The sequence below is a fragment of the Apostichopus japonicus genome, chromosome 13 (assembly GCF_037975245.1).
Source record: "Apostichopus japonicus isolate 1M-3 chromosome 13, ASM3797524v1, whole genome shotgun sequence".
Lineage (NCBI taxonomy): Eukaryota > Metazoa > Echinodermata > Holothuroidea > Aspidochirotida > Stichopodidae > Apostichopus > Apostichopus japonicus.
This window is the reverse complement of record NC_092573.1, coordinates 23,191,126-23,409,276: the sequence shown is the minus strand read 5'-3', so window position 1 is coordinate 23,409,276 and position 218,151 is coordinate 23,191,126. Positions and strand designations below refer to the sequence as shown.

General features: G+C 36.8%; 9 protein-coding genes across 17 annotated transcripts; 6 read left to right on the top strand and 3 right to left on the bottom strand.

The window, feature by feature from the left end:
* Window positions 1-2,792: 2,792 nt before the first annotated feature.
* On the top strand, window positions 2,793-12,598 carry LOC139979095 (gamma-secretase subunit Aph-1-like). The gene is made up of 7 exons (XM_071989763.1): window positions 2,793-2,953; window positions 3,716-3,935; window positions 4,645-4,788; window positions 5,868-5,968; window positions 8,418-8,543; window positions 9,244-9,371; window positions 9,810-12,598. Exons 2-7 carry the CDS (start codon window positions 3,823-3,825, stop codon window positions 9,963-9,965), a joined length of 768 nt encoding a protein of 255 aa, XP_071845864.1. The 5' UTR covers window positions 2,793-2,953; window positions 3,716-3,822; the 3' UTR covers window positions 9,966-12,598.
* Window positions 12,599-13,632: 1,034 nt separating this feature from the next.
* On the top strand, window positions 13,633-26,572 carry LOC139978768 (protein FAM81A-like). Of its 3 annotated transcripts, XM_071989254.1 has the most exons (7): window positions 13,633-14,055; window positions 15,109-15,512; window positions 16,021-16,139; window positions 19,446-19,575; window positions 20,796-21,038; window positions 21,876-22,140; window positions 26,097-26,572. In XM_071989254.1, exons 2-7 carry the CDS (start codon window positions 15,180-15,182, stop codon window positions 26,129-26,131), a joined length of 1,125 nt encoding a protein of 374 aa, XP_071845355.1. In that variant the 5' UTR covers window positions 13,633-14,055; window positions 15,109-15,179; the 3' UTR covers window positions 26,132-26,572. The 3 variants fall into 3 exon arrangements, with proteins under 3 accessions (XP_071845355.1, XP_071845354.1, XP_071845353.1); XM_071989253.1 differs by having other exon boundaries at window positions 13,633-14,065; window positions 21,876-26,572; XM_071989252.1 differs by having other exon boundaries at window positions 13,635-14,055; window positions 21,876-26,572.
* A 1,392-nt stretch (window positions 26,573-27,964) lies between these two features.
* LOC139978441 (tetraspanin-36-like) lies at window positions 27,965-39,461 on the bottom strand. Its single transcript, XM_071988668.1, has 7 exons — window positions 39,137-39,461; window positions 36,624-36,815; window positions 33,678-33,752; window positions 33,323-33,421; window positions 32,669-32,821; window positions 32,391-32,474; window positions 27,965-31,545 (listed from the first exon to the last, which is right to left on the bottom strand). The coding sequence occupies exons 1-7, from the start codon at window positions 39,197-39,199 to the stop codon at window positions 31,444-31,446; spliced, it is 768 nt and encodes a 255-aa protein (XP_071844769.1). The 5' UTR covers window positions 39,200-39,461; the 3' UTR covers window positions 27,965-31,443.
* Window positions 39,462-43,887: 4,426 nt separating this feature from the next.
* Window positions 43,888-140,835, top strand: LOC139978435 (myocyte-specific enhancer factor 2C-like). 5 transcript variants are annotated; one of them, XM_071988653.1, is made up of 11 exons: window positions 43,888-44,043; window positions 71,681-71,870; window positions 73,968-74,171; window positions 99,537-99,677; window positions 100,993-101,323; window positions 105,442-105,534; window positions 111,703-111,741; window positions 122,051-122,208; window positions 127,949-128,069; window positions 129,822-129,957; window positions 132,952-140,835. In XM_071988653.1, the coding sequence occupies exons 2-11, from the start codon at window positions 71,817-71,819 to the stop codon at window positions 133,190-133,192; spliced, it is 1,518 nt and encodes a 505-aa protein (XP_071844754.1). In that variant the 5' UTR covers window positions 43,888-44,043; window positions 71,681-71,816; the 3' UTR covers window positions 133,193-140,835. The 5 variants fall into 5 exon arrangements, with proteins under 5 accessions (XP_071844754.1, XP_071844758.1, XP_071844756.1 ...); XM_071988654.1 differs by lacking the exon at window positions 43,888-44,043 and adding an exon at window positions 53,471-53,752; XM_071988657.1 differs by lacking the exon at window positions 105,442-105,534.
* Window positions 140,048-166,779, bottom strand: LOC139978434 (E3 ubiquitin-protein ligase arih1-like). The gene is made up of 14 exons (XM_071988652.1): window positions 166,163-166,779; window positions 163,992-164,144; window positions 162,829-162,897; window positions 160,958-161,050; window positions 157,447-157,502; window positions 156,089-156,259; window positions 155,391-155,433; window positions 153,897-154,046; window positions 151,272-151,324; window positions 150,214-150,271; window positions 148,807-148,890; window positions 147,437-147,613; window positions 146,536-146,648; window positions 140,048-144,300 (listed from the first exon to the last, which is right to left on the bottom strand). The coding sequence occupies exons 1-14, from the start codon at window positions 166,382-166,384 to the stop codon at window positions 144,216-144,218; spliced, it is 1,527 nt and encodes a 508-aa protein (XP_071844753.1). The 5' UTR covers window positions 166,385-166,779; the 3' UTR covers window positions 140,048-144,215.
* A 1,817-nt stretch (window positions 166,780-168,596) lies between these two features.
* Window positions 168,597-179,892, top strand: LOC139978436 (mitochondrial import inner membrane translocase subunit TIM44-like). 2 transcript variants are annotated; one of them, XM_071988659.1, is made up of 15 exons: window positions 168,597-168,695; window positions 169,493-169,624; window positions 169,941-170,033; window positions 171,345-171,422; window positions 172,571-172,651; window positions 172,997-173,146; window positions 173,553-173,622; window positions 174,214-174,286; window positions 175,012-175,097; window positions 175,704-175,796; window positions 176,353-176,477; window positions 176,774-176,824; window positions 177,352-177,441; window positions 178,208-178,318; window positions 178,779-179,892. In XM_071988659.1, exons 1-15 carry the CDS (start codon window positions 168,663-168,665, stop codon window positions 178,896-178,898), a joined length of 1,386 nt encoding a protein of 461 aa, XP_071844760.1. In that variant the 5' UTR covers window positions 168,597-168,662; the 3' UTR covers window positions 178,899-179,892. The 2 variants fall into 2 exon arrangements, with proteins under 2 accessions (XP_071844760.1, XP_071844761.1); XM_071988660.1 differs by lacking the exon at window positions 168,597-168,695 and adding an exon at window positions 169,087-169,105.
* Window positions 179,073-182,543, bottom strand: LOC139978440 (uncharacterized). Its single transcript, XM_071988667.1, has 3 exons — window positions 182,197-182,543; window positions 181,497-181,610; window positions 179,073-180,928 (listed from the first exon to the last, which is right to left on the bottom strand). Exons 1-3 carry the CDS (start codon window positions 182,400-182,402, stop codon window positions 180,610-180,612), a joined length of 639 nt encoding a protein of 212 aa, XP_071844768.1. The 5' UTR covers window positions 182,403-182,543; the 3' UTR covers window positions 179,073-180,609.
* Window positions 182,544-182,759: 216 nt separating this feature from the next.
* On the top strand, window positions 182,760-189,370 carry LOC139978437 (NAD-dependent protein deacylase sirtuin-6-like). 2 transcript variants are annotated; one of them, XM_071988661.1, is made up of 8 exons: window positions 182,761-182,977; window positions 183,556-183,683; window positions 184,033-184,215; window positions 185,077-185,136; window positions 185,489-185,578; window positions 186,203-186,283; window positions 186,856-186,979; window positions 187,758-189,369. In XM_071988661.1, exons 1-8 carry the CDS (start codon window positions 182,912-182,914, stop codon window positions 188,358-188,360), a joined length of 1,335 nt encoding a protein of 444 aa, XP_071844762.1. In that variant the 5' UTR covers window positions 182,761-182,911; the 3' UTR covers window positions 188,361-189,369. The 2 variants fall into 2 exon arrangements, with proteins under 2 accessions (XP_071844763.1, XP_071844762.1); XM_071988662.1 differs by lacking the exon at window positions 183,556-183,683 and having other exon boundaries at window positions 182,760-182,977; window positions 187,758-189,370.
* Window positions 189,371-189,932: 562 nt separating this feature from the next.
* LOC139978432 (stimulated by retinoic acid gene 6 protein-like) lies at window positions 189,933-209,817 on the top strand. Its single transcript, XM_071988651.1, has 19 exons — window positions 189,933-190,566; window positions 191,296-191,381; window positions 192,009-192,151; window positions 192,720-192,852; window positions 193,606-193,654; window positions 194,321-194,440; window positions 197,013-197,116; window positions 198,243-198,325; window positions 198,934-198,995; window positions 199,532-199,682; window positions 201,941-202,016; window positions 202,552-202,627; window positions 203,143-203,191; window positions 203,490-203,607; window positions 204,314-204,415; window positions 204,775-204,938; window positions 205,924-206,091; window positions 206,945-207,144; window positions 207,795-209,817. The coding sequence occupies exons 1-19, from the start codon at window positions 190,450-190,452 to the stop codon at window positions 208,257-208,259; spliced, it is 2,466 nt and encodes an 821-aa protein (XP_071844752.1). The 5' UTR covers window positions 189,933-190,449; the 3' UTR covers window positions 208,260-209,817.
* The last annotated feature ends 8,334 nt before the right edge of the window (window positions 209,818-218,151 follow it).

Here is a 218,151-nt window from a genome sequence, read left to right as displayed (position 1 = left end):
TATGTCATGAATTTTGTTAAATACAGTAAAACTGATATGAAAAAACCGCGTCCTTTATACAGTAGTGACATTCTATTTGTGCCTTTGTAATTATTGTCACTTCTCAATACATTTTGTTCAGTTATATGAAACTCGGTATTTAAAATAAATGCTCACAAAACACGCTGCAGGGACAACATGCTCAGTGATATACAGTTGTAAACAGTGAAATATATACTGTGGTCTTCGATCCAGAGTAAGGAGACTGTCCGAACAATCCAGACTATAACTTATAATTGACCACATGTTATCAGTAATTGCGATTGAGTTGAACGTGGAGTTTCTCTGATAAACTATGCTGTGCTGTATAATTTATTCCAAGTACATAGTAAACTTTGTACGGAAAGATTTGCTGGTATAGACGGAAAGTGTGAAGCTAACAGGAAGAAAGGCAATACTTCAATAGCGTTTGTTGAAACCCCATCCCACACCAGGCTCTTTATACTTATGTCGAAACCGTACAAAAGTAAGTTATATTTACTTCCATGGACAAAGTTAACGTTCTTTGGATAATAACTAATCCTGCTGTATACTCGAGGAAGAACACAGTATAGGTGACGTGAAGCCACAACGTGATGTCATCACTAGTGACATAATTATGTTCCTCGAATCTTTCATTTCCATTCTGTAGTGTGGTTTTCCTTGAAACTGGTCTTAAATGATGTTGAGAGGGAGGGATATTTATCTCCTTCGGACTCAGTATTTCAGAAAGTGGTCAGAACAGAAACTGAGATATACTTTCGTTCATTGGATTATCGTCAGCGTGTATAGGTGCGGCGGCAATCATCTATCTGTCTCGTGATTCTCGGTACAGTCATCGACAACACTGAGAAGGCTTGAAATAATTCGCGTTTTATTCGACGTTTTCATCCATGTTCGCTACTGCAATTAGTAAGGACATTTGATTTTCGTTGATCAAAATACGCAAGCATTATGGTAGCATACGCATATTAAATGCCCATTCAATGACACACTAAGATGTAGAAGTAATGTGGTCTCTAGGTCTAGACAGAAGTTCTCACTAGCTAAACAAGTTGGCCGTTCATGTCACCATCAATTTCCCGTATCATGACCTCGGAGATTTATGCTATGAGAGCCTGAAGTTTTCGTCACTTGTAGGCAAACCTCTTTACCGTGAGGCTCACTTAAAGGGGGGGGGGAGATGTACGCTGCTCCTGGGAGGCCTAGAGGGGTTTAAAACTGTCTCAATTGCCCCAATTTTGCACCACATGAACTTCCATTCATGCTCTTCAACATGCAAGCCACACCAATAAAAAACGATCCTGATTGATCACATATCAAAAAAGATGTACTCATGCTGCCGTTTGGCATTTTTCCTCGGGCTGATTGATATAGGCTATTATAGGAGTCCGCCACCTTAAAAGCCCCCATAAAATTGAGGGCGTTCACCCGAAATAGTATTATCGAATGAAGAGATCTGAACAAAAGGATGAATAAATCAAACTTAGTATCGCAGAAATAGCGTAGCTGACATCGAACCGTGGATAGACTTTTTCTATTATATCACATCCCATAGAGGCTTGACGTATGTATTGTTAACCGCGTAAAAGCTAGGAATTTGCCCATCGTGAAGTGCATCCGTGTCGCATGTGTTAGTATAGTACTGTTAACCACAGCACCCTCCGTTATTTTTGTACTTTATTGTATGTACATGTTCCTTTTTGTGTTGGTCACTTGACTCTTTAGTGTTTTAAATAAATGTCCTCGTCTTTTAAAATACAAACGCCAAATCAAAACTATTATCAAAAACGAAACGAATCGCATTATTCGAATCATATATATTCAATGTATATTGTTTATTTCCTAGCTCTTCCTTATGATCGATGTAAAATTTGATTTAAATTTTGATCCCTTAGATGTTTGGTTTTGCAATATATTAATCTCGTATAACAATTTACTTTGATTTCGCATGTTTTATTCAATTATTTGTGTTTGACGATAATTTTCGCACATAATGTACCATAGTTAATTTTTCTGCTTCTTTTATAAAATTTGTAAATTCACTCATCGCATTTGTTTTTGAATTTGATATAGGTTGAATATGTCACTTGGAGTATTATCCATATTATGAATGCCTCAGTATGAATTCAATGTCGATTGTCCAGGCAATATTTTCACTATTTTGCAGTAATGATCACACTATCGATGATGATGTACTTTTTTTGCCGAAATAAAGGTAATGAAAAGCTCAGACAAAAACATGCAATGTTTATTTTCCAAACAGTCCAAAGCTGGCAAAGGCATCAACCTTTTTCCTTTTCATAACTTTACTTTGTAAGTTATGTTATATGCTTTGATACGGATTAAACCAATCACTACGTCAATCTCACAGTTTGAATTATAAAATTCCTCAAGCTCAAAAGAACTGTTATAAATATTCGCTTTATCCTCGCACCATTCCTCCTACCTGACCTGAAATCAGCACCAAACACTGCCTCCTTCAAGTTCATGCTGGGAAGTCAGCAGCACCATTAGCAAAACTCGAAGGACTGCACGTCAACAGCCACATCAGGGGCGATTTGTGCAGTACCACACCAAGACCAAGACCAAGAGCAACATTACGTAATGAATGTTTCTATCCTCCCCCAAGCTTGTGTATTTATTTTCTTGGTTATATCTGCTTTTTTGCGGTAATGGCCGCCCATATAAGCTACAATGGGTGTTAGTACTGTGCAGCCTTTACTGTGTTGTTATGTAGCACAGGAATGTATTTCTGTGATGTTTATAGGCTACGTTGTGGTCGTACTATACTTTATTAGTGCTTCTGTGACGCGTAATGTGGCTGACTATACCGGAACACAGACAATTGTTAATGTAGCAGTTTGCTGTTAATTAACGAAGACCAACCCTAGCTTGGCTGCAATTGATCAAGAGACCAAAGACTTCAGAAAAGGTATCCAGTTAGTTCTACTTATTTGAATTACACTTCCAGCGTCTCGTCTAACTTCGTCAGGAATACATGTATTCAACTCAAGTCAAAGTTAGGCCACACAACTCTATCATTAGTACCATTACTGTAATACTAATACTAATGGGTTAGTCATAGCCTAGTCCTGATACAGGCCGAGACTATGATTGGTCGTTTCCTACACTACTAATATTACTTGGTACCGTAACCAAATACGTCTAGTACTACTGTAGTTGCTGGTCCGTATGAACCGGTGAGAGATGGGGTTCTAAGCCCCGAGCATTTGATTTGAATGCAGACATTTTGCTCGTGAAAATAGCTTTTAGTTTTAGAGTAAATATATCTGAAAATGCTGTGGCCACACTCGTGCACACCCACTGTGGGTGGCTCTTTGGTCTTTCCATTTGATGGCCCCCTCTTAGTGTAACCTCAGACATAACAGAACAACTACCCCTCCCAATCAGAAATGGCCTGCTACACCACTGATTGGTAGTTTAACCTTCAGAGGTACCCCCTTTCCCTTCCCAGAAGTATACTTGGTTGGGCCCCTAGTAACTCTATTTGGAGAACTAAAAAATGAGCACCAGTTGACTTCATTTTCACTTCTATAATTGTTTATGCTGTCACCACCACTGCCAACAGGTCTTCATTCTTGAGACCTTTGGTATTGTATTAGCTGTTAACCCTGATGGTTTAATTTAAGGGAAAGAACTTGTATCGTAATTGTATTTTCATTCTCCTTCACAGGTAGAAGTGTCCTGGAAGTCTAAGCCTAGCTTTTTCAATTATCCCACTGTTACCAACTGAAAAAGACTACTAATTTGTTCAATACTGACAGCAAGTAACATTATAATATGACACTTCTACAAATGGTAGGTGCCATTGGCATCGCCTATGGCCCTGCAGCAGCACTTTTCATCTTTACAATAGCTACACAACCTCTGAGGATAATTGTCATGATGTCTGGGTAAGCCATTGCTATCACTTTCTGTATTTAATTGTGTGCAGTGGCATGTTGCTATACATGCATCTGCAAACTTGAAGGATCCGCAAAAAATTCTGTTTCATTAACCACCACATGGAAATGTTAAGTCTGAGTGAGTAGAAAGCACAAAAAATTGACATTTCAACAAAAAATGTGAACAAAATGTTGTGGTTAAGGCGGTGGACTTTTGATTTAAGGATTGCCGGTTCGAGTCCTGGCCAGACTCGAACCTGTATATGAAGTAATGCACTGAAATTTGTAAAAGCTTTGGTTGCTTTTTGAAGCTACACAATACACATAATTTGCATTGGGTTGTATCATTTCCACATAATTGAATATGCCTCAAAATTACAATGAGACACCTATGTGGTTGCAAACTAGTTACATCTAATACAGAGATGAGAAAATATCAAGTCCCACAAATTTAATCTAATGGTTTGATGTTTAATTTGTAAACTGTTTAATTTTGTCACCCGGTGCAAATAAGTAGTTGACTTGAATAACAGAGAACTTGAACTTTATTTTGCCTTGAGTATGATAGCACAAGATTGTAATGTTTAAATACGCAAATTTAGCACAAACTACGGTCTTTCGTAGTTGTCACAATATGTTTTTGTCTGATTGCTTGAAATGTTTGTGTGGGTTGGTTTATCAAATTACCACCATGTTTTCTATCCTTTGTGATCCACAGAATGTTCTTTTGGCTCCTTTCCCTATTGGTTTCTTCTCTCTGGTGGACGATCGTTCCTTCTCTCAAAGAGAAACTTGCCTTTGGTCTCACATTCTCCATACTTTTCCAGGAAATATTCAGATTTTTCCTGTACACTTTGCTAAGGTAATTTTTATGCTCATGTCTTACAGTACAGTAACCTAATGTTGCATTCAGTATCCAGTACATTACCATCAAATGTTTAATCCTCTTATAGACCTGTAAAAGAATTTATGTCATCATCAGTGTATAGCTGAGTTAAAGAATGTGTATTGGTGGCCCTAACAAAACTTGCACATTGTTTAAGTTGTTTGAGTAGTAAAACCATCAAACCAACAAGATGAATAATGGTGTATAACTAATCTTTGCTATCTCTTGTTGTAAGTATATAGGTCATTGTCCTAATGACAAACTCAAGAATGGCTGTGGTTGATTATCAGGAAATGTAGTCATTGATTGTTTGCTTCAAAATCAGCTCTGTGTCTTGCAACGGTGACAAGAAATATGTACACCAATCTCCTCCTTGCAACAGTTAGCAGACATTTCAAATTTTGAGATGGCCCCCCTCCCCACCCCCTTTCTCTTGTCCTGCAACCTCCACTATTCAGTCATAAATCAGTGTTTTGTAAAAGTCTGCAGCTGTATCATTGCAGGTGATAATTCTTTGATTTAATTATATATGTCATATGGGTTCAAACCAATGGCATCCCTACTCTTGTTTGCTTTTCTCCTGGTGTTGCATATATCCTAATTGAGATGTTACTGTTTATTTTACTTCACATCTCTCTTACCTGCCATTCAACATGCATATGCATGCACTCAAATCAACCTAGCTTACAAAGGTTGGTAACAGTTTAGCACTGTGCCTGCCCGCACTGGCATCTGTCATAGGTAATCTCACTGGGCAGACCAATCAGTGATCACAAATTCAAAATGGTCCAGTCAAATGCTATTTGTTACCTAATAGGAGATAGGAAATACTGGTGTCCAGACCAAATGTGTCAATTTAACTTAGTTATAACCTGGAATTATTAGTCCTTTGAGGCTGCATTTTGGAGTATGGTTTCCAAAATGACAATCATATCTTGAAAATTTAGGCCAGCAAGAAATTTATTGTGATTTCTTTTCATTTTGGTAGATATAGTTAGTAACTGTTCTAATTTGCATAATTTTTTTATCCCAATATCTTGATTATTTAATTTCAGTAAAGCCGAAGCGGGCCTTCAAAAGTTTTCACAAACCGAAGAGGAGAGAAGACAAGCCAATGGCAGTGTTTCTGATACCACAAAACATGAATATGCATATGGTGAGACAAGAGTCTTTCTTGCTATTTTAAACTAATATTTTAAAGAGGGTGGGCCATCTCCTGTCATATAAATATGTTAGTTCAGCATTACTGACAGTACAGCTCATTTCAACAACAACAATAGCTTATAAAGATTACAAATTTGGACAAAGCAATCTTGCAATCAGTTACGCAATGGAACAGGTATTCTACTAGAACATTGAGCTGGTATTCAGGGAATCAGTTATCCGTTATCACATCTCAAAATGCCATTAAAAACGGCCAAATTGCGGTACGTGTCCAAAGATGCGTAGCAGTGGGTGTTGTTTTTAAATAGGAAACATAGTACTTTCTTAGAGATGATGACTCAGAGATTTCAAAACAGCTACACAGAATTTGAACAATTGATATATTTCCTGGGTAATCTACTGCACTATATATTTTCATTCTGCTGTACCATAGAGACCATAGGACTTGCATACAATTACACAATAGAACTGGTATTCCACCACATAACAAAACTATCTATTCTACTATAACACAGAACTTGTATTCTCACACAACAGATAACTTGTTTTGTACCATAGCATAGAACTAACAGTCGCTTTCACAGCAAGATTTGCATTCAATTGCACCATTCAATTACACCATAGAATTGGTGTTCCAGCACACAACAAAACGTTTTATTCTACTATAAACACAGAACTTGTATTCTGACACACCAGAGATCATATTTTGTACCACAGCATAGAACTAGCACTTCCAATACACAACAAGATTTGCATTCAATTGCACCGTAGAACTTGCATACAATTACACAATAGAACTGGTATTCGACCACATAACAAAACTTGTATTCTACTATAAACACAGAACTTGTATTCTGACACACCAGAGATCATATTTTGTACCACAGCATAGAACTAGCACTTCCAATACACAACAAGATTTGCATTCAATTGCACCGTAGAACTTGCATACAATTACACAATAGAACTGGTATTCGACCACATAACAAAACTTGTATTCTACTATAAACACAGAACTTGTATACTGACACACCAGAGAACTTGTTTTGTACCACAGCATAGAACTAGCACTTCCAATACACAACAAGATTTGCATTCAATTGCACCGTAGAACTTGCATACAATTACACAATAGAACTGGTATTCGACCACATAACAAAACTTGTATTCTACTATAAACACAGAACTTGTATTCTGACACACCAGAGATCATATTTTGTACCACAGCATAGAACTAGCACTTCCAATACACAACAAGATTTGCATTCAATTGCACCGTAGAACTTGCATACAATTACACAATAGAACTGGTATATCCAGCACATAACAAAACTTTGTATTCTACTATAACACAGAACTTGTATACTGACACACCAGAGAACTTGTTTTGTACCACAGCATAGAACTAGCAATTCAAATACACAACAAGATTGCGTTCTATTGCACAATATAACTTGCATTAAATTTCACAATAGAACTGGTATATCCAGCACATAACAAAACTTTGTATTCTACTATAACACAGAACTTGTATACTGACACACCAGAGAACTTGTTTTGTACCACAGCATAGAACTAGCAATTCAAATACACAACAAGATTTGCATTGTTTTGCACCATAGAACTGGTATATCCAGCAAATAACAAAACTTTGTATTCTACTATTAACACAGGACTTGTATTCTAACACACCAGAAAACTTGGTATAGCACCACAGGAAGAAGACTTGCAATCTATTGCACCATAGAACTTGCGTATATGATTAAATCATAGAACTTGTATTCTGCTACAGCAAAGAAATTTGTTGTGACCCATTTTTGGGTCATGGCTCAATAGATTGCAGATTGTCCAACTGCAAAGTGCAACCTCTTTAACAAAGCATATTCCATTAATTGTGCTGATACAACACATAACCAAAAGAGAAAGGTTGTGAAAATCCAACTACTGCCAGCCCAAATGATATTTTCTTCAAAACATTTCCAGGTATCTGGTTCTTGGGATCAGTTTCAGTTTTGTTCACATTCAGTAGTGAAAATTAACTTGTAGTTTAACAAAACAAAACCATTAAGCAAATATTCTCCTTTTCCTTTGCCCACATCTCTGCAGAATGATGACGTTATGAAGTAATTGTATAAATGATGTTATGAATAATGTGGTTGACCTTGTTCTGCAGATGTGACAGTTTTGAGACAAAATTTTGCATGAAAGATGTTAATTGAAGAGGTCTCGATGAAATGGTGAAAGTTCAACCAATTTTTTGTTTTCCATATCCATCTCATATTTCATCTACTCCTTGATGTTATAATACTGTCTGATGTATTTTCTAATCATACATTGCCAGTCCTTCAGAGAAATTTAGAAGTTTGGGGAATGTCTGTGAAAAGAGTTCAGTAAGGCTTCTGTTTTATTCTCATTTATATCTGTGTATTTTATCTTTATAGTTGCTGGCCTTGGTTTTGGTACCATGAGTGGGTTATTTGCTCTCATCAATGTCCTAGATGATTCTGGAGGTCCTGGAACAGTTGGCCTCAGGGATGGAGACAGTCTTAACTACTTGATTATGTCAGGTATGACATGATATCGGCTTTCTTTTCGCCCTGATTTATTTTATCCTTTGGCTGTCATTGTTGACACGGTCAGAGGTGTGAAGGTATAAGTGTGAAGCAATTAATTTTGCGCAAGGTTGCAGCAAGGGTCTTTTCCTTGCAGCCACCTGTGATCGGTTTGAAAGCTAAAAAAATATGAATCTTTAAACATTTTATTAACATGAAAGGTCATTTGTACCGGGGTCACAGAAAAAAAAAAAAAATAGACCTACTTGGAATATAAAAGAATGTGGAGAAAACTGATAGTTTGAAGAGCATGGCATCGGCTGAGTTTGGCTAGCCATTAGGGTAGCGGGTAGGGGGTTAAAATATAACCCCCTAATAACCCCATTGCTGACATTGTAAATACCCAATGCATTGGATTATATCCAAAGCCTTGTAGAAGCTTTCAAATGATGTTCTAGAACAGACTTTTTCAATATTGAAGGTGGTGTTACATTAAAAAATTGAACATTCTTCTCTTTTGTATAAATTGTAAAAGTAGTGGTTTAAGATTTCTGAAGTACTTTCAATCCTTTACTTCTTCACAGTCATGATGTAGACTGCCCTTGTTAGGTAAGATTCTGCCCTCACATGTCCTATGAGTGTGTAGCAAGCAAGTAGCAGTGGGTCTTACTTTTATACACATTTCCAATCTTTGTCATCCTTTTATCTGTTTCAGCATTTTTCACCATGCTCATGATTCTTCTGCATGTGGTGTGGAACGTGGTATTTTATTGGGGTCTCGATACAAAGAGGTACCTTGCTCCAGTGCTGGTTGCCATCTCACATTTTATCGTATCAGAAATGGTAAGCTAAAAGCTATTTTAGTTGCATAATCAAGATATAAGCAAGAGGTGCAGACTGCAGGTTGGTGGAGATGGGCCAGGGGGTGGGGGGTTGATGTGGGACCTAGTTGTCAAAAGTCCACTTGTGGTAACGTGTAGGAAACTCGCTGATAACTTGGGACGAAATGATGATATGAAAACCATTTATGTCTGTAATGATACTTGCAGGACATTTTTCCCAAAAAATAGATGATGTATTTGGAGTTGGCAACATTTGAGTATTATGAAAATCAGTTTTACTCATTTTTTGGGGAGGGGGGGGGGGGTGGAGGGGGGCTGACTTGTGTTGAGATTTATTCTCAAATGGTCTTTTAAAATTACATTATGAACTCATTAGCTGGATTAATTAATGCTTAATGCTTTAATACGACAACAAAAATGCTTTTCATTTCTTCCATAGACCTTGCTTAAAGGTGATATCCTATACCAAGTTGCCTTGCCACTCGCCGCCATCAACCTTGTGGCAATGTCCGTGGTGGCATTTATCGCTGCAGGTGGCTCCATTCAGAGTATTATTGCAGCATGTTCTTGTAAGAGGAGGCAGTACCATCTATGAGGCACAGATGAAGAAGAAGATTATTTCATGCAATCTAACACCAGTTAACACCAGCTTCAAAGCTTCTTAGTTTATCTCTTTTTGTACACAGCTGATGATTTTTTTCTTTTTTTAAAGCTTTCCTGACTTTGCAAGAGCTCTGTCAATAAATAGCTCAACATGAAAGACTTCTTTGTGGTTCCTTGGGATCTTCATCTAGGTTGATGTACTTAAGGAGTGTTAGCTCAGTGGTTAATGCCGGTGCCTTTCAATCATAAGGTCCCAAGTTCGAGTCACTCCAAGATTAATGTATGTCGTCTAGTTACAGAGTTGTTGACAATTGACAATTCATAATCATGGACGTTAATATATGAATCTAAGAGACTGACTTCGGTCAGCTTGTGACTTTGATAAGCCAATGATGGCTTCTTTGCGAGTTCCTGCTTGCAGGAGGATCTAAAAGACATACTGTACCTACAATTGAACCATATTAAACACCATCAAATAACTCCATTGGTAGTGTCAAATTCTAAAAAGATTAGATCAGTGTTTTCCTGAATTTTGCTAGAAAAACCTCCAGAATGGTCAGACATGTTATTTCAAAACCCTTTTATTTATCACCTCACTCTTGCTGCAAAAATGGAATTTCTTCCCACAGAAGCATTCTAGGGTCTGATTGTCTGCATTAGAATTTTGAGCTCTAGAAACAACTGACAACTTCTTAACAGATTGATCATGCTGAATTTAGATGGTATTAGAAATGATCTGTGAAGTTCATTAATTGGTTAATTAGTAATTGTTTTGACCAACCGAAAGGAAGCACAGTCCTGCGTGTAATGGATACAATTGCTACCCATGCGCAGATGTACATGCTGTGGTACAGCTTCCTATCATATCAAGAGATCCACTTGGCCCAAGAGCCAAGTCAAGGTCCAAGGGACAATTATCTCATCAGGCACTCTTTTTTCAGAAGTCTTCACATTTTCTCCTTTTAAGAAGATGATGCAAATGAGAAGACTTTAATCTCCATCCATTAGTTTCTGTGGGCCCCCTAATTGACCCTGTGCCCCGGGCTGTACCTCCCCCCTCCCAAGACTTGCTGTTGTCTGGTCGGAAGGGATCTGTACTCTGCATTTCCTTGGAGAGGGGAAGAGAATAATATCTTCATGTAGTGATCCTGTGGTCGATACCTTCAATTCCTTTTCCACACTGTGTTCAAACAGATTATTGATGCACACAAAATTTGTTATGTTTGAATGTAAAGTTCTTTAAAGGCTGGGAAAGATTACATGTTGGCTCACTTCTCTCTGATTGGGCTCCTCTGTAGAGTTGGACTAGAAGGTTGCAAACGTGACCACTGGTTTTGCGAGGAACTCCTAACGATTACAATCGGACGGGATAAATTTACGATAGAATAGTTTTTTAACAGTATTAGTTTATCATGATTAAAGGTAAAAGTCTGTCAAAAGCATGGATTTCTCGATGCCACACATAAAATTTCCTTCATCATGTACATTCACTTCCTTCTTTTTTGTACCCCAAAGGACGGTATTAAAGGCATTGAAGACTCGCCCCAAACAGGGTGCTGCGCTTTGAAAAAGTTAACTTTCCGTTGCTTGCAAATGAGGTTTTGTTCGTGTCGCTACAAAATGCAGACAGTAATGAAACCTGATACCTTGTTATCTTTAGCTGGACCAGAGATGTCCATAGCTGTATTGTTTTTACACTGTGCTGTTGGAATTGACCACAGCTGTATGTACTGACTGTACACTAGTGTCTAATTAACGAAGGTAGCAAGCTGTGTACATATTTTCTGGGATCGATGGTGGTGTCTAACACTTCTGTTACACCTCATTCGAAACTAGAATAGATTATCGGCAAGAGACGTTTCTTTGTGCGCGAGTCTTCACACCCTTTAATGCTGGTGTGGAATAGCATAAATCAATGTCTGGGCTAAAGCTGGGTTACTCTTTCCACAGTAATGTCACCTGCTATGAAAATTTTATCAGGCAACGTATCTACTTTTGTTTGTAGAAAAATAATTTTGAAAAATTCTTTGAGAAATTAATGTTTATTCTCAGTATCAAAATTAAGCCTACAGTAGTAGCTAAACAGGGTCCTCACTGTCTAGTCGTGCAAAAAGTGGCAAACTTTGAAATTAGTTTTCAAACACTTGAACGTTTTCACAAAGTTTTTATAAACGTGAGTCCAGCAAGGAACCGCCTGGCCTCTTGTTGTGATTACATAGATTTATTACATTCATATTTGAACCACCAGGGATCAATTTCCTTAAGAAAGGAATTTCAAAATTTGTTGACACAAGTCAAAGAATTGTGCAAGAAATTAGAATAAAGCTTTGATCAGGTAGTCTACTTTAACAAGAGGTATGTATTATTTGTTTGTTTCTTTCCTTTTATTAATTTTGCCTTTCTTGATAAGTTAATTGGAATTTCCTGAAGCAAAAGTTTCCAACATGTGCAGGCACTGAGACTAAGAAGCACATCTTTCACTGCCTAACTGAATATTATGTTTTACGAAATTTTTGGGGAAAAGAAGTCAAATATTTTTAAGTAGAATTATGCGCTCTAGTTGAGTCCAAAGTTATTTCTGTTATTTTAATTTTTTTCTGAAATATATGGAGAAAACATCACAAACTTGTTATGGTCTCTTTTATTTTGTGTCATACTTTGTGAGGTATTAGCACACTGAAGTTAACTAAATTTTCAGGAAGAACAAGTATAATTGTTTTATTACTAAAGATACTTGTGAAGTGTCTTTGTCTCCCATTTGAAATACTCTGGTACATGTAATATTTTCATGTAGTGCTTCACCTTGGCAACAAATTAGTTTTTCTTCGTTTACGAGAATTTTCACAAATGTTCCAAAGACAACTTTGTTAATATTTCTGATTGATTGATATATGTATGTAGGCATACCGATTTATTGGACATGAAAATTGGAAACTAAAAACATTTGAATAATTAAGCTCTACTTCAAAATTAGCAGTCACTGTAAGGCGAAGTGCTCATAGAACAGTAGCAGAGACACTCTCATAAGGAGAATAATTCAAGCTTGCCAAAGTCGCATGCATAAGCAATTCTTTGATATTCTGAATTCCAACATGGTGTTCTTTGATACCATTTTAATTTGTGATACAATTTTTTAAATTTGTGATACCATTTTAATTTGATTTTAATTTATATTATCTGTGTCATTTTCGATAAGACCGGGAATAAGAGGGTGGGGGGGGGGTGGTTGTAAATAACAAGCGCACTCGGTGTGGCGCAAAAACATGCAAATACTTGATTTTTATGAATAGGGGCCTACACAGAGGATCCATGTTTGTCGTCCGTTTCACTCGCCCCGAACAGCGTCGCCTCTTCACAAATTAGTATTTTAATTATGTGGAAGAGAAAACCTGGGCATGAAAACCAAACTACCGAACGACTGATCCGCTCTCAATCCCAGTCCCCTTGCATCGAGACTGTGACCATTCCCCTCGAAAGGGAACATATACTACACATGATTATAGCCAAAAGGCCGAGAAGACAAAATATTTGAGCAGAACGAGTTGCGAGTCCTCTGCATTTTTTGTTTTCTCTCAAAACCTCACCCCTATGACTGAGAAGAACAGCGTGGCGTCCGTTATGTACACTCGGCGACGAGAAGTTATTGCTGGCCTATTTTTGCCGATGTCGACAGTGATCGTTGATGAAAATGATCAGCTAGAAAACCTGACTCACTTTCAAAACTCGAACTTGTGATCATGAGAAAGGGTTTGCCAAAATTGTATGTGCTTTATATTGAAGCGTTTTAATTTCGCAAACTTGTAACTCGAAATATTTAATAAACATTGCCACCACTACGACCGCACTTTCACCCGGTGTTGTCATGGTTGTGATATACGCTGGCGATTCATGCAGCTCAGGTGTCTAATAGTAATAGTGTTGTACGGTGTACGTACAACCAGTTACGTAAAAAGCACAACAGTTTGTAACTCAGTGCTTCTGAATGCCAGGACTCTTTCTGACATAAACTATTCTACCATAGGATATGAGGAACGAGGTTGTTGAAGAAGTAAAACTGAAAGGTTGTCAACCGTAACACAAAGGCAAGTTAGGGTATGGTTACTCTTTTACTGCTGTTTCGACGAGCCAATTTTTAACTTGGTAGCCTAAGATATGCCTAACTTCGGTCTGGCTTAGATCTAGATGGGATACATTACTATAGTAGTAGGCTAGCATAGTTACTTGTCGCATAATCTTGAGGATAAGCCTTACTGTTTTAGTGTTAAGCCTAACTATAGCTATAGGTCCTAGCCTTTAGCTAGGTCAAGCCTAGGCCTCTTAAGTTAGTTACTTATATTGACTAGAGGCTATGTTAGTGTTACTTGGCATATAGTTGCTTAGTATTCCCAAGCCAACAGATGCTAATTTGAAATCTATCCAATGCTGTGATGATTGTGCATGAGCACCGGCTTGTCAATCCCTCTCCAACTTTGTTAAATTTGTATTTGCTCACCCTACAAATATTCAGTCTTACATTCCATTTTGTTACTTTGCTATGCTTACATTGTTCTACTCTAGGATGGCCACTGAAAACATCATAATGGAGTAAACATATTCTTCATTTTACAATAAGTAGTCTTCATCTCATATTCCCCTTTTATATGTTCTTGGCCACCCCCCCCCCCTACCAATGGATCCCAGCCCTGAGCTGTAGTATCTGCCTCACCCACCCATCTGTCAAGCCTGGACACATGAACAAAACAAGGAAATGTGTGGGTTTAGGATTTGTATAGTTTTGCTTCAAATCCCTTTCTTTGAAATTTATGCGTTAGATATGTTTGTGTCCGGCCTGATGGAGGGCAGTGCACTGAATTGCCTGACTGTTCTGCCTAAATGCCTGACATCTGGCCACCCTATCCTACTCCCTTACCCTCAATGATCATAAAAATTTGGTTAGCCATGGGATTCAAAGTGAAGTACAGACATGGCCATTATGAAAACAGGATGATTCCTATTGCCCTTGTATATCATGGTTGTTATAGAAAAGGACCTAGACTAGTCCTGTGTGCAAATTTTAAGGATGAAGGCTATCACCCACAACTTAGGCACACTTGCTATAATTAATGCTCTTCTCTTATTTCCTAAAAAAACATCAGGTTTGGTGTCACAGCAAATAATACAGATGATTTATGAATTCATCATGTATATGCCAATGTGTAGATGAAAGATGTCCCATAATCATCAGCAGAGTTCTGTTCTGCCACTTCTCTCATGGCCTACCCAACCAGTGAGACACAATACTACTACAAATGTCAAAAGTGACCGAATAAGAAGCCCAGATATACAGGATGACAGGTTAGTGGCCCGGATAAACTCGACCGTGAGGTCATCCAAGGATTGGGTTCAAAGGGCAGACGAACTGAAGGATGAAGCTGGGGAATTAATGTCAAGCAGGAGTCCATCCTATGAAGTCTGGCAAGATCGAAGAATAAGCCGTCTCCTAGAAGAGCATTCGCACTCTGTTACTATGGCCTTAAAGAAACTGAGTGCAGAAGTAGCTGTGAGTATTGATTGAGTCGTACAAATCATAGAAATCCTACTGAGGTACTCAAGGATTTTAAGCCCATACCCTCCCCAAATTAGGTTTGAGAGGAAACAGAGGATATTTCTGTACCCATCCCTAACCATCCACCCCTGCACGCCACTATGAACAAAGTTTCATGTACAGACTTACCATTTAAAGCAATATATCTTTTGTTGGTAAGCAACAAAATGTCTCAAAGGAATGCTACTGTTTTTTGCAAAATGAAGACATTCAGGGATTGTGCCTCAGGACTCCATCAGTGGTGGTACCCTGGACCAAACATATATGACTCGGGCATGCAGATACCTTGGCACACACAATATAGGTAAAATTGTTTCTCATATTCAAGTGGGGTAGACAATGACCATGGCTAGTCCCATCCCTCACATGAATGTCCTAAGTAAAACATTAGCTACTTGTATTTATGACATGCCTTTTACTTTGGTCTTGTTTTTTAAAAAAAAAATTTATTACCATTTTATAGAATTTACAGGCTCAAGTTTCTGGCAGAGACAAAGCAGACCTTTTGACAGGAAATTCTATAAAACACCTTGAACTTCAGCAAGCTAGCTCGGTGCAGGATATCAGGAGCCGTGTTGGGAGGTAAATAATACCGTAAGATACACTAATCCGTGCTACAAAGTGAAAGATAAAGGAATGTTGGGTACTAAGGCTGAAGATGTGACCAAAGGAGACAGAGTGAAAAAGATTGGATAGGGTGGGGGTGGGGGTGTGGAGTGAGTGAAGGACAACATATCCTTTGACATCATTGGATTTCTCCAAGTTACATTATTTATCTATCTACATGGTGCAGTAACTTTTGGCAGCCTATACTCTCTTACATAAGTTATCCTTGCAGGTGATAAATGACAAAATTGTATAGTTTTTAAATCATAACGATTTACATTTTTGTTTAATATTCTTAAAGTTGTTCTTTACTAACAGAATATTTTATGATGGCAAACTTTGCCATCAAATTTACAACAACAATAAAAAGAGGAAATTTTTAATGTTTTCTAATCCACAAAAGATTTTGGTTATGAAGCCGAGAGCTCAGTAACTTTTGCAATCATGCTGGCATGTGTGTGTGTCTATGTTGTGTGTGTGTGTATGTGACGGCCAGCTTGTAAACACGATATCTAAAGAAGCACTAGTTGAGATTATTGAGTATTAATGAGTGGGCGGGCTTAAAAATTATAATTCTAATGGCAATATCTCTTCAGCCATATATCTGATCAGTTCATACACTGGGTATGGTGATATCAGGTGATGATAGGCACATGGTTATATAATCAAGAAATTAATTCTCATAATTATTCATGAATGGGTGTGGCTACAGTGTTATCACAGTGAAAAGCTTGTAAACACCATATCTCATGACCAACAAGTTGAATCAATGTCATACTGCGTAGGTAGATGCCTCATGATGTGTAAATGTGCCCTATTGTTTGTGGTTCCCATCTCTTGAATATTAATGAATGGGTTGGGCTTACGTAAAATTATTAAAATGTCAATGTCGGTTCATCAGTACAATATGTCCGATTTAGTTCATACAGTTAACGCAGATTATCCGAACCCCTTTTATCCGAAGGCCTAGTGTCATTGATTTCAAGTACAGTACTTAAATTATCTACAACGTAAATTTGTTAACTTGCGTAACGAAAAACCTTTCAAATATGGTAACTCCAAAATTAATGCTCCAATCAATCTATTCTCCGATGGTAAGATTTGCTTTTGGTGAACATAGTTTGGTCAAATTCAGTTCAGTTAAGTTTCGTGAAGGGGCTCTTTGCAGTCATCCTGGAAAGTTGATATGTAGTATTGCTTTAAGCACACTCAAGTGGCCCATATCCAGTTTCACCCTCAGAGTTGACTTGTAGCTTGTCAACATATTTCACAATCTCATGTAGAGCTCTCAGTCTATTAAGAAATCTTAAAGGGATTTGTATCAAGAATTGGAATAAAAATTCTATACTGTAAAATCCTTACCAGTGAATTAAATGGTCAGATGTCTTGTCAACATGATAAATTATTCCTGATACCTTTCTTTATATGTTGCCGCATTAGTTATTAGATAATCTTCATTTTGGTGGGCACAAAATCATGTATATTAACGTGTTTGGCTCACCCTCCACAGTGTGAACATTTTTAGGCATCTGAACCACTACACGTTTTCGTTTTCTGGTTGAGTCATCTAAGACTGTCGCATAGCAAGTTCAATATTCTCGGTGAAAATGAGAGTTTAAAGTTTTAAGACTTAAGCACTGTCATGTAACCTATGATTGTAGAGAAACCATTTTCAAGTACCTTTAGGACAAGTTTCTCTTTAAAGCAGCTTCCAGCATAAGGTATTCATTTTTGCAGAAATCATACCAATTCCTTCAAATAATGAATGCTCCTAGTATCGAGATTGCATGAATCAATTGAAGGCATCTCTCTATTTTGTTCACCAATGTCAGTGATGTCAGTCAGTGCTCACAAGTTACAATAACCTCAACCAAAAACTTTTTTCATTTTACTGTTCAACACTAATACAGTATGTCAGAAATTGGTCAATTCTCTTTGTACTTTATCTTCAGTTTTGAAACAAAACTGGATTGATTATGCAAATGAACTAATTCAATGCATTGTAGTATGATTTTAATATCGAATAGTTAAAAAATTATAATAAAATGACCAAATCAGCACAAGAAAAGTTGCTTTAATGTTTGTTTGATTGATAACCATGCGGCTCTCCTAACAGTTAATCAATATGTAACAAACACCTCTTAAATCAAAACGTTTGGCAAGCATGAAAACTTGAAACCAACACTGGCTCTTGGATACATACTTTGTATACATGAGACAGCATAATAGCTGGTAGTGTCCAATGCTCATTTTTCGTCAGTGCTATCATTCAGATTTGGCCATAAATAATTTTGTCATTGTTTTAGCCAAACGATCCATGAATATCACACAGTGTGCACCCTCAAGTGATTGAACATTCCTATTTTAGCAGTATTTTTCATTATCATTTTGAAATGAATAATAAGTCTGTTTTCTTCAAAACTTTGCAAGTCCAACCTTGGGAGATCATTTTATCTGCTTCATATTGATGAATATTGTAAGCAAACTTAATCATTGAAAATTGGTATTTTACTTTAATAACCTTCGGGAGCAGTAAATAAGTGCACAAATTTCAAAATCAACTTGCATAAGATGTAGTTGTCATTTCCCCGTTGGTATCAATACTGTACGTTTAATTTGAAAATTTTACAAATTTCTCTTGAAATTCCATTGGTATTACATTGAAGGTTGTATCAGATGAAATTGGATGTGGTTCTTGTCCACAGTTTGCAAGGGTACAGTTTCACTACAAGGGTACCATTTGCAAAGAGACAGTTTATTAGGTCATCAACCCCATCTTTCAACCTGGTAGAGCCCAGGATGTAAGTTTCCTTCCGAGGTCACTGGGTTTAATCCTATCTAATTCCTATGCTCTTTTTATGAATTTAATTTTGCTTCTACAGTTTTCCTCAGTCTATTGTCTGTTGAAACATGTCTTTACATGTAAACATTGACCACGTTATACATCTCACCAAAGAAATAATGATAAGGTGATCTATGGTAATAAATCAAGAATTAATCAATTTTTGCTGCAATCTCTCTGAGCACTTACTGCTAAATTTGTAGTGTCAATGTGACTTTGCAGCCAGTTTTAGGCATAAGTGGATTGTTTAATATTTAATACTTAACGAATCCAAATCACACTTGGTACTGTCGAGTTTATAAGGGTTTCTTATTTTATTTTTTTTATTTATTTTTTAATATATTTTTTATTTATTTATTATTATTTTAATTTTTCATTTATTATTTTTATGTATTTATTTATTTATTTTTTATTTGTTTCTTATATATTTTTTTACAAAGGTGTGATGCTTCCATTGCTGTTATATCCAGTGACATCAGAAGCCTAGCTGAGAGTTTATCAGCTGTGAACAGACAAGTAAACACTCTCTCAGATGCAATGGAAAAAGGAAGCAAGGTTACGGATCAAAAGGTACTGTAAATAACTATGAATAAATTACCCTATACGACCGATAAGAATTAGACCATTTGATGAGATATGTCCCTGCAGGGTCCCAAAATTGGTGAAAGGTTTTAGAACTGAATCATGATGGTGGGATTCTGACCCTCCAAATGATCAGAAGAGTTTGGGAAGTGTCGCAGGGAATGATAATTCATCTGCCATCACATAGCTAAAATGCTATGCAAAATGGATGCATTTACTATGCAAAATGGACACTTTGCTATACCAATGGAATGGTGTATAGTACTTTATGGGCACAAAAAATTGTTGATAAAGAAAACATAATTCATAAACCGCTACACAAGATGTGAAGAAGAAATTCCATTCCCTATATTCAGTAAAGATTCAATCAAGTATCTAAATGAGAGAAATGAAAAAGAACGTTCCAGAAGGTGGCATTATAAGGGTTGCTGAAGCTTGAAGATGAGTGACCATTATTAACTGGCAATAATTCTCTAGCAATTTTGGTAAATAATGCTAGGGATTTGGTCTCCTCAATTTCATTACTTAAAATGGTTATTACATTTAACTCTTGTACATATATGTCTAGTACAGACATTATTCTTTTAAACCAAAACAAACAGGGAATATTTAATAGCATAAAGTGAGAGTTGTATCAGGTGTCAGTCAGGTATATTGAGCTGCAATCTTGATTGTTCAAGATTACAGGCCTTAAAACTGCACAGTAGTTTAATATTCAAATTTGTCTTTTTAACACCTGCTCTGTATTGGGTGCATTGAATGACCGCCATGGAAACCAAGCTAGTAATAAATTTAAAATAGATGCTGCGATATAACCTTATTGGTTATATAAATATTATTGTCTTATGTTAAATGTTGTGGTACAGCCATAAACATTAGACATCAAGGATATCAGAAAGGAAGTTGATATTTGGATCATAAACATAGACAGCATTTCTGTTCAAAGACGGACAAACATGATCTTGTCATATACAAATTGTAGAAAGTCATTGAAAGGCTGTTTACAGTGTTCATCAAATAAATTGGTTTGCAAAAAACAAAAAAATAACTTCCTTAATGAAAAACTGCAATATATTATATTTCCTTTTCCTAATTGTTTGTTTCCTTTTACCTTTTCTTTTCTCTCTCTATCTCTATCCTTGTCATGTTTTCTAAAATGATTTTTGTTTTGTTTACGTATGTCCGTACGTCCGTACGTCATTCAACAGGTGTCAAGGATGCAAGTTGACATTCAAGAGCGGACAAAACAGGAATTGGAGAAGAAGAGCGTTACGGAGGACAAACTCGAGGAAAAAGTCACGTCTTGGGAATTTAAAACAAAGAGCCAATTGAAAGAAATTCATAACAACATTCAAGCCTTGCAAACAGAATCTCAAGCTAAACAGAAAAAACTCAAACAAGAACTTGCACATACTATGGAACAACTCCATGGACAAAATCAGCAAAAACAGGTCACAAATGTTCACTCTTCATTAAAGATTTTTTTGTGGGTGGGTGAGTGGGTGGGTGGGGATTCCCTTTTTTGAGTTTGATGTGTTTTTTTTATTATTTATTTTTTATTTTTTCAGCATTGTATTATTACTCTCTCTCTCTGTCTGTTTGTCTGTATGTCTGTTTGAAAGTCAGTTTCTCTGTTTGTTTGACCTTTCAAATGGTTCAAGTTTTTTTTTATCCTTTAAGTTCTCCCTTCATTGATTTTGTATTTTGTTTTTTCACAAATGGAAACCGAAAACCCATCTGAGCAGAGAGTGTCATTTTACCGTGAGATATTCTCTTCATACCTTGTGGACTTTTGTCTTCTGTGACTGTGATCAGTCGCTGCCATATCTTCTATGCAAAGAGAAACTTGTTTTAGGCGGTTATTCCAGGAGCACTTACAATAGACCATCCTAGTGAAGAAACAAAATTTAAACATTACTTGATTAGTTATTAATACTTCTTTTGTATGTAAACCATAACCCTGGTGGTTGCATGTCTAGGTTTCGATCGGTCGGTGATAATCGTGTGGTGAAAGGAACTAGTCAAAGTTCAAAACAGAAATCAAGCACAGAAAATTTCTATAAGGTTATTATCTCATGTAGCTTACAATGTCTTATGGTATAATGAAAATCCCCATTTCCATTTAAAAGCCCCCCCCCCCCAAAAAAAAAAGAAGTTGCATCAGTTTTATGTTATATTTTACATTAAACTGTATTCTTTTTGTATCATTTTTTTTTCCGAATTTTTTTTTTTTTTTATGTCCGAATCTGTTCGGTCAATCATTTTCTCGACATTCTTTTCACAAACAGACACAATTCGAGAGAGCAATCTCGGAGCGATTGAATCCGATGGAGAATGCGGTGGCGCGGTTGCAGAGAGTGCAGGACAGCATGAGAGAGGTTGCGGAGGACCAGCAGAGAGAACTGAAGAGCAATCTCAACAGGCAACTGAGCAAGATGGAAGAGAATTTAATGGGTGTCATCAGAGTGGAAGTAGAGGACATCAAATCTAGCTTGCACTCGGCGCTCGGAACCACACAATCAAACATGGAGACGATGAGGAAGGTGCTGGAAGGTAAACAGAGACTGTCAGAAGAAGCTTTGAGAAAGGAAATAGCTAGGATGAAGAAACTGGTGGTTTTGACCTGAGAGAGGGGACAAAGATCAAGGATTATCCACTCTTCTATTATAGACTAGTGTGATGGGATAAACAATGTATTATTTTGGATAAACATGTGAGAGCAGTATGTGTTTACAAGGATGCATAAGATGGTGGTGGACCCCCAAACACCCCTCCCTTCTCCTCCCTTCTCCCCCCCTTCCTCCCTTCTCCTCCCTTCTTCTTCTTCCCCCCCTTCTTCCCCTTCTTCCCCTTGCCCTCTCCCTGCCCCTTAAGAATAAGAACACTGGCAGGAAGCACTACTCAAGTGTAAGGTAACAATTGGTACTTTCGTACAGAATGAAATCAAGATCGCCGAATGGTCATTATTGGAGAAACTTTAGAATATATATAATATCTATATTGTCTGCACAACTATATACATAATAGAAATCAAGATCACCAAAGGATCATTGCTGGAGAAACTTTAAAACAAATGTTATGACAATATTGTATTCACAACTAGATAGATAAGGGTAACAGTTAACTTTTGGGCTGGACAAGTTCTTTAAGTTGAATTGAAAATAGTATTTTACATAGTTGATCATAGAGTTCTTGTTTTGAGGAAACTTAATGATAGTATTCAAAGCCTATCCACTACTCTGCCTTTGTTTACCTAAAACCTATTTCAAAAAAGTAAGCACACACACACACCCACACACAATTGGAAACAGTGAACTTTGTTATAAATAATACATTTTCTGAATCTTCAAATACCTTCACTAGAATTCTAATGGGTCTGTTTGTAGGTTGTGTCTGTGTCTGTGTTGTAATTGACTTAAAATGTACATTTCCATTTATGTTTCTGTTCATCTCTCTGACAATGACACAAAACAATTTCGTTTTGAGTTGCAATCAATTGATAGTTAAAAGTTTTGAGTACTACCAAACAACTAAAAGAAGGTTTCGATTCTAATCAGACTTTTGCTTCTACTGTCAGTCAAAGCAAATTTACATCCTTCACAGTAATTCTAAATTGCACTCCTGTCAATCAAAGCTTCGTTTCTTTATAGTAATGGCATTCTTAAAAATTCCCAGTACTAGACACTGTGGCCTATTCATTGCCAAGAAATTGTAAAGGAAACAACTCGTCTATGATTTATGTAACTACCTACTCAAGTTTATTAGTACTGTCTATCGCATTACGGACATTCTACCTTCTAAGTTACAATGCTATCCAGGTTTAATTTTTTATCACATACTGTAGGCTTACCTATAACATGTGGTATAACTGATATTACTTCTCTAAAGCTAACCCACTCCATACCATACCAAATGGTCAACTTGGGCCAGTGGTAAGCGCAAAGGGGGGGGGGGGGGGAGACCATGCCTCTCCCCCCCCCCACATCCCAATCATCAGTCCAGGGAAAAAATGGTTCAGTTGGGGGGATCATTTTATGCTCAGCCAGGGAAAGATTAAAGACCACTGCTGCTCAAGTGAAACCCCCCCCCCCCCTCCCCCTTTCTTTAACCTCACACGAGGTACCTAGTCAGCTTGATTACAACCCTTTGAAATTACAAAAGATATTTAGACTTATCGCTTTGGTTGTACAGTGCCCCATTAATACATTTAATCTGCTTCCGTGTGCCTTATCCCTCCCCCCGCTCCCCCTCCCCCGTTATCAATCCACTAAGTTATCGTGGGCACAGTTTTAGGTACGAACTATCTTAAGTAACACATCACAGAATGATAACTGACGTTAAATTAAGACTCAACAACTGCTACTTTATTTCTTTCATAATCTTTTCTGTTTGCTCGGGTGTCAGTTAAGCTTACATAGAACGTTTTTATTGTTTAACAATTATGGGCTGAACATAGCTTTGCAAATTTATTGTACATATTATTTAGGCTAGGCCTGTGGAGACTGTCCCTCTGTCTAGGCTAACATGGGACTCTAGAATAGCATTGTCTACCAAAACTGACCTCATATCAGTAATATTAATTTACTTTCTTTGTAAAGCGCTTTGAGCAGTAACTTTTGTTTACTGATTTGGCGCTATATAAGTCTCATTTATTATTATTATTATATCAATTCCTGAATTGTTGGAACTACATTCCACTTGACCAATCACAGTGTATAGTCTCAACTTTTAATCTTCTTCAAATTCTTTAGCCTATTAAAGGTCCACAATATTGACCCAACTGGGTTTGATAGTCAAAGAATGGTCGCACAGTCTCAATCTTCAATGCTCATTTTACTGCCATTCTTGAAGCATTCTTCATCACAGAGATGATTTAATTGTCTATTTTGGACACCCTCCCCTCGGCTCACCTCCCCCTTAATTCTAGGGATAAGTTGGTACCTAAAAACCATCAAGAAAGTAAGTTCAAAATAGCTACCAAAAGAGAAAGCTTTCCATTGCTTGCAAGTAATCCCTATAAACAACTCGGCAGATTTAACAGTAACTTTTAATCGCGTGAAAGCAACTCATTGATAGATCTATTCAATGTTATGGACATAAACTGAAGTATTCAATCATTTTAATGAGTCTCATTGTAATTTAGATTTTTTATCAAAGTATATCAATTTTAAAATTCTATGCATTCATTCTTTAAATAGATATGTATGATTTCTGCATGACTCATTAGGATCTAGGTCAAAGACTCAACACAGAGAAATACAATAGATTAGCTAAACGTTCTCATCAAAGCTGCATTTTGTTTTAGGTTGTAACCTCATCTAAATCTAGCCAAGCCTTTGAGTATTCACACACTCTTGGACAATCAGCACTCTAGCGAAGAGATCTCTGTGGTCACAAGCATTTCACTAGTCGTTAGTAGTGAGTTATGAAACGCTAAATGCAGTGCAGAAAATTTTGTGTCCCACCAAATTGTATTCAATCCTTTTCAATCGAATTTGACCCACCTTGAGAGATTTTACCCCACCCCCCACCGAACTCATAATTTATGGTGCAATTTTTGGTGGACTTAAAGATATCGTCTATATATTAAGGAATCTTGTTTTTCCTTTTGAGGCTGGAGCTTGATACCCACCAGTTAATGACAAAATTCATTTCAAATTAAAATGGTTGCTTCTTAAAGATCGGTTACAAACTCAAGATAACCTTCCCAGATATTTTATTTTTGAAATTATTTTCATTACTCTATCAGTCTCTATGTAACACCATGATTGTCTAGATATGCAAGACATAACGCGAAACATGAGGAAGATACCTTTCATTGACAGACATCCTATCGACAACATATTCATATATTACTTTATATAAACGATATCATAATGCAAAGTTTGTTGTTTTTTCTGTAGCATCTGTTATTTTGCAAATTTAAGTTTATCAGTATGGTATCTTTCATGTACAAATATCTCACCTACATTCCATTAACTTTGTTAAAACAAGATTTTAATGTTCTTTTTCTGTAATTCTAGTTGCATATATGTGTGAAGTAATTATTATTCTTTAACAGATCTAAGAAGCAGATGTATGTATGTATTTATTTTGATCTTCCTGCAAGCAGGAACTCGTGGAGAAGCCATCATTGGCTTATCAAAGCCGCAAGCTGACCGAAGTCAGTCTCTTAGATTCATACTTAACGTCTATGATTATGAATTGTCAATTGTGAACAACAACTCTGTCACTGGAGGACATACAGTAATCTTGGAGTGACTCGAACTCGAACCTTATGATTGAAAGGCACCGGCGTTAACCACTGAGCTAACACTCCTAGGATGAAATGTGATGAAGTGTCAAATGCTATGTAATGTGATGTAATGGTGATGAAATGTGATGTACAGTAACTGAATGATCTCACATCAAAACCTTCAATGTCAGCCCTGAAATATCACTTGGATGTATATTCCGTTCATTTGCTACTTAACTATTTCATTCAACATTTATTTATTGTCGTGTTTCAGGTATAGATTTCGATGAACCATTCGGTGCTGTTTGATGTAAGAACTCAAAGTATAATACAGCTCATTAGCTAGCTTTTGTCAAAATTCATTCTTGATTGCGAGTTTTTGTAATTAACTTGGAAGGTTTGGGAAAAGCGACGACCTCAACTCAAACCCAGCTCAAGTTCCTGATACTTCTTTACTTTGATAAGAACAAAATTTCATTCTGCTATATTTTTGGTTACCTTTTGCATAAAGTTTAGAGCAATGTCAAATTGACTGTTTTTATCTCTTTTGTGTGGTTCGATCTTTCAGCGACAATCTAAGAATATGCCAAGTAGAATGCACAATGATGTACACACAGATTGATTTGGGTTCAGTGTCTACCCCTCCCCCCCCCTCCCCCGTCTTTCTCCCACTTTCAAAATGAACACTTCACCTAGGAATCCACTATTATGTACATAGTGAATGCAACGAATGAACATGATGTACTTTTACCAATATTTCAGTACAAAACCATCATATTCCTTTGCCCCAACAAAAAAACACACGTCGATGTTTAGGTGTCTCCTCTTTCATCCGCCCCCCCTCCCAACACCACCCCAAATCTCTCCCCAAATCCAAAAGAGAGTAAAACAAGCGCCCAACAGGCAGTATGGTTCCTTGCCTAGTGTTGTATGTCATCACCCAATATCATAGTTGATAAAATAAATGCATATTTAGGACCACAGGTACCAGCAATTAACCAACAACTGTATTCCAAGTTTGGATTTAAATCCCGATTTAAAGTTGTGGAGTTATTGCAATTTTAAAACTTCCACCCATCTTCAAAAATTGGGCCCAAGGTTTGCACCAAAATGGTCCAAACTATTTGGGCCAAACAACCTTGCTCATATATATACTTGCCTCCCCCCCCACCCTCCAAAAAATTTAAACCCCAAAAATGTGGGCCAAAATGATCCCAAATATAGTAAGCCCCACAACTTCAGGTCCATAGAATGTGTCCCAAATGCATTAGAGGTGCAAATAAAATTTGGTCCCACCCAGCCCAAAAATGGGCCAGGAATTTTTGGGGTCCAGATTGTCCCAAAATCTACATGTACCAGCTGTTAAACAATAACTATAAATCAAGTTGGGCTACACTCCCACTCAAGGTTGCAGAGTTATTGTAGTGTAAAGACGTTTATGTTTGACCCCATAACCTCATTAATATTCATAAGGTCAGCACCAAAACCACTAGGCCACACCCTCTCACTGTACTACATCTACACAGCAAGTATGACAAATATCATCACTGCATTGTTGAGCAGTGGCATAGCTAGGGGGGGGGTCAAGGGAGGGCACGTGCGCCGGGTTTAGGGGGGCGCTGAAATGGGAGAATGAGAGTAAAAAAATAAGCACTTTTTACAAAAACATGAATAAATTGATTTATGTCGTCAGGCATGATATTTTCCAGTTACTAATAAGAATTTGAACTTAATGTAGTTGTTTTTATTAGCAATTTATGGATGGTGATTTCTTTGCAGTCCATTTCGACCGTTTTCTCTTTTTTTTTCATTCTGTTCTGTATTCTGTAATGACTACATGTCACAGAAATTTCGGGTATTACAGTATACAGTTTCAAGGCAGTAGATTTCGAAAGGTGGAAATATCATAAACATAGGAGCACAATTTGATTTAGGGGGGGGGGGGCTGTAACGACTTGCCTGCAAAAAAAAACCAAAAATTTTCTTTCAGTAGTGGGGAGGTGCAATTTTCTACTCTTGCAGCCGGGCGCCAAAACCTCTAGCTACGCTACTGTTGTTGAGTTATCTCACACACACGCCCACCTGCATGTACAGGTTCCTTTGCTTCCAGCAAGGAACCAAAAATAAAATGACTCGCATAGGTCTTGTACTACTAAACACCTTTATTTTAAGTACAACGAAACAGATGATCTGTGACAAGATGTTGACAAATATAAAAATAGACAAGATTCTGTAAAACATTTGGACAAGAGAACCTGTTACTGACAGTAAATATGAAAAAGTAGCTAAAGTTAGCATTCCTCAGTTAAAACCTGCAAATATATGTTGTCTTTAAGTTAAAATACAAACAATAAAAAAATTGATTTTCACAAAAGTACCCAATTATAGATCAAAGACTCGAAAGGGGAAAAAAAGTCACATTTTTCTCCATACAATATTTTTTTCCACATAAGTACAACGCTTGTAAGTTTCTTTCGTTGAATGAAATGGCATTTTGCTTCTTATAAACTATTTACTGTCAATTTACAAATCATTGTAAAACTTTTAAGAACAAATAAAGGTAAAGGTGTTCATAATAACTTAAAAGATTTGCATGGCCAAAACATTTCTTGATAGTACAACCAGTTTTCATATTCATTATTTACACTTTGTTCTTTAATTAAAGTGTATTATCTGATGATTTCTTTGACTTTCCCTCGCCTTGGCACCCCCAAGCCCCCCCCCCTCCCCTTTTCCAACTTTCCAAATATGCTAGACGGATTACAGAAATGGTCACATATCCCCAATTTCTCGGCCAAATTTAGTTACACAGAACATTGTCCATTAAGAGGACTAATGGGTTTATCATTTGGACAATTAGAAACCACCACATATATATATATATTTCCTTTCATTTGTAGTTACAGCACCAAGAATTATTTGGAGCACCACATACGAACCTTAATTGATATTTACCAACATATTGTTTTGACACGATCAATAAACTGGCCTTTGTAGTTCAAACTGAAATCTACATATCAGGAAGCAAAGATTCATTTTCTTGTGTTTTGTCTATATTAAACCCATCTTCCATAAAACCTTCTGGTTCCTTATACATATTGAGTAGAAAGATGGGGAGAAAAATAGAAATTGTACAAAATACGGCAAATCATCCAATTTTCCGTTGTTTACAAAAAAAGGGTATTTAGAGTAAGAAATAAAACATAACAAACAAACAACTTTGAAATTTCCTTTATATGGCTCCCATCACCAATAGTACTGTCCTTTTATGCAAGGTCGTTTTTATTTAAAATAAATCTGTTTTGCTATGTTCATCATCAGATCACGTTGCAACGTAAGCACCATTTTCAAAGATTTAAATTTTGGGTGAACAAGATGTAATTAGGACTTTTAATACCTTGTTGATTAAAATTCTGACTACAGAATTCAATTGTTTGAAGCAATGGCGAGGTAAAAATGCAGTATGTGTAAAGTATAGGAGGGAATATTGCTGGTATTTCATCATTTTTAGTTATTCTTTATTTTCCCCAAAAGCTTTAAGAAGCTCTTTAAATGATTGAAACATCTGATGTGGAAAATATGTACTGTATATAATACCATGTGTTAAAATGTGTTGGTCATTTTGGAGACATTTAAAAATAGTGAGCCTAATTGTCTATCCAGAGAAATTAGTCACATTAAACAGAAACAATGAGATTATAATAATAGCAAAAATATTGTGACAAAACATATAATAGAAAGATCAAAAAGCAAACTTTTTGGGTGTTGGTCAAAAACCAACAAAAATTGTAAAAAAAAGCCACTTTGAAGTAACTCTTGAAATAAGTTTTACAATTGATCAAACAGTCAGAGAGACTTCTTTTCTCCTGTCTTCTACAATTTTCAAATTCACACTGATATTGATACCATGAAAATAAATATTTCTATAATATTTTTAAAATACTGAAAATTGTGCAGTAAATTTTTTAACCATTCAGTACAAGGCAATTTTTAACAATTTTTTTTTTTTTATGGGGAGGGGATTCAGTTTTGGTTTCCTTTTAAATTATAAACAAAGAGAGATAGTGTGTTCAATCATTACTTATTGAAAGCTTAAGCAATTGAAAATGTTGGTCATAGCAGCAAACAAGCTCACATGTCCACAATTCTTGGATTCACCCTTTATACTATTATTCTCATTCATATGCAAAGCAGTGATGTACCCAATTTTGTGTCATATTTGTTTCATATTATATTTCGTTTCAACCTGGTTGACTAACATACACAATGATATGACTAGCACCACCATCTTTGCACTTTAGTTCCACAATCACCTCTGGGGAGGGGGCTCTGTCAGTATTAAAGCCAAATTGCAGCGAAGCTGTTTGGTTTAAATGTTGTCTATTAAACTGAAGTTTATTTACTTGGTTAAAAAAAAAAATATGAAACAAAAAAACCTTTCATCACTTAAAACTATTTAACTGTGTCAAGATAAAAATTTATGCTACAATACATTCTATCCTAAATCAGTGATGATACTATTTATATACAGTTAGTACAAAACAAATACCAGTTACCAACATATTAATTAATTATCACTGCAAACCAGTCCTTTCAGTCTGGAATCAAATTCAACAGCAAGTAATTTTTCAAAGCTTGGGAAAAAGTTACTTGGTGTCATGCCGTAACTGCCGTGGAAAACTGTAGAGAGTAACCTTAAATTTTGGCACACATCCAGAGGCAAACATTTCACTTGTGGACCACGACATTGGTCAAGTGGTGAGTACAACTTCACTGTTCATCTTTAGAATAAGTCTACATGAGACCGAACATTTTCACCTCTTCCAAGAAAAGAACAATTTGACGAATTCTTGAACATTTCACAGAAAACTATGTCACAAACAGTCACGACACAGCAATACAATAAACCAAACATTTCACAAAAAATGTAGTACCAACAAAAAATCATGATAATATTTAAAAGGGAATCATTAAAAGTAGATTAAAAAATATAAAAAAAACATGAAGTAAGTAAGATTTCTTTAGATTTCATTGGACAGCATTTTGACCTTTTCTAGAAAGATATGTAGTAGGGAAGACCTCACTAAGCACAAAACTAAGAAACTGTTCTCTTCGTGTGGAAAGTGCTTCAATAATTCTTAAAGAACGAGAAGTTCAAAAAGTGTGTTCAATCCATCAAAGATGAGGAAAGCCTGAGAGGACAGTAAATATCACTAACAACCCTCCCTCCCTTCCTCCCCTCAAAGGAACCTTAGAACTTCAATCAGAGCCATATCAAAATACATAAATCATCTCCTAATCTATACACTAATGGCATATGTTTTTTTTTCTTGTTGGAGAAAAGGAACAGCAGTATAACGGTTTAATGCCTCCTCTTCATTGTCGTCGATTCTTTAGGTTAGGCTTTTTTAAAAACTTGATGTCCTTTCTTCAAAATTTTTGAACATTTTTGGGGATAACCGATAGTCTGAACACCTTTGGAATGATTCAATAGTTTGAATCTATTTGTGACGACGGATGAGTAGATCATCAATGAATTCCATTATGTAATTATTATTTTTATTATTATTTAATAAAGAAGAAGAAACTTCTCCGGGACAGTTGGCCAACGTTCTCTGCCTCTATGCTCTGTATCCGCGCGATGAAGTTTCTTCACTCAGTGTCTGGTATTTCACCTTCTTGCTATGATTCATTCGGATGCATGTGCAAGTCATGGCCAGAAGCTGTGGAGGAGGAAAAGTTCGGCCAAAAAATGTGTTAGCAATGTCGGTCTTTTGAGTTTCAACAGTTTTTTATTCAGTTCAATTTGTTGATAGTCCCTTGTGTGTTCCATACAGAGGTCAAGCACCCTTGTTTCATTAATAATATTTGCTTTTTATATAGCGCTTTATACCAGCGATAGGTCTCAAAACGCTTTACAGACGTTATATATTACCCCTGGTCAATGATACCGTCCCATATACTGCGCCCAATGACAAGTTACCTCACAGGTACCCATTTAACCCCTGGGTGGAGAGAGGCAAGTAGGATAAAGCATCTTGCCCAAGGACACAACGTAATGAACTAGGCAGGAATCGAACCAGAAATCCTTGGATCACAAGTTTGACGCCTTAGCCAATTGGCCACCACGCTCTCACCAAAGACCATAATAAGAGATAAGAACAATCGGTTTTACTTTATAGTCTTTGAACCAAGCACTCAATGCATATCATGGGTTAACCAAATGATCCAACACCCTAAGGAAACGATAGGTTTGGGAGCATAGGCAAAGTAGCGGGTTACCAAGTAACTCCCACCCCCCCCCCCCCTTCCCTCTCTATCTTTCTCACGTTACACTAAAGATTATTCAGCAACAAAAATTTGAAGTTGTGTATCTAAGGAAGCGAAAAGGTTCATTACAAGGTTAACAAGTAGAAACTGTTTATGGAAGGAAAGAGGACATTCTCTTGAATTAGTTACTATTTAGCTAAATAGTTGCCTCCCCCTCACATCCCCTCCCCCACCTCACATCTGAAATCACAGTAAAAACGGGGACTGAATAAATACTTAAGTTACAAAAGGCTCTTACCTCGATTATCAAGAAGATGACAGCGAGAGCTATCAACCAAGCAAGCCATGAATGTATCAAACCAAACACTTGGGAACTACATCCCTGAAAAGGTAGAAAAAAAAGATGAAATTAGCTCATTAGGGAATGATTAAATTAGTTCATTAGGGAATAATGAAATTAGATGTAATTAGAAACTAGGTGGTAGATGGAAGGGGGAGGATCTCAAGTACATGAGGGGGCAAGGGGGGGGAGGGACAGTTGAATGTTCAATGAGATGCTACCATAGATATACTTGCCTGCGTGTAGTGTTTGTCCCCCTTAGCTGGCACAGGAACAGTTGTGTTACAACCTGTTTTGTTGCAGCAACTGCCAGGCACCTGACCGTTATGGTTATTTACCCAAGTAGAATTTTCCCAGTCTGTGTAGTTTTCGATACCGCAACACTCAAACTGACAAGAAAAAAAAAGGATTTAACTTTTATGAATTTACACACTTGAATGTTAAATATAATCATATAATGACACTGTAAACCCAAGTGATGACCCCCCCCCACCCCTTCCTCCGAGTGGTTTATTTTAAGCTATAGGAAAAGTAAAACCAGCATCAAAGAAGACAAGTTCTAAACCAATTATAAGTTCCTGGAATCGTTAATCCAGTATCGCATAGCAAAATGCTACAGTGCAAAAATGCTATACAACCCCAATGATGCACAGCAGCTGTGTTTTTTTTTACACAGAAAACCATAGTAATTTTATAAGAGATGAAAGCTTCAGAAGAGACTTCAAAAATTGCTATTCAAAATGTGAACACTAAATTAGTCCCTGTATATTGTCAATATAAAAATGATATCAATATTACAGCTCATGAGATTTTAGCTCTTGAAAAGCACCCTTCTGTGACTTCATCCGAGTTAAAAGCCCATGGGGGAAGGGGGGGAGGGTAGAACCTACCTTAATCTGGACTACGTCTATGCTCTTCGTTATCGATGTATTGTTTCCGTAGTCTTCGGTCAGGTGTTTCGTCAGGGTACTATCAATGCTACTCTGCAACTGCATGAGGGAAAGAAAGAAAAGAAGAAAAAATTAACCTTTCATGAGCAGTGTTAACAGGTTTGGAGAGTGGTGAGGACCTTAGATGTAACATTGCTTTCAAAACTTTCATGGAGTTTTGAAATACGTTTTTGCTATACGATGCATACAACTTTACCAGGTTAAGATTTTTCCGAACCCATGGCGGCGTATCTGTATCGTTCCATATATATATATAGATATATATATATAGATAGATATATATTAAACTACGTACCTCATCCTTATAGACTATACAGCAGACAAAGCCGATGAACTCAATTGCCACAATCAGAAGAAGAAATATGAAGAACTGAAGAAGAAGGCAAGGAAGAAGTAGGTTATGTCATTGAAAAGCATATTGCAGCTCAAATAATAATAACGCAGCAGAATCGATTGATGATCAATAAGATACCACTCCACTAAAATTGTTTACTTTACACCAACAGAGAATGAAAATGTGGCAAATAACCTTTAGTGCATTTCATGTACAACCTCCATTACAACCCAATCATCCTTTTCATCTCAACACAATAGAAATCAAATTCTGCCATTCCTTTTCAAGGTTCTACCTTCACTCATGCAAATATATAAAGAATTTGTTATATATATATATATATATAAACATTTAAATGAAAATGAACATATGTACTCTGAAGTTAAAAGACAAAAGTTACCACATACTCTTATGAACAAATTGTTATTATACCACCAAAGTAATAGTTATAAGGTACAATGGAAATAAATGGAATATTAATTTTTATGACCACCCACATATCCTTTTCCACTTTCACTTACATTAAGTCAGCATGGAGCCTTAGACACATTCCTCTTCTAAAAGTGGGGCTACTAAAGCACTCAGGGTCTAGCTCAACCTACTGTATATTGTCATTGTAAAAATCACTTTGACATAGGTTTCAGAGTTCTCTCTCTTAGTATGCCCCCTCCCTCCCCCCACTTACTCTCCCCTCAAACTCCATTCAAACTTAGGGATTCACTGTTAAGCAATGACCATTCCTATTGTGTCAGGAATACATACTGTATCCCCAAAGTGGACTATGGTATAGAACATATATTTGTATTCCGATTTTATGATAACACTGGATTGTAACCCTACACTAGGAACTTCAGCACACAAACAACCTGCTATTCTGATTTCTGACCAGTGTATTTCCTTCCTTGTGATTATTTCCTCTGTATCTCTATACTACATCTATCTAGTATATACATTACTGTATGCACTACTGTACACACCAAGTAGGAACCATTCTCCCACTGCTACAGTTATACAATCATTCTATAAAGCCACCGGCTGTTTTATCATTACTGTACAACCGTGGCGGATTTCTAACCAGATCCAATTGTTCTGTTATCTCTCTCTCCACCCTCCACCTCTCTCTCTCTCTCCCTCTTTGTGCATTCACATGTATACATAACTAAGTTTTCGCATGTAAATTAAGTTTCCGAATACAAATTTATTTTATAGCCCTAGGTTTAACTGTGTTGAATACTGGTTTTGAATTTAAAGCAGTTCTTTACAGTTTTTTTTTTTTTCAACTTATCATCATAACAATTTATATAAAAAATCAACTCAAAAAGCTGCTCTAAGTACTTGACCTCATTATTAAATACAAAACATGTATTGCGACATTAATGAAAGAACTAAGTACAGTACGTGGGATGGGATATGTTACACTGTGACTAAGTTACAAAATCCTTTGTAGAGATCAATCGTACAATCTTGATGTTGATGAAAATGTGTGATAGGAGATAGAAAAACATTTTCTCCAATCTACAGGGTAAACACTTAAGTCACACTTTTTTCCCCATCTGTTAGTGTATAACACATTATTAATAGAAAAATTAATGGAAAATTCCAAATTTAACAATAAATTTTAAAAAGCAGAAAGTTACTTTTTCTTAGGCTGCTTTTCAGCCACACATTTAGCAAAATAAAAATACTGTCCACTGATCAATAGTAGCATGCCTATATTAGTAAAGAGTAAGAAAAAATTAGAAAAAGTATTTCTCTTTTTCCAGTGATTTTTTTTCCTTTTTTTTTAAATTTCATTGTTTTTTATTTACTTTTAGTCCACTAAAGACCAGTCCTGAAGTCCAAACGACAGCTAGACAGGTCTCTGGCTAAATCCAATGTTTTTTTCAAATTCATGTAGCTTAACAAATCATGTGCTTTTCTGCTGTATATATATATTCATGTTTAAAGAGAAAGTGTGAAAGGGTTCTTCCGAATTGTGTAATACATTTTATACTTCCTTGTTCGGCTCTAATGACTTTACACTACAAATCTACAATGGGGAACAAATCTGTCTGATATTCTTTAAGTGCATCGTTGTTACAATTTGTCACGTGTTGAGTGACTTGTTCGTCTAATGTACAGTATTGGGCAGACATACTGTAAGTATCAAGCTCAGGATTTCAAGAATGACATTGTTTTTTCGTGAACTTTGTGTCTGTGTGGCGTATTTCACAACATAGATCACCAATGATATCACAATGCCAACCTTTTGGAATTTAAGCTTGGTTAGATTCTAAGGTTCTCATGACACAGTGGGTTGCTAATGGGGATCTTTGGCATTTCTACCGAGGGGGCTGTCATATCGGTCCTAACAGAGCCGTAGATTTATGGCTCGGGGTCCTTATGTGCATGATCTACAGTAAACTGTTTACAGGATCTCCAAAGATTTGGTACATATATCCCATTCTATGTGCTACTGGTATTCGTAATCGGGACGTCTTGAATAGGAATTTAGGAACTAATGACTAACTATGTACTCACACTTGAGGTTACAGCTTTGTATTATTACTTGTACCACATGAATTCTATTTGTACTCATACTTTTGCCCTTACAAGTGGATTTGAACTGGTATTCGTAATCAGGACGTCTTGAATAGTGGAAAACTATGTACATACACTTGAGGTTAGAGCTCTGTATTTTTACTCATACCACAAGAATTCTTCTTGTACTCATACTCTTGCTGCTCAAGTCGCATTTGGGATTAACAAACACTTTTGAGTTGAAGTTATGTTTTGAATTTGATTTATTTCCACATAATATGAATACAATGGTGAATAGTTAAATTACAAGAAGGTGGAGGAAGACTTAAGAAGAAGAGCTTTTTCGAGCAGTCCCCCCTTTACAAAAAAAAAACGATTGTTATTTACCCCGGCTTGGGTCTTGCGGTTTTCAACCGAGGCTCCTGCACAACCGAGGATCCCTATGGTCAGACAAAGAAGGCTGAGGAGAATCAAGACCACGGCAGGAACTGATAGGAATTTACCGTCGATTGCACCCTGGACAGACCCAATCAGTGTGAACATCTTGATACCAAGGAACATCAGCATGGCTGATGCAAACTGCAACAAAGAAACCATGTTAAATTTACTTATTTATTTATTTATTTATTGCCTGATGTGAAGCCAATGACCTGCTCGAGCTGCATGTACTACAGCCCCCTTCCGGTTGGACAGATTGTGGGAGAAACCGCTAAAGATATGACCGAAAAGTTTTTTATTGGGCCGGTTAAAAAAATTTAGACAGTGACTTTCAACCGCCGCAATGGCGGGGAGAGCTTGACTTCAGCCGAGGATGATGCTGAATATGAGGTTCTGAGAATATCTTGCGTAGAATCACTTCGGAAAATGCTTTAATATATGAAAATTGCTTTTATTGACCAAGTAGCTACACAACTTGAAGCAAGCAAGGGTGATCTCTTTTTGCCCCCACAAAGTTGTGTGTACTGTATTAATTCTTTTACGTAGTAAACAAAGAACCAAAATGTTTTATGGTTCTGATCCTTTCTTCAGATGTTATCTGAAATTGAGATATATAATTGGTAATCTTGTTGTAAACTACACAGCCAAAAGGGACACTTTTGACATTTTTCTTTTGTGTTTTAGACTCCGTCCAATCACTCATTAATATGCATGACATTACTGGTAGAAACAATATAGTGCGTATGTCATGAATCCAATATATAGTTCCTGAGATATTATGTTTACAAGTTTTTGGTTAAAAAACATAACAATAAGATCAAATTTAATTAACATGAAAAGAGTTAATTCATTTTTTCAAATTTATCAAATTATGTTATTTTAATTATTTATCAAAATAAGTTTCTGCTTGCAATTCTATCAAAGACTAAAAGCTCAACAATCTTGTCTGCTTATGATCAAAATGAGTATAATCTTTAGGACTACTGCTTTTAAAATTGATGACAACAATGCAGTTGCAGTCACTATTTCAGAGGTTACATGTTAATTATTAAGGAAAGCAAGACCAATCGTTACCAAGCCTGTAAAGTCAGTGGATAGGCACTCCCAATGTAAACTTTAAATTTGCAGTATTTTTTATACTGTATGTAAATCTAAGAGACTCACAGGATAGCTGCAATCTGTAGTACGGCATTGGCAATGTTTTGAACTATCTGCTTGAACGTTCATTTCCAAATACCATGGTTCCTGTGTACAACAGCTGCTATACATCTTGCACTTGTGTAGCAATTTGCCCATTTTGCAGGCTATCTGGTCACTTCGCCCAACAACCATTTCGCCCAACTGCCATTTTGCCCAACTAGCATGGTCATTTCGCCCAACCAGCATGGTCATTTCACCCAACCAGCATGGTCATTTCGCCCAACCTTGTTGGTCATTTCGGCCAACCAATTTTTTACTCATATTCAGTCAGAATAATATCACTTCTTCTATTTCACTGGTTCAATTTGATCTATTTTTGGTTATATAACTTCTTGGTAGGTAAATAAGGTGATGTCCCTTCAATATCGATCGGAGTCTGAGCAGTTATTTCAGGTATAAAGGGAGGATTACACTACCTTAGGATGTTACGCATACAATGGAAGTTATAGTCGACCTATCCCTTAAAACACTGATCCATCCTACCAACTGTAACCACGACTTCAAGTTTCCTTAATATTCGGTTCGTATGACGTAACGTTAACAATTCCCAAATGTTCCTTATTAAATTGACCGAACCCATAGAATTGATCCCATCCGTTATATTGAAGTATAATATTTAATCAATGTTGGTCGAAATAACCAGCAAGGTTAGGCGAAATGACCATGCTGGTTGGGCGAAATGACCAACAAGGTTGGGCGAAATGGTAAGGTTGGTTGAAATGGTTGTTGGGCGAAGTGACCAGCTTCCTTTTGTACAGTATTTTGTGATGCGATAACAGAAAAATTATTCACTGTATTCTAGATTGATGTTTACTCAGATATCGTTATTAAATGGTTTGGCAACAAACACTGTTAAAAAATTAATTGCTTAAATTATTCATACTCTCATAGCTGTAAAAAATATCTGATAAATTAAATTAATTGAAATGCTCAAAATGTAGAATTCATGAAGGAACTGCAAGAAGGTAAATTTATGCTTTAATTCCAACTTATGGCCTTGAGGTTAACCTAACATTGACTTTAACTTGCACTTTGCCTATATAATACTATGTGGCTTACATTGAGAGTTTATGGCAGTTCAAATTACACATAGCCTAATTTAGGCTAGACATATATATGGCCTATGTTACTTCTTAGGTAGTAAGGCTGACATAATGAGCCTAGTTTGGTATTAGTAGTAGGCGTACTATACTACTACTATACTACTTACTAGTTATTTATTATTTAACTATTGGCAGCATAGCCTAGGCTAAGTTACTTACCCAGAATATCAACACCATAATCATCATCATAAAACGTGAAGAAATATTCAAAGCTTTGCCCATCTTTACACTGTGTGGTTTGCTTTATAAAGAGAAACAAATAGGAAATTCTTAGACTTTAAAGCAATTAATTAATGTCTTCTGCTTAGTTTGCACACGTAGGTCGTAGTAAGTTAGAGCATCAGTGCGTAGAAAAAGCTACCGGTGGCACAGATAGAAAATCTATTATCTTCCCATTGCAAGGTACCCAAAATCCAAGTTGCTATATGTACAGATGTGTGGTATCAACAAGTTTGCGGCTGACACGAACACATATCGATTACGTCATCACTTTACAAATTGGTAATGATCTCATATCATATGACTCGCTAGTCGGTGAACTAAGTGAAACGGTTTCACAAGTTGGCTGTTACACTTTCATATCCTGAGACTAACGTAGGTGCGATTGCCGTTAAAAGATAACTCATTATTGTTTTAAGTAACGAACGAAAGTCGATACAAATATACGTTCAGTTTACCAGTGACGTCGGAGCCGAGAAAGGGGTAGGCTACTTGAATAAGGAGGAGCAAGTTGCCCCACCAGTTTTTTTTTAAATTAGAAATGGCTCCCTTTGCTAAGTACGGAGATTACTTTTTGCTATTAGAAACTCTAAGTGCCCTAGTGTGTTGAAAACGCTGTTGTTCTATGTTGACAATTTCAGGATTTTTTTTTTCAAAAACTTGCCACTTTGTCGTCAAACGTGAGAATACTGGTATTTGTGCTGTAACAGAATATACAGAGGACTTATTTGGTTGGAAAGTTTTGAGGTTTGAGGTAACTTTGTGGCATATACCACTGGGCCGAGAAGTTTGTGACCGTGCCCTCGCCCCTATGATCGGGCCCTACTAGGTTGAGCCCTCTTCAGGCAGCCCTGCTCAAGTTTACGGTTCTTCCTTGTCAGTCTACACGTTAACCGAAATTTGTCTTTGGCTCGATTCAGCTTTAATTGATTACCTCTCATTATTAAAGAAAGAAATGGATCAGGAAAATTACAAAATAATGTTTATTGTAGCAAAATCTCGATAACATGAAAGAGTATATAGTGACGAGTCACCTTTTTGCTAATTGGTCGCATGGCTCTTTTGAATTGGTACTTTGAAAATAGCAAAATCGCGAGTTATAGACTAGAACGTAAAGGAGCGGACAAGACTAAGCATGGAACTTAATGAGTCCTCAGACGAAACGTTCATTACTTGCTGGGGATATATCCAGTGTCAGAAGAAACGGCAACTTTAGCAAAGGATACAAACACCTCACGTTTAGCTCCTGCACAGTACATCAAAGTATTTATGAATAGCGACCTCTACTTGGAACCCCGTGTGGCAGCGCAGAGCTGTATTAGCTCTGATACGTGGCTTTGACCGTGATGTGCACGGCAACATCACAATGGAACATTTACTTTTAACAACCCCACCCTACCTACTTATAGTTGTAACTATATGAAATGCAAACGTCTTTTGTATCATCAGCGCACAAATTGGCACCGTTAAATTAGCAAATGCACAACATATGAAGCTGATAAACAAGAGCTAGCTGTGACCAGCGGATGAGAACACTTATCAATGTTACCATCAACCAAATAAATATTACGTAACTCCATGGCTTCATTACCTAAGTTTATAAATTATTACCCTGCATGATCACGGACTTAATATGGCGTGTACACGATAAATGAAAATTCCAGTACTCGTGCACTTGTCTCCTCCCCTTAGACAGAGTTGCTCATTTTTACCAACCTACGCATGCGCTGAGATCACGTGATGGTAAACACAAGCATCAACAGCCGGTGTCAACCCTCCCCCGGGATTCGCTTCTGATTATTTTTAATATTATTCCTCCATGCGATTAAAAAATGTACTCTTTTCTTAGCTTATTGTTTACGGATTAGTAAGACTGAGCAGGGTCCTTTTTGTGATAAACGTTAGTTGCAGGGTCCGTATTGAGATAAAAGTCTTTCTGTTATGTAATTGTGTACCATGTTCATAAAACCGATGTTAAATACATTTGTTAATGAAATTGTACATTATAGGACTAATGTTGTTTAAATTAAAGCGTGTCATATTACAATACTCCTGCTAATATGCTTCGGTGAGGTTTTCCAGACAGGATTCTGATTTTAAGCTGCAGGCGTTTTCTTCTTTTGGTCAATACAGCTTTTTACAGCTTCCGCATACATTTCTTTCTTACAGGTGGTAAACACCATTAAGTTTATGCCACAATTTGTATGTGTGCCAATGACACAATCGGTGCCTCATTCAGGCATTTAGAAAGTTTCAAATATCATCTATATTGAGGGCTCTTCTGGAAAGCAGTGCTTCTGCACTGAGCATGACATACCCTCATTAAAGATGACAATAATAAAATCATAAAAAAATAATAATATATAGCCTGCACTGGAAAATGTCCAAATAAATGATAAATAATAATAAGATCGGAAAAAAAGGCCAAACAGTGTGAAGTACTCATCTGAAAGTACATACTATTAAAGAATAAATTAAAAGGCAACTTTAGGCTTTAAATGTCTAATGCGAAAAAATAGGAAGAATGTCTTTAATATTTTAAATGACTAATATATATATATATATACAAGTTTACATGCATATTGACGGTCATCATAAACATCAAATCATAAAGAAAGAAAAGAGTAAAAACAAAGGTCATTTTGATATTTTGGTCCAGAGTCACAGAAGTTACGATAACTGATATCTTTAATAATGTTTTATTATGTGTGTTATGTTTTCTTAGTTGATTCGTCCGTTCCAATAAAAAAAAAAAAAAAAGGTGTTGTCCTACTTAGGATCAACTTTTGGATTTCTGAAAATAATTGTTGTAAAGCAGCATCTTTTTGGAAAAAATAGTGACTATACATGCATGTGATCTTCAAAATGTGTAATTTGTTCACAGTTCAAAGAAATTGACTGTGTCCTAAATTAAATCAACTGAATCACCACAAACGCCCTCTACTTCGTACTCGCAAATCAAGAGTCATATAGAAGTGGAGCCAAAGTTTTTTTTTTTGGGGGGGGGGGGGTTGGGGGAAGCTTAACGACATATATGTTTAGGGGGTGGGGGAGGAACAGGACGGTGAAAGGAGTAGGTAATGATGTTAGTGATACTATTCATATAAGCGTTGAGAGACGAAGAAGATGGGGAGGGGGAGGGGAGGGGAGGGGTCGGAGACGTGTGACGAAGAGTGGGTTGTTAAGAAAAGCGATTTACCATATATATAGTTCATGCATACACAAGCACACCCACCCACTGGATCCGAGCCTGTTATTCTATATTCTTCAACATTCAAAGTCACCTCAGTACTTTTCTATTTATAGAGATACTTTTCCGGTGTATGTTCATTTATACTCAAATTATGGAATTCTGCCTACAGGGTGGGGTGGTGTGTGTGTGTGGGTGTGTGTGTGTGGGGGGGGGGTTATGTGATACATTTCATAAACTAAAAATAGATCACCGTTTTGAGGTACACAACCAGAATTATAGGGGCGTCCCAAGATCTGCAAATATTTTTACAAAATAGCTATGAAGATTGGTTCAATACATGACGTAATTTAAGTATCTATGCTTCACCTAAGGGACTTTTATTATTCACTACTTTGTTTTTCTGTCATTCCAAGGAGGTGGTTCTGTCCAAAAACTGGTTACATTGTAAAATTGGAAAACCGGCGATGATATTGTTTTTTTCGTTTGTCTGAACAGAAGTCTTAGGATTACTTCAGATGCCTGAATGCAAACTGGATTTACACCATCGTTCCTGTAGAACATTATATCACCATTGATAGGATTGTTATGAAAAGTACAAAAATAATAATACAGAGATCTGCTTACGAGAATTAAACAGTATACTGCATCGGGCTAACAGTGAACACAAAGGCAGTCTGAATCCACATACATCAAATATGTGAACATACATTGATGTCAATCTTACACCTAGTGTCAGTAAATATATAAACAATAAAATAAAATTGACTTCAGTTTGTTGATGATCTTTGGTGTCAATCCGTCCCAAATCATAGAAGAATTTGAATGACTTCGGACATATGTTTGCAGCATTGATGTTGGTGACTATTTCTGATGTATAAAGAGATTTTATTCCAGACAAGTTCCCTTTGGAAAATCATTTTGAAGCTAGTGGCGGAATGTACCTTTCATCCTCCCTGATAAACCGCGCGCGAGAAGTTGACATTCCCTTGGCCTTGAAGCTGTGCCATCGATGTTTTCCTTAATTAGGTCGAATGACGTCATTGCCGTTGCTAGTGACGTAAATTGGTTGCTAGCTACTTCAGATTTTTCTACCGTATCTTTTGCTCGGGAATCCGCCTAGATCCTCGACAATCAGTTTTGAGTTATCACGTTCTACGCTTTCACTGTGAATAAAATGAATTCAACGATTGTTAGAGGCTCATAATGGTTCCAGTAAAGCTCTACCGGCCACCTAGCTCTCGCTAACCGCTAATATAATAGATCAGATTGGGGAAGCACCTCCCCCAAAATAGTAATGCCTGTTCACTTCCGTGTTTACGCGCAGCATATATAGCTCCACTAGTTAAAATAGGTCTTGATCATACTAAGTTGGACATTTCTGTAGAATTACTTTACATGTGATGTGAATTTACATCTAAAGTTGCATAATTGACATTTCTTTGCAACAGTGAGGGTGAATTGTCCTCAAATTGTACTTATTAACGCAGTTGCGGAATAATAAAGTGACGTCATTGCCTGAGGTGTTCGGCCTTGCTTGGGTCTATTTCCGACTAGGCCCCACAATCGCGCATTACATCGTCTTGTAAAGAGCGAACTTGTTTAAGTTCCTAAAAATAACTTGGATAGTTGACTGGGTTCGACGGAGTTTTAGCGGGTGAGTAAAAATAGACTAGATATTCTCTAATGTTTGTGTCATAGTTTCAGGAAGACAGTCTGTATGGGTATGTGTGGTCAGAGAAAATGATAGTGTTTTGATAGAGGTTGCAAACCTTAGGCCTAACGTTAGAGTTGTTTTCTCTCTTTCTAGCCTATGTAGGCTAACATGTAGGCTCAAAGGTGCGTCAAGTGAATATAACGGTAGTAGTGGTTAGCATTAATGTTGATAATCTCACAAGGGCATCTACAAATTTAAACAGTACAAAATTCCTATCGCTCCATGCAAGCGTTCCCTATGTACGTAGTATCAATTAGTCATGACACATATTTGGTGCCCTAAACTTCAAAGTAACCTGGAACAGTGGAAGTAAAAATTGAAACAGTATTAGCCCGTGGCCTTTACATTAAATAAATCAAGATTGTAGTCTGACATCGCAAACACTACAGCACGCCTAAGGTAGGCCTAGGCTATATGCACCTAAGTTAGGCCTTTATGCGATTAAGTTAGGTGAGATAGGCTGAGTTAGTAATAATTTTCTCATTTAACCAGTGGAGTTTGCAAGTAAGAGATAGCATATGAAGGTACTTCTTTGCAACCAGTCCCCTTGGAACCAGCTTGATCACACAGGGTAGCTTAGACTTGTTAGTTAACAGCTAACGTAATCAACCTTAGTTACTGCTAGCCAAGTTAAGCCAACGTTTATATATTAAGGCAGGCACACATATAGCCTATACATGGTTATACCGTGAGTTGATCACTGAAGGCCTTTTGAAGAAACAAGTGAGATATTGATTAATGAAGAAGGGATATTTTAGAATATATTTTGAAATTTACAAACAAATATCTGGTATTTCTAATCTATCACCGTTTGTGCTATTTGTTGTGGTTTTAGACTGGGTGCCTCAGATTTGTAGTACTGTCAGAAAAAGAGATAAGGATGTGTAAAGAGATCAAATTTAATGAGGTCGACAAGAAACAAAAACAGACTGACTTTCAACAGGTGGAAGAAGAATTAAGGAAGAACCAACAGAGCACTTAGCAAGATTCTGTTATTTTAAATATCTTGCAGTTAGTCTGTGTGGACTATTCATAGGGCTTGTATATTAAATACTTTAAATATGGAAATTATTTACTTAGAAATTAAAATGTTCAGCAGCAGCACATTGTTAAGCATTAAAATATATGTTAAATTCCAAAGATGGTAGAACAGTCCTCACACATTAGAAAGTCTTGATACTTCATTTAGTTTGTTAAGGACAATAGTGGACCAAAATATTTGGCTAGTATGAACTGCTTCATAGTATAAATAGTTTTGAAGTACTTAACATTTTGGATAGATATTTCATCATTTATTTTCTCGTTGAGTTTGAATTTGAAGCAAATAGGAAATTATAGTTGTTTTCATTATGGTAGGCTGAGTTTAGTCAATCCTTGTATTTATCTTGTGTGTGGGTATTCTTGGCTACTAACTTATACTTTAAATATTTTGTTTTGTTTTATGCAACATAATGCATGAAGTAAGGAAGAACGGCAGCATGTTACAAATGTAGGATACTGCGACCCGGATGTAACATTTTAGCCTGAGAAACAAAGTCTCTGAAGTTGTAAAACCCACTCAGTCAAAACGTGTCAAACCGACTTTAAAATTATTTTTTTTTGCAAATTCATCAAATCTTGGGAGTAAAATGTTTAATTACAAAATCAGAATAATAATCAGTAAGCCTTCCCTTCCTGATCAATGGGAAAAGAGTTGAAAGCACTTCTATTATGGAAATTGTCTTCCTGAAAACAGTCAACACTGCTCTTCCGATGATTTGATTGGCTAAAAAGCCTATCATGAATTGTCTGCAAGCAATCTTGCAACTTCTGTACTCATTTAACCACCAGATTGGACTGCTCATTTTAATCACAAATGTTTATCATTTGATTGGAGACTTTTTGCAACTTGAGCTGGGAAGCTAGCATGGCATAGCTCTCCCTTTGTTTTTGCTTGATCTCCTGCTTGTTGGCCAGTAGAATTTTAGCTTTGGCGAATAGAAAATGAAAAATGCTTGACGTTTTGGTGAGTGACTCATGGACTAGTCAAACCCTAATATCAGCAACACTATTGTAACAAACATTTCACAGAATGCAGCATTGTTATGAATGCAAGATTCTGCATCCAGGATGCAATGTTTTCTAAGCCAGGGACACAAAATCTTCCAATTGCTTGCATTCCAGGGTTGCAAACTTTTTTTGGGAAACAAACCCCAAGTACAATTTCACAACTCGGCCTATGCAATACATAACAAAACACGTTTCTGAATGAAAGTCTTTCTTTCTTTTCAAGAAAACCACAACTGCTTCTCAAAAGAACCCAAAATTCTTCCAATCCTACAATGATTAAACTTGCTTGAAAACAAATCATAACAATCAACCGCAAGGTACCATGTTAACAATATTTCCATTACAGAGATTTCTGTGCTAAAAATATTTAACAATGTTTTTCCAAATTTCCCATGATCTGATTGGCTAATAGTCCCTTACTGATTGTCTGGAAACATTCTTGCATCTGTAGCGCTCAATGAAAACAAAGTTTGTTGTTTAACAACAACTTCTTGTAACTTTGCTTTCCCCTGTGTAGAGATTGCAAAGATTGTGCTATAGGCTGTCATATGTGTGCACTCAAATATCCTAATGTTAGGCCTTGTTGATATACATTTCGACAAAGCGATCATGGTACTGAAGTTGTAGTTGAATTGTGTTGAGTATCATGCAACATTTGAATCATTGTTTTGATCACAAAATGTTATGAGTTGAGACAATTAATGAATTTTCTGGAAGCGAACATCTCTGATACTGAAAAGGATTTTTCATCTCACAGCAGTATGTTTGTTCTTTCCACATTGAGAGTTGCTAAAGTTACTAAACAGCCCAGTACAGTACTAACAGCCCCAGTAGACTACTTACAATACACATGTGGAAATCCCATTCTGAAGGAGCCCTAATGTTACAGAAGCCAAGCTACCTGCATAGGTATTTTGCCGATGTTCTTTAGAATTGTTTGAGGCAGTACTTAGGCCATGCTGCATATTAATGATCCTGAGAAATGTTTTAACTTTGTTCATCACTGACCTTTGGTGGAAACAAGTTTAAATTTCATACTGCACAGAATATAATTAAGGGATCATTGTGGTGAGTGAATTTTGCATTTTGGCGAGTAGATATTCAGTCACGGTCCCCAAATGGCTAGTACTTTTCAAAGTAATTGTCGAGGCCAACAGTAGTAGACAGTATCATTCAGCAATCCATGCAGGTGTATGCACTCTTGGTTGATTATTGAAACACATTATGATTGCTAGAGCTCTAGGCAAGAAATAGATTTTGTTCAGTGCTCTTGATGTTTTCAGAAACCAGATATTTAGACCACATTATGTTAATTTTTGCTAAATGTTTGTTGTTTGTAAGGTACTGTTCAGCAACAATTAAACTTCTCAAATTTGACATAAATTTTCGAGAAAAAAAGTGAGAAAAACACTTGGAGATGGTGACATAATCAGGGCTTTGTTTATCGCACTGCTCTGTGTAATCCATAGCCGTGATCTCTTTTAAGTAACATAATTGAGCATACATGCTGGTGTAACACTCGTAGTTCATCTTTAACATGAGAACTGGAGAACAAAGATGAACTCATTAGTTGGAAAGTTTGTCCAAAATTAGACTTTATTTTACAAGAATGAGAATCCCATGTGACCACATTAGTCAAATTTTGACAAGTGTGTTTTTACTCTCGTGAGATATTCAGCACTCCATTGCAGATGTTTGTAAAAAGCTGTGAGAGTCTCTGTGACATTTTCAAATGTCTTACATTTTATCACTATCATAACTACTGGAAGATAACACTGTAGTCTTGGCTATACCCGGTGATAATTTAGTGACATTTGACTTTCCCAGAAATTGAGGTATTTGATAGAGTTTGCTATAAATATGTTTTTAACCTTAAAGGTGATAATAGTTTCCTTACATTGGAAGTTTAATGAGCACTGCATTAAAATTGTATATATATCGTGTATAGATCTCACAAACAGACGAAGTGAAAGTTGTTTTCAAGTATGCCAAGTAACATAGTATAAATCATAGTATAAATATTGCATTCTTCTCATCTTTGTCTCATCACGACTATTACACTTTGCTAGATCTCTAACTTGTTGAGATATTGATTTATGACGGTTTAGCAAATATGTGACTTGAGAAGATCGTTGCTCTTCTGTTATTCTAATACCTTGTTGTAACAATGTACCATCGATCAAAATGTCACTCTCCTAGTGAGGATCTGTCTTAGAAAACCCCTCCTCCACCCCCTTTCTTCTGCTCCCTCTCCGCTTCCCCTCCTCTTGCCCCCGCCCCCCCCCCCCCCATATCTCTCGCTGGCTCTCTCTCGTGTCAAGCCTTTTTCTGTTAAGTACAGTTCAGTGAAGCTCTGTTTTCAAGTAAATTCAATCTCTCCAACATGCAAATTTAAAAGCTATGTGTGGTAGGTCATTTACATCGCTCCTTTCACCTGTCTCCAAACTACATTTGCACTTTCCCATCTACCTTTAGAAGCTATCTGACCAGTAGATTCTGACAGGGTAGGCATCGTCGCTCGTAAATCCTCAACCTAGTGAGTTATTTTGGGAATTCATAGGCTTTGCTTAACAGTTTAGAGAAGATTCATTAAGTTGAACCAGGTGTCTGGCTGTACTGATTGTTCAGTGGTTCATTCTGTTATGGTGGAAGTCATTATCCATACTTCAGAATACCCAAAAGTGAAGGGATCAACATTAAGAGTGTAGTATGGAACAGGATCCAATTGGTGGAGTACAAAGTAGGAAGTATTTTGTATACTGCGAGGTCCTATAGAACTGCTCATCGTTTATTTGTACTGTAGGAACTTGGGATAACAGAAAAAATCGACAGCAGAATTCAGTTATATCATGCACTTGATCTCGTTAGCAAAACTTGTGTTGTTGTCAGTGAATGAGTAAAAACAGCAGCATGTGCAGTGTGTTCTAGTTCTCCTATTTAAAGTAGTTTACATGCAGTCAGTTCCATTCAAATGCATGTTAATACTATGTTGTTTCAGGTTCTTGTAGTGATTAAATAGCACCACAATTTGATTACATGTTAAACTTGAAGAAAATCTGTTAGATTTCCTTTAAACACAAATCACAAAGGCTTAAGACAAGGCTACGAGAAGAACACAACAGATGTTCATACAGTAGGTCTAACCTTGTTTGCATATAAATATTTATATCTGTTGTTACTTCTTGGTTGAGAAGAATCACTTCACATGTCTTTGTACAGACACAATATATATCCTGTTAGTGGAATGAAACTGTGTGGAAGTGGGTCATGAATTATGTATGATTTCAAAGGACAATTTATAGTACTAGCCAATCTCAACCAAAGCTGTACTACCATGCATGACTTTTTAGTAGTTATCTTATTGTGTATGAAATGTAATGGAATATGTTGAATAGAAATAGGAAATTTTAAATAGTAGTGTTAGAGCAGCAATTTTACATAACACACTGACTTTTGTTTGGTTTTTATCAGTCTTGCTTAGAACTGATGATGCCTTCCCCTCCCCGTTCCCCTTCCCCTTCCCCTCCTCCCCCAGTCAACATACACACATATTTATATGTCCAATAGTGAACCTTTAAGCACAGAGTACCACTTTTTCTCTGCATGTTAAAGTACATAAGAGTTTAACAAACCCCCCACCCCCCTCCCCCAGATCATATTGCTTTGTTGGACATGAAAGATGTGTTGGTAAAGAAAATATTATCTTGACATGCCATTGTTCAGACTTACAGTTATATCTGAAATTGTGTATTATTTCCAAGTTACATTGTTTACATTAGGTTTTCTGTAGGTCACATAAAACCCTTAAAATGATGGTATGGATGTGCACTTTTCCTACAAAATTCTAAATTCTTACAGTGATATGACTGCTTAGGAGTGATTAATTGCCACTACTCAAATATACAGTTTCAATTTTAATGCCAGGAAACCTAAACACATCATTTTTTCCCGGCCCAATATACATCTTCAAATGTGATATCGGCAAGGGCATTTTATGTGGCCGTATGGCTCAAAGAGTACACGTTGTGTAACTTACAAAGTTGAACTTTGCTGCAACAGACCCACTATTCACCAGTCAACTAAGTCTGTAAGTTATAACCATTTGGTGGTTCCACTAGTCGTTCTAAAATTCAAGTTTTGATCAAGTATGACATTATCTACACTGTAGGAAGGTAATGCCTTCCTACGTGATCAGAATGATGGAAAGGAGACCCTGGTATTCCATACATAAGGCAAGGATAAAATTTAATGAGATGAAAGGAACGACACCTTTATCCCCTCTATTTGTCATGTATATTTTTCATACAAACAAATGGATAAACTGCTCAGAAATATTGCCAATCAAAACAGATTTTTCTCAAATAGAAGCTTAGCCGAGCATCTGTAGCACACTGTTGTGATCTGAATCGTAGGTTTGGTATAGTAGTGAGGAATTCAACCTTTGAAAATGTAATTTAAGCAGCCAAAAAAACACAATCTGTTGGTAGTTGCCAAAAAGTTGGCACATGATCAAGGCAAAATGACAATAGCTTTTACTCCAGTTAGTCTGTAACCTTACAGGGCAGTAACAATAGATTTAAATTGTTTGGCGAGTTATGAACCGGATTTTTCCATGGTTGACAAACTGACGGTGTGCTTCAAAACTAGCGCTGGTAGTAGCGGTCATTTCCCAATCATTTGCCACCGGAGTATTTTGCACCATGAAAAACACAATGCCCATGGCAGTTTGTCGCTCTACCCCAAGAGTTCATCTACACTTTCTTACAAATGTTGACTGGTATATTATTGACTCAACTGACAAAGAAGCATTGATTTTAATTCCCTTCCAATTATTTGTAAAATACCATTGTGTACTCCTTTTTTTTTCTTTTCTTTTTTTCTGGTGTGTGAGTATGTGTGTGTGTGTGTCTGTATCTTTCATGTAAAATGAGTTGCATGTTTACAAAATGAGCGTAGCATGGTTTTATAAGGGGGGGAAAAGAAGAGGCGAGGAAAATTAACCATGGCATTCCATGTTTATTGCGCTGGTTCAATAGTAAATTGCATTCTTCCACACTGAAAGGCATGTGAGAACGTTAGCAGGTGTGAAGTTGTCGTCATGACGACAGAGTCAGCATTAGAAATGCCGCTCATAGTTGGCATGTCATGGATGTCTCGGTTTCATTCATTGTATTTGGGTCACGATACATGGCAGGAGAGAATACCCGTCAGCTTTTGTTGACTGGAAGTATTTGCAGCAATATTTTTGCCTGCATTCCATATCGTTGGCATGTCGCTGGCTGTCTCTGTACTAGTATAAGTACAGGCGGTCCATGATGTTTCCAGCTGAGCTTTCTATTTCAGACGCCAGAGTTATTTTTACCCCACTTAGAGCAAGCACCAATAATTTCCCTAAAAAAAGATGCTACAAGTTTTTGTATTGATGAGTGACAGCATCGCTCCTGTAGTCGTACGTAGCTGAGTAACAGATTGAGTGGTTAAGTGTCTCAAGTAGTGGTAAATATTGCTTTTGGTGAGCGCAATGAATTTGTGGGATTATTCTTTTTTGGTGGATTTAAATAATCTCTCGCTAAGTGAGAGGTGATCAGATGAGAACCCTACAGTGCAATTATCCTGTCTACAGATTTGATGATAGCCTCGGCAATGATAGTGAAGTGAGTTATCAAAACTGTAAAGCTAACAAACAGTAGCACTGACCACATGAGAGTTATGAAATGCAAACATGCATATATCTTCATAATAGTCAAAAGGTTGGATCGACTTGTGGTTAGCATGATTTGAATTGACCTGTGCATCCTGGCAATTTTGAGTCAAAATCATTGTTATTAGGATTTACTTTTTCTCCTAGCTCTTACCTGTCTCATATGCACTCCAATCTACCCTAGTCTGGTAACATTCTTGCACTGACCCCCCCCCCAGCCCCCAATCAATGACCCTCTCAGGGTCACTGCCCTCTTCTTCCAAATCTACCATTCCTACACATATGACTTGTCTAGGTTTATGCAGGGCTTAGACCATTCTTGGTAACAAGACCTCCTTTTTTTAACCAAAACTAGCGCTCCTAATTGGTTGGCATGTCAGAGGTCATGATACCTAAACATGTCCTGACTCCCAGCGATGTTTAGTGGATTGAAATGAGACAAACATTGAAATGGTCATTCGTAATCGTCTTACCATGTTCCCTTCTAGAATTCTAGGGGAATGTCATAACTTCATGTGAAAATCACACTTATTTAAAACAAAATCTTTATTGCAAATCTAGAGCGTTTTGGAAGGATTCTTTGACAGCTCGTGCAAAATAAATTTCAGTGCAGGCCTGTATGTTAACTCTGTTGTCTTGCTTACCTGTCCCTTCAAGACCTCAGTACTCTCACTGTTATGCCTAAAATCTATGCCATGCACAAGCTTTTGTGGATATATAAAATTGAGTCAAGAGTATGTAACAAGCCAAGAATGTTGGTACATTAGGTTAAAACCCTTAAAATTGTCGGCATTGCTTCGTGCACGAATAAGAGTGGGTCAAAAAGGTAGAACAGTTGTTTTTTTTTTTTTTAACCTGTCATTTCAGCAGATAGCTAGAGCATTGCTTGATGAAATAGTTGTTTTGTTGGCAACTTGGCAGCATATCAGTAACACAGATCTCTACCTGCTAAAGTACTCAACATAGTTTCTAAAGTAAGGAATAGAAGTTAAAAAAAAGAGTAGTCTGGTATTTAAAGGCAGATTTAATCAGGATTAAAAGGCAACGGCCTGGAAAAATGACTTGACGTCACAGTCGAAGGTGACAAGATATCATTAACCACTGATAAACGGCTGGGACTAGCATAGCAGCAGATATAACAGATATAACTATCAGGCTAAGAAATCTGTTTAGGGATCAGTGTTAATGCAAGACATACAGGACATGTATGTTAAGCTCGAATAGGTTATCGTCTTTAAGGATTTGTCAAATATGTGTCAGTGACCCTTGTCACTTACGATTAGCCGAGTCCTGTTCCGTCATCTCCTGATGAGGATTCTTGCTTATAAATCTCATTGTTTGCTGTAAAAAGTCAATATTTAATGTTCTTAATTTAGCTTCAAAGTAACTATCTTTAGAATTTTCTGTTGACTCTTTATCAGAGAGATATACTTAATTGCTAAATTTGGATTGCTTGGGTATACATGTAATTTGATTTAATTTTTTGATATGTGGTGGGGGGGGGGCGGTTAAGACAAAACAATTTCAGCAGAATATTGATGTCTGTGTAAAGTCCAAACTATTGTTTTTGTTGAGCATCAAAACAAGTTGTTTTTGCCACTTGATAGATAGAGTCTGGCTCTAAGTAAAGTCAAGTTCTGTTAGACTGCCCTGTCGCTGTGATGTTCCTTCAGTCTGCACACAAGACATACAGTACTACGTAGGACACACTTGGCACATGTCCATTTCCGCAACCATACTGCCACCCTGGTCGAACTATAACTGCTGCATGGTTGGTTTCTACAAAAAAAAGGATCATACATCTACACACACACATATTAAAGTGTGGTGACACAGTTTGTTAATCATACGATAGCACAGATTGGCTGTAACCGAAGAGCTGTTAAACTTTACAACAAGGTACGTTAGGCCTGCAAAGCAGGGTTCCTCTCTGGAAGGATGCTAATGATAATTGGAAATTGAAAATTAGTGATGTAGAAGCTATGGGAAATCATATTCTGTCAGTGGCGTGCATAATTGGTGGTCGTAAGGTTTCAGGGACGGTAAAACAATGATTTGACCGTCCACCGAGAGTGCTGAGCTTCCATTTGTGTGAGGCTCCATGGGTACAGGAGTTGTACAGACCTGTTTAATGTGTACTGTATAGGTGTTTGCTGACATTTACTGTGCAAATTGTTTCTCAAATTTATTCACACAAACTTGTGTACCTTGTGTTGATAGTAGCTGTGATCAATTTGTTATGCTAGCCTCAGGCACTCAAGAGGGATACTTGATTTAAATTAAATTCTTGATCTGTTGTTGTATTTAACAAGACACAGCTCCAATTTTGTAGTAATTTGGGAAAAAAAGCGTACATTTATTCATGGATTGGCCATTGATCTAAACGTGTGGGTATATATATTTAAGGTACTGTAGCTGCTTGCCTTAGTTTGTTACTAGTCTTTCTAACCTGTCTCCCATTGTCAGGTGTTTCTCACTCACCTGACTGTTAAACTGAAATGTTCTGTGACATTTGTATTATAGTATATTATTATGTTGCCCAATATAAGGCCTCAAGTTTCATCCAGCTAGAAAGTGACCCTACTTGTTGACAATTTTAACAGTTTCAACAATTACAGCTCTGTTCCAAAGTTCTCTTTTAAATTTATGCAAATTAGGCTAGGCCTTGCCCTTGGTGCTTATACTATTAAAGTATAGTAGGCCCGGCTAAGTGACTTGAATAGTGTGTTTCTGTTCTCACAGTCATACTGTACAGTATATATAGTCTGTACTGAAATTTGGCATTGCACCACATGTGTCAGCATACTACTGAACATATTGACCCTTATTTTATTGGCTGAATTAGGTTGAAGGTGTAGGTAACAAATACGGTGTCTCAATCAATGGTAGCTGGAAGCACAGTTTAAGAGCTATGGTCAAAGCAATGAAATTCAAAATTGCTAGTCATATTCTAGATTTGAGGTAAAATAGGGGTGGGTGATTTCGTTAGAGGCTAGATTTTAAAATAATAGCTGGGGGAGTGGTGAAAAGTAGTGAATATGTGTCAGAAGTCAAAGGTCATGTTTTGTATGAATTGGGTAAAAGTTGGTGACTGTAATCCTTTGCTCAAGGGTGGCACACTTTGTAGTTTTAAGGATATCATTTAATACGTGTGTGTACCTACTATAAGAAAGTGTATAATTTGAGATTGACATGTTTTCGACCCCAGAGATGTAGACACTCCTTGGTTCTTTAATTTATAGCATATAATTAACCCGATAATTGTAATGTTTAGTCGTGAAATGTGACAAGGAATCGCCAAGCCTCTTGTCTTTCTGCATAGTACTGTACACCTTTTACTTTATCAAAGTAATTTAAGGCCAGATTGTTAAAAGATAGTGAGGAGACAGGTAATCATTCAATTATTCAGTAGTTTTGTAACATTTTTGACTGAGCCATACATGCAGGCATTACTGTAAAGATTGGTTGCAACTCTTTACACCTGCAGTAAATGCACTTGAGGGAAACATTGTGGTTAACATCTAGAGACCAGCTATATACCTTACCAGGACTCCCCTCCTAGGGGGAATATGGAAAGAAAACATGTACATGTATACACAAAAGTTCTAAACAGGAAAAATAAGGGGGGAAAAAAAACAACAGCTCTTGGTCAGTAGCGCAAAGGCCCATGGCTTTGAAGCAGCGGTTATAAGCAAATTGTCAAATGAAGCACGAGAAACAGGTCAGGCATGGCCTATTTCTCTGATGAGTTGTCTTCGCACTTTTGAGCTCTCCTCCCTGGCGATGTCGTCTCGATCATTTTCATGCCACTCAGAGAATCGTGAGCGAAAACTCTGTAGACGACTCCCTCAAAATATTGACCTTAAGACGCGGTGGCCTGCGCCGAAAAAAAAAAAATTGATTCTTCTCCGTCAGTTTTTTGTGATGGTTAGTAGCGCAAGTTGAACACAATGAAAAGTGCAATTAAAAAAGTGTTACTTTTGACAGCGTTGATGAGGCAAACTGAAATTTTAGTCCCTAATGACAAATTTCTCTGAAAGCAGTCAAGAAAACAATTAAAGGGGAACCTTGTAAGTTGGTATGAGGGGTGGGGGTGTAGGACTTCAACCAAGTTACATTTAGTTGAACAGAAAGTCCGGAAAGTTTTTACATGGAATTGGCATTATGGAATTTGCCAAATTTGTGCTCCTGTTGGAAACTGTATGAAATTCTACCACAAGTGTGTTGACACGTTAACATTGGACACTACTTGATACAATGGGTTTATAAATCTGATCACATATTAAAAGTACCAACACCATGAAAAAACACATGAAAAAGGAAAGTTGATATGCAACAATCTAATCTTGCATATCGAGAGAACTTTTTCCAGATGACTAAGTCCAAAACTCAGCCTAATTATACAAATAATGTCCAAAACAAAACAAGAAGCGTGATGCCAGATTTGCTACCAGAATTAGGCTCTCTTCTACAAGAATGGTAGATTAAAAGGGAGAGGTGATGGGCATTGACCGGGAGGAAGGGTTAATGGGAGGGGTGGGGGGGCAGAGATAAACATTACCAGTTACAAAGCCAGGTAGATTTGGGAAACGGCAATAGACCAGAAAGTTTTGGGGAATCTGATTACATTGTAAAGTGCCTACTATGATAAATTTATGTTGAAATAAATATATGCAATCTAATAGAAGGTATGTAGGTGAGTTTACTTTAAAGGATCCATTTGTCACATGGTCAAACTACAGAGGTTTCCTTTTTTGGGTTGTCTGACAAAAAGAAAGGAACTACTGTAGCGTCATGGACTAAGTCAGGAAATACAGATTTGGTGGTGATAAAAACAGTGATAAGTGGGTTTTTGTTTTGTCTATTTGACCCAAATTTCAAAGTTCAGACGGTCTAAAACATCAGATACTGGCATTCGTGATTTGGTCTTTCATCGTCTTATATTGACGAAAAAATTTGTTCCTTAGTAAAAGAATAAAGCCGCTCGGGTCATGATTGTTTAATTCAATTGTTCCTCGCTATTTCATGTATTATGGGTTATGTCGCCGTCATGCCCCTCCCCCAAGGTGGGTCGTTGATGGAGTCGTTAAAATGATTCAACGGCTTTTCTCTTGCATTTCCTCCTCTTGAGGGAGATTTCGTTCATGTAAACATCTCTTCATAGATACATTTTTCAAAGAAAGTATCACGTGATGTACAGTTATATATTATGTACCATAACAGACTTGTTGTTTTGAATATGAATTAAAAATTAGTAAAAGGAAGAACAGAAAACCAGCACTGCTGGGCCTTGATGTTTGAAAACTCAAGACTTCCAACTAGGCCAAGAAATACTAGGCATGAGTTAAACTTGCCCAACAAGTAAGGTCAATTTCTTTATTAGTGATCAGGTAGAAAGGAATGGTAATTTTTTCTCCTGATGTTAGCCATTTCTAAGAAAGTTCAAAATTGAAAGTAACATTGCAGTACAAAACGACAAGATGGCTGTCTACTCTGGTGGCTATTTTTAGCCTTTCATGGTTAGATGAGGTTAAGGGTTAATTCCAAACATAAAGTTTGTTTTTTCCTTATTTTACTCCTAAACTTGAGGATTCAAGAGAAATATAGAGATCAACCTCCTGCTAGCAATGAAATGATTTATGGCATGAAGGAATGTTTCTAATTGGGAAAGAGAGTAAAGTTTTGAAATTAATGTATTTTATGGATAACAAACACCACATTTTTGTGATAAAGTTTGACTCTGTCTACAGGTGGACTATAGATCTACAAACAGCAATAGCCAGGCTGTTTCAAAATTTTTCACTTTCACCCTGCCATTGGATACACAAAGTGTGGTGACTCTGGTATTATGAGTGTAGTGTAGTATGGTGACTCTGGTGTTTAGAAGTTTCGTCATTTTCACCCTCCAAAAGTTTTCATTGTGGTTTCTCTACTTTAAGATATATTATAACCAAGTTGTAAGCAAGTTCATCAAAACATATATTTTCAGCTTTAATTGAAACCCTAGCTCATCGTTTATGTACACAATATCTCCCAACTGCAATCCATGGGCTAAAACTTGCCAAAACAGACTTGGAAAATATGTTCTTCCCATCAGCTGCAATATCTTGTAGAGTCAGGTAGCATTTATAAATCAGAAATTTACTTCGCTCCTCTCTTACCTGTGTCCAAACTACAATTGCACTTCCTATCTACCTAAGCGACTGGAAATGTTTTAGCCCTGCGCCCTGCCCTATTTTGTTACTTCCGAGACTCTGCCCACTTTCTCATTCAAAATCTACCAGTCAGAAAGTGGAGTGATCTTGACTTTGGTGTTTTGCTATCATCCTCACATTTTCCCCAGAGAAGAAATCATGTTTGAGTGGGTGGGCCAGAGGAAATAGTAAAGTTTGCTCATTTTAACTACTCAGGATACCCATAATTAAATGACTACTTTTGTGAACCAAAAACAGAAACATTCATTGAAAGATTGCCAATTTTATTTGTCACAAAAACAAAGAAACTGGCGTAGATATTGAAAAACTAAAGTACTTAACAAATTTTCCAAATAGAAAGCAGAGGATTTGTAAGTAGTGCAAGTAGACTCACCATAACATATTGTGCCGTGAGGGTGCAGGGCATAAGGGGGGAATAAGGTGGGAAGGGAAGTAGGGAGGGCTTTGTTGACTATAAAACAACACATTAGATGATAAATCGGTCATCACTTGGATAATGTTTGTACATATCATTATAAAACAAATTAACAAGATGACTATTGTTACGCCTATAATTTGTTCATTTCTGTCAACAAGCTTCTTTCATTTTCCATTCGACGGCATGGGGGATCTTCATAAAACCATTTCCTTTTCAAACTTTTACAAAGTAGTTTATTACTATCTTAATGCCTGTTGATGCACCTTGGAAAAAAAATATAATAACTCCTGCAATCTACTAAACCTGTTAATTGGTGTCCACAAGAATACATCAAAAAAGCAACGCCGTTCCTTGAACCAATTAATGGCTTCAAAAAGGGAAGCAGAAGAAGAAGAAGTAGAAGAAGTTAAAGAAGAAAAAAAACAAGGAGAAAAGACGAAGGAAGTGTGTTAGATAAGATAAGAAATTGGATGACTTAAATATTACCCTGCAAAAGAATCTGATACTTACCTCTTTAGCCTTTACTCCCTCAAAAAGAAGAAGAAGAGGAGGAAGAAGAAAAAAACCCACTGCCTCCATTTCACTCTTCTTTGTTCTAAAATAGGTCACAAGTGTCTTTTTATTTTGGGCACTTTAAGGCTAATTTAGGAACAAAATAAAGAAACAAACAGAGAGAGAGAGAGGAAAAAAAAATAATCAATGACGATACCAGACAAAAAACAGTTAAGGTGAAGAAGCGTTGGTTATTAATAGATCTTAGGAGAGCATGCAGCAAACAAAACGAGATCTCATGTGCTTATTTGAGTGTAAAATCATCTTTTGTAAATTAACGGAAAATTGAGAGAATTTGCTTACAGTTTATAAGTTACAGTAGAAGTTTGCCGTCGCAAGTTTGAAGTCACGGTATATGTTCTATGTATACACCGAAGATGGGAGTTTGGAATTAACCTACCTTGAATCAAACCATATTTCATATTTTGATGATTTTTCATTTTGATGATTTTTTATTTATTTTTTGCTGTAAATATCAATGTGTTGCTTATAAATAGCACCGAGCAGTGATACTGCGACAGTGTGTGGTCTCCTCACCTGCGTTTGTATATTGTCTGGTGCAGAAAGGGATTCTTCTGTTTATCCCTCCTCCTCCCATCTTGTATTTCATCTTTCATATGTACCTGCACCGTCTCTAAGGTTCCTCGCTCATTTCTCTTCCCTTCCTCACCTTGAGGATGTTTTATCCCCTTATAATCCTCTCAAACAGGACATGGTAAAACCAGGGAGTTGTTCCATAACAACTTATCTGCAACGTAAGCTGCAGTACAGGGGGTGGTGCTTAATAGCCGCCGTACCCCGACGTTGCCTGTTTACTGAAACATCTGCCATTTATTGTTACATGGGGATAAAGACAATGGATCAGCTTGATTTACTTTCCTGAAAGAGTGCAAGTTCCTGATCACCCCCCCCCCTTTTTTTTTTCTTTATCAAATGTGAACTGAGGCCATTGAATTGTAATATTTATTGTAAACATTTATGTATAGTTTTGTTTCATTTTTGGAAAGTACAACATGATTCTATCAATAGATTACCCTAGCCAAGTAATACATAAAACTGTACATGGTTAAATCTGAGATACATGGCAGGCACATCCATGATGCTAAGAAATATCACACCAACTTCTTGATCACAGGACTGTCCATTATTGCTTGGATAGCTCTGCACAAAGAAATGGAAAACTGAAATATTAGACAGTACTTGTAAGCCGAGTAGGGTTTCATTTCTGGCTCCATCTTGTGTGTCAGATCTCTATATATGTTAAGGTTACATACAGTGAGGTTGTTGTCCATGCTAAACCAAAAGGAAATAAATTGTTCATCGTTGTAGAAGAAATTTTAAACTAAATCCACCTTCTCATCTTTTGAAAGGATGGGGTCATTGGAAAGTTCTGCCACAAGGTGGTAAACTGTATAGTTGTTGCTTACCATGGAAGCATTACCCAGTGCTAGTAATACCTTCAGTAAAACTTCTATTGTATAGTATATAGATGATCTCAGAGTAATAGTTGCACATGTATGACACCTTTTCAAGCTCACATTTTAGAATTAAACTTTCTGTTTATACTGTATGTTCCTACCCGTGTACAAACTGGGAAAGTGTAATTTGTGATATCAGGGACACAATTTCATTTATTTGGTTAGATATTACGGGTTCCCATCACAGGGAGTAACTTTATCTGGAATCGCATTGCAAATGGCTATGCAAAATTGGCAACTTGCTAAATTACAAGGGCCAATCTGCATAGCAGGTTCTGATTACAAGAACCTTGATACTTTATAATGCACAAATTTGAACACTAAATTATTCCTGTGGACTTCATGTTGAATATACATTAAAGGAAATAGTCGACATTTCCCTAGTCATGCTATTTGGTCTTACTCTTGAACTAAACCAGATATCTCCAACTTCGATAAACATGTGATGATTGGTGTCAATTTGTCAATTCCAACGCAACATTGACCTTTGTACTATTGATGCCACCTGTAGTTGAAATCAATAATTTGACTATGTTGACACTTTCCACTGAGGTACTTCCTTCTTTATCTTCGTGCACGCATGTCAATGAAAGTTTGCTAGCCTCGCATCTTTAATGACTCACTTTATTGTTCGCTTGTTGAACTGTATCGTTGGTCAAGCAAGAGTGGCAAATATTTCATTATGTCATCTGGGTCTCCCAACAGCCCCCCCTCACCCCCCCCCCCCCCCGATGATTCCTGTAGCACTGTTCTTTATTGACAAACTTGCTTACAGTATAAACTCTCTTAGTTTGTATGTACTTGTAATGATGTAGTGTATGAAATCCTTGTTCTGTTAAATTTACACACAGTGACTTGGTTAATAACATGTTTATAAATGGAATGTAATTCTCATATCTCTTTGCTATCTACGGTCGTGCAATAATGTACCTGATCTTCAACTAGGACTAATGCATTCATTCATTTGTGTTCTGTTCCATAAGCATGTGGCTTTACTTTGCTTCTCACTTACCTGTCTCCTCGCAACACCTCCACACTCGTTGTATGTTCTGAAATCCATGGAACCTACAGATTGTATTGTATTGTATTTTAGATCCTCCAGCAAGCAGGAACTCGCGAAGAAGCCATCATTGGCTTATATCACAGCTGCAAGCTGACAGAAGTCAGTCTCTTAGATTCATATTTAACGTCCATGATTATGAATCGTCAATTGTCAACAACTCTGTAACTGGACAACATACATTAATCTTGGAGTGACTCGAACTCGGGACCTTATGATTGAAAGGCACCAGCGTTAACCACTGAGCTAACACTCCTATGATACATGTGTGTACATGTTTTGGAGACTTCTGTACATGAATGTTAAAAATGGCAAAAGCTGTAGAAGGTACTTAGCTATAGATTAAACTAGATAATTATCCTTTATATACTGTATACAGTACCTCAGTTATTTCCAGGCACACTCAGTAGACATAAGTGAACTGTTTTAGTTGAAATTGAAACTGATCAAGCTGAGATTACCAAATTAAGAAGTTGTTTTTCAAGTATCCAACTGGGGAATTTGTTAATGGCTATACACACCTGGATAAGTTTCACTGCTTTTAAAATGACATTTTCATTTGCTCAGTCTCCCCATTATCACAATACTCTCTCTCATTGGTCTACGATGCAGAGAGCTGTTTCATGCAATGCGTACAGTATATTATTCGAGTAGAAACTTGTTCCTTTCCATTTATATATATTTATTCTTTCAACACAGGACTTCCCATTACACTCTGTTAATTTATACAGAACATTCAGTTTTGCTGATCGTAAAAGTCCTATAGACGTAACCCCCATTATAGCCATCATTAAAAAATTTGAATCATCTCTCCATTTTTCATGAAAGCCTCAAGGACGAGTTTAAAAATGAAACTTTTTATGTGAAAATTTAACAATTGGGTAAGGTCCCACGCATAGTTTTCAGGACAAGCAGAACTTCAATGTGACGAGCCACTGAGTGACTATATACATGTGCAACCGAAAGCAGCTATTGAAATAGCAACGAATTGTCCCCAAGGTAGTAATACTTTGATGAAATCTGAACATTTTATTAGAAAACGAGACAACCAATTGGGCATACGATGATAGTGTAAAGTGATTTCTTTGGGGAACTAGACCTGTGATCCAGGGTACTCGGTTAATTTTAAATGCGCCTTCGTGACTGCTTTCTCATGTCGAGAAGAGCAAATTGTCGTTCTACATTTCCATTTTTGTTCAGACATTGAGAAACTGAAAATGAAATTTCCCCAGTGTCATGTTTCTTAATAACGAAGAAAAAAAACGAAAACGAAAAAAAAAAAAAAAACATTAGCTTGAGCCGTTTTTGCAGAATTCCATAAATTGGTCTAGTTATGAGAATCTGTCGGAAAATTTGTAGGACCCCTGTATCGTTATACCCACTTCATGGTATGCTTGGTCATCTGGTACAAATTTCATGTAAATTGGCATCAGTGTATCATTAATGTTCACATTAATGAGCCCACAATCTTGATCTCGTTTTGGGGGAGGGTCTTGTAGTGTGGTGGCTTGGGGTATCATGCGACCAGAGATCTCTGGTAACTGGAATGTCGTTTCTTCTTCCTCATAAATTGGCAAAAGAAGTGGTTTGTGAACATCCGAAAAGAAGCCCTCACAGTGGACTGTAAACAATCATCATGACCATTTTGTGATTGCATAATGTCCTCGCATTTGTCGTTGATCCACCTTGCATTCTCACATGTGAACACGTCCGGGGTCGGCTCTGTTACCTCTCCGAGGAGAGAAAGGATCCTGATTCTCCTTGCGTTCTCAAATGTGAACAAGATGTAAAGAGTGATTTCACATACATACCTCCAGTTACCTATCAGATATCTTATCAAAGCGTTAATGAATTATGCTCCCACTCATATAGCATTCTGTACAGTAGTTGGCACTGGTTTTCAATGGCTGGCCTATTGCTCTGCAATTTGTGTATGGGGGGAGGAGGTCTTTGTAGGTACAGTACATATGTGCCACTGCTAGTCTAACCATCAGCAGCAGCAAAACTTTGTTATAAACTCAAGCAGTTTGATGTCATGATGCTATCATCAGTACAAGTTTATTCATCAGGGTAAACTACATGAAGGAAAGAAAGTGTGGCCAAGGAAAAAGCACGAGCTTGTAGACAGGAAGCGTTAATTGATTCCCAGGCAGCCTCGCTGGTAAAGTTTAAGAATGCTGTCAGCGAAAACCGATTGGCTATGAAACTAGAAATTAATTCACTATGACAGAAGAATAGGTAGCCATTTCCACGTTAACCCCATCTCTCTCCAAAGAACGGTGGTCTTTCATATTGATCAGTTACACATTTTTTTTGGTCTGTGTAAACGGTACAATTGGAAGAGAGTCACAGAGGAAATAGCTTCATTGAACTGCTTTGTCCATGTTGAAGTTGATTATTAACGTCATAAATTGATTAACTTTCCATCACAATATCGTGAAGAGGGATCAAAGATATGTTAGAACTTTGCCGCTCTTAGAAAGAAGTATTTTGAAAGGTTTTTTTTTACTTCTGAAAAGTATTAAATTGCATAACATACTTTGTACTTATGTGGAGAATTTGTTTCAAAAAGTGCAAATTCCCAACCCCCCCCCCTTCAAATTTCCCAGTTTTTAACGTTACTGTTACTTTTGCCAAACAATATCAATGGCTGTAGATGTCATACTGTAATAAACATAGTTGACATTTTTGCAAATCTATTCTTCGAAAAATCTTTGACATTTCGTTCCGCCGTTTTGGCTTTATGCTTTTACTATACATGTATATATGTAACTAAACTTTGACTTTTGTGATGTAAAAGTTAGAGGTTTGAGTTATGGTACATGGACTCTCTCAATTCTGTCTGAAACACGTAACTTTGACTAATTGATGCGAACAAATTTGATTAAACTGCAGACTATTGTTCACAAATCAGATCATCTTAAGAGGCATCAGTAAAATTATTGACACTGGTTTAATAAAATATTCATCAGCATATCCAATTGACCTCTCAACAAGAAAATGTTTCTAGTAGACAAGGAAATGAAAGAAGTCTGCTAATCTGAAATTGTGTGGGTTTTCTTTAAATATACTTCGCTCCTCGCATCCCATTTGTTGCATTTTTAAACGGTTATGATGTGTATTCTGCTTAAGAAGGTTTAAGTTTCTCTTTTAATAAGTATCTGAATAATAATTGACATGAAATTTGATCAAATTAATCTATTCATGTGATCCGTGGATACACGGTATGTAAAGGTAATTACGGCCTTTGCCTGGCACCCCAGCAAAGAAATGGCTATAAAATATATAGTGATTTCAACACATTAAGTCACTCATGAACTCAGTCGGCTTGAGTACAGGGCTTGTAATCCTGGGTGGGGTCACTGGTTTGAATCCTCAAACATTTCTAGCCAAGATTTTCTTTGCTGCTCAGATAGTGCTCATGTGTTGTAATAAACCTACAAGGAGGGGGGGGGGGGGAAAGAAAAGAAAAGAAAAGTGTTTGAGAAAACATTGTGCAATGGTCAAAGTCTATAGAATTCTTGACCAGTTTTATTGCAGTCTATTACACACAAACTCTGCAGACAGTCAAGCTGGTTTAAAAGGGACAGCCCCACCTACTGTTTACCATATAGAAAGAGGTAACATTATACTGTGCATTGATGTCTTGATGACTGGAACACTGCAAGTTACAACAAATATGTCATAATAAGTGGAAGGAGATGATACTGTGCTGTACCTTCTCTGTGATGCAGTATGTAAACAAGACCTTGTTGTTTATATTTTTAGCTTATATATCAATATTATGGGATTACGGGCTCCTACCTCTCCACCCCTCCTCCTCCCTCCCTATTGTTGGGGACTGCTGCATATATACATACATACCTGCCAAAGTGATCACAGAACCCTACTGTTTATTCCAAATTCATTGAGCTGTGAAATACTTCTATAAATATGCTGTTCCAGATAAGTTTTCACTGCAGCCTCCACCTCCCCACCTCCCCCCCCCTTCCACCTCCTTGTTTTGTTCATTTCTCAAATTTTCATCCTTTTTTTCAAGTGTTAACCATAGGCATGTCAAGTTTCTTTGCAGGTGGTCGGGTCAATGATGACAGCTTAGACCAGGAAATAACTGCCCGAAATAAATATGATCCAAGGCATGTTTCATAATGTATTGTTGATTCACCCACTCAATAGCGTGTTGAATCTTTTGTTGAAGTCAACAAAGGTACAGGGGCGGCCATCCAGCTGGGATGTCGACCACAGTCCGGGGCATAGCTAACCCTCGTTTTGGTGGTCACTCTCATAACTTACATAAGCCTCCGAGATTCTCTGAGAAAGAAACGTAAATAATGTTTTAATAAGGCCTTGTGGTGGTCAGTCTAGAGGCGACAACGGGGACAAAAGGAAATGAGAAACAGAGGAAACACCAACAGAGTAAAAGAATAAAAAAAATAAGAATTAAAATTGACATTTTTTGTTAGTACACTTTGAAATGTCTAATGACCACTTAAATTTGAGCCTCACGTTTTGAGATCTTCTGGCAATTTTAATAAAGTTTCGAAGTTGGACAAGTTCCGTATTGTATCATAGCATTTATATAAGTGAAGTTTTCACATTAAAAAAAAAAAAAAATTCCTTGCTGCAAAATGGTTTGGTTAGTAGATTGTTGAACTTATCTATCATTGTACCAGGAATTATGATTTTGTGAACTTAAAAAAAAATATTAACAGTTGAAGCTGAAAGTCAGTATGTAATTATCCATGCATAGCCATCATTTACCCTTACATATGAATGCCTGTTAAGTCGAGTCCCAAGCTACCAGTAACTCTTGCAGTTTATAAGCAATTTGGTGGCACCAAGTTTGACTGTTAAAGGCCTTAAATTCCACGGAAGCGTGTTCTGATGTTATTATTTTGATCTCCAAAATTGCACCCCAGAAGAATGAATTTCAGAAGTTTGACAATGATTCAAACCACATTGCAATATATGTGTGGGCTGCCAAAAATTTCTGCAAAGGCTTAAAAATGGTTGATAAATTACTAATATTTAGGAGCAGTCAAATGCTTAAAAACCACACAGGCTTATCAGAGGGGGGGGGGGGAGGAGTAGGGAGTCCTGTAAAACGTGTGAGCATTATGCCTTTAGGATGAAAGCTTAAAATTAAACACAGGGCGCATGGTCTGAATTCCTCCCCCGATCCTAACCTATCATGGGGTTCATATCTTGGTGTCTGATCCATGTCTACACTCCAAATCGGACCCAGAGCGCTGGGGTTCAACGAGTACTGTACCACGTTCGCCGTCTAATGGTAACAGGACCTTGCATGGCATGGTCAGTAAATGCAGTATGTTTTCCAAATTTCATGCTAAACATTGTCAACTGTGTAAGCTGTAAGAGTTAATTGAAGCAATATAAGGCCATTAGCATGTTGTAGTTGCTAGTAGCACAACTACATTGTATTTCCTTGTCTGACAGTGCGTCATACAACTCAAATTTGTGTTTATTTATTTATACTTTTGTGCCCCGTTTCGTTTTCCTTCATCTCTCTCTCTCTCTCCGTGTCCTTTTAATGAAGATCAATGCAAGTCACCTACCAAAAGAGTGAGTCTGCTTGTACTTGTGTGTATCCAATGCGACTGATTAAAGTCAATTTGATTGAAACCAATGAGTCGTGACTTTCCCCGTGGCTGATATTCCAAGTCGTCAATTGATTAATTGATCACTCCTCTGTTAGGAGTGTTTTTTATCCTCTTCTTGTTTTGTACAACAATACACGCTCGCCGATATATTCTGCCACTGGAGCGTTTAAGCCGGGGCTTGAAAAGAAAAGAAAAGAAAAAAAAAAAGAGGAAAATTAGAGAGCATTGCTGGAGATGCATCGACAAACCGTACATTTTCATTGGTATCAGGTTATCTGTAACTGGTCTGATTTAATCCAGGAGGATAAGGAGGTCAAATTAATTCAATTGTGTGAATCTGGTGTAGTATATGGTGTACCATTTTGATGAGCTCTCAGTTTAGAAGAATAAAGTTCTGGATTTTTACTGGCAAAAGCCTAATCAAGCTTTTGTATGACCTTTGTATTCACCAGAGTGCTATTATCTCATTTTGGAAAAGGTACTTCCATATTTTATACACGACTGACAAAAAAGATTTCAAATGACCAGTCAGAACACAGTGAAATGTATTCTCACAACTTTGTGTTAAATTAGAGAAAAATGGTGATGATTATTTTGGCTAATTATGCAGTTGACAACACCGTCAGTTATGTCAATTAAAGGAGTTTTGGCACTTCCAAAGAAAGAAAGAAAAAGAAAAAAAATTTCCAGAACATTTAATCTTGAATTGGAAATCATCAGTTCGGCAACATTCCACCCGAGAAAACTCTTTTCAGAATTTTAAGGACAATTCCTATGATTGTATTGACTAAAAAAACTTAAATACTTAAATTTAACTTGATAATTTGGAATAAAATAATGAATAATTAACTGTTTTCATTTTGAGTGGTACTCTTCCCAGATTCAGTATTAAACTAATCACTATAAATCAGTGCACTGTCTACTTTAGTATCTCTTCTGTTCTTGACCCAAATGTGCACAATTAGCTAATACCCCGGTGATATTAGTCTTAATTAGCATATTATATTTCTCCATCTTTAGGTAATAGTGTCAAGTCCTTCATATTTTACTGACTGAAAGTGATGACCTCTTCCTGCTGAATCTGAACTTGCACTAAAAGACCCAGTTTCATTCCTCACATCATCAATTACTCCCCCCCCCCTAGTAGGTGCAAATGATTTCTCAACCTTCTCCTACCGAGCACAGATATTTATACATTCCTGATCTAGTATCGAAAAATTTACAGTGACGTGATCAGTGCATTGAAAGGCTGCTATGCTTTATATATATATATATATGACGTTTGAAAGAACAATATTTATGATTGTTTATGTAATGGTCTCCCTAGTTTCACGATGTCTACCAAGTAGGAAGATCCATCCATCTTCGTCTGGGTGAAGAAAAAAAACATTAATGTCACAAGACATCCATGCTTTATTACCCAACCCAATGCCCTTGAGTTTGGAAAATGGGGGAAAAATTTCCAGATTGGGAAAAAGAAGGCAAAACAAAGAAAAGAGTTCTCCTAATTTTGGGTTTTGCTATGGAATGGGTAGTGTAAGAAGATTGACATGCCAATCACATCCTTGTCAACACGAGAGAGAGACGTGTAACTTTTTAGAGTAAAGTAAAACAAATCGGAGGAAAAACCCACAAAGTTTAAGAGACTGCTCTGATATCCTCATCGCTGGCACGATGATTGTTTGAAGTTGTCAGTGATAACCCCTCTTTAGCACATCAGTTCCTAGTTCTCTAAACAGTTCAATTTACAAACTGAAATTATCAAAAGTTATCTCGGAAGAAAGTATTTTGAAGACTTACAACTTCCATCTTTGGAGGGCATGGGTTACACCAATTTTACACTGGGATTTCTGTTTGAATTCTTTGAGATACCTGTTTATGCGAGGTTGGTGGGGTCGATTTCAGCTCCTTTGAAGGAGAGTGGATCCTGCATTTTATAAACACCCAAGTTTTGTGGGTTACCAGCACAATTTTAGTACTTGATTTGGAAGCAGAACGTCAATTTTACTTGTGAGAATTTAAAAGCAGTTATTTCAATTCGTTAGCATGGCAAAAATGCTTACGTTTCAAACATGAAGTAACACCAGAAATGTTTAGAAGAGCCTCGTTTAGAAGATGTAAAGAAAATAAATAAATATATATGTTCCATGATATGACTTTAGGTTTTGTTATTCTTTGAACAATCAAAGAAGGTTGTAAACTGTGTCATGTGTGGGATGACTTGCGTAGGGAAAGATGAGCCAAAAGGTCAGGTTAAAAGAGTACTCAAACAGCTTTTAAAATCGAGCGTTTAATTGAAAATCAGAAAACAATGCAGACAACGTCAAGAGTCTGTTTTGTTTTACGTAATTAGAGAATTGAATTGAAAACCTGCAATAGATGTAGAGATTGACAAAGTGATTTTGTTGTTAAAATTAACATTAAGTACTAATCAGATACAAGTTTATGATACTATTGTCGTAAATTTGATGGAACTTATTGATGATATTGCTATTAAAGTAGCCTGTCTCTAATTCTGACATTTGATAATTTCAGACTGTGATGTGATGAATATGACAGCTTCTAGTCTTTATAGATCAATAAAAAACCATTTTTGTATGAAATATAGCATACATGTGACACATTGGCTTGTGAGGTAATATATGATTTACTACTGGTACACCAGTCCAAGTACGTAAAGTAGTATATAAATTTAAATCTTTGATGTTAAATAACGTGACTTTCAAAAGTTATAAATTTTGATTCGATTTTGATAAATTCATGGGTTAACAAATTATTTAATATTGATCAAGAAAATGTATTAGGGCTAAGTTGCACAGTTAGTAAGTATATTAAAAAAAATATAAGGAAATTGACTGCACATTTGTTAAAAAAGTGAAAAAAAATAAAAATAAAAATAATCAAATTTGTTTCATTCAGTAGCACCCATCGGTACTGTGTAAACTAAATCCTTTCTTAGAAATTTTAAGAAATATCTTTGATTGTAATGTATAAGAGAGATTTGTTTCTTCATTTCTCTTTGACTTGCAAATTGCCCGCTATTGACAGGATATTTAGTACATTACTATTCTCTGATATTTGCTGCACAGTCGTATCGAGTGAACTACTGATGTCACCTGTACAGTATGTCACACACACTTTAGATTTATCGTTTTGTTTGTTTCGATAATAATCCCGGGCAAGAAACGGGCAGAAGTTGTTATGGTTATTCACCATTGAAGCAAAATTAGGAACCAAACCGCTCCCATCATAGTGTTGAATTAATTCCTAATCTTGGATTTGCAGAAGGAGCATTCATCAATAGCTACTGTATATTGCCACACTTCGGAAGTATTATACTGGTCAAGCAAATGGCCCCTCCCCCCTCCCCCTCCCCCGTCTTGTTTAAGTGGTCAGATGTGTAAAAAATTTGTCAAGTGGTAGAAGAGATACCAATGCATAATGTATGGTTTGGAGGTTTTGTAATTCATAGAGGAAAGATGTTTGAAGTGACATTACTGAAATTCCAATTTTTAAATTTCTCTAAAGTGAGAAAATAAAGGAAAAGAAAGTAATGCTATAATACGATTCAAATTGATGTCGACGGTAATAGCTCATGTAACCTTGTTTATTTCAACTGAAGCACTAAAGGAAACTTATTCCAAGTCCAACAGAAATAGAACAATTAAGCTGTTATATCTTGTTCGAAGCAAATAGAAATGCGAAGATAATAGAGGTTTTTCAAAAGGCAGGCAAACAAAAGAAAAAGTCTGAATGAATTATGACCTCTGAGAGAAAACAGATCAGTAACTGAGGGAACACAGATTGTTCCTTATACAGTAACAACACTTCATGTGAAAAAATGTTGCACTCTTAGTAAAAGTTCAAAATTAGTAATTTCAATATTTATTAATTGATCAACAAATTCTCTATGGTATTTGAGGTAATAAGGACTTCTGTTCATTGACAGACAATTGATTATTGGATGGTAGAACCAAAGTATTGACAGTATTGAAAGTACTGAAAGTACCAAAAAATTGAACCAAAGTATTGAACCAAAGTATTGAAAGTAGAACCAAAGTATTTAGCAGCTGGGCCGAGTTTGCTTTAGCTATGCACTGTCATATTTACATGCAAACAGATACACACAAGAACAGCCAGTTTGTTTTTGTGGTACATTAAACATTACAGCAAATGCTTGAAAAACTGCTTTGAAATTTATAAAAGCTGTTTACGGTTCAAACCAGATGTCAATACGTATAGCCTTGTGGGATAACATTTTGAAAGCATATATGCAGTTCCTTACAAGTCCAGTCTAACTATGATGTCATGGAGCCACAAACCTTTGCGTGATATAGCTCTATGCGGCTTTGATAGTGTAAAAGCAATGGAAACTAAAACATGTATACCTGTCATACCTCCCTCATGTTTGAGGAGCTAAAGTTTGGTTATTGCAAGTCTTTTCACAAGTATTCCACATTTTTTCTCTTCTGTAATCTTTCAGGTATAGCAACGACTCTGTTACATCACTGTCACCGAGCACTCTCATCTAGAAGACCTTCTTCCGACAGATAAAGAGTAAAGATTAGTTGTGAGAGAGTTTTACATTCATAACGTCAAGTTCTACATCGAAGGGCATCATGGGAAGGAAGAAAATTCAGATATCTCGAATCAACGATGAACGCAACAGACAGGTGAGAGAGATACATATATATATATATTGTTGGTCTCTAAGGATGCAAATGCTCTGTGAAGACGTAGTTGTTTTACTTCTCGATAGTAAGAACTATTATAGGTTAGGTTGATAGGGAAGCGCATCAATTATGATGCTTGGACACAGGTGAACTATTGTCACTTGTGAATGCCAATTTAAGTAATGGTGGGGTTATCCAAAAACTGCACTTAAGTCAGATAAGAGTTCCCCCCCCATCCCATCCCTTCCCCTCATCGATTAGCAACATTGTTGCTGATCCGTCGAGTTGGAAATATCTAGCAGCTCTAGTTTAACAAACCTTGCTGAGTTTTGAAACTCAACCTAACATACTCGTAATGCAAATTCGCACAGAGTAACTTCTTTACTCTTATTTCCATAACCCCTGTACTGTAGTTGACCTATCAACTGTGCCTATATATTCTATTACGGGCGGCTCGTGATGCACTCCCCAAGTCTCTTAGTATGCTTCAGTGTCAGTATCCGTTTCTGTTCAGTCGCGTTGACTTCTGAAGATCGGGTCTAAACGGTAGGAGCCGAGAGAGGCAGGGATATGTTTTTCATTTAATTGTCCCGCTAGACGTCATTGACTGTGCTACGGAATGTACATGTTCAACCCTCCAGAGCCTGTAAAGAAAAAAAAAAATTGTTTTATGATCGTTGACGTAGATACATAGCAGCAGAATAATGGATCTTCATCTGGGGGTCGTTTCCCGGACAAGATGACAGGCTCCTGAAGCTGTAGCAGTGAAGAAAGTTAAAGAAACCCCCTGTGTATATTTCTGCATTTTTCAGATGTATAGTATGAACGCAGTTTCAGGTGGCAATGTTAAAATTCATTATGGTATTGACTATTGACATGTATACATACTGCACTTGTTGAGCTACAACAAGTTTGGTTTCTTCTTGGCAGAACATGCATATTACAAGTCCAAAGATACCATGACATAACAAAAAGGTTGATCCAGAAAACTACACATTTTCGTCATTGCTGGACGTAATGGAACATGGGAGGGGATGATGAAAGAGGGTGGGGGATGGTGGAGGAGGGTATGAAATGGGGCTGTGAGAAATGGTTGCATATTTACACTGTTAGGTACCATTATTTGAACAGGGCAGCTGCACTGCTGTATTGATCTTTGATGGTGCCACATTTTCACACCAGTCTCTTATGTCTTGATTTACTGTATTAAAGTCAGACAGAATTCACCCTAGATCATCAATATTCAAGATGTGATTCCTTTCCCATTTGAATATTCATATGTGGCTGTAATGTTGTGGAACATCTTTTAAAATAGGAGGAAGATCAGTTTACTCCAGTGATATATTACTGTATCAAAATTATCCACAGCTATAAAGTAAGATGTGTCACCTATATGTAAGAGCCAAGAGTCAAGCATCCAAAAGCACCTTTAATAGATTTAACTCCTCATCATTTCTTCTGGCCAGTTGAATTAGGGTTTGGGTGTTTTGGAAAAGACCTGTTTATTTGAGTTAATGACTTTGGTTGTGGTATCTGGTGTGGTTCTGCTTGGCAGACACCACACGTATCCCCCCTCAGATTACATGAATAATATCAAAGTTTACGGAAAGTGAAAGTTTCATAAGAACGATGATTCATAAAGCCTTCAAGGTTTTCCTGATTTTCGCTCTGGTTTATGGCTTGTAGCGTAGATAGCTGATCAAAATGTTGACTTCAATTTCCTGAGTTAATTGTGTCAATTTTAAAATTAAACTGTCTTTCCCACAAATGCATGTGTGATTTTCGTTGAGCTGAAGTTGATACAGATATCATGTACGTACAAACATATATCAATAACATATTTTAATGAACACTTGACAAAACAGACAGATGTATACTATTCCATACACACACTCATGCATTGGCAAAGCATCGTCAGTCTTGTATAATTTGGAAATGATTATGAAACACTGCATTAAAGTCCCATTCTTAGGACAGGAAAACTTGTAAATCATATCTAAAATAAGTACGCTCGGATCAAGTTTTAACCTTACCATTAAAAAGATTCAATGTACTAATAATGCTGTTTCTGATCAACCATGTCTTCCTCATGCCCAGGTCACATTCACAAAGAGGAAATTTGGATTGATGAAGAAGGCCTACGAACTCAGCGTCCTCTGCGATTGCGAGATAGCTTTGATCATCTTCAATAGTAGTAACAAGCTATTTCAGTATGCCAGCACAGATATGGACAAGGTCCTCCTAAAGTACACAGAATACAATGAACCCCACGAGAGCAGAACCAACGCAGACATCATCAATGTAAGTACCCAGCCCGTCGTCGTACATAACGATGCCCCGAAAGACGATCGGTAGCAATTTTAGAGCCGAAACGATCTGATCGGGAGTTTTTTTGTCTCGCTCGGCGAGGACGAGAAAATTTCATCTGTTTCGATATATTTGGAAAGAGAAGGACAAAAAAAAAAAAACATAATTATTACACTCATTTGAAAACAATTCATGATGGGTTCTTGATTAAAAGTCTGAACTAGTGCCTTCTCCAACCATTTTGTATTCACACGAATGCAGCTAAAATGGCATGGTGAGTTGGAATGGAGTAAGTGGCCGTGGTTGCTAGGGGGAAGGTTTGTCAATTGGAAAACAAGAGGTAGGAATTTGGAGTCGAGTAGTAGAACCAGGATCTGGAAGGATCCTTGTCTTGTCGTTTACTGGAACAGAATAATTTCTCAGTAGCACACACTGTGCTTAGACTTTTCTCCCTCTGACAGAGCTTGCGAATCTCAGGCCAGATTTGATTGTAATGAAGGAATGTCATACATCACAGCGCGTTCCCAGTGAAGGTCGTTTCTAATTGGATGATGTCAGATTTCAGCTGTCAAATAAACCCCTGCTTAGTTTACCTTACTCACTATGCTTTGTGTCATCCCTTGGGTACGACCTTTGACACACAGGGTGGAAGATTCAAGTAGATCTAGTTCGATGATGACGACGAAGATGATGATGGCTCTTTCATTTTGGATGCTGCACTTTTTTTTAAATTTTTTGTTAAGAGTCGCTCCTGTTCAAGTTTCCTAGCGTTGATGTTTAAATTGTGTCACAGAGTGATAGTTCCCTATTGTCCTCTAGGACTATGAAAGTTGATAGCTAGTCTAGGAAATGTAGAACACTCTAAACAAGTAGGTCTTTCTCTATCTGGCCTCGCCTGATGTTTGTCAGAGTTGCTAATTTCTTTCGAAGGGAGCTTCTACTTGCAAATCAAATAGCAATATATATCACAGACTGCTCTCTGGATTCTCCTTCTCAATAATAGATGTTTGAAGTGATTTAGATTGATGTGGAAATGTGATCTTGAGTTGAACTCCTACATCTGTGGTTTCTAGACTATGTTGCTCAGCCGTTCCTTGAAAGTTTTTTTGTGTAATGTACGAAATTTTCAGCTTTGATGGCTGGCCAATATTTGTGAGATTTTAGGGGACTTACATAGTTGAGTGGACGATACCATCCATACTGGTTAATCATTCAGTAATGCAAAACGTTTGTTGGGTAGACAAAAACAACTTACACCTAATGGCTGTCCAAGTTGATCTATTGCCACAATTTTACTGAAGAAAACTCTTGTCAACATTCATTGCAAAATAATGACCAAATTCAGTCAAGCTACTTTGAGACTGTTCTATGTGGCCCTGATCAAAATGTCTCAACAGACCACCGGTGTCTGGTCGGAAATTTTAAGAACCACTACAAACAAATCGAGAAAAATGGCGAGTTGATTGGAGGGCATGTAAAGACTGCATGATTCGCTTTTGAATTGTCCTTGCACTGCCAATGCACCTTGTACTGCACTCGCACTGAACTGCCACTACACTGTTACCACGCCAACAACGTCAGTGAGAAATCAAGTTTTCCTTTGTGTTTAGGTCATAGGATATATATGCATTCTGAAATGTTGTCTTCCTTGTAAGAAAAGAAAACCCCGAAAACATCAGAGTTGGAACTGTTTGACAATATTATCAGCGGGTGATTTAGATTGTTTACCTGGAAACTCTAGTCCCGTGCTCTGTTACTCCATAATTCACCAATCCATACGCCCTTGAATCCTGACACCACTGAAATTATCATCTCCGGGGTTGTCCCCGAGATTGTGTAACATAACAAATGTCTCCGTTTTGTTGATTGAATAATATTGCTGAGAGGGTACATTGCAGAGAAATGTGTCCAATATCATCATTTTGTAAAACCTCTCAAGTCCTTCAAATTATATTTGTGAAGAGAACAGTCCTCTAAAACTTGGAGAAATTTTGTAATCAGCAGATTGAGGCAAGATTCCTCTTTTCTCATTTTTAACTTAATTTTGCCTCGACTCATTCCTCTTCCATAAATGAGCTGCCTGATTTATTATGCATGCAGAAAATTACCTCCTTCATTTTTAACCCCCCCATCTTCCCAACTCCAAGAACGGAACTTGCACTTTATGATTTTTAAAGGTCACCAGTATAGCCCGTAAATGTGCTAAAAAGCAAGATAATGGTCACCCATGCTCAAATTTCAACTTGTAAGCATTTGACTGCTAATCTCAAAGTAGTTATCCCTACCTGAGACATGGAGTTGTCCATTTTACTGAGCTAATCTCAAAGTAGTTATCCCTACCTGAGACATTCAATTGTCCATTTTACTGCTAATCTCAAAGTAGTTATCCCTACCTGAGACATTCAATTGTCCATTTTACTGCTAATCTCAAAGTAGTTATCCCTACCTGAGACATTCAATTGTCCATTTTACTGCTACTCTCAAAGTAGTTATCCCTATCTGAGACATTCAATTGTCCATTTTACTGCTAATCTCAAAGTAGTTATCCCTACCTGAGACATTCAATTGTCCAGTTTACTGCTAATCTCAAAGTAGTTATCCCTACCTGAGACATTCAATTGTCCAGTTTACTGCTAATCTCAAAGTAGTTATCCCTACCTGAGACATTGAATTGTCCAGTTTACTGCTAATCTCAAAGTAGTTATCACTGACAGAAACATTCAATTGTCCATTTTTAATAATCTGCAACGTCTGGGAATAATTTGGAGGATTATATGAAACTATGGATAGCTTGGCAAATGTACTGTTAGCTAAGTGCATATCAATGGAAAGTTACAGATTTTGTTGCCAAACTTCATATCATATTTTCTTGAAGACAATCAGTAAAAAATCACAATGTTTACCCTGTTTTACAATATATAATATGTTATTGAAGCTTGAAAATGTATCTTACAATGACTTCATCTTGATTATTCTAAACCACAAATTAGACATGTGAGGTTTGCTCTATGGACATCAACATACAGTAGTCTTTTCTTTGGTCTGTGCATTTCTGCTTGTCTCTATCATTTATTCCAATTCTCTGCCGTCTTGTGTAAATCCCAAGTTTTTATCAAACAATCTCCCCCGAAATGAATCGTATACCAACTGGTTTTATCTCTCCGGTATATTTGTGACTATAAAATTTTAAACGCTAGAGCCACAAGGTTTAGCTGGTACTACCTGCTATAAGGAAGAGTTATACACCATCAGCATACTTACCTCTAACCAAGTCACGTATTACACTTTTCTGACCCGGCTTATCGAGACCATGGCCTTGCAACCGCTGGAATTAGGGTTCACGTGCGTTCACCCGGTTTATGAATTCCCGTTTAGTGTTGCAACGGTAGTTCCTTTACCCGCCACCTTTTCCATATTTTTCACTTGGCTGACACATAGAGAGCTATCTTTTCAAACACGTTCCGATGGATGGTTTCATCGACCTTGCAGTTTGATACAAAAGGAATTGTTTAATCCTTGTCCAGTGTTTTTTTCTCTCTGCAAACCCAGTTGTGAAGATAATTATGTAAATATCTGCTGTCTTTACCAGTTGGCTTTTGTAGTAAATATTGCAAAATTTGGGAAGATCTGTTGTTGTATGGGGGGGGGCAAGGATGCTATGGATTCAATTAATTTGCAGTCTGTATTAATTTTTTAGGAGATATTTTGTATCACTAGGAAGAAAAATATATATATATATTTTTTTAGAAAGGTAGCTATTGTATTTTTGACATAGTAAGTGAAAATATTTACACACTGTGCCCAAAGTCACAAAGGGTAGTGCTTAAAGATGACAGATTTTCTCCCCACTTTACAGTGCCTCTTTGTCCATCTCCTCACCCCACAAAGCTGTGCTTCCCCCTCCCACCCCTTCCCACCACCTATCTTCTGTGCTAAAATTTGTCAGGTTATGATTACTTCTGATTGAATGTATGTATACTGTTTTTGCATTTTGTAGACTATTTTCATGCAAACAGGTTGTTGAATATTTAGTATTACTTCACTTTTATTCCGACTTTTAAACTCTACTAACTCAACTTTACATCGGAACAATGTTGACCAAAGACAATCCACAAAAGTCGGAAATTCACATCACAAACACCGGGATCATGAAAACCTAGCGGTTTGGTATAAATGAGACCAAAAGATGGGTTGATTGTCCCATATACTAGAGGTGCATGTAAATCTTGCTGCCACCCCGGTGACAAGAGTCAGAAGAAAAATATAAGAGAGAGACAAAAGAGAGAATAGTTTTTGATATCCTTCTTGGCGGGGCAGATCTCAATGAGCTCATTACTTTAGAGGGTGGCTGGATAATAATTCATGCTGTGTTCTCCTCCTATGTTAGTTCAAGGTGAAGGTGGTGTGAAAACAGTCAAGGTAGAGATAGATTCATTGCCCTGCCTGGCTTGGCCTGAATCTGTTATTTGAAAAGTGATTTGAGGCTTGTTCTCTTAGACTAAGAAAATGAGAAACTCTTAATTCATGTTGAATAGTAGAAGGGTATGTATATATATAAACATACAATCATTGTCAGTACTACTCACCAAAATGAAGAATTTGTCACAAAAACGTCACCTCTACCGCTACATGGAAGGGTCGAGGAGTTTTTTTTTGAGCGGTTGAGCGGTCTTTCTTGCTGAAAAATTTGCAGGATGTTTGGAAACCCAAATTAGAACTTTGTTCCTCCGCTTTTTCAAGCAAGAAAGTTCTTGGTCTGTGGTGTAGATGAAATGTGGAAGATAAGATACGCGACTTAGTCGGTTGAAATACATTCATTGCCATGTAGTTCAGCTCATAGATCATGGGTGGCGTATCCAATGGGTTTGTTAATGTTTTCATACAACAGGTGATGAACTTGGTTCAAACTGTGTTAACCTATTTTTTGTTTGTTTTCGGATTGGGTTGTTATTTTCACTTTTCTCGTTTGTTGTTGATGTTTGTCCAAACTTAAGAACTAAAATGAATCGTGGTAGAATTTCGTCGTGAAATACTAATACTGAATTTCCCAACTTACAAGCACCTACAATCTGCAACTTTTGCCAGTTTTGTTGAAATTTATTGCCGGTCTTATACTCATCAAAAGACCAGAATATTCATAATGGAACTCTCAGCTGAATCTGCAATTACTTGGCTAATTTTTAGCTGTGTGGATGATTAGAAGATCCCTTTATCCAAGAAGGAGGCTGTGGGGAGGGATGGGGGAAGGGGGTGCTTGGGAAATGTAGAAATGACAGAAGGCAGCAAACAGGAATAAATGCTCAGCCATTTCTAGAGGTCTCTCTCTTGTTTACAGTCTTAAATGTGCTGAAAAGATTATAGGGTACTTCAAGGATGTTAATAACAAAAGCTAACTGAGTATATTTATAATCAAAGGTCTTCTATGCTGTTGTATATGTACCTGATTGCATAGTAGTAGTAGTATTAAAGTAGAGGTACAGAATCTTCACTTCATCATCCCAGGGTCGTACAAACACGCAAAGGATGGCCCTGATTAAATCTAGTTCCTTCTGTAGTTACCCTCCCTCTCCAGGTATCTTGTAAAGCCGCTTCCTGAAGTTAAAATTCTTAAAAGAATTTTAATGGCAGGCTTGATGGGAAAATTTAATCAGATGTGAAGTGTAAGTGTCAAACTGACACTATGTTAAATCTGCCCAAAGTGTACTTGTTTTCTTATTGAGAGGGCCGGATCATGTCACATTCAAGTTTTTTGCGTCCAAATATATCAGACTCAACTCAAAATAAAAAAATATATGTATGTATATGTATATATGTGTATATATGTTTATACATATATATTATGTAGTAAAAATGATTAGATCTGTATTTAACTGGCTTAAAAAAAAGTGCAGTTGAACTATTAAACAAATGAACCCTAGAAATATCAGGGTACATGTTCGATCTCCATGGAATTATTATGACAAGGCCAACAGAGCCCAAGTCAGCTACTGCCTGTGTAGGTTAAATGGAATTGTTTACGGATTTTCTAGTCAATTAATGATTCGTCTGTAGGGGGTAGGATCTGTTTTCGCCATTAAGGTTTCCTTCAAAACTTGATTTCCTTTATTTCCCAGAAGATGACCACCATGCCTCTGTCCTCTCACAGGATTCTTTGCATGAGTTTGGACACGTGCTTGCTTTTAATAACCCCAACAAAAAGAGTACTGCATATATACGTATTACTCTACAGTGGCGATATAGAAAACGGTTTGCTACCGTACGAACAAGCTGTGGATGCTTTGGTGGGAAGTTTGCTTGCTGGTAGCTATTTGAGTAGGGATTTCACAGTCCCGTTAATCGGATTATCTCACCCTCAGTTCAATGAATCGCATGCCGTCATCAAGCCAGGGTGTCGCTTCTGAGATGAGCTTTGAACCCATTATCATATCTCACAGAAGGTTTATGTACAGGCCTTCTCCTCTGGTTGGTCGGTTTGAAGGACATGATGTTTGAATTAGGTATCAGCTTAAAAGTTAGTTAATCATAACTATTGATTCTATCATCCTTCCAAAGTTTGTCTTTAGTTAATTTGACTGTAACTGTTGACTGATAAACTATATATTGTGTCTTACAATGTTTACCTACAGTACAAAGACTCTCCAACACACAGACTGAGTGATATCCTATTGCATCACAGTAGGTGAAAACAATGAACTTACAACGGTCCTCTTTTGCATTTTTTGTAAATAGACCATATTGCTAGAGACAAACTTGTAAAACCAAATTAAAGAAAGAAAACAGAAGCCACTCAAGCAACAGAAGAGAAGACATCAACAAACTATCTTTTACTATTGAGTGTGCAAGTGTTTTAGACAAATTATAAGCATTTCTCATCCCACATACAGAGACCTGTACTCTCTGATGACACTGATGCCCTACAGATGCTGGGGAAAATTACTCAAAAGAATGATTTTATCCGTGGTTAATTGGCATTTTTAGAATGTCCAAATTTATGTAAAATGTGTCATTGTAAAGAGTTAATCTTTGGTTTCTCCTTAAAAAAAAAATCCTTAAAAAAAATACTAAAAACCAATGGAAATGGAAGAAAACATGTAGTAGAAAAGAATAGCCGTTCCATTAATTGCCTAGCTTAATTAGAAATATTTTGTATTTACAACAGAGTATTAAGCATCGGTGCATTTAATCCTTTGCAAGTCCTGTGAAACGAAAGTTTTTTTATTGAATACTATGTAAAAAACCATACACAGGAAACTGACTTCTTTCCAAACTGCCAAACATTCACATTTTGATGCTCTTTCATGAGATTTGTTTGGCTGTCGCTGCCTATTATTAATACCACCGATCAAATCCTAGCTTTCACGGTCTGATGTCGTCACAAGGCTGAGGAGATGTTTTTCGTTCCGAGTAGAGAATATTGACCTACATGGCCTGCGCAGGCTGGAGTGGGCTTCAAGGATGTTATTAATACGTGCATCTGCTCGGTGTCGGCTGTTGACGAGGCATGTGTAGTGAAGATGGGCTCGACTAGCTCGGATAAGCTCATATGTCCATCACAAGTTTTAAAAGGGTACCTCTAATGGGGATCCAAGTAGTTTCCATTTTCTCAGGTAAACAGGGAGGAATACCTCGTCGCTCCCCTTTTGGGATGAATGCGTCATTGTGAAATCTCTTATAGTACTCCTCTTTCAAGGAAAGAGAAAAGCCCTTTTTCCACGAGAGATATACGTGAAGGGGCTGCTCTAGTTGCCATTGTCTGACGTAAACCGATGGTATGACTTACTCCTGCATCATAATGGAACAAAATGGTTTAAAAAAAAAACCGGGCATGTGAATGTATTATAAGGCCGTTAGTTAAAATGGATAGATATCAAATTTGGTTGCAATGTCTGCTTTCTACTTAACCCTTTCACCCGGGAAATTTTTACTGTCAGATGAGATTTAGTTTAAATCCTCTGCGATTTCTCTCCTAATATCTGCTTTTAAGTACTTGTGAACCATGAAAACATATATAGCTTAACTGTCAAGCAGAGTGGGCTTGGTTAGGGGAGTGGGGCAGGGGGGGGACAGTACTGTCGATCCTTTAAAAAAGGGTTTAACTGACAGCAGAGTGGGCGTGGTCTAAGGGACAGTACCATGAATCATCGATAGATATTTTCTGCCGGGCGCACTATGATCATACATGTATGAAAACGCTTCTTGTATGTGAAACATCACAATCCCTCCTCACTTACCTGTCTCCTCACTACAGCTGCACCCCTCGCTCCACTGTGTCTAGAGTGAAAGGAATGCCGCATTCATTCTGGTCAGATCTCTGAAGTCAGAACACATGTGAATGATCTTATGATTATATTGTTTATTAACAGTTGCATGTTTATAATTTGTGTGATTAATCAGTTTACAGGAAAATAAACATTTGACGTTCCCTCCGTTGAGAATGTGGTTGGGTTCAACTAGAGTGATGGTGGTAACTTTCTAATGTCGCAATTCATTTGCTATTAATTAAGTTTTAATACAGTGCTGTCTTTTTTCCACTAGTCAACACTGTCCCAAACTACAGACAATACTTAGACTTACCCACGTTTCCCCACCTGCCGCTTTCCCCCCTCTCCTCTTCTGTTCAGGTTGTGAGAGAGAGAGAAAGACTTGAGACGATATCACAGCTTAGTTTTGTAAAGGGTTCCATGATTGCCCGGAGGCGTCTCACTCTCTTTGTGTGATTAATCAGTTTACAGGAAAATAAACATTTGACGTCCCTCCGTTGAGAATGTGGTTGGGTTCAACTAGAGTGATGGTTGTAACTTTCTAATGTCGCAATTCATTTGCTATTAAGTTTTAATACAGTGCTGTCTTTTATCCACTAGTCAGCACTGTCCCAAAACTACAGACAATACTAAGACATACCCACGTTTTCCCACCTGCCGCTTCCCCCTGCTGCTTCCCCACCAGCCACTTCCCCCTTCTCTTCTTCTCAGGTTGTGAGAGAGAGAGATAAAGACTTGAGAGGATATCACAGCTCAGCTTTGTAAAGGGTTCCATGATTGCCCGGAAGCGTCTCTCTCTCAGAATGTGCAGAAAGTGTTGAGAGTGCAATTACCTTCAAACACTTTAGAGTATCTAATGTCATAAACATATTAGCGATATAGTTCGAAGGGTGACAGTTAAACAGAACCTAAACTACTTCAGCAATACAGAATAGACACAGTTCGGTTTGGTGTGAGGTAGGGTTGGGCGATATATCGAAAATTATTATTATCGTGATAATTTTTTTTCAAGACGATATTTTTTGAGGATTGAACAAATGACGATAATTTCTTGTGAAAGAAATTTGAAATATGTAGAAAAAAAATTCTCCGTTTTATGTGTAAATGTTATTCTAGCATTCCATGGTTAAGAAAGTTGAAAAGAAATATTTTATCAACTTCATTTACTGACTTTTGAACTTCGTAAAAACCCGTTCTTTACAACATTGACTGTATAGAGAACAAAACTCTGAAAATCAGTAAATTACCAACTGTGTACGAAAAGTAAGTTGGTACACCTTTCTAATTTTACGAAAGATCGAGCAAAATACTTTCGAAAAATTCATGCGAAACTGGCATATCGTGCTAAATTCAACAAGTGTCATGTAAACAGGCTCTAGTACATCCATTTATGAAAAAACCAGAAGACCACATTTGGTGTAAAGCGGGGGAAAGAAAGTATTTTCTAGAATTTCCAAAAAAAAAATAATAATAATAATATCCTACCATAGTTAAGTGTGTAGTAAATAGCCTAACCACTTCGTCGGTTACGGATCTCAGGTAACAACAAAAACACAACTAATTGTATTTTGCGAAGTTGACGATTTCTGCAAGGACATGGAAACAATATTTAGCATTAAGTTAATCACGCCTGGTGGCCTAAAACATGGAATTACAAGGTTTACTTTCATAAAGATGGCCATACTGTAGCTATTAGGGCCTTGATATCATGCTACAGTATGTCTGTATGGTATAGACTGTGTCTTGTGTATCATGGGGAATAGATTGTTTTGTTCATGCGGAGGAGTCGGTTGGCTTGAGGTGTGTTTTACTTACCTTAATGTTACGGGGATATTTACCTACTTTCCTTGAACGTCTAAGATAATATTTCGCATAACTTTACGGATCCTTTACTGACTGACCTAATTAATTCTAGAGTGGAGCCAAAAAAGTTTACTCCATGAAAAGTTTTTTGGAACCGTGCCAAAAATGTTAACAAACAGGTGTTAGACAGGGGGGTTGTTTTGCAAGGTACCTGAGAAAATTTGAAGCACATTGTAGCCTACCGTGATATTTAAGTACGGTTAAACACTGCAGTTGTAAACTGATTGTTAGGCAGTCTAGAAACGGGGCTTTGCGGAACGTAGTTTATTTCATAATATCGACAGTTTTGTAAGTTAAACTTTATAAAGATTGTAAGACAGATTAATTCTCTTTTCATTTTATCACATAATATAGCTACTCTAACTTGTCATTTTAAAACTTTCATCAGTTTCGTGACAATTTAAATTTATAAAGTTAGTCAGTATTTTGAATCCTCAATTGCGATTTTTTTATCGCCAGACACGCAAAAATACTTAACTTTTCCGGGGGCCTTCGCCCCTGGACCCCCCAAGGGGTTCCACCCCTTGACCCCAACGGGGCTCTAAGGCGGGCTCTGAACCCCACGCCATTATGCTCGGTGTGTTTGCTGCGCGAAAACACTGGTGGGAAATCGGCAGTTGTTTTTAGTGTGTTCGCGAACACACTAAAAACAACAAGAAAAAATTATCGAAATATCGCGATAATTTTTGAACTATTTATCGTGACATTAAAAAGCAAATATCGCCCAACCCTAGTGTGAGGTATTTCCCCCCCCCCCCCCGAATTTGTTCATAATCCCAAAATGAAACGCTAAGAGACTGTGATATGAGTAGTGGATAATCGGGACGTATGGTATCAGGCCATTACAGTCACATATATACATATCGGAGTGCCTTTGCCAGACAGAAAAAAAAACCTAGTACAAGGCTTTAGTCTCTCTCTCTCTCTCTCTGTTGTAAGGGACCCAATGTTGAAATGTTGCTGGTAACCCAAATAGGGTCTAGATATCCTGGAAGACCGGGCTTTGCTGGAAAGGTTTTCGCAGTCACTGATATAGTCTCCAAGAATAAGTTTGAGGGTTTTAATGTAGCGTATGTAGTGAATACAGGTAGATGCCTCTTTGAAGGACAAGTATACTTTTTTATGATTTATTAATGCTATAACCAAAGGAAAGTTAATTGTGAAGTTCAGAAAGTGGAACATGTTGCATTACGATCAGCTTTGATTTTGGAATTGCATTCTTTTTAACAAAAATGGCAAGATCTTGTGAAACGACAAAATTCTGTCAAAGCTTTTATCTTTTAGACCAATTGACACCCGAAAGCCGCTCGCCTTCACATCCACAAATTTTGCTTCGAACACCGTATGGGTCATTGTCTATAAAAGCCGTAGGCAACGGGAGTTGAGTGTAATAACGTTTTTCAAATTGGATGTGACTATCTTCTGTTTTGGCAGTGATCCAGAATAAAGTCTCCCGTTTAATAGACTCACTTTTTTCGCTAGTACAGTTTGGTCATTTAAGGAAGTCTTGTTAGTCTGGAAACCCAAAAAGGTTCAGAAACGACTTGATTAGTCCCACAACAGCGATAGCATCTCAAATAGATTTGGACAACTTTGCGGGTAAAATAAGACCCTAAGTGCTTTAACTTGGTTGGGGTTCATTAAGTTCTGTCGCAGGAATTGTGTCAATCCTGCAGGCTTTACGAAAAGGTAGTTTGTTCGAATTAAGCAAACTGTCCCTTTTGTGACGTACAGTAGTGCACATCCTGTAGTTAGGCTTCCATCGAAAAAACATTCTCAAATCACTCATTGCCAAAAAAAAAAAAAAAAAAGTAAAAAAAAGTTTGTCAGTAGATAGATTGCAAATAAAGTTTTGAGTTGTAAAGACTCCTGAATTCTTGGGATATCATGAATGGTGTATGACATGTTTGTATACGCAGAGCATTATAGTTAAACAGTGACTGTCAACATGGCATGGTACATAGCCAGTTCAATGACTATAGTTGATGGTTTTGACTTTTGACTACTACTTTCGAAGGAAACACGAATTAACTGTAAAATAATGAGTCATCGCACAAATTATAATTGTGTCAATTTCAATTATTATAAGTTTGTAATGCTTAACTTTACTTTTGTGTCATTCAAGACAGTTGATTATTATATTAATTATATCCCCGGTACAATTGTTTTCAATTTGATAGTTTGCCAGGAAAAAATCAGATCTTCCTTCTTTTTTTTCAAGTTTGCTATTTTTTTTTTCTCAATAAAATTCAAATCCCTAATCAGAAATACTTTGGCCCCAAAGGCATTTGTCTAATTGTGAATTGATTTAACATTTAATTAGGTTGTTTATGAAATGAAGCAGTATAAATATACTCTATATGCTAGTTCTACTTAACACATATATGTCTTTGCTTGATTTCACATTTTCACACACTTTGAGTCACATTCTTTTTTTTCTTCTTATTCTTCTTCTTCTGATCATCTTCTGAAATTCACTTCATTTCACCAGGGCCATCAAACTTAACATTAAAAAAGTTTTAAATGTACACCTGCTTGTTCACATAATTCCCTCCCTCCATGTGATATCCCCGGGACTTTGTTTAGATTTAATGATTATTTTTATCTCCGTCAAAAAAAAAAGTCCCAGTTTTCACATCAGAAATAGATTTAAGATGCCAAACTTAGCACCCAGAGAGATGGTATCAGCATACCTCGACGGTAAAGAGATCCTCCATCTATTATAGACAAATCTTTTTTTGGAATCACAGGCTGATCCGTAAAATTACATCTGACGTGAACCTTATTGTTTGTACAACTGATAACTTTTTCCTTTCTTCTTTTCTTTTGCATTCGTCACGGCATTTATATTCTTTTAATGTGCCAAAAAAAAAAAAATAGAAAAATGAAAAAAAAAAAAAAAAAATGACAGTACAAGCCAAGAAGAGACAGCATTGGGGTAAAAACCTAACAAGGTCATTATACCTAACCCCCCATCGATTTTAAAATGTGTAAATTAACCCCCAGGGTGAAAAGTAGTCCATGGTCTTCGGTGACGAAGACCGAGCACAACTCTTGCCACGCTATTCGCCTATGTCATTTGTGCACGTTCTTTTCCTAGAGGACAGGTCCCCACGTGCAGCAAAACTGGTTTTCTGGCAACTGCACCACAGACAGCGGTTTTCTGGGTTCTTTTGGTGTTTTTTAATATTCATATTTTTACAACCTTTTTTTTTCCATCTTTTCTTGTGGTTTTATGATCACACTGCAAATGCAACAAGGGATTCCTTTGAGAATGTTGATTGAAGCTTCTCTGTAGATATGAGCAATGTTAGTGATGGCATAAACGAGCCAATTTGATGACAAAGTGATGCAATGTTTAACAGACGAATGTATGACGAATTTGACCTTGAATACTAGTTGTCTTTGCTCCTGGAGAGGGGTTATAAACCCATGTGCTCTGTAACCCCCCTCTCAGTGTTGTCCAACATGACTCTGCTCGGATATTTGCAAAATAAAGACATATTCTTGTCAGTTTGATGTGACAGGAAAGGGGCTTCAGACTCTGTCCTCTCAGCTCGTTGCTGTACATTGCTCACAGGCAGGTGAGATGAAATCACAAAGAGTGAAAAATTAAGAAAGAAAAAAAAAATGAATTTATGAGGTTGATATAATTTCAAACCGCTCAAACCAAGATGAGACAGAAGCTACTAGAAGATATTGCGATCAATTTGCTGCACATATTGAAAATTGAAAAAATAAAACTGATAAATTATTAAGCTATTTATGTGACAATAACACTTGTTTTCAACAAAAGCAACTACAGCACACTTTGGAAGACCACCGGCTTGACGGAAGTTCTGGGTGTTCGATATTGTTTGGTATACATCCCGTTTTTCACATTTTTCTGAACCAAAACAAAAACAGCCTTGTTCAGCCAGAGTATTGCTGTATTAAACCGAGGAGGCAGCTGGCAAAGTTCTCTTAGCGGTGTTTACAATTACAGCCCCAAACCATGAATTTGGATATTTCTATCTTGCTGTTAAATGTTGGCTTTGGGCACTAAAATCATAGCTTTAAGGATTATGAATAAGTAGTAAATTAAAGGGACAAGAAATTGCTTTAAATCGTTACCATGGAGGTGTGCCTTGACAGCTTGCCAAATCTGCTAGATCTAACCAGTGGCATTGTGCATGAATATGCTAGGGAAATCACAGGATCACTCCTGTATGGAAAGATAAGTTATCCAGGATCACGCAGCAAAATGCTATGCAAACATTCAATAAACCTCAAAAATGCTACATGAGATGCGAACATTGTTATTATTATTATTCCCTGTGAAGTTGCGGTTTGTCCTTAGTTTTAACATTAGAACCAATAACATGAGAACAGACAAATACCATTATCCTCCATTCCTTCAAGATTCAATACATAAAACGAAATTTACAGTATATCTTATGGTAGGCCTAGCCTTAAAACTGGAAAAATTGTTACATGTGCAGACTACATATTTAATGATATTTTTGAATGGAATTTTTGAAAAATACCAGCAAGATCCTTTTGTTTGCAAAGTTGATTCACCTTTTGCAGAAGGTTGAAGATATCATTACACAAAAATATACTCTACAAATACTTTACAAAAATACTTTACAAATATGATTACTCCAAAGGAAGTGACTATTCTCATTTCCTAGATAAATCAGTGGTTGTCTGAGGTGTTTGTTTACACCCTTTGTCTTCCTTCATAAATGACAATAGGAATCTTTCTTTTCGAGTGGGGTTATGGTTGGGGCACCTTGACCACCCCGGGAGAGAGGGCATTACTCACGCTCCTAAATTACCGCAATCACGTCCTATTTTTAGCAGCTGGAGGAAAATCGCAACGGCCTGCCTTAAATTTAGGAAATTAAGAATCGTTAGAGATGCTCATACATGTCCGGTTAGAGACTACTTGGTAATAGTGTTTGCATGGAGAGTGTGGGAGGGTTATTCTTGGAAGTGCAATATGAGTCAAGGCTTATCCCGGTTAACTGGATGTACGGGATACAATTGGTGTGGGAATGTGGAAAAGTTAGCTTGAAGTGGTGGGAATCAACCCATCCTAGTGGGCTGTCTATGTTTGGACCCCAGGAGGTTGCCTACACGACTGTCTGGTAATCGGAACCTCTCCAAAACATTGTGCGGGTATGATAGCTGCTGCAGAAGTCAGACTTGGTGCTAGCCGTGCAGTGATCACAGCATGAATATCCAATCTCCACATGTGTAGGAAGACTGATGCTTTTTCATGGAAGTTTAACTCTCAGGGTAGAGAGGTCATCATCTCGTTTTGGATGTCATAACATCAGATTCTTGAGTCAACAGAAGACTTGATGTTGAACCCTACCCCTCGTTATCAACGATGAAAAATGATGAAGATATTTAGGAACATGCCATTTATTGATTGTGACCATTAGGAGGCAAAAAAATTGTATATTTCTAAAGGTGCAGAAACGAATAAATATGGAAAAAAGGTGGTTACATTATCATTACTAAAAAGTTTGATAAAATCACTTGAGTTGGTGTCCCAAAACGGTTTATACATGTCTGGTAGTAACGCCCCCAAACAATTTTGGCCTCATAATGCGCAAATTTAGTGCTTAAAAATAGCCGATGGATAGAAGAGATGTATTCAAATGATGGCAGTAGATTTTCCGATCATTACCTGCAAAGTGGGCTGGACCTATACAGCTAAGTTGTGCTGATATTTTGTAACGTAACAAGAATCTCGCCTTGCAGTGTCATAGGTGGTTTGAATTGATTTTGATAAGTTTGATGCCATTTCACATAAGAATGTATTTATAACAATAATGCAGTCCATTCCCTTTGATTTGTCCTGAGTCATTGTAAGTAATGAAGTCTATAGTGAAACAGTTAGAAGTTACCAATTTGCACAAAATTTGTTTTCGTTGATACTAAAAAGTTGATAAATGTTTACACAGGGTTTACCTGCCCTTGAACCATAGTTTCTCCTTTTATGAAAAACTATAAAAGTACAAATTTTAAAATTGAATCCTCTCTCAATTATTATGGATTAATCGTCAATAAAATCTCATGTCAGTTATTTCATTCCCATCGGCGGCGTAAATGTATCGATAAAAGGAAGAGAGTGACGACTTCTTCATATCAGAGGGGGGCTTAGAATCAAGCGTCAGTCAATCTGAGGAAGTCGGGTGATCACTGGTCAGATCAAATCCACTTTGGGTTTATCTTTAGAGGGTTGTCGAGTTTCAGTTTTCAGACTATGAGGGATGGGGGGGGGGGGAGTGGGGATGTGGGTATACACATGCATTAACATCTCAAAGAAGAACATGTTCTATACTTTCAGTAGTAGAGATTGTGCAACATGTGCAAAAAGTAAAGGGAAGTAGCAGGAAGATTTTGTGTTTCTCATTCAGCCTTTAGACTATAATACACATGACTATAATTACTACACCTTTTTAACTATCCTTGACGATCTCCATTAACAGTGAGTTTTCAGTGTGTGAACATTTCCTAGACGATAAAGCCGCACTCGAACGGCAAAATGATGAAATCGCAGAGTGGCGGCGGTCAACAAGCTGTTGTAATGTTTGCTCTTCAGCTATTTCTAGTTGAAGTGTTAGAGCTACCAAGGTCATGGAAATGTGGATTTTTTCCTGACTACTTGAGTAGATGGTTATCAGACCCTTGGGATATGAAAATGTGATCTACCATCGTGTAGGATAATGTAATATCTTGAAAGCAAATAAAGAAGAAGAAAAAAAAAGAAAAAAGAAAAAAAAATTTGCTGCTCGGAAATTGAGAATCAAACACAAAATTACGTTAATTTTGTTTTTGGTTGGTCATGATTCTGTCTCCACACTGGCCTGCCTCTCCCTCCTCATTATTCACTATTGCTGTATTGTGACCATGGTCCTTGGCTCTGTTTGGTACAAACTTGTAAAATCAAATATTTAAAGCCATATATCTATAAATCCAACATTGCGAATGAAACGCATAAAATCCTATCAGGAACTAGAGTTGAACGTTTGCTAAGATGATAAACAAACCAATATCTTACAAATGGGAGAATGAAAATGGAGGGCAGCATTCTTGAATTACAATTTGTTTTTGCGTCGGTAGCTCATGCCGAAGGCTGTGAATCTACCTAGAGGTCACTGCAATAGTACTCAGTGCATCCGAGACGGATGCTGAAGCTGCTATCGTAGGTTTTGAGAAGGACAGGTGATTGTCAACCGATGATTGGCATATATGCAAATGAGGCATAAATATTTTGAGACATTTGTGTCAGAATGATACGCATTTTGACTCGAAACAGCTCACTCTGAAACAGACGATCCTCCAGGTATTTAAAAAGGAGGAAATTAAATTGACACTTTCGTTGGCAACTTCAGTCCCTTTAAACGGACAACTGTGATCTTGATATTTAATTTGTCACTTGGTGGTAGAAAAGGATGCAACTGGATATTCTCAACAGCTGGACTAAAACTATAATGTATTTTCATAATATAAGTTAAAGCAGTGCAGTATGCCTATTAAAGGGATATAATGGATTAGGTCCTTTTTCCTGCTGCCTGTGAGTTTTTCCTTTGAGATAAATGTGCAGTACCACAGAGAGACAGTAACTTTATAACTATCAAACTTTGCCTGATTTTAATTTCAACTGTTCAGTTGGAAATGTACTTTTTCAGATTTGAAAGGGAGAGTTTATTTCTATCCAGGGATTACATTTTAGTTTTAAAGGTTATTCCCTCTAAACTGGAGCAGTCTCAGGCCACCCCCCAGATTAAGGATATTTTACCTTTATCAGAGATATTTAATTATCTCATAAGTTGGCGAGGAATGGATAAGGTGGGGTGGGGGGGGTGCGGGGGTTAGAAGGAGGGAAAGGTTTAGATCTACTCATATTATAACCTTGTGAATACTTACAGTGGCTTGGATGACATGTTAATTTGAGTAATTTAACCATTGTGAACTCTTTCTCTCTCTCTCTTACCGTTTTCTGAGTATCTGTAATATGCAAATTTACAAGTTAACTAATAAATTTAAAATGATGGAAGAATGATGATAGCCCTAAAGCTTTGTGAAAATATTCATGTTTGCATATGATTTTATCCAGTAATTTGATTCTCTGCCAATAAAGACACACACATTCTCCATTTTGCCTGCCTTTGCTCTTCCCTGGGGCCAATTTGAGTTTGTTATTAGTTGTCTAGACCAAACACACCTTATGACTTTGTGAAAGGCCCAACTGACAAATTACCATACTTAAGGAATTCTGAGATGGCATGACTCTTCAAGTTCTTTCGGCAAGGCTGCAGATCCATTTCAGATTGAAAGCCAGCAGTATAAAATAAGCATGCACTTCGTGTGCATGTAGGTAATAGCCTTTCGCTGTATACAACTTCATGTGTATAAACTACTGTATATTCACTGTCAGTACTAGCCGCTGAGTGATGTAATGCAACCGGCAACTGGACGGATTGGTCTGGGTGTTCTGGTCTGGTTGTCTAAAAGGCTAGATTTGTATCAATTGGTCAAATGTAGCTTTCCACCACCCACTAATAGACTGTAAAAGTGACGTGGCTCAGTGGTGCAAGTTAAACTGTTTTTTTTTTTCAAATTGTGATTGTCTATCATCTCGTTTAGCAGTTTTCAATAAGGTAATTACCCTGCTTAATGGTGCACCCCCGCTATCCTTCAGTCTGCCCAGAGGGAAAGTTAAGGGTCTGCCACAAATCCGCTTGGAAATTTCCAGTTCTGTTCCTGCAGAAGTTTGATGCGAGGAAATTTCACATAAACACTCCATGCACCGGCAAGTTTGCTCAAAGCAATCTAAAATGCAGCAGAAATTCATATTTGGATGCTGAGACACACGGTTTTAGCATAAATTGAGCAACCAACCAGCCTTGATTGGTGGCATGTGCTATGATCTATACATATTCATAAGTTTGAAACTTTCCAAACTAGGAACGAATCAGTGACTTGTGGCGCATGTAAATGGTATGACAGTTTCCTTAGCACAGAGCAGGGGATACATAGACAAACTATTTAGTAAGACAAACATCAATGATATATATGTATATCATGATCTAGACCTTACTACACTTCTGACCTACGTTCCCTTGTTGAAGTATATCTCCTATCTATTGATGATATTTTAATTTATTAAAGGTCATCTCTGTTGTCCCCCAAAATTTTTGCACGCTTCCATTGCACGTCGTTCTCCACAAAGTACATTCCTGTAAGTTTGAACCCGGGCTCAAAGACAATAGCATGAATTTCTAATTTTACAGTAAGAGAATCGAGCCTATTGAGGTTGGCAGTGAACAGGAGTACAGTGGAACGTTATAAACCAGGACTTGTAGTAACATGTTGTGCTGAATCTGTAAATTTGTTGATTGCCCCCAAGAAAGAAAATGTTTGATTAATTTAGTTCATTAGCACGACAATTGAAGTCTGGGTTATGTTTGTATTTCTTATTTTTTGGGGGGGGGGGGGTGGAGGTGGGGAATGAAGATAGATTCCAGACTTCTTTTTTTGAACATGGTTAATATTGAAAATAAGCCCACCCCCCCCCCCCAAAAAAAAAGAAGAAGTTATATGTGAATGATGAAATTAGACTTGTGTGGTGTAAGGAAAGCTTATGGGAGTATTTTTCCCTTTTTGTCAACGCTCGGGGTTATCCCCTTTTTTCTAATTTAAAAACCTGGGTTACTCAGATAGTCACTCGGATTTTTCATTTGATTCCCATACGGCTAGTACAACAAATTGATATAGATGTCATGTGCGAAAGCAATTATGAATGACGTCTCTACTTTGAAAGGAAGTGCTTTTATAGTTGTTGGTCAGTATAGTTCAAGTTAACACGGTCTACCTCCGTGGGTTACTTCTGAAGACTAGGAAACGGAGGAGGGTACGACAACAATTATTTTTTCCCCAGAAATATTAATCCATCTGGATAATATATACTGTAGTTGCTGTGCTGCTTACTGACACAGTGATAAAAAACAAAAACTCTATGTACTGTATTGTGTTTACTGAGTTCTGTGAAGTAGTTCGGTCTCTCCCACCCACCTCATATCCCTCTTTCCCACTTCATCCCCTTCCCTCCCACTTATACCTTGCTCATTTATACCCCTTCCATTCTTCCTTCCCCTCACTCCTTATCAATGTCTCACTTCCCATCCCACCCCTGCTCTCCCCTTCCCCCCCCTGCCACTCGCCTTTCTAATTTAACCTAATTCACAATAATTCTAGCTACTTCAGAAAATCTAATATTTTCTTTGAAACTATGAACCCTAAACCATACCCCACTACATCCCTCCTCCCCTTCTATACCTCCTCCCTTCTACCCCTCTTCCATGCATGTAGCCTATATGATGCTTTTTTGCCATTTCATAGTCTTAAATATAAGAGCTCCCCCTTTCCCTCCACAGCATGCTGAATGGGTGGGTACATAGAATGCAAATTATCAGTATGCAGGTGTGTATAGCAAACCAATTGATTACATCAGAACTTTGATGTGCAAACATTGGTTACAGGGCTGATGTGGTAACAAGTATCCAAAGACTCCATGGATCCACTTTCTGTTTGTCTTGTGATGATATCTAAACTGATGGAGTCGATTAGGGAAAAACAAATTCAAACGTGAAATATCGATTGTAAAATATTGAACCTTTGCTCAGTGGTTTATTAATGTCAACAGATCTATGGAGATAAAAATAAAACAAATGTTTGGTGGCGTTATTATGGCTCTCTTTAATCCACACTTATTGAAATCCAAGATCTTCGTTAGTGTGGACGCCTAATTTGTTACAGAATATCAGACCCTGCAATCGCGATCTCCCCCCTCCCCCTTTATTGGGAGGATCCTGACCCGGGAAGGGGGCCATACAGATTGTAGCGTGGATGCTCGGGAGATCAAGTGCTTCGAGATCTCCGGTTTCCTGACCTCGTCACTTCAGCATATTAAAGCCAGCAAAGAAGTGACATACGAATATACAGAACAGAGTCTCATGTCAGTGAATTGTAAACAATCATGGTGACCTTTTCGTGATTGTGTAACGTTATCTGCTTATCACTGACCCCTCCCTCCCTCCCCTCCCTCCCTCCACTCCCTCCACTCCCTCCACCTGGTGTTTCTCAAATATGGGTGCATCAGGGTACACCTTTGTTCCTTCTCTCAGGAGAAAAGCAGGATCTTGATTCTACTTGCGTTCTCAAATACGAACAATGCTCAGGTAATAGTCGAATGCAATCCTGTATATATGTATGTGTGTGGCAAATTGATTTTACACTTGGACTCATTCAGTCCAGAGTCTTCTTGGGTAACCCATTTATGAGTTTTTTACCGAAACCTTCACCAGAAAGGAATGTGGCAAATCCTCGTAGCACTCCCTGGGTCTGAAATTGTCAGGTAATTCACAAAATACATATTTACAACTTTTTCAAGACGAAACAAAAGAAGTTGTACTGTTTGCCTAGCTACAAGACTCATCATCTTAATTAAATATTTCATTGTCTATCTCCATGGAAAGGAAACTCCCCGTGAGGGTTCTAGCAACAAAGCAAGGATTACATTCGTCAACAGAGTATCGCTACGAAAGCAGCCGTCGTCGTCTGTCTGGTCAAAATTTTGACTCTTATTGACTGTAGTTTGAAAAATTGATATTCTTAAAAAAAAAGATACTTTTAATTCTGGAGATTTAACATGATATGTTGCTTCTGGTGAAATTCAAGCTTTATTGAATGTAGTTCTCACAAATCCCCCCCCCCCCCCAAAGAAAAATGAAAAGAAAAAAAGGAAGAATAAAGGCGTCTACAACAGAAATAACCTTTACATAAAATCTGAACTGGTAGTGAATATTTAATGTACTCGAGAGGAACTTGTTTTCAAGCAGCTGCCTTACAAAGTACATGACCCCATTCCTCAACCCATTCCTCACCCCACATGAAAGCATTCTTACCTTCTTAAACATCAAAAGAAAGCAAATTCTTGACCTAATTACCATCTACCAATCAAACCCTTTTTTCCTTGCTTTCTTGGGGGCCACATGTTCAGAGGGCAAAAACCTTTCTTTTCTTTTTTTTTACCCACTGAATTCCTGGAAAAATCGAAACAAATTAAAATGCAAACAGTGTCTTGCACAGACTACAGAGTTTGTAATTAATTGATAAGATACAGTTCTTTGCATCCAGCCTCAATATTTACCTCTTTAAAATGCCACGGTATTCAGTAAACTTTTGGAAATGGAAATGCTAATAATGGTAACAGGTAGATGGCATGGATGTTTTATTGGATGTACAATATATTATCATTTTCATTGTCGATGTACCACGGCGGCCAGCGACAATTAATAGTCTGACTGCTAGGACACAGAGCTCTGAACTATTGGTTTACGGTTGTAACATTTTGGATAGTGATTTATTAATTATTTGCGAGCGCATGCAAATCACAGTATTTTGGTTTGTCTCTTGATATCCTTAAGAAGGATCTTGATGGGGTTTTAAATAATTAATGGATGGCTAAATGTACACATGTGCTGCTGACTGGTAATTTTTTTCTTTAGATGTCAAATTGTGGCATTTAGGTTGTTAGGTAAGAATCGGGTTTTGTAAACCGTATTATCTGTGAGGTCAATTAATAAATAAATGTTGATGGTTGAGGTTGTTATGTCATCTACTTTGTGTAGCATGTGTCGCCTTTGTTTGAGTTGTAGACCTACATTGTGTTAATGTGGTAGCCATTACTTGAGACAAAGTTCTCTGAAAACTGAATTTCAGATCTGACTTAAATTTAAAGCAAAAATTTTCATTCATACTGTAGTTTTGATAAGTTATCCTCTCGTGTGACAACAACGAAAGAAACATGAAAAACTAAAAGAAGCTGATTAGCCGTTCTTGTAAACTTTAATATTTGTTTATTAAATCCATGTTGTTGAAACCCTATCTGTAGTACATTGATTGGTATTAACAATGAGTCTCATGTTGGAAAAGATTTGTCTATTTCATTATAAACAAATTCTTCCCTTCAGAAAGCCCCTCAATTTCCGCCACCCCCTCTGCCCCCTGCATCCATCCATCCATCTACCACCTATGGTTAAATCCAGGGAGCTGGTATCATGACTATGTATGCTGTATACATTAATCAAAGTTGATCCAATGCATACCTGTAATGCCAGTATCTCAATTTAATTCATTTTGTGAATGCACCTTTCGTACAATAGTACATACAGTAGTATTTATAAGGTTCAATGGGAATGCACCTTGCCAGAAAGTCATTAGAATAAAATAATATAATTGACAATGATCATGTAATCTGAGTAAATATGGACCAAATTAATAGAATTGCTAGCCTGTCGTCAATAATGCCTGTTTGCCACAGAGTGACCTGGGTTTTCTAAGAAACATCTCAGCGTGAAGTAAACACAGCATGCCAATGCTCCGTTTTCAAGTACGAGCATCCTTGAAGTATCATTGGCCGAAAGGGTAGCGTCGCAGCCGCAGAAGAGCAAATACTCCGATGACGAGCTGTGTAAATCCCAACGATTCATGCAGAACAAATATGTGTAGTGTAGTGCTCGTCTCATCTTGTTTTTAGAGATGAAACAGATGGGTCGTATTAATCATTTCAATTTGGACATTGTTTCAGTTTTAACATTTCAAGATAGTATGTAGATATGGTTGATATGGTGATGTAACAAAGCATATGATTTATACATTTCATGTTAAGTTTATAAAGGCAGAAGGTATCTGATATAAGTAGAAAGAAAGTTACCAAAAAAAACTTACTATGTATTTTGGTGATGAAACATATATATATAGTCCAATGCAGTATAATATATTGATGATGATTATTCAAGTGGCATTTTCTACTACAGATTTACGATAATCTGCGGGGAAGTGGAGGTTTGAAGGAAAGGGACGGGAAGGGGAGGGCCGGCTGTTGATACAACAAGTTGAACCAGTACCATTGTGTGATAAAATGAGGTCGTCTGAGGTTGTTTTATGAAATTTAGTAGCATGGGTTATGTTCTAACAGACTTTTTACCTCAGACTGAATGCATGAGCCATGTTTCACAGTTGAGCTAAGTGCTCATACATGTGCATGTTGTAACTCTTCTTGTCAAGTCCACTGACATATATGCATATGTCCACTGACATACTGTACATGCATATTTCCACTGACATATATATGCATATATGTCCAATAACATATATGCATATGTCCACTGGCATATATATGTCCACTGACATATTAAACATATGTCCACTAATATGTCCACTGACTTATATATATGCCACTGACATATGTACATATGTCCACAAGCCTATACACATTCATACACATCGATCCATGTACCTACAGTAGGTTAATGACTGCTCGTAGCTTATTTGCTCATATGTCATGCTCTGTAGCAAAATATAGGAATGTCTTCACATTGTTTCCTACCATCATTTTTATGAACGAGGAGGGAGTAAATCAGTCTCATAACGCAGAAGGCGAGTTGTTTTATAAGTATTTGCGTACTAATTTGACTTTACTTTACACCTATCTATGCATTATGAAACAGGAAACATCTTATGAAAACAGATCAAATGTTGCGGGTTATGTCAGAAATATAGCAGGACACACTCAGTTCTATGATGAACTGAATACTTGCATGCATAATTTGTGTTATCTTCCAGTATAGTTTGTTGGTGCTGTTTGTGCAATATTACTCTGTATGTTATCCATACTTACATAGCAGATCATCATTTCTTGGAAGTAAAATGACACATATCTGATAGATGCAGGTTACATGGAATGGTGCAGTAAAACGATGACGGCTTCAGTAGATTATGCAGTAGAGGAATCATGGCATATATATTTATATATATATATATATATATATATGTATATAAATATATATACACATACAACATACAAACATATATATATATATATATATATATATATGTATATATATATATATCTGTATATATGAATTAAAAAGCAATCATAACAAAAATATAACTGTTAGAAAATTCACAGCCTTCATGAACTTTTGTGTTTTTCCTAGCAAATCACACAATATTATCATAAATTATAAGTATGATAAGTTTTAAATTAATTTATCAGCATACATACTACTTTACAAAAAAGTAGCTGTGTTAGTATGTATTTCTTCTTAGATGTATAATTTCATTCTTAACCTATCTTTTTTCTTTTTTTATTACTTGTTCTTACATTCAGGCCTTGAACAAGAAGGAGAACAAAGGATGTGACAGCCCAGAAACTGAGATTGAGCAGTTCAACCTCACACCTCGTACAGAAGCCAGATATCAGAAAATCAATGAAGAATTCGACAAGATATTTAGCCATGGCAACTCAAGAGTAAATAACATTTTTTTAAAGTTTATATGATTATGATTATTATTATTATTAATATTATTATTATTATGATATATATGTATATAATAATAATAATATCATACCAATGTATATGGGGGTGATACATAATACCAATATCCTGCAAAAGCAATGAAAAAGGGTGAGAAAAGCCAAATAATTCTTACTTAAACCTAAAGTTACTTTACTGCTAAACCTATCTACAGTGGAAAAGATGGATACAGAAGCACTAACATTATTTTGGCAAGAGTTATGATGATAAAAAAACTTTTGTCGCATGCATTGTGTGCTCATGTGTTCTGTGTACCCAGCCGTATCCTGGTGTGTCACCCCACCACCCATGAGCTCCATCATCCTCATTGCAGCCAACTTTTAGTAGGTGAAAATTGCCACCTCATGACAAACATCTACCATTTCATTTTGGGCATATTTCAACAGGCCAAACAGGGTGTTTTTCTTCACCATATTATCCATGAATGCTTGGTCCTTACTCCTTACTGCACCCTGTGAGTGGTGGACCAATTCAAGTACTGACCTCTGATTTTTTTAGAAGTCAGTCATGGATTCCTTTCAATTTGAGAATAGTTTTCTGTGAACTGATTAATTTGTTAGCCGCACTGGGCATCGTTGTTGAGTATTAATATGGCTATAGACAAAGGATTGAGATCTCCATAGGCTCACTTAATGTGTGTTTGTAAACGGATAGCTCCCTCAAAGTTGCAGGTAGATTCAGTGGTATATTATTGGAATGAAAGTAGGAGATAGTAATTTATTCCTTCCCGGATGATATCAAATGTATAATTAGCTAGGAATGGTTACAATTGTGAAAAGTGATCACTGCAACGTAAAGTTGAGATAGCAGTTGTACAGTTGATCCATAAGTGGGTTACCATCATATCCCCTCCTCATCTCCCCATATCCCTCCCGCACCCTCACTAGATTGTGTTGTTATGTGCCAAGAAAAGTGTATCCTACTCAAATTGGACTGATATGACAGTATTTTCTGAATAATTCTAATAACTATCGGACAGACGATGTGTACTTTTTGTGTGAATCCCAGGTGGCTAAAACTATGGCATGAAATGTTACTTGAATTTTGTTTTAAATTCTCTGGGTGCTGAAATACATCAATGGAATTAATATATCAACTTTCTTTTGCTGCTCACTTGGTAGGAAATTAATCAGCCCACTTTGATTGTTTCAGTTCTGCCCAGTTACAATATCTGAGACATTTTATCAGTACTTCTCTTGAGTACCAATAGTTGATTTAGTCGATCTTGTCTTCCATCCATACCCACAGCAACCACAAATGAATCAGAATTTCCCTGTGGCCATGCCAGTCAGTGTACCAGTCTCGCAGCCCCCCTCCAGCCTGGGCCCTCACATCTACCAGCAACACCAACCCCAACACCACAGCCCTATTCCCAACCAGCCAGGAGTCAGTGATTCGAACCTCATGCAACCCCCGGCTGCCCCGCCACGCAACAGCCTAAGCCCCCAGCCTAACATGCATGTAAGGGTCAGTGTAAGCCCCCACCAGAACCCACAGATATTGAGATCCAGCCTGAGTCCTCAGCCCCAGATGGCCCGGAACACTCTAAGCCCGCAACCTCCTAGACCAGCCAGCACAGGTGAGAACCATTTTTGCAGTTATATATCTTCATTTTCCAGTATTTCTTTGTGTTAAGGAACTGTTTGGTGACAGTTGTGCATGGTGGAAGCATTGGTATATTATAACACCCTTATCTTCTTATCATACTTTTTTTTCTTCTCTCTTACCACTTGTCACAGAGATTCAAAGAATTCTATAGTAGGGATATCTAACTCATTGTCATTGTTGGTAAAAAACTGAAAGTCTTTGACCCAAAACATGGTATGTAAAGAATTGGATCAGAAATAACTTTCGCTCCATCCTAAAAGGGAAGTCATTTTGATGTATCAAGTTTGATACTTGGGATGCTTGTGGGGTTGTATCAAAGCCAGAGGGAGAAGGGGAGCAAATATCTATAGGTTGGGGGGGGGGGAGTGGTGGTTGGAGGAGGAAAGGGATTTGCTAGACAATTGTAGATCACAAATGAGGCTGACTTTGTCGACTAGAAAGAGCAGAAAAAATATCTTCTGTTGTCCATTAAGTTGTGAGTAAGAGATGCTCCTTGCACTTTCAAAATTAACATTGTGAATGGATGGTGAAGGTTGACTAAAGAATGAACTCTCTCAATGCACTTTTAAAAAATCCATTGTTTAGACTAATTCATTTTTGTCTGATAGCTGTCTAAAGCCTATTAGAGTATAAAGCTGAACTAAGCAGTATGATTATTTTGTACTATAAATGTAAACAAAAAATAGAAATGAAAAAAAAAAACATATGGTTATGATTCTATTCAACTAATAATGAAAGAAGATGATAATAGAGGGCGTTGTTATGCTTTGTTACATGTAGTTGCTTCTTTTCAATTGCAAGAACTTACGTTAGACTAAATTTGAAAGAACAAAAACAAAGTCATTAATGAAGTGAGGTTACAGATTGTACTGGGACGTCAGTAAAAAGCTGTGGGCGAAAAAAGTTTGATTGGGATGAGTTTGTGGAGGGTGCTAACTTGCGAAGGAGTACAATCTAAAGAGACAGTCTAACTACACCAAAGGTGATTTAATAACAATAGATACCATTCCTGCCCATCGGTCCTGTCGCATTACGGTGGATGTACAAATCCATAATCCCTACTGGAATTTAGTTAAAACAATAGATCAGTCTGATGGTATGACCTATTCAACCCCTTCCTCTAACTCATGACCTATATACGTGGGTAATAGGTATGGCTTATAGATGCACATATCCCACTCACGGTTAGACTTGTCACACACACAAAGTTAAGTCTTCGGGAAGAAATTTTCCTGTCAGGTTTTCAACAAATTGTCTGGTTAATCACTGTTAAATTGTTCCATTGGACAGCAGTTGAAGGGTTTAAACGAAGAGACAAGTTGAAGGGTAATTTTCACTATTAGCTAATTTTCTGATCAAGATTATGGAAAAATTTCATTTTACAGACCATCATTTCTGCTAAAGGGTCTGCTTTGTTGTTACTCCTTGCTCAGCAAGAAAAAGTCCCAATTTTTTTTAACTAGTTGTGGAAAGTGTTGTTAACTAGTTGTGGAAAGTGTTGTTTTTAAGAGGTGCGGAAAACTGTCTCTTTTTATGTTATTCTAAGAAATCGCAGAATTTCTTTGAGATCAACAGGAAATGTCAGCATGTGTCGATCCAACAAAGGAATATTTATATCCAAGGAACTATTGAATGGGGTTAAATAGTACATTGCTGGTTCTGGAATTAACTATCTGTGGTTGACACTATACATATATATAAGGACACCATACAACACACTCTAGAACCATGATAATCCTTCTACTGTATACTAGCAGAGAGATAAGGGCAAAATACTGCTTTCTGTTGTATTTGTACGTTCTTTCTCTCGATAACATGTGCGAAATGTTTCTTCAGTGGTCAAGTTACAAAGACCTTTCAGCAACACTCAGGTACTGAAATAAAGCTGAAAATCATGAAAAATCATTGGTAATGAAAATCTCCTGTGTAGATGTGTGTTTCCTTAGTTTCTTCTTCGGCGAGAAAATATCGTTTTCTAACTGTCAGCATTGAAGTACGAACTCTCTTGGAAGTAGGTCGATCACTAGTTTGATGGTTGTTTCTATGACTTTTGTGCAAAACATTGAATGAGGAAATGGAGGTTGGGCGGGGGATGGGGGTATAGAGTGAGGGGAAGGAGGGAAGAAGGGGGGTCTGAAGACATGAATAGTTGTAGATTAGTGTTGAAATTGTTAACAACCTGGAAAAAAATAAAAATCATAGCTTAAAAAATTGTGTTATTTGTGATTCGGTCCATCATTGAAACATGGCCAACTGTTGGTCTGTGACTCATCCGAAAAGTTTTAAAAGTTGACAGCTTGTCCAAGCCGATTCCAACTTGATGTAAACTCACAGCCAAGAGTCCCATTTTGTCCTCTTCAAAGCTAGTCCCACACTGTATCTAGGTTCCTCCCATGTGCTATTAGCAACGTTCAGCCGAGCAGGGTTAGGTTAGGTAGCGCCTAGGTATATATTATTATTTCCCCTTCAGCCCGATAGTTAGGTGGCGTTTAGGTATATATTTTCCCCTCATCCCGACTAGTTTAGGTATCTGCCTGTTATCAGACAGACCAACAATTCAACTTGTATAGGGTGGCCTACTTGTCTCCTTTCCAAAAATTAGTTTTTTTCTTTTCCCAATTAGGTAAGACCATGCAGGTACCATCAAAATATGACAATATGATTATAATCAAGCTAGTGTGTTTTTGTTCAGTTTCTGGTTAGCCTATAGAGAGGAGATAATCAATAACTACTTTTCACCAAAATATACCCTTTACTACTTAATCACACAAAAAATTGTGACTTTCATATTCATTGTATGTGCATTTATTGATTTTTTAATTTTTGGACAGTTGACAACATATCTATGTAAAAGAAGAATGTGTTACTTAAATGTGAACGATTGATGAACATGTGCAAAGTAACCATTAGTTTATGAGAATCATTAAAAACAAAATCCTCTACAGGTATTCATCTTAGACCCCCACCCCCTCCCCCTCCCTTGACTCACAAAGGAGTGAATGTAAGGAACTTGTTGAACATTTCTGAATAGTTATCGCCAAGTGTTTCTAGTGTTAACACAGTATTACCTGTATGGTAAAGACTGACTTTGCAATTGTTAGTGTTGAGGTATTCCAGGTTGTTTGATTGTTCTTTATAAAAAACTATAAAAAAAACGAGTAAAAAACAGAGGGGAAAAAAGTATTTATTTAAAGATGAATAGACCAATGACAATTCACGTCCAGTCCAGTTTCTGTTGAGTCCAGGTCCGGAACTAGGTACTACAGACTTGCTTGTCAGTTCCATTATGTATGTTACCCTCACATCACTTCATCTCTCATTCAGTTGTATGCTCCACTCAGACCTGACCATTTAATTGTTGGTTCCCTGTTTGCAATATTCCACAGTTGTACTTCACGATCATTCCATCACATAGCTCAAGCATCCCATTGTGAAATGTTTCGCGAGGCATCCTCCAATCTCTGTGATGGCTCAAACATGCCCAACAGCCACAAGGAAAATTTAAGCTAAACTCTTTGGAAATGAAAGTAACTTAGATTGGTACCTGGGCTTGGAATAGGTCTCTTTGATAAATGTCTCAGATCTAGCTGTTCCAATCCACTGCTAACTTCTGTAAAACTGGCCACTTGTTATTTTCTCATTTGGGTTATTAAGTTTCAAAGTGACATGCTTTAAATTAATGATCGTTTCAACCTGTCTAAATACAAGCACACTCGACCTTGATGCGTAGTGAAGGTGGTGACATTGGACAAAAAGTGCCACTTTTCAAAGACGACTGTTCTTTAAAAGTGAATGAATTTACAAAATATAACTGATTTATTGTAAATTGCTTGTGATGTATCTATGTTTTTTTTTTTCATCTTTTCATTTGATCCTCTTGTGCTTTTGTCATCTCTCATTATCTCTCCCCTTGTCTTATTCTCTCATTCCTGCATGTTTTTTTGCCTGACTCTCCCATCACCTCCATTTCCTCCTGCATCTTGTGATCGCATCCAACTTCGTCTTTTGCATCCGTCCCACCACCATCTCCGCTGCTGTCGTCACCACGGCCGCCTCCTCCTTTATTTGTTCCCTCGTTTCCTCGTCCAGAGGGCGTGTCTAACCTCAAAGAGCGGGAGGATCGCTCCTCTGCCTCCGGGCACGGCAAGGACTCGTCATCATCGTCGTCGTCGTCAACGTCAGGTGGGTGGCGTCAAATTCAGCTCTTTGAAGCAGCCGGTTACTCTTACTATACATATGCAGTGTCTGGTCACGTAAAAAAACAAACAAAAATACAAATCCACACAAAACCATATTATTGTTGGATCATAACGCTGTCATGGCAGATGGATAATTCTGACCTCACAATGTTCTGCTGCTACTCACGGGGAAAGAAATTCATCCCTTGTAATATTTTTTTTTTCGGTGTACCTTTGGTCTATTCTAATTTGCATATAAGTATTAGGGCTGAAGTGACTAGAGTAAACTAGAAAGTCAAATAAACCAACAGCTGGAGTTACTTGTGAATTTGATATTATTTATGGAGTGGGAGGGGGAGGAGGGGCGAGGAGGGGGCGAGGATGGGGCAGGATGGGGGATAGGGTGACAATAAACTATTTAATCAAGTGAATCAGGTGGGATATAAAATGCTGATATAGAACTTATACGTCAGTAGCAGATAATAATAACCTGCTTTCGCTTTGCAAACATTTACAAACTCGGGTGCGAGGCCTGGATGGCATTGAAACACGTACTCTGGGTGGTAGAAAATGTCTGTGCTTCTACATCGTGATAGAGGTTTAGTTTTGAGGTAGAGGTTTGGCTAACTTTGTCTCCAATTTTCCTGTCACTTTTTGTCATTATCTTTGCTAAACTAATTTTGACATCTTATACTGACAGGTTGATGACAACATGTTAACTGTAAATAAATAGAATGAAGAGATGTTTATGATTCTGCTTCTCTGTTTTCCATACCAAATCTCATAACATTGCATATCATTAAAGTTTCATTTCAACAAATGGAGAAAAAGTACAGAGTTTTGAGAAAAAAAATTCAGTTTGCTATTTGCATGCATGGTGGTTGATACTAAAATTTGTGAAATACTACGTCATTAGTTGTCCACAACATTGCAAACTTGTAACGATTCCTCAATCGATGAAAGTCTGACAACATTGGCAAGAACATGTTGACCTTACTGCTTGGTGAATCCAACAGAACAAATGAGATAGAAACAATACTGGCTGAAGGGAGCGGTGCCATAGGGTGACCACATATTACAATAAATTCTCTCCCATGAAATGTCATTAATCATTCACGTAAAGTTCAGAGAACATTCTTCCCCCCTCCCCCGTTTTTTCCCTAGAATGATTTGCTTTGCTGTTTATGTTCTTGTTAATGTTAATGTTTTTGCTATCAGTCTCTTTTGCCTTATGATGTCAGTGCCAGTGATGCCATATCATGTTATGGTATATGTTTCCATTGTTATGGATGTATATGTTAATGCACACCTCGTCATGTATTTCCTCTGAAGAAGAGAAGAAATGACGAGATTGCATGAGATGACATTCTTTGTGTTCCTTTCCACTGGTTGTAGACAGTTTGAAATGTTGTGGGTAAACTGTCATCCAAACCCCCCACCCCCCTCTTTTTTATTCGATTTACCATTTATTCAAAATAACTGTCTGTGTTATGTAAACAGTGCAGAGTAAAGTAACTTAACTTTGACGAATGACAAAGTAAAGAATCGTTCAAATTCCACTGCTGCAAAAGTAGATAGAGCTGAATATAGCCCTCTCCGTTTCTCCCCACAATCCCCCACACCCCACTCCCCCATCCACCCACACCCGCACTTCCTTGTCCTCACCTCTCCCCCCCCCCCCCCAGTCTGTCTAAATGATGACAAAGAGTGTAAAAGCAGGTGTTCAAACAGAGACCTGGTATTTGTAACATATTTTGATATGATTTTTTATTCATACTGAAACAACTGAGCTGGCAGTGTAAACTTCCCATCTTCATATGTACATGTGTGTGTGTGGGGGGGTGGGGGGGCAGGGGAGGAGGGATCATTTTTATTGGCATATTGTCAACTGTGAAATACGCAGTGAATAGCATGCAACTTGTTTCAAAGGTCGTCCTCACATTGCACTTCTTGTATCTGCCCTTTGTGCGACGACAACAATTATACCCATCGATGAGTAGTCTCATTTTAGAGACACCTGTACACCTGGTGGCATGTTTACATATCCCATTTTCTCTCCTCTCCCCTCCCCCCCCCCCAATCCAACAAAAATGGAGAAGAACCAGGAGGAAAAATTAAACACTTATAAGAAAAGAAAAGAACCAAAAAAGAAGGAAAGAAATGATGGCCTTTAAGCATCTCATTCGGTAGTTTCGTTCGTTATCATTGAAGAAGAAGTTATTAAATGTTTCAGACAGGCAAGTGACCTTTAAAATTATCCTCAGGCTTCTGTAAGACATCCTAGACCGATACTAACAATATTTAAAGGAATATTGGTGATGAACAGTCAGTTAAACAATGAGTAAAGATTTCTCCTCAGAGATACTTGAATAGTTTGCAAGTTAATGACTTTCTCTACCCTCCTGCCCCCCCCCCCCTTCTCCGATCCTTCTCCGATTAAATTTGTGTGGTTCATAAGTGTTGTGTTTCTAATAACCCCTTGTTAAAGACTCTTAGCCTACAACACTTATCGCACCGGGTGTTCTTTAACAAAAACAAAAAAAAACCCAGAATGCTGACTTTCTTGATAAACTAACGCTTTCTTCAGCTTACCTGTCTCCCCCATCCTATTGCTCTTGTACTGCCACAATTAGTATAGCATCAATATAGTAGTTTATTTATCACTGTACACCCCCACCCCCTTCTCTACCTGAACAACCATGTGACCACCCACTTCCAAGGTTCACTATGCATTTTGATGCAAGCTGCGAGGCGGTTTCTCGTGGCATAATTTAGCAGAAAAAATCTTGACAAAAATTAACCAATTCATTTTTTAAATCGTACGAAAATCTCAACGATTTATTCATAATTGTGCAGTACCTATTCATTGTGTATCCCACCGAGATCAGTGGTAGATTATCAATAAGTTTTCTTTTCTTTCCTTTGAAAAAGATTGTCATCAAAATCGCTTTATTTTCTGTCTGAATAAATGCTGCACGTACAATGAACAATGAGGTGTTTTTACACAGTTGATAATCACAATGGTACTACTGATCGATTCACTGGCTGGTACAGCCTACAGGTACATCTGTATAGTATATGAAGGACAGGCTTGTATATAAAAAAAGACTTGTGCATTAAGCATCAGAGACCAAAGATTGCCACAACAAACTAAACGACATTGCATTTGGCGTTGCTTATCACTAAGTCTTAATTGGTCACCTTGAACTGGATTCCTGTGATGTTATGAAATCTTCCCCCCCCCCCTTAATGCTGGTGATAAAAACACTGCTGCCTAAATTAGTTGGAAATTTGTAGTAAGTTTATAATGAAGGAATTTTTTAGTGGGTTCTGTGCTGTGTTTTGCATAATGTTTTGGAGTTATAGAGAAAATACAACCTTCCCTTTAGTTAACTAAATCATTTTTAAGGGGGAGGGCATTTGAATATTCAGTAGTAAGCTGTGACTTCATCAAACATATTTTAACAATCGATTCATCAAATTTATGCAAATCAGTTGGTGTCATATATGTTACCATTTTTTTGGCAAAATTTACCAATAGTTGTTATCGTATCTTCATTGTATCCTATAATATATTAAAGATATATATATATATATTAAAGATATTATAAGATTATTGTGGTCTCATCTTGCCAATGATTTATTCCCTACGTGGATGTTTAAATTTTGTCGATAATTTGCCGATCTTTTCGTGAACCAGCTTAAAGCAGCATTTTGCGTTTTGTCGCCGTTTTCCACATTTTTGACAAGTCCATCAATTTTTTTACGTATATCAATCACAAAACAGCAAACTAAGATATTTGCCAAGTTTTTCCTGCCAAAAGTGTTAATTGGCAAGTAACTAAGGACATTTGCAGATAATGAAAAAAATGTCCACCGAAAAATTACACATTGAATATTAATCGCATACAGTTCCCCCAACCCACTAGTTTGAATTCAACCAATCAGAGATGCAGGTTTAGTTATGAGTCGTTGCTAAAAATAGATTCAAAACGTCGAGTTGGTAACTTGGTACAACCAGCGAGCTGGACTCCAACAGATCTCTGGTACAACTGCCATAGACAATCTACACAAATCAAGGATGGTGTTGTATTACGTATTGGCCAATGACGTAGGTAGCTATTAAATATTCATATTATGGGCGAGGTTTATTTGGATCCCAATGGAAAATACCTTCAAGAAAAACAAAGTTGAAAGTTGTAAATTTTTCGACACCATTTGAAGTAAGATTTGAATAGATAAGCTAGTTATACATCGTTATGGCATCGTGGAATCAGGGAGGTTGGGAAAAACCATAGAAAAGGAAGCAAAATGCTGCTTTAAGTATGTTCATGTCTAGCAGTTCCTAGTTCAGCAAAGGTTCAGTTTGTCTTTTTGGTCCTGTAGTTTGATAAAAATGTAACATTTACCTGAAAATAATTGTCACAAGGGAAATATATCAGTACATGTTTTGCGAATGTAGGACCTCACACGGTCTTCAAAAACATTAAGTTGATCTTGATAGTGCCATCAAGGGATTGCCATGATCTCAATTTATTACTTGTTTTAAAAACAAATCTTTGATTCTTCAGCCTAACACCACATTTTTCTTCCAATATCAGGTGTTGCGTAGGGCCTAACCTAATTTGCATAACAAGAAGATGGGCTGTTGTTGGTTTTGTCTTCATGTCAGTGTGAGAGGTAGTGAATGAAGTTGATTGCATAGGTTCTGAAAAGAAAGAAATACTTCATTGTGATTGTATGGAGGAATGTACAGATAATGTTTGTGGAAAAAATGGGAATGGATAGCAGTGGTGGTGGGCAGTTTCTACCAAGGCATAAATGTAGTAGTGAAATGCAATGGCTGCTTTAATGGAGAAACGAACCAGTCTCATTTTTACGTTGTATGTCAGAAAAAAAATGTCACTGTTTTTTTGGAGAGATTACCCCAATATTTTACAGTTCCTTTAAAAAATTTTTTTTTTTAGAATTTCAGAATTTTTTAAAAATCCATCAAAAATCCACCAAAGTCAACATTTTAATAGACAAGGGAAAAGATTAAGAATTGTACCCCAAGTGGCTCGACTCGCCCAAGCCTTTAAACCTGTCTTGTGTATGATGGAACATTTGAAACAGTCCTATTTTACAAATGGAATCAGATTTTCTGATCTGTTTGGTGGGGGATGGGGAGTTTGTCCAAGTACTGTATCTCTATCGCACAAACTAATTACTAGGGTCGGATTTACTTCTCCTTTAAGCCAGATTTGATTTTTTTTAATCAGATTCTGTCATTTTCATATTGACCAGAAGCAAGTATCCCTGCAACGAAGGAACAGAGATTGGGTCATTTGTGTAGTCATAAAATATTCTAATTGAGGGGGAAAAAAATATCAACAAAATCTGGACTTAATCGCTTAAAGTTCATACTCATCCAGTCAAGCATTTTCAGAGCAGAATTATTATCCACTGAATTGGTACTTTGTGATTGACTATTTTTTGACCATCTGGTGAGATGATGAATCACACTTTACAGAGGTCATGTGAGTTGACTTATCTACTGCAGCTGGCCTTTAATATCTATCGCACAAAATTACTCGTAGTCAATTGCAGTATCTAGTTCAAAATAAAATTTCTAAAAAATGATATTTCAGTAAATGAATAATGGTAAAACTGACAGGACAATCTTAGAAAAGGTTTCCGAATACATTACAAAATAAAAGCAGAAAGAAAATGAAACATCCAAATTGGTCTTTGATATTTAATTGCAGATTTTGGGGACGTCCCATTTACTTCATAAACATGATTTTATAAACCGCCAGTAATTTCAGTTGAACGTTGTAACCGATTTGTCTGATGTGAGGTCCTTGTTTTCACTTGCACAACTTTGCTTCACTATATAATTGTTGGTCTTAATTTTAACGAAAAGTTGTAAATTTTTGTTAGGATGAAAAATGAAATACAATACTTGAAATACATAAATTTAGATGTTGCAATTTATTGAGATTATTTATCTTCAAAATGGAGACATTTTGAAGAAAGAAGAACATATTAGTTTTGGCAACATTACCATGGCAAAGGCACATGGTAATGTTTCCCTTGAGGAGGAGTGAAGTTTTTAATATATTGTTTTGCTTTTTTCATGTTTTTTTTTTCTTCTTTTCATTTTATATTATTCCTTTCTCTTTAATTTCAGATGGAGGTTATAGTCACTATTCATATTATACAGATAATGGTTAGTGTTTTGAAATCAGTTATTTAGCTTTGCCGAAAAGAAAAAAAACAATTCAACATTATTATTAAACATAAAAGCAGCTTTCAATTTGGGAAGAGTTTGGCGAAGCAAAAACACACAAAAAAAAATGAATTTTATAGCAAAGGGATGGTATCCTAGAAGTTTCATTAGGTTTACAAATTGCTGCATTAAAAATGTTAACATTAATAAGAAAGAAAAATTGCCAGCAGCAATAAATCCAGTACAAAAAACGTTCTCACTGACAGCTCAAATCCAACTTGAATTTAAAATTTGTTTTAAAGGTCATTGTGTGAGTAGAAACTTGGCTTTTCATTTGGGAAAAAACAAAAAGGTTTTCCATTTTTCACAGATCTTGTCATGTTGTCATTTGATTCATCCTGCCCATTTGTCCTTACAAACAATACATTAAAACTTTACAAAACAGAAAGAGAAGGAAACGTTAAGAGAGAGAGAGAGAGAGAGAGCTAAGTACCAGAGTAAATATATGTCCTCGGAGACCACCCCGAGTTGTAAGACCTTTTCCCTGATTGATATAGGAATAATAATATTTTTGTTGTTGAGACTTTGAGGGAAGGTATACCATGGTGTTGTATTGAAAAACTTGCCTACTGCAATAAAAATGCTATAACTTTTATGAACGAATTCTTATTGGTAGCTTAGAATGTAAGCTAACGTCAAAATGTTGTCATGAATATGCGCAGTAGGGGTAGACTGGACTGGATGTGTGAGATTTGGACTGAAATTGTTCAAAGTATATTGGTCAGATACTTGGTTTTCCTTTGTTATTAGTAAATTTTGATTTTGGGGATTGTGGGTTTAGGTGAGGATTGTTGTGGGGGGGAGGCAGTTTGGGGATGGGGGGGAGACATGGCAGTTAACCCTTTCAGTGTTGTATGTTTATTGCCCTTCCATATTCTATATTACTATATCACAACTTTGTGTAACCATTTTTTAGCACACTCAATTTGCTATTGAAGAAGGTATCATGTAATCTTCCATTCTTTAAATAGCAGGCGTTGAAATACAAAGAAAAAGAACGAACATCCCATGAATTATTTTAAGTTGTATTTGTCGCTTGTGCAATGTCTAAATGTCTTAACCATAGAGAACATAGGGGTTTGCCCCTCACATACCCAGATGTAATCTTAACATTTCATATTGATTTCACATTTGATCAAAATACTTATTTTTGCCATTGAACATAACTTCATACCCACATGATCAGGTACCATAGCTTTTTTACATGCAATATCTATGCTTCCACCTTGTAAGATGGAACTGGTTCATTAATGCATTAATGCAACATTGTAAGTTTGGACAACTATTTTAAGTGTAGTCAAGAAAAGTTTTGAATTTTTGTTTTGATTTCAAGTTAGCGCTGATATGTAGATACATTGGTGTGGGTAATTAGTTCACTGTCTAAGAGTAGCATGGAAGAATTGTGTAATGGTGGTAATAGATTCAGATAGATAATACCATCTGTTGAATGGCAAAGAGATACCCGCAAAAAGCGCTTCCTCCTCCTTGAAAGGCTAACAACAAAGGTAGCAACGTATTTTGTTACCTCTTGAAATATTTATGCGACAAAATAGCTAGAGCTTGTTTCTAAGAGCGATAAAAGCGATAAACTTAATAAGTTACAAAGATCTGTTTGTCGATGTTAAGGAAAAATAATGGCTGGGGCCACTTGAGACCGTTGTCATAGAAACGACTAAGAGGATGGAGGATGGTGTCCCGACTCTCTCGTGCAAAGTTCAATTGAAATCACAAAGTGGAGTCGCGCTCACGAAATTTTTTTTTATCCACACCGGAGAATAAAGTCTCAAAATCTTGCCCAATTTAGCTCCATGTTAAAATTCTCAAAAAGCAAGCTTCTTCTTTGCCTCGGGCATAACTTGTACGCTAAAAGAACATGTTGTTATGATGTCGAACGATAAATACGGCAAATGAGGTTTGGACATATTCATGATTTTAAGCCCACGAACTGGCAAAGATGTGGTTTACCGAAAGTTGATAAGCAGATGAATTTGCTGTTTCAAAGAGATCCCTGTCTGTATGTGCAAATTTAACCTACTTATTTTCCATATATGTACATTTATTTATCACGCACTAGTAAGCCCAAGGGTTTAGTCAGACCAGTATTTACAAGTCAACTCCTCGTCTTTATTCTCGGCAGTTTTTCTCTCTCGATTCCCTCCTCTTTGCTTTGCATTGCTATGAATGCCAACTTGCGCCGATCTTTACGTTGTGTGGTTAACATCATTTAACTTAGATTAATACCCGGTTACGCAGTCTTGCTTTATCTTGTGTCGATAGTGGTTGGAAATTAGAGAATTAACTGATCCATCACTCCATTTGTGGGTTATCTTTTTTTCCTTGGGGGGGGGGGGTGCTGGCATAATGTTTATAAAGTTAGCTTGTACAGAGTTATGGATGCCATTAAGTTCCATATTAACTAACGTTACAGCTGCATTTGTGTAGGAACTTATGGTATCCCTCCAGCCATGCCGTATTTTAACATTCGCATATAGAGGGAGCTGTTCATTATTATTATGTCTATCAGTTGGACCGATGCTGACGGTTGGGTTTCCCTCCTCTATATGGTCTTTATACTAATTTCAAGCTCTTTATCTTCTGTTTGTATTTACTTTCGGGGAGATAAGTTACATATTTTTTCTTTCCTTGAAAGATAATTTGGGCTTCTCAAAGTGGCATTGCCAGGGAATTAAACGTAGGACCTTAGGAAAAGTTAACGATGGACTTTGGAAAGAAATAATAATGGACTTTGATTCATAAAATAACGAGAAATTGATAAGGTTTAAACTGATCTTTTTGGTTTTACCAAGTAATTGCTAGCAATGTGACCAAAAGAAAACAAATTAAAACTGATTAATGTTATGTAAGGAATTGTCCAATTGAAAAAGGACGATGTGTACAAAAGTCCAGAATTCAAAATGGAGAACTGTTGATCCTTATAGTATTTTAAGATATGAATGTAGAAAACTAGCAGTGAATTAATTATCGTCACTTTAATGTCAAGACATATTTTATGCAGAGTGTGTAATTGTTTATTAAAACCCCTCTCCGCCCCCTTCCCCGCCATCTCAATTCCATGCCTCCCCTTTCCCTCTCCCATTCATTTCATAACTGTGTACTGCCAAGCTTTTGCAAGTATCCAAGTTGTTGATATTTTCATTGTTTTGGTTTCCTCTTCTGTCTAATCGATGGTGATTATTGAAAAGTTTCCATCTTTCTGTTCCTTTGAAAGATTTCATTTTCACTGTGATTAGGCCAAGTTTTACCTTCTCTTGTTGTGCAAAAATAATAAAATAAAATAATCTCCAAAAAGAAAGAAAAAGCAGAAGAAGAAGAACATAAAAAAGAAAGAACAAAAATGTGTATTCTCAATATTTTCCAGAGGACCAAGAAAAGTAAAAGTTTTCTAATGATAGGACGTGGTAGCGCCAGTCCGTCGAGCAAACAACAAAGCTAAATATTATCACATCCAGTGTACCGTGTCACTCTCTTACAAAATACATACCAGCAGATACAAGAAGTTCTGAAAATGGTATTAACCTAGCTATAAATCTTATCTTGATAATTTTATAATTAGACGGTGCTTCAAGGCTTTTCCTTCCTGCCAATTTTTACTTGAAATACGACAATGGTGGAAATGTTAGAGCAATCGATTTACAGTAGTGTCATACTAATTCTCTGACTACTCGAGTCGTCTCCCGTAAAATACCTACTGGAAATTTTGAAGTCATTACCGTCGGTCATTAAGGGCTGGCCTGTTTACAGAGAATACAGGTATATATATATATATATATATATATATATATATATATAGAGCTTCTTACAGGGAGCTTTGACGTACATAATGTGTGTTTGTTATGAAGCAAGGATCTCACAAACAGAAGGTTGCAAAATGGGATTTAATTTGGAGTGTACAAGATTGTTCATGGTTTTGATATAAACTTGGCATTCTGTGACTTTTTTCAGTGTTTCAAAAGGGTATGAACACTAGAGGTCATTGTCTTGAAGTGCAAAAAGCTTGTGTTCATTATTTAAAGAGGGGTTGTGAATGATTGGAAAGATTTGCTAGAGTCGTTTGTCCTTCCTTAAAGTGTTGATTGTTTTAAGAATGCTTTGGATTGTTAGTTAAAGTATAACCATAGGATTTGAGGTTTCAGTGTTTAGATTCTTTCTTCATTAGACTCCTCGAGGGGAGGTGTTATGTCCCTCCTGATCCATTTCCCTCCCCATCTCCCCTTCCACCTACTTAACTTAAATTAAACATCACTTGTTTTATTATCATATCTTTCCAAGGTTAGAATATTATCAGCTATATTTAGATTTAATTTGACAAGAATAGTAAGTGAAGAAGCATATAAGAAACCAACTCAAGTGGACGCAAGTGTACAAAGATAAAAATGATCTAAATGGTCTGCAAATTATAACATACCTGCTAAAATGGGGGTGGGGGGCTAATCAGAAAGCAACCTCTAAACAGCATTACACACACTGAATGTGTGTCGGTGGATGAAAATAATGAACAGAACCAAATGTACAAATGAGAAAGAGTAGCAAAGAATCCCATTTGAGGAAGATACTTTATATTAAACAATGACAGTTACTTGGTATATGGTGTGGATTCTGGGGGTGGGGGGTGGGAGGGGGGTCTGTGACACTAATGTTAGGTGGAGAAACCCATGATAAATTCTTAAACAAGATGTATAATTTAATATCCAGAATACGAAAACATTTTGTTAACTCGTTTAAAAGAAAAAAATCTTAAAAATCTAAAATAAATCTAAAAAAATCTTAAATTTTTTGAAGCAGATTAGAAAGAGAAGCAAGAAGGAAAGCAACAAGGGAATAAAATTACCAACCAGAAAAAACAACCATATTTTCATTTTAACAACCAGAGGGAGATTCCAGAATTGAAAAGGAAAAGCATTGATATCAACAGCTCCTCATTTGATTTCCTAGCCAAAGAGTACACTGTGAGCAAACAGCATCAACAATAATGTAACTTCTTTGTGTGTATCATTAAGTACCATTTCCATACACCATTTTACGCAGTTCTGACAACATGAAGTTTGTCAAATATCATATAAGATATCTCTCTCTTGAAATGCCTACAAAATTCTCTAAAAGTTCCCCCTTTAAGTTCTGATGGAAAGGGTATCCAGACCTGTTGATGAATGCTTTGTTTGTTTGAGTTATAGATTATTGCTCTGAAATAATGATAATATTGACATAGCATACCCACTGTGACTTGGCAGTGACCCAATTCAGTAGTGTCTGTATGGTTGGTTGAAAGCGTTAGAAGCGGCAGGCCGGGTTTATATGTATGGAGGAGTTTGTCTCTTCAAACAGATTGCCTCTGTCAGCTATCAATCTTCTATGGCCTTTAAAGGATTTCTACTCTTCAGCTAACATTCTTGAGGCAGAATCTCAGAGAGAGAGAGGATTATGAAATGAAAATACCTCTTCTTATTCCTTTGTTTTTAAAATTTTGCATTATCTTTGGTAATTATTGGTGGAAAAATGAAAATTAGAAATAACAATAGGACTTACGATTTACATGTTTTTGAGATTAAGCAGTGTACCTGTCTTCTCAGAGCTACTGCACTCTTTCATCTCCCATGCACTATTTGTTTTTTAAACTATTTTTACATCGTACATACTTTGCATGTTAAGACTGAACATATTGTACATGATAAACTAGCGCTCACCAATCTTCTAGGTAATCTTTCTCATTTTTAGGATAACCAGTGTCTAAGTACAAGATCTAGATTTCAAAAAGTGAATCAAACTAACTTTGTGAGTGGATCCAAATATGCTCAAAACTGTCACGTATCGGCCATTATTGATTTTCAACCGAACCCCTGAATTCCCAAATCGCAGATACCCCCTCCCCCCGATCCCCACCTTTACATCTGAACCTTCCCGTCCCCTCCCCCTATTATAGCTTGTCTCCCAATGTAGGGTGTGCTATCATAGTTGCATGTGGTCCATTGGGTGAAAAATCTTGTGATTCCCTTTAAAGAGAGCATTTTCCGAAATGTGAACGGTAGATCAAACTCGAAGTCCATGTATAAAATAGGTCGATAAAATGGGGTGAATCTGTCTCATAATCTACAAAAGGTGTGATTCATAATTCAGCTATTGTTCTGTGTTAAAACATGAAATGCTGTTCTTCCTAAATGATCTGTGCAAAAGAATGACGAGCCTTCACTAATTGTTACATGCGGGGCCGGCGCCCGATACTTTGGTCCCTTTATCTCTCTTGACATGGTTAATGATAAGCGCAGTGGAGCCTACCAGCCATCCTTTCACCTCTGACAATTTATTATTCCCAACATGTGAAGAACAGGATAATCATTATCTGCAGTTCTAGCTTTGGCAGTACTCGTAACCAGAAACCCTACATCATCCTAACTAGTAACTAGAAACTGTAGATCTTCCTATTGGCTTACAGTACAACAGAATAATAGTTTTAAAAAAAAAATTTAAAAATAAAATATAAAAATTTGTAAAATGCTTTGATGATAATAAAATGGACTATTTGGTGGGAAAAATTGTGAATTTTGAGTGTTTGAGAAAGTAAGATGTGTGTTTACCACCGGGGCGAGGGGGGTGGGGGGTTAGTGTGAGGGGAGGGGAGGAGTTAAGGGTTGGGTTGTTGGAAGCCTTTCTGTAATAGATACTTTAAAGTGACCATTTGTAGCTTCATACTTTGATACATTTTTTTAGTTGATAGTTTTAATACAGTTGGGTTCATTATTTCATCCCAATTCAAACCAAATTGGATTTTAAGGACTAATCATAAACAGTGTGATATACCTGTACAATGAAAAAGTCATTTTTTAAACTGGGTTATTAACTGATTAAATATCCTTGTTTATGACACTGATTTTCTATATTCAATATAACGTATAGAAAACAAGTCTATGTAAAATGACTGAATGTGAATCATTAATAGTTACCAACGGTTACACAAATGAACTGCTCGTGGAGTATATTAATAATATATTAATAATTAGTTTAACCTTTGCGGGGTGTATCAACATGTTCTGATTGTATCAAATTCGAAACTAGAAAATCCTTTGGGAGTGCGTGAAACAAGTTAGGAGCAGTCTGTGCACCAGTGTCATTTGAACAAGTAGGACCTTCAGAAAGTCTCCTCCCACAAGGGTCAAGGGGCTTCCTGAACATTCTGATGCAAAAGGCCATTTGGGACTTTGAACATTCTGGTTGGAGTCAAATATTTTCTGAATTTTTTTTTTTTGTCTTGCTGTTGCCAGTTTTGCTTTACTTAGAAAATATTTACAACTGGTTCTGATAGAATGAAAGTTTTTTATTTTAAAGTTTTTATAGCTTCAATGAGTAACATGCATTGTTTATTTATTCAAACTGTGTCTTAATATACATTTACACCTCAATATTTACAGTAGTTGTAAACATGCTATCGCATTTATTGCTATTTAGGAACTACTAGTTTTTACCAGAGGTATATCTGATGAAATTCCCTTAGAGAAGATCTTTTGTAGCAGAGTAAATCTCAGTCTTCGTTATGTTCATCCCGGAGGTGTATTAGAAACCGAACTTATTCATCAACTTTCCATGATTCCTAATTCCATCCGGTCTAGGGATTGTATTAATTACCCTTTTCGCCTATATTAGAGTCATTAAGTTAGTCCACAGGCTTGCGTCACATGCAAGAGGGGGGGGGGGGGAAATCTCCCGCAATCCATTTCCGAGAGCTTCTTTACACATTATCCTTTCTTGTGAAATGCAAGACCCAGTAGCATATGAGCTAAGACTGAGGCTTAACGTGTCGTCGGAAGAGAGAGTTATTTTGTAACGGTCGACTATGCAGATGGTTATAACATTATAGATGCGTCTGTCAAAACACACCTACATAGGATAAGACATCAGCCTTATGAGGGATTTGCGACCGAACCATATCACAGTTTAGGTAAGCCCCCGAGAACGTTAATACGGTGATTTCACAAAGGAACCGGCTGTAGATCTCCTTAATAGTTAGGAAACATCCAGCGGCTGAAATGTCCATATATTTAACGAATGATAACCATTAAGAGAGAGATACTGTGATTTTTTTGTCTTTTATTATGATTCTTTATTTTTTTATAGTCATTTTTGCCAGTTTCATGTGTCTGTGAATAGTGTTTATGAGTTTTAAAAATACTTTTTATTCCAAGAATGGGCTCAAACTGAATCTTAAGACCATTTTGATGAAGAATATGATCCATCCGCTACAGGACTAAACTTATCTAGAGAAATTTTGCAGGTTCTTCAGAAATATTTGCATTTACTCTTTGGGTGGGGGGAGGTGGGGGGAGGTAGGAGTTGCAAATAGGAAAGTTGGTTGTGAAACAGCTTGTATTACAGACAGCTATAACTGAGATCATTTACGGAAAAGTGTTAAAATGGCTTGTCCTTCAGGCAATCCTTCATAAAAAGTTGTTTTTCTTTGGTCGTTAATTGAGGGTACCAGTATCTTAAATGAGGACACTTTGTCTGACGTTTGTAGTTTTTTAGTCAAGTTTTCTCTATGCCCTTTAGGACGGAGGGGAGGTGGCATTGAATTTTTTTTTAATCGTGTGCTTTGGTGACATTATCTTTTTAACATTTCCTTGGTTTAGAATTAAATAAAGCACTCTGCGGGAAGTTTAGTTGAGGCATTATGGTGACTGACATGAGTGGATATGATTTCCTTCCCTTCCCTCCCACCCCATATGCAACCCCTCTTCTCTCCTCCATGAAAATGTTTCATAAAATAATATATTTAAGCAGCACTGGTGTATTTTCTGACTGAGTAGGTGTTATGTGTTGTAAATATACCCTAAAAGGTGGAATTGGTTTAATCCAAGACGGACATTTATATTTACATTAAATACCTGTGGTTCTATATTTCCTTATTAGCTAGGATCTGTATTTTCTGACTGACATGGGTTATGCTGCTGAACTGTCACAGCTCTATTATTAGCAATGAAATCCAGTCGATACCTACCTAGCAAGCAGAAAATTTATCATATTTTGGCAAAAAAAAAGATGAAAAAAAAATATAAAAAAAATAAATCTAATTGAAGCCTGAGATCATGAGAATGATGTGTATCATACCTTTCTTTTTGATCTCATTCGCACCAAGGTCCAGTTATATATTTGGTCCAACAATTTTTGCCTCTTTTTTTCAACGAATATTTCAAGTTTAATATCTGCCATTTAATCGATGAGCAATCTCTCGCTAAAAATTTTTTCGCCGATTTTGTTTTTCCCCTTTTTTTGGCGAATTGTGAGGAAGAATGCTTGAGACAGTGCCCTTCAATTCACTTGTTTGTTTCCAACTCATACTATTCCAAGGTCATTTCGTAATGAGTTTACCAGCCTCTAGGGCAGGCGAGCTATTTTGCAATTCGTTCCACCCACCCATCGTGGATAGTTAATTTTCATGAAGCTCAAGTTCATTCCACGTATAGACTGCGTTTTTCTCTTACTGGCAATAAAAGGGAAAAAGGAACATTGATCATGATGATAATCAGCTATGCTTGGATTATAGTTCCCCTGGTGTCTACACTATATTGCTTGTTGACCCCAAGTTTGACCTTAGAAGCATCTTGGCGATCCTCTGTCGATGAATGATGTGTCCTGGGAAAGGGGTCTACGGGTAGGGGTATCCCCCCCAACAATTTTTTTTTTGTTGTAAATATGATTATTGGGCTCTAATAGCAAACTGCAAATTTTTCCAGTTTTCCCTGGGCACAAATATTGGAAATGTTTGTTTTTTCTTGCGAATTAAACGTGGGGCCACCCGCCAAAACATTTTGGCAACCCTAAAAAAGGGCCAAGACCTCTAGTTTGAATACCTACAGTTTACACCATTCTTTGCTCAGTGAAAGCTGACATTTATTACATATGACTCAGATTGTTACAATCTTTGTTTTTTTTTCACTTCCTACCTGTTCCGCAGATATCATCCATGTTTTCTCTGCTCAGAGTTATCGATTTAGGTCGTCGAGTTTGCATCTTTGTATTATTATTCTTATTATTATTACGCCGTTATTTATATAGCGCATAATCCACAAGCACTATGCGCTTTGACCTTATTCTTGCTCTCCAATGTAGGGAAACTATACATATCTCTATATTCATATTTTTTTTTTTACAATTGTTTGATAGTTTGAGTAACTTTGACATTACTAGATTATCAAACACAGTGGGAAAATTAATCCATCTTTCCCCCCTTGGTCTTTTCCAGGAGATGCGTATGCCATGTCGCAGAACCACCGTAACAACCTGGGCTCTCCAAACGGCAACAACAACCACTTATCCCTGAAGAACATCAACAAGGCCCAGTTATCATCGATTCGTCCAAACCTTAAAGTTGTGATACCAGAACATAGCAGAGCATCCCAGGTACTTTCAAAACTCTCTATCAAATTTTTACCTATTTTTTTTTTTTTTAAAGAATTTTTTTTGCAATTATGGAAGATACTGATGGTAAATAACTCCAGAAATCACAGGCTTGTTCATGAGTCAGGTTGTTTGAGATAAAGAGCAGAAAAAATATGTCTTTTACGAGTAGTTTTATAAACATTTATATATGCATATATATTTATAATATTAGACCAAAGCAGAAATATAAAGGTATGACTCATAATTGACAAAGAAGGAGTACTGTTTTAGAAAATATATATGTTGGAATTTTCCAGGGAACTTTTGACTTTGTAAAGAACACATTTAGATATTCTACCTGGGCTCTGTGTAAAATGGGCAATATATGTAGGTGAAACAAGAGCATTTTGCACAGCACAACCACAGATACAAGATCACTCAGGCATGATATCATTGTCATTCGGTTCAGATAAATGGCCACATTTGCGGCTTTTGAATTGTCCGCTATACACTTTTCACGGGTGACCTTGTCTGAATGTAAGTCTACCTGACTAGCATGCTGAGTTTATAAAGAAAGCTACTTTTGAAGATGTTTGGTTAATTTTTTTTTCTGGAACCAGTAAGTTTCTACCTTGTATACACTGCACCTTGATATCCGACCTTGTAGTGCCAATACTGAAATCGGAACGAGGAAACAGTACAAATGCTGTACCGATCTTGCATCACTTTGTCTGTGATAGTTCAATGTTTGCATCACTAGACTTTTATGTTACAGAATTCTTGTGTTTTATAACACACTTGTCGTATCGGAGAGGGATCGCAGATGGTAAAAACATGGATCTCAACGTTTTTGAATTCTGTGGGAAGGGAGGGGGGGTTGGGGGGGGAAATGGAGGGGCATGATGTGTCTCTTCCTTTAAACAGATAATCAGCAGAGAATTGTAGAAGATTTATGAACCAATCAAGTCGATTATCAGAGAAGGAGACGATGAAAAGAATCTTTTAGGTTTCGGTCAGTCGGTACTTTTGTTCCGGTCATACTCCAGATATCATAGACACTGACAGCACGCACCGGCTTTGGTTTTCTCCTCCCTTCTGACAGATGGTGGATAAGAATATTTAATTACCTCTGGTCAAGGTGACACCAGAGCGGTTAAGTACAATAACAGTTTTGTTTGTTGTGGGTCAAGTCGGGGTCAGCATACTTGACCGAAGCTCCAAGAACTTGTGAAAAATTTTTTCGCAGACTCTGCGAGACATTAGTACGATGCAGAGTGTGTAGGTGGGCTACGTGACACCACACACTAATGTCAACAACCCTTTTGAAACCATTCAAAGTGTAGAGAAAGCCTCTGTTACTGTGTGGTTTTTTTTTATGAGGGTCTGTGATTTTGAGGTTGAAATCTCATATATAGTAGTCATAGGAGTATAATAGTACATATTCATTATGGCCCTAAACACGACTAGGGAAGAGCAACTCTCTAAAGCGTTTTCAACAAAGGACGATGCATACGAACTAACAAAAGGCCTGCAATACAATGCAAATTTCTGCATTTTTTTCTGCTCGAATGACTTTCTTTTAACTATTGTAGCAAATCATTTCTGAATGCTCTGTTGCTTCATTAATAGATTGGAAGGGAATGAATTGCAACCACAGAGAGAAAAGAACTATTATCCTTGCACAGTGTTAGAAAGTGGTATAAGAATTCAAAAGAAAGGGGGGGGGGGAAGACGTTAGAATAGAACACTGCCTGTTTGTTGATAGCAGAATTTAAAATAAACCAGTAACAGAGAATTGAAATGGTTTCAGAACTTAAATTGTTGTCGAGACAATTTCAGAACTGAAATAAACCAGTAACAGAGAATTGAAATTATTGTCCAGACAGTTTCAGAACTTAAATAAACCAGTAACAGAGAATTGAAATTGTTGTCCAGACTTGACCGTCTTTATCCGTGCCTATTGTATTTTTGGGACGACAAATAAAAAAAAATAAAAAAAAGGGAATATAATGAGGGGTTTGACCTTACTTCTCATGCTGGTTAAGTGTTCATACAAGCAATTAACCTTTTACAGTTGCATCATATGACTCAAAGAGAGGAGAATAACAATTATTTAGTCGTTGTTTGTTTACTCTGTAGTTTTGGCACTTTGCCAAAACGAGTTTTAAAATAGGCTGCCATTTTCAAAGCTTCTTCGAATCAAAATGTAAACCACATTACCCATCATAATTGATCTATGATATTTGTGTTTGTTTGTTTTTGTTTCTTTGTTTGATACAATTATTTTAATTATTTATATAAGAAGAAAGAAAGGAACACATAACAATTAATTTAATGTTGATTAAACAATGAATAGCTTAGTTATTAATACTAATTTACAATAATCAATCGTGGTTTACACCACATCAATCGTCTCGATTCCAAGAATGTTATGATGGGCTGTGCCTGTTGAGGATTAAATCCTGATTATTGAATTTATTTATGGAGGATTTGGAAGTGATGAATTCGAAGGAAGTTTTTCAGTACTAGTTATTATGTCAATATAAATTATATATATATATTATAAATTATATATATATATATATATATATATATATATATATATAGTATTATATATATAGTATTATATATATATATGTATGTATATATATATATATATATATATATATATACATACATCTCTTTCGAGATCCGGCTTTAGGAATCACAAATGATTTTCGAGTTGGATAGCATCATGTTTGATCTCTAGAGTAGGGCAAAATATGTCACCAAAAACAGAACTAGTATTGTTCGATATAGGTGACAAATGCCTACAGTGGAATTACGATCTTCCTTACCGGTTTCGAACCTCTGGACATACAATCAGCGTCCATAGCCTAGTGGTTAGGGTGTCCGCGTACAGAGCGGGAGGCCCGTGGTTCGAATCCCGGTGGAGGCTGAAAGTTTTTTCACTGTTCTTGATTTTCCAACTCATTACGATTTTCATTTATATATATACATACATATATACACATACTATATGTACACATACATACATATATATACAGAAACAAGGATTGTTTTGAAGTTTAAATTATTTACTCAGTATATTAAAACGGATAAGATAAAAGAAGTTGAAGATGATCACTAGAGAGAGGTCAATTGTTTTAAGTAGTATGTAGTTTACCCTGACCTAATACTCAATTAAGCTCTCGTTAATTACAAGACCAGGGGAGAAATACTTTCAGTTCAGGAGCATCGATCTGGATTTTTATGCTGCATTGTTGTCTTCTCTTTACAAAGTTAAGCACCATGCACTATCATTGGTAAACCGGACAATGAGAAATCTAAAAAAGTAGCTAAACTGAGATAAATTTTTTTTCTTTCTATTTTCTCTCCTTTCTTTTGATTGCATTCTTTGTTTTCCCGCAACTTCTGGATTATCCAAAAAAAAAAAAAATGTAAATATGTGAGAAGGAGCTGTATATTTGAAAGAAGGTGCTAGGTTAAATAATAAAAAAAAATAGGTTAAAATAAAAGAAACTATAAGAAATAATTCAGAGGGGGGTGCCTTCTGGAATCTTCCCCTACTTCTTCTGTATTCTGTGCTGTTGTTAAGCAGTTGCGTGAAGAAGGCTTGTTTTTGTAAACTGGTATCTTCAAAGCAAGCACGATTTAAACTAGGAACCAACAGTGCGTGAATGTGACCCGGGGCTGCACGTTAAATTCCCTTTTCCTTTTGAAGGAGTTCATCGTAATGCCAGTTATATTGTTATTGTTTCTGACAAGGTGTGGCAAACAATAGTTGTTGTATACACTATTGACATACCTCAACAGGTCTGTAGTGTACAATGAAGGGCTCCAAATAAAGGCTCCGTATTCCATGCGATTTGTTTAGCTCTACCCTTGTTATAAGTGTTACCCTTGGGTTTAACTGGCTACGTGATCCTGCCTGTTCTTGTGCAGGTATGCAACCAGGACCACGTTCATTGCATTGTGTGCTCATTGTAGTCAATGAGTTGCAACGATATTCCATGAAGTTCTGAAGTTAATTCTAGGAATATATTAGCACCATAATTCTGCTGGTAAAACGGAAAAATCAGTTTTAGGGTGAATACTAACCGACTTGGTCGGAAAATTCACAACCCAACGTAAACACGTCATGTATTCCATTGCTCTTATACCTGTCTCCTAAACATACACACTCTGTGATCTACCATGCCTACAGACTGGTAACATTCTTAAACTGTACCTCCCCCCCCCCCCCCCCCCCGAAAAAAAAACCCACCAACGACCCTCTCTAAGGTCACTACCCTCTTCCTCTTGAATCTAAACATTCATAAGTCCTACATTGCAATTATACGGATGGATTTTCATCCTATGGAATCCACTTGAAGTCACATACAAACATTAGCGCAATTGAACACCGTTTCAACAAACAGTAGCCCAAATGAACAGGTTCAAATACAAACAAAATGGCTCAAATGAAAGCATTCAAACGAAATAGCCCAAATGAACGCATGTTTATACAAATAGGGGGAATGATGGTCTTCTTATACAAACAAAATAGCCCAAATGAGTGCATTCAAATACAAACAAATAGCCTAAAATGAATGCCTTCAAATACAAACAAATTAGCCCAAATAAATGCTTTCTTATACCCACATAATAGCCCAAAGGAACGCATTCTTATACAAACATAATAACCCAAATGAACACATTCTTATACAAGCAAAATAGCCCCCAAAAAACATTCAAATGCAAAGGTAACAGCCCAAATGAATCCATTCAAATACAAACAATACGGCCCAAATGAATCCATTCAAATACAAACAATACAACCCAAATGAACGCATTCAATTACATACAATACAGCCCAAATGTACACATTCAAAATACAAATCAAGTTTCTTGATCATTTCAAAATGTCAAATCATAGCATGGATAAAGTGAGCACTGTGTTTGAAGAAAGATCTGAGTCATTCTGTTGACTGGTAATCATGTCAGAGTGAGAGCAGATTAGCCAGGGATACTTTATCAAGATGAAGGTCAGTGCTGACATGATAGAGCAGTGCAGGTTTTGACTCTGCTGGTATTTTTAGAGGGTAATTCTATTTCAATTTATGGTATCACGTATTGTTCAACCGTCCAAGTAGGGTTACCTAAGGGTAATCCAGATCTTTCAGTAAAAAGCAGTGGCTTTCACTTTTATTAGTCTCACGTTTTAGTCTGGCTTGAATGGGTAGCAGATAATATTTCTAGTCTGGTGTCCCCACCGATGAGAGCGTTCCGATCAAGCACTTTTGGTCACGGAGAAGTGATCCATGAACTGACGGCATATTGCTGGTATGGTGACCTCTCGTGTCACTGCACTTTCTGAAAAAACGTACGAAAATAGCATCTACAAACCTGCAGGGTATCTTGCTATTTTGACTGGCATTGTGTTGAAAGTTATTGGCTTCTGTTTCTTATTCTGTTGTCCAGTCGGCCATCTTTAACTTAAACGGTTTCCTAGTTCTCGTTGTGAACTCATGGTCAAACTAACCAGGATCTTAGCTCACTTTCTTTGCATACAATTTAAATTTTTTTTTTTACTCTGATTTTGTTAGCTTTTATGCAGAACACTAGAATGTTTCTATCAAGTTGCATGCAAATCTCTGTAAAAGGGGGAAGGGGTCTACAGAACTTGTTTTGTTCGTTTTTGAAAATGGCTAATATTAGTAAAATGTAGTTTGACCAAGTTTTTTTTCTTCTTCTTTTTTTTTCCTTCTTATTTTGACAGCATCAGTTAGCAATCCAAATGAGCAATCAGACCCTAGCCACGCCCACTGTGTCATTAGCCACGCCCAGTAATCAGCCACTAGGGAATTACCCTTCGGCTCTACCAACGGGCTACCAGCCTGGTGAGTGTTTTCAGATCCTCGCCACGGCGGCGGAGATCGTCAGATTGTCAGTTGTTGTATAGAAAAAAGACAGTTCATCAGTGATGATCACATGATGAGATACCTGCCGACCAGACCAACTCGCCCCAGGTCTCACGATCGTTCTCAGCGCCAGTCGTTAAAGTCTCTCACCACATGTTTTATCTTGCATGCCAAGTGTGCTTGCTGTAAAATGACTCTCCCAGTGTTAGTCAATTTAGTTATGTCCAGTTTACAGATAGGAATTCTCTCTGAGAAAGAAAAGAAACTGCAGTAAATGTGTTTTGGATCCAATGTTTCCTTTGCACCCTGATGAGATGCCAGATGGGGTTGAACAGTTTATATAGTGGGTCTGTGCTGCATCTATTGTCAAAATACACTATTCATGAGTCAAAATTACCATGGTGATGTTGTGTGAGGAATGTTTGCCAACAAATTTGGGAATTTTTAATTGCCAAAAGAAGGCATGGGGGGGGGACAGGGTGGGTCGTGGGGGGGAAGGAGGAGGAAACCTGTTTATGGGCATCTTTCCTGGCAATGTTCCAGCAGACTCTGACAGATCTTTTCAATAGCTTACAGTATTGTTTTTTGAAGGATTAATAGATCAGCCACTCACTATGAGAGAGCAACAACAATTTGTTCTTCTTCCATATTTTATGTCACCGTGGGGTTGAAAGGGGTCACTCTTGGGAAATCATTAGAAATAACTTGATGGTATTCATGAAAAGTGCATCCAACCTTATTGTTTATTACAGTGTCAAATAGACTCTTTTATATTTCTAACAAATTTGGGGACAATTTTGGAGAGTTTTTTTGTTATTGGCATGTACATGAGAAACAAGATTTATATTGGAAAGTTTTGAGAGAACATTTTGGGAATGCTGGTCTAACCTGGGATTGGTACATTGGTAAATAACTGATTGTAGCAGAATGTGTCAAACTATGAAGCTTGCTAGAATGTGTGTGTGTGTGGGAAAAGGAGCAGAAGCACACAATGAGTTTTTGTGATCAAAGATTGTATGTGAAAAAGGCAGTTAAGGCTCAAATTTATTGTCACCAAATTTGAAAACCTCAACCGCATAAACAGATTTGAGCTAACAAAGAAACAGAAAGGAAAAGAAAAGAAACAAAAAATGTTGACTATGCCAAATGCACCTTGGGTGTTAAAAACTTGACTATGAAGCATTCTTTTCCTGTACCAAGGACGATGAAATTTGCTGTAAGATTTGTAATTCGCAATCGATCAATGTTTGTCTGGGGACACAGAATTGTCTTTTGTTGGATGAGACGCCCTAAAAGTGACTGACTAAGAAAACCGCATAAGATCTCTTAGTTTAGTTACGCTTGACTTAGGATTATCCAGTTACCTGTGTGACAGTATTTGGACAAAACAACACAGAGCAACTACAACCCCAAGACAGGCATATCAGGTCACGTTTTGAGCTGGTTGTCATAGATACTGTACATACTACAATGTAGCACTTGTGTGTAAATGCATAACACTAGGCTCTTCAAAGGTTTTGCTGTGCAGAGTATTAATAGAGATTGATCTATGAGGGCGGTATTGTCACAGATCATCAGAGTATCAGTCATAAATAATTGAGTCGTCTCACAAGATTCAGAGCGAAACCAAATCGTCGTTCACCGTTTCGTATATAATGTCTTGATAAATTTTCTCAATACCCACGATTTGTAATTTTCATGTGTTCTGATCTTCTTTCTCCGTCACAACAGGGAGCGATTTTCCTCTGAGCAGTGCTGACCTTGCCCAGTTCACCCCCTCATCTCTGTCACTTGTCCACGGATGGAACCATCAGTCCCCTGGCCCCCTCACAGCTGCGGTGCATGCATCTGGTATACCAGGGAATGTGTAAGTATCCATACCCTCAGTCTCATATTATACTACTGTCCGAGCACAGGGGGTCAATTTGGGTGGAGGATAATTTTCAAACCAGTGACCACAAGTTGCAGCTGATCAGTATGAACTATAGTTTGCTGGGATGGGGATGGGCATTGGGATCGGGGTGGGGATTAGGATGGGGTGGGGATGGGGGTTCCATTTAGAAGCCACTATCCATTGCATGCTGTTGTGACTGAGTAACAACACATCTTCGTTCGCTATTATACATGTTTCTGTTGCCTATTTTCAAAGGATACAGTCGACAGATGTAGAAATGTTGACTGCTTCATATATTATCTGTTCTAAATATTCTATTTCCTGTTCGAAATATTCGATTTCCTGAGCTATGAATATGTATAACTACCCATATAGTTCCCATGTCAAAAACTTTCCTAGGTCAAGCAGGGTCTGTCTTTTTTTCTTTTTTTTTGTGCGAACTACCCATCAGTAGTTTGATTCTGATGATTTGCAGTTATTTTCCTTGAAGCTTTATCTGAAGTTATAATCTCTGGAGCAGTATCAAAGTAATGCAGGGAGTCAACTCTGTGTGGTAAACTGACAAAGACACAAAGCTTTTAAACATCATCCATAGTCTGAAATTCCAGATGTTCAGATATATGTCTCCTTAATGTATAAACTCAGTTTAAATCCTCCCAAAGTCTTGCCATTGGGGGTGGTTCTATCTATCCTAAGGATTGAATTTGTAAACCGTTCTGAACAAGAATCTGCATTTCTATTCAACACGATGTTCTCACCGTTACGTTTCTCAATTATATATGCGAGGCTCAAAGTCGTTAGTTTGGTCTAACTGTATTGCCCGGATAGGGGGTAGGTAGCAGCTGTGGGAGAATGAATACATTAACCGCTCATTTCACAGTCGATAGTGCTCACGGAAAATGGTTACGCTATATGAGAATTTGCATAAAATTATAATTCCAACCAAAACTTAATTATTTTTTGGTGAATGGATTTATTTAGAGTTAATTCATCATAACGCAATTTCTATTTAAGCAAAAAGTAAGAAAGAATAAAACAAGCCAAAAAAATTCAGAAGGCGTAAAATCCCTCAAAACGACAAAAAGCATTCTGTTATCCAGATTTATAGTTGAATCCAGTGCATGTTAGTGTAAGGTGTATAATTACTTCCTTCAATATTGAACAGGAGACCTGTGAGTGAAGCAAGGCAACCAATACATGTGGTTTGCATTGAAAGGTATTCTCCTGGTTTGCATTGTAAGTTGGGTGGTTTTAGTAACAGGTGTTTCATTTAGCTCTGACATGTGACATAACAATGCTTTATCAAAATATCAAATTTGATAATAATAACAGGACTGTCAACTAATGATATCGTTTTTCTTTTCACCGGCATCCCAAAATATGATTCACTCTGTCACCTTTTCCTTCTCTTTTTTTTTTCAATTTTGTTATTTATATATTTTTTTCCATTTCTGTGATTAAAATAATAGTAATTGTGGGATGTGAGAGAATTTTAAGCACTGGAAAACCCAACGACATCTGTTAAGTGAAGTCGTAAATCACGTTGGAAACCAGGGTGATTCGAATTACGGATCTGTAAATGTCAAGCTTGGAGGAAAGTCAACCCTCGAAACAGGGGTGTGGTAAAAGTGGCCAGTATTACACACTAGTTGACTGTATGCAAATGACTATCTACATAAGGACTCATGACACTGCGTTGCCAATGTTGTTTCTCTTTAAGGGGAAGCTTGGAGAGGGGTTTGTGGGTGGGGGGAGAGTTATTTCCTGACTGGAATTTCAGTATTTTCCAGGTGTATAAATCAGTTAATTTATTCATTAAAAGCCAAACTGTTGTCTAGCTCTCAAGGTGAAGACAATGGGAGGGGTATTCGAATAGCCATGGTTACCTGGAATTTTTGCAAGTCACATTGAATGCAAGGTTCTGTTTTGCCTCTCTTATTTACACCTTCTATGAAATGTCAAATATGAACAAAGCTTTAATTAAGCTGGATTTCTCAGTCGGTGTAGCAAACGGATCGTTAGCAAAGAGGTTTCCGTTAACAGACATGTACAAAATGTTATTCATGTCAAGACTACTCCCCTCCCAAGTTCTCATAACCAGTTTTCCAATCTCCGTATATCTATGCAACTCGCAAACCTTGGTCCACACTTGTGTAATACAATGTGCAGTGATAGTATCATGATTCAATGATTACATTGTACAATGTGAAACAGGTACACCTAACATTAACCAAACCAGATGTCAGAATACGCGATTCAGTATTTCGTCATTTAAGCTGCTTTTAATATAAAATTCCAACTATGCACGCTGGCAAAAGTTGAATCCTTGGGGAGACTCACGTAGTCAATGTAACCTACCAATCTTCTAATGTTAACTAAATCTCTTCTCGTTCATGGACTGACTACAGCGTTCAGTAAAATGATTTGAAAGTCCCCGGTAACCTTGACGACAATATGACGTCTAGCACATCACTCACAGAAGCAAAGAAACTGAAAGAGCTAATCCTGTCTGTTGTTTTTCTAATTACATGATAGGTGCTTGACCAGCAAAAGCTAGTGGAGACCATACATGCTGTAGGCTTGTGGTAATCTCATGTCATGTTCAATAGTTGAATTGTGCATGTATGGCCTTGATTTTAATGACATTCTTTTTAAAATTTCTTTTAAAAAAAAATGTGACCAGATTTCTGTAATGTTGGAAATGAACAACGGTCATGATGGCAACATTGACAGGCTATTAACAGAACTTTATTTTTTAAATTTATTTATTTATTTATATTATTTATTTATTTATTTATTTATTTATTTATTTATTTATTTATTTATTTATTTATTTATTTATTTATTTATTTATTTATTTATTTATTTATTTATTTATTTATTTATTTATTTATTTATTTAGTTGTTTATTTATTTAGTTGTTTATTTATTTATTTTTGTTCTCTCTATATCTATTGCTGTTTGTAGGGGCCACTCTCCTGATTCACTTCACCAAGGACCAAATCTTGTGGCCCAGCAGAACAATCCTCAAATCAAGTGTGAACCTGTCTCGCCACCTAAGGACAAAAAGCTCTTTGCCCAGGGGATGTTGAACGCTCCCAGCACGTCCCCCGTGCCACCCGGTGCCTCTCCACCCTATGCAGATCACGACATTCGGAGAGACCTACCCCCGTCGAAGCGAAGCCGGATGGAAAACTGGGCGACCTAGAGGGATCGCCTTTTTTGTTTTGGCAACCCTCAGAGGGAAGTAACTTTTATGTTGCAAAAGATGATGCGAGGGAGATATTTTGTGAAAAATAACGAAGGACCCCTTCCTTTTTTGAAGGCGCCTGCATCCCTACATTTTTGATCAGATGAAGGTAAATACTCCTCCCAGCAGAAAGCAAGATTAAACATTGCCTTATGCTGCCTGCATCGTTTTCTCCTAACATTTAACAAAGTTTCTCCTTGCGTGAGATGAGACATCCAAACAGACAGAAGGACATTTTCACTCGTTGGAGTAAAAAGTTGCATTTTTTGAAAGGACAAGACAGAGGGAGTGGCTAGTCCAATATTCCTGCCGTGCAGGTTAAAAGTTTCCGTCGGAAATTGACACCGTCGAGGTGCGAGACGGTCCAGAAAAATCAAGAATAGTCAGTGCTCGTCAGCTGGTGAACTCTCAGGTCGGCCAATGCATCAGAATAACGTCAAGAATGTTTTCAAGGCCTAAAAGCGAAACTATTTAAAACGTTGCTCTCTGAAGAAAAACAAAATTTATAAATCGATAACAGTACAAAAATATGGAAAACATTCTGGCAGATATATTGGTTATAAAAAAATTTTAATAATAAAAAATAGTTTAAAATACGAATAATAATAATATATTACGATATAAAATGTAGTTATTTAGGCAGTAAACAGAAAGGGTTTTTTTTATAATTTTTTTTTTATCTTCGCTTCCTCACAAGAGATAGATTTCCATCTTACGATATGGTAAGATTCTAAATCGATGATCAACAACATACAGCCGTAAATCCCTCTAACCGCACAACTCATAGTGGCCGTCATCGTCACAAGCCTAAATCATTCTCATCATATTTCTGCCGCTATGCATTGGTGAGTGATATCGTTTGGCTGCGGCTTCATGAATAATCCATTATCATACAGGCTTCCTTTTTGTAAGGTTTGGACTGCGTGCGACAGTAAACTGGTCGGTTGTTTTGGGATTGTTAAAAATACATCCAATGTACCTCGGGGGCAGAGTAAATGTCTCTCTCTACACAGTAAATGGCCTCAACCAGATCGTTAAAAGATAAACAGTCGAATCACAGCAATTGTTGGTTTTTTGCGGATATACAAGATGAGGGAGAAATATTGGCGGAAGCTCATTTTATTCCACTCTGACCGGTTTTTACTGCATTAAACATGAATTACAACATTTTGTTTTCAAAGTTAGACCTCTTTATTTTTCTTGCGTAACTGCTGACTCGATATATATCTCAAAATGTTGGTGGGTTTAAATTACACAGACGAATAAAGAGTACATAATGTGGTACAAATATCTAGTTAGAAGGGTATTTTTTTTCTGTAGAAAGTTAAACCTTACAGAGAAAGAGAAAAAAATGGGGAAAAAATCCATCATTTATCTGTGGGAGAGATGGTGGGTGAAGGCATGACTGGGGGTGGTGATAAAGCTGAGAGACATGACGGCTTAGTTCAGTGTCAAAAATGATGCCTCATGAACAGCATAAAAAGTCTGGAAATTAATATAGAAATGAAAATATGTTAATACATATTTGTAAACCATGGATCGAATTATCAGGAACAGCAGGGAATTGTGTGATACATCCAAATGTTTCCATGACAACATCAAGCCAGAAGGAAACCATAGTTTAGCTTTAGATATTCTTTAAGGAGCATGTTATCAGTGAAATCAATGAAACGATCTTTGTTTCACCTCAAAAAATTCATCAAGCCAATATTTGATGTGTTTTATGATGTCATATGTCAGCCGTTCCCCTCCCCCACTCCTTCCCTCTCCCAAACTTTTCTCATCTGTGGTCCAAGCCTTACAACAAAGCCTTTCTGGTTTATGTACTTTGGTATGATTACAATTGTACACTCATGTTTGGCTTTAGAGTGCGTCTGACTTTCTACGCACCGGGTCGGTCAGTCCACGTTTTAGTGATACCACAAAATATGGTACCACATGGTTAAGTCACGGTGATGTGTAGCTAGTCAAAACAGTGACTAAGCCGGAGCACGCTTCACCCGAGTATAAATGGGAAGCTTTCTCTCTGTGAGTGTTTCTCCTCTGCTCAAGAAGAGCATTATTTGTTATCGATAAATTGTATTTCGTGATTTTTTCAGGTACCACAGACTGTGTAGATACTCACTGGAAATTAATAATGTATGTCTGCAATGTTGTACGCACATGAGATTCCATATTTTTAAAAAGCAAAATAGATTTGTTGAATGTATCACATCAATTAGTCCAACTGCACGATTAAGAGAGATAAACTTAACGAACCACCGAGTGAGGGATGGTAATTAAGGTCACCTCGCTCAGAATGAATCAGGAATATGGTACTACTACTACCACCACCTCCCGCTGGTCCTTAAATGCAGCTCTGTAAATATTAGGCTTGCCTTTCTATTTTAAGAGAAAGGAAAGATTAAAAAAAGTCAAATCTTGTACATAAAACATACATAGTTTGTATATAAATGATTGTTAACTATTGATATTATGAGATGCTACGAGAAAAAGAAAAAAAAGGTATAGTTTAACAAAAATTTGTGAATGTTTTAGAAATAACTTTTAGAACTCAGGATAGAAAATTTATCCGTTCTGCCATGTGGATTATTATTATGATTATGATTATTATTATTACTATTCTTATTTTTCTCTTTATCTTTTTGACTTTTCTTTGTTCTTCTTTCTTCCTTCCCTTTTTTTGTTTTTTTTATTAATACTTTTTGAAAATGTTTCAAAAATGGCTTTTCTTCGACAAACTATCGTTAAAATTACTGTGAAGAGCTTTGCCTGTGTGTTGAGCTCTTGCTTCTGTAACAGAATGTTTTTAATCCCTTCCTTTAAGTTTGGAAATAATTACAGACCCCCCCGCCCCCCTTTCACTCTATCTCACTGTCATACAATATAAATATATGTTGGTAGACTGCTGTTCTGGTGGTAACTTGTGGCAAATCGCAGCAGGATTTACTTAGTCCATACATAGTATAAGTGAAGTGACATTTTATTTCAGTGTGACATACATTTAATGTCTAGCAGGGATCATATATCCTTTAACTAACCACAGACAATTGTTTGTAAAAAAAGGAGTGTGGCTCTGAGGTCGTTGAAGTGGGCTCCCATGTAAGGGGGAGGGGCGGGGGGAGGGTCCATCCCATGAAAATTGAGAATGTTAGATGTGAAATGGTGCATATTAATTAAGAAGGCTATAAAGTCAATAATTAGTTACACACACAAGGTTGTGCTAATAACTTCTTAATTTCTTGTGTATGGTTGATGAAATTTGGGGCGAGGGTGGCAGGGAAGGGGGGGGGGTTGGCCTTCCCCGGATCCACACCTGTTTGAGCTCTGATTTTATAAGGTCACATTCTGGGTCTTCATAAGGTATAAGGTAGTAAAAATTTTTTTTTTGAACTTGAATCAACATATTTCTCTTCTCGGGTGACCTACTTTTTGTTGTATACAGGACAGTTTGGAAAGGTGTTTGATGCCATAAAAACCGGTAAATGTTGGTAGAACCAATGTTATGAATTCTTGAACTAATTAAATAATAATACAAATTGGGTGTAGTGAAAAAGAAAAGTTGAATTACTTGAAGAAGAGAGATTTTCTGTTGAAGACAAGAAAAGTAATAAGATAAACATCTCTTTCTTATTTTTTTCCTTTCTTGTTTTGTCCATACTTTTGAAATGTTTTTGCAATATTACCCAAAATTGTTGGAAACTGTGCTGATAAAACCCTAGAACATTTGTTTGACCTGACCTGTTTGGTGAGCTTTCACTTAAACAGATTGAGATGGTAGAAGCTACTATGCCTGTCATTTATCAAATAGGGTAAAAAACATGATATGTCAACGATCCCCTCGAGGGGTCATCTCATACGATTTAGGGGCCCACTATTTGGGAATCGGGTAGCAATGCTCATGGTCGGAACCCAAAGAAAGTGACTTGTTATATTATTAGATATTTCTGCTGATGTAAAACAAGTTTCTAATACTTTAATGCAACCCTTTTACTGACAACTAACTCACACCATAGAATAGCTCGCTTGATTTTGGTGTGCCCAATGGTAACAGCGGCAAAGGTCCCTCTGCGGTTCACACAGCAGCAAAAAGAAAAGAAAAAGTTTTTTTTTTTTAAACTGCCAAGTCACCCCTTCAAGCTAAAAGTCTGTCCAAGAAGAATTGGATTTGACTTTAAGCTTACTATAAGGCTTCCTTCGTCCAACTTTGGTTATAAGTGATAATATTTTTTTGCTTTGGCTTTTTACCTAATGACTCTAGCCACAAGTTTTAGTTGATTGATTCAGAGTACCTTATATGCTTTTTGGTTTTGTTTCTGTCAGGGTTACAACCGTTGTTTGTGGGGGACTAAATATATCTATGATATCCTTGCTGAAATTGAAAAATGGTTTAGGGTATAAATTGTGTTTCCCCTGTTGCATCAGGTTTGGATCAAAAGTTGACATAATTTGAGGCCTGATAAAAATTACCTTCCCCCCCCCCACTATTTCTTGTCTGGAAAGTAAGATTTAAGACTTTTTCAAAGTTTTTGTGTGAAATGAAAGTTCTCTCTGACTTCTGTGTGTTTCGTTACTGAAAGTCGTAAAGGCAAAAAGGGATTAAAAGAAAAACGAATTGGGTTGAATGATAAGTATAATATTTGATTCCTAAAACTATGTTCTTTAATCTATGTTAAAGACAAATTTAGTGTTTGTAACTGAAACAACTGGTCATGATGCAGATTGTCTGAAGAAATTGTTACAGTGAACTGAAGGGAGTTCTTCTAATGCACCGTGGCTACACGGTTTGATTGCAGCGCAATTAAAACTATTTCCCCCCCGGTGGGTCACAAAAGCACTATACAGTGAGGGAGATAGGGTTGGATGCAAGCAATGGTTGTAATTAAATCAATTATATTGCCATATATATGGGGCATTGTCTTCCAATTATTGAGGTAGTTTACTACTACTGCCCCCCCCCCACCTCTGTTCCCCCTCCTCCCCCGCCCCTTCCCACCAATGATCGGATGTGAGTTTTGGCTTCTCTTGCTGTTTGACATTCTGTTGAACAAAAATCCCTCTTTTTTTGGGCTCCATATATACTTTTTATTGACATTTTCTGTTTTCCAGAATTTGACTCTCTTTTCCTTTAATTCAATTTCCTTTCTTTGTAAATACTTTGATGATATTCCAAACTGTTGGATCCCTCTCAATACTTCATTGAACAATGTTCATAGTATTCTGTCATCGCTGTAACATGTGTCCCTGTCCTAACTAATAATAGTTTGTCACCTGATTGAATGAGTCGAATGAAACTGTGACTGTGACACAGTTTATGAAAATATCTGATTCCCTGATAGTTTTCATATGTAAAAATTTTAAAACAGGATGAACTTGCTATTTTTAGAACCTGTACATTGGGTTAAAAATATTTAATTGATAATTACAAACCATTCAAGAAGTTTACAACTTAATTCTCCTTTTGTAAATTTTTTTCATTTGCTTCTCATAGACTTAAAAAACATATTTTTACGCTCCCATCTACCTCCGACTATTCTTCTTAGAGTATTAAGAATAGCTCGACTTTTTAATGTTTCAAGCAAAGATACGAACAATTGTCACTTTAGGATTAAAAAGGCTGAGATAAGCAGCATTCACTGGCCAGGACTGTACCAGGACTGTACCAGGACTACTAGATTCTTCTGAAGCATCTTGTGTCAGATTTAAGAATAATATCGTAAACCTTGTTTTACTTCTGACAAGGAGAGAAAGAAAGAGAAAGATAGGAAAATGATGCTTATCCTTTTGTCGATTTTTATCAGGTATCGGGCATACGGGAAAGGTTTAAGTTAGCAAAGATTGCTGGCCTAGATTTTACAAAAAGATTTTACAAAAAGAAAAGGATCAGATAAGTTTTGTTTTTTATTCCTCTCACTTTCTTTTCCCGACAGCTTTTGTTAATAACTGAACTGCTTCTGTTGAGAATTCCTACCACATAACTTAGACAAGAGAAAAATGAAGATTTTTTTTTTTTGAAGCTACTAACATTTGAGGGGAAAGACCAAGTACAAGTTAATAGGGCCTGTGTGCAGGACAGGGCAAAGAGCAAAATACCTATGCATTTTGGAAAATGTTGGTTTTTGGTCTCGACTCAAAAGCCAGGTTTTTACTAATAGGGGTGGGGGGGGGTGGGGGAGGAGCATTGATCCGCTGGTCAAAGCCTTTTTTTTTTTTTGCCACTTTCTCAATTTTCTCATGTAATGTTTGTAAAAAAATGTATTGGTTTTTTTTTAAGCTAAAGGATTATGAAGAAGGAGGGAAATATGTAAGAATATCCAAGGAGCAGCTCTGTTATGTTTTGAATATTTACAATCTATTTATACATAAATATGATATATATTGCAAAGCGAGCTATTTACAAAGATTGAGGGCAAGGGAGAGTATTCTTGTAGAGTTTGTAGTGATTTTTACACAAATGTTTGGAAAGGGACTCGTTCAGTACGTGTTGAAATGATTGATAAATGCAGCTGTCAGACATTAGATATGGCTAAGAGATATTAAACACCATAACAAAAAATTATTCTTTTTATCAAAGCACATGAATATTGCACAGATCGTGAAATTGGTATAGAGCGATATTTTAAAAGATATGTAAAAAAAAAATATATTAAAAAAAATAAAAAATATGTTGCAAAAATTAAGAGAAAAAAAATAATATTAATAACATGACTCAAAGACACAAATTTTTATCACTTTTTCTATTGAAAACTACACTGAAATATTTTCCCTTTGTAAGGGGAATATTCGTTTTTTTTTTTTTGATTTTTGTAAAGATGACATTTTTAAATTTGTTGCCGTCATTTGCTTTTTTGTTCTCACTTTTATTTTATGAAGTTCTGATAAACATGGTTCCTATTTGATTTTCAGAAGCAGACCTGTTGGATATTTCATGATAGATAGGGTAGCTAATGTTGGGGTAGGGTGAGGGTGGGAGGGGGAAGGAGATTGCAAAACACAACACAACACAACTTCAACAATTTTTGGGTTCCTGGTTGCTGCCACCCCGCATTTTTTTTGTACCACCCATTAATGATAATAAGAATAAATAAGGAACAAATTAGAAATAGTAAGGAACAATTTCCAAGATTATATGATTCGATTAAATCATTTTTAAGTGATTAACAGGTTAATCCTCCATCCAGTTCCATTTTTGCTGGATCTTTTACTAACGCTAGTTTTTTTTTTTTTAATACCATTTTCATTCAATTATTAGGTGTTATATTACAGACTCTTTGTGATAATTTTTTTTTCTTCCTTTTTCATAGAGATATATCACGTATTTCATAAAACCACATCCAAAAACTTTGAAGACTTTGTAAAAGTGTGTCACATTGTAATTTGTCGGTAGCCACACACCCAAACTTATCATTTTATTTCATCTGCTAGGAAACTTCCTTCTTTCTTTCTTAATTTTCCTTCTTTTTTTTTTGAATTTTTTTATTGTTACTGTCAAAATTATCATCCTTTGTTGTTTATCTGCATCAGCAATGTTTTTAGGGGATATGGGGAAACCTGCTTGAACTAAGATGGTTGTTAATAAAGAACAAGTTTACAAAACTTGACATTAAAATGGTTCATTTCTTTTATTCGAATCTCATGAGTGTATTTTTCCACAATGTTCACCACGGAAGGCAGTTTTATTGACAGTTGTATAATTATTATAATTATCATTTAGTAGACAATGATATTGATCTATTGGTGGTTTTACTGTTAGGCGACCTGACACCCCCCCCCCCTCCCCCTCCTTGGACAAAATACTTGCTTCTGGAGTAGATGTTCTTAACTTGTGCATCCTTGAAATATTGAGCCAACAAAACAACGCGAGGCCCTCAACACTCTCGCTTATTAACGGACACTTGTAGTACGTAAACTTTTACCCTTAGAAGTTAACATCAGTATCATTTACGTGAATTCCTGCAAAACAGTAAGGTTGCCTGATTCTAAAACCCAGGCTTTAGTGAATAGATCAAGGATGCTTTGCTGGGTCAATTGTTTTGCTAGGATCCTGCAACAGTTCCTCTATACAGCAGTGATTCTTCAATTGTTTTCCACTTCTCATATCCCTAGGCAACCAAAAAGACAAAAACTTCACCAGCTATGGTGGGGTCTGCACATTAGGGGGCCCCCGGGTGTGGTCCAAGAATGCAAAGCCTGTGAAAGCCCATGGACTTTGGTGGTATGTAGTAGGGTCAGGAGAGACTGCTTTAAATGGTGCACAACAGTACCCGATATTACATAAAACAAAGTGTTAGGTTTCAAACAGTAAACAATTTGTAGATGTTTTGCCTATGTTGAGGCACTTGGATATGCGTATGGACTTTTTTCAATGGTTGCTCCAGCTTGTGACAAATTCTGTTGGAATCGGTAGTTAAATATAGAAATGGTGAGGGTAGCACTTATCAGGAGTTTGTTTATACCTACAGATTTGCTCCACCCTCTCCCCCCTCCCTGGAGTCCTGCCTGGCATCCCCAGGGGGTGCATGAACCCCAAGTTAAGGAACCGCTGCTCTAAGATTTTTAATATTGGTAAAGACTGAGCATTGATTATGTTGAATATTATTCAATGTAACCAATATTTCCAGTGTTTGAGAGGCAATCCTCTGATCGCCAAAATCATCTCCAAAATATCCTTTTTTTGTTGTCTATTTGGGTATAAGTAACATTTGGAGAGATTTAACAACATATTGCAAGATGTCATTTTCAAGTAGTTATTATTCAAATTAGTACACATATTTATATTACTTGGTTGTAACATGTCAAACTTAAAGGATACAACTGTTCATGACTTAATTAGCTCGAGTTGTCCGAGGAAGAAAAAGAAAACAAAAACACAGCCATGGATAATGTCATGATTATTTTTTTTTTAAGAATATGGATTAAAACGTAAAAATTAGTCAATCTAACAGACTGGAATACAGAGGAAATGGTTTAGGTGGGCTTTGAACCACAAACTTGTCTTACATAAACACATCTTTCTTCCTTTTTATTATTATTAAGAAACATCTGACAAGATGAGAGCATGGACACAAAAAATGTCATTCAACCAAATTGGTTCAAATCCCAATCTAGGTGGGATTGTAACAATTCCATTGAAAAGAACAAATACTACACATGAGCTTGACCAAGAGGTAGGCAAGGCATTCATTGATTCAAGGATCTTTCAAGTGACAATCAGAACCATCCAACAAAGTGGAAATTTGAATTTTTCCTTCATATAATGATATCATTTCTTAGAAAATCATGGACTAGCAAAGATAAAGAATATTTCAGTCACTGCATTGAATGTGAATGATCTGATTTGTATTCGTCTCTAGCTTGGCAGGCTTTTCAATACACAATGCCATTTATGTTGCCATGGTAATGACATTCAAATCAAAATAGTCGATATGTTAAGCCTGTTGTACTTAAAACTACCGTACCATGAAAGGTACGGTATTGGTCAACTTCATTTTGAGGATATGAATATTCAACACACAACATTAAACTTCAAATAGATTTTTACTTTCTTGGTAGTTTTCCTTTCAGCTTACTTGAATGAGCTCCTTTTAAAGCAATTGCTTCCCACAATAATCATTACAATGCAATTCAAGTCGATTCATTCCTTAAGTATTAAGTTACAAGTATTGTTCCCTACAAATGCTATCATAAAATATGAAATCACTTGTTAGTTATAGCTTCATCATTGTTCAGAACATATTTATCTTGCTTTGACTACTATGTATGCATATACAGTTAGGCTTTAAGAATATCAGCTGTGCTTGTGTGGTAGGCTATGAGTTCATCCAGACTAATACAACTGACCTTTTCAAAGGTTGAGTAATCGTTGAAACACAAATGTAACTATTGCCGATATACTTTGGGCGAAAATAACTGTGCAACGGTTATTTTCCAAACACAACCAGCAGCTTTCAACATTTAGATGTACTCCAAAACTAGTAACTTGAGTGTGCATGGCAAGTAACAATTGTATATAGTATCAATGAGAATGAATCCTGGACCTAATGTTAGCCCATGTAACAAGATCACTTTCAATGCATCCAATCAAAACTCAATTTCCCTTTCAGTACCATCATTTTGAACTGACTATTTTCCCAAGCAACATGGTCTCCTCAATCCATCAATTTCCATAGCAACATTGTCACTTAAAACTGACAATTTAAAAGCAACATGAACACTTGTAAATGCCATTTTCATAGCAACATGGTTACTTAAGATTGACAATTTACAAAAACAGGAACACTTTTGAATGCAATTCAGAGGGGTAAGAGTGGGGTGAGGGTTAAGGGATAAGAGTGAGGAAGAGATAAGAGTTGGGAAGGGGTAAGAGGGATAGAAGAGAGTGGTATCGATGTCTGTAGTCTGCTGTAACCTCTCTGAATGACTTTTTACCAAATGCTATACCAGCATTCATTTGATATTCTGCCATTCTTGATCAGAAATCACAAACTTTGATTCATCGATAACACTGCAAGATGAAAAGAAATACGTCTATAGCAGAGACTTGAAAGCTATTTTATTAATTTTTTATTGGAGATATATTTTTGGACAGGGACAGACACTTTCCAAACCGTACAATCTTAGACACCACACATGTCGGATGAATACGACAAAAACAGAACAACCAAAATTCCCTCTCAAAATACAAAAAAACAAAATATAAGACATGGCTATTAATTGGGTAAAAACTAGCTTTTGAACGGAAAGAAAAAAATCAAAGTGTTGGCTTTTTTATTTTCTACAAGGTTTGTGAGCTACTTTGCTAGGCATTGCAATCGTTTGAATTTTTTTTTATTTTTCCCCTTTCAAGGAGCACACTAGCTAGGATAAAAGCTTTTCTCCCTTTCAAAACAATCTGTCTGTCCCCTTCCTCGGATTCCTTGTTTTCATTTTTTTATATCGTTTAAAATTGGAAGTTGCTGACAGCTGAGAGAGATCTCCTTCATTAACCATCTTTATAATCCCACTGGTCTTTCTCGTAACCTTCATAAACGTGCTCCATGAGAACTTTTCTTCTCCCTTCGCAGTATCTGAGAAAACAAGAGTAAAATTAAGTGACATGGCCGGTCGTGAAAATGGGATAGATTGAGGCTTGCACGGTAAACCGGTTTTAGTACCGAAACTGTTTTTTTCGGACCGAATTTCGGTACTATTTTTTATTTTAAGAAAACCGAAAAAAACCTAAATGTGAATTGCAAATACTGGAAAAACAAAGTTTGTTGACTTTGGTTTCTCCTATTTACTGTTCTTTTTGCAAAATGAAAGTAAATTGCAACAAGAGAAAGCTTTTCTGATAGACGACATTGTCAGCTACGATCGGCACACGCCATAACCAGTGCTTGAGGGTGGATAGCTAGGCCTAACATTACGCAATGCAGCCCTTACGTGTACGTGATGTTAAAACTTTAAGAAAAAAAATTCACTAACACATTTCTTTTCGACATATTTACTTCAGTTTAGTTAACGTGGGTTATAAAATGAAGGCAGTGACATTTCTTGAATTTATTCTTCTTATTTTAAACAATTTACTGCGAACGAACAGACTTGAACCCGCTGTTGGTAAAGCTTCAAAAATATGCATCTTAGCGATCGAGAGTTGGATGTTTTCAATGCAATTCGGGAGGGGGAACAACCGGTTTTTGAGCCAGATTCGGTTTTGCTCGAGAAAAACCAGTTGTAAGTTTTCACGAAACCGTGCAAGCTTAGATAGATTGATTGAAATTAAAACTAAGGGCTGGATAGCTCAGTTGGTCAGAGGTCACAGGTTGGAATGCCATTTTCCAAACAAAAAGTTTGTTCACAATTTCCCATTGCTATTCCCCCCCAACTCTTAGAAATGAATTGTTTACAAGACAAATCAACACTAAAGAACATGGATGCAAATATTTGAGAGAATTACTGTTTCCTAAAAGCTACGTGTATAAACTGTTTATTCATTCCCCCTCCAGTTGTGTTAAGAGAGATGTTGCTTTGCTAAACACATTTAACTTGTAACAATTTGACTATCTAGATTCAAAGTACAATTTTTGTTGTTGTTGTTTTCACAAAAAGACTGTCACACACACGCACACGCATGCTCATATCCTTTTATCTAACTAAAGAGTGTGTGTATTTTTGGAATACTTTAAATAATTGAAAGGACAGGAAACCCGTGGTTCTTGCAAGGTTTCTAATGACGATATCACGTTCCAGTAAAATTTCTCCACCCTTACTGTCTGTACGGTGCCCTTTCTCAAACACACGTCATATTCAAGGCTGTATTTAAAGAAACCTTTTGGAAATTGTTTGTTAAGCTGCTTAATTTCTTTGCAACGTGACTTTATAAGAAATTTTAATTCTAATTATATGCATTCAATCGTAATCATCAACTCATGAAAAATCTATCCTCTGTGGCCTAAATCCCTGGTATTCAAAGTAGGGGGTTGTGACCCTTCAAAGGGTCACCAAAAATTGTTCGGAGGGTTGTCAACAAAAAACAAAGAAAAATTGGAAAGAAAAAAGAGATTGACTATATTTTGTGGAAACAAAAAGTGAAAAAAAATCTTGAACATAAATTGCTGAAATAAAGTAGCAACATATTACACCATTTTGCAACTAAGCATCCTTAATGACTATCTCAAAGCCTACAAGTTTGAATACCAGGGGCCTTAAAGAATTTCTCTTACAGACTGATGGTATAATCATATTGAGTGTATTTTAATCATAGGACTGAAACAATAATTTTCAGGTATTTGTATGCGTATAAACGGTGAGGCAATTTTCATTAATTAGGTCAAATGGAGCAAAAACAAAAGGGCAGTGGCATTAAAAATAGAATCTGGGAGCCTTGGCCAGTTCAATTAATGTCGGTTTCACATCCAGGTGAGAAAATCCACTTTCCCATCCGAAATAGTCCTCCAAAGTGGAGAAAGAATTCCAAATATGGGCGGCAACTGTAAATTGGGAGTCACCTGATGTGAAGTGTAAGCAACAAGCCATTCGTCCTCTCTGACTGGCGTAAGTGGCTGCTTAGCCTGATACAATAATCAACCCCACCTAGCTGTTTTATACATATCACTCACACCTCCAACCCCCCCCCCCCCATGGGCTGGTACATGTTTCTGATTTCTCATTGCTCAAAATATTTATGATTATTCAGCTGTCTTGTCATAGCGCCCGAAAAATAAATAGTATTAAACAGAATCGATCGATTCATCCATTTTTTAATAAAATCATATTTCATTTGTGTGTGAGAAATGAAAAAAACGTTCTTTAGAAGCACCAACCTTGATTTATCTTGGACTTTCTGTTTAATATCTGCTATTGAATCTCTTGTGATGTCTCTTTCTAAGTACTCCGAAAGAATCTCAGTTGCATTTTCAAGGTCCTTTTGATTTTCCTGAAGGAAACCGGAAAACAACATTTGACAAATTAATCACGTGACACGGAAAAATTGCCAATCACTCAGATCATGGATGCCTAAATTCTCAAGAAAAGAAATTTTCGCAAATGTTATATCAAAGATCATATCATCCAAATGGGGGACATTTTTTTTTTTTCATCACTGTAAATTTACAAAGGTTTCAACGATTAAGTAGAAACTACTGTATAATTCACATTTTCTCTTCTAAGGTAAACTGGAAGACTGAAATTTTGACATGTCATTTCAGATCCTAGTTCCAAATCCTGCTTTTAAGCTTTCAACAGCAGAAAACAGGTAAAAACTCAATAAATCAATAAATCAAAGGAGCCAACGATGGTAATAAGGAAAATGATCCGAATAGTTCCACCACAGTAGTCACAGTCTATGCAATGGCTACTTGAAAGCAAAAAATATTAAAAATATAAAAAAATATTATGCAAATAAAGGTATTATTACATTATTATTACATCATTAGGGATAAACAAATAGACAAGTTCATTCAAGTAAACAAATCTACAAAAAAAGCAGATTTCATTAATAATTGGATAAGGCCCATGAGGGTGGTGAACTGTTAAAATGAATTGGTTTTGTGGGTGGGGTCAAACAGATTTGTTTGGAAACAAAGTTTTAAAACAGTTTCAGGCTGCACCTTCTTTCATAACTAACAATATCTTAAAAACTTTTCAAAGATGATACCTTCATTATGAATATTTTGTTACATCAGTAAAAAAATAAAAAGTAAAAAAAAATAAAAAAATACCTACCTCAAAAATCTGGGATTGGTTATTCTTGTCCAGGTAGAAGGCGAAGACGTAGGTATACATTAGGGTACTCCGACATTGGCAGAGGACGTCCACAGCCTTCTTAAGAAACTGAACCTCAATCCAGGACATGTTGTGCTGTTGCATCTCTTCCATTTTACGTTTTATTTGTGTGTACAGCTACAGAGAAAGGCATTTTATAGATTTTATAGAATTGGGGTGAAATATGTTTGCTATATAATATTTTCTTATTTTCCACGAGAGACCGACTGCCGTTTTCATTCTCTCAGAGAGAGGTTACTACGAGTGAAGACCAAATTCAATCGACAGAAATAGTGAAGTCTTTATTCATCCAATCATGGTAAGGCAAAGTTGATGTATTTATACTTTTCTAGACAATTACACTTTTTGAACACGGTCAGATTTCAGACCCTAGATTTCTCAAATTTTTCAATCGTGTATTGTCGGGAAAGATAAACGGATTAGTAAACAAAACATGTGGCTTTTCAATATCTGCGTCAGTTTGATGCATTACATCATTTTGGGCACAGAATAATTCCATTGTATTTTTAACACAGTGTGATTTAATGCATATGATATGGATTTAAACTAAATTTGTAGATTGTTGAAATGGAGCAGAAGTTGTCATTGTCAACTATCTATTACGTCGTAAAAGCAGAGTTTTGCATTTCATCTGCAATTTCATGGAGTCAAGCATGAACTATTCAAAATTAGATTGTACCTAAAGGATCACACTCAATCAACCAACTAGATTTTACTCACCAAGTGATTGTAAAACCGGCGAGAGGATTTACAAATTTTAATCAGTCAATTATTTCGTCAATCAGACACATTTTTCATATCATTATTAATCCCACGCCAAGAGGATAATGCAGAAATTCCAAATTGTTTGTACTTTTTCCTCCTTTTTGGAAATGAACTGCATTTTGTTGGGATTACGGTATCTCATAGCATCAATTAATTTATTATAAAGATTAAGTATTAAAGAAAAGCTGTTTTGAAAGCTAATAAGCAGTCCATTCGACCTTTGCAGTGGGGAAGAAGTAATTATTAATATTCTTTGTAGTGAACCATATACTAGTTTACGTGAGAGAATCCAATATTTGGTGGAAGTTGCTTCATTTTTTCCCTCCTTCCCTTATATCTCCTCTGATATTTTCTAATATTTCTATATATTCTACTATTTTCGCATATCTACTCTAATAATTTCTAATTATCTAATATAGTTTTCTCAAGTCAAGGATTGACGACAATTGGCAAATCTAACAAACAGGATTTTTATAATGATTTAATCCTTCATAATAAATTGTTTCGATAGCTACAAGAGAGACAAATGGAATGTATTGACGTACCTTGTGCTCGAATCGTAGGCTCTGCATATGGTTCATGTATCGATTACAGTAAAACAGATACCGCTGCAACCTTGCTCTTGATCTCTGCAAAAAAAAAAAACCAACTCCATGAGAATCAATCAATCAATGAATTCTATGAGAATCAATCAATCAATCAATTCCATTTGAATCAATCGATCAATCAATTCCATGTGAATCAATCAATTCCATGTAAATCAATCAATCAATTCCATATGAATCAATCAATTCCATGTGAATCAATCAATCAATTCCATGAGAATCAATCAATCAAACAAATTCCATGAGAATCAATCAATCAATTCCATGTGAATCAATCAATCAATTCCATGTGAATCCATCAATCAATTCCATGTGAATCAATCAATTCCATGTGAATCAATCAACTCCATGAGAATCAATCAATCAATTCCATGTGAATCAATCAATCAATTCCATGTGAATCAATCAATCAATTCCATGTGAATCAATCGATCAATCAATCTCCTGTGAATCAATCGATCAATCAATTCCATGAGAATCAATCAATCAATCAATCAATTCCATGTGAATCCAGGAGAATTATTATGATGGAGGGTTGTGTGTACTAACCACTGGATATAGCATCCAGGCCATGACAGGATAAGTTTCTAAGAATTTTTGGCAGATTTTCATGGTTAATCTTTCAAAGAAACTCTGATGCAATTTTTTTACTTTTGCGGGGTGATTTTGATACATTTTTAACCCATGCACCATGTTAGGTCATCAACACATTTTTTTATTTCCCAAAATATATTTATGACATTGTGTTGGCTTCTCCCAAGTGAAGAGATACACCAACCCTGCTGTGTTACTTTTACAAACTGAATTGAATTTTCTAACTTATTACTAATATCTATCTATGTTTCTCTTTGTATAAATCTAGACAACTGTAGCTAGGCCTGAAGGAAGGTCAGATATGATTTAGTCGCTATGTGAGTTTTTAAGCAGCTTTCGATTGTATTAACGAGCAGTCGAAAACCATATACTCTCAGTAATGAAAAAGACAACAACAAAAAACAGAGAACAACAAAGGATATTTTCATATCTTGGTCATCAACTATAATCACAGGATAAGAAAGAAAAATTCAGTAAATATTATCTGAACAATGGAACACGCCTCTGGTCATAATCTGTGCTATATCAACGGTTGAACTTTCACCTTTTACTTTTTATGACCTTAAACCTGTAGTTTTGGTAGTTTTGTATCAAAAAAAACTTCATACATCAGATTAAGCCTAAGGCTGATCTTTAATGATCTTTAACGATAATCAAAGAGTTGGATGACTGCGTTGATGGGTATCTTTTGTTTTTTAAATACGTCCTTTGACCTTTTAAATACGTCCTTTGACCTTTATTTCAAACACCCACCGATTGATCGTCTCTGGCCCGTTTGGCTTCATCCTCGTCGTATCTATTGCAATTGTACCTGAGGAACAAAAATAGAGCGGAGAAAAATTGAAAGGGAGATTAAGGGATTTACTCTGTGCTAAAGAATCAAGAAACACGACGACTACTGTATCGAGAATGTCAAAACAAACGACATGTTGTTCTATATTACAATGATGGATAACTTTTGCAGGAGGAGTGAAATCATTGAGTTGATCTCCAAGGGACTTCATTATCTCTGATCTTCATATATAGGATTATAAAAAACAAATATTCAGATATTAGCCAAATTAAAAAAGATAAAAATTGGAAAACGAGGAGATGAGAACCTCAAAATGTACATGTAATAGTGGTAATCAATTATCAATTTTCTGAAAACTTCATTTGGAATAAACATACTGTAGACTAATGAATTTTTAAATGGTTTATAATTCTAAATTCTGAGACAGTTGCTCTGTTGTTTGGATTAAGTGGATTTCCTTCCTCGCGATCGTAACTGTATCATTCCCTATCCAGCATTTATCACTACAACATCATCTGATCAAATTAGAATTTCTGAATATGCAACTAAAATCCACAGACACAATTTCATCTTTTGAGTATGGAAATTTATGGCTGAATTCACCAGTACTGTACATCAAAACATTCAAGTAAGTTATATCCCCTAATGTCTTGTGAACACCCTTCCAACACAAAGCATAGTTCACTTTCTTTCAAAGTCTGCAAACGAAACTCAAGTAGCTGGAAGCAAACCCCTATCTCACCCCCCCCCCCCTCACTGTCCCTATAGACCCCACCATAGATCAATCATCCTCACTCTTTCAGTCACTTTCTGTCACTATCCAGGTCATCTACAGAATGGACTCATGAATATGCAAAGGACTTCAGATCAACTATTCTTCTTATACAACTCTACTTCAATGCCTCTGGCTATGTGTGTATGATACATCACACATTTAACATCTTAACTGCTGCTTTTCTTTATTGTCTACATGAGGTTGTCATGGTGATACATCTTATAAACTGTGTCTGAAACTTACCAAGATGATCCATGAGGCTCCCATGGTCCTAGACACACCCAACAAAAGTCAGCCTGCAACCGAAGATAGAAATGATACGGCATGAAAAAACGAGGCTAAAACTATTGGGAGACTGCTCAATGAAACATAAAGCCCTCCCATATTAAAATATAACACCCTCCCACATTAACATAACACCCTCCCATATTAACATAACACCCTCCCACATTAACACTATAACACCCTCCCACATTAACTCTATCACACCCTCCTACATCAACATAACACCCTTCACATTAACATAACATCCTCCCACATTAACATAACACCCTCCTACATTAACATAACACCCTCCCACATTAACATAACACCCTCCCACATTAACATAACACCCTCCTACATTAACATAACACCCTCCACATTAACATAACACCCTCCCACATTAACATAACAACCTCCCACATTAACATAACAACCTCCCACATTAACATAACACCCTCCCACATTACTCCTGCTTCACCCTCCTCCATTCAAAATCTACTCTTGTAGAAATTCGTTGATAAGAAAGCAAAAAGCCTAATGAAAGCAGCTTTTAAAGTCTGGTCTGCAACTTTACCAAACCTACAGATGACTATTTAAACTAATATAGCAATAGGTCAAACCAACTCATGCCAGTAGCTTTTTAATCAACAAGGGAACTTTACTAAGAGCTGTAGCAGTGGTTCTATTCGAAAATGACATTTTCTTGCCCTGACACTTTGTGTACTGTATCTATCTCAGCGTCAATCGCACACAAAGGGCAAATCAGACACTGTCAGAAATATAGGCAAAATCCATCAATATTTTGAAACAAGCCTCAACTAGTCAAGCTCAGTGGTGTGAAAATTTAGAATAAATTTTTCTTCACCCGATATTTCCCAGGTCTTTTCATTTTGCCCTAAGCCCAGAGGCTGTCCCCCCCCCCTTTGATGACCCCCAACCCCACCTCTCAAGTACGGCACTGTGATGCAAGTTTATTATCAAAGTAATTAACAAAATTATCAAATCAAAACAAAAGCCTGCTTTCATACTGCACCAGAAACAATAAGAGTTTTTGGCATCCCCAAGTGACTAGCTATTTAAATTAAAATTAGATACTAGTAGACACTTACTGATTTATGTCAAGGATCTCTTGCATAGTAACAGTATTTTGGGGTGGATAAAAACAGATTTTCCATAAATATATCTCATGTTTCTATCGTCTGTTAATCCTGGGGATTTTACCTGCCACAGCGGTAAGTATTCATTAGGGTAAGTGTGACCTATATGGATTGTTTCTATCTCGGGGGCAAAAGAATGAATTACATATGATGCGACCTTTTAACGGAGGCACGTGTGGTTTCACGCGACAGAATCAACCTTCGACTGATATTTAAAAACAGAGTTATTTATAATACACTCCAGTTACGTCACAGAGTTCTTTACACAAACAACTTAGTTTTTGACTTTTTACAGCTACCAAAAAATTTACAGCCGTTTGGCTTGTGTTAGTGCGCCCTCATATCTGCTACAACAAAAGCGAACATGCATATGCATAAGTATTTACTGTTGTACAGCCAATCCTCACGTGACAGTATTTCTCAAGAGAACCGTTTTGTACACAGTTTAATATGTCGAGCAATGTCATCATGAATGATATAGCCCAATGAATGACGTATCTTGTGGACCGGGAATACCCTATGGTTAGTGTTGACCCCTAGGGTTAACCCTAACCCAAGAAATACTGCATCACATGTAGTATCATACAATACTGTACTTCTTGAGGCAATGCAACTTGCCACATTAGAACTTGTCTTGAGAGATGAAAAAAAAACTTGGTGTGTTGTAACCATGTTAGCTTGCTATTAGTCAATTGTCAGTTTTTACATATAACCCAGACATATGAAAACAACAGGTGTACCCAGACCAAACCTAATTTTATATGTAGGAGTCATTAGCACAGACCTGATAGCACGCTAAGAATTGCTCAAAGTTTTTTTTAAAGTTGGAGGTTCTGACAAATTATTCGTAAAATATCCAGGGGTGTTAAATGAAGATGATTAAATGGGTTTATCGAGAAAGAAACATTACGAGCAAAATAGAACCACATGGTCAGAGTCGCATGAATGAGTTTTACTATGTACATGTGTGACCATTATTTAACTTCTAGCATATTTAAGGCCAATACTGTTAACAGATAAGACCACAGGGTGAGAATTTGGTTAACAACATTTGACTAGGCTATCTTTAAAGTAGCATCTCATTTGGACAAAGCAATGCTTCATAGTTTTTATCAGGGCGATGGAAGAGGGTTCGGGTGTTGGGGGGGGGGACTTGAAGGGTAGTGGGACATGTCACATTTATTTGGAGGGGAGAACCACAAATGTTACCTCCAAAATAATTATACTTTGTGATATTCCGTACCACAAATTTCAGTATTTGAATATTTTCCAACAAAAGGGCATGATATCATTACATTATTCCCTTACTGTAATTTAATTACCCACAAAAAAAACAAAAATTGTCCTGTCCCCCCTTCCCCCACAATAGTCACCCCTCGTTCTCATAACAAATACATCCCACTCTTTCACCTTAAACCAAAGTAAACACCTGGACAGGATAAATTACCTTGCAACTTTGATTTCGGCAAATCATGTGATTACACCCTCCGTCTTTCTCTATAGTAACATGGCACTTGGGACACTCCTTAGTATTAGCTGCGATCCAATTAGAAGTCTCGCTATCGTCGTCACACTTTTTGATCCACAACTTCAGCCACTGGTGAGTGAAAAAAAAGTAGATGACCCCGAATGAAAGATATAATAATCAAAGATATACTATTATTTTCCAGGTTAGACTTCTACTATTTATTAATTTTAAACAACCATTAGTGGTCAGCCTCCAACGATAGTTTCTTTTCATCAGTTACTATAGAACAAAATTATTTTGGTATCCATATTGATTACCTCAAATGTTCTAGTAAAAATATTTTGTTTTTGGCTGTTTTCTCCAGCAACACGGTAACATTCCCCCCCCCCCTTTCCCTCATTGTTCTTCTCATTTATCAATTATGACCACCGACTCTCCACTATAACAACCACCTCCTCCCATCCCCCATTTAACACTACAGTTGCCCTTCTCATACACTCCCCAATGACTATCAGTCCATCCCCCACCCCCCCCCCACCCCCAGTCAAAATGTTCTTGTGATAGCAACGGTAATAAGGATGTGCATACATTTCTCAAATGAGATGAAGTTAGCCAAAAAGTCATTGAAATCAGGTTTTTTCTTTTTTTTACATTTGATCGGTATTTTTTGTAAATATTGTTTGACCAGGCTCTGGCCAAATTTTATTGGTAACAAGGTTATTAAAGCTGATATCATTTCCTGGGAACTTTACTTTATTTTTTTTCTTCATGTTTTTGCTTTTCCAAAAACCGTCAATTTGCAATTTACTTGCAATAACAGTCACCTCCAGAAAGTTTGCAGCGAGTTCATTTGTCAACAAAATTAGCCATATTCTTATTTTTATTACTATCAAAAAATACCATGTAGTCGAAAAAACAAAAACATATTTTATATATATATATATATTTTTTATTACTAAGAAAACATATCATATCATATTACTAAGAAAACATATCACATATATAGTCAAAAGAACAAAAACATATTTCATATGTATTTCTTTTAATAGATTCTTGTGGTGAAAGTTTCAACGGGTACCTTAATAAAATTTATAATAGTAGATAAACAGGGCAGAAGAAACCAAACTATAAAATATAAATCATTTTCCAGTTTATATTTAATACTTAACATCTAATATTGCCGTTCATGGAAGAGAAATGTTAACAGGAAAAACTTTTTAGTACTGGAGGATTATTTCTCGGAATAAATTTACAATAAAAAACGACAGAATTTTTACAAATCTTACAAAGGAATTGACAGCCATTGGTGCCTAGAGAAGTGACATCAGGACTAACTTTATTTACATTAGCTAAGAAACTTTTCAGCATTGCTTTTTTGGTAAATCGGACAAAGTAAAACAGAATCGGGCCTATACGGCATTTTAACAACAATTGAATGTTCTTCATTTCTGACTGTTTACGTAACAAACTCACCTTGCACTGTACAGGGTCGTGCCAATTTTCACCGCACTTGAAGCTGCAAATGACCAACAACAACAAAAATTAGAATTAAAATAATGAAGCAGATGAGAAAAAGATGTTATGAAATACTGAAAGGGATTGTTAATAACCGACTATCTATGATGCATATATATAGAAAAAAATGCTACTTCTATTTCATTAATTATTACCCATTTAAAGACACTTTTTTATAAAAATACTGGATATCCTTCAATATTAATAGCTGGATAACCGTTCATCACTATCTCTTGTAATGGGTGGACATTTACTGCCCTACTCCCTGTCATAAAATTATCCCTAAAACGCCCCTCTCACGATACCCAATCTAGAGTCGCAATAGAGTTTGAGACATCGTATAGAGAAATAACCATACACACAGATGCTAATACTAATTACACTACTTGAAAGCCTCTCGTATATTAAAAATTCATATCTATATATTCCAAGAAGTTATTGACATTTTGACAGTATGGATGTCTGTAATTAAATCTGCTCTTATATCTTGTTTCTCATTAGCCTATAGCAATTAAGGTAAGAGGCAAATTTCCTGTTGTTGTCAATTGTTGAGTAATCGACCGCACTAAAGATTGTACTCTCCATTAGAGCGAGACGAACGTCAATCTGGTGAAGACGGCTGGACTAGATGATGTCATGAGAGAGTAAAGGCTTACCAGCAGATGTGGGTACACAGACAACGGACTGGTTTGGCTTCAAGGTGACTAGCTTTGATGGCGTTGGGACAGTCCGGAGCGGGGCACCATCTCATGAGACGGTTACATTCTACAAAACTATTCGTTATTAGATGCTGGTATTTCAGTTTGACTTTATCCCTAACGAGTCCCCTGGAAAATGGGCAACAGAAGAAATATTATAAATAAGGGCATGTGGATACTGGAAGAAAATGAATTATATCTTGATATAGGAGGACAAATTTTGATGGAGAAGAGGAAGTTAAGGTGGGGTGGATTAGGGGCAAGAGAAATGGAGGTTGGGGGAGAGGAGGGACAGAACCATGACATGATCAACGATACCAATGTGGAACGTTTTTGTGTATTTGGCAACGGCATGTTCTGGCAAGAAATAATCGTACTTGTAGCTGTTACAAGCATTTTCAAGTTGTTAAGTGAATTAGCTGCCACAAATCAAATCTTATGAAGTTAGTTTTTTCAAAACCAGGACTACTTTTTACTCAGTAGTACATTAGTATTCCAAATGTCTTTGATATGAATGTATTTCCAGGCTGTCGTTAATAGTTTGCATGCAATGTGATCAAGGCTCAAGTGATCGAGGGATCAAGTATCAAGGGATCAAGGATCAGAAGCTGCTTTTCCATCCATTTTTTTTTTTTTTTTGAATACTGATGTGTTCACAGTGAAAGGACTTGGGACCCCTCCAGGCAATGGTAACAGACACAATTAATTTGTATTTTTGAACAATGGCCCCCACCACCCCACCCCCCACCTATTGGCAATGCAAGCTTGAACTAGCTGCTGAAAATCTCTATGCTGACTTTTAAGAATCAAATGCAACTTCCTTGATGTGCTTTGGGATCGCATAACTTGAAATTATTCATGAAAGGGAATGAATATTATTTTTTTAAAGATTTTTCTTCAGATTCTAACAATGAACTGAAAATATCGGGAGGTTCTCTTTGTTGTCCCCCAGGTTACAATATAATGCAGGGACTGTATGCTGATATATGTCCCCACTCCTTGTCTTAACAATACCCTGTACAGGTGTTGAGATATATATGCAAAAGAAACAGTCTGTATGAGTCATATTACCCCTAGGAACACAAAGACCAAAGAAACTTTGATGCCAGTCTGTAACATAATCAAAACTGTTATTTCAAAATCTTCTTTTGAAGATAAAATGCACTAATTTTTTAGTCATTTACATGTCAGCTGATTGGGATTGTACTGTAGTAATAAGACCAATGAGATTCATTCAGACCTTCTTGGTCGAGATTTCCACAGCACATTAAGGATTTTAATCAAATGACAATAGATCTACTCAATCGTGTACTCACATGACAAAACTATCGTCAACCAGGATGTCACATTTATGAGCCGGACAGGATATCGTCTGTAATTATCAAATTTAAATACAAAAGGGGAAAATTAATCAGTTAGCTCTCTGAAATTAGGAATTAAAGTGACAATTCTCACAGCAGCTCAGGATTCATCCCTAGTTGCAACAATTTTTTTTATCAAGTTTACAGACTGTCAAAAAAAAATAATATGATAGCAGTTGACCAGCGTATGACACCCTCTGATGGATTATTGGTTTTATCTTACCTTTTGTCACCCTGTAGGTTGCTAATTGTTGAGTGAATATCTATTCCATTTCATTCTTTAAGTTGCCTTCCTTTCAATTGTTACATTAAATAGCTTGAAAGCACAAACGTTTGTGAAGGAAACAAAATCATGCATGTCCCTTTAAACAATGTTAAAAGCTAAACAAGTACTTATCATAACATAAGCGAATAGCAACTATCTTGACATTTGATGTTCGGACCAAACAATATTTATGGAAATAATCAAAATTGCTTATCATTTCAGTCATTCAGCAATCGTGTCTCTTGAGTGTGGATTCATTAAGCGCCTGATACTCTCTGCTTGACTTGTACACTTGTGATACGTATCTTTAACTTGGACAACGAGAGGGAAATACATTCTGCTAAAAAGACTTGAAAACTGTTGTAAAGTCTTCTTTGATGGTGTGTACCATTGTATGAATATTATGCTAGCAAACACAAGTGATTGCTAAGGAGAGTCAAGTTTAGCAGTTTTGATTTATACTACTTCCCAGGTTGTCTACAACTCAATGGTTTAACTCAATACATACACAACAATACTGTGCAAATACATCTTCTGTTCTGTAGTTTACCCAATCAATAGAGGACTCCCCTGATTTCGAGTAAAGTTCAAGTGCTAAATTCCAAAGATAATCGTGCAATTATTTCAAAACTCTCCAGAGGGAATCACTGAGTGTTTGCGAGAAATATTTGTACGTACGAAATGACGGAACAAAGGTTGTAGGATTCCAGATTGGTAATGAGGCATTTGATTCATAATTGTTAATATTTGATTCATAATTGTTAATAAGAAGTGTGTCAATGTTCTAGCTGTATCAATAATATGCTAAAACAGATACATATGTGGTGAATGTACTGAACAGAGACACAAACCTAACCATCATCATTGAGAGAACACTGACATATAAACAACTTCACAAAATAACCTGAAACAAAAATCCAGGGAAATAATTTAGTTTTCACATTTCTGTGAAGCAGTTTTGAAGTTTCTGAACTTTGTCCTCTTTTGAAATACTATGATACCTGTTTACAAAACGTGCAATACATGTTTGGACTTTGGTATATTTTGCTTAGTGTTTTTGTTGTGATACTGGATAAATTATTCCCTGGTATCACAATCAATTATCATCTTTTTTTGGTTTTCCTATATTATATTTTAATGTTTATTTTCTGTAATGGAGATGGGCTTTGTGAATGCTGAATCTTCAATCCTGAACCTCTTAATATTACCTAATGATGACATAAGCATTGTGCCGATATCGCCAAAATTGGTTTTGGCTGATTCCTATATTCTGATCCCGATATTGACCTGCCACTGATATTTTAAACAGCCACAATGAAAGTCCAGTTGCACTTCAAGACATCCATTACTACATGAAGTAGCAAAAATTATAATCGGCTATAGTAAGTTATTATCGTTTGCACAACTCACAAACAGTACCCACTTTTTAACTCTCATTGCGGAATCCTGTAAGTAATTTAGTAAAAAAAAAATATGTGCGTATTCTATAACACTAGTCCTAACCTCTTTTTAAATGAATGATCATATTCCCACCCCCCAACTTGATATGCATGAAACAGTTTGCTAGCATTTTGTTGGAAAAACACAAGCCTATCCTTCCTGTTGCTTCTGTTGCATGATTCATTACTCTGTTTGACCAACTACGTTCAACACTTAGGCTGCAAGTCTTATAATAAACTGTCGTCAAATGGAGCCTCGAATATCTGAGCAAGAATGTTAAAATATGACATTGTGCGATGAATAAAACTGATTTCAGGTAGAAAAGACATCCTGGCTAAGTACTTTTACTACCCTTTCAGTTACCAGAACCAAAACAAAAAACATCTTCTTCTATTTTGCTATTTCCGTAAAAACGTATATCCTACCATTAGCCGGCTATACTAACAACTAAGCCCAGCCAGAATTAGCAGGTGCTTTGTGTTTGAAATATTTCGGTAAACCAACCGACAATAAATTGGGATACACAACTTGATTCTCAAAATACAATCTTTTTATCAGTCATTACAGTTTAAACAAACTGCATCCATGAAACTCTTTGCAGCTTTTTAAAGATACACAATTTTGGAATGATTCCAGGGGGTTGGCACGTGTTACAACCTTTACTCTCAGCAGAGCCTCAAAACCACTGTGCAAGTTATTGTGATAGGCTGCTACTGTTGCTATGTAAATAGGTTCATTGTTTGTAGTCTGAATATGCCATGTTTACAACTTTGTGCAAAACATTTCTTGGATTCTTGCCAAGAATACTTGCAAGGGCGAAACAGATATCAGTGGGTATGTTCAGTTTTAATTATGTTATGATCAATTGTATAATACAGCGGCCAGATTGTTGAAATTTACTTTCACAAATGACAAAGAATGCTAAGTATATAACGTTAAGTGGACTGACTAGTCTGTTTACAGATCGTTTTCGGTAAGTATTTTTCAGAACTTGCGTCTTCTTTCTTTGACCACCTGATCAGCAAATTGACCACTGGCTGTTAATCGATATCGAAAACTGAGGCTAAAGAAATGGTTCTCTTTAGAACAGATTTATAATTCATTATAGTTACAAGAAGTGGCTATGTTGTAAAGAGCAAAATATTCAATATCATTTACCATTATCGGCAATAAAGCTAACTTTTACCGATAGCGATATGCCGCCGATATTGCAACTATCGGTCGATACCGATATCACAAACGATGATCGGTGCAACACTATATGACATTGGTTTCGATGCCAACACTATTTACCAATCTACCTTGAAAAATATGAAAGGACAAACATAGAGAAAGTAATAAAGGTTTCAGATCCAATTGGCACTATGACATCACAGGTTTACAAAAAGAAAGCCCCCCCACCCCCCCCCCCCCTGACACCACTTTTAAAATAGTATATCTCCTTAATGGAGCAAGATCTTTCCTAGATGTTTGAAAAAATTGTTCATCACATTCAGAGACAATTAATACAAACTGGTTTCACAAGACTGATTGTTTTTTCCACATACCTCCACTCACTCTTGTGAAAACACAAATGCTTTCGGGGGACCCGGAAAACATGTCCATGAAGACCCCGGTAAAAAGTTGGTAACTTGGTAAAGCGAGTACAACACACTGACTGGCCTCGATAGTTTGAAACTCTCTCATCACCGTGGCAATGAACATGTCAATGACTCTCACCTGTTTCTCATACTAATAACAGATATTAATAGGATCTCTCACCTGACCCATTCCATCTTCCATAATTTTCGTAGTAAGGTAATCTCCCCAGCACTCTTTACAGAACCTGTGACCGCATTCCAATCCGGTCATTCCCTGATGAGAAACAAAATTCAAACAGTTTTCAATATATATATATTTTGTTTTGTAACGCAATGATTGGAGGGTAGTGTTGCTGGACAAAGTGCACATTTGGGACAAGAAATTGCAAGAATGGGATATGGGGGAGAGGTTGTTTGAGGTGATAATAGATTAGAATAAATATACAGACCTAAAACAATAATAAGGAAAGGTCTTACTTCTAAACCATTTTATCTTATATATGTATGTTTTTTTAATTAAAAACACAATCCTGAAGATGTCATTATTTCTTTCAAACGCACCAATATTAATATTTTGGTGTTCGCCAGTACTATACACAAATTAAGACTATATCAATACTAGGATATGAGGGGGCTGCAGCATCCTGCAGCTAAGCTGCATAAACAATAACCCTTTGTGCTCTGTAGTTTCAGACAATAGGCAATGCTGTTCTGCCGAGATAATCTCTATTGTTATATTGATTCAGCTTTGCAGCAGGGGATTTTGCAGCTGCTGTATGCCTCATGGTAAAATATGTAGGTAAAAGTATCAACATAGTCATCAAAACTTTGGTAAGGCTCAAAGAACAACGATGTCACAACTCACACGAATTGCTGAAATCCAGAAATCTACCGTTACACCGGTGTATTGCAACGCAGCTGTCTGAAACCCTTTGTTTGCTTTTCTTATAATATTCATTTCATGATGACTCATTGATTGATCTGCAGTATGGCTGTTTGTCATACTCAGAGTTGACAAACTATATTTTGGTACAGCATGATGAAATTGAGAAGCAAAGTTCAAGAGAGCTATGGGCACTTTTTAAAATCACAAAAATCTCCTTTGTTTAACCAGACATCTGCAAGAAGAGCAGTGCCTTGCACTGTAACCAAATTCTGGCTTGGGCGTTAACACTCTGGGGTAATGATTACTAGAATTCATATGCCGTTTTAGCTCCTATAGACGTAAAAATGAAGTTAACTCGTAAGATCGGGAACTGACAAGAACTCGACGGCTTCTGATACAGTACAGAGTCTGTGAGAGACTCCCCATTCCTATTCCCGGTTTGTATGGACTTTGACCTAGACGTTTCATATCCAACTAACTGCTAATAGAGTATTCTATAGAGTGTTATCATTGATACAGCAGTACACAACACAGTACAGGGTGAAGAGTGTGATATACTGGTCAATAATTTAATACAGAGGGGAACAGCACTGCTGCTTCAAGGTTGTCTATTGCAATGCATGTTAAAGGGATCCTTACTAGTGTACGTCACAAGTAAAAAAACCAAAAGAAGAAACAGGATACACAAATGGAGAAAAGTTGTTGACACACCAGCTGTTAATGTTCCCTAAACACTGAGAAATTATGTTGAAAAATATGATTTAAAAAAATGTAAATGATTTTGAGAGAAAGAAATCAAGTTTAATAAGGCCAACAGTTTAATGAGACACAACAAAAGATGCTAACATGTCAGATTTTGTACATCCACTTCCACAAAAATATTCTGTAAATACCCTCAAATCATTCCGTTTCCACAAAAATATTCTGTAATTACCCTCAAATCATTCCGTTTCAACCGGGTCAGGAACGTCAAGGAATATTTACATATGTTTTTGAAATATTTAAGCAATTTTAAAGCTCGCAAAAAACTTATGACCTTGAAGCAGGGAACAAAGGCAATAATAAAGGAAGCCACTTTCCCACTGCCTCCATTTTATGCATATGATCATGTTACCACTGTGACCAAGACAGTTGCAGAGACAGGCAGACCTCTGTAATATACTCACGGATGCTTGAACGGTTCGGCAACATATCTCATCGTATTCCGTCAGCTGAGAGGCTGATCTAGTTTGCACCTGTTGAATAAGACGGTGGCATTTCAAGATTTGTCTTCATGAATGATAAAATGTGCAATGGATGTGATACAGATTGAAATGGATGTAAAACCCCACTCACTGGTGGATATGGGGGTGAGAGGTGGGGGGAGAGGAGGGGAAACGAGCAGCGGAAGGGAGTGGGAATGGTGTTGGAATTGCTAAAGAAGATTGAAATTAACATTGAAATACAAGTGACAGATCTGAATGTACTCTGTTTGGAGAGTAGTGGGATGACAAATTTTCAACACTAAAAGGCAAACTGTTCAGACAACTTGCACATTTTCTCAACAAAGTACACATTGAGACTCTACGGGTAAGTTTGAATTGATAACTGTATAAAAGTAAAAACTTTTTGCTTGCCTCTGCAGCCTGGGTTTTTGCTTTACAAGCAAGTACATTGAGACTCTAGGGTCAAGTTTGAATTGATAACTGAAGTATATAGCAAATTGTGTTTTAAACTTTTTGCTTGCCTATGCAGCTCATGTGTTTGCTTACGAGCAAGTACAGTATGTGCACATTAAGCACATTGAGACTCTAGGGGTAAGTTTGAATTGATAACTGAAATATAGTTGCGTTTTAAACTTTTTGTTTGCCTGTACAGCCCAGGTGTTTGCGTTACGAGCAATTAAAATATTGTCATCCCTTGAATGTCGGAACCAATGGCATGGAATTGTTAAGTGAAATGTACAGAATTACTCAACTTCAATTGATGTTTACAATTTTAGCGAAATGGAGAAACCAAGAGAACTTCACAGTTGCCTTCACAGTTGGTGAAGTTGCCTCATTTGGAAATGTATCTGTTGCAATATGGTGAACATTCTTAGTTAATCTGAAGATACCTGCTCAAGAAATGTCGCTTTTTGCTTTAAATCTTTCAAGAGTTCATATACACAAAAAGATAGATCTATACACTTTTTTGCCTGACTTTTGTTTAAATAACTTTTGATATACTATCCTGAAACTAGCTAAGAGCTAGTTGTGTTACTTGAAGCCCTGACCCTTCTACTCTGAGAGAACACTGATCGGTTTCTCTCCATACAAGCTGTTACTTTCGAAGGGGATTTAAATTGTACCTTTGAGTTCCTGCCAACGCCTCTTTTGTAAGGACTGATAACATGTGCCTCTGAGAAAAGTTTATCTTGATCTCCATCGTAGAAAGTTTCTAGTAACTTCTCTTTATCCCATTTGAAATGATTTAGTAATATTCTGGTGACTGTGGCTGGTACCTGGCCAGGAATGAAGAGAAAAGAAAGTGAAAAGTGTCATAAGTTCAAGTAGTGGACTCAAATTTACAGTGCTTACTGAAAGCTGCAACAGGAATGGCTAAAGTAGCTCTTTGGGACATAAAATGATTTCTGTTGAATCAAAATTGCTATTGCCCAAAGAAAAATATAAAGTGTGGGAAGGGAAGGATTTACTGAGGCCATCTGGTACTACCACACAATTTTTTCTTTTTCTTTTTCAAACAACATCATATTGTTACATCCATACATGGGAAGTTTGTACAAGGTAGCTGTGAAAAGAAATAGTTCAAGGAATTCATCAGCCTTAAAGGCATTGAAGACTCGCCCCAAACCGGGTGCAACCATCTGAAAAAGTTAACTTTCTGTTGCTTGCAAGTGACGTTTTGTTCGTGTCGCTACGAAATGCAGACAGTAATGAAACGTGATACCTTAATTATTATCTTTAGCTGGACCTGAGATGTCCATCGCTGTAGTGTTTGTATACTGTGCTGTGCTGTACTGTGCTGTGGGTATGTACTGACTGTACACTAGTGTCTAATTACCCACAGCAGCAAGTTGTGTGTATTTCTGGGATCGATGGTGGTGTTTAACACTTCTGTTACACCTCATTCGAAACTAGGTCACGTTACCGGCATTAGACCTTTCTTTTTGCGCGAGTCTTCACACCCTTTAACAAGGTAAAATACTCCCTTAAAGGAAAGTTAGGAAAGACATTTTTGTCCACAGACCAAAATATATAACACCTCATTGAGAGTGATGTACCAGAGGATTATCTGCGGATACTAACTAGGAGAGCTACTTATTGATGGCAATGAGTCTAAAGTAAGAAACTGCATAACTCATTCTTGTGATGAGATTCAACAGGCTCTGATGATCTATTTCACCAAAAAAAAGAATTGAAATTAGTAAACTGATACCATATTGTAAAATACTTTTTTATTGAGGCTCATGTTGCTCCAAAACATCCTACAATGCCCAACAGTGCAAGATACACCTTAAACCAAAATGAATATGCATTTCTTCTCATAAATAAAATCCTCAGGTCTGAAGAACTAAATTTTTCAAACCCAACTTTAATCTACAAAGCATTAGGGAAACAGCTAACATTGCTACAGTGAAATAAGGAAACCTCACTTTTGTACTACATGAGTGAGGTTCTTACATGAATTATTTGGCTCTTTTACTGGAGTACCACAATTTACTTCAAAACATGCATGCAGTTAGGGAAATTCTTCCTTGCTTCTAGCAGTTTCACTCCAATCCTTTACAAGTATTTAATTTTATATACGCCTGGTGCTATCTGATCAAAGCATCAGTGAAATCATATAGATGAACAACAAAACTACAGCTTCCCAACGATTGGAGCAATTGCAGAATTCCCCACAATTCACACACTTCCAGCTTCTTAAGAACAACAATACATTATTTACTATAGCCTCGTAGATCGACTTGCGGTTATATTCTGTGAGATTCAAGAGTTGCATGGTATTCTGCAATTAAGCAACATTGCCATTATCACTGTCCATTAAGAGAACGTTTATGCTTTAGCATCACAAAGAAACGGTAAACAATCCTTGGGCCTACTGCTAATGTAACCTTACTGTAAATTACAATTAGCAATAAGTCCTAGGCTACTTGGAAAACTACTAATATGTATAATGTTTTCATGATTTGATTGGCTTTTTTGGGGGCTGCCATTTCACTGTTTTTCTGGTAAATATGTGCTGCTAGGAATTGCTACTGCACTTACTGGGTCTTGTTTATTTCTCGCTACAATAAACTGTTACTATTACTGTGTTAGGCTAGCCTACCATACTCGATCCAGTGATAGCCTAATGTTACTGACTTAGCCTAGGCCTAACGTTATGCCTAACGGTAGGATAGCTTGTACTGGTATATACGGCGAATTCTGAAATGCATGGAATTTGGAAATTTCAAGTATGTTCCAACAATTTCCGGATACTTTAGGTTACTGAAGATATAAGGTTGTTATCCAATACCTCAACAACCGTATTCACTTCTTTTATAGTGTCCACCATTCTTTTCACGATGTCATCAGGCGTTAGGACCTCGAATTGAAAGTCGTCATAATCAGCTGGCTCAGGCCGATCGGCTTCATCTTCTACTTCCATATCAAAATGCTCATCAAAATCGCTTTCTTCTTGGTCATCGTCTTCTTCAACTTGCTCATCATCGTTCAAGAATCCCTCGTCTTCTTCCATTTTGACGGCTTAAATAAATTACAAAACGTTACTAAAACAAGGCGGGTGGGTTTCTGTCATGTGTACGCTGTATGCTGCTTAAGAGTTATTGTAGGAACTCACTGTTATTACTTTGTGTACGATATACAGTATATTGTAAGCAGTGTGTGTGATTTAGTACATTTTTGTATGGCCTATCTAGCCTATGTGTCATATGTTGATGTTGACAAATGACGTCATGCAATTATTCGTTTTCAAGCTTATTCGGGATACATTGCTCCGTCCTTAAAATCTACACGAAAGTAGGGAAGTCACTCAATTTGAGGATAACAACATGATAGGAAATAGACTATCGACACAATTTAACTGCCTACATAACGCAAGAACGTACTAATTTATGCAAGGCCGGAAAGGTTCTGTCTAGTCTGGATATGCTATTGTGCTACAGTTCATTGTGACGTCACAACAGAGCTTACGCGCACACGGCATCCGGGGTACATCATGTCAAAACGGATTCATACCAGCGACTACATTAATCCCCTTCTCATTCTTTCATGTGGCCAAGGAGCTGTCAGTCAACGCTGATGTGGTGACGACACAGATTACACATTGGTTTGTTACTGATGATCCAATTACAATTATTCGACTCATTCCCGATGAAAGTATTTTCGTATACCTAACTTTAGGTTAAAATTAGGACTGCTTCTAAAATATGGACTTACATAGCGTGCCTGTACAATTATGGGATGCATTCTTTGGTCAAACATATACCACAATTTAATGATGCATTCATATATTTCACTTTATAATTGGATTAATAGGAAATTATAGTAGTGCAACATATGGCAGGAAATAGCCTTGTATACCAACTTTTTGCTTCGTGACCCAATTTTTTACCTTCATCATCTTTGCGATCGCTGACGAATGCTGCAGCCCCATGCCGTTTTAGATTTTTGTTACATGATTAAATATGCCTAGTTGCAACGTAGTGTTTAATTTTGCAAGTAATTTCAGTTCAAGATTTTCATGTTTTGGCGAACCTCCGAAGTGTTTTGACGACCCTAAAACATTAGTTGTAAGCGTCTAGTTAGCCATTTTCGATGTGAAAAACTGGAATGGACGACGAAACAATGCAGTCCGCCGTAAACCCGACAAGTTTAGCCATCTAAGAGTTAGTCATCTAAGCTCACTACTGGATTGCAGTGCCATCTGAGCTGATCATTGTTGAACAAAGAATGGACAATTTAAATCGGATTTAACGATCACAATATACAAACAAGGAAATATGTTGGAGATTGTTTTCTTAGTATTTTTTCTTATTATTGTATTTGTATTTTTGGGGGAATTTTTGTAAATCTTAACATATTTTTCAGTTAAGTTAAACATTGTGGGAACAAGACGTATGAAATTACATAAAAACTTGGCAACTTATATGAACAGCTTCACTTTAAAAAAAAAATACATTTGTTTAACTTTTTTACATCCTTAACAACAATTAGCAACAAAACGCCCTCCCCACCCCCCACGCGTACACCGGATGAAATGCCCGGACTTGCTGTCTGTGACTTGCTAAGTCACATGCACGTGTCGCAACATCAGATCATATTTGAGTACTAGATTACATCCATTTATTTTGTGTGATTACATATCTACGTGGCCCCAGGGATCGAGTTCTTCGACAACCTTGCCACGCTCAGGACGGGCGGATTAGTCAGTAGTTTGGTTGATGAATCTCAGTGGTAGGGAAGCCAACACTCCAAATCTTATCCACATATAATTATGATGATCGTGGATGAACCGTGATTGGCTTATGTCAAGACTTTTCTTTCCAATCGGTGTTCATTGTTACGAGCAGATGTATAATGTGCACCCATTTCTGTTCCCATCCGACGGGCGAGAGTGCAGCTTATAGTAACTACTATCCGACTACTTTCTCAAATACTGAGGAAGGTCAAGGAATCACATTCATCATCACTGCAGTGCAACCGTGGCGAAGGTAGCTGCCTAGAAACCCCATTCCCAATTCGTAAGGAGAGATACGAAATACACGGATGAAATATCAAGAATTGAACAGGCTAGAAGGGATTGAGGAAAGGTCAACATTTTAAAAATATTTTAATGACTTACAATAGTGTTTAATATTTATTGATATACCGTGTACGAATTTAAAATGAACACTGTGTTACTCTGTATTTAACTGATTACAGCGATGATATTGGTGATGCAACTTACGGCGTTCCTAAAAGAAATCTCAAACGTGCTTCTGGCACACATTACGCAATATGTTATAAAAAACAACATGGCTGCACGCAGTGGCACAATCGTGAGACAGGTAGACGAAAAAATAATTGTCTTCGTTCGATCCCCTGCCTTCTTTTTATTCTTCTGCAATATTAAGCTTTCAAAAACTATGATAGGTTTAATTAGAAATTTTAATATAGGGGACATAGGTTAAAGATTTTGAAAGCACAGACTAGGCCTACGTGACGAAACTCTCCGAAGGATTTGCACAACCTATCGACGTTAGGCTATAACGTTGGTATTAGTAACTAAGTTAAGTTAGGCTGAGACTAGCTTAGGCCTAACACTACAGTCACAGTATTACAGTTAGCAAACTTGTGAAACTATAACGAAGGTGAAGCTTGTATCGAAGGTGAAGCTTGTATATAAGCTGTACAGTAGTGGGATCAAGTCCCATCTTCCTCAGGGCAGATAATTCCATTTTATTTGGCTTTAACAATGGTATTTGAAGTTGAAGTGTTCTCAAAAGCCTAGTAATAGTATAATATGAGAAATAACATGAGTGTTGAGTGAGTGGCAGTCTCACTCCAGTCTCAGTGCAGTGTTACTGTAGTGTTAGAGCATATATCCTACAATTGAGGTTGGCTGTATAGCATGCACATACAGAGATTATTTCATGAAAGTGTTTGTTCCTCCTGGTGTGGAAGTACAGTTGTAATGTGGTTGTCAATTTATGATATTTTCTGTACATACTACAATTAATATATGAGAATTAAATTTGAACTTGAGCTCTAATAACCCAAATACATTTTTATTGCCAGATTTTGCCCTTAGTTTGACCCAAAGGCCTAACATGAATTCAGCATATTTCTTCTCTATTTCTTTCAGTTTACTAATAATGGAGTCTTTTGGAGGACTCAAAGCATCTCACAATCACCATCGCAAGTTCTTTTACCTTGCACTTCAAAACTTAGAGAGACAGTTGTATGCAGTAATCAGCTAGATGTTAGGATATCTCAGGTAAATTATTTTGATCAGTATAATCAAATTACCATTTTCTCCAGGGTCCCAATCTGGCCCTGGGTGGTCCCTGGGAGGTCCCTGGGAGGTTGGGATACTAACCAGATTGTCATTTGGATCATTTATGTGTTGTCTGACTAGCTAGTAAGTCTCCTCGGACAAGCCATTTTCATGGATTTTACTCTACTTAGCATGCTTACTTCAATCACCTTTTTGGTCAAAATTTTAATATCATTATTAATAACATTAAGTAGTTTCTACAGCATTCATAATTATTAAAAGCTTTGTCTATTTCAACTTTTATTTTGTTGTGCAGGTCAGATGTTTTTCACAGCAGCAACGGAAAGGATTTCTGGCCGGCCTCGTCGATAATGTCAGGCAGGAGATGGCTAAGAATAAAGAGATGAAGGTCATTGCATACATATTTGAGTAAATAGTCAATTATCAAATGGGTCATTTGGAAGACCATAATGGTATATATACTGGAAGAACACCATGCACCACAGGGCATAATTTATCCAGTATGGCATCCCAAAATGCTATGCAAAATGGTCAGATTGCTATACAAGTCCAAAGGTGTTTCACAGCGTTTTCTCTTAGAGACCAATCAGTAAGACTTGTCAACAGCCTTGGAACCTTCTAGATAAATCTAAAAACTTACCTGTTCCAAATTGCATAAATGTAACTTTTTTCTGCTGTTTCTGCAAAGTGCCATGAGCACCTTTGTGCGGATACCGGCGCTATACAAAGTGTCCATTATTATTATTATTATTATGGTAGTATTTTATAATCTGAGACAGAATTCACGACATTCAGAACTGGTAAGCAATGTTTCAACACTAAATTAATCCCTGCACTACTTAAGAACCCTGGTACTAGAAACTGATAAAGAAAACATTTGCCCCTAGGAAAGCAGCTAAGAATGATTAGAGTAACAAAAATAGGTCTGGCCTTGGGGGATGCTTTTGTGAAAGTTCATTGAATAAGTATCTGATAAAGATTATTAGTTTTACATACTGTAGAGAGGGAGAGCTTTGCTTCTAAATTAGATGCTCAGAAATACCTTTTAATCGTTATAAGCATAGTGGGATCTTGAAATGAGAGGACAAATCTGGCAAGAAGACAGAGACTAATACATACCCAGGCATGAGACTCTTCCGCGGAAACGCGGATTTCCGATTTTTTTTTTTTTTTCATTGTCACGTTTTTTCTCGTAATTCGCGTTTTTTATTTTTATATATTATTTTTTTGATTTAATTTTTTTTTTTTTTTTTTTGCCGAACATGCTGGACTGTAAAGGGAAGGAACACCGAATTTGACCAGTGGTGGAATCAAGTAGCACAAAGCAAGCAAAAAAGCCTTTTTTTGGTTCAAAAAAGCTAATGGATAAATTATACAAGCAGAAATTCCACACTTTTTTGGCGAGTTGCGTGATGTGATAGATTCTATCTAGAGTCCACCATTTTGCATCTAAGCCCTCCTTACCTGACAAAAAAATTCTAAAGGAGAGGGGGAGACCCCCTCCCTTAAACCCCTCTCCCAGGACAGCGATCGATAAATTTCAGATTTTTTTTCCCCGGCTCAGTCTCATCCCTGATACCCTTTATCAAATCATTTCCCATACATCTGCAGTGAGTGGGTAAGAAAGTCATTACATAGTGATTAAAGAATGGGGTAAGAAATTGTCTTTTCATTTAAAGTATTTGTTCTCTTTAAACAGGAAAACATCAAAAAATTTAGAGAGGAGGCGCAGAAACTGGAGGAATCAGAAGCACTGAAAGAGGCCAGGAGGAAATACGTAAGTAAAATGAGATAGTCGATGAATGAACTCTGAACGGTTTCATCCGAACGCCTCACAATTCAGCTGGTGCATTTTGCAACATTTCTTTCTTTCTTGTGTTCCTTTGACGATGCAATTAAGCAAACTTAAGTATTTATCCTTATATATGTTGCTGCATTACTGTTACAGCAGATGCCTGCAAAACACTGATAAAGCCAGTTTTGTTTATGAACAATTTTGAAAGGACCAGAAAAGATATGACTAGAAGAGGATCCCACCTCAGTATTGCAAATCATGTTCTCTTCAGACTGAGCTATCCAGCCCTCAGTTGTGACCATCCCTATATCCCTATATTTGGTAGGGGTACCACCGAGACGTCACATTCGCTTGCATACCATGTAACGAGGGATGACACCCCTGTTACATTCAATACCATCCAGAAAACAGCAGGGAAGGGACTCCAAGAGAAATTTATCACTTTATCTGTATCTAAAAGTACAGGGTTTGTTATCCCGAGTTCACTAGTTCGAATCCCCCTCTAGCCAGATAAAATTTACCATGCTCTCTTCAAATTGTTTTATAATTTCCCAGTCAGTTTTCCATTGCTCATGTACTTTTGAAAACAAACTGCATCGCTTAGTCTCACTGTACAACACCGTTATAGCAGATGCACCGTCAGGCATGCTTAACTATCCATGCAGAGAGAGAAATCTGAGAATAGAGTTGACAGTTTCATTGACTTGCAAACTATAAACTTATACTCAACAGCACCCTCTGTGGTGCCCCCCAAAAAATAAGAGTGCTAATGTTCATACAGAAGATTTCATGAGTGATCTGGAAGGGGAGAGCGGAATGTTGTAATTTTGGTAACTGACAGTGCAAACCCAGCTAAGTTCTGGTCATATCGGATTCCTGCATGGTTTGTGACTGATATTAATACTACCAAACATAAACAAAGATATGTAAAAGTGTACAGGTTGCAAAGAGTTTGTTACATAAATTGATCTGGATCTCCGGGTCACTCCTCTTTATATGGAGCAAACCAGCGTGACGAAATAATGTGGGGTCATCTTTCAGCATGGCATCCATCAATATGTGTCTAGTATGTTGTATTGAAATGAGGTGTGGATTATATTTCATGATTTGATCTTTCTGCTTATTTACAGCAAGGAATAGAGACTGATGCCAGCCAAGGAGCTCAGGTTTTGAAGCAAAGACTGGACGAAATCAAGGACAAAGTTCAGCAGGTAGTTTTAAAAACCCATTTAATATCCTACCGATTGTCATCTCCCGTAAAAGGTTTTTTTTTCTCAAAATTATTATGGTTAAGACAGTCTGATGTTGACCCATCCATGGGTTTGAATAATGTAGTATTCACCACAAACAAATTTACCTTTCGATTGTTCTGCAATTTTGTAGAAAAATTTAATTTTATAATTTTTTTAAATTTATAAAAAAAAAGTTAAAAAAACTCTGGCTAAAGTAATCATCAGGGAATACCTAGAAAGTAGCTATTGTTTTCCAGTGATTCCAGTGACCTGCAAGAAATGTTTGGGTTTATTTTTTATTGCATTCATTTCTCTCTTTCTTAGGGAGTAGATGAAGTCCAGAAGCAACAGTGGGTGCAGAAAGGTATGAACATTGGCGAAGAGGTGTCCAAGACGGCCAAAGGAGCGGCCGAGAAGATCAGCAAACAGGGCGAAGAATTTACCAAGTCTAGAGCTTACCAAACAGTTTCAGAAGTAAGGAAATGGCTTGAAGGAAATTGATCTAAGGTTAAAGATCACTTCATGAAAATCTTCAAGTTTTGTACCCCTTAATATAGTCAGTAATAGAATATGAAAAAAATTATCAAGCAAGTAGGAGTTTGTAATGTCAAAACCATCTGGTTGTGATGGGTCTTGGTATGTGTGGATGGCAGTAAGAGTCTGAGAGGGTAGGGGATAGAGCTTGGTTTCAAAGTCCGTCTTTTGCAGTGTGAAATTGTTTGTATTTAGAATTTCGGTTATCGTTGTTTTGTTCTATCTTTTTGCCAAAACTGCTACATGTCTTTGCAGTTGTGTGGTCAGAGTTTCCCATTTGAAAAAGCAAATTTGTTGTGGAATGCCATATGAATAAATTATGTCCTGTCTCTTTCCTTCGCGGTAGAGCGTAAAGGCTGTTAAACAAGAGATTGATGAGAGCACTATGGCTAAAGGAAGGCCTTACAGAGCACCAGGTGAGAAGATCAGACGTACATCAGAAAACTTACCAAAAAATGTTCTTTTTTTGGTCCTTTTCCCTTTTATGAATTAATTTTTGAAAGTACATCAAAAGTTCCCTCTCATATTGATTAAGTGTTAGTTTTATTCCTTTCACATACTCGAAGGACCATTGCCTCTCATATACCATAGGTATGTTTGTGCGTCACAAACATGGAACATTTCTGTGTCAGTCAAATAGATCCATCATCGTACTTGTTCTCCAATCGTTAAGGGTTCCGTACATTCAAAAGACCATCGTCGTTATTAATGTGTATATGTATGTATTTGTAGTTGAGATCCTCCTGCAAGCAGGAACTCGCGAAGAAGCCTCATTGGCTTATCAAAGCCGCAAGCTGACGGAAGTCAGTCTCTAACATTCATATTTAACGTCCATGATTATGAGTTGTTTATTGTCAACAACTCTGTAACTGGAGGACATACATTAATCTTAGACTTACTGGAACCGGGGACCTTATGATTGGAAGGCACCGGCGTTAACCACTGAGCTAACACTCCAAAAATAAAAAATAGTTTGCAAACTTGTCTAATGTTTAATTTGATTTCAGAGAAACTCAGAATGAGAACAGAAACCTTGTCGAGTTTTGGTGACGGCGAGCAGAGACCGATTGAGGTCAACGAGTGAGTTAAAAATGTCGTCTCCACAACGGACAGAAAATAGTTATTTATGTAGAATAAAGATATGACAATATATGTAAACTATAATTACACATGCAAATGAGAACAATATTTTATAACCATTAAAGTTTTGAAAACTGACAGAAAATATTAATAATGATTAAATTTTGGTGAAAAAGTGCTCTGTAACATTTAAAACAAAGTGCTATACAAATAATGCATAGCAGTTGTTTAGTCCCAGAAACATTTTGAATTTTCCATATAATTATGATAAGAAGCATTCTGTAATTGTTATGCCAACTTTAAATGATTTTGTGGCTGGTCATTTGATTTTGGATTTACGAACAAGCTAAAAGCCAGAAAAGGATGAATTATAAAAAAATTGCAGTTGAAGTTACAAGAGAAGGAAGCGTTCTCCAAATTGTGAATCCATTGTTAGTAATCTTCTCTATGGCTAATAAGTAACATGGCTAAGAGGCTTCTGTATATATGATATCAAATAATATGTCCACTTCAGAGCTATTTAATGCCAAATATGAGCTGCTCTAAAGATTAATCATTTGTGTCCATCATGGAAACCAAAAGCATTTCTGTGGTTCAAGTTTAGAGTGTGTTCACGGAGGGACACTATTTGCCAGTATTTACATCGTTGCATATACAACTCTCTAATGAAGGCAAACACACGTTTAGTTAACTGGTTTCCCCTCTTTCTTTTTCTTTCTTCTCAGAGATGCAACTGGGGTGGTTTTACACAAGGATTCAAAGTGGTACAAACAATGGAAGGAATTTAGTGAAAACAATCAAGTGTTTACAAGTATGTCAATCAAATTGTTTACGTATTTGACTCAGTGTCCAGAAAAGCTGTTGTAGATTTAGAAAGAAAACTAAATAGTAAAGGGAAGATTTGGCAATCCAAAAGTTTTAGAACTAAGTGAATTAAGAACATTACAGAGTAAGGTAATTTATAGGAATGTGTTTTAGACTGCTCAAAAGCAGTGAACAAACTGCGCATCTACAGTAAAGAACCAAAAAGGTATATGTAAACAGTTAGTGGGCCTGATGTTTTGTTCCTGAGAGGATCCTCAGAGATGATCTGAAATGTGCAGTAGTCCATCTTCTTGTGATTCTGTGTGTGTGTGTGCATTTGTTTGAGGGTTTTAGTTTACCTTCAGACTCATGAAGAAGTCCTGAGGGAAGCTGCAAATGTGGCCTTTTATTCACTAGAGAGGGGAAAAAAATTAAATTCTTGAACTTCCTCAAACCTGTGGCCTTGTCTCTGAAATTTGCTTCAGCCTCATCTAAATTTCAAAAATTTTCTATGTGTCTTTCGTGAGATTGAAAGCTTTGTTTTGATGTGAATGAGGGTGAATTAGAATAGATACAACTTTATCTCTTCTTACTGTTTTTCTTTCGTTATCAGAAATTGTTGATCTCAAAATGAAGTATGATGAAAGTGACAATGTAATGGTGCGGGCATCCAGAGCTGTAACTGACAGAGTCAGTCAACTACTTGGTGAGTCAGTCCATACAAATGTTCATCCACTTGGTTGATACTTTCTGAAATCTGAATACTAAATGTCCTCTGTAACTGTTGCTTAATACCCAATTAACGATATCTGAAAGGAATAAGAAAATGAATAATCAATTCTGTTTTCGTTTCTTGTTTTAATATATTGTGCTTGATGCAAATTACCTCTCACTATGCCAATTTATTATGGTTAAATGTTGTATTTTCCTTTGTTTTTATCATGAATAAAGATACAGAATTTACATTATCTTCTCGAACTTTTCCAACGGAATAGGGAGTTGAACAGTCTACTTTTTCAAACAGATTTACGTATGTTCCAACAAATATTTTCGACTTGACTGTTTGTGTTGCTGTTTTACAAGATTGTTGCATTTTGGTAAACAAAAATAGAAAAGCACAGAGCTGAATCAAAGTTGATCAGCTGCTATCAGGCTGCAATCAAAACTTTCTGTGTTCATTCAATGTTTATAAAATCCCCCAAACTTGGCATATCGAGTCGATCGTTGTATTTTCGCTTTCTTGTTTCGTTCTCTTTTAACAGGAGGCATGTTTTCACCAACTGAGATGTCTGAGGTCCTGACAGAAATTTTAAAGATAGATCCAAGTTTTAATAAAGAGTCATTTCTAAAGATGTGCGAACATGAAATTATTCCAAATATACTAGAGGTGAGGGTCTAAAATACACTTACCCCTTTTTCCTTTTTTTTCCTTTTTATCAACCTGTTGTCTGTAAATCAGCAACAATAAAAATGTTATTATTTCTTATTTCATATTTAAAGTGGCTGGTTTACAATTCATAACAATATTTTCCCTCCTCAACAGACTACCTTGAGTCACTTTAGCATTGTTGGGTACAAAGTTTGTTTTTCTCACAAAAACACTCCATTATCCTCTAGTTTCACCTGAACTTTCACATCCAATTCTTGTATTATGTAACTGTAAAGCTCTCAATTATCTTACAGGCCATGATCAGAGGTGAAATGGAAGTTCTTAAAGACTGGTGTTATGAAGCAGTGAGTAATTTATACATCTTTAAATATTATTTATTGTCTTTTCTTTTGTACTCCACATCTAGTATGATCTTAAAAATGTCTTATTATATATATTACTATAATATATATCATATTTTATGCATAATTTTATATCTAAAGTGCATTACCCTTTTTTTTTTTTGCACTCTTAGTCTGAAATTGTCATTGTGATATTACAGTTTTGCATTTGAAATACATAGTAGTGGAAATGCATTATCCTACTGGGTGAAAGTAACTCATCTGCCCTCTGTGGAAAAAATTGTGAGACCTTTAGAAAGTCATACCAGGACTTTTGCTGATGTCTGACATTTCAGTCACCCTTCAATTACATCAAATACGATTCATTAAACCATTTATAACTTTCATTAAATTGTGAAATAAATCATGATATGAGTGGGAAGCATTTTTGCTTTGTTCTCCATTTTCCAATAAATTATTCCTTCCCTGAATCATGTTACTTTGTGGTATAGCTGAAGTTTATTATATATATTATTTTCTCTCTCTCTCAGCCCTACAGTCAGTTAGCTACCCCAATCAAACAAGCCAAAGCCATGGGCCTGACATTTGATTCTAAGATATTGGACGTTGATAGTATTGAGGTGAGTTTATCCATTCATGAAGTCAGATTTGATGAAAACTTATTCCTTCATTTTTTTTCTCTTTAAGTATGGTTGATATCTTGAATACAGTCTCAGAATTCATTCATAGGGAAGACTTAACTGACAGCTTGCATTACTCTTCTTTAGAAGTCCAAACCTTTTTTCTTATTTTTGGCATTCTGGTTATTTTTCTTATTTTCTCTCCTCAATTTTCCAACTTTACCAGTGAAGTTTTCTAGCCTGGTCTGGACCCCTTTATATAATAAGAATGATGATGATAATGGTGGTGATTATGATGGTGGTGGTGGTGATGATGATGATGGTTGTGATGATGATGATGATGATGATGATGATGATGATGATGATGATGATGATGATGATGATGATAATGGTGGTGATGATGATGGTGGTGGTGGTGATGATGATGATGGTTGTGATGATGATGATGATGATGATGATGATGATGATGATGATGATGATGATGATGATGATGATGATGATGATGATGATGATGATGATGATGATGATGATGATGATGATGATGATGATGATGATGATGATGATGATGATGATGATGATGATGATGATGATGATGATGGTTGTGACGACGACGACGACGACGATGAGGATTGATAGGCAGTGCTATTTCTCCCTCTCTCCTTCTCTTATATTAATGATTTTACTGTTATTAATTTTACAAGCATCATCTTAGCTTTTGAATCGTGCAGTGTATCCTCTATATTAATAATCTTTTCTTTTTTTTTAGCTTTCAATGGGTAAAATGATGGAGCAAGGTCCAGTTTTAGTCATAACATTCATAGCCCAACAAATCATGACTGTGAGGAACACCAAAGGGGAGATTGTTGAGGGTGATCCTGTAAGTGGACACTTTTTTGCTAGTATCTCTTAAATAAGTTAAAAAGACTTGCAGCTTTTGGCAGTATAGATCACAGATAATAGGTTTCTTTATTTGAATTGTTAAGTCATGGATCCAGGATTTTTTCGGAAGATGGGGCCTGTGAGATAATTAACAGTGCATTCTGAAATTACTACCACGATAGCTGTGAAATGAGAAAACCTTGCTAACATTTTTTTCCCCACTATGTGCCTTGTTTCAAATCAAAATTATAATTGTTACATAATTGTTAATCCAAGAATGATTTTTTACTGTGACTTCATTGCCTGTTAAAGATGTGGAAGTGGCATTGGGGTGGAAGAGTGACAAACTTGTACTTGTGGTTGTGAAGGGAGGGGGGGGCAGATTGCCAATGAAGAACTTGTACATTGTGTCTCTTCTTTTGGGAACTATTAATAAGTTTGTGCCCCCTCTATTGCAGGAGAAGGTCATGAGGGTGACCTATGTCTGGGTTCTATGCAGAGATCAAGAAATACTTGATCCACGTTCTGCCTGGAGGCTCTTGGACTTGTCAGCTAATTCAGCTCATCAATGGGTGTAACGTAAACACCGCTACAAGGGTCTGGGAGGGGAAAACCCCCTACAAGTCTACAGTAGTGAGATAGCAGAATCTGAGGCAGAAAACAATCACTCTCTCTGGAAACGCTAAGTCTACCAACGTTAGACGATTGCAGATGCAGACAGATGAAAATGGAATATTCCTGAACTTTGGAAATAACAGATCTTTTTTGTATTGAACAGTATTTGTTTTTACATGAATTAAAAAACATGAGAAGATTTAGAAAAGGTTGTGTTTGAACCGGAGCAAACAGATAATCTAATAAGCATGTCAAAAAGCCAATATTTGGTAGAGTTGAGGTTGGCACTGACTTGATGGATTGTTACAAGGAGTCGCAAGTCATGTCTATCGATGTTGAAGACCATTTGGGGAGTTCAAAGGTGCATGGCAGAGTCATGACATGGCTTCAATAATAGTTTGAAAACAAGTTAAAAGTTTGAGTGGATCAGAAAGTGACCTTGTGACCCAACTTGGAAGCAATTTGTTCTCACTAATATGGCATTTTATGGCAACTGATGTAATTTATTAGCAGCTGGATGTTGGAAATGAACTTGCCAATCAGGAAAGAAAGTCACAAAGTGAAGATGCCACATGATACCCTGAGGGTTGGGGGGGGGGAGGAGGGATGTTAAGGGTATATGTCATGAAAGACAATGAGGATCCACTCATTTGACCTTACTTCTGCTATCACAGTGTGTAAGTTATTACCTACATAACACTATGCATCATTGAGTCATTTGGAGTAAAAAAGGCCTTTACACCTCTTAAGAAAAGTATTTTAACTTTCAGTGGTACATGACCAACACAACCAACTGTATAGAGCAAAACACCTGGACTTATTGTAAGGAACAAAGTGACAATTTATTACTATTTATAAAGATGGCAGTGATATCATATGAGTGATTATACGAAATTGATCTTTTACCGAACGACAGTTTTAATTTTGAAATAAAAGAAATACACATTAAAACATTCATCAGGTATTTCTTTTCTGTTTCTTTGTCATCTGGTATCCAAATTATGTATGGGCAACGACAAACCACAACCGGTTTACCAAAGAAGAAGTTAAGACATCTTCCCCCTCTCACCACCTCCTTCCCATTGGCCCTTTTGTACTCCCCCCTCTCTCCTCCCCCCCCCCTTAAAAAAACCCATGAAATTCAAGGGTGATAAAACATAGAGGGAGATAAACCTTTGATTTGTTATATCACCAACTGAAAATTGTTAATCTATTAGACTATTAAAGCATATGGCATCATTTTTAGTGTAATTAAGAGTCTAACTAATTCCCTACGTGAGTCGAAGGAAAATGTATTATGAGCAGAAAAGATTCTTCATACTGGATTAGCTATTCAGTATCAAAAGGTTGTTACATTTCCGAATAACAAACGATTAGGCTATTTGTTAAACTGTGTGTATTGGGGAAGCCAGGAATGACCCAAAAGTGAAATCTCACATTCATAGAAGCATCAATTTACAGATTAACTTGACAAACTGATAATTCTTGATAAGTATTATGAACTGTTGACTGACTTCATATTATTAATATTAATATAGGAGTGTCTTATATATGGGTTCACTAAACAAGATCAGCAGTAGTGCCCGTAAATATGCTATTAAAAGTATGAAAACCATTCAACAGCCACTCAATGCATTTTCCATCACTCCCAAAGTTACATCAAATATAGTAATTTTATCTCAAGACATCAGATGGGCTTGCATCGTCATCTCCAGTTTTCTCAGACTGTCCTGATAATGTTAAGTTTTGTAGGTCTGTTTTTAAATCCTCCTCAAACTCCTCTTCTATTATACCATCCTCTGTAGATGATGAATCATTATCTCCATCTTCTTCAAGATCATCATTTCCATCACATGAATCTGGTCCCTCCTCATCAACTTTTACCTTCCTCTGATTCCTATAGTAAGCTCTCCGTTCCCTCTCTGTCATGTAACGCAGCTCTGCCTCTAAAGCACTCTGTTGAGCAGCAGCTTCTGAGGCAGTAGGTGTATTCCTAACACAAATCATGAAGAAAAAGAATAAGAAAAGTAAAATAGCAATAGGGAGAGCCATCGGGTGAGCACATGCCTGGCCATTTTATTCCCGACGTCAGGGGCCGAAAATCCTGTTCTAGCAGAACTCATGGCTCTTATAGAGCAGAACCAGATGATGATAGGTTGCCAGCCATTATGAAAGGTTCCTTGCTGTGGTCTAACAAGGTAGTAGGTACTCTACTAATGCAAGAAACCAAATCCCCATTGTCAGAAGGAATCTGGTTGTTGGGAAGGACGGTAAGAGGTGTGGGGAGGTAAGAATTTAAGATATATCTCAATTTATCTTTAAATAGGCAGATACTAATGATGAAGGTGATTGGGCAGGATCATTTTGCATTTATTGACAAGTGAACTTTTATCAAAAGGGTTATTAGCAGAGACTAAGGGGAGGTCGCATATGTTTATAACACATATAACAAGTGCTACAAAAATACAAAATTAGTTGCTTTGCCACCATATACACACATCATTTTATGCATGTACACTACACACTATTTCAATCACATCTACTGGAAAAGAAATACTTACTCGTGTATTATTTCTGCCTTTTCACCACATTTGGCACAAGTCCTATTATCCTTTGCACATTTGCTGCAAATTACGTAGTAGGCTTTCTTCACTGTCTTCTGTAAACATTTTGTACTGAAAAGAATTCATGGGCAAGAAAATGAAAACATGACTACTGTATATTGACTTCAAACTTGCTAGGCTTGCTTAAGTAATCACAATGTCTCAAAAGGTTCATCACATATTGGTAAAATTATTTGACAGTTGGAATATTCATTGGCACTGGCTACTAGGCTTAATAAGCTGAAATGTGTCTGGTGTGTATTATTACATGCAATTTACCAAGGTGGGGATAAATAACTTGACTATCAACAGTTTGCAAACTTCATCCAAGTAACTGCAAGCTGATGTGACATACACACTTTGAGGCTTTATTAGTATAGCAATTATCAATCTTTACAAACCAGTTATGGTTAAGATAATGATGTATTGTAATATGTGAGTGACCTATACTTATGGCATGCTCAGCACACAGCAAAAGAACTCAATGTACAGAATCTGTTGCATTACTAATACTATGTCTAACATTGTTATTAGTTGTATTTGCTACAAAATGACTGTCCTTTACGTTTCTAATTACCTCATTCTTCCTAACATAGCATAAGACCTTAATGCAGACTTAAAAGCGACAAACTGAAAAGTTGCATAATGTTAGTTTTACCATTTCTTAGGTTGGGTGAGCTGTTTGTACTTTTTGTACTGAATCTTCCATTGGATGATCTGCATGCATCTCTTGCAAACTTCAGAGATTACCATACTGTTTATTTCCTGCGTCCTTTTGCTGTTGTCATGAAGATTGTTTTTAAATTTTGAAGAGTTTTTATACTTTTGTCCTTTCTTCTTGTAATTTCCTCGCTGTACACTCATATTGACACTTTTCTTGATACAATTTTTACAAATTGCTTAGAAGAGTTTCACGTGTATTGAATAGTCTCTCGCGATGTGTTGCAATCCAGCTAGGTTGAAAGTGGTTCCGCGAAAAGAAATTATTTTGCGTACATGTCTGGGGATAATTCATAGCTATGTGAACGTGTAATGGACGTATGACGAACCAATGTTATGAGCGTAGATTATAAATGTTGAAACATAATAGCAGTAAAATACACATCTTTAAAATATATGGGTAAGATTCAAGTAAAAAAATTAATCCTCATATAAATGTGTTTTACCAACCATAAATACATATTTTAAATAACGTATCCTTTAATTTACAAATATTATTACTATCTTTGCCAAGGATAACAAAATGTCAGCCTCCATAGTTGTCAAGTAGTCCCTAGCTGCAGCTTCCAAATTTTAACCGCCGTCGTCATTTTCGTCAATATTTGTTGACTTGTTTGTTGCCCATGTTTTGTTAAAACTTGATACGTCTCGCCATGTCTGTTAATTATTCAGATGGACTTTCACCGTATGATAATAAGGGCAAATGTGGTGCACCTGAGGTATTGTCGCTAAATTGAATCAAGGCCGATGGCAATACAGTATAGCCTAGGCCTACTGTGGCCTAGCCCTATGCTACAGTAGATTGAGAGACAGGCTAGAGCGCCAGTTAGTAATGCCGATAAGCAGAGGCCGCTGCCCCGGTAGTCAAGAATGTTGGACACTTTTGTGCAATAATCGGGTGATATCTTAGCAAAACGATCTAGGCCTAGATACCAGTGGCTAGTAGTACTAGTAGCAGTCAAGGCCTAGTAACATTAAGAATAAATATGACTTGCCTTTAATACATATCATGTTAGCCCTAATAGCCCTAACTTAAGACTATGAATTATCTACTAGCATCTGGCTACTAGCTATCTGGCCTGAAGCAGTTGACTTTGCAGGGATGTATTCTCTGCTGTAACGTTAGCATCTCATTTTTTTAAGTCGTACCAGGGAGCTGTTAGTGTTACTAGCTGCTCCCTGGTCGTACTACGATACTGTATGCATTTCCCAGCAGAATGTTTGCCAGGATGCATGTGCTTTGTCTCAAAGACTATGCAGGCCCTGTAAATTGCTGTCACATTTTTTTCCTCTGTAGAAATTTGACCCTCCAGATATCCTCCAAACCAAAATAGATGAACTGGTGAAGTTAATTCATAGCTCCAATGGAATTGTTGCTCACACAGGTGCTGGCATCAGCACATCAGCAGGGATACCCGATTTCAGGTTTGTAGAAACTAATTTTTCAAGTTATGTGAAGCAAATGTTATGTTTCCTTAACCCTGAATTAGTCCCTCTAAAATATGTAGAAATGTGTAACTTGCAATTTATATGAGAGAAGTGTCAGCAAAATATAAGACTGTAAGATGTGAGCAGTGAATAAAAACATGAATAAATGAAAAAAGCTATATGCTTATTGCTTTCTAAAGAAATTTTCAGAAAATTGAAAAGAAAAAAAAAGAACTTACTCAGTCAGAGTGGAACATGAATAGCTAGCTGGAACATGTGTACATTTTAAACTGTTTTTTTTTTAAGTCAATTTAAATTTACTTTTTGTTAATTTGATATTTTTCAGAGGACCAAAGGGGGTTTGGACTCTGGAGAAAGAGGGTAAAAAACCAGATGTCAACATTACCTTTGACTCTGCTCAACCGACTCTAACACACATGGCCCTACTGGGCCTTGAAAAAGCAGGCAAATTAACATACGTAGTTACACAGAATGTGGATGGTTTGCACCTTAAGTCTGGCTTTCCAAGGTAAGAACCTCAACCCATCTTCAAGTGATTTTTTCATCCATCAGATGTGAAATTTGTTGTGTTGCCTCCAGAAGTACAATTCTGAAGGGTAATGAGATGTTAGGGTAACAGATTGTTCTCCCAGAGCTTTGACAAGATTCTTAGTTGGATAGCATTTGTCATGTAGACTTAGCAAAAAGAAGGTTTAGATGAGATGACATGAGATGACAAGGTATTCAAGTATCATTCTTTATTTCTTTGTTCAATTTTCTCTTCTGGAAAATTGAAAATTTGCATGTCGCATGCAGAAGGTTTTTAGTATGGTTTTCTTCAATGCTTGACTAAGTCCATCTGCTGCAAAACTAAAATGTTGTATTGACAAGGGTTATAAGAGTTATAAACATATTGGGATACTGAACTGTTAATATTGTGTGTATATATTAGTCAACTGTTAGTGGCAAAATTATAGTTATAAACATAGTGGGACACTCAATTGTTAATATTGTGTGTATGTATTAGTCAACTGTTAGTAGCAAAATTATAGTTATAACCATAGTGGGACACTAAACTGTTAATATTGTGTATGTATTAGTCAACTGTTAGTAGCAAAATTACAGTTTAAACATAGTGGGACACTCAACTGTTAATATTGTGTGTATGTATTTAGTAAACTGTTAGTAGCAAAATTATAGTTATAAACATAGTGGGACACTAAACTGTTAATATTGTGTGATTAGTCAATTTTTAGTGGCAAAATTATAGTTAAATTATGTAATTAATAGTAATGTATAACAAAAGTTAAATATAAAACGCAATATTTGATGACTTTTTAAATCATTTTTAATGTTCTCATATTATCATGTATCTTATATTAATTTTCAGGAAGAAGATGTCAGAACTACATGGGAACATGTTTACAGAGAAATGTGATAAATGTCACAGGTAAACTTCCAAGGATAAGTTTTTTCTTTACCATAGTACACCATTACTATAAGATGAACTGCCGATGTGGTTTAATTTCCATATCTGTGTTTAATATTTATTTTAAAGTAAGTCTAATTTAAATTGAATATGCAAACTTGAGTATTAAGACAACATTTTTTTCCATTCACAATGACACTGATAGGAATATTTGTGATTGCTCAATTATTAACTGGTTTAAGTCCTGATAAAAAGACAATTTCCAATAATAGTTTTAGTCGTTACTGTATTTAAGTATATTAAGGTGTGTTGTCAATTATCTTTTCTGTGAAATGAGCCTTTGGAATATATTATGTATTTCTTTCTAATGCAGAGAATATGTCCAGCCAACAGCTGTTCCAACATTGGGTCTGAAACCCACTGGAAAGGTCTGTTCCCAAATGAAATCTAGGGGAAAGTGCCGGTGAGTGGTCTTTTTGGTTTTTTATGTCTAATAAATAGATAAAGGGTTTAGTCATAGGGTGGTCCAAACAATTCAGTATCTGGTAAGTGTTCCCTTGTGGTATATGAGTGGAATATATGATTATAGAATAAGGTTTCTTTCATTACGAATATGTCAAAAACTGGTTAGTTAGATCCTCCTCTCTTTATCATCCTTCAGGATGGGTTGTCAGGGGTAGCAGAACAGGATACAATCTTACCAGGGGTGGGGGGAGGAGGGAGAGTCCAAATTATACAGTGCCACTCCGGTGAAATTTCCCTGGATCAAACTGGATCCCCTTTGCACCCTGTACTAAAAATTGCAGTATTTGATTGTTTCTTCAACCAAAGGACACTTCTAGTTACTATTTGATCTTAAGGTTTTCAACAAATGGGGAGTCTTTCAGTAAAAAAATTACTTTTCCATTGCACATATTGGAAAAGGCTACCTTTTGCTAACAAAAAGGGCCACTTTTCAGAATTTTTATACAGAATTCTTCGCTGCCCTGCCTTTGTGGATTGTAAGTTTCGGAGCTTGATCCTGGTAAATTTGGAATGACTTTAGTACTTATTCTTCTTCTTCTTGGTTTGTTTTGTCCTTCATCAGGGGTAAATTGAGAGACACCATCCTAGATTGGGAGGATGCTTTACCTGAAACTGATCTTGAACTTGCAGATAAATACTCCAGGTATTTCATTTCAGCTTTACTGGATGGGGCTTGTACTGTAGTTTCATGTTCAGATATAAAAAAACAAACCAAAAATTCTTGTGCAATTTTACAGATTTTATATAGTTGAAAATGTCAAAGTTTAGAATTACCAGAATTCCTCACAATGAAGGAATTGAGAGCAGCAATGGTTTTCTCTGCTTTTTTATTCTTTTTCCTTTTTGTTCTTAGTCGGTGTTAGAGTTATCACTCATTGTCAATTTTAAAAGTGTTTGAAATATCTTTCAATAGCTGCCAAAGTACCAGTAAATCTCAGTTTGCAAGTAGTTAAGGTATCATTAGTGGTCAAGAGATGATGTAGGAGGCCAAACTGTTCCTTATCTTTACTCCAAAGAAGTAACCTCCCCTCCCCCTTCCCACTCTTCCCCCCCCCACCCGCCCCCATTCCTGTAAGATTCTGCATAATTACTAATGGCATTCCATTTCTGTGTTGTGTGTGAAGAACTGTATAAAAGCATAAATGAAGAACATTTGAAGATTAGGATTGATGACATTACTGAGTCTGTGATATTGAAATCTGTCTGTCCTTACAGGGAAGCTGATCTGTCTATTTGCCTGGGAACATCTCTACAAATCGTCCCGAGTGGAACCTTACCCTTACTCACGAAGAAAAATGGTGGAAAATTAGCCATTGTTAATCTCCAACCCACAAGATATGTAAGTTCTGATTTCTTTCTTTATGGTTGAATTATTTGTTCTTTTGGTAGAAACACAATATTTTACAGGGATTGACTTCATTTTCCAGTGTTGGGTCTCCCTCATTCTCCCCCCCCCCCCTCCCCCACATAAATACATGATAACAGAAGATATTGTTGTTAAATAGTCTGTTGCATAAGAATCCAAACAGATGTTTACTTCATTAATACTGTCAGAAAGAGTAAACATGTAGTGTCAATGCTACTTAGTGGGACAACCACAGCCATCTGTGAGGCTAGGCTAACATGGAGGTAGTTCGAAAAGCAATCACTAGTTTATTAATTTTCTTTTTAATACTGAAACACTAATGTGCATCATCAGTCATACTTTGCGTTTTAGATTACTATTTGTTGACCAGCTTTTGCCGTTTAAACAGCTGATACAAAACAAAAGTTGCTGCTGTTGTCTGTGGGACATCCAGCAATTGCAAGTTATCTCTTTGGGGTTATGTATGACCTTATTTGTTTACACTATGTCTTTGCTCATAACTTCAGTTTAACGTCATTGGGCTGGCTGGCAATGAATTGTACAAAGATGGAGACATTTTCATCAGCAACATCTTAGTGGGCTTTGTGAATATTTGGTTCGATATTACCTCTAATAATAGAGATTACCATACCAAGATATTACCTTTCGGTATGGCGTATCGTGCTATACAATACAGTACATTTCATTTGATTTAAAAAGACTTTTTAGATATAGTTCTTGGTTCATTGCTATCCCACTCTTCTTCAAATAGGACAAGAGAGCTGACGTCCGAATCTTTGGATATGTGGACGAGGTCATGTCAAAGGTCATGACTCAACTGGGGGTCGACATTCCGGAGTGGAAGGAAGAAACTTTCAAAAACATTTGCAACGGAGCCGATGCAAAACCCACCGTCAGTCAGGGGAAATGTAAACTCGAGGTTGTAGTTGATCCACAAAGCCTGGGTCATTCACAAGATTTAAAACCAGACCTAGACAAATGTCCCACATTTAAAGATGGAAATTGTGATGAGACATCAGAGACTGAAGATAAATTCATCTCTGGGAGTGATCTGAGATCAGGAGAAGTGAACGTTGACCAAGAAAGTGGTACTAAAAGGACTCGTCCTGCTGACGTGAATGATTTAGATGTCAAACGTCATTGTACGGCTAACGGCGACATCAGCTACATTAAAGGGGGAGAATCGGTCGTGGCAGAGAAGCCTGTTGTCAAGGAAACAGTGAACGATAGAGAAGAGACCGCGCTATGCACAGGAGAGGATCCAGGGAAGAATATTAAAACAGAAGAAACTCTAATCGTTGATACGAAAGATAAAAGTAATGGTGGCAAAATGTCAGAGGACATAACTTGTTGATGATATGAAATATATTGTCATTTGACAAAGTTTGGGAATCTATATATCAAAAATCTTCTGGATTGGTGTATTTGATGAAATTATGTTCAGCATGCGTATCTCGTCCTACAGTATGGGTTATCATGTGGTGTTATTATTTGGTATGAGCAAATGACACATTGTAAGTGAAAACCATCATGTACTTTATTTATGGAGCTGCAAAATAGAGTAGACATTTTCATCGCCCTAAGACAACTCCACGAACTGTTATCTTTTCTGCATATTTCAACCACCGACTCAAGCAAAGGCTTTGGCCTCTGTGGTGACTTGACCAAACCAACGAACCCCCAAATCCTTTCCTTACAGGAGTAATTTTGTCGGGAATAATGATCGGAGCATAAGTAACGGTACGATATGAGCAGTTTACATTTATCTGCTCAGAATTTGGTTTAAAGTTACATTAATGTATTTTATGTAGGAACATATTTGTTGTGACATCATCCAACATTAGTGAAGAGTTTAAGCATGCTAAAGAAAGCTGCCACAAATATAGAATTCCGTAAAAGTAGGGAAGATGGGTTGATGATTTGTTCAAGTTGAAGAAATATCTGACAACTAATGTATTTCTCATGTTTACTCCTAAAAAAACACCTAGCTTTGAGACAACAACATAAAATAGGAAAAATGGAGGAGAGAGCAAAACCAAGGCTCTGGTAGTGATTGTGATGTTGTAACAACTCGTCAGTTGTTCTTTGGTGTAGGCCTTGATAACAATATATAAAAGTACAATATGAACATCTTTTTCCTTAACCCTATAGCTATGGGTTTCTGTCAAGTTGCCTTTGCTAAGAAGCATTACTCGTTGTGCAGTTGACAATAGAACCAGACGGTTTAAAAATATTCTGGCTAAGAATAAATTTGGATTTTATGAACTACTCACAGTTTCTTGATAATTGATGATGACTTACAACACTCAGGATTTATGAATACATTTATATATCATACCAAACGTTTCTGTTGTAAATAAATTTGTTCAATAAAAGCTCAGGGAGTTAACTTTCATCTATTGTTATTAACAAGTATACACCTTACCACCACCAGAATAACATGAGGCTCAGCCCCCACCCCCTCCCCTCACCACCCCCACTGGCAGACAATATTCCCCCCAAAAAAGTCCTAGTGTACTGTAAAGAAATATATAACATATTTGTACGGTACAACCTAAACAGTAACATATTCTTCAGAATGTGCAAAATAAAGCACCATTTTGAATTCGAGCAACGTCCGTTTTACCGAAATTTTGAAATAAGACACCAAACTCTGGATGATATATGATCTTTGCCCCTACCACCGTACAAAAATGTCAAATATCATTGAAATAAATGATTAAACAATCGACAGCCAGTAAAAAGTCGTTCTTATACAATGAAAAGTTAAAACCGCACTCCTCAAAAGAATAGTCTTTGCTTTTACGCTTTTGTTACAGTTGCTGACTAACTTGATGATTAATAGATTTTGAAGTTAATTATTGATAAAAGGTGCAAAGGTCGATTTTGTGATGTGTTTATTCTACATCTTAAAATCCTGTGTTTTTCAAAGTAAGCCTAATGTGTTAGTTAGTTGTGTAGAGTGTTGTTCATATGATCCCACAGTTTACGGAGTAACAAAAATTACATACCATTTGCAGTAGTGATAAAACCATTCCTGGGAACCACACTATCCTATAAAGTAACGGCTCAAGAATCAAGAGAACTGTATCAAAATACAGTTTGGAAGTTACTGACAGGCCTACCGCGTAGGCAGCGTTGAGTATATTAGGCCTGCAAAACCACATATCTTTTTAGGACACGCTCTGCTTGTGTTTGTTATTCCTGTCGGAGTTTGATTTGTAATTAGTTGTAAATGATTCGGTAAATTTCGTACGGAGTGTCGGAACTGATGTCAAACATCATCGTATGGTCACGGTTGTCATTTTGTCTTTCGGATGTTTGAAATGAGAAGGACTCAGAAGAGAGATTACCACACTACGGAGAAAGATTCATTTTCGTGACTATGTAAACCTAATCAGAGGCCATATATCTCTCATCGTATAGAGTTATATAAGAAAAACATGAATGTCGAAACTGAATTAAAGATGGCTTCCCAGAATAACAGCGACGAAATTTATGACTGTGAAAACCCAAAATTTAATCCATATGATTTAGTATCATTTATGGCTGGACCTGCTGTAAGTTCTAAATTAAATTATTATGGGTACATATGTATCAGTTTAAAAAACTTTGTTTACTAACTTGGTGAGTATGTAGTGTGAAGGGTGGGGGTAGGCTGTGTTGGTGGGTGGGGCAGGGGTGGGAGTTGAAGGAAGGAGTGGCGGTAGGAGGTTGTAGTTGGGAGAAGGATGTCGGCAACTCCCTAATTTTTATTGCAAAAGGTTCGCTGTTTCTGTGGTCCTTGAAAAGTGAACTGAATAAATGAATATTGTGTCATGTAGGCCTATCTATCATTCCTTCACCATATATATATATATATACATATATATATATATATATTCATCATCTCAATATATGTGGTTTGGTATTTAACTCAGAGGCGATACAAGTCATTTACAAGTTTAAATAAACATTTATCACCCCATAGGTAAATAGTTGAACAAAAAATGTTTGTTTTTAGCTTTTGATTTGTGTAATCTACAATTCCTGAGTGTCATAACACATTATAAAACTATTTCATTATTTACATATCGTAATAAAACCAGTATTAAAGTAATTCAAAGACCGTCATTGCCATTTTTACCACCGTTAAAGCAGTATTCCTCACTAAAATATACCAATTTGTTTTTATGTTTTTATTAATGATGATATCATTATTATCACCATTTATGTTTCTTTCTGTTCTTTCCGTTATTCATACCATGAATGATAGATATACTTACCTATATTCTGTGATTGCTTGACAGGTTTTTGTAACCGCTGTGTTTGCTCTCTTTGTGAAAAGAAAAGCACTTTATCCAGATCTTCTAAACGGAAGACCAGGAATTGTATAGTAAGTACCAACACGAAGATTTCTTACTTTAGTGGTGTTCCGAGGAACAGGAGATGCAAGCGGGGGGGGGGGGGGGGGGTAGGTGTGCGATGGGGAGGGAGTGAAGGACCAAACATCGTCCTATACCGACAAGAATCTGAGTTAATGACAGATTTTTAAAAGAAAGGAAACTCTTCCACCACACTTCCTGAGATAAAGTGTTGAACTCTCAGTGGAACAAAGTGATTTGTATTGAGGGTGACAGTAAAATGCAAATTTGGCGACAATACTAATCTAATATTTCTATATATACCGATCGTAACGGAGTGTTCTAAATTGATTTTTTTTTTCTAATCAGTGACTGCTCTATAGCGGTGTCTGTTCTCCCGTATATATATATATATATATATATATATATATATATATATATATATATATATATATATATATATATATATATATATATATATATATATATATATATATATATATATATATATATATACATATATATACATATATATGCTGTATTTATGCTGTCATATTATTACCACCTGAATTGCTGTTGTTTTGTTTCTTTTCTTTGTTCTGCTATATGATGACAAACAACATTTTTGTTTATTTTACTTTCCTCTATTCTATTCTCAGCGCTGTTAATCTTTTGGATTCGTATCGAGACAGAATAGGCCACGCATGCGCCATCGGTGTGTCGTGTGTTTCTATTCTGGATTTATTCTTTGGTAACTCCTACGTGGACATTAACTACGATGACGTACCAGTCATGGTGAGAGGTATGTTACACAGTGCTTTAATTGGTTGAAGAGTTAAGGTTGCATGGTAGTGGGAGCTAGCATGTTATGTCACGACAATGCTATGTCACGGCTATATGTTACGTTATGTTGTGTTATGCTATGCTATGCTATATTACGCTATACTGCAGGGTTGTCTAACCTTTTGCAGAGGAGGGCCACATGGATGAAGGAGGGGGCCGCATGAACCCTACGCTCGATTTTTTTGCCCGAAGCCCAAGACAACAAAATGTGAGCACTGCGCGCGGAGCGCACTGATTTATTTACCTTCCTGATAAAACAGATGAATAAAGTTCAGCCGCCCCCCCCCCCCCCTCCGCTAAGAGAGTGTCACACAAACTGACCTGTATGCAGTTTTTTGGACCCAGAAGGTTCGAATGATTGATTATATAGCTTCAAATTGTTATCAATAAATCTGCTCACTAAAATTTCGCATCGTAGAGCATCTCTGGCGGGCCGGACGCAACCCTGCGGCGGGCCGGACTGTGGCCCGCGGGCCGTAGGTTGGACAACCCTGCTATACTGTCTTATACTTCTCTTTGTTTCCCAGGAGCCACCAAAACGTTAGTTCTGACTGCTAATGTTTGGATGGTGACTCTGGTCTACTTTCCAATATCCCTCTGTCTAACCACCAAGAAGAAAACTCTCGGTAATGCAGTCGGCTTTGCATACACGGCAGTTTGGTAAGGAGTTAGAAACTTACAGATTTACGTTGTAAGGTACTCTTTAACTGAGAGAAGATAACAAAATCTATAAAAAGGATTATGCATTAGCTTACATAATGTATACCATTTTAGTATTCACTAAATTCAACACTCATGTCTTGAGTTGAAAATGCGCGTCCATCTTTTGATATTATAGTCACTTTAACCTATAACTTATAAGTAAGTATAACAATTTCTATCGAATCCTAGGTAAACATTTGGAGCGACTTGTTTGAGTTAACGCCCAATCAGAATGGAAATCTAAGCAAACATACTATGAATATGCATATTTAATGCTTTCATACATATTCAATGCATGCCCTTACAACGTTCGAAAACTAGTGTCTTAAGGTCTTAAGTATAAATAACTAAATCTAAACGTCAAGAAAAAGTCTTCTGTCTTACCTTTGTTATTCTATTGTTCTAATGAAGCACAGAGGTCTCACACATATTAAATCTGAGACAGGGAACGCTTAGCCCCCCCCCCCCCCCTCCTGACTTGAAGAGGTACCTGGAATGTAAAACGCGGGATGGCAAAGGTCAAGCCATGCATGACTAAACTGACGTCATCACCGAAGTCTCACCTGAGGGATATTGTTCCGAAGTAGCAGAGATTTTGTTTATACAAAATTAAAAAAAAAAAAATCTTATTATTTTCATATTTTATGAAAGTTCCAAGTTTTATATTTATCTTTGAAAAAAAATTTGTTTCGATTTTTTATATATATACAGGACATCATTCTATGTACATCGTCTTGTAGAATGTCCGAGAAAGGAAGGCGTAAGTTTACAAAGATTTCATTCATATTTGAAGAGATACAGTAAATCTACCAAAGAATGCTAGTGCCGATGGAAATTAGAGTACCAAAATTTCAACCATAATTAGAACCAAAATTCAATCTAAATAGCTTCGGAGGCATCGTACACATCTATAAGACGAGTCAGTATCGAAAGGTTTGTCAAGCTCGAGAAAAAAAGCGCCAACACAATCTTTTCATGGGGTGGGGAAGGGGGTGGCAAGATGTTATACCATCCGGAGGGTGGGTTATGGGTCCTAACGATGCAGATATGATGCAAAATGGTGCTTTGAAGCAGCGTTGACGAAAGGAGCTGAACACCTTGATGTTATTCCGATGGAGGGGGGGGGGGGGTTGGGGGAGGAGGAGGTGGTTACAGCCTGCCCAAAAGTTTATTTGACTGAGCCCTTGCTCGGGCGGCGTCATCGGTGAACTCATACAAACATGAATGATTTCTATACTAGTTGCTGGCTGATAAACCTTGTCAAGTAATAGTAATGCAAACTTTAATTTCAATAACTGCTTGTCGTATATTGACGTTGTTGGTTTAGAAAGGATCGTTAAGAAAGAAAGATTTAACAGTGAAAAGGAAAATGTTAATGGCGTTATTTTGTATATTCTCCTATTGCCTATATTTTCTACTTCTTCAGAGAATTGGTGAGCTGACATTTCTAATGGTGGTTCCGATCTTCGTTCTTTACTTCGGATTACACGTTCAGTTTGCTATGGGACTCTGGAAATGTTGGCGAGATCGAAATATAGTCGACGAGGTAAGAAGTTATTGTTTAATAAAACACCATAAGTGCATGTAAAAGTTCTTACAATATAGTTCTCGCCGTCTCCAAACCAACATTATTATTTGCCTTATTTTGCCTTCTTTCCCTAGCGATGATGTTCATAAGCCTTACACATAAAATATTGCATCCACTTAAAGGCATTGAAGACGCGTCCCAAACCGCGTGCCGCCCTCTAAAAAAAAGTTAACTTTCCGTTGCTTGCAAGTGAAGTTTTCTTCTTGTCGCTACAAAATGCACACAGTAATGAAAAGTGATACCTTGTTATCTTTTATCTGGACCTGAGATGTCCATCACTGCAATGTACACTGTGTTGTGGGTTTTGACCGTAGCTGCATGTATTGACTGTACACTAGCAGTGGCGGAGATTTCTTGTCAGAAGTGGGGGGGTTGCAGGCCATTGATGAAATAAAAAGTCATTACTGCTGGCTCACTATCTAAGTGGAGCGCCACCATAAGTTGGGGCAAAGTGCACAAGAATTTTTTGGCAAATATTGCCTCCCAGACTGCAGTTAATGGCACTGCCCAGGCCTTGTAAAGCTGCATTTAACCAGGGGCGTATGCAGGATTTTCTAACCCGGGGGCGCGTATTACTATCTAAGCGGAGCGCCACCATTGGTTGGCGCGCAGCGTACAAGCAAATTTCTGGTTTTGGTACCCCCAGATCACCGGAAATGGCACTTCTCGGGCTTGAAACTGACCAACCATATGTACACTTTTGCCTGAGAACCAAGTATTTCCAAATACTTTTTTTCTCATCTATAACCTTTTTGAAGATTGTCACAAGTCACACATCATGTTCGACTTCATCACATATCCTGTTGATCATTGCTTTTGTAGGTGATTCTTCATCGCGGCCCACAGGATCCGTCAGCCCCAATGTTCAGAATTTGAAAATTCACAATTCTCGTGAATAAATTCACTTCAAAACATACCCATAATGTTGCACAAAATATCATCTATGGACAACCGATATAGAAAAACCTCCTTCAAACCCTAACAGACGGGTCAAAATTGCACGAGTATGATGAAGAATGCTGGTTATGGAATTTCCGAAAATTCAGACGGCAATTAAAAAATTTCGTTGAAGGAAATAAAAATATACCAGATATTTTCATAACCGAACACTACACACATCGACAGTTTTGAGCATGGGCGCAGATCAGTCTTGGATAGGGACGCATGTGTGCTCTCTGATACTATCTAAGCGGAGCGCGACCATGGGTTCGCGCGTAGCGTATGATTTTTTTGGGGGCAAATATACCTCCCAGATCGCCGGAAATAACACTTCCCAGACCTAATCATGCTCCTAAACCTTCTCAAGTTTTAGATCTCATGGCTTAGAAATTTAGTTTGGAGAAATACATGGGCGTCTGCAGAAAGAAAATCAGGGGACAAATAATCCAAGTAGACTTTTGTATTTACGATGGGTCCGGGGTCCTCTCCCAGAAAACAAATATAGACTGCCGCAAATGCGATTTCCGTCCTATATTTAACAACTATGGATAAAATACAATAAAATGAGAACTGCTGCATGTCATTTGCACAATGCTGGATCAAACTGCGCCAAAGTTCAATACAGGGGAATTTGAAATGCAGCTATTGGTCAAGAAAAATTGGTGGGGACACGGTATATCATGTCCCCACTACTGAAAAAGTTGGTGGGGACGCGTCCCGCTGTCCTCACCAGGATCTGCGCCCATGGTTTGGAGGCTGTTTATCGTGGAACGCCATTTTCATGCTCACTGATATGATGTGATATCTGCTATTTGCTTTACAAATTCGAATAATTTTGTCACTGTTCCTTTTTCTCTTCCCGTTTTCTTGCCGTATTTTCTACTCCATCCTTTTCTCTCTTTCTTCTTTTTCTTTTCCTTCCTTCACCTCGTTGAAGTTGGCAAGTGTATACAGTTCCAAAGCTATTCAACAGCAACAAAACGTTATTTTGTGTATGTCTGTTGTGGGGTGAAGTTAGCGCTATGAGCTACAAGTTCCAATGCGCAAGATGGGGGAAAGGGGCTAGAAATAATGTGTGGGTCAATTCTAACTCGGTTTTCGGTCGTTAATTGTTGATGTAGCCTACCAGGTAAAAGGTTGAAATGACTTTAACAATTTCAAATTCAATAATTTGATTTATTATGCCATTTGGAGCACATAACATAGGCTATAACAGAACATTACTGGCTAAAACTGGGGGGGGTTGATTGTGTGGGCCAACCCCCCTCTTCAAAAAGTGGGGGGGTTAAAACCCCCCCAACCCCCCTGTTTCTCCGCCACTGTACACTAGTGTCTAATTACCGACGGTAGCAAGCTGTGTGTGTGTATTTTCTGGGATCGATGGTGGTGTCTAACACTTCTGTTACACCTCATTCGAAACAAGGTCAGATTACCGGCATCAGACGTTTCTTTGTGCGCGAGTCTTTACTCCCTTTAAAACAAACAAACTTTCCCTTTTTTTAATCAAAGTCTTTTAATTCTTTCTTTTCTTTTCTCTTTCGTTTTTCCACCCCCCCCCCCCACTCCACTCCACCCCACGAAAAAAAAACAGTTTCACGATGCAAAGGGTCACGTGTTAAGTGAAATGTTTGTTCAAACTCATTACTACGAAAGAATTCGCTACCTTTTAACTCCCAAGAAGGTACTCGAAAACAGGTATGTCATTTTTATGAAATTTCAGTTCATTGCACATTTCAGGAAGCCCAAATGCATTAATTCCTTACATAAATTAGTCGACTTCTTGAAGGATATTTTAACGATATAATTTACTACGGTTATTAGGTGAATTTGGTAAATTTATATCATATATGTGGCAGGGCGATACAATATATATACTGTTGACTTTTACTTTCCAACTAAGAGAACTTATACGGTGCATATTTCAACATGTCTGGAAAGACAAAACACAAACTGTATACTTACAGGATTTAATCACCCTGTACAGAAAACACATAATTATCTATAGTGTTTTGTAATAGGCCTAATGTTAAACTTTATCATGTAAGTATCCACATATCAGTGCTAGGCAGTCGAATTGTGGTCACTGATATTTGAAACGATAACATTTACCATGAGCTTTTGCTGTATGTGCCCTTTGCTGCAATGCCAGATTAACACCCTCTGTAGAAGTATGGTACCATGTGCTTCCCCCCCCCCCCACCCCCTCTTATTAAGGTTTGGAAGGAAGATTGGTATGTTTCTCCTTTGTTTCATGGAGACGCTTGACCCTGCAGGGAACCATTTAATCTTTGTGGCTCCTTATGCAGGGCACTTGCCTCAGCAAAATATAGGATATTCCGATACTGACTTTCTGAGATGTTAATTACTTAATTTATGACTCTTGTATGTCTGGAATTAAGAAGGGTTACAATTCCAAAGAAAAGAAGTCTCAAGCGTCAACTGTTTCTAGCGTGGTAATAGGGAGTGTTAGCTCAGTGGTTAACGCCGGTGCCTTTCAATCATAAGGTCCCGAGTTCGAGTCACTCCAAGATTAATGTATGTCGTCCAGTTACAGAGTTGTTGACAATTGACATATTCATAATCATGGACTTAAAATATGAATGTAAGAGACTGACTTCGGTCAGCTTGCGGCTTTGATAAGCCAATGATGGCTTCTTCTCAAGTTTCTGGATCTAAAATACATACATACATATTTTGAGGCAATACAGTAATTAGAAAATAAATTCAAAATTAATTGTGGAGTATTCTTGTTGATGCTGAGTACTGTAAAGCTCAAAAACTTCTTCAACAACAGTGCATTTGTATTCTCTTTTTTTGCCAGGGTTAACCCTAAACCGTCCGATGAGAAACAACTTTATAAAAAGCTCCAGAGAGTAATTGAGAAAGTTTACAGAAGTGAATCAGGTATACACAATTTAGTCATGAGTTGTACTTATTTTACGAATATATGTTACCGTGTGTCAAGCAACACACACATGTTTGCTCTATTGTAATGTGATCATAAATTGGAAGTAAGTCTAGACTGCCCTTATGTAGGTTAGCTATGGTACACAGTGGAGTGCACAGGATTTCAAAGGTGTTTATGAGTGTGTGCGGGGATGTGGGGGGGGGGGTTAATTCTAATTCCCCATATTGAGTTAGTATACTTTAAGGAAGGAACATAGGCGATAAAGGATTTTACAAAGTAGGGGTGTGGCCCTCGGATCGCTGAAACCGACTCCATTGCATATATTGGAGTTAATAGTTCACGACAAAAGGGTTCCTCTTGAAACCCAACTTAATTATCCTTCAAACTAAATCACACCAGGGTGACTCTCAGGGTTTCAGTATATAACAAGTAATGATTGTTTGTCCGTCACTTTCATGTCTGTCTGTTTGTCTGTCTGGCTATATACCTACTGTATTTAAGGAACACCACTCTATGATTACATTATAATTACCTGCAGGAGCCGCATGCCTTGCACGGCTCGAACAGGTCTCTCACTCTGACCATGCATTTCATTTCATTCCAGGTTTTAAATATTCGAGACGAATGGTTGTAACTTCGGTTTTGGCTGCTCTTTCTCTCTACGAGGTAAAAAATATAAATAAATATATATATATATATATATATATATATATATATATATATATATATATATATATATATATATATATATATATATATATATATATATATTTATATATATATATATATATATATATATATATTTATATATATATATATATATATAAAAATTATATATATATATAAATATATATGTGTGTGTGTGTGTATGCCTAAATTAAGACAAAGTATATATATATATTTACATATATATATAAATATATATGTGTGTGTGTATGCCTAAATTAAGACAAAGTATTTATAGTCGTCACACCCCCTCCCCTCGTGCTCCGTCCTGGCTATGGGTAGGCTGTTGTGCAAGAATATTTTTTGGTGCTTTTTAATAAATATGCTACTATATAAATGTGCCAATAAAAACGTGTGCTATGTGGATATGTATGTGGATATGTAATTGACATAACAAATTAATATTAACTTATCAATTAATGTTTTTGTTTATTTGTATTTTCTTTCTGTTCCCCCTTCTCATATCATTTCTGCAGCTTGGTATAGCATATATTGGTGGTTTGGGAATATTTTTTGAATATGTCGGGGAAGTCTTTAAAGAAGAAGGCACGTTCAAGGATTTCTTTGAGTTTACAAATTCCACTGAGTCATTCTATGAAATCGAGGCTTTCTATATCATATTAAGAGGTAATGTAATCTTTCCTTCAGGGATAACTTTGAATCAGTGGCGGAGATTTCTTGTCAGAAGTGGGGGGGTTGCAGGCCAAGTGGAGCGCCACCATAAGTTGGCGCGAAGTGCACAAGAATTTTTTGGCAAATATTGCCTCCCAGATTGCAGTAAATGGCACTGCCCAGGCCTTGAAAAGCTGCATTTAACCAGTGGCGTATGCAGGATTTTCTAACCCGGGGGGGGGGGGGGCGTATTACTATCTAAGCGGAGCGCCACAATTGGTTGGCGCGCAGCGTACAAGCAAATTTCTGGTTTTGGTACCCCCAGATCACCGGAAATGGCACTTCTCGGGCTTGAAACTGACCAACCATAATGTACACTTTTGCCTGAGAACCAAGTTTTTTCCAAATACTTTTTTTCTCATCTATAACTTCGTCACCAGTCACACATCATGTTCGACTTCATCACATATCCTGTGGATCATTGCTTTTGTAGGTGATTCTTCATCGCGGCCCACAACATCCGTCAGCCCCACTGTTCAGAATTTGAAAATTCACAATTCTCGTGAATAAATTCACTTCAAAACATCCCCATAATGTTGCACAAAATATCATCTATGGACAACCGATATAGAAAAACCTCATTCAAACCCTAACAGACGGGTCAAAATTGCACGAGTATGATGAAGTATGATGAAGAATGTTGGTTAGGGAATTTTCGAAAATTCAGACGACTACTAAAAAATTTCGTTGAAGGAAATAAAAATATACCAGATATTTCCGAAACCGAACGCTACACACATCGACAGTTTTGAGCATGGGCGCAGATCAGTCTTGGATAATGGTGGGGACGCGTGTCTGTCAAGTTCTATGACACTATCTAAGCGGAGCGCGACCATGGGTTCGCGCGTAGCGTACGATTTTTTGGGGTAAATATACCTCCCAGATCGCCGGAAATAACACTTCCCAGACCTAATCATGCTCCTAAACCTCCTTAAGTTTTAGATCTCATGGCTTAGAAATTTAGTTTGGAGAAATACATGGGCGTCTGCAGAAAGAAAATCAGGGGACAAATAATCCAAGTAGACTTTTGTATATACGATGGGTCTTGGGTCCTCTCCCAGAAAACAAATATAGACTGTCGCAAATGCGATTTCCGTCCTATATTTAACAACTGTGGATAAAATACAATAAAATGAGAACTGCTGCATGTCATTTGCACAATGCTGGATCAAACTGCGCCAAGTTCAATACAGGGGAACTTGAAATGCAGCTATTGGTCAAGACAAATTGGTGGGGACACGGTATATCATGTCCCCACTACTGAAAAAGTTGGTGGGGACGCGTCCCGCTGTCCTTACCAGGATCTGCGCCCATGGTTTGGAGGCTGTTTATCGTGGAACGCCATTTTCATGCTCAATGATATGATGTGATATCTGCTGTTTGCTTTACAAATTCGAATAATTTTGTCACTGTTCCTCTTGCCGTATTTTCTACTCCATCCTTTTCTCCTTTTCTCTCTTTCTTCTTTTTCTTTTCCTTCCTTCACCTCGTTGAAGTTGGCAAGTGTATACAGTTCCAAAGCTATTCAACAGCAACAAAACGTTATTTTGTGTATGTCTGTTGTGGGGTGAAGTTAGCGCTATGAGCTACAAGTTCCAATGCGCAAGGTGGGGGAAAGGGGCTAGAAATATTGTGTGGGTCAATTCTAACTCGGTTTTCGGTCGTTAATTGTTGATGTAGCCTACCAGGTAAAAAGTTGAAATGACTTTAACAATTTCAAATTTAATAATTTGATTTATTATGACATTTGAAGCACATAACATAGGCTATAACAGAACATTACTGGCAAAAACTAGGGGGGGGGGTTGATTGTGTGGGCCAACCCCCCTCTTCAAAAAGTGGGGGGTTAAAACCCCCCCAACCCCCCCTGTTTCTCCGCCACTGCTTTGAATGCATGTGAGTGTATCTTGTTGATCGTTCGTGTGTATAGGTATTTATATCGATGATACACGGGTATAGATCAGGGTAAAATACGTCATTCATGAAACGCCAATATTTTGCTTATATACAAAATGTTCTTGTTGTGAAAAAAAAACTTAGCGATTCTTTAAGGTAAACACAATTTGTTAATTCACAGTTTCACTTCTTTACTGTTTTTTTTCACTGTTTCGAAGCTTTTTGTATGCAGGATTGAAACATTTTAGATTACACTATCTATAAATTCGAGAAAAAAAAATAACTTTAAAAAATCTGAAATTCATTGATATCTTTAGATTCGTTCTGGCCGACTAGCGTGGCTGCTATGGGTATCTCTATAGGATTTAACATACACTTTTTATACTATTATCGGTAAGTTTTCACTATATCTTTATTCATACGTCGTCAATATTTCCCCCAAAAGTTATTGATGCATTATAAAACACCTCTGCGGGTTATAACAGTCTTTTCGTAAATTGTCTTTGATAAATGTAATACAACAACTAACGTCGAGTGACGTCATGATGCCGTCGACTGTATGCTCAAAGTAGCTGCATTCCGAGCCAGATCGGGTCCCTGGGACAATTTATTTCACCGGGACCCCTTTTTGCACTCTGTATTTTTCTTTAAGTATATGTTATGAAAATGAGCAAACACCATTCATAAAATTGTCCTCATATTTTTCTGGGCCACTATATGAATCCGGTCCTGTTATCTCCTTCATCTGCTCCCTGCCCCACCCGCCCCCCCCCCCCCATGTCTTCAGACCTTATGCGGTCATTTTAAAGTTACTCTCTATATGAAATATTACAATCAATGTTTCCTTGATTGAATTACAATATGTGCAGGGTCTTCATGGTTTTAATTTAAAAATTTATCATCTTCAGAACTCATTTTTATTTTTCAGACAGAATACTCTTAATCTGTGGAAAGGAATAAAGAAATTCATACCAGAAGATGAACTTCCCAACTCATATATTGTAGTATGTTTGCATAATATTGACATTTATAATTAATAATTGCTAAATAATTGATTAGATTGATTAGCATAAAAAAGAATCTTCTTTCATTTTATGCATTCCCGAAACAATAGGAAACTAAAATGAGTAAAACAAGAGTATTTTTTGTAATAACTCCCCATTCATTTTTTTCTGCTTATGGTATCTTGTACATATATTCTTCAACTTTTCTTCTTTTTTTTCTAATTTTTAATTCGCATTCTCTGTCACTTTCTAGTTAGGTAGCCATCTTTTCATAACATATCTGACCTTGTATAAACACGTTATCTTTAGCTACGTTATTTGCATATAAGATTCGAGCGAAATGACGATTTTTGTTTCTTAATAAATGGTTAGTTTATAGATATCTGCCGTTATTGCACTCGTTTGAATGAAAATTCAGAATGTCATAAATTTAACAACAACAACAAAAAGACATGAGAAAACACCAATGTTATACAATACTATATTGAGTTTGTTTTTGCTTTGTGTTACTCCAGGCATCAAGTCTGCGATATTCTGGTTACCACGTGGGATTTGCCTTATGGGGTAAGTATGATATCGCTTATCACCCCTCCTCCCCATCCCTTACCCCTTCTTTCCCTCCCCACCTGCCTTCTCCCTAAGAACGAATTCTGTTGCAGGCAGCACTTTAGAATTTGATAACGAAGAGAATATATATATATATATATATATTATAAACATATTTATGTTTTGAAATCGATAGCCTTTTCTGTGAATTTTTTAAGACAAGAATTTTAAATAATTCTAAATAATGTATTTATATATAGCCATTTTACTTTATAAATATTTTAATATGAAATTATTATTTCTCTGTCACTGACAGGTTTTCTGATACTGCAAGTTTTATTTTGGTTGATAACATTTGTCTGTTGGTATTTCATTGTTCGACCGATCTCTCTTGGTGAAAGTAACTTCTTAACTACGCTTATAAGAAACCAATGGTAAGTTTATATATCAAAAGTTTTTATTTTTTATTTTTAAATAAATGTTATATTGTTCATGTTTGCAGTATGCAATGACTTGACCGCAGGACCCAATTATCCCAACATACCTTTTTCTCATTACTCCCTCAACCCCACCCCACCTCTACCCCACCCCACAGAGCCCCAAATATAAGTTGGCAGAATAAAACAGAGATCTAATAATGACAGATTTTAGACTTCTCTCATGCACTGACACTTTTCAAAAACAGGAGCGGAAGGGAGGGGAGGGGGAGGGGTGGGGTTGGTCCATTCCTGATTCTCCAGTAAAGTACATATATAACTGATTGGGTATATATGTAATCATTAAAAGCAGTAAACTACGGTTAGCAATAAGGTGTAGCATTTAAGTAGTTAGAAATGATTGTTGCGTTTATTAAATAGAAGAAGAAAACCTGCAGATGTAAATGTCGATGAATGATAATTAATCCTTCAAACATAATCAAGTACAGAATCAATATATGTTATACAGTTTTGAATATATCGCATACCGGTCTCGATATATCGTGCACTATTTTCATTATATAGTGTACAGTACTGTTGTCGATATATAGCGTGTGGTTTTCGGTATACTTCTGCAGAGTATGAGATCTAATGTAAATATGGGATATCATCTATTATCTATTACCATATTAACTATTAGGCCAAATGATTTTTTTTTTGGCAGGTTAACAGCAGTTGTAGGACTTGTGATCTATTATGGACAAATTCTGGCTTCGCGGATATTTTTCCTCGAAGGAAACGGAAAGATATTGAGTCTTACCAATAGGTGAGCAAAAGGGTCAAACTGCAGTCTCCATGTGTTGAACTCTTGTTATACTTACAATAAATCCTGTAATATAGTTTTACCACAGTATACATCCTACCCCTAGTATACATATAACCAGGAAATTCTAGTCCGCTTGAAAACCAGTTGTGCCTAATTAAAAATTATTATGTTCTTTCTTCTCGTCCGTTCACTTGCGTCGTTTCTGAATTGCTGCACCTTATGGGGGGTATGGGGAAGTGTGTGAGTGGATTAGGCAGGTGTATAGGTGCTGCGGGGGGGGGGGGGGTTAGGGGGAGGTAAGAGCTTTGACATCTGCTTAAGTATATACTGATAATGAATCCGTTTCATTTCTTTTACAGACGAAGTCTCCACAACAGCACCTATTTCTTTTTATTTCTTAATATCCTTTTGGGTTTGTTCTCGTGTCTTCTACGTATTGGCTACTCAGTGTTGTTTGGGATTCTGCTGGTTGGACGAATCGATCGGTGTTTACTAATGAAGGGATATGAACTATGGGATTCAGGTAAACAAGCAGACCTATAGACAGGCTGGGGCCCGGCGTGGGGGATGGGGCGTCCCCCCATGCCCCATAATGTGCCCCACAAAACTGCCCACAAACTGTCAATTCAATTGTGCTTTCCATTATTGTATTTGTCACGAATGTCTTAGGTGAACAACCGTGCTGATGGTGGGTTTTGTACAAAGCAGTACAAAGCCATAAAATCTGCTATTGCCATAGCAGATTTTATGCCTTGTCAAATGGTAACACATATTTCACCACACATATAAGGGATGTAACGTCGTAGAGGCTATAACTTCACAAACTACAGGACACAGATATTGTGCCCCTCTTAAATTACTGTAGGGTCCCATCAGCACCACCCCTCCCCCCCCTCTATTCATTTATTCTTGATTAAGCATACAGATCACACGACTAGATGTAGTTCATTTCATTCGTGAATTGATATCACCAATCATTTGTTGACACCTACAATTAATTGGTGATATGAATTGATGATATGACTAACTTATGTTATCAACAAATCATTGAGCATATCAACAAATAATGGATTATGCCATCAAATATTTGTTGATATCATCAATTGTTTGTTTTACAGAAACTGATTTGGCAATTTGTACTTAAACTGTTGCTCATGATATGACGATTTTATGCTGATATGACAAGATGATATGAAAATAATCGCAAATGTGCAAATAATTGACGGTTTTGTTTTAATGTCTTAATTCTTTCTGACTATGACCTTAGCTATTTCAAGATTGAACATTTGGGGTAGGTAGGGTAGTTGGGGTAGGTAGGGTAGGTAGGTGGGTAAGTGATGAAGGTGGTTGATGAAGGTGGGTGATGGAGGTGGTATTAGGTGGGGGAGGAAGGATCGATTCGTGACAAATGCGAACAATGTAATATCTTCAGAACGAATTCAATGAGAGTTTTGCTGTTTGGTTTAAATTGAGGGAGATGTCTTTGTTTGTGTTTTGGTTACGGACAGGTTTCAAGTCTTATGTAGCATTTATGCAGCTAGAGGTCGCCCAGACTCACCCTGTTGTGGTCTCTTTCTGCTATATGATGTGGAAGATGACTGGGAAACGGTCACGGCTTGAGTCAATCGATGGTTATGATCGTCTTGGCGAGAGCAGGTCACTCAGGATGATAGAAGGTAGGTAGATAGGGGAGGGAGAGGGAGAGAGATGAAGAGAGGTGGAGGGAGGGGGGTGGGGTGAGGGGGGAGAGAGGGAACACCGAGGTGTAGCTAACATTAAACTAAATATGTCCATGTTTATGTGTCTATATCTTGCGGTCTTTGTATGGGTTCTGCGTTATAGAAGTGCTTTGTTTGTATAACATCTGGAAATGTTTAAATACTATAGTGCTATATTATTTACTATTTTGACCTTTTCTTCGGGGAGGGGTACTTTTTAAGAAAAAGTCACCCAGGAAAGAACCTGGGCACGAAAACCAAACTACCAAACGACTGATCCGCTCTCAGCCCCAGTCCCCTTGCATCGGGACTGTGACTGTGTGATCATCGTCAGGTGTGTATCACCATTCCCTAAGGGAACAGATACTACACATGATCTTAGCCAAAAGGCCGAGAGGAGGGGTAAAGGGGAATTTGAGGGAAGAATCTGGTCCAGAACAAACACCGCCAGGAACCAAGTTATTATATCCATTCAAAGGACACATTGGTTCGTGGTGATTCTCGGTTGCGCTGGTTCGCCTGTTAACACACCATTTTCCACGATTCTTTCACAACTGTTGTGTTTCATTGGTCAAACCTTGGCCCTCTGTATTGGATGCACGTGCCCATCGAATTTACTGTTACAAATGCCGTTATGCTGCCCGCCCTCCCCCACGCCTTCCCAATTTCACTTCTTAATATTATGAGCACCGGACATCATAATAGGGAGTATTTGACAGATCGTGACAAACTATGCCCACCATTAACCTGAAACAAATCTGTCAAATTATATTTTTGACCTTTGACCTTACATGACCTCTACCTCCGACAGGTCGCAGAAACAACGCTGAAAGCGAAAGCTGTAGAAAAGCTCGCGTTGCCCGTAACAGGTGGCTGGTAGCCTATACCTTGGTCCAGAACCCTAGTTTAGTTATAGATAGATCTCCCGATGCCTTCCGGATGCTACTAAGAGGAGGAGGGGAGACGGGAGACTGGGAGGAAACGAGAAGCAGTCAGGAATCAAAAAGATCTGTAAGGAAAACATTTTATTTGTAAATAAATTTAAAAAAGCAATAAGTGATCATCAAAACACTGGCAAGTATATTAACAGACATCAAAACGAGAAGCTTAAGCTCTGCATAGCAACCACTAAGTTATCGAAATAAGTATTGTCCTGAAAATATGCAAAAATGAAAGAGAAGGGTCACTCAAAGGTCACGTTGAAAATAATACATTTTGAATGTTTGCTTAGCTATTAATGTATTAGAACTTCATCAAAATGCAACTTTTTTATTTGGAGGTATCATATCCTCCGTGGATAAATTATTTAAGTATTATATCGGAAATAAACAGAATTTTGCAATTCATTTGCCCGGATGACGTCATTCAATCTGTTGTTGTCTGATGCATTCACAAATATCACAAACTTGAAATGTTAAATTATCGTCGCTATAAGGATGTGGTTTTGACACGAAGATGCAGAGAATTTCCAGCAAGTTTGTGAAGCAATCAGCCATCATTAACGACTGTCTAATTTCTACTGAGAATAGATTATGAGATACGAATATCCATAAATAGTGGTTTATTTATTTTTTATATAAATTTGCTAAATTGTTCATATATGGTCAAATTTAAAGTCAGTACTGACAATATTTAATAATATGATACCTTATCATTTTCAGAGTTCGTCTTCTATGAAAAAGGCTTCGATAAGCTCGATAGACGAAACGACTTTCACATCAGCCAATCAGACACAAGAAGAGAACAAAACGACATTCATATCAGCCAATCAGACACAAGAAGAGAACAAAACGACATTCATATCAGCCAATCAGACACAAGAAGAGAACAAAACGACATTCATATCAGCCAAGCAGACACAAGAAGAGAACAAAACGATATTCATATCAGCCAATCAGACACAAGAAGAGAACAAAACGATATTCATATCAGCCAATCAGACACAAGAAGAGAACAAAACGATATTCATATCGGCCAATCAGATACAAGAAGAGGACGTTTCCACAGAAGAAAACGAAGGATTTGAAGGAGATGAAATTTTGAATGAAGTACCCGAACATAGTCATGAAATTGTTACCATGTCCCTTCCTGGGGGTAGTGAAGTTGTTGAGGTTGCTAAAGTATGATTACATGGAACTATAAATATGATAGTATGACGCGTATGAATATATGGAACTATAAATATGATATGTATTAATATAGTACGATGCGTATAAATATATGGAACTATAAATATGATTGATATAGTTACATACACATATAAAATGCTTATCCAAAGTACGAAATGTCTTGGTAAAAAACAAGCAATGCATGTGAGTATATACGATATGTAGTCAGAGAGATAGTAAGACAGAGGAAGAAGGCATGGTGGTGGGGTAGGGGTGACATTATAACGTGAGAGTAAGGGACTGGCCCGAAAATGGTTAATGAAAAGCAGACTCCATCCCTTGCAGATTTGATCGAATCCGTAATTGATAATCTTATTGTTATCAGTTAATCGATTATTTTAGGTTTTCATAATTTGAGCATGAATTAGATGGAATAGAACAAGGTTTCTCTTTAGACACTGTAACAAATATTATGTCTATACTGCTGACGGTGAATCCATGAAATATCTTACCCCAACAATGACACAAACGGACCAACGCAACAAACAAAACATCGCCAAATTAAAAACTTGAATTGTAGTAAAAAAAAAATCTGTTTGGGTTCTTACCGTAATTTATCATTCAAGAAAGTGATTTTTTGAACAATATTGTTTTGTATTCATGAAAAGTATAAATATGTACCAGTGTATATATAATGTCTTCTACAAAAACAAAAGTTTATGAATCTTACATACGAAAGATTACGTAATCACCCCCCCCCCCCCCTCCCCACACCGCCTAGTTTAAGTACAGTCAGTTACATTGTAGGTGTGTCATATTATTATTTTTCAATGGAAATTGATTTTACTCAGTGTCGTAACTATATATAGGCCGCTGCCAACTCCATGGGCCAAGACAAGCTTTAAAGTCGGATTAATTTATTTCCTCATGTCTGAAATAATGTTCAGTGCAGTTCTTAAAGCGAGAGAGCCTGGGAATATCATAGTTGCATGGGCTGCTACAGGTACCAAATCTAAAAACATAAATTATCACCTATGCACAATTCATGGCTGTACTTGGATGAATGTTGATTCTCCTTTTGAGGGCCCATTTCTATTGCTACACCAGGGGCAAGTTTCTCCTGGCTATACGCCATTGGTTTTATTAGTGTACAATGTAATATTTGAACTGTTTTACGCCTATACAAATGTCCGTTATGTATTCTTCAGTCAATTGAGTCACATATTCATGCAGCTGTTTACGGAAAACTTTAGGTGCTATTTTTTAGTTTTGTTGTAAATATCACATTTTGTTCGATTCAGTTTTATTGAAAATGTTTTTACGTTACCTTTCTTAAAAGAGTAAATATACCGAAATAGTTACCGAACAGTTCTGGTTTCGACCGTTAGTCTGTGCGTGCGTGTGTATGCGTGTATGTGTTACAAATCGTTTAAACGTGCAAAACATATCTCATGTTTACTTCTCCAACTATTGAGGAATATTTCCAACGAACTAATTTATAACATTTCTTTTAAAAATGGATCTTCGATGTAATGCTCTCGAAGAGCTTTAGCTGTTTACTAAATCATAGAAAAATTCATGATCTTCTCAATAGTGCCATGATGACAATGAACATTACGAATGAGGGAGGGTGGGGGGGGGGGGGAGGACATCTTCGATTAAGTAAAAGAAGGGGAGATGTCTTTCATATATACTTTCCTGTTACGACTTATGCAACAAATAAATTTTAGCAACTTGACTTGAACTAAATTGGTATCGATAGATCTATTATTATAATAAAGTAAAACGCATTTACTAGTCCATTAAATCGTCGAGAACGTTAAATTTCTACATAATTTATGGTATCATATTTTTGATGTAGACAGTATAGGCTAGATTCAGATAAATTATTTACCGCGCTCCTCATTCAAAAACTGTTTTGACCCGCTGACAGCTCCCCCCCCCACCCCCACCCCGCAACCATTCCCACCTTTGAAATCCCGTGCACGCCACTGGAGTCAGCACTCCTGTCCCTTTATCGTTCCTATGACCTTGAGTCCTGTCCACGAATGGTTTGTTTATAGTATGCACACAATTTCAACCTATCACGGCGTTCCATATGAATTACAAGTTAGCTTACGGGTCATCTACTTATGAAAATGTGCAGACGAAGTATAAGTTTTCATATTAGTTTTAACAAGCAATTCCGTAAAAAAAATTATCCTAAACTATGAAACATCTGGTCTGGCACATATCCAACAAAGAAGCACATTAACTGCGGCTTAATTATTTTTCATGTCGGTTTTTTTAAGTCCCTTCTTCACTGTGCCAAACTATATTCTACATTCTCGCTGTAAGGAATATATAGCTTTCTGTTTTTCATTACATAATTTTTCCCGCCATAAAATACAACCTAAATTTTCCGTTCGGTATAGAAGCAATTTTTGCTTCTCCTTTTTAATTTAGTTACAACAGAATATTTAAGCGCAGAATATAGCTTTAAAGACGCTCCCGAGAATACAGTTTGAAAGGTTTCTGCCTTAGCAACGAGACTATAGGGCGACGAATCAGACGGCAATCATCCGTCTTACTCTATAAGGACGGTAACGGTATCAGATTAAAAGACGATAGATAACAGTCACGTGACAAATACGCTCGTGACGATCAAGAATTATACCATCTGCCTTACCTTTCCATCAAGTGAAGTTTTATCTCTATCTTAAGAGACATTTTTTTATCTTATTTTGCACCATCGTGTGAATTATGTTCTCAATTCAGAGAATATGTTAACGTATGAAATCAGGAAACTTTTGAAGTAGACTATATGAGTATTCGCAACGGGATTTTTTACGACAAAAATCTTCAGAAAATGAGATTTTGTCAATAATGACAGGAAACTGTATTACTTTTTTTGTGGGTTTCCAAAACATCAAACGTATATGTTACGTACTATATAAGGCAATGAATAATTGTTATACTTGGTCAATTCATTAGCTGTGGATTTCATGATTTGAAGTGAAAACACATGAGTGGTTGCATGGTAAAATACATCACGCACTGGTACATATGCCTGCATTCACCATGAAACTGCCATGTTCGAGAACATAGTGTAGAAACATTACTGAAATGTTTTAATTGAATGATTAGTTAATGCTTGTATGGATGCATTTAAATGTTTATATATATATATATATATATATAAATGTATAAACGATATATATATATATATAAATGATATATATAAATGATATATAAAAATGATATATTTGATTCGTCTTATTTCATGTAGGCTATACCTTGAATATTATAAACCTTGGTCAGAGTTACACAAAGTTATACAGACCAACGCCAAAAGAAAATGTTGCTGATAATCTTTACGATGACAGTATTACTGTAAAGGGTAATACTTTCACATGTTCGCGATTGTTATCCAATCGAATTACAGGCTACGGTATATAGTATATAGTTCTACGGTTATCCCGATGTGTACATCACGTCTATAGTGTAAACGCGTTTATTTACTTAATGCTCATCGTATCACGATAATACCAATGATATTAATGTCACGAAATTGGGTCAGCTTGAAGTTTAACTGAGAAAGAAGCGCCTTTGAAAATGATTCTCGTTCTGCAGAAATAGTACCGTATAGCATAATCAACTCATGTTTGAAATGTTGTTAATTTGTTTTTTATATGAAAGTCTTTATAAAATAGCCGTTTCGATTAAATTCCTTCATGTAATTGATATCTCCAAGGGACGGAGGTGATTGAAATGGGCACCATTTGAGAAATTAATATTACATGCAATTGAATTAGCAGACGACAGCTTCTTCACCTCTGATTGGATATCATAAGTTGGTTGCTATGCTCGTATAGAAGATGTCATATACCACAGCTGTAAAATTGATATAAGAACATTAATAGACAACAATTAACGTATGATGTTCCATGTGGTAAACTTTAAAAAAATGTCTTTGTCTATGGTTTTATTCGTGAGCCTGCATGGAAATAACATTTACTTTCGAGATAAAAAAGGCGATATTTACGAACAATTTCAATTTTATTAACCCGTGCCAATGACATTTTTTTCCAGTAAGTTACACGTCATATACATTGTAACAGTCATAAAACAACAATTTGAAATGTTGCAGAAGTTTTTATTATACTTCACTAGTGACTAATAGACTATAGTGATTTTGTTTTGATTAAAATAAAAATGAAAATTTGAAAACATTGTGATGTTCTTATTCCCTGTTTGAACTATGATTTATGATGTTCGATAAATTGTGTATGTGTTTTTGTATAGTAAACACATTAATTTGATTTGAATAATCCGAGCTTAACTTCTTGTTCAAGTGATTTATTTATTTATTTTATGTTATTTTGCCACATTTATATACATTCCTTTCGAATATTCTCTGGTGTCTAAATTGATATAACAATAGAGGACTTTTCCTATAAAGTGAAATGAATTTTATAAATTGCGATATAAAATATGAGATTGCGATATATAAATAAATAAACAAATATTAATAAATTGCGATAAATATATAAATTGCGATATATTAATAAATAAATAAATAAATTTCATACCTTGCGATAAATAAATAAATGAATAAATAAATGTAGCCCGAGTACAACAGTGCAGGTACAACTTATAATTTAGTAATTGCAAGAAACTATTAATTTTTCAGTCAATACAAAAGAAACTGTAAGATTTAGTGACGGATTTCTTATGTAAATAAATGAGAAAGCAGAAGAAAATAAAATAAAAATAAAAATGTAGGTTACAAAGCAATTAAAATCTATCAAAACAGAATTGATTTTCCCAAGCATATCCGAATTTATTTAATCAAAGAACTGTTTATTCAATTTTTATTTTATTATTTATACCATACTCATTCTTCCGAATTTAATGTAATAAGCATTTACCATACGTAATGAGGAAAGCAGGGTTTTTTTTTCATTCTGTCGCCTATAGTCACTATAGAGTACACACATTAACTTCAAGGTATAAACATGATTTCTCACGTTTTGATCACGTGAAAACGAAAAAGTTTCTTTAAATTCTGCACGACTTTTTTGTCTTTGGCGGTGTAAAATTAAACGCAAAACGATAAATTTTAGCAATGTTGTATTTTCTATCGGTGTTTCGAGGTATAAAGTTTTTATTTGATAAGAAAGCAAAGCAACTTACTTTACAAAAGGCTTACATAATTATAAAGAAATCAAACAAAAGAAATATCCTACTGTGACTGTTGTAAACATTCATACTCGCAAAGATTCCATTGCTAAGAATGCATGTGCTCAGTGTATACTATTCCTGTAAGAATTATCATACTGATTTATAAGAAAACATTAACGAGCATGACAAAAACTTATAACAATCACCCCTATTGTTATATAAAACATCCACACAAAACGAGCTATTGTTAAAGACAACAATAGAAACCTCCTATTGTTATATACCAAATATTTTATACATATATATTTTATAAACTTAGGTCGATGCCGTTTCTATCAAGGCAGAGGGCCTCTGTACAATAGTTACCGGTACAAACTCTTTATAAATTTTGCCAGGAATTTACACTAGAATACAGACATGAATGAAATAAAAGAAAAGATTTAAAAAAATCTGACGTTATACTTGGAAATTTGTAATTGTCGGCTACTTTCAGGTTAACTTTACCCATGAAAATTGCAATTATACTTCTTGTAACTACAATTTACATAAATAAATCTTTACATGTCTATACCTGTTTTTCTTTATTTTGTGTCTTGTTTTTTTGGTCACCTTAACCAACATTTTCGATGCAACAAGAGAACCAGCCGTTTCTTAAATTGTTTATTTCCGTTCCTTTTCTTGATTCTTAGTAAAAAGGTGAAAGGGCAAAGCAGAGATATAATTACTAAGCATGAACAAAAGATTTCCTGATTATAACAAGTATGCCAAGCGCAAAAGTGGAAAAATTTAGCGCCATGTTTTTTTTCCGTAAATTAACCTCATAAACTTTACGGTTAATGAAACCATGTGCAACAAGCCGCATCAAACAGCAATGGCATTTACAACAATTTCTTCATCTTGTTTCCGTCGTTATACCCGGGAACCCCTGAGGCTATACCTCTGTAAATTTCATTTAACAAAAAGCAACGTAAGGTCCAATTGAATTATAAAACTTACCAGTCTCTCAATTTGAAGAAGACCAGAAAGGAGAAGAAGAAGAAGAAAAAATATCTTAGAAGCCATCCAAGTATGTCGGAGTAAAGGTTCAAGAAGAAACAGAGATAGAGAGAGAGGAAGAGGGAGAAGAGGATAAGGGGGGTAGAAGATAACCATAGAGAAGTGATATAACTGGGCTTTCTTCATTCTGCGTGAACTACTGTTATATGTGGTTAATAACATTTTAGATGGAAGGAGGTTAAAAATTTAGACGGAACTTGCGGCAAAAATCATTATTCAATCATTTTCTTGTGTTACTCAAGCAATGTGCACCAGTGTGTGTATCATCATCACTGTACACCGACGAGAGAATTAATGAAACCACAGAGAAAGGGGTGTAAAGGAGATATGTGGTTGAAAAAAAAAGACATCAATTGTGCGATTAAATATATATGACAGAAATTAGACAATGATTGCAGTCATTTAATAAAATAAAATCCTGCCGGTGGTCCGGTGGCAAAACGGGAAATTCATTATGCTAATGCTGTGCAAGTGCATTGTACAAAATATAAATACATACATACGCTGATAAATATATAGATACGTCGATATATATTTATACGTACATACACACGTACAGTTCCTTGGAGGTGTCATTTCGTGAGGGGAGGGCGGGGGAGGGGCGGGGCGGGGCGGGGAGGGGCTATAGTCTACAAGATATATCGGTTATACAATACAATCAAGATATACAATACAATCTCCCTGATCCTCGCAGAATAATCTTCTACTACAAACATGACGTAAACTCCTAAGACTGAATTCCTTCATACCACCAGTCCTTCACCCCCCCCCCCCCCACACACACACACACACATACACACGCGCGCGGGCACACACATGTTTGTATTACATTCAGACCGAGGACCCCATTGTATTTTCCATTGTTCAAACCCACGTACCCTAACCTTAACAATACCCCATACAATAGAATTCTTCCGAGGACGTGGTGATTCTTTAGAAATCACAACCGAGGACCTGAAATTCTTTTGTTCAAGTCCTCGGTCAGATAGCAAAACAAACACACACGAACTCACTGCTCCCTGCAAAACGAATCGCGAGTGAACAACATATCAATTATAAACGTTAGACCGTAACTAACATTAATGGCTAAAAACCTATTGGTATTAAAAATTCCACGTAATCTCCATCATAAGACGGAGTCGTAACGCTGTGAGAGTGACAACTAACTTGATAATTCTGCATCCAATACCATGCAGGAGAAATAATTTACATCATCCCTCCTCAACAAGTAAGAGAACAATTAAAGATGGAGAAAGGAGAAGAGGAATCAAAACTCCTCATCCGAATGAAGAGAAAGAGAAACAGTTTAAGTCTGGAATAAAATCCTCTATTCGCAAAAAAAAAAGTGAAAAAAGAAGCAAGAAAATGAGAGCTCCTGGAACCTCAAAAAAAGATTGCTGACAGAATGGAAATGTAATCAACTGGATTGGAAAACAATTTAATAACGCGAGAAATTTAATTATTTTACTTGAGTGATTGCCCGAAGAGGATGCGGCCGACTCAGTATCAGTTCTGCCTCTCATATCATGTGCTGCCTGCTCATCATGAAGACAAAAGAGTTTCTGTTCTACATGCATAGCTAAACTTATATAACATTCCATGCACCAATGTGGAATAATTTAAGACAAGAAAAATAAACGAAAACAAAACTGGCAAAGTTTCTGTATTTCTTGTCTCGTTATGTTTTTGTCTTTGGTCGACGCAAGGAATGATTGTATAGTCGAACGTAACACCGTTTCTGCACTGAACATAAAGTGAAATCAGGACACACATAGCTATATAGGCCCTACTATACTTCAATCTTGAACGAATGAATAAAATAGAAAACCATTTTAAAATAAACAAAAAATAAAGATCCTGTTTTTTTATCCAAATTTTATTTTGGGTACGGAATAGGAATGATAATCCGGAAGGGATGCAATGTCCTGTATATATTGATCATTTTCAAGCAATTTTGATATTTTCCAAACTGACCCCAATATCAGGCGGTAGTACCCTGGAGTGCTTATGATGAAACTCGCTTCAGTTTATTTGTTCTTCTCGGGACTTAAATTGAAATTCCCACAAGTTAAATTAAATCTGAAAAAGGATGAAACTTTTGCATGTGATAAGAACGAAGTTTAATCCAGAAGCTTATAAGTTTAAACGAAAGGAAACAAGACATTATTCGTGAACTATATATATATTTTCCTTTAGATTTAGATGGTTATATGGGGAGTAGATATCACAATATGAATTAATCGAAAATTAGTTTATTTTTTTGCATTCAAATACTTTGAGGAAGGGGGGACCATTGAATAGACCTAATCACATCACAGAAATATACTTAAGAAATACACTCATAATATACTCATAAGAAATATGCTCAAGTTCTATATTGTGTTCATTTGGGGGGGGGGCGGGTGATGGATTTTAACTCCGACGATTTTTTGGGCCATGTTGTATCAATATTTTGAACATATAGAGAGGCATGAATTGTTGATAAAAAATCCTTCTACATCCTTTTCCTTTTATAACACGCCCCCCCCCCCTCTCCTACACACTCTTTAACCGTCTCCTATATGCTTCCTTTCATACGTTCATCCCTACATCCCTCATTGTTGAACCGCACCTTCCCGTTCTAATGTTATTCAGATCTTCTCTTTGGACACCGTCGGGTCTTCCTTCCTTTTGGCACCCTACTTCCACCTTACCACAATTCCCGTATTCATGTATGGGAATGTTAAATGTTAAATGCTACGTTCAAACTTAATGTATATAGTCCGTCATATGTCTGTGTTTTTTATTTGTTTTAATGTGTTGTGGAATTCAATTTTAATGGAAAAATTTGGAAAAAAGATCATACGACTGGTTCACTGCTCGATCGGCGAGAAGATGGACAGCGAGTGGTGGTACTGTAAATACAACTTTCCTACATTTATGTAATGATATTATTTTTAACTATAAATAAATCACCATTTTACTCAAAAGTGTGCTCCCAAATTCTACCTTTTAGTCAGTGCCTTTAATACCGTAACAAAAGGAGTATTGCCTTATTAATAATAAATACCAACTTTTATTAATTGCAAATGGAATGATTGTTTCGCGAGTCATTCATATGATTTAATGTAACAACATTTTAAGTAAGACATTAAAACCTTTATGGATGTTTAGTGTCTCGCATAAAACATGACAGTAGAAACTGACATGAAACCATCCCCACGTGGAGGGGAGGGGGAGGGGGCGTATACCCGTCTCTATCACCCCTTTCCGCTGTCTTAATCGAATTGTTATGTTGCATGATGTCCCATAATATACGCGTCATATACGATAGCATTGTAATATGTCCTCAGTGAACCATCTCCACCCCTGTCATCCTCCCCCCGGCGCACCCCCCCCCAACGTCGTACACACCTTTCTGTTCACGCCATTGCAACATATCCTCTTCTATTTCAGTGCCACATCTAAAATTCACGACATGTATTTTTATAACGCAATGATATAGAATCGGTCATACGTCCTAGAAATGTGAAGAAATGAAAACACTCAAGTATACCGACACACAAGACTATATACGGCCATGCAATCAGTGGCATAGGAAGGTACTTTTGAGTGGGGGGGGGGCTGAAGACTGATGGCCGGCCTGGGGGAGGGGTCTAAGGGGAGGGGGTGTCCCCCTCCCCTTTGGAATTTTTTTGCATTTCCAGGTCGC

Coding starts and splice junctions, on each gene's coding strand:
- LOC139979095 (XM_071989763.1), top strand. CDS start 3,823: ATGACACTTCTACAAATGGTAGGTGCCATTGGCATCGCCTATGGCCCT. Junction 3,936..4,644: donor ATAATTGTCATGATGTCTGG/GTAAGCCATTGC, acceptor TGTGATCCACAG/AATGTTCTTTTGGCTCCTTT. Junction 9,372..9,809: donor ATTTTATCGTATCAGAAATG/GTAAGCTAAAAG, acceptor TTTCTTCCATAG/ACCTTGCTTAAAGGTGATAT.
- LOC139978768 (XM_071989253.1), top strand. CDS start 15,180: ATGTCCCATAATCATCAGCAGAGTTCTGTTCTGCCACTTCTCTCATGG. Junction 19,576..20,795: donor GCAAGGTTACGGATCAAAAG/GTACTGTAAATA, acceptor GTCATTCAACAG/GTGTCAAGGATGCAAGTTGA. Junction 21,039..21,875: donor GACAAAATCAGCAAAAACAG/GTCACAAATGTT, acceptor TTTCACAAACAG/ACACAATTCGAGAGAGCAAT.
- LOC139978441 (XM_071988668.1), bottom strand. CDS start 39,199: ATGGGCAAAGCTTTGAATATTTCTTCACGTTTTATGATGATGATTATG. Junction 33,422..33,677: donor GTATAGTCTATAAGGATGAG/GTACGTAGTTTA, acceptor TCCCTCATGCAG/TTGCAGAGTAGCATTGATAG. Junction 32,475..32,668: donor GGGACAAACACTACACGCAG/GCAAGTATATCT, acceptor CTACCTTTTCAG/GGATGTAGTTCCCAAGTGTT.
- LOC139978435 (XM_071988653.1), top strand. CDS start 71,817: ATGGGAAGGAAGAAAATTCAGATATCTCGAATCAACGATGAACGCAAC. Junction 99,678..100,992: donor TTAGCCATGGCAACTCAAGA/GTAAATAACATT, acceptor CCATACCCACAG/CAACCACAAATGAATCAGAA. Junction 129,958..132,951: donor TCTGGTATACCAGGGAATGT/GTAAGTATCCAT, acceptor TGCTGTTTGTAG/GGGCCACTCTCCTGATTCAC.
- LOC139978434 (XM_071988652.1), bottom strand. CDS start 166,384: ATGGAAGAAGACGAGGGATTCTTGAACGATGATGAGCAAGTTGAAGAA. Junction 161,051..162,828: donor GCCGAACCGTTCAAGCATCC/GTGAGTATATTA, acceptor GTTTCTCATCAG/GGAATGACCGGATTGGAATG. Junction 146,649..147,436: donor ACCAATCCCAGATTTTTGAG/GTAGGTATTTTT, acceptor GGTTTCCTTCAG/GAAAATCAAAAGGACCTTGA.
- LOC139978436 (XM_071988659.1), top strand. CDS start 168,663: ATGGCTGCACGCAGTGGCACAATCGTGAGACAG. Junction 175,797..176,352: donor CAGAGTCAGTCAACTACTTG/GTGAGTCAGTCC, acceptor CTCTTTTAACAG/GAGGCATGTTTTCACCAACT. Junction 176,825..177,351: donor AAGACTGGTGTTATGAAGCA/GTGAGTAATTTA, acceptor TCTCTCTCTCAG/CCCTACAGTCAGTTAGCTAC.
- LOC139978440 (XM_071988667.1), bottom strand. CDS start 182,402: ATGAGTGTACAGCGAGGAAATTACAAGAAGAAAGGACAAAAGTATAAA. Junction 181,611..182,196: donor CTCACCCAACCTAAGAAATG/GTAAAACTAACA, acceptor AATTCTTTTCAG/TACAAAATGTTTACAGAAGA. Junction 180,929..181,496: donor AAGGCAGAAATAATACACGA/GTAAGTATTTCT, acceptor GATTTGTGTTAG/GAATACACCTACTGCCTCAG.
- LOC139978437 (XM_071988661.1), top strand. CDS start 182,912: ATGTCTGTTAATTATTCAGATGGACTTTCACCGTATGATAATAAGGGC. Junction 186,284..186,855: donor CTTGCAGATAAATACTCCAG/GTATTTCATTTC, acceptor CTGTCCTTACAG/GGAAGCTGATCTGTCTATTT. Junction 186,980..187,757: donor ATCTCCAACCCACAAGATAT/GTAAGTTCTGAT, acceptor TTCTTCAAATAG/GACAAGAGAGCTGACGTCCG.
- LOC139978432 (XM_071988651.1), top strand. CDS start 190,450: ATGAATGTCGAAACTGAATTAAAGATGGCTTCCCAGAATAACAGCGAC. Junction 197,117..198,242: donor AAGAAGGTACTCGAAAACAG/GTATGTCATTTT, acceptor TTTTTTTGCCAG/GGTTAACCCTAAACCGTCCG. Junction 203,192..203,489: donor CGTGGGATTTGCCTTATGGG/GTAAGTATGATA, acceptor TGTCACTGACAG/GTTTTCTGATACTGCAAGTT.